Raw genomic sequence first — 288358 nt, 5'->3', positions numbered from 1 at the left:
TTTCAAACCAGTACGCCAGTTCCTGGACGGTCTCTGGTCGTGAAGCAGAATTATGTTTGAGATGTGTAATATGCAGTAACTGGAGTCATTCTAATGCAGTGATTGACACCCACCAAAGAATTGCAAATGTGGCATACGTTGTCAAAATGGTTCAAATGGCTCTGAGCACTACGGGACTCAACTGCTGAGGTCATTAGTCCCCTAGAACTTAGAACTAGTTAAACCTAACTAACCTAAGGACATCACAAACACCATGCCCGAGGCAGGATTCGAACCTGCGACCGTAGCGGTCTTGCGGTTCCAGACTGCAGCGCCTTTAACCGCACGGCCACTTCGGCCGGCTGACATACGTTGTCGTCAAAATTGAAAGTTTCTGTTTCCTTATTTCGAACAAGTTGTGGCTTTATATTTTTGAAAACACATTTTGTGTTTAAAAAGTACATCATCTAAAGTTATACGTGCACACGTAATAGTTTTACTAAATATGTTTATGTATGTATCATGATTTTCAGGGTTTTTACAAGGTATATGCATGATTTACGCGAGGATCTTTTATTTTGTGCACTAGCGTGCCATTGCCTTATAGGGCAGGTAACAGCACGTAGATCTCATAATTCTTAAATAATTTCCTTTGCACGGAAAATACCAGAAATTATGGTCGTCTACTAATGTAGGAGGGCTATTCGGAAAGTAAGGAATGATAGATCGCGAAATGGAAACCACAGTGAAAATCAAAACTGTTTTATTTGCAACAGTTAGCTACAACTGTAGCTACAACTTAGTCTGGCGACATACCATCTGACTTTCGGAAAAGTATCATCCACACAATTCGGAAGACGGCAAGAGCTGACAAGTGCGAGAATTATCGCACAATCAGCTTAACAGCTCATGCATCGAAGCTGCTTACAAGAATAATATACAGAAGAATGGAAAAGAAAATTGAGAATGCGCTAGGTGACGATCAGTTTGGCTTTAGGAAAAGTAAAGGGACGAGAGAGGCAATTCTGACGTTACGGTTAATAATGGAAGCAAGGCTAAAGAAAAATCAAGACACTTCCATAGGATTTGTCGACCTGGAAAAAGCGTTCGACAATATAAAATGGTGCAAGCTGTTCGAGATTCTGAAAAAAGTATGGGTAAGCTATAGGGAGAGACAGGTCATATACAATATTTACAACAACCAAGAGGGAATAATAAGAGTGGACGATCAAGAACGAAGTGCTCGTATTAAGAAGGGTGTAAGACAAGGCTGTAGCCTTTCGCCCCTACTCTTCAATCTGTACATCGAGGAAGCAATGATGGAAATAAAAGAAAGGTTCAGGAGTGGAATTAAAATACAAGCTGAAAGGATATCAATAATACGATTCGTTGATGACATTGCTATCCTGAGTGAAAGTGAAGAAGAATTAAATGATCTGCTGAACGGAATGAACAGTCTAATGAGTACACAGTATGGTTTGAGAGTAAATCGGAGAAAGACGAAGGTAATGAGAAGTAGTAGAAATGAGAACAGCTAGAAACTTAACATCAGTATTGATGGTCACGAAGACAATGAATTTAAAGAATTCTGCTACCTAGGCAGTAAAATAACCAATGACGGACGGAGCAAGGAGGACATCAAAAGCAGACTCGCTGTGGCAAAAAAGGCATTTCCGGCCAAGAGAAGTCTACTAATATCAAATACCGGCCTTAATTTGAGGAAGAAATTTCTGAGGATGTACGTCTGGAGTACAGCATTGTATGGTAGTGAAACATGGACTGTGGGAAAACCGGAACAGAAGAGAATCGAAGCATTTGAGATATGGTGCTATAGACGAATGTTGAAAATTAGGTGGACTGATAAGGTAAGGAATGAGGAGGTTCTATGCAGAATCGGAGAGGAAAGGAATATGTGGAAAACACTGATAATGAGAAGGGACAGGATGATAGGACATCTGCTAAGACATGAGGGAATGACTTCCACGGTACTAGAGGGAGCTGTAGAGGGCAAAAACTGTAGAGGAATACAGAGATTGGAATTTGTCAAGCAAATAATTGAGGACGTAGGTTGCAAGTGCTACTCTGAGATGAAGAGGTTAGCACAGGAAAGGAATTCGTGGCGGGCCGAATCAAACCAGTCAGTAGACTGATGACAAAAAAAAAAAAAAGCTACAACTTCCATCTCCTTATCTCCATAGTCGCCGATCCGACTTAGACGTTTGTCGTAGCGTTATACCAACTTTCCAACACCCTCGTTATAGAAGGCAGCCGCCAGTGATTTCCGCCAATTCTCTACGCTGGCCTACAGCTCGTTGTCTGTGCCAAAACGTTGTCTTCATAGCCAGCGGTTCATGTGAGCAGAGTTGAAACTCAGAGGGAGACAATTACGGGCTGTATTGTGGGTAATCAAACATTTAAAATTAAAAACGATGCAGGAGCATCTTCATTGCTCCTGCAGAATGCTGCTGAGAATTGTCTAGAAGAAAAAAAGCGCACGACAGTTATGTAATGTTGGCTGCATAGCTTCTGGCGAAATTTCTCACCACGCCCTCGTACTTGGCGGGAGACGCTATTGTTCTAGGTATCTTTATGTGCTCTTCGTGTGCTCAGAACTAAAAAGAACGAGGTAACGCGATCGATGGGCATACTAGAGACACTGCCCAGCTCATCCGTGCTAAACTTCATCGGATTTTCACTGTGGCTTCCATTTCGCGACTGATCGTTCCTTACTTTCCGAATAACCCTTGTACAACACAAGCTAGATACATTGCCCTAGTTGAGAAAGGGAAGTAAATCTATGTCATCCAATAACGTAACCAATATGAACACTTTCCCTTAGGCCGTGCAGCTTGCCCACCTTCTCTACATTCTCATAGGGAGTACAGTTTTTGACAATGACTAACGAATTTGGAAAAAATGGCGAAATTGAGGCCAGTCTATTGACGTACAGTCAAAGTGGATTTAGAAAACGTCCTTCTTGTGAAACACAACCAGCTGTTTACTCACACGAAGTGCTGAGTGCTATTAACAAGGGTTATCAAATTGATTTCGTATTTCTGACTTCTAGAAAGGTGTTCACGCTGTACCTCACAAGCGGCTTGTAATCAAACTGCGTGCTTGTTGAATATTGTCTCAGTTATGCAACTAGATTCCGGATTTCTTGTCAGACAGGTCGCAATTCGTAGCAATTGACGGAAAGTCATCGAGTAAAACAGAAGTGCTTTCTGGCGTTCCTCAAGTTAGTGTCATAGGCCCTTTACTGTTCCTTATCTATATAAACGATTTGGAACACAATATAAGCATCCGTCTTAGGTTGTTTTCAGATGACTCTGTCGTTTATTGACCGATAAAGTCATCGGAAGGTGAAAACAAATTGCAAAATGATTTAGCCAAGTCATCGTAAGGTCAAAACAAATTACAAAACGATTTAGCCAAGATATTTGCATGTTGCTAAAATTGACCATTGACCCTAAATTATGAAAAGTGTGAGGCCACCCACAAGAGTGTTAACAAGAATCATTTAAACTTTGGTTACAAGATAAATCAACCAAATCTAAAGCCTTAAATTCAATTAAGTAACTAAGAATTTCAACTACGAACAACTTCAGCTGGAAAGAACACACATAAAATGTTGCGCGGAATGCGAACGAAAGACTGCGATTTATTGGATGAAGATGCAAAAGATCTGCTAAAGAAACTACCTACACTACGCTTGCCCATCATCTTATGGAGTTCTCCTGCGCAGTGTGGGATCCGTACCAGATAGGGTTAACACAGTACATCGAGAAAGTTCAAAGAAGAGAAACACTTTTTACTACCGAGAAATAGGTGTGAGAGCGTCACGGACATGATATAGGATTAGGAGTGGACATCATTAAAATAAAAGCGTCTCTCGTTGCGGGTGGAATGTCTCACGAAATTTCAGTCACCAACTTTCTCCTCCAAATGCTAAAATATTTTGTTGACACCGACCAATATAGCGAAACGATCATCGTAGAAAAATAAGGAAAATCGTAGATAGCACGGAAAGATAAAGGTGTTCATTTTTTTTCTCCCGCTGTTCGAGAGAAGCATAATGCAGGATTAATGTGAACGTCGTTCGATGAATCCCTTTCAGGCACTTAAGTGTGATTTGCACAGTATGCATGTAGATGATGTAGATGTGGATGGTTCTGTCTTGCTTCTTCTATATTTCTGTAGTTTCGGTGTCATGAAATCGTTAACGCCGCAACAGGATTTGTATCCGCTTTACTGACATAGCGCCTCTAAATACGGGTCTACCAATACTGTCAGTAAAGGACAGTGATAACATAGCTTCACGCCTAGACTTACAGATATACATTAAAATACAAAGCACCGCAAGCGCTTCTATTTCACACAGATCCATTGGTCTGTAGTTGTTTTGCTGATGTTCTTCAATTTGGTTGCCGTACAATTCCAGTTTAACGTTTGCTTATTTCAGAATTAGTCCTAAGAGCTTGTCGTCAAACATCAAATACCTACTATTTTCTATCTTAGGATTCTTACCTGAGTTTTTAAGAGCCTTTGTTATACCCGGTATTCATCAGATTATGTTATCAAGAGATATTCTCCTAGATTTAGCTGGTTCATTTTATTTACAATAAAATCTATTTTTCCCTTTGTAAAGATAAGAAAATGAAGTGTCGTTATTTGCTTGGTTACCTGTGCGGGAAGAGTCAAGACCTGCAACAGAGTCTTATTCATGAGAGGAAGACCTGAAGGTTGCTTTTACAGGAGGTAATTAAGTATTACATTTGGAATCGTCAGGAAGCTAATTCCTTATACCCTTTTCCACTCTATCTACTTCCCCCTTCATCGTAGCAAATTTGCCTTCAAAATTTCGATCTTCCCCTTACAATACATCGGTTCGTTTTCGTAACGTAGATGTAACCTGCTCCGTTTTCCTCACTTTTATAGCAATATGCTAAAACTAGTAACTTAAAAGAATGCAATTAGCTACCACTAGCTCTACGCACCATAAATAAAAGTGTCACTAACAGACACGCAAAAAGACTTGCGTTACTGGAAGTAAGTGTTCTACAGACGTTGCGATGTTGGAGAAAACAATTGTTTCTTCATGTATGACCATTACCATCAGAAATGACTCGACCCCAAACCGTATGAAGCTACAGAGGCATTCCGCCAACAGCGCAAACAGTATTCTTAGTCTAACAAAATAAAAATGCATGTGTGGCCTGCAGGCTCATACTTCTTTTTAAGGGTTAGAAGCTTAAGCTGGAATGCACACTAAGAGACCACCATTTATAGTTTACGCCATTTTATATAGTGGTCGTTGTTGATAGACATGAAGTTGTGTTTTGTGGAGCATTTGTAAATGCTACACATTTAAGGTATTTACAACATCCTGAACCTATTTAGAATACACTGTAGTTCATCAGTTACAGATTTTATGGCAAGTGATGTTCTGTGTAATAGTAATTTTTGTGATTTCAGAAGATGACTGCAGCACATAAAAACTTAATGTCATAAAAACTTAATGCTATAATTTAAAAACTGAATAAGAAAATATATTAAGATTCTATTACAGGGGTGGCTAGAGACAGAAGTCTGGAACCTGGACGTAGGTACAACACTGTCCGTTACAAGAAAGGATTTCTTTGCATAGAGAGGATAAGAAATATAACAGAAATGTGCCTCGCAATCTATGATCTGGAAACGCCACTTGACTGGAAAACACAAGTTTCGAACTACTTAAAAATTTTGTAGTAATAAATTGAAAGGTACCTTATATTTCATTATGCAAGCTCTGCGACTGTCACACCATTTCCACTTCATGTCTATACTTAAAATTCAGTCAGTCATTTTGTTGTTGCTGTTGTTGTTGTTGTGGTCTTCAGTCCTGAGACTGGTTTGATGCAACTCTCCATGCTGTGCAAGCTTCTTCATCTCCCAGTACCTACCGCAACCTACATCCTTCTGAATCTGCTTAGTGTATTCAACTCTTGGTCTTCTTCTACGATTTTTACCCCCCAATACTAAATTGGTGATCCCTCGATGCCTCAGAACACGTCCTACAAACCGATCCCTTCTTCTAGTCAAGTTGTGCTACAAATTACACTTCTATTCAATACCTCCTCATTAGTTATGTGATCTACCCATCTAATCTTCAGCATTCTTCTGTAGCACCACATTTCGAAAGCTTCTATTCTCTTCTCGTCTTAACTATTTATCGTCCATGTTTCACTTCCATACATGGCTACACTCCATACAAATATTTTCAGAAACGACTTCCTGACACTTATATCAATACTCGACATTAACATATTTCTTTTATTCAGAAACGCTGTCCTTGCCATTGCCAATCTACATTTTATATCCTCTCTACTTCGACCATCATCAGTTATTTTGCTCCCCAAATAGCAAAACTCCTTTACTACTTTAAGTGTCTCATTTCCTAATCTAATTACCTCAGCATCACCTGACTTAATTCGACTACATTCCATTATCGTCGTTTTGCTTTTGTTGATGTTCATCTTATATCCTCCTTTCAAGACACTGTCCATTCCTTTCTACTGCTCTTCCAAGCCCTTTGCTTTCTCTGACAGAATTACAAATATCATCGGCGAACCTCAAAGTCTTTATTTCTTGTCCAAGGATTTTAACATCTACTCCGAATTTTACTTTTGTTTCCTTTACTGCTTGCTCCCTGTATTTTACCCCTGCCACCTTCAGAATTTGAGAGAGAGTATTCCAGTCAACATTGTCAAAAGCTTTCTCTAAGTCTACAAATCCTAGAAACGTAGGTTTGCCTTTCCTTCATCTATTTTCTAAAATAAGTCGTAGGGTCAGTATTGTAGTGTTCCAATATTTCTACTGAATCCAAACTGATCTTCCCCGAGGTCGGCTTCTTTCCCATTCGTCTGCAAGGAATTCGCGTTAGTATTTTGCAGCTGTGACTTATTAAACTGATAGTTCGGTAATTTTCACATCTGTCAACACCTGATTTCTTTGGGATTGGAATTATTATATTCTTCTTGAAGTCTGAGGATATTTAGCCTGTCTCATACATTTTGCTCACTAGATGGTAGAGTTTTGTCAGGACTGGCTCTCCCTAGGCTCTCAGTAATTCTAATGGAATCTTGTCTACTCCCGGGGCCTTGTTTCGACTCAGGTCTTTCAGTGCTCTGTCAGACTCTTTACGCAGTATCATACCTCCCATTTCATCTTCATCTACATCCTCTTCCATTTCCATAATATTGTTCTCAAGTACATCGCCCTTGTACAGACCCTCTATATACTCCTACCACCTTTCTGCTTTCCCTTCTTTGGTTAGAACTGGGTTTCCATACAAGTGGTTCTCTTTTCTCCAAAGGTCTCTTTAATTTTCCTGTAGGCAGTATCTATCTTACCCCTAATGACATTGCCTCTACATTCTTACATTTGTTCTCTAGCCGTCTCTGCTTAACCAATTTGCACTTCCTGTCGATCTCATTTTTGAGACATTTGTATTCCTTTTTGCGTGCTTCATTTACTGCATTTGTAACTCAGGCAAAATCTGTATCAGAAACATAAGGCCTAAATTATAACATCAAACAGTAGAGAGTTCTAGTGAGAGAGGAAATGTATTTCAATGTCGATGCTGGAATTTACTGTACTTGATCTTTCCTGTGTTGTGTTAAGTGTATATTTGCTAGGTACTGATTATTGTTGCTGCTTGTTGGTGTTTTATGCTATCAGAGAATTCTGCTATATGTATTAGTTCGTAATTGTGGTGTATATTTTTTCCATTTTTCAGTGTTTTATGTGTTCTGAGTATCTTACTCTAAAATCTGTAGCTGTCCTTGTCTATTTGACATTTATGCTGAATTACAATCACTGGGGGTTAAATGGCATATGTCTGTTATGGTGAATTTACTGGAAGCTGTGCAGTGTGTTTGCAATCTATCTTTTCAGTGTCACCACGAACCATCTCGGGCATGTATTAGAGCGTTTCTCTCTTACTCTCATAAAAAACTAAAATTTCTCTGTTTTTTCCAAGAACTGAGGAAAGAGTGTACAGTACCTACCACGTTTGGTATACTGACGGAAAAACATCGCAGCACCAAGAAGGTTTTGAGCGACGCTAAGGAAATTTGGTAGCCATGTTTCTACATCTGAAAGATGACGTCTATTCAGATTTCACACCGGTGCATATGAGTGGTGCTACTAGCGCCTCTATGAGGATGCGAGTCAGGTTTGCTTTAAATACACACTGGAAAGGTTGTGAGCGTCAGTTACCTTTGGCATTGTGCGTCGTCAGTTGATATCAGTCAAGAATGCCTTTAAGATGACAAAGACGCCATTATCAACGCCTCACTGAGTCTGAACGAGGTCGTGTAATTGGCCTACGAGAAGCTGGATGTTCCTTCTGCGATACTGCAGAAAGACTTTGCAGGAATGTAGCCACTGTACATCATTACTGGTAGCGGTAGTCACGAGAATGTACAGTAGCAAGAAGACGGGGCTGTTGACAGTCATTTGGTACTACCGAGATGGAAGACCACCATGTTCAGCGTATGGCTCCTGCGCATCGTAGTGCATCTGCTGGAGTAATCTGAGCAGCAATTGGCACAACGGTGACACAACGAACTCTCATAAATCGGTTGGATCAAAGACAGCTCCGAGCCAAACGCCCTGTAACAAGCATTCCACTGACCCAAAACCTCCGATATTGGCGATTCCTGTGGTGTCAAGCGAGAGTTGACATTATGCAGGTCTGTTGTGTTTTCTGATGAAAGTTGGTTCTCTCTCGGTGCCACTGGCGGCAGTGTGTTGGTTAGAAAGATGCTAGTTGAGGGCCTGTAGCATATCTGTCTCCATGCTAGACACATTGGACCTACAACTGTAGTTATAGTCTAGGGTTCAATTTCGTATGACAACAGGAGCACCCTGACAACAGGAGCACCCTGACTGCAAATATGTACGCTAGTCTGGAGATTCGACCTGTTGTGCTGCCAGTCACGAACAGCATTCCATGGGGTGTTTTCCAACAGGATAATGCTCGCCCACATATCGCTGTTGTAACCCAACTTGCTCTGCAGACAGTCGACATGTTGCCTTGGCCTGCCCGATTACCAGGTCTGTCTCCATTGGATGATAACTCTAGCGTTATCCACAGCCAGCATTAATCGTCCCTGTATGTAATGAAACAGACATGGAACTTCATCCCACAAGCTGACATCCGGCACTCGTACAACGCGATTCATGCACGTTTGCTTACCTGCATTCAACATTCTGGCAGTCAGACCTGTTATTAACATACCAGCATTTCACATCTGCAATGGCTTACCTCGCATCTTGCATTAACATGCGATCTTGCACTGTTAATGACTTACGTATGTTACCTAGACAAATGTATTCCCGAAATTTCATTAACCTTTATTAATTTTATTTTTGTTCTGCACCGGTTTATCTTCTAATTCCTTGATACAATAGATCCTAACCCCCGAGAGCCCTGTAACACGCGATGACTCATTGTGACCAAGTTGTCGGCCGATATTATCGTTCGATCTCCGGCGACGGCATCTGCCGACCTTTGTCGGCACCACTGTGACCACAGTGTAAGGTGTACCGAGCATTTCATTCAAAATTCAAAAGTCTCTAGAAGCAATAGTTGAGCTCGCATAGTTCTTACGGCGTAAGGAGTGCAGAAAAGTTGTTATCCCGGTAACTGGTTTTATGACTGGGGAGTCTGCAATGTGACCTGGATGTTGTCCCTGCCAGGTGGTGTCGCAGCTGAAGCTTGCGGCTGCAAAAGCCAGTTGGCACGGGTTAGTCAGGTTTCGGGCCGCCCGCCATGGCCGGAGGCCTGGGGCCGCTGGATGAGCTACGGCCCGTCAGGGCCTGGGAGCAGGGCCGCCAACTTCGCGGATCATTGGTCGCCAGCGGGCGATTAACGTGGCGTCGCGACCGCTGCTCCCGCCGCTACGTCTTGCCTGCGGTGTCTGCCACGGCGGCCGCACTGCGCACCAAACCCGCCTTGGACCATGGAGCCAGGCGTACCCGCGGCTGGTGACACGATTCTGGCAAAATGCTGCGCTTCAGTAAAAGAAATCGCACATAACACACTAGTGACCTAGTCTGTTGTCGTAATGTTAGGCATGAGAGCACAAATCGAATGAATACAGGGAGGCGCTGCGTGGATCGTAATAGATCAATAAATCTCATACGAGAATATAACAAAGTATTGGGGAATTTAATTGGAAATCTTGGAATAAAGACGAGATAGTTCCCGCGAAACAATGGTGGAAAAGTTAATTGAGTAACTTAACTGGAAATCTTGGAAAAAAGACGTGGTAGTTCTCGCGAAACACTCCTGGGTACATTGGGAGAATCTGTTATGGTAGAACCCAGGGACCATGTTGCTGCCGTCAAGATATATCTCACGAAGGGATCACGAGAACAAGGTAAGAGGGATTAGGGTGTCTGGCTTCTAGATAATCTTTTTCCCTTCGCTCAGTAAGTGAATGGAAGATTAAAGAAAATCAGTAATATTGGTATGTTGTAACTTTTGCCAAGCACTCTACAGATGTAGATGTAGAATACCTGAATCAATTGCAAAGTTTTCGTGATACGTTTAAACAGTCTCCATTGACGTTAATTGTTTCTTCTTATCTGCACATTACATTAGTAGAAAATTAGTTAAGAAATTAAGTGCCTGCGAATAAAATAAAGAGAGACTAAAGCGGCAGATATTGAGGATCAGTTTATAAATAAGTAAAGTAAATCAGAAGCATATCAGCAACCTCGGAAACAGAATCACACATGGCTGACCGAATGGAGTGGGTACAAGAGTAGCGCAGACAAAGTGTACATTTCTGTCTAAAATAAGTCTCCTTTGTATCAGGTGATGCTGAGGTTACGGCAAAAAAAAAGAATAAAAGTGAGATAGTGTTAATACTTTCATCCTTCTTTACCTCCTCTGCAATAACTGCAGATGACGTGTCACTGAGCACATTTGTACTGTGCATGCAGTACACGTGAGGTGCCTAGTTGTTTCCACTGCCCTGTGTAGAATACATAAGTTCTTGCACACTTTACTAACCTGCTATCTTCATGATGATGATGTCCCGAGCGCAGAAAACAGCACGCAGGTCGTGGATTCTTTTTCTTGGCCCTGAAATTAACTTTGCAAGGAACTGCTGCTACGAATAAACTATAACTCATTTTGGATGCCACTCACGTTTTATTGATATAGACACGAGAACCTATTCTTGATCACAACGTATTGAACATATCTTTGCACAGTCATTATATCTGGCTCAAATAACATGAAATACATCCTGCCACAGACAACATGTCTGTCTACTGGAACCGTCAGAACTGGAGAATAAAATTACATGAATCAAATACTACTGTTACAGATAACATGTCTGTACCTAGCGACGGTCGGAACTGTAGTAAATAAAATTGCATGAAACAAATACTGCTATAATAGAAAACATGTCTGTCTACTGGAACGGTCAGAACTGGAGAGCCGGACTGCCCGAGACACTTCACGCGCCAAGCCAGCAAGACGCGACCCGAACGCCACCGAAGCGCATCGGCAGTAATATCGTCAGTCTTTTGTTTTAGTAATACTTTGATTTTAATAATTTTGAAATGAGTGATTGATAGCTGGTTATTGAGAGATGTTTATTTAAAAAAATGAAGTAATTTGGACGACAGGTTAAATTAATAATAGCAAATATAGTTTAACGTTTTGGCGCCCTACCGCCGAACACAGCAGCCAATCACAGAGCAGCAGCATCATGCAGGCGGTCTTTCTCACGGGAATGGTACCGAATCTAACATCTGTCACCGGTACCTCATCCCACATTGCGTCATCTCTATGCTTCTTGCATCTCCACTGCACTGGGAATAGCTTCCTGGAGCCTAATATGATGGCTGAATAAGCCAGAAACATTACAAGGTCTTCAGTCCGAAGACTAGTTTGTTGCGGACCTTCACGCTACTCTATCCCGTATACGTCTCTTCATCTTCAAATAGCTACTACGACCTACATCCGTTGGTATCAGCTTGCCGTAATCGTCTCTTAATCTTTCTCGCAATTTTTATCTCCCTAGGCTTCCCTCAAATACTATAAAGGGAAACTAGATGAAAACCTTAACCCACCACAACATAGCATGGAATGGTTCAAATGGTTCAAGTAGCTCTGAGCACTATGGGACTTAACTGCTGAGGTCATCAGTCCCTTAGAACTTAGAACTACTTAAACCTAACTAACCTAAGGACAACACACACATCCATGCCCGAGGCAGGATTCGAACCTGCGACCGCAGCGGTTGCGCGGTTCCAGACTGCAAGGCCTAGAACCGCTCGGCCACCCCGGTCGGCTCCAAAAGTAGTCACCACAGGCGTTAAGATATTTATCCCACTGGGAGGTGCGACGACCAATTCCTGTTCGTAGAGCTTGGTTGGCCGCTGACGAATCCATAACCGCACCCACTCTTTCACTTCCTCATCCGACTAAAGCCGACGTCCATGTACGTCTTTCTTCAGGTCCCCAAAGTTGTGAAAATCACACGGTCGAAGATCCGCAATGTGCGTAGCCTTCGTGCGATTGGCAGTGTGAGGGGCTGGCGTTACCGTGTAGCAGGTTGATGCGGTATTTGCCACCGTCCGGTCAACCGCACTTTTCAAATACGCGTACCGCCAGTCACGCAGCCGCGTTTCCTACAACTTCCACCGCGACATGAGAACGCTGCCTCTTACGATTACGCCGTTGCCAATGAAACGCAAGAGTCCCCTCTCCGGAGCTACAGCGGCTGGTGTACTTAATTTCGAATATTCATGTTTTGACCACATTTTGTGTCTTTGCCAGTTGAATAACATTTACACACTTTCATAGTGGCCAGCGTTCGACATCTGAATAGACACTGCACTGAAGAGTGACATGCATATTCATAAATCTTTTGTTTCTGTATATGTCTCTACAGATCTACTGTTAGCAACTGATGTTGCAAATACAGCAACAAAACTATGTATTATTTTCACTATTTGATATTAGATGTAGAATAAATTAATATCTGAATTCTCTATTCAGGAACAATATCCTTTACTCGATCCTGTATCCACTACAAAACCGCAAATGGTGTCATAATTGATTCTATTCGACAGCAATCCTGGGGTTTTTACTTTACGAAGCGTCGCAGTTTGGGCAAACTGCCTTCACAGCTCTGCACTTCGACTGTGGTTCCACTCTCAAGTAACTCGACGAGCAGATGGCTCCCGCAATCGAAGAAGAAGGTCATCATGACATTACCGGAACTTGTGCCAGAGGTTTTGGATTTCTTTGCCCGAGGAGATGTAGGATAGGAGATGTGGAATGTTTCCACTGAAGGCCTTGCCGTTTGCCCTCGAGCTGTCGAAAATTGTCGGAGAGACTCATCATATTACACGATAACGCACGCCCCCACACTTCCAATCGGGTGGTTTGGCTGGAAGACACGTCCTTCTCCGTACTGCCCGTATCTTTCACTGTGTGATTTTCACATCTTTGGCGACCTGAAGGAAGATATACATGGACGTAGGTTTCAGTCGGACGAGGAAGTGCATCAATGGGTGCGGTTGTGGTTCCGTCAGCGGCCGACCGTGCTTTATGAAACAGGAACCAACTGTTTCGTTTCCGTGTGGGCAAAATGTCTTAAGCGTGTGGTGACAACTTTTGAATGGAACCATGCCGTGTTCCCGCTGTGACGTGTATTCGCTTTTCATTTGACTACCCTTCATAAATTGTTGATCTGTTGATGTCTCCGAATGTATCCTGTATTTTTTCTTAGTACCTTCACATTAGTTACGCTAACTCTCCGTCTAATCTTAAGCACTCTTCTCTAGCATCAAATCTAAAAAGGTTTTATTCTCCTCTTGTCTGAAGTCGTTATTTCCCATGACCCACTTCCATACAAAACTTCATTCCACGAAAATTCCTTCAGAAAAGAACTTCCAAACACTTAAATTTTTGTTCGATGTTAACAAATTTCTTTCCTGCAGAAACATCTTTGTTCCCATTGTTAGACTACATATTATCTCTTCTCTAATTTGACTATCATCAGTCATTACACTGCTCAAAAAGCAAAACACATCTACTACTTTTAGTGTGTCATTTCTCAGTCATATTCCCCACATCATTTCTTGATGTAATTCGACTGCATTACATTGCAATTACTTTTTGCTTTAACTTATCCCGGCGAACTGAATGTTCAAATAATTTACAGGTTTGCTGCAGGGTGACGTCGTCGACCACCGCCGATATTTCGGCCGGAGCACACCCTGCCATTCTCAAGGTACAACTGCAAGGAGGAAGCAATGTGCAAGGGAATTTGACACCTCGGTTCACAGAGGAGAAACAAGGAAGATACCACACACTGAACAAGTAACCGCAAAGTCAACACACAACCAAAGATAACCTACATCAGAAATATCGATAGTGACTATTAACCAACAGGTGAGGTAGCCCTAATTCTGTCCCTCTGTTTTTTGATGAGAGACAGAGCCGGTTCCAAGAAACATTTAGACTAAACCCACCATCTCTGTTTATAAGGTTGCTTGATAGTTTGACTTCAACAGCTTCCTTAATGACACTATCCCAATAGCTGGACGTGCAAGCCAAAATCTCCGTGTTGTTGTATTCCATAGGATGACCGGTGTCAAGGCAGTGTTCTGCAGTAGCGGATTTGCTAGGCTGTTGTAAGCGTGTGTGACGCTTATGTGGCGTACACCGGTCTTCCACAGTCCTGATTCTCTCACCAAGATATGACATGCCACAACTGCAAGGAATACGATAGACGCCAGTCTCAGGCAAACTAAGATCATCTTTTACGGACGCCAACAGTGCCTTAATCTTAGAAGGTAGTCGAAAAACACATTTCATATCATATTTCCGCAAAATACGGCCAATCGTGTTGGAAATGCTTCCTGCGTAAGGCAAAAAGACCGTAGACTTAAGGTGCCACTTCGTTGCTGTCGTCTCTCACCCGTTGCACAGAAGGCTGATAACGCAACGCACGTTTGATCTGCCTCTCACTATATCCATTCTGACGAAAGGTGACTTCGAGATGTGAGAGCTCAGCTGCCAAGCTTTCAGGGTCTGAGATAACGTGGGCCCTGTGAACCTAGGTGCGAAGTACTCATTCACGCTGAGCTCGATGGTGACTATCAGCTCGCAGATGCAAGTCAGTGTGAGTAGGCTTCCTATAAACAGAATGTCCCAATGTACCATCAGTCTTCCTTCAGACCAACACATCAAGGAAGAGAAGGCAGAAATTCTTTTCCAACTCCATAGTGAACTGAATATTCGAGTGGATTGAATTCAGGTGTTCCAAAAACCGTTTTAAATTCTCACTACCATGAAGCCAAACAACAAAAGAATCGTCTACATATCTGAAAAAAACGCAGGTTTCAAGGTCGCGGACTCCAATGCACGTTACTCAAAGTACTCCATAAACAAATTCAAATTGTCCACAATAGGTGAGAAATGGGAAGCCCGTTGTCATATATTGGCCAGATAGTCAGGACTGTGGAAGACCGGTGTACTGAACATAAGCGTGACACACGCTTACAACAGCCTAGCAAATCCGCTATTGCAGAACACTGCCTTGACACCGGTCATCCTATGGAATACAACAACACGGAGATTTTGGCTTGCACGTCCAGCTGTTGGGATAGTGTCATTAAGGAAGCTGTTGAAATCAAACTATCAAGCAACGCTATAAACAGAGATAGTGGACTTAGTCTAAATGCTTCTTGGCATCCGGCTCTGTCTCTCATCAAAAAACAAAGGGGCAGAATTAATAGTCACTATCAATATTTCTGATGTTGGTTACCTTTGGTTGTGTGTTGACTTTGCGGTTACTTGTTCCGTGTGTGGTAACTTCCTTGTTTCTCCTCTGTGAACCGAGGTATCAAATTCCCTTGCACATTGCTTCCTCCTTGCAGTTGTGCCTTGAGAATGGCAGGGTGTGCTTCGGCCGACATATTGGCGGTGGTGGAAGACGTCACCCAGCAGCAAACCCGTAAATTATTTGAACACTTTTTGCTTATTTTAGCGTCCATATAAGATCCTCCTATCAAGGCATTTTCCATTCCGTCCAGTTGCACTGCCAAGTCCTTTGCTGCCTCTGACAGAATTACAATGTCAGTGGAAACCTCAAAGCTTTGGGGACTTTAATTTCTCCATCAAACATTTCTTTAACTTATTTTATAGCATGTTTAATGTACAGATTGAATAACATCTGGGACAGGCTAAAATACTGCCGTACTTCCTTCTCAACAACAGCTTCCTTTTCAAAAAATGGTTCAAATGGCTCTGAGCACTATGGGACTCAACTGCTGAGGTCATTAGTCCCCTAGAACTTAGAACTAGTTAAACCTAACTAACCTAAGGACATCACAAACATCCATGCCCGAGGCAGGATTCGAACCTGCGACCGTAGCGGTCTTGCGGTTCCAGACTGCAGCGCCTTTAACCGCACGGCCACTTCGGCCGGCAGCTTCCTTTTCTTATGCTTCTTTGCGTACTACTGGTTTTTCGTCTGATCTCTTGATGTTCGTACGACAAAGAAAGACCTCAGTTTCAGGAAGAAATTTCTAAAAATGTACGTCTTTAAGCCCGAATTATATGGTAGCGAATTTTTTAATTCAAGAGAAAGAATTTCACAATTAATTGGGCAAGTCAGTAGAGCGTTGGTGCACCTCTGGCCCTTATGAAAACAATTATTCGGCTTGATATAGATTGATGGGGTAGTTTGATGTCCTCCTGGTGGATATCGTGCCAAATTCTGACCAAATGACGCGTTCGGAAATCAAAATCCGTAGACGGTTGGTGAGTCCTGCACAGTGCTCCAAACGTTCTTAATTGGGGAGAGATCTGGAGACTTTACTGGTCACGGCAGGATTTGGCAAGCACGAAAATAAGCAGTAGAAACTCTCACCGGGTGTGGGCGGGCATTATCTTGTTGAAATATAATGCCTGGTTCGTTTGCAGTGAAGGGCAACGAAACGGGGCCAAGAATAACATCGACGAACCACTGTGCTGTAGGGTGCCGCAGATGACAGCCAAAGGGGTGCTGCTGTGAAAAGAAATGTCACCGCAGACCATCACTTCAAATGCTTCAAATGGATCTGAGCACTATGGGACTTAACATCGGAGGTCATCAGTCCACTAGAACTTAGAACTACTTAAACCTGACTAACCTAAGGACATCACACACATCCATGCCCGAGGCAGGATTCGAACCTGCGACCGTCGCGGTCGTGCGGTTCCAGACTGTAGCGCCTGGACCATCACTCCCGGCTGTCGAGCCCCATGGTGGGAGACAGTCGGAGAGGTATCCCACCGCTGTCCGAGGCGTCTCCAGATACGTCTTCGGCATGTAATGTCATTGACTGGAGTTTAAAATGGTTCACATGGCTCTGAGGACTATGGGACTCAACATCTGAGGTCATCAGTCCCATAGAAATTAGAACTACTTAAACCTAACCAACCTAACGACATCACACAAATCTTTCCCCGAGGCAGGATTCGAACCTGCGACCGTAGCGGTCGCGCGGTTCCAGACTGAAGCGCCTAAAACCGCTCGGCTACAGCGGCTGGCTTCATTGACTTGAGTAGACTGGACTGCAGTCATGAGTCCTACTTCAAAATGACCCCAGTAACCAGCAAAGACGTGTCTGGCGCCTCACTGGACAGTGGACCGTCGGCCACAATGCGACGCTGTAACCACGAGTGGTGGTCGGAGATGCGATTTGTTTTCATAGTATGACACCTTTGGTTGCCATCCGCGACATGCTAAGAGCACAGCGGTACGTCGACGATATTCTATACCCCGTTTAGTTGCCCTTCATGGCAAGCCATCCTGCCCATACAATTCACCAAGATAATACCTACCCACGCACGGCCATGGTTTCTACTGTTTGTCGTCGTGCCAAAAAGATCGCCAGATCTTTCCACAATTGACAAGGTTTCGAGCCTTGTGGGCAGGGTCCAACAACTACTTCAGGATTTTGACATTCTAATGCGCCAATTGGGCAGAATTTGGCATGATATCCGCCAGAAGGACATCAAACAACTTCAATCGATGTCAATCCGAATAAATGTTTGCGGAAGGGCAGAGATGGACCAACGTTTTATTGACTTGCTCAGCTTGTGAAGCTGTTTCTCTTGAAAAATCGCTCAGTGCTGCTGGAATTTTAATCAGTTGTTTGTCTGTTCATGTACATCAAATCTACCGACTTCCGTCCTACACGGATAAATCAGTCGTTATGTGTCATTGTTTTGTGTGTGTGTGTGTGTGTGTGTGTGTGTGTGTGTGTGTGTGTGTGTGTGGTGTGCGAGAGAGAGTTATTAATCAAGGACTCTGGAATGTTTTACTATTGATGGATGTAGGAAACTAAACTGACTGAAAAAAATCAGGTTTTTCGTATGATCAGCAAGATAAGCAGCATGTACAAAACTCTGGATAAGGAGGAACAGTATGACAGTAAATGTGTTAAAACGACATCGTCTAACTTGCATCGTAGTAGAAAGAGTCGTGAAAAGGGTGGGGGATAGAGATTGGAATATTTGCTACAAATAATTTTGGACGTTCCCTGTATGTGCTGCTGTTAGACGAAGAACTGGACACACAGAGTAAGTCGCAGTGTGCAGCATCAAAACTGCCAGAGGACTAACGAAGAAAAAGACAAAATCCCGTTCATGTGAAATTATTGTGACCACCTCTTGATATATGGAATAGCTTATGTGCTCAACGATCAAGTGATGCATATGCTTTACAATATACTTTTAGAGCAAATCTTAAATTTTTGATTGTGAGAAATGTTTTATAACAGATGAGTACAATTATAGCCCATATGAAACTTCCTGGCAGGTTAAAACTTTGTGCCGTAGCAGACTCGAACTCGTTCACGAACGAACTTTTAATAATCTACGAATCTTCATATCAGCGCACACCCCACTGCAGAGCGAAAATTTCATTCTAGAATAAAGACCAGTATCTTGTATTCCATACTAGAAGTTCCAAGGGAGTGGTTACGGATAGAAATAACGACAAGCCCAAGGTAACAGAACCATCATAGGAGAAAGAATGTTTTGATGTAGTAACATCCCAAGCCAAACTAATTAGCAGCACGAGTTCCAGAACAAGAACTGGAAGTACATCGCCGAAGGATAGTCCAAGGGGAAACTAGTCCATATCAGTGGTACTATTGCAGGTCTAGAGAGAAGATACAGTGGACACTCACAATAAACGCAGCACTAGGTGTACACTCCAGAGTCGGCCCCTTCAAGTGCAGACCATATCGAGAGCTATGGTATGCTTGCGATGACGATAGCTTTCTCGATGTGCATATACACTGCCTGACAACAAAAAATGAAACACCCATAAGACACGGTCGGATCTCACTGTAACTTCCTACGCGTGCACACCGTCGCCAGATATGTAAATGATTAGAGCTCCAATTCTCTGTGACAAAGCCCAGCTGAGGGCATTTATATTATTCATGTTTAGTGTTGTTATCAGGCCGGGCAGGGTACATGAATAGTGTGGACAGCGTCAGATGCTGAGATCACTGTGAGGGCCTGGAGATGCAGTGTACACATGTGAGACAGCGTTATCAGCACCTGTGAGTTTGAAAGGTACCTCACTGTGGAAATCCATTTGACCACTTGGCCGAACCGTGCAATATGAAGATTTATAGGGCACTCAGATATGCCTGGCTTCCAACGTTGGTCTGCATGGGAACGTGTGTGCAGCCTTACTCATCGCTAGTTCCCGGTCGGCCACGTCTGACCACCACAGGGGAGGATCGCCATATTGTGCACCAGGCACATAGTGAACACTTAACAGTTTCGTCTGCCTCCCAAGAATAAGTGATGGACTTCCGCACAACTGACCGCAAACTAGCAACGGGAAACTACCGTCCCAGGTCTATGCTTCCGTTAAACCCACAACACAAACGGATGCGTTGTAAGTTTTGTTCTGTCCGAAAAACATGGACTACTAACGAAGGCGTTGTCTTCAGCGTGAATTACGGTTCTGCGCAATCCTGGATAACTATCCTCGGCGTATGTGGCGTCAACCTGGGAAGAAGTCCCATTCATCCTACGTTTTGCAGAGGCACAACGGCGTTACTCCTGGCGTCATAGGGTGGGTAGCCTCCACTTATGACTTCAGGTTGTAACCTCCCCCTCACTTATCGACCTTAATGACAGTGAAAAATTAAACCGTGAGCACCTAATGGAAATTTGGGAAAAGCAATCGTCACCGAAGTTAATTTGTCGGTAAAGAGGGAGGAAAGGGTTACATCTAAATGAAAGGAAAAATGCAAATGAAATTGGTGGAAATTAATTTTGAGAAAAGGGTAAAATTAATAAAGAAAGTAAATGTGCGGTCATTACGTTAACTATTAATTGGCGTTAATTAGATATTTGAGATTTGTGGAATATTATGGTCGCCAGTCCTATGGAAAACTACTATAATAACTGAAAATGTAAGGTTAATGCACATATAATTAGCACTAAAAGCGTGACAACTGAAGGTTGACACGTGTTGTGTGAAAACTGAATGTTTGTCACAAGTAATAAATTTCGCTACACTCTGACTTAATTTAGCAAAAGAATTAATAAAACCGGAAAATTGAAAGTTAATTTAGTGACTGAAATTAATAGTGAACTTTGTTTCTGAAGCACTACGAAATTCAATAAAATAAGGTTATTCTTGGGCTACCTGAACAATCATATGAAAAGCTACTTGAATATACACAATTTAGAAATAAGAGATTTAACTTTGAATTTGAATTAAATGATTCTGAACAACTGACAATAGTAAAATTTAGTACATACCAAGCTGAGCTGCAGTCACAGGTAAGCTAAAATATGGTAACAAAACTCGCACTCTTAATTTGTGCTTGTGTAATCTAAATATTGTAGCCAGCTATGAATACTTTAACTGACCTTTGAAATTAAAACAGTGAAATGGAATGATATTACTTTAATGCTGGCGTTTGAATTTCAACGACACTCGGGTTCATTCTGGAAAAGGAAGGGACCCTGCTTGGTAATGCAATTGGGACACTGAGCAACAAAGGTTTATGGTACGTTGCTGTAATTTTGTGAAGCAAATTGAACATTTTGAAAAGCTGCGGTCTGCCATACAGTTCTAAAACTTTACATGCTTCCAGTCTTCCTTGTTGGTTGATTGGAGGTTTGAAGTCGTTGGTCGAGGAGGTGGCGACAGTCGCTCATTGTCGCCCGTCACTGTTGCAGAAGCTGGATGTTGGCGCGCCTTCTTCTCGACACGGTCACCAGGCGAAACGGGCTCTTGATGTGCGCCAGCTAATGCTTCCCCGTCCGCGACACCGTATCACAAACTATCATAGCAAGTCGAGCGCAATTACATGCTGCCAAACCCCGAAAGCGCGGCAACTCGCAGGAGCGTCACACAACACACCTGCTCCACCGCCCTACTCCAGCCAGACTCCCTCTGCCCGCACTCCATGCGTCAGAGTTCACACTAACAAAGATCCTAAACACTTTGGTTCTCCACACGACCTATCGATGTAATTGTTCGATAGCATAGTTTTCCCTATGCCAGACCCAGCGTAACAATAAAAATAATATTTACAAAACAAACCAATTATACATCGACATAAATGCATATATATGGACCCAGGAGGATATGCATTTCCGGCGTTACAAGATCAGTGCTGATAGTGACTGCAGAAACTCTAACGCCACAAACGTACAGCATGGAAATCCTGCGTACGTATGTGTTACATATCATGCGCTAGAATTGTAGGGTCATTTATCCGCAAAACAATGCTTCTTCACACATGGCACCTAACTCTATGAACTTGATGACGTAGAAGTTCTCCTGTAGCCAGCAAGGTTCGGTAGAACATGTATGGGACAAACTCGTACACCAACTCCATTCCACTGCCATTATCCACGGTATCAATGGCCAGTGATAGCAGTTGTGGACCTGCTTGCCGAAGGATAAGATACGAGGGCTTTACGAGGCCCTTCCAAACGAATCAATGCATGCATTGAGAGCAGGAGGGGTGCAACGTCATACTGACAAGTGGGCTCATGTTTCTAAGTTGTTTGCAAATTTGACCTGACATTGTAATCACTGAAATAACAACACATACCCTCTAAAACCATGAAGTCTGATTTCGTTTCCTTATCTCCGTTCGGTGCTTCACGTTTTTTATCAGTAACGTAGTTCCGAGCCACCTGACGGAAATACAAACCGTTTCACTGTCCAATTTCTTTCAAAAAGCCTAGGAGAAGTTTTTGTTCTTAATAATAATTACTTTTAGTCATAATGTTAATGTAACTTCATAATGGTTGTGTATATTTAATAACATGAGATTCTGAGAACCCAGGAGGGTCTCTCTATTGCACATATCATCTTCTACGTCATTTGCTGTACACTAGAATATCTGACAGACAAAATTTTACCACTAGATACACAGGGTTGTATGAGAGAGTTCATACAGTTTTATTGTGAATATTTTTTCTGTATGGCCCCCATGTACTACTGGTGTTACAGAGTATTTAATATGAGGAATGCTACTGCTCTTACTGCAAAAATAAAAATGTTTTCCCTCTTACATAAATAAATGTGAAATAGAACTCTTTCCTGATGATGTGTATCATACTCAAATCCAGTAGAGGCACAACAATAAAAGGATCATGAAATAAAATATTCGGTAAATAGTCTACTGACTATGTCATCGTCAATAACAACAGAACAAAATAGGAAAGAATTACATAAAACTGAATATAAACATTTCCTGTTGTGCATATTGATCAGAATTTTAAAGTCACATGTTAGTTTGTTCAGCGATCATTGGTCTATGGGTAATGTCAGATTTTGGTGGTGAACGCGTCACAACGTTAGGGCAACTAGGGAAGTCTGACATGGGAATTTTTATGATAAGGTAAAAAATATTTATTGTAGAGATACACGTTGCATGGATAACTGTCGAACTGAACGTAGGCAACTATTTAACAAGCTATATATATGGACAACAGACACACTAAATTTGTAATAATTAGTCACAATCTGAAAATGATAGTAGTGGTCATACCACAAAATCTGAATTTTTTTTAAAAGAACGTTATCTTCATCTTAATTTTATTCATACACCGAGAGGAGCAGACTACGCACAATAAAAATATTTTGCTTCCCTCTTATCAGTCGGAAGTGCTGGTAGACAATGAGATCTTCGAGACAAAGTGACGTCACACATAGTCTAGAACTGCTTCTACTCTATAAAAATGATTCCGAATAAAATCCAACGTGCGGTTGGGTTACATTTATGAACCATTGTATAAGGTATTTATTCGATTTATAAAAAGTCTTTTATTGCTCAAGATCACAATTTAGTATTTTACTAGTTTGGGCTAAAATTACTAGCCTTCTTCAGAACACAGGCTAAAAAAATGTTTTATTTGTACAGTCACGAAATGGTAGGACACACTTTCATGAATTTGTGCAAGCTGCATAGCTCAATCGTATTATACAGCTACCATGTAGTGACATTTTTAATGAGGGACTGTATGATCCACGGAATGTGAAAACGACCAGTTATCGTGAGGAATTACCGCCTAAGCACACTCAGCAGCACACGTGAAGGAAGTCAGATGCTCTAAGTCATCAACAAAATTTGCGTATGTTATAGAGAATACGCGCAATGATTCCGATAATTGTGATGATCTTATTAGTTGTCAGATAACCCATTTATGTTCATGTGCACTAGTTGTTAAACAACACGATGTCATCTGCAAGACGAAGGTGGTTGGCGGGTGTTTCATTAAACCGTATACGTTTTAACCATTTTACGGAGCTGATGGTATAAGCTTTGGTTATGACTTGCGATGAGTTTTTTATGATACATCCAGCATGCGTTTTATTTTTGGTTAGCAATAGTTGTAATGAACATCTTGTATATTAAATGGGCATTAGTAAGTACAAACACGTTTATCTGAACTATTCCCCACGATATAATTTCCTAACATTCGCTGTAGCACTGAATTTTATAAGTTGTGTAAATAATCTTGCGGATAGACGGTAACTGCTGTAATTATCTACGCTAATGTAATACTATTCAGCCATTAGATGTACATTGGTATTATTATTACTAGTTTCCACGTAATTGATTCAGGGAGCCGAGAATGGGTGTTAGGAAGTCGTAATCAATTAAACGTAACTCTCCACTGTTCAATGTCTACTCCTTAATTAGAGGCTCCGAACTCCATCTTTCACAGTTAACGAAACACGATCTCGTATTGTTCGAAAATGCAGTCGTGCTGCAGGTTAACATCCAACGCATAGCGCTGCGTGGCGCACTCGTTCATCTGTTTCAATACAGTTTGTTTCTCACGCTTTTTCTCTGATATCATGCTCCAGTGCAAGTGCTCATGCGTACGATCTGGATAAGTACTGGGGTAAACGCTATTGTGTATCTGCTGCGGACAGAGAGTCCACGGACTCTGCAGCCCAGTTTGTTTAACATCAACAAAGTCCCACGAAAATGCCATTTCCCGGTGAGCATGAACTCTCCGTTTGCTGAATGTGAAAGCTAGTTCGAGCTAGGTGGTGCCATGCAACGGTTATCACAATGAACGCTGTCCGTATCCGCCGTACGTTTCTGGAAAATGCCCCGCGTAACTTTCACAAAAAATTCGGTCCAAGTCTGGGAGTTCGGCATCGATGGCCGTTCTTTTCGTTCCCGGAACTCTGTCGTTATGAAAGAAGTTAGACGGTCTGTTGGCGAGATGCAGTGTACTCGAATCGTCTCACTTCTTTGCATAACTCTCTAGGCCTGTTTCTCCCGACTTCCGGCCACTTGCAGAGTTCACGGAAGAAGGATTATACACAAAAGAAAGTGAAACTACCAATCGCAAACTCCAATATCTTGGATGGCTTGCTCTCGATTGTATGACTTGATACACGTAAACTTTGTAACAGGCTACGTCTCCTATCTACTATTTGCTCTGACTTAACGGATTTCATCGATACGTAATACAGATACTACGTAAAACTAATGTTACTCACAATTTAATCAATATTCACACTCGCGCATGATCGTTTCCGTGCCTTTGAGGGCAATGAGTAATATTCTTCTGAAAACAAATAAACGTCAGTTAACACAGTGAGTTATTCACAGCAAGATGTACCAATGCGCTTAAACACGCGTATACCTATTTTACTTCGATACTTTTGTCTTTGACGGTCAGTTTTAATTAAAACCAATAAAAGATATCTTTACAATTAAGGGGTATCTTTACAGTTAATCTGAATATGGGGGGTAAAGTGTGGCCTCAATACAACTGTCGCGCAAACGTGATGCAACTGGATGAAGCAAGAATTGGAATTTTAGCGGTGAGAGCGTAAACAAAAATTCTGGCAAAAGAACTTTTTATATGTGAAGATACCATCTTCGTATACAGGGCTATTACAAATGATTGAAGCGATTTCATAAATTCACTGTAGCTCCATTCATTGACATATGGTCACGGCACACTACAGATACGTAGAAAAACTCATAAAGTTTTGTTCGGCTGAAGCCGCACTTCGGGTTTCTGCCGCCAGAGCGCTCGAGAGCGCAGTGAGACAAAATGGCGACAGGAGCCGAGAAAGCGTATGTCGTGCTTGAAATGCACTCACATCAGTCAGTCATAACAGTGCAACGACACTTCAGGACGAAGTTCAACAAAGATCCACCAACTGCTAACTCCATTCGGCGATGGTATGCGCAATTTAAAGCTTCTGGATGCCTCTGTAAGGGGAAATCAACGGGTCGGCCTGCAGTGAGCGCCGAGTGTGGGAGGAACTTGATTATCGGCTTTATGTCTGCCGAATCACTAAAGGGGCACATATCGAACATTTGTGAATGCCTAAAAAATTTTTTGAGTTTCTGTATGTGTGTGCAAAGCATTGAGAAAATATCTCAAATAATAAAGTTATTGTAGAGGTGTGAAATCGCTTCAATCATTTGTAATAACCCTGTATATATATAGTTAAGGCTCACAGGCCATTTGACGTGCGGATGCACAAACAGTGCCAGAACTCTTACGGGAGTCGGCAGTAATGCCGCGAGTAATGATTATGATGAGCAGGGGCACTATGAATATAATGGGGGACAATAAGTTGCGAAAGTGGGCCTCACGAGTGGCGTGCCAAAGGTAAGTCCCTGCTGTAGCACTATCCTCCGTGGGTCAGATGGAGCTGTACAACTGGTGCTGCGGAGCGAGTTATCGACGGCACGGTAGCTCAGCGTGTTCGGCCAGAAGGCAGCGTGCTCTCTGTAATAAAAAAACTGAGTCAAGGAATCAACGATCAACTTGAACGGATGTCTTGTGCGAGTCCTGGTCGGGGCAAATATTTTCGACTGTCCCCGTTGACTTATATCAACGTCTGTATGCAGCTAAGGGTATTCATTTCATTGTAATTTCAAAAGAACTGTTATTAGTTCGGTAAATTTTATTGCACACAAGAACGTGTGTAGTGAGTAATATGGTGGTTGGTGATGCTTGCAATCTATTAAGTCGCAAATTAATTAACCCTCGAACCGTACTTCGGATTCTTCTACAAGGTCTATGATCTATCGAAGAGGAATGAACAGAGGATGGTTTAATCACGAACACTTACATTCACACGCACTTGAGAGACTAACAGGAAGGAAAAGAACTGAAAACCGTCACCACAGCACACGTGGGTAGCCACAGGGGCTGTTCCCTTGATTTCAACAAAAGCGGGGTAAATGAACAAAACTTCTATTTGAAGTGAATTGCTATAAAAAAATGTTCAAATGGCTCTGAGCACTATGGGACTTAACTTCTGAGGTCATCAGTTCCCTAGAACTTAGAACTACTTAAACGTAACTAACCTAAGGACATCAGACACATCCATGCCCGAGGCAGACTGAAGCGTCTAGAACCGCTCGGCCACTCCGAATTGCTATAAAAATTAAGCATAATTAAGAATCGTGATTAATTAAGATATTCTACAGCGGAACATCACTATGGCCTTGGCACCGTAAACTTTCTAATTAGATCACGACCACGTGGTCCTCACAAGCAAAAGTGTGCACAAAATTATCAAGTGAGACGAATTGCACAAAATTCAGTCATAAATTCACGGAAATCATACGCAATATATATGCTCTCGCGAAAGGGATACTAAACAAAATGAACTTAATCACAATAAACTCAACACGGTTCCACGTGTGTGATTAATAGTTCAACTGAAAAATGGCCTACACTGTCCCTGAAATTTAACGCATTCAACAATCGCAAATTAGCAAGTAAAATTTGTCACAAGCGATAATAAACTATGAACGATGAAAGGAATCATTTACTTTGACTAGCTTTAAAAAACTTTCATAGAGCACAACATTAACTTATCATCGAAAAGGCTCACTTACGGCCAGTAGGCCTCACCCGACTCGCGTCTCACAAAACTCTCCACGAGCATTCGCTCTCCAATCAAAACCGCTCTCCGTACCTACGGAAGCGACTAGAGGAACCCCTACTGCGGTGTGACCCTATAGAAAAGGTTCGTCCAAGGCAAACAGAAACCTCTCTGCTACCTAGTACGTGTTTCCTACAGTTGGCGGTTCTGACACACTGGCAGATTACTACACTCCCACGGATCTGTACACTGAAATCCTTGCACACTCTCATTCATACATTTAACTGATCGGACAGAAGAGGACAGAACAGATACATTGAAATATGAGGCTTCAATGTATCAAACATGAGTGTGGGGCTCCGACAAGTACCAATAACCTAATGAAATGTTAAAACGAAATATGGATAGTATACCGTGGACATCACAAACACACTCAGCTGCTCGGTCTTTTCCCTTTTCTTCTTTACATCCAGGGTAATAGAACATTTGCACCAGCAATCGAGGAGCCAAAGGCAAACAAATGAAGCTGTGTGGTATGGCAAAATCATGAAGAACTCAACAGGAATTCCGTCATAAAATTTTGTGAGAAATATGGTGAAGCTATTTTGCACAAAGCACACATGTATCAATGTAAGATGGAAGAATACACGCTGTACCCTTATACATTGCCATGCACCTATAAATGATGATAGCAGCAGAAATCTCCAGAAAGTAAATGAGTTTTCGGGTGTTTTAGAATCTGAAATCTTCATCATACCTAAAAACAACGTTAAAATACTTCTCGGTGACTTAAGTGCGCAAGTCGGGAAGGAAAAGTAGTTTAAGAACACTGTAGGTGAATATGCAGAACACTTAAGAACAAACAGAAATGTAAATACTGATCAACATGTGTAAAAATGTTCCTATTGAAATTCATGCTCACACATTTTCGCAGGCTAAAAAGAAAAGCCAAAATTTGAGTATCTCCAAATGCAAACCTAGGAGAATTTCAGCTGGATCACATGGGCATATCTAAAAGGAATATTTGGGAAATCACATATGTTAAAGTAATCAGAAACGGGGAACTTGATTCAGATCATTACCTCTCTGAAATTAAAATCGATTTCTCCCATCTAAAACAAAAAGTATGTAATCAGATACAACTCCACTACACCCAACATTACAATAGAGAACAGAAAAAAAATTAGAGAAGAAAATGAGACAAGAACACAAGGCGATTGACATGAACTAGAGGTACAAATTACTAAAGCAGTAGAGAAAACTTTAGGACTGGCCTAGAATAAAAAGAAGACATGGTGGAACGAAGAGTGAGAAGAAGCACTAAAGCAAAAAACCCAAAAATGGAGAAAATTGAGATGTTAAAAAAAAGAAAATCTTTTTGAAGAATTCAGACAATAAAGAAAAGCGACATCAAACATAATCCAAAAAATGAAGAATCTTGGAAAAACCTAATTTATGGAAGTACGAGAAAATGTTACCAAAACTAATACTAGACATTTTTTAACGAACTTTTAACATGTATATAAAGGGCATCAAGAACCAAGTACTTGTTTCAAATTTGAAAATGGTGAAACAGGATGAAATAACAAAGAAAATTGCGAAATACTATCAAAAAATTTTGATGGACTCTTAAACTGTACACTTCCAAAAGTAAAATTGGAATTTTCAGAAGTACTACAAACTTTAAGGAAGATTTTCTACCAACAGAGAAAGAAATTCATGAAGCCATCAAATTACTCAAAAACAACAAGACTCCATTACAGCACAATTATTGAAATAGTCTGAATCAAAGATTATGAATAGCCTACAACTGCTTTTTGAGGACTTTTGTAAAACTGAAAAATTTCCGAAGAGTGGAAAATAGCGTCAATCCATACGTTACATAAAAAGGGAGACAAACAAAATGCTGGCAATTACAGAGGAGTGTCAATTCTGCCAGTGACATACAAAGTATTATCAAAAATCCTTCTGCACAGATTTTAGACAACTGGGACACTATCAGAGAGGTTTTAGAAAGGGAAGTTCCTGTGTAGGAATGACTTTTAACTTAAAATGAATAATTCGCCACCCACAGAATTTAACCAGCAAACCTATGACAGTATCTTTTATTGATTTTAGAAAAGCATTTGATATGGTAGACAGAAGAAACAATAGATAAAATCATTGAAGAATTCGGAGTTAAAGTAAGACTAGCATACATAATTCATGAAACTCTAACAAATACCTTGTCTGAAGTTAAATATGTGGGAGAACTATCTCAGCCATTTTAAATGAAAACCGATGTTACACAATGGGATGGTTTATAGCCTTTACTGTTTAACTGCATTGTATAAAAGTTAGTAAGGACTTGGAATTTGGAGATAAGGAAGAGCAAAAACGAACCAGTATTCTAGGAAGGAAAACAATTAAGGTAAACTGCATGGACTTTGCAGACGATTTTACAATACTTTCGGAAAGTATGTCAGACACAGTTTTTTAAAATAGGTCTTATAGAATAAATAGAAACTAGAACTGTTCTAAAAATTTCGGTAAAAAACAAAATTCATGAAAAACTTAAGAAACGCGCCAAAATCCGTAGAAACTCAAATAGATAAAGTAAATTCAAATATCTTAGAGGAACTAAACAACAGAATGGACTAGAAAAGTTTGCAGTAGATGTAAGACTTAACAAAACTGAGAGACCATTTGGTTTGACACATAATATTTACAGCAAGATATGAATATCTGGAAAAATAAAACTGTACCAGAGAGGTGCGACTATAATGTTTGTATGAATGTGAATGGCTAATAATGAACTTTCAGTTAGACGAAATAGAGGTGCTTGAAAGACGGATAGTTAGAAAAACATTGGATGCAACAAAAAATACAGAGGTCTGGAAAATGAGAAACAATGAGGAGGTGTACAGAAATATGGAAAAATATCAGAAGCAATGGCTAAAAGAAGATTAATCTTTTTTGGACACTTCTACCGAATGAATGAGAACAGGCTCATGAAACAAATATTCTTTTATTTCTGGAACAAGAAACCGACAATAGCATGGATCACAGAAAGAAGGAAAGATCTACAGAGGAACAACATCAAAGAATCGGAAACAGAAGATAGAAATATTAAATTTAGAAGGCTTTCAATGCAAGAGGAACAAGAAATCGAGAACAACATGGACAGAAGAAAGGAAAAGGTAACATGGGGAGAGAATGAAGGAGCAATGAAAAAATAGGAAACAGCAAAAACAGAAGAAGTTGTTACATGGTTCTAGTTGGTCAGTAAGAAAACTAAGAAAGAAATGAAAAAGTGAAAAAACACTTTCCTTTTTAACAGAGAAACAAACATTTTAGTACTACTATAAAGTAATTTCACTAATAACTACAATAATAAATTATCTGACAACGCATCCTAATTCCAGCTTTATGTTCTATTCTTAATGCTTTAACGTATTATCGTTTGAGTTCTTGATCTGACGCCGATTCCATTTCTAAGAATTTTCTTGGAAGAGCCATTACTACGTCGATAGTTCACACAGGTTTACAGACTGGATGCCGCAAGCACTCGGGGACTTTCATTATTTCACCTCGCCGCTATGCTTCGATTATTGAAAAGATTTTTTGCTGCTGTTTCTTGGCAACGAACGAGCAATATTTAGTGAATGGGACGCGTGACGGAACGCAAACGGACGTTTCAAATTGAATGCTTCTGTCAGTCATTCCAGAAGCCATTTCCTGCCACCTGTTGCGGCAAATGTTCCCGTCGGTACGCAGAAGCGCTCTTAAATCTCTTAGTGCCTGTGACTGTCGAAACGTGTCATTGAAAGATTGCTACGGGGACTACACTAGCGCAGAATAAATTGACTCCGATAGTTATAACACGGTTAATATGCCGCACTTCTAGTGTTCTTTAGGTTTGTCAGATTTTGATGGGCAATGGGAGTTTATGTAATGCTGAGAATCCAATTGGACACAGATATGTCAATGAAACAGCTGGAACCAAGTTGTTCTTTTAACCTGAACATGGTTCGTCTAACAACACATATTATCAATTCTGACGAGTCGTGTAACTGTCTTACAAAACATTTCTAGAACTTAAGTTACTTTAACAATATCATATTGCAAACACACAAAGCTCAGACAACACTAACTCTGCTGCTATTCAATATGTCTGACTTGAAGGTCGGCAGCGTCTGTAGGTCTTACATAGCTTACGGTAATTTTTTCGTGTAGCACGAGTAAGAGAACCATTTTACTACTGCAACTTTGCGGCTGAACACAGAAGTGGCGTAAACAGGGCACTTTCGGTTGAAAAAGCATGGAATTTGTTGTGGAGCGTGTTGGAATATTCCTATTTAAGCCCTTAAAGTTTCTTGAAGGTCCAATAGATGGCGCCGCTATACGAAGTCTTCAAAACGGTGTTTGCAGTGGAGGTGTTTTCCCGAAAGAGAGCTGTCACTGAGTTTCTTTTGGCGAAAATCAGATTATCACAGGTTTTCTTACGCGCTTGTAGAATGTTTACGGAGACCTGGCAATGAACAAAAGCACGGTGAGTCGTTGGACTATGAGTCCGTCATAATCGCAACAACATCGCGCATACCTTTCCGATCTTCCGCGTGCTGGCCAGCCGCATTCAGCTATGAGTCCTGCAATTTTGAAACGTGCGGAAACTCTCATTGGACGTGATTGACGGATCACAATCAAACACATCGCTGTACAAGTGGACGTCTCTGTAGTGCTGACACATTCGTCCAGCCACCGGGTAATGTGTGTGCCCGCTGGATTCCTCACCGGCTGAAAGAAGACCATAAAGAACAACTAAGGACCATCTGTGCGAAGTTACTTGCCGGTTTAGAGGTTGATTGTGATAGTTTTTTGTTGGACATCGTCCCAGGCGATGAATGGGTTCATCACTTCTAACCGCAAACGAAACGGCAATCCATGGAGTGGCGCCACACTATTTCTCCTCTGAAGAAGTAGTTCAAAGCCACACTCTCAGCCAGTAGAATCATGGACGAGGGCCTCCTGGGGCACTCAAGTGGCTATTCTGTTTGATGTCCTCCATGATGGTGCAGCGATCCACTCCTAAAGCTATTTTACTAGCCTCAGGAAATTGATGAAACAACATCAGCATGTACGTCACCACAAAAATGTAAAGGACCTTGTCTTTCTCCGTGTATCGCAAGGTCTCTCAGACGTCTGCGACCCCGTGAAGAGCTCACAAAACTTCACTGTACTCTTCTACCTACAGCCTGGCTATCGCAGCTCCAACTTCCATTTGTTTGGCCGAATGAAGGATGCCCTCTGTGGGAAGCGGTACGAGGATGATGGGGAGTTTACTGATGCAGCAGGACGTAGGCTCCGACGTTGACCAACAGCGTCACGCATAGTAAGATGGCGAATGGTCGTCGCATTGAATGAAGATTATGTCGAAAAATAGGTTTCTCTAATCAAAAGAGTGGGGAATAATATGATGTATTCGAATCCTGAATACAACCAACCTGTTTTTAGAAGAGAATGAGTTGCGTTGCCTATGGAACGTCCCTCGTATGTAGATGTTCTGCCATTTACGTCAGATGGCGTAACTATAAATATTAGTCTGGACCTCATACTCTGGAGAGGCAGGTAACGGGATCCTAAGCGTAAGTTTGAAGACAATAATAATAAAAAATGGACGTTAACGATGGTACTGCAGCCATAGACATGAGTATTGGTACTGATCACATACGTATTAGAGCGTTTACGTACTCCAGAAACAGCAGCAGCGGTTGTACACTTTCAAAAAGACCCACAGTGCTGACACTGTGACCATGAATTGATAATTACCTCGAATTATCTTGAATTTGAGATGGCTGTAAAATATTTTACACATTCACAAGGGTGCAGAAAATTTTGTATGTGGTAAACCAAAACTCCGCAGACAAACTTTCAAGGATGGTAGTATGGACTAAAACAAGAAAAGGCTGTCTAAGAATGTCTAGTAAACAAGGCCTGTAAAATGCATTCCTCAAGACCTATGAGCATGCTCACATGTGTGTGGTGTGTGAAATATTATGGGACTTAACTGCTAAGGTCATCAGTCCCTAAGCTTACACACTACTTAACCTAAATTATCCTAAGGAAAAACACACACATCTATGCCCAAGGGAGGACTCGAACCTCCACCGGGACCAGCCGCACAGTCCATGACTGCAGCGCCATAGACCGCTCGGCTAATCCCGCGCGGAAGACCTATGAACACTGCTTCATCTTCGATACTGTGAAACACATTTATTCTACTGCATCCTCGGTGTTTCCCATGTTTTGGGAGGAGGTCATACGGACTACAAATGGTTCAAAGGGCTCTGAGCACTATGCGATTTAACTTCTGAGGTCATCAGTCGCCTACAACTTAGACTTACTTAAACCTAACTAACCTAAGGACATCACACACATCCCTGCCCGAGGCATGATTCGAACCTGAGACCGTAGCGGTCGCTCGGCTCCAGACTGTAGAGCGCCCAGAACCGCACGGCCACTCTGGCCGGCCCATACGGACTACAAAATGAAGAAACTGTCCAGTTAGTGTGGGCTTTGAAATGCATACCTTAAGAGCTGTGAGCACTTGTTCAGTAGAAGAGACGCATTTCACAATAGCGAAGGTGGTGAAGTGCACTTTAGAGCTAAGTTCACTGGATAATACTTTTTTGAAACTTCCTGGCAGATTAAAACTGTGTGCCCGACCGAGACTCGAACTCGGGACCTTTGCCTTTCGCGGGCAAGTGCTCTAACATCTGAGCTACCGAAGCACGACTCACGCCCGGTACTCACAGCTTTACTTCTGCCAGTACCTCGTCTCCTACCTTCGAAATTTTACAGAAGCTCTCCTGCGAAACTTGCAGAACTAGCACTCCTGAAAGAAAGGATATTGCGGAGACATGGCTTAGCCACAGCCTGGGGGATGTTTCCAGAATGAGATTTTCACTCTGCAGCGCACACTTCGCTGCAGAGTGAAAATCTCCTTCTGGAATTCTTTTTTTGTTTGTTGTACACTTTTTTTCTGAGCATCTGACTCATGACTCGTTTGATGCGGCCCGCCACGGATTCCTCTCCGGTGCCAAAATCTTCATCACGGAGTAGCACTTGGAATCTACGACCTCAATTATTTGATGCATATGGCTGCATTAACGACCTAGAAACCAAATAAAGTTGAGTCGGTTTTCGGTATATTCAGAGATTGTGAATATAATCTGTGTGGTGAAAGTGATAGTTTAGAGCCGGCCGCGGTGGTCTCGCGGTTCTAGGCGCGCAGTCCGGAACCGTGCGACTGCTACGGTCGCAGGTTCGAATCCTGCCTCGGGCATGGATGTGTGTGATGTCCTTAGTTAGGTTTAAGTAGTTCTAAGTTCTAGGGGACTGATGACCACAGCAGTTGAGTCCCATAGTGCTCAGAGCCATTTTTGATAGTTTAGATACTTTAGATCGTCACTCTTTAGTTGCTTGTATTTTACGCACATGCGCTTTTGGATAGGTAATTAACACGTGATAGACGATAATTAAATGGAATCGTCCTCCTGTGGCCCATAACGCCAGGCTGCGTATGATTTATACATCTAGTTTGAAACACGCAACTATGGCTCTCCGATATATTAAAAAAGACACTCACTTACGGAACATTAGCTTTCTCACTTCCAATAAAATTTAATGGATAGTCGCTGTTTCAGTACATTCAAAGGAGAGCTAGCAATTCGGTAGCAATATATCCTAACTTTATTGACACCAAGCCTTTACCTTAGTTACATGAAATGCCCCGATGTCCGCTCTCTTTTCACTTCAAAGCTGTGTGTCAGACCGTATCTCAAGTTCGGAAGCAAAAAACCTTGTAGATATGATTTTGAAACGGAGCCATTACTTCCCTCAACAACTTTAAAAAATAATTGCAATGTTTTCTAGGTATTGGTGCAACAGTATAGCCGCTAAATAGTACCAGAATCTCACAAATATCACCAAGTTCGGAAACCGCAGTCATATAAGTAAATTGCAATAAATGCAAAAGCAATGCCAAGTTCCAACAATCGCTACACAGTTTGCTAATCATGTATGCACGATTTTATAAATGTGTAAATGGGATCAATCACACGTTCCGCAATGAATGCCATTACTACTTCCGTTTAAAGCTTTTGACCCATACATCGTTTGGTTTAACGAATATTAAATCCCTTTACGGTACATTGGTTTCAACTATTATGTTTTTCTACGAAGCTAACTTATTTACATTTCAACCGTTAAGTATTAATACATAAATCCTGTTTTCCGTTTTGGCCACGTTAAATCCACTGTTGTCAAGAGATTATTGAGATTACGTCTGTATGGGGCACATCCTGGGAAAATTGAGTAAACATTACAGAATACAGGGTGTTTGTTTTAAATATATTGACAATGACTGACCGTATGAAAAAAAATGCTCAAGGTGAGAAGTTAATATTAGTAAGGGGGACATCTGTCTGTGCTACAAGTGGCCACCCCCAACTCGTCCCTCCTGCTTGGGTGGGGTCAACTTTATATATTCAAATTGGAAATCCTCATTTTTATTGCAATGTCGAACTCTACTTCAAAACATACGTACAGTTCATTCAAATCATTTTTTCCATTAGTGGAAGACGGCGCTGTAATCGATAAGTATCAAGTGTGTGTGCCTTTCCAGTGAGAAGTGACGCATTTGATACTCGTATGTTCCAATTACGATGTAAATGTAAATATTTGTGTTCCAACGGTTGATAATGATGTTCACACGTTTCTGAAGTGCTGCAAATGTGATTGTAAGATACATATCATATGGCTAGATTTTAACACTACTGGCAAATAAGCTACTTGAGGTGCAACGTGGTTATCTGTTATCGACGGGGTTGATTGTGATGAGTTCCGAAACCACAGCACTGCTAGATTCCGGTAGCCGCTCACGAACCTCGCGATCAGCGAGACTGATTTCTGTGTATTTCAATCAAACCGACGTAACTCTCGCTCTGACCGGCACGCAGCTGCCGGCGGAATACAAATCTCAAGTACTGTAATAATTTTAAAAGTCGAAGGGTGACAGTAACAGGGGCACTTGGCTATCCACCCCAGTGTTTAAAAGCGATGGTACTTACAGAAATCAAGCACCCCAATGGTGAGAGGGAGGGGAACTCACCGATATCAAGTACCCCTACAGGAACAGAAAACTATTAAATCCACGTCGTTGTTTCTGGATAACGCTAAGCGTAAGTTTTAGCTCTGACACTGAGACAGATAATCCATACAATCAAACATAAAACACTAAAGCAAATTTCAAACATAAATATCGACCATAAGAACACAAAGATTTACATTTACGTCGTAAATGAAGTGTATAACCAGATGTGTCGTTTCTTAACTGCGTGGTCCCGTCAACACCGACATTGGGCTGTTGATGACTGGGAACATATTGCCTGGTCGGACGGGTATCGTTTCAAATTGTATCGAGCTGATGGGCGTGTACGGGTGTGGAGACAACCTATGAACCATGGACCCTTCATGTTAGCAGGGTACAGTTCAAGCTGTTGGGGGCTCTGTAATGGTGTGCTGCATGTGCAGTTGGAGTGATATAGGACACCTCATACGTCTAGATACGACTCTGACATCTTATACCTACGTAAGCATCCTGTCTTATCACCTGCATCCACTCGTGTCCATTATGCATTCCGACGGACTTGGTCAATTCTAGCAGGACAATGCGACACACCACACGTCCAGAATTGCTACAGAGTGGCTCCAGGAACACTCTTCTGAATTTAAACACTTCCGCTGGCTACCAGATTCCCCAGAAATGAACGTTATTGAGCATATCTGGGATGCCTTGCAACGTGCTATTTAGAAGAGGTATCCCCCCCCCCCCCTCTCATACTCTTCCGGATTTATGGACAGCTCTGCAGGATTCATGGTGTCAGTACCCTCCAGCACTCATTCAGACAGGCAGGTGTACCAGTATCTTTGGCTCTTCAGTGAATTTCAATATTCACTGTTGTAAACGCACGTAAGCTGTTTATTTTTTATTTTTAGATGACCGTTTTCGATCTAAGATATGATCTTCCGATCTTACGTTTAATGATGAAGGATAACACATAATGCTTTAGCTACAATCGAAACTGACACTAAAATAAAATAATGTAGTAAAGAAGCGCAGCTGACATACCCTTGATAATACATAACATCTTTGACTAAAGGTGGAACGTATACTACGAGGGCTATTCCGAAAGTAAGGTCCGATAGGTCGCGAAATGGAAACCACGGTAAAAATCAAAAATGTTTTATTTGCAACAGTTAGATACACCTTGCAGCTACTTATCTCCATAGTCGCCGACCCGACTTAGACGTGTATCGTAGCGTTGTACCAACTTTCCCATACCCTCGCTATAGAAGGCAGCCGCCAGTGCTCTCCGCCAATTCTCTACGCTGGCCTACGGCTCGTTGTCTTGTGCCGAAATGTTGTCTTCATAACCAGCGGTTCATGTGACCTGAGCTGAAACTCAGAGGGAGACAATTACGGGCTGTATTGTGGGTAATCTCACATTTCCATTTGAAAACGATGCAGGAGCATCTTCATTGCCCCTGCAGAATGCGGCTGAGAATTGTCTTGAAGACGAAACAGCACGACAGTTACTGTATGTAATGTTAGCTGCATAGCTTCAGGGGAAATTTCTCACCAGGCCCCCGTACTTGGCGGCAGACACTATTTTCTAGACATCTTTACGCACTCACTGCGAGCTCAGAAATGAGAAGAGCGACGTGATGCTAACTGGGGTTATACTAGAGACACTACCCAACACATCTGTGTAAAGCTTTATCGGATTTTCATAGTCGTTTCCATTTCGTGACCGATCGGACCTTACTTTCGGAATAGCCCTCGTATCTCCTTGGTTACCAAACTGGCGTCCAGTCGGCCGTCTTTGCTACGCCTACGTTTAACAGAAGGCACTGCTGAGAGCAGCCCACGTTTAAATGGGCCCTGGCATTGGGTGGTAGCTGTTCTCTCTTTCGTCGCTTTTATTAACGTATTATCTTCTTTATAATATCAAAATCTTCTTCGTTGTTTTCTGAGGGACCAAACTCCTAATAATTTTACATGTAATACGGGTTCTTCGCACGATGTAGTCAAGTCTCGTGGCCATTGACTACCAACGACGTTACGTCAGAACAACGGGCGGGGCTTCGGCTATTGAACTACTGGCGGACGAGCCACGTGTAGTGTTCTTGATGCCTGCATAGATGGACCTACTCCACGCCAACGGTTCCTACGGTCATCAGTGGTGTATCAATTGCGCTTTTTTCCCACATTATTTCATCTGAGCGTCTGTTCCTATTATAACTGAAGCATTATATTTTATTCCTCTTCACAGAAAGTAAGATTTGAATATGATCTCTCACAAGGAAAAATCCCCGACGCACCCCATTAGATTTAGTGGTAAAGTTACCCAGTTGATAGCCCGTCAAAAACTGAAGATAGATGAACGACGAGAACAGGAAAAAGGCGTACTGAAGTGTGAAAAAGAAGCAAAATACAAAGTGAACGGTCCGCACTCAATATGTGCAACATCGATGGAATTGCAAGAACTATCGCGTGGTGGTTGTGTGGTCACGGTGTTAGACTACAATCTCTCAAATCTCTCTCGCACGCCTCTTTTCTCTTCTTTTCACAAAGTTATGAACTTTGTGTCCTGTTATTAATGTGTCTGTTTTCCTCCTCTGGTCTCGGCACTTGTTATACTATGCATTAGCTATAGAATGCGAGCAGTGTGGCAGAATATATTACCGTCGCAAGTAAATGTGACGAAATGTGATAGCAAGTGAGATACCGCATACATTTCTTACAGAAATGAAAACAACAAATAAAGAGGTGTGACCTACGTTATAACAAAGGAATACAAGAGTCAAATCTTCCAAAACGGAAGGCAAGAGTCATAACCGGTGATACTTGTGTAGAACAAATAGGAGGTACGTACATCTAGAGGTCCCTTCCTTACACCTCGCTGTTGCAGATGGACGTTACACCACCACACAGACACAAATCTGAATACAGCGAACAGACACGTAATGAACAGACGGACAGCTCATACCTTTGTGAAAAAATGGGGTATGAGAGGGATTTCAACACAGGTCTCCCCATTTGCATTCCGACACCGTTCCCACACGACCATCACGCCGGGACTACTTAAGTTCGCTTGATGTTACACATCTTGAGCTTAGAGAGTTCACTGTTCCTATTTGGCTTCCTTTCCCACAGTTCAGTACACCTTCTTCCTCTTTACGTGGCTGATCTGTTTTCATTTTTTGACGGGCCATCCATTGGACCTTTTTACCATTGAATCTAAGGTGGGTGGGATGGGAAGTTTGCCTTATAAGAAGATCGAAACCAAAAGTTTAACTAAACAGCTTAAATGGAAGCACGACTGCGTGTGTGTTGAAATAAGTTCCGATATTATAATGATCGCTGTTTTTCCCTGGAACAATCATCCAAAGAATCTCTTAAAAATTATACACCCAGTCTGTTCATAAGAAAGTCAAACGTATCACAGATGTTCCTACAGAGAGACAGGCTGCCTTTGTTTAAGAACAGTTCGTCATAATTTGTTTTTCCATTAGGAATTTCACTTTTGAGTATAAAAGCAATTTTGATAAGCAGCACTCATTGCTGAACAAGCAAAGCCTCCGAACGAAAAATTAGTTGGGGAAAATCAGAAGCGCAGGAGAGCTATGCCTTTGAGTAAAGCTGTGGAATGTACACAAAAAAAATAAAGGAAATGGACCTGACTGATTCTGTCTTAGACATGTCTTTGAAGAGTGACGACAAGCTGCACGGAACCAGTCGATCGCTTTGGAAAACCCACGCTAGAGCCTATTGTAGTGACTGATCCCGCACATGTAGGTGGAGGACATACATCGTGACTAAATTTTGATGAGGAAAGAGGAATTCATACAGCTGCAGATATTTCATGTGCAATTGTACAATTTTTACCTTGGCCATTTTGAAGCAACTAAAGCGGGAGAGTTATATATTGGATACATTGGCATCACTTACGAAACTGTCTTAGAACAGGTCATATTCCGAGATGTACTAGATTTTGTATTGAGATTGTAACTAATTTAGCGAGGGTGCGTTAATGGTGTACTATGCCCCGTACGTCTTTGTTCTCATGGCTGCAAGTAACTGTCAGAAAATCGACTGGAAATAGTTTCTCGCAATTTTAGGACCACGTCGCTTTTGAGCAGTTGTTTCAAAGCTCTCATATATAAGGTCGATGTTTTTAACGTGGATACACTAGGGTGATTACAATCATTTTGCAATAAATTCATCTATAACATCGACCTCACATGTAAGAGCTTTGCAACGACTACTAAAAAATAACGTGGTCCAAAAATTACGTAAAACTTTTTTCTACTTATTTTATTACAATTGTATGCAGCTATAGAAGCAAAGACTTAAAAGACATATTGTACCATTAACGTATTCTCTTTAAAGTAAGTTATAAATCTCCTAATATATCTTGGTATGTGACTTGTTCTTATGTTAAAATCGTAAGTGATACTAATGCGCCCAATGTATAATGTTTCCGTTTTAGATACTTGAAAATGTCCTAAGTCCGAAATTGTATAATCGTACATCACATAAAGATAATATCTGCTGAAAGCATCACAAAATCATTTTAAATATTCACTGAAGGTGTGGACCCCAGCTGCAGATATGTCAGTACCATTGAGAAACTGCTGGAAAAGAGGAGAAACTATGGCTGTAGAGTCTGTGGACAAGGAAAAAACTGTTTTAAAATTAATTAAGGGAGATCTATTTTATTAATCAGAATGATGATTTAGGGAAATAGCCAGTTTCCCACTTTGTTACTAGCGTGAGAAATATCAAACGAGGAATCTCGGTGTAACGATTCCGTTGATGCTCATGAAAAAAATAAGACAATGGTTGCCTTTTGTGTATCTCTTATTTTTGTATTACCGTCAGTATGCTAAGGATAGTTGTGAACAGTTCCCACCTATGTGTGGTTGTATTTATATTATTAAAAATATAATGTTCAAATAGTGCATTTAGACATATTTTTCATGCGATAAATATCCTACATTTATCCCCCACAAAACAATGCCGCTTATACATAGGTATCATTTTGTGTGTTGTCTATCTCAGTTTTATCACCTAACACTACATGTGTATTGTATTTTTGACGAGCCATATTACACTTAAGAATTTCAGTAGAAAAAATGATACAATGTTTTATTTTTTCTAGTATACATTTGTAGCCTTAAAGAATCACAGTGTCATTTTAAAGCATGTTATACTCTCTACCATACACAACTTCATCCTAATGGTTACTCCTTTTCTTTCAAAAATACACGAAGCCCACGCCTACGACAGTAGTACAAGTTTATATGCCAACTAGCTCTGCAGATGACGAAGAAATTGAAGAAATGTATGATGAGATAAAAGAAATTATTCAGACAGTGAAGGGTGACGAAAATTTAATAGTCATGGATGACTGGAATTCTGTATTAGGAAAAGGGAGAGAAGGAAACGTAGTAGGTGAATATGGATTGGGGCTAAGAAATGAAAGAGGAAGCCGCCTGGTAGAATTTTGCACAGAGCACAACTTAATCATTGCTAACACTTGGTTCAAGAATCATAAAAGAAGGTTGTATACATGGAAGAAGCCTGGAGATACTGACAGATTTCAGATAGATTATATAATGGTAAGACAGAGATTTAGGAACCAGGTTTTAAATTGTATGACATTTCCAGGGCAGATGTGGACTCTGACCGCAATCTATTGGTAGATTAAAACTGAAGAAACTGCAAAAAGGTGGGAATTTAAGGAGATGCGGCCTGGATAAACTGACTAAACCAGAGGTTGTACAGAGTTTCAGGGAGAGCGTAAGGGAACAAATGGCAGGAATGGGGGAAAGAAATACAGCAGAAGAAGAATGGGTAGCTTTGAGGGATGAAGTAGTGAAGGCAGCAGAGGATCAAGTAGGTAAAAAGACGAAGGCTAGTAGAAATCCTTGGGTAACAGAAGAAATATTGAATTTAATTGAAGAAAGGAGAAAATATAAAAATGCAGTAAATGAAGCCGGCAAAAAGGAATACAAACGTCTCAAAAATGAGATCGACAGGAAGTGCAAAATGACTAAGCAGGGATGGCTAGAGGATAAATGTAAGGATGTAGAGGCTTATCTCACAACGGGTAAGATAGATACTGCCTACAGGAAAATTAAAGAGACCTTTGGAGAAAAGAGAACCACTTGTATGAATATTAAGAACTCAGATGGAAACCCAGTTCTCAGCAAAGAAGGGAAAGCAGAAAGATGGAAGGAGTATATAGAGGGTCTATACAAGGGCGATGTACTTGAGGACAATATTATAGAAAAGGAAGAGAATGTAGATGAAGATGAAATGGGAGATACGATACTGCGTGAAGAGTTTGACAGAGCACTGAAAGACCTGAGCCGAAACAAGGCCCCGGGAGTAGACAACATTCCATTAGAACTACTGACGGCCTTGAGAGAGCCAGTCCTGACAAAACTCTACCATCTGGTGAGGAGGATGTAAGAGAGAGGCGAAGTACCCTCAGACTTCAAGAATAATATAATAATTACAATCCCAAAGAAGGTAGGTGTTGACAGATGTGAAAATTACCGAACTATCAGTTTAATAAGTCATGGCTGTAAAATACTAACACGAATTCTTTACAGACGAATGGAAAAGCTGGTAGAAGCCGACATTGGGGAAGATCAGTTTGGATTCCGTAGGAATACTGGAACACGTGAGGCAATACTGACCTTACGACTTATCTTAGAGGAAAGATTAAGGAAAGGCAAACCTACGTTTCTAGCATTTGTAGACTTAGAGAAAGCTTTTGACAATGTTGACTGGAATACTCTCTTTCAAATTGTAAAGGTGGCAGGGGTAAAATACAGGGAGCGGAAGGCTATTTACAATTTGTACTGAAACCAGATGGCAGTTATAAGAGTCGAGGGGCATGAAAGGCAAGCAGTGGTTGGGAAGGGAGTGAGACAGGGTTGTAGCCTCTCCCCGATGTTATTCAATCTGTATATTGAGCAAGCAGTGAAGGAAACAAAAGAAAAATTCGGAGTAGGTATTAAAATCCATGGAAAAGTAATAAAAACTTTGAGGTTCGCTGATGACATTGTAATTCTGTCAGAGACAGAAAAGGACTTGGAAGAGCAGTTGAATGGAATGGATAGTGTCTTGAAAGGAGGATATAAGATGAACATCAACAAAAGCAAAACGAGGATAATGGAATGTAGTCGAATTAAGTCGGGTGATGCTGAGGGAATGCGATTAGGAAATGAAACACTTAAAATAGTAAAGGAGTTTTGCTATTTGGGGAGCAAAATAACTGATGATGGTCGAAGTAGAGAGGATATAAAATGTAGACTGGCAATGGCAAGGAAAGCGTTTCTGAAGAAGAGAAATTTGTTAATATCGAGTATAGATTTAAGTGTCAGGAAGTCGTTTCTGGAAGTATTTGTATGGAGTGTAGCCAGGTATGGAAGTGAAGCATGGACGATAAATAGTTTAGATAAAAAGAGAATATATGCTTTCGAAATGTGGTGCTACAGAAGAATGCTGAAGATTAGATGGGTAGATCACATAACTAATGAGGAGGTGTTGAATAGGATTGGGGAGAAGAGAGACTTGTGGCACAACTTGACTAGAAGAAGGGATGGGTTGGTAGGACATGTTCTGAGGCATCAAGGGATCACCAATTTAGTATTGGAGGGCAGCGTGGAGGGTAAAAATCGAAGAGGGAGAACAAGAGATGAATACACCAATTAGATTCAGAAGGATGTAGGTAGCAGTAGGTACTGGGAGATGAAGAAGCTTGCACAGGATAGAGTAGCATGGTGAGCTGCATCTAACCAGTCTCAGGACTGAAGACCACAACAACAACATGAAATATTCATTCTCCTTACGTGCACAATTTTTTTCTTTCATAATACGAGTAAGTTATTCTACATCTGCGTAGCAAATCAATATACAAACTGGTGCTACTGTAGTACGTGTTGGCTTTGTAACTGTCTTGGCTACTGAAATCCGTTCAGTACGCTGTTCACAGTAGCTTAGCACGAGGATTGACCCCAAACCTGTGATTCTCGTATTCCTTGTTTTGACGTGTGGTAGTGGTTTCATTTTTCCTGCTCTTGATGAAAATACACTCCTGTCACACTTATTACTCTTCCTACTTTTGATTACAATGGTAATCATCACACTCGTAAAAGTGGAATCTTTCCTTATAATTATTTTTAAGATGTTTTTACAGGGATGTGTAAGTTCATCTAATTTTTGTAAGTTATTGCTAATGTTTTTCGCTGATATTTTATGCAGAAATACGATACCGGGTTTCCGATATGTATATTCTGGTATTTGTATATGACAAATTTTTTGTTACTGTGCGTGCTGACTGTATGGACTTTGTGAAATGGTTTTAATTAAGCGCTTTACATAATACTTGCTGTAGGCGCTGCTGATCCACGAAGCATATTTATATGTTGGTCTCACGTTATTACTAGCAAAATTTGCATGATTTGTTTTTGTACAGTAGTTATCTGTTTGTGTATGTTTACTGCGAATAACTTTTTACAGATACCTGTAAATGCTGATATGTTTTCACATCTGTGCACTGAAATCCACTCTACGGTGTGTGATGGAGGGTCTCTCAGGTAGAGTCGTCATACCTCTCACCCTCATCGTCCCCCTTATTTTCTCAAAATATTTTGACATGATCATTCCGTGAGATGTCTTTGAGGAAGTAATATTTTGCCGATCTCTTGTTGCAATGTATGCCTTTGAAAGTTTAATATTAACGATGTCCTTGGGGCAGAACGGCATTCTTGTAGCGTCTGCACTGAAATCTGTGTTATTCTCATGTGGCTACAAAAAGCGAACCCGCGATAAAATGTTCCACTAGATAACTCTCTGTCCTCTACCACTTCCGTTAATCGTACAAGACGAGGCTCACGGACTGATGAGCAATAGTTGAAAAGGAAGTTCTTTTCGTGGCAAATTTATTTAGTTTCTACCAATGAACTTCAGTCTCGCAATAACTAGTATTATGTGGTTTCTCCTCTTTAGACAGCCCCGGCGCAGAACCACAGATATTTTACTGTTTTCACTGTTCCTGGTGGTTGATTGCTCAATCGTGAAGTAGAGGAATGAAGGAGCTAACTCATCTATTTATGCATGTCCCTTTGCTCTAAAAATTGAGTTATTTCTACAGATGTTACGGTATTAGAAGACTGCTTCAGTGACGTTTTACTCTCACGTATGTTTTATTATATTTCAAATATTTTATATATTGTAAATTTAATTTCAGTATTTTTTTAGATCTGAAGGCAGATCGTTTCTCAGGCAGAAACTAACTTATATGACAAACTATGATAATTCTGACAAAAATAAGTTTAACAAATTTCATTATATACTCCTAGTTATAAGTAGTTACTTTTAAAATCGAGTTGTTGCCTACGATCTATAAGCTGTAGTGTTGCTAGATATTTTACTTTGAGAAATAAAAGAGAAAGTGAATAGCTTTGATGGACTCAATAAAGATGATAGATGGGACAGTGTACTGTACGGGGGAATACGAAGTTGAAAGTGTCAGATACTCCATTTGCTCATTAAATTCCAGCTGGGGTCGAACAGTAAACACCAGTAATTGACTCAGGAAAAACGTCATTAGTGGTAGCACCGATGGGGCAATGAAAATAACGGACTCATTATCGTGTGATTTTAATCGAGCTATTGACAAGTCCTTCACTCTAAATTAAGTTAGTTTATTTGCTCTGAACCGACGTTGGCGTGTTTTAGAACAGCATTCTAAGGTTTATATTAATGTAAACCACTGTAAAAGTGGACTGTCAGCTGACGGTTCAAATACAATTTAACGTCACTCGCCTCGATAGGCGAAAAGAGACATTGCACTATCATAATCACTGGAATTAGTGACAACCATCCATTATCTCGGCGTATCCATTCAAAGAGATGTAAATGTGTCAGACTTGCTGTCAGGAAGAAGACGTCACACTGACACAGAGGAAGTAGAATTAATCAAAAAGTAGGTCACTCTTCCGATTGTTCTTTATAGCCTCTCATTATTGTAAGACCATCATCAAGTAGCTCTAACGAAAGAAAGAACAAACATATGTTGCTCGGTATGTTACGTGCTTATTCACTCTACGTGAGTGGTTCACAGAAATTTTCTAACGTTTGTACTTGAAGATGCTGCACGTAGAACGCTGTAAAATATATCAAAGTTTGCTGTTTTGACTCTGAGACAATAGAGAGAAGTAAGTTTGCACTGTTGTAGAGTGTGTCCTTTAGTGCCTAGCGCATCAGTGTCGTAGAAGTAGACGCAAATCATTTAAAACAGGCTGATTCACTTCAACAAGCCTGAAGATACTATACTATCAGCGGTGTAGAATGATGAAAGTTAGTAACGTCCCATGTAACTAGATATTAGTCTGCATTAACTAACCAGCATCCGTTGCCTAGGCGTAAAACCTTGGCTGAGTGATTAGAACGTCCTCGGTCCTGGGTTGTAACTCCACGGCCGCTTCAATTTTGAATTAAAATCGTTAGCACTGGCGGCCGAAGACTTCCGGCGTAACGAGTCACACTCATTCTGGCAACGGTCTCTTGGAACAGGGCGGAGAAGCGGACAGATGTTCAGGACACTCTCTTGCCTTTGTGACGGGAAACTGCCCCTACTGACGGAAGAGTTAGCAATGATCTGTATCCCCGGAATGGGGATACAGAAGGTAACGGAAAACGCTGCATGAGAGACACATAATGTGTATCCACAGGGCATGAGGCCTTTAACTGAAAAAGTCTCCTTTGGCAGAAGACTAGTCCCCCAGTCGGATCTCCGGGAGAGACTCCCAAGGGGAAGTTGACGATCAGAAAAATATTGAATAACCAACGAAAGGATAACTTCCTACAGACGCGGCATGGAATGTCAGATGTTTCAACGTCGTAGGGAAGCTATAAAATCTGATAAGGAGAATGCTACGGCTCAATCTGGATATATCAGGGGACAGTGAAGTGAAATGGAAAGAAGGCAAGCATTTCTGGTTAGGTGAGTTGAGGGTAATATCAACAGCAGTAAAAAAAAATGGTATAACGGGAGCTGGTTCCGTTATGAGTATGAAAGTATAGCAAAATGTAAGTTATTCTGTTCAGTTCAGTGATAGGATTATTCTCATCAGATTCGACAGCAAACCATCGCCAAGAGCAGTAGTTCAGGAACACATGTAGAGGTCGCAAGTAGAAGGTGAAGAGACAGAAAAAGTGTATGATGATACTGAACGAGTGATTCAGTATGCAAAGGAAGATGAAAATCTAATAGTAATGCGGTTGTAGGCGAAGGAGTAGAAGAAAGGATTACGGGAGAATATGGACTTGTTACTAGGGTTGAGAGAGGAGAAAGACTAATTGAGTTCTATAAAAAATGTCAGCTAATAATAAAGATTTCTCTGTTCAGCAATAACAAGACGTGGAGGTGTACTTGGAAAAGGCCTGGAGGTACGGGAAGATTTGAGTTAGATTCGTCATGGTCAGGAAGCTATTCTGAAATGAGTTATTGGACTGGAAGGCTCATCCGGCAGCACATCTAGACTCAGACCATAATTCAATAATGATGAAGACTTTGTTGAAGTTCAAGAGACTAGTCAAGAAGAGTCAGTGTGCAAAGAAGTGGGATATGGAATTACTACAGGGTGGAAAGATACGCTTGAATTTCTCTGGGGAAATAGATACTGCTGTAAGAAATAGCTCAGTAGCCTATTAAGCTGAAGAAGAATGGGCGTCACAAAAGAGGGCAGTCACAGAACCTGAAAAGAAAAACATAGGTGCCAAGAACGTAACTGCGAAAAAACCTTGGGTAATGGAAGAAATACTTCAGTTTGTCGATGAACGAAGAAAGTACAAAAGTGTTCAGTGTAATTCGGAAATTCAGAAATACAAGTCACTTGGGAATGAAATAAATAAGAAGTGCAGGGATGCTAAGGAAATAGCTGAATGAAAAATGTGAAGAAATGGAATAAGAAACGATTGTTGAAAGGACTGTATCAGCATATAGAAAAGTCGAAACAACCTTCGGTGAAATTAAATGCGAGGATGTTAACACTAAGCGTGCAAAGGGCGTTCCACTGTTAATTGCAGAAGAGAGAAGGAGTAGGAAGAGAGAGTAAATTGGAACCCTCTGTGAGAGAAAGGCTTGTGTGATGACGTGTTGGAAGAAGAAGCAGAAGTTGATTGGGGATCCGGTATTAGAATCAGAATTTAAAAGAGCTTTGAAAGACTTAAAATCAAATAAGACAATAGGGATGCATAACTTTCCATAAGAATTCCTAAAGTCATTGGGAGATATGGCAACAAAACTACTGTCCACGTTAGTGTGTAATATGTGAAGTTTGGCGATATATCATCTGACTTTCGGAAAGAACGTCCTCCACACAATCCAGAAGGTGCAAGAGCCGACAAGTGAGAGAGTTATCACACAACCAGCTTAACGACTCATACATCCAAGGTGTTGACATGAGTAATATACAGAAGAATGGAAAAGATAATTTGCGATGTGTTAGGTGACGATCAGTTTGGCTTTAGGAAAGGTAAAGACACCAAAGAGGCAATTCTGGCGTTGCGGTTTATAGTGGAAGCATGATTAAAGAAAAATCAAGACAAGTTCATAGTATTTATTGGCCCTGTAAAACCGTTAGACAACGTAAAATGATATAAGATGTTAGACATTCTGAGAAAAACAGGGGTATACTATGCGGAAAGACGTATCATATGCAATATGTGCAAGAGCCATGGCAGAAGACCAAGAACAAAATGCTCGGATTAAAAAGGCGGTGTAAGACAAGAATGTAGCTTCTCATCCCTACTGTTCACTCTATACATCGGAGAAGCAATTAAAGGAAATGAAACAATGGTCCAGAGTAGAAATTAAAGTCAAGGTGAAAGGATATCAATTATAAGATTCACTGATTTTATTGCTATCCTCAGTGAATATTGATGATGAATGAAACGAACAGCCTAATGAGTACAAAATATGGACTGAGAGTGAATCGAAGAATGGTGGAAGTAATGAGAAGTAGCATAAATGAGAACAGCGAGAGAATTAACCTCAGGATTAGTCATGATGAAGTAGGTGAAGTTAAGGAATTTTGCTACCTAGGAGCAAAATATCAAATGACGGACGAATCAAGAAAGACAGCAGACCAGCATTGGCACAAAGGGCATTCCTGGCCAGCAGAAGCCTACTAGTGTCAAACATAAGCCTTAATTTGAGGAACAAATTTCTGAAAACGTACATTTTTAGTACAGGATTGTATGGTTGTAGAGCATGGACTACGGGAAAACCGGAAAACTAGACAATCGAAGCATTTGCGATGAGGTGCAACGGATTAAGGAGGTCCTCTGGAGAATCAGCGAGGAAAGGACTGTATGGAAGACCCTGACAAGAAGGAGGCTCAGGATAAGAGGACATCTGTTACGATAATAGGGAATAACTTCAATAGTACTAAAGGGAGCTGTAGACGACGAAAACTTTATAGGAAGACATAGATTGGAATAAATGCAGCAAATACTGGATTACGCACGTTTCTACTGCTAGTGCTAGTTTCGTACACCAGTTTCATTAACCCCTTTCTCTCGTATACATATACGAATTACAGCAGGACATCTTATCTCATGGAATTCCTTATCTACCTTCCATACCTGCAGGATTTTACTGAAGCAGACCTTCAGTCTGATAATGTATTCTGTTGACATGCACATGTCCCGAAAATTTTCATGTTTCACAAATTGTGATCAAAATATTCATGGCTGATTTTCTGAACGAGATTTTTCTTTAAATTTCGACAAAATATGTTTATTTTTTCACCCTCTGAGGCACAATAAGAGGTGCTGTTTCATAGTTGGCAAGTGATTTTTGTTTTTGAATAGCAGGCATCAAATATTCTTTCAGTATACTTGATCGCACATCTTCGTTCAATAAGTGTCACACATGTCGTCACGTCAGAGAAACTAAAGAATGGTTCCTATCAGGGTAGGCCTCAGACATTTGGCTGCAGTAAATTTCTATTTGGAGTACATTAATCCATCTTTGGGTTTATCGTTGTAATATCTCAAAATTTCTTGCCGATTGTTAAAGCTTATTGCAATACTCTGGGGTGCGTCCGGTTACTATTTTGTTACCAAAAATCTACAATGTTCGGTAAATAGCGTAAGCCAGTTAAAGCATAGGACAACTTAAATTTAGTTTCGAAATTCCCCTCTCAGGTCCAGCGCTATCTAGTACCACTCCGAAGCTCATTCAAAGTAAGAGAGCAATCTTTTTCGTGACTTTTGTTGTGCAACTAATGGTTCAATGTTTTAGTGGCGTGGAACTCAGTGTATAGTGACGGAAAAGTTGTTGTGTAAAGAATGATTCAATGTTTTAGTGGCGTGGCCACAACTAGAAGACTCATGACTCACAGGGAACAGGCAAGCCTCCAGATATCAGTCAGATCGACACCAGATGTTGACATAGATAGAGTATCAATCTGAACATCGACACACTTTGAGCTCCACGGTGTTGTCGAAGAGAACGTACGTGAATGGTAAGTAATAGGTACCGCATAAACTACGGAGCACAGGAAAAGTATAATTGTGGATGTTTGTCCTCTGGATCTCCCGTGGGGAAGTCGGTAGTGTGTTAATTCGTCGTACCAAGGGTCTTGGATTGGAGCCCTGATTATGCCAGTTATTGTGCTGTAATACGCGTGAAAATATTATATGGCACCATGTTTATAACACTTGAAAGGTCTGTTGGCAGTTTATAGATGTAAGGTAGTGCTATTATCTAGCAGTGAGTTATTATTTTTATTCTTGTTCTTACCATCTTATCTTGTTATCATTATTATTTATGCTAATACTTCTGCACGTGTGATGCAGCTGTTCCTTTGCTCTTCTCTTCCGATAATTTATATTTATTCTGTGAAACTACAAACGTCCGCTATAGGTTTGCTACTTTAACATAAACGAAGCGAAAGGAGACTGTCAACAGAACATTACTATAAACTACCAAAAGTTCTTTTACATGTCAGGAACATGTCCCATAAACATTTTCATACATACTTAAGTACAAAAAGTAGCATTACCAAGGTTGATTGGTACGACAAACTAATCATACACCGACTTCCCCGCGGGAGCTCTACACGACGGACGCTCAAGTTATGCTTTTCCTGTGCTCCTTACAGCATGTGTTATCTATTACCTACCATTTACACACTTTCTCCTGGACAACAGCACATAGCACAAATTATATCAGTGTTTAGGTTGATACGCTGTCTATATAAACTGATCAATCAGAACATTCTTACAACCCACTCACTGCCGATGTAAATCCGACCAGGCGATATCAGCACCACATGGAGAGCAATGACTGCTAGTCAGACACGTGCACAACGCGTGTAGTATTAGTGAGCGTGCTCTCCGTGCGTAGCACGGGAAAGTCCGAGATCCATCTGAGTTTGAGCGAAGGCACATTGTGACGCCCCAGCATGCCCGGCATGAGCATTTCGAAAACTGCACGACTTGTCGGGAGTTCGAGGAATGCTGTGGTGAGTGTCTTCAACATGTGGCGAAACCGAGGTGAAACCAGGTTCAGACGTCGTGCGGTTGGCAGGCCACACATCGTTAAAGATGTCGGACGTCGTAGTCTTGGCATACCGGTAAAACATTACAGGCGGGGAACTGTGGTGGAACTAACATCAGGCTTTACTGTTGCGCGGAGTACAACTGTGTCTGGACACAGTGCGCCGAACACTCCAACGATAGGCCCCCCACAGCCGATGACCCATGCATGTGCCAATGTTAACAACACAACATCTGCAACCAGGACTGTTGTGATGAACCCCAATACCTTCTTCATCAGGCCAATGAGGGGGCTCGAATCTGTCGTTTTCCAGGAGATCAGCTCCTTGTCATATGTACTATAGGACGGACACAAGCTGGTGCAGGCTCCATTATGCTCTGAGGACATCCATGGACAGGAACAAGGTGTACTTGCAAATGTGGTGCCAACTCCCTCCAGCGACCTAAGAAGGCCTCATTGGTTGCATACCACGACGCGTAACCGCTGTTATCCGTACCAAAGGTGGACGGCTATTAGATAGGTGGTCATAATGTACTGGTTGATCAGTGTACAACGTTCAGTACGATTATGACTGTCTGACATCTGTAGGTTTGAGTGTAAGTGATGTACGATATCGTTGCATTCTCTGTTTAGATAAATAGCAATCGGGATGTGTGTTCTTGTTTTCCAGACGTACCGAAGTTCGCGGAGCCCATCAGTAACGTCACAACGCCTGTCGGCAGAGAGGCCATTCTTGTCTGCGTGGTCGAGGACTTGTCTACCTACAAGGTCAGCAATATTTATCACTCTGTGACGTAATAAAATACCAGGACGTGTTAGCATGTATAATTACTGGGTAGATAATTGTCCTTATAGAACTTCTGGAAGAAATTTACGCTGATGGGATAAGACACCAAGTAGATGTCAATACTGGGGGTTCACTCACCAAAATCACTATCTTCTGAAACAATTATTTCATTCAGTTTGTCTATATCTGTTCACGCACTAGCATCTATCAGTAGAATGTAAGGCTACACACTTCACAAAACGAAAAATGGTGGTAGCCATCTACCGCACGTTAATTGGTCGTGTGAATACCTATTATCATATCTGGAACGTAAGCTCTGTTTCACTGCCTATGAATTTGAAAACTAAAGTTTGTCCACAAAATAGAGTAATTAGAAAAACAGTTACATTGTCCACAGTCTTTTATTATTGTGGCGTGTGGGAATAGTATCAAGTCACAGTAACGGGCGACTGGAAAAGTATAATCACATAATGCAGAAAAATCTATATTGCGAAAAACAGAAGAAAACAAAACATAAACTACCGAAAACTGAATCGGGTGGCTGGTTGTCAGCTTCAGTCTTCGAAAGTGTCTTATTGAGGTCGCAAAAAGGGAATGGTCGAATTCGGTTTATTGGGAGAATTACAGGAGAATGAAAATCACCTGTAAAGGAAATCGCTTGTAGAATAGAGGTGCGACCCAATCTTGATTATTTCCAGAGTGTTCGTAATTCCCACCAGATCGATTAATAGGAAACAATGATGCATTGTGGAAGTGTGCTGATAGATATGTTAACTGTAAGTTCGATCATCACATGTTACGGAGATACTTAGTGATCTCGATTGGGAACCCGTGGAGGGAATACAACATTGCTTTCGCGAAGCACTGTTGAGAAAATTTAGAGAAGAGGCATTTGCGGCTGACTGCAGAACGATTCTACTGTCGTAAATGTACAATCCGCGCAAGGACCATGAAGACAAGAGAAATTAGGGCTCGAATGGAGGCACATAGCCAGTCGTTTTTCTTCGCTCCATTTTCGAGTAGAAATGGAAGTGGAATGACTGACAGTGGTACAAAGTACCCTCTCTCATGCACCGGATGGTGGCTTGCAGGGTATATAGATGTAGGCGTAGATGTAGATGTTACGAAACTTTTTCTGGTCCTTAACGTACTGAATCCTTAGACCATAGAGGTAAAATATTTAACATCTCCAGCGTAGACCTATCAGCAGTCATATTATTTGAATATTTGAACTCCATTCATTAAGGGAATACGACGAAACTTAATATTTATATGTTAACATAAAGAGCGTCATCTCTCATGTGTCTTACAAGAAACAAGTGGTACTATGGATGAAGAAAGAGCTACAAAAACCCGAAAATGACCAATCCACTTTCTTGATCAGCATGTAGCGTAGGTAGAGTATGCAGATCTAGATGACACACGAATTTTAAGTTAAAAAAAATTAGCTGAAAGTACTTCACCATGATGGGGCATAGTAATATCGCTTCATTAGGAGAAAACGTTTAAAAACTAACAAAAATAAAAATTAAAATAACACTCTAAAAGAAAATTACAAATTACTTATTACGTAATAAGTAAGAAACTAATTGGAAGCGAGATCGTTACATGGTATACAAGAGAGCGATTTTATCATTATTTCGCTAATGTAAAATACGAGAAAGGATAACAAAATGTCGTATCTACTGTAATGCTTCTAAGCTCCACTGCAAAAGAGTGATTATCTGTTGTATTAAACTAAAAAGTTCCGAAGTAATATCAACGCACATGAAGCTGGAAAAAATAAAGGTAACTACTAGAGACGGATATGTTCCCTTGAGGCTTTTCAGTCTCTGTGCCATTATTCCGACAAGTACAGCAAAAACATGGGGGAATTCGTACTAATAATAAATACAATTTCTTAGAAGCATATCTATCCCTCGATGTAACGTTAGTTTTCCATCGACTCGTTGAAAAGCAAACACAGTTTAAAGCGTCTAACGTTTACCATTGTTATTACCGAAACGTTATAGAATATACTGGGACGAATAATTTAGTTGGTACATAAAAGCATTTCGAAACCACGGCAATAGTGATCGACGTTGACGGAAAATGAACAGATATAATAGCAGCAATATGAGTGTGAGGCGAGAAAAATACATACATTATTTAGTATTTATGCTGATGATGCTAGATGCACATACATTCTCCTTATTAATATAGGCCTTTAGTTTCTGAGCCACGTCAACAGACTGATAACCTCACCTCGATAGTTAAAATACGGTAGTACCTGAACTTACTATCAAATATAATGGTCTAAAACGAAGGATTTTCAGGCAAGCATAATATTTACTAATGCTGTTTTTAATAATAGAACATTAGAAAATTTTAATAACCTTCGTTGTGACTTGTGGCAGTAATGGCAGTCACTTGATACCAGTATCACAATTTCCCGGCAATGTGATCTCCGCCTGTGCTGCGCAACCATGTTGCTGTTACACGTTTTGTAATGCAATCAACCAGTCTGTCACAAGTGCGTCTTTTGGAATGCCTCAAAGAATTTTCTTCGTCCAGTTACCATCCAGTTCTTTGGCTGCATGACCCATCGACCGCCCTCCAAATCCATTTAATTTTTATTACAGACATAGTCAGCTAGTCAACTCCAGTTCCTGATTCACCTGTATGGTTCCCAGTCGGGGAAACAAGCGTCTTTCTGTTGCTCTACGTCTCTGTTTTGAGTCAGAACTAACAGTACACATTGGCTGTGAAATTTTCGTTTCAGACACATCGTAAGCTCTTATTTAGAATTGCAGTTCATATTCGCCGATGACATTGTAATTCTGTCAGAGACAGCAAAGGACTTGGAAGAGCAGTTGAATGGAATGGACAGTGTCTTGAAAGGAGGTTATAAGATGAACGTCAACAAAAGCAAAACGAGGATAATGGAATGTAGTCGAAATGAGTCGGGTGATGCTGAGGGAATTAGGTTAGGAAATGAGACACTTAAAGTAGTAAAGGAGTTTTGCTATTTGAGGAGCAAAGTAACTGATGATGGTCGAAGTAGAGAGGATATAAAATGTAGACTGGCAATGGCAAGGAAAGCGTTTCTGAAGAAGAGAAATTTGTTAATATCGAGTATAGATTTAAGTGTCAGGAAGTCATTTCTGAAAGTATTTGTATGGAGTGTAGCCATGTATGGAAGGGAAACATGGACGATAAATAGTTTGGACAAGAAGAGAATAGAAGCTTTCGAAATGTGGTGCTACAGAAGAATGCTGAAGATTAGATGGGTATATCACATAACTAATGAGGAAGCATTGAATGGCTTTGGGGAGAAGAGAAGTCTGTGGCACAACTTGACCAGAAGAAGGGATCGGTTGGTAGGACATGTTCTGAGCCATCAAGGGATCACCAGTTTAGTATTGGAGGGCAGCGTGGAGGGTAAAAATCGTAGAGGGACACCAAGAGATGAATACACTAAGCAGATTCAGAAGGATGTAGGTTTTAGTAGGTACTGGGAGATGAAGAAGCTTGCACGGGATAGAGTAGCATGGAGAGCTGCATCAAACCAGTCTCAGGACTGAAGACCACAACAACAACATTCAGTCATTAGTTTACTTATTTTTACCTTCCATCCGGCAGTATCTGTCATATACGACATAGAAAATAACGTGGACATGTTTAGTATGATAAACTGATCTATAAGCAGGCAAATGTACAGGAGCGTAAGAAATCTAACATGAAAAGAAAATTGAAAGTCCATTGCAACATGGTCTGTCACCTCACACTCTTATAATACAATGAATCGCGCGTTTTTAAAAAGCAACATGAGATTTTTTTTAGTATACAAAAATGAATGTCTTAGAAGCTACAAAAACAAACAAATGTATTCATACTCATAAATTAGGGAATTGGGAAATGAGTTAGAAGAAAACTTAAAATTATCTTAAGAAAAGAATATACAGTGAAGGCATTATTGTGATAGGTGGAACAGTTCTCTTATTTAATCTCTTTACAAATTCATTTCACAAGATTTGGTATCACACCATGCATATATTCATCAGTTCCATGCAACAGAACAGATAAACAATTCAAAAAATGTCCAAATGTGTGTGAAATCTTATGGGACTTAACTGCTAAAGTCATCAGTCCCTAAGCTTACACACTACTTAACCTAAATTATCCTAAGGACAAACACACACACACCCATGCCCGAGGGAGGACTCGAACCTCCGCCGGGACCAGCCGCACAGTCCATGACTGCAGCGCCTGAGACGCTCGGCTAATCCTGCGCGGCGTAACAATTCAAAACCTTACCTTTATACGTGAAAATGGAAATTCTACCCGGTTACATAAACATGAGAAACTTGGAAAGAAGAAAATAATCTGAAGTTGTGGAGGCAACAACCAGTACCACGGTCAATGAAAAGTTCGAAAACAAGTTGTTTTTACAGCATTTCTATAGTCAATATGAATAAAATATGGCAGGAACGTATTAAGATCATAATTCAAAACGTATGTATTTCGGTGCTGAGGGGAGCTGTGCACTGCCCGCAACGACTTTTCAAGCTGTTATGACTTAAAAGCAAGCATTGCAGCATACCTAAGACACAGCAGACATTGTGGTAGCTTTTTTAATGATTCTTGACGTCTGATACCTACGTATTTGTCAGCAAAGTATTTCTCGAGACTGTGAGAGACCAAACAAATTTTAAAGATGACTGTTATTGAACTGTTCGTAAATTATTTAAGCTAGTCAGCATTTCGACAGTTTTAATGAAAAGACGCTTACTATTTCCTGCTTCAGCTTCATTTTCCTTTCATCACTTTCACTATGTCTATAAACGAAACGGTAATCATTTCTACGTCTCTCCATCCCTTGTTTTTCTTTCTCCTCCAAATGGCTCTGAGCACTATGGGACTTAACATCTATGGTCATCAGTCCCCTAGAACTTAGAACTACTTAAACCTAACTAACCTAAGGACAACACACAACACCCAGCCATCACGAGGCAGAGAAAATCTCTGACCCCGCCGGGAATCGAACCCGGGAACCCGGGAGTGGGAAGCGAGAACGCTACCGCACGACCACGAGATGCGGGCTTCTCCTCCAATCCTTTGGATTTCATAGGTAGTAATGCTCAACTTGTCTGACTGTTATGCCTCAGCTATAATCGTTCTTTCATAATAAAGTTTGAAAATGCATAAAATGCTCACACTCCATCAAATTAAATCTTGTGGGAATCTTGTCCTCATATAACTACATATTTTAAAGAATTTTGTTTGTAATTCTTAGTACATAATTTATAATTTTCGTGTTTTTCAAATGAAATTCGCTGAATTTTTGTATTTGTCGCTACTATGAGGCAGGTATTATCGATGAATACATCTTTCACATTGTACCAAACACAGAAAATATGCACTTATCCAAGGGAACACGTGTACGCCTTTGATTCTAAAACACACCTGGCGCACTGAGAAAAAGCTAGAAGTCAATAAATTCCCGGACACAGGTAGATAAAAGAATTTATTAGAAAAGAATTACTTTTTTATGTGCATGTGTTCTAGTTTCTGTGTATTCAAGACGTTAAAAGCTTAATTGAAACACAGCAATGCTACAGTTAATTTATTTTGTAAAAGGACGAGAAGTTTCGAATATTGTCTGCCCTGGATTCGGCATGTTTGTGGGAAATCCAGTGCGCTGCAAACACATTGTTAACAGGTCAATGGATATCGAGCGCAAACTCGAACGTATCACCCGAGATATGAACGAAGCTTATCTCATCTGTCGGAACAATCAACTTAAATGTCGTATTTATGGTCCGAACAGAATCCCGGATTAGAGATGTCAATAATGTATTGAAAACCAAATAGCGAGTGGCGCCCGGCATTAACGAATGCGTAGCTCTCTTGTATAAACACCTGCACCAGCAAACATTGTAATTGCATTGTTGAAGATTTAATCTGGGGCCGGAAGGCACACGCGGGCTCACTGATATGGTTTCCGGGCTTAACGCGCAATTTGAATTACTCTCGTGCTGTTCCCGGTCTCTAAAGCAGTAATGTATTTACTGAGGGCTGCGCTGGGACTTCTTTGTTGGATCCACATGTGGATAATTTACGCTTATTTTTTATTTTTTTTATGAAGAGCGTGAATTTGTATTACCAGATATAAGAAACTCTAAAGATCACTCTGTTTAGTAGTTTGTTGTGGTATTTAATTGAGGTATTTCACGACCCTACTCGAGATAATAAACTTTCTTTTCGAACGATGTTCAACACGTTGTTGAGCAACAAAAAACATCGAGCTGCCGAAACACTTCCCTGAACAGGTGTCGACTTTAGACATCGCTGCCATCATCAGGTCCTAAAAAAACAGCGACACAGGATGCACGTATCCGAATATTGCCAGATGACGACTACGCGTCCTCTCTTACGATGGCTACAAAACCGAAATATGTTCAGATGAATTAAAGTATGACCAAGACTGCGAAACTTTTGGTGTGTTGAGATAATGATGGTCCCCGATCTTCTGCAACAGGCAAAGTGACCACGTCTCGTGACTGGTCCCTGAAACTCCCTAAATTCTCCATCATGTACATTTACGCCATCAAAAGCCTAAATTAAATGAAAAAAGTAGGTAATTTTAAATATTTCTGTGGCAAACAGTACAACACAGTCAAACGCACACATTTTAACGTAAGGAAATCACGACTGATAAGAAAGGCAAACAGTATAGATAACAGTTTATCTGATATTTTATTCCTCTTGTTATTATTATTATTATTATTATTATTATTAAGAAGAAAAAGGCAATCAAAATTATGTGAAAGTAGTATATACAACATGAACGCTTCGTAGCTATATTATCAAGCATATAATTTTTTCGGGCTTACCGCATTTCACTACATACTACAACAACTTGTCGTTCAGCAATGGTTATGTGGCTTCAATGATAGCAGGTTGACAGTATGTACGTATCCTTGGGTTCATTTAGAATTCAGCGTATTTTAATAAAACCACCCGGGGACATTATAGTTGTTTTTACTGCTATTGTAGTCTGCACTCAAATTCAACGTCATTAGTGTCATTGTATTACCAATAACAACAATTGAATCAATGAAATCACTTACATGAAAACAATGGATTTATTATAGAAAAGGTAGCTGCGAAAACATAAAAAGAAAAAATTCTCTAAAGTATTCAAGACACTTGTTCCAAATCTAATAGTTACGAAGAAAAACATTATGTATTGTAAAACTTTGCGTACATGTTTCCTTTTGCCGGTGCAGCTTGTTTTTTGTGTCGGTAATACCCTTATCTAGCGGTATATCTCTGAGCAATTCCATTGATGAGCTTTTATCAACACAGGAACGATATTCCGATTCAGTACCACAAACTGCTACAATATCGTCAAAAACAGTGCACAATGCAAGGATGTCAAGGGTTGAGGGCAGTGTCCTATACGAAGCTGAGGCAGAATCACATCGTATCATTTAACTCGTTTCGTACAGGTCCGCCGTGGAAGAGTGGTTGGTTTAACCCGAAGTACAGAGGGTTTATAAATGAATGGTGCGGTAATAAATCGATTTATTGTTTGATATGGGCAAACCATACGGCAGAATCATCGGCAACTGTCCAAGCTTTTGATGTATTAATCAAAATCCTCCAGTGTGTGCATCCCTGGCCACACAACACACATCTATACGGTAACCAAATTCTTCCCACAATCGGTGCAGCACGCCCTTCGCGATGGTCTGCAGTGGATGTTTTATCCGATCACACACTTCCTCAACGGACAGGGGAATTGTCGATATATAAACTCTGTCTTTCACAAACCACCACAGAAAGAAGTCGCTGGGTACAAAATCCGACGAAGGAGGTGGACACGGGATAAGGTTGTCTACAGCACGTCCAATCAGGAGTTGGCGAAGAAACAGATTAAGAAGCTCGCGCAAGTCCCTGCGAAAATTTATGGAGCACCGCCCATTAGCGAAATGTAATCATCATCACTGGTATTCAGCTGGGGCAGCAACCAGGTTTCCAACATGTCTCCAATGGAGTCACCCGCCACTGTTTGTTACCCGAATAAAACAGCCGTGCGCTTTCTAGCGCGACACCACACAGAAGACATTCACTTTTGGAGAGTCACGCTGATGCTCTATCTTTCTCGCTTCTCCTGATACGGACATTGTGTGAGTTCACCTTGCCACGAACATGCAAAGTGGCTTCATCGCAGAAGATCAGTCTTTCTAAAAAACCAGCGTCCTCGATGTTTTAATTGTACTTGTAGCTCTTCATAAAAGTCACACCCTTTCATTTTGTCTGCTAGTGTAAGGTCCTGCACTGATCTCACTACGTATGGTTTAAAACATAGCCGCCAATGCACACTAATCTTTGGCATGAACAATTCCCCGCTTGCTTTACTGAATTGCGAGGACTTCGATGAAGTGCCTCGCGCGGTCTTTTGACATCTGCATCAGACACACGAGGTCTATCAGGACTCTTCCCTTACAAAGGCATCCGGTTTCCGCGATCCGTCGATACCATCGACTCATGTTAGTGTTGTGTGATGGGACCTTTCTAAACCGTGTATGAAACGCACACTGCACAGTAACCACAGATCCGCGCACCTCAAAACGGAGCACACAGAAAGACTTTTCCTGTAGCGACGCCAACTTAGACGCCACGCCTGTGCAGTGAACATGAGAAGCGAATGGTGGATATGAAACTAAACTCCCCCCGAACAGGCCATGAAGGCCCAACGGTATCGACCGGAAGCCGTGTCGTCCTCAGACCACAGGCATCATCGGATGCGGATATGAAGGGTATGTGGTCAGCCCACCGCTCTCCCGGCCGTATGTCGATTTCAGAGACCGGAGCTGCTACTTCTCAATCAAGTAGCTCCTCAGTTTATCTCACAAGGCTGAAGGCACCCCGCATGTCAACAGCACTCGGAAGACCGGATGATCACCCATTCAAGTGCTAGCCCAACCCGACAGCGCTTAACTTCGGCGATCTGACGGGAACCGGTGTTAACACAGCAGCGAGTCCGTTGGCCGAATAGTGGATAGTACATAAAAAACTAGGATAGTACGTGCTGGTTCTGCTGTTAGATTCGCCCATATAACGCGATAAATCGATTTATTATTATTTTTAAAATCGCACCATTCATTTATAAACTCCCTGTATTTTCATACACTGTCAGAAATTCCATTCGCCATCTAACGGCTCCATATCTCATCAGTGAGATCACTCCCTCGTAAGGGATGCCATTTTGTTACTACAGTTATATCTGCTGCGCTGCGGCCTTGTTCCCTCTCATTCGAACTAGTGCCTGTACGCAGCATAATGAGACACAATTTCTCTGCTTTTGTGGAAAAATAATGATGTTCTGAATGTCCCGGAAAAGCTTCTCTCCTGAGTACATTTGCTGGACTGTATGAAGAGCGGTTCTTGCGTTGGAAGGAAAGAGGGAACATTAGAGTTTAACATCTCGTCCACTGCAAGCTCCTTGGAGACGCTCTAGTGGGGGACGGATGGAGTAGGAAATCGGAGGTGACCTTTCTAAGGAACCATCTCTTTATTTGTCTAATTACGGAAAATCTAAATTATAATGACAGGAAAGCGAAAATCTTTACACAACATCAACAGTCGCTTAGCGTTGACTACAGAAATGTGTGGCTTATGAAGATGTTTTGGAGGATTGACATGTCCGTAATGGATTTGTTACTGAGGTGACACCCAATGACAAGTCGTATTCTGCTTTTACGGCTTCTCTACTGACAAAACAAACTCTTTGTCTCCTTTTATAGTAGCGAGTCTGCCTCTCGTGACATCTAGTGGTCAGTTTCACATTAAGTAATGGTGACAGGGTACTTTTAATTAGACAGTGTACTGGCGAAGTGCTGGAATAAACAACTGCACTCACGAAAAATTTAAATGAGCTTTTAGAAAAAATCTCGTTGGGCAATTCTCACCTCCCAGCGTGCACTCTGGCGCATTTCAAACGAGCACTGTAACAAGGTACAGTCATACTCAAAAGTATCCGAACGACCTGATTCGCGTGCAACCGGCATAACGTGGCTGTCTAGCAGGTCCTCTAATCGCTCCTTGGTACAGTCGTTTGACTATTGAAAATGGTTCTAACAAGTCACCACTAGAAAAGACTGCTCTGTATCTCAGTAACTCATGATGTAAAGTAATACCACGATGCTACAAATATCAGGGTACACCTTATCACAGATAAGAATGTCCTTAAGGCTTGTAAGCTCACATTTATTACAATAAATTACATACCTGAAATGTTACCACTCTCATTATTACGTCAGATAGGAAATGAACCTAGGAAGTTCGTCGTATTCATGATTTCCTCTGCAAAGTAACATACCGTACATATTATTTAACACAAAATGAAATTAAAAATTTAAGTTATTCACGAGCTGCTAGTTGAGAATATGCATGAACTTCAAATGACATGACGAACCGTCTCGTTCTGCATATGGACTCAACCATAGGTCATTCAAACTAAGCCATGATTTCGTGACTGACGCAAACTAACAGTCACTCCTGATTAGCCATACAGAGAGTGATATACCTCGATTTTAGACAGTATCAGTTAGGAAATATCAACTTTAAATTACATAACGCAAACATTTTTAACGGACGCGAACTCCTCCCCAGCATCTCTTGTCCGTGTTAACGAACTACGATAGATGTTAAAGATTGCTTTTTCACATGTAACTTACTTGAAATGACGTGAAGTAAAGCTTTGTGTTGGACAGGGATTCGAACCCAGAACCTAATCGGATTGATATCGAAGCACAACCAACTGTGACACATCGGATTTTCTCGGCAGTAGCTAGATGTTTTAACTGAAATGACGAGACGAAACATTAATTTTGTCCTTCTGAGAACTCCAACCCGGCACCTATCGCTATATTCTAGAGAAAACGAACGTTAAATATGGGTTTGTTGCACCAGCAGTGACATTTGAGCATGTTTGAACTAGAAATAATGTGACGCAGAGTTCAGTGCTCACTGGGAATAGAGCCCCACACATATCGTTGTTGACCGGCCGCAGTGGACTTGCGGTTCTAGGCACTTCAGTCCGGAACCGCGTGACTGCTACGGTCACAGGTTCGAATACTGCCTTGGGCACGGATGTGTGTGATGTTCTTAGGTTAGTTAGGGTTAACTAGCAGTTGCGACTTGGAGACACCAGCTATGGTCACTTCCCAGCCCACTGTAGGATCACATCGGTTCGTCTTCCTGCTGGTACTGTAACTGAGATTTGGCAACAAGGCAACGTATGTTTGGCAACTCTGTGATCGACGAGTTACGTCCTTGTGTGCACGGAATTAAGCCTCAAAGTTCACTAGATTTTGCCTGTCATTTCCATTGAATAATCTCAGTTATTATCGCTTGAGGTGTAACAAAAGATTGTAAACTTACGGTTTTCAGCCCAGGAAAGTCGTTGCAGGTGGAAATCGCAACTAACCGCGTCCTTTAAATAGCGGTTCATGAGTTCTAGCCACTAGTGGCCTCGTAAGAGGAAGCTCACACACATACCTGTTCGCCAGCTCTGTGGTAACGTGCTGACCTACGAAAAAGCGTCTGTTATGGTTCGCAGTTCCAGTCAACGTTTTTACCCCTTCTGTGAAAAAGCTACAAGCAGTCAGATCAAACATCAATAAGGAAATGGCAAGAAAATACTTTCGGCTCATAGTCCAATGGTGAAAAACTTATAATGCTGCACTACAGGTAACACCTCTTTCCGCTGCTGACAAGCAAATTTTGGGTTTCTAGAAATACATAACTATATTTATGAAATGCCACATTTGCATACCCCTTGAGTATGACACAGCATACCAATTAAACACAGACCCAATCAAAATCTAAGTGATTAGTATTTTACTAATTCGTGTCGATAGAGGCATGCTTGTGTACAGATACTCAGTTTTATTAAAACAGACTTTCGTCGTAAGGTTATCGTGGGTAGTTTTATTTCATTTCTTGTAATACAGTGCACAGTTTTCCTAAGGTTTCGTTTAGTGTTGTTGAAACAATAGTAAACATGAGAGCGAAATTAATCATCAGCGATATATGCGAATTCTGTGATGTTATCTATAACAGTCTGACAATGCACATGCAGTTTATTGATTACATGCATGTAGAAAAAGCTGTCAAACAATGTTTGAAGAATAATAAAATGCCACTACCATACGACAGCTCATGTACAAAATACCTTTCTGACGTATTTGGGACGATGCGCTCTCCCCATACACAATACAAAAGCTTCGAGATGCATCTGCTGCATGGCTGTCTATTAAACCTTAAAAGAACAAAATGTCACAGAAGTTTGCTCTTTTCCCACATGCGAATATTTTGGGCTGAGAAGTGAAGGGTATTATGTTCAAAGTTCCATTAGATTGGTAACTTCTGCAGACAGCAGAATTGCGTTTTAAAAAATAACTTTAGTAGTAAATGTATTCGAACTCGCGACATCTTATCTATGGTGCACGAGTCTTACCATTACGCTACCAGCTGACACATAGCTACAACAGCTCCAGAGCTGAACAACTATTCCTCCAGAACTTCTGCATACCACAGTGCTGCAAGATAATGCAAATGGCCGGGTCTAGACTTCTGAGAGAAACAGTTACATCTTTTTTTTGCGCTGCATGACGTTTTTGACAAACAGATAGCGCAATAGAATAGTTCAAGTGTAAAGGAACACTTCCTATTTAAATTTCTGCACCCTACACTGATGGCAGTTCTGTGTAGGTGACAGTTACGTGATTTTATTTTGGTGATTACGAAATAGAGTCGAATGTATGCACTGGGTAGCCGAGGCAGCTGGTTCATGGTGATTCGGTCAACCAAGTAAATGAATTTACTGAACATGCTGCAATTTACTACAGGGAGCCTGTGTGTCAGAATTCTCATCCAGTGTGACGCAACGGCGTTACGATAGAAATGGAGTCACAAAAAAGTGGGTTTGGTGGTCTGTTGGACTGATGGTAGGTTCTTATACCTATTGTCATGGTTCGATTCCCACTTCTGTCAAAGATTTTAGATAGGAAGAGAAAGATTCCATTCTAATCTGACTACACCAAGTGAAGAAGATATAATGGCAGTGTGGTGTGAAATTCACGTTAAAGATGATAATCCTTCTCTGCCAAGTAGACGTTAGGTTGAACCACAATAAAGTCTGGAGTGGCGACATGTAGAAACTCTATCATCAGTTACCTTTCTTATACTAGTTATTTATTTCTAGTGACGAAACAAACGCTATGTAGGGTCACAGGACACTTATGCCATCTTTTATCTGAGCTTCTGGATGTTGATAAAATTGGTTCTGAACTGTGAATGCGACTCAGACCGCCCTTAACGCGGAATTTGGTCCCTTCGTGGCAACACAGCTCGGCTACAATTTGTTGTTTGTTCAAAACTGCAGATTCCTCAACATCTCCACATACACTCCTGGAAATTGAAATAAGAACACCGTGAATTCATTGTCCCAGGAAGGGGAAACTTTATTGACACATTCCTGGGGTCAGATACATCACATGATCACACTGACAGAACCACTGGCACATAGACACAGGCAACAGAGCATGCACAATGTCGGCACTAGTACAGTGTATATCCACCTTTCGCAGCAATGCAGGCTGCTATTCTCCCATGGAGACGATCGTAGAGATGCTGGATGTAGTCCTGTGGAACTGCTTGCCATGCCATTTCCACCTGGCGCCTCAGTTGGACCAGCGTTCGTGCTGGACGTGCAGACCGCGTGAGACGACGCTTCATCCAGTCCCAAACATGCTCAATGTGGGACAGATCCGGAGATCTTGCTGGCCAGGGTAGTTGACTTACACCTTCTAGAGCACGTTGGGTGGCACGGGATACATGCGGACGTGCATTGTCCTGTTGGAACAGCAAGTTCCCGTGCCGGTCTAGGAATGGTAGAACGATGGGTTCGATGACGGTTTGGATGTACCGTGCACTATTCAGTGTCCCCTCGACGATCACCAGTGATGTACGGCCAGTGTAGGAGATCGCTCCCCACACCATGATGCCGGGTGTTGGCCCTGTGTGCCTCGGTCGTATGCAGTCCTGATTGTGGCGCTCACCTGCACGGCGCCAAACACGCATACGACCATCATTGGCACCAAGGCAGAAGCGACTCTCATCGCTGAAGACGACACGTCTCCATTCGTCCCTCCATTCACGCCTGTCGCGACACCACTGGAGGCGGGCTGCACGATGTTGGGGCGTGAGCGGAAGACGGCCTAACGGTGTGCGGGACCGTAGCCCAGCTTCATGGAGACGGTTGCGAATGGTCCTCGCCGATACCCCAGGAGCAACAGTGTCCCTAATTTGCTGGGAAGTGGCGGTGCGGTCCCCTACGGCACTGCGTAGGATCCTACGGTCTTGGCGTGCATCCGTGCGTCGCTGCGGTCCGGTCCCAGGTCGACGGGCACGTGCACCTTCCGCCGACCACTGGCGACAACATCGATGTACTGTGGAGACCTCACGCCCCACGTGTTGAGCAATTCGGCGGTACGTCCACCCGGCCTCCCGCATGCCCACTATACGCCCTCGCTCAAAGTCCGTCAACTGCACATACGGTTCACGTCCACGCTGTCGCGGCATGCTACCAGTGTTAAAGACTGCGATGGAGCTCCGTATGCCACGGCAAACTGGCTGACACTGACGGCGGCGGTGCACAAATGCTGCGCAGCTAGCGCCATTCGACGGCCAACACCGCGGTTCCTGGTGTGTCCGCTGTGCCGTGCGTGTGATCATTGCTTGTACAGCCCTCTCGCAGTGTCCGGAGCAAGTATGGTGGGTCTGACACACCGGTGTCAATGTGTTCTTTTTTCCATTTCCAGGAGTGTATTACGTGTGAATGGGTTCGAATCCTGGACCGACACTGAGTATTTCATTATGTATTATCAAGCTCTATCATGAGAACACCTATCTGCTGGTGGATAATAATTTTGATTTTCAATGTCTTTTCATTCGTTGTCAACACTAACGATATCTGACGTTTTTGACTCCCAGTGGGACACAGAACTATTTGCGAGATCACTGTAAGTTCAAGATGTTATTCCGAGCTGCTGGTGGAGAAAAATTCGGTAGCTGACGTCACTTTGTGTATAGCCAAGAACGTTATGGTTCAAATGTTTCAAATAGCTCTGAGCACTATGGGAGTCAACACCTGAGGTCATCAGTCCCCTAGCTCTTAGAACTACTTAACCCTAACTAACCTAAGAACATCACACACATCCATGCCCAAGGCAGTATTCGAACCTGTGACCGTAGCAGTCACGCGGTTCCGGACTGAAGTGCCTAGAACCGCAAGTCCACTGCGGCCGGTCAACAACGATATGTGTGGGGCTCTATTCCCAGTGAGCACTGAACTCTTCGTCATATTATTTCTAGTTCAAACATGCTCAAATGTCGCTGCTGGTGCAACAAACCCATATTTAACGTTCGTTTTCTCTAGAATATAGCGATAGGTGCCGGGTTGGAGTTCTCAGAAGGACAAAATTAATGTTTCGTCTCGTCATTTCAGTTAAAACATCTAGCTACTGCCGAGAAAATCCGATGTGTCACAGTTGGTTGTGCTTCGATATCAATCCGATTACGTTCTGGGTTCGAATCCCTGTCCAACACAAAGCTTTACTTCACGTCATTTCAAGTAAGTTACATGTGAAAAAGCAATCTTTAACATCTATCGTAGTTCGTTAACACGGACAAGAGATGCTGGGGAGGAGATCGCGTCCGTCAAAAATGTTTGCGTTATGTAATTTAAAGTTGATATTTCTAACTGATACTGTCTAAAATCGAGGTATATCACTCTCTGTAGGCCTAATCAGGAGTGACTGTTAGTTTGCGTCAGTCACGAAATCTTGTCTTAGTTTGCATGACCTATGTTTGAATCCATATGCAGAACGAGACGGTTCGTCATGTCGTTTGAAGTTCATACATATTCTCAACTAGCAGCAACTTAAATTTTTACTGTCATTTTGTGTTAAATAATATGTACGGTATGTTACTTTGCAGAGGAAATCATGAATACGGCGAACTTCCTAGGTGCATTCCCTATTTGATGTAATAATGAGAGTGGTAACATTTCAGGTATGTAATTTATTGTAATAAATGTGAGCTTACAAGCCTTAAGGACATTCTTATCTGTGATAACGTGTTCCCTGATATTTGCAGTATCGTGTTATTACTTTACATCATGAGTTATTGCAAGACAGAGCAGTGTTTTCTAGTGGTGACATGTTGTAACTATTTTCAATAGTCAAACGACTGTACCAAGGAGCGATTAGAGGACCTGCTAGACAGCCGCGTTATGCCGGTTGCATGCGAATCAGGCGAAATGCAATTCAGGTCGTTCGGATACTTTTGAGCATGACTGTACAACAGATGGCTCGAAGCGTAGTCAATAAATTGGCTCCCCCTTTGGTTTCCCAGGCGATATTCTAGATGTCTGATCTGAGGCACTTGCTATGGACAGAAATGCTACCCATCTGCTCCATTAGAGGTACGTTCAGAATGGTGCAATGGTTAACGCGCTGGACTCCCTTTAGAGTTGTGTTATCAGTAGGGATCCTGTAACGGCAGAATGTTTCAAAGTCAGGAGAGCTCAGTGACTTACAATGTAGGCTACTCATTGGATCTCACCTGAGTAACAGATCCATCAGGGAGATTTCATCCTCTCTAAAGCTGCTGTTGGTGATGTAAATGCGAAAGAACAACCACAGCCAAACCTAACTAACAGCGGACAGACCTCATGTACTGTCAGACCAGTACAGAGAGTTTCGGTGTTGCAGTGCCTGTATTATTTTGATTACGATGCAAAGTTCTTTTAGACACACATTCATGTCCAAAGGAACAGGCACTGCGGCGACTACAGCTGTTATGAAATACATTAAATGGATTCGCAATTGCGGATAATGACAACCATCAGCCCTAGGACGGAATGATGACAATGAAAATTATTGCCGGACCGGGACTCGAACTCTGATTTCCAGCTTATCGCGAGCGGTCGCTTTACCATCAGGCTATCCGTGCACGACTCACGGCCACACCCAAACTTCCATATGTCGTCAACCATGCGTCTACGGCCTGGACTCGTACATGTATTATGCATATTCCTGGGAAGGTGAGACGTTGTACTTGAAAGTCACTTGCCCAGTATCGGCAGAGAAATACGATGTTGCATTGCCTGCGGTATTCTGATTACGATGCAAAGTTGCTTTGGACAGGCCTACGGGAGTTTGGGTATGGCCGTGAGTTGTGCACGGATAGCCAAATGGTAAGGCGACCGCGCGCGATAAGCGGGAAATCAGAGTTCGAGTCCCGGTCGGCCCGAATTTTCATTGATTGCCATTCCGTTCTACAGCTGATAGTTGTCATTATTCGCAGTTGCGAATACATTTAATGTATTACAGAGGGAGATTGTACAAAATCGCATGAAATCGTGCGAAGGAATCACTCGTTTGTTCCAACGTGATACCAGCAGTCCAATTAGCACAATGAACGACGGATTTAAAAGGAATTCGGTACAATGATCGAGCAGTTTCTTATAAGCCATATGTTTCTGTAGTTAGCGCTAATCGACGTTTGAAGTGGGGTAAACACGGAGTCACTGGAGGGTGGATGACCGGAAACGAGAGATCTGAAGTGACAAACCACACTGTAACCTGTGGCAGTCCGACAGAGGTGGCTACGTTTGGTGAACTCCCGGAGAACCTTACCTGGTTCAAATGGTTCAAATGTCTTTGAGCACTATGGGACTTAGCTTCTGCGATAATCAGTCCCCTAGAACTTAGAACTACTTAAACCTAACTAACCTAAGGACATCAGACACATCCATGCCCGAGGCAGGATTCGAACCTGTGACCGTAACGGTCGCGCGGTTCCAGACGGTAGCGCCTAGAACCGCTCGGCCACCACGGCCGTCATCATACCTGGTTCCATGTGTTGCACCAACAGTGCAGTGCGGTGAAGGTTGTCTTACGGGACAGTTTTGTTTCTCATGGTTACGATGTGATCACCTTATTACGGTTTTAAAATGAATGATTCCTTCTCTGATTTCACCGAATACGCTCAAGGGTCAGGATCAAAGGGATCTTTGTGCTGTTTTATTTTGAGTAAGTCTGACTCAATTAATTTAGAAGTTGATGACTAATTAATTCAATTAATATTAAAATTAACGGTGGGAAAGTTATCTCGCTGAGCAACATTTCATCAAATTAAAAATAAAGATTCTCATGTTAACACGTAAAATAAAATATTTAAAAAAATAAAATAGAGATGGTTTTGAAGAATACAGATTGAAAAGTTGGTTGAACTGCTTGAAATAAAATTAGAATCGCAATTAAAAATTCATTGAATATTTGTTTTCTGCATAAGTTACACAAACAATATCAACCGAACATCAAAATAATGGAGTTTCGTGGGCACTGTACAATATAGTACGCATTTCGTAAATCGCATTTCAACACGTGGGAAAGATTTACGATAAGTAAAAGGAGGGATTCGTCGAAGCCCACGCACAAGGCCGTTCTTACCAACAGTCCACATAGAAACTAGAATCCGTAAGGATGATTCCGTACATCAAACTTCTACGCATTTGAGCAGAGAGCATTTAACTTTACCGGTCTACTCCCTGGTCAGTAACTTATATAGAAATTTCTCATTTCGGAAGTACGAAAAATACGGAAACGCTTAGAATGAAAGCAATTTGGTAAACGATATTACATTTAGGTTGAACAACGAACTTGAACAAATGATTGTGCTTGGTAGAGAGCTCACCACGTGTTGAGAACACGAGTGGTCTAACTTAGATAATAAACACAACGTGAAAGAAAGAACTCGATAAAGATATTCGTATTAAATAAAATTACACCCACTCGGACAATTAGTAAAACGTTTTACCAAGAGAAGATGAAATAGTAGAACTGATGGTTTAGTACACCACATGAGAAGCACGTGGTTGCTATCACGACGTCACACGCTACCAGGAATATAAAATTCGCGAAATAAAATTAAGTCGAAGAACAGAAAGGGATATTCCTGCGCAAGCATACTGAAAACACATTTTCATATAAGCAGAACTGACATATAGTTTGGTAACAACGCTCTCTCATCGCCAAGTTGCGGAAGGACAAAGAATCGAGATAAGAAACCACTGACTAACTGAAATAAATACGCTTTCCTTAGGTCGACAAATACTATGAACGTTTGTTTATTTTTCTTTAGTCTTGCCTCCATTACCGACCGTAATGTCAGCACTGCCTCTCTAGTGCCTTTACAAGCCAAACTGACCGTCATCTAACACATCCTCAATTGTCTTTCCCCTTCTTCTGCATCTTGTTCTTGTCAGCAACTTTGATGCTTGAGCTGTCAAACTAATCATGCGGTAATTCTCACAATTGCCAGCTCTTACAGTCTTAGGAAATTATGGATGATATTTTCTTCGAAAATCAGATGCTATAAAACCAGACTCATATATTCTACACACCAACGTGAATGGCCGTCTTGATTTCACTCCCTCCCCTTCCCTCCCCCCTATGATTTTAGAAAATCTGATGGAATTTTATTGATTCCTCTCGCCTTGTCCGATCTTAAGTCTTCCATAGATCTTTTAAATTCTGTTTCTAATGTTGGATCATCTATCTCTTCTAAATCAACTCCTGTTTCTCATTCTATCACATTAGGCAAATGTTCTCCGTCATAGAGGCCTTCAATGTACTCTTTCCACCCATCCGCTCTTTCCTCTCTCTCCTCTGTATTTTACAGTGGAATACCTGTTGCACTCTTATTGTTACCACCCTTGTTTTTAATTTCACCGACGTTTGTTTTGACTATTCTGCATCTGAGTCAGTCGTTCTGAGAATCATTTCTTTTTTTTATTTCTTCACATTCTTTGTAGCCATTTCGCCTTAGCTTCCGTGCATTTCTTATTTATTTCATTCCACAGTGACTTGTTAATTCTGAATTCCTGAATTTCGCTGAATATTTTTGTACTTCCTTCTTTCATTGATCAGCTGGAGTATTCCTTCTGTACCCATTGTCTTTTCGCCGTTACCTTCTTTGTACCCTCATTTTTGTTTCTAGCTTCTGTGACTGCCGTTTCTAGAGATGTCCACTCCTTTTCAACCGTACTGCCTATTGAGCTATTCCTTACTGCTGTATCTAAAGCCGTAGAGAACTTCAAGCACATCTCGTCGTTGCTTAACACTTGCTATCCCACTTCTTTGCGTATTGATTCTTCCTGAGTAATCTCTTGAATTTCAGTGTACTCTTCATCATTACCACATTGTGATCTAGCGGTGAGTCTCTATGTGCTCCTGGGTATGCCTTACAGTCTATACTATCTAATTTTGGAATCTGTGTCTGAGCATGATATAATCCAACCGAAATCTTCCCGTACCTCCTGGCCTTTTACATGTATGCCTCCTCCTATTGTGATTCCTGAAAGAAGATTATAGTATATCAATTTGCAGTTGAAGGATGGAAGGAATATTAGGGGTTACGGTCTAGTTAACATCGAGGTCATTAGGCTCTATGCACAAGCTCGGAATTGTTTTTGGGGCTTGGAAGATCAATACTGTAACTATATTCGTTAAAAATGTACGTTCTAAGTAAGATTTCGTAAATGTGAAAATCTACAGTACTGTTATGCAATTCTACGGCGATGTTTTCGCTCTGTCTTCAAAAGTTAATACAGTATTCCACAGCAAATATTCAACTGTTTAACTGTGCAGTAAATTTCTGCTGCTGTAAAATCGATGGATAGTTTAAAAGTTGTATACTTGCAACGAAGACCTTTAGCTTTCGTAGCCATTGATGCTAGTGAACGAGCTATCCGCCTACTACCAATGACGCGCTTCATGATAATAATATCAGCACGCTTCTGTTAGTATGCTTCTGACAATCATATCGGTAGTTAAGTTTTGAAAGTGACAGAGTGGTACTGGCAGTAAAGCAGAGGGGGGAGGTACGTCGGTCGTACCCAGATACCTCACATACAAACAAAGGTCGGCGATCTGGGCCAAATATAACGCTGTGCTAGTATTACACGGGCCAGTCAGAGTAATGTGACTACCTTCTGCGTTCGACATCAACGTGTAGTAACCTCTCGCCGACGGCTAGTGGCAGTAAGGGATGGTATATGAAGCGTGTCACGGGGCCGCGGGAAACAGTGGAGTCTCTGTCTTAATTCAGAAACGGAATGATTTATCCGACGTCCAAAAGGGCATTATCATTGTCTTCCGGACCAAAGAAGGAAGCATTTCCAAAATGACTAAGTCTGTAAACTGATTGCGAGCTGCTGCGGTTAAATTTCACCGTGCATATCAAAATGGCGCTATTCAAAACAAGTGGCGAGGCGACTGTGGTAAATCATGGATCATAGATGACAGGGATGAACGAAGGCTACGGAGATGTGTATTGGCGAATATGATGATGATGATGATGATGATGATGATGATGTTTGGTTTGTGGGGCTCTCAACTGCGCGGTTATCAGCGCTAGTACAAATTTCCAACCTTTTCTCAGTCCAATATCGCCCCTTTCATGAATGATGATGAAATGATGAGGACAACACAAACACCCAGTCATCTCGAGGCAGGTGATATTCCCTGACCCCGCCGAGAATCGAACCCAGGACGCCGTGCTCGGTATAGGCAAATAGACGTGCAGCTGTTGAGCAAGTCGGCGCCCAGATGAACCAAGGGGCGAACAACAGTGTATCCTGAACGACCGTACAGCGGGTGTTGCTGCATATGATCCTCCGCAGATGGTGCCTCGTTCATGCACCCATGTTCACTGCCGCTCATCGGCGACAAAGGCTGGAATTTGCGCGCTAATACCGCAGTTCGACGTCCACTGAGTGGCGACAAATGACAGTTGGCATTTCTAGATGAATCACGTTTTATGCCCCATCGGAGAAATGGCCGTTGATGTGTACGCTGTCAAAGGCCTGGAAGGAAACACCTGTAATCAGGAGGGAGCGTTATGGTCTGGCAATGTTTCGTGGCAGTCCTTGGATGACCCTGTCATTCTGGAAGGCGCAGTGGATTGGGATTGGCACAAGTATGTATCTGTCCTTGGGGAACATGTCCAACTCTAAGCGCAGTTTATTTTTTCTTGGCACAATGGCATGTAGTAGCAGGAACATGCAATGCGTCACACGGCTCGCAGTGTACGTTCGTGGTTCGAAGAGCATCGGGATGAGTTTACCGTACTCCCCTGCCCATCAAACGCCATGGATTTAAACTCAGTCGAGAATCTGTGGGACTATCTCGACACGGAGTTCGCGCCATTGATCCTCAAGCGACAGACTTAGCGTATCTCCTCCCGGTCCGGCAACCAGTTTAAATCTCTCTGGAAATATCCATCCTCTACACCTTACCTTATTGACTCACTGCAATTTACTGACAGCTATCTCTACCATTCTACGTCCCTCCTCACAGCATTTCATATCCTCATCATAAACATCTAACACAGAAAACACGACTAACATTTACAAAGAGCCTTGAAAGTGTTTATCGCGTGCTGCCATTAAACAGGAAATTGGGAGCTGTAATGTGTTCTTCAATCGACTGTACAGACCTCGCATAGCGCACGTCCAGAAATGTGTCCATTTCAAAATTCCCAACAAAAACACAGGGCGATTTCGTCACACAAAATCATACGGCACTCCAGAAAACCAGTAAAAGTCAAAACGAGGCCCCGGTAAGAAAACAACGAAACCTGTAAAAATATCCGAAACCGGCCATGTTTAAAATGGCTATAAGCACTAGGGGACTTGACATCTGAGGTCATCAGTCCCCTAGACATGCAACTACTTAAACGTGACTAACCTAAATACATCACACACATCCGGGCCCGAGGCAGGATTCGAACCTGCGACCGAAGCAGCAGCGCGGGAAACCGGCCATGGTTGATCCAAACCTTGTTAATACAGTCTTGTGCCTGGTTGCTGTTTCAGTTATAAATCTTACAGTACAACAGCCACGATTTTCAAAATGTCGATTTCCGACAAAACAGAGGTCAGTAAAGAGAAATGGAAAGATAACTAGAAGGCAATGTTACAGGAGAAGATGGGCTTGGTAGTAGGAACGAGAGAGAAGAAAGACTAATTGAGTTTTTCCATAAATATCGCTTAATAATAGGGAATAATCTGTTCAAAAAACGCAAAAGGAGGAGGTGTACTTGGAAAAGGCCCAGAGATGCGGGAAGATTCCACTTGGTTTATATCATGGTCAGACTTAGATTAAAAGATCAGATACTGTATTATAAGGACAGATGTAGATTCATATAAGAATTTAGTAATGATGAAGAGTAACCGAAATTTAAAAGAATCGTGCAGAATAATCAGTGTGGGAAGAAGTGGGGTACCAAAATACTAAGGAATGGTAGGATACGTTTGAAGTTCGCTAAAGATGTGTATACTGCGATAAGGAATCCGACAGTATTCTTCAGCTTGGAAGGAGTGGACATTTCTAAGTAGAGTGCTCATAAGTGTCGTAAAAACAATCACGGATACTGGGAAGGAAACTGCGAAGAATCCTTTGGTAATATATGAAATACCTCATTATTCAGGGAAAGACAGGAATACAACAATAATAATCTCTTTGAAATTTAGTAAACAGGAATTACATGGAGGCCACGGATAAACTGCTGCAGGAAAAATTTCAAGAAATAGGAAAAAATGATCATCGGGAGTAATAACTCAGCAAGGAGAAAAGTCAAAATTACCCAAGATGAAGTTAAAATAAAGTGTGGCAACATTAAATCAATCGGAATTCCACAGTAAAAAAAAGAGGAGATAACGGGTGGATGGGTAGAGCACAGTGGAGGAATGCAGGAGGAGGATTTGTGTGATGTTGTGATGAAAGAAGTTGGGGTCGATATGGGAGAGGTAAGGGATCCAGTATTAGAGTGAGATATTAAAAGAGCTTTGGATGACTCGAGATTAAATAAAGCAGAAGAAATAGATAACAATACATCGCAATTTCTAAAAATAGCAACCAAACAGCTATTCAAGTTGGTGGGTCACTGGGTATGAGATGGCGACGTATCATCAGACATTCGGAAAAGCGTTATCCATTCATTTCTGAAAATAGCAAGAGGAGATAAGTGCGAAAACTATCACACAGTCAGCTGAACAGCTCATGCGTTGATGTTAGTTGTCAGAACAGTATACATAGGAGTGGAACAGGAAATTGAGCAACTAGACGATTGTTTTCGCAGTCCTGTTGTTTCGCTTGATAATGGAAGCAAGGCAGAAGAAAAATCAAGTGTTTGTCGACTTGTAAAAGCATTCGACGTTGAAAGTGGGACATAATACAAAATCGTGCGAAAAATAAGTGTAAGTTACAGTTAAAGACGAGTAATATCAATATGTACAAGCTCCAACAGGTAACAATGTGACTGTGAGACCGTGCACGAAGTGTTCAGATTGAAAATGGGGTATGAGCAACTAGACGATTGTTTTCACAGTCCTGGTGATTCGCTTGATAATGGAAGCAAGGCAGAAGAAAAATCAAGAGTTTGTCGACTTGGAAAAGCATTCGACGATGAAAGTGGGACATAATACAAAATCGTGAAAAAAATAAGTGTAAGTTACAGTTAAAGACGAGTAATATCAATATGTACAAGCTCCAACAAGTAACAATGTGACTGGAAGACCGTGCACGAAGTGTTCAGATTGAACAATGGATAAGACGAGTTGTTGTTGTTGTGGTCTTCAGTCCTGAGACTGGTTTGATGCAGCTCTCCATGCTACACTATCCTGTGCAAGCTTCTTCATCTCCCAGTACCTACTGCAGCCTACATCCTTCTGAATCTGCTTAGTGTATTCATCTCTTGGTCTCCCTCTTCGATTTTTACCCTCCAAGCTGCCCTCCAATACTAAATTGGTGATCCCTTGATGCCTCAGAACATGTCCTACCAACCGATCCCTTCTTCTAGTCAAGTTGCGGCACAAACTTGTCTTCTCCTCAATCCTATTCAATACCTCCCATTAGTTATATGATCTACCCATCTAATCTTCAGCATTCTTCTGTAGCACCACATTTCGAAAGCATCTATTCTCTTCTTGTCCAAACTATTTATCGTCCATGTTTCACTTCCGTACATGGATACACACCATACAAATACTTTCAGAAACGACTTCCTGATACTTAAATCTATACTTGATGTTAACAAATTTCTCTTCTTTACAAACGCTTTCCTTGCCATTGCCAGTCTACATTTTATATCCTCTCTACTTCGACCATCATCAGTTATTTTGCTCCCCAAATAGCAAAACTCCTTTACTACTTTAAGTGTCGCATTTCCTAATCTAATTCCCTCAGCATCACCCGACTTAATTCGACTACTTTCCATTATCCTCGTTTTGCTTTTGTTGATGTTCATCTTATATCCTCCTTTCAAGACACTGTCCATTCCGTTCAACTCCTCTTGTAAGTCCTTTGCTGTCTCTGACAGAATTACAATATCATCGGCGAACCTCAAAGTTTTTATTTCTTCTCCATGGATTTTAATACCTACCCCGAATTTTTCTTTTGGTTCTTTTACTGCTTGCTCAATATACAGATTGAACAACATCGGGTATAGGCTACAACCCTGTCTCACTCCCTTCCAAACCACTGCTTCCCTTTCATGTCCCTCGACTCTTATAACTGCCATCTGGTTTCTGTACAAATTGTAAATAGCCTTTCGCTCCCACTACTTTACAGCTGCCACCTTAAGAATTTGAAAGAGAGTATTCCAGTCAGCATTGTCAAAAGCTTTCTCCAAGTCTACAAATGCTAGAAACGTAGGTTTGCCTTTTCGTAATCTAGCTTCTAAAATAAGTCGTAGTGTCAGTATTGCCTCACGTGTTCCCATATTTTTACGGAATCCAAACTGATCTTCCCCGAGGTCGGATTCTACCAGATTTTCCATTCGTCTGTAAAGAATTTGTGTTAGCATGTTGCAGCCGTGACTTATTAAACTGATAGTTCGGTAATTTTCACATCTGTCAACGCCTGCTTTCTTTGGAATTGGAATTATTATATTCTTCTTGAAGTCTGAGGGTATTTCGCCTGTCTCATAAATTTTGCTCACCAGATGGTAGAGTTTTGTCAGGACTGGCTCTCCTAAGGCTGTCAGTAGTTCTAATGGAATGTTGTCTACTCCCGGGGCTATGTTTCGACTTAGGACTTTCAGTGCTCTGTCAAACTCCTCACGCAGTATGATATCTCCCATTTAATCTTCATCTACATCCTCTTCCATTTCCATAATATTAAGTACATCGCCCTTGTATAGACCCTCTATATACTCCTTCCACCTTTCTGCTTTCCCTTCATTGCCTAGAACTGGGTTTCCATCTGAGCTCTAGAAATTCATACAAGTGGTTCTCCTTTCTCCAAAGATCTCTTTAATTTTCCTGTAGGTAGTATCTATCTTACCCGTTGTGAGATAAGCCTCTACATCGTTACATTTGTCCTCTAGCCTTGAATGTTTAGCCATTTTGCACTTCCTGTCTATCTCAGTTTTGAGACGTTTGTATTCGTTTTTGCCTGCTTCATTTACTGCATTTTCATATTTTCTCCTTTCGTCAATTAAATTCAATATTTCTTCGGTCACCCAAGGATTTCTACTAGCCTTCGTCTTTTTACCTAGTTGATCCTCTGCTGCCTTCACTACTACCTCCGTCGAAGCTACCCATTCTTCTTTTACTGTATTTCTTTCCCCCATTCTTGTCAATAGTTCCCTTATGCTCTCCCTGAAACTCTGTACAACCTCTGGTTCTTTCAGTTTATACAGGTCCCATCTCCTTAAATTCCCACCTTTTTGCAGTTTCTTCAGTTTTAATCTGCAGTTCATAACCAATAGATTGTGGTCAGAGTCCACATCTGCCCCTGGAAATGTCTTACAATTTAAACTTGGTTCCTAAATCTCTGTCTTACCATTATATAATCAATCTGAAACCTTTTAGTATCTCCAGGGTTCTTCCATGTATACAACCACCTTTCATGATTCTTGAACCAAGTGTTAGCTATGATTAAGTTGTGCTGTGTGCAAAATTCTATCAGGCGGCTTCCTCTTTCATTTATTAGCTCCAATCCATATTTACCTACTACGTTTCCGTCTCTTCCTTTTCCTACTGTCGAATGACTATTAAATTTTCGTCTCCCTTCACTATCTGAATAATTTATTTTATGTCATCATACATTTCCTCAATTTCTTCATCTGCAGAGCTAGTAGGCATATAGTCTTGTACTACTGTCGTAGGCGTGGGCTTCGTGTCTATCTTGGCCACAACAATGCGTTCACTGTGCTGTTTGTAGTAGCTTACCCGCGTTCCTATTGCTTTATCCATTATTAAACCTACTCCTGTATTTGATTTTGTATTTATAGCCCTGTATTCACTTGACCAAAAGTCTTGTTCCTCCTGCCACCGAACTTCACTAATTCCCACTATATCCAACTTTAACCTATCCATTTCCCTTTTTAAATTTTCTAACCTACCTGCCCGATTAAGGTATCTGACATTCCACGCTCCGATCCGTAGAACGCCAGTTTTCTTTCTCCTGATAACGACATCGAGTAGTCCCCGCCCGGAGATCCGAATGGGGGACTTTTACCTCCGGAATATTTTACCCAAAAGGACGCCATCATCATTTATCCATACAGTAAAGCTGCATGCCCTCGGAAAAAAATTACGGCCTTGCTTTCAGCCGTTCGCAGTACCAGCACAGCAATGCCGTTTTGGTTAGTGTTACAAGGCCAGATCAGTCAATCATCCAGACTGTTGCCCCTGCAACTACTGAAAAGGCTGCTGCTCCTCTTCAGGAACCATACGTTTGTCTGGCCTCTCAGCAGATACCCCTCCGTTGTGGTTGCACCTACCTTACGGCTATCTGTGTCGCTGAGGCACGCAAGCCTACCCACCAACGGCAAGGTCAATGGTTCATGGGGGGGTATGCAGTCTTATTCATCCTCTGTTTCATCTATACATCGAAGGAGCAATGACGGAAATAAAAGGAAGGGATTAAATTGATGTTGAGAGGATACCAGTGATAAGATTTGCTGATGACTTCTCGATCGTCATTGAAGGTGAAGAAGAATTACAAGATCTGTTAAATGAAATGAACTGTCTAATGCGGGGGCGGCGAAGATTTCGGCTCGCCGGCCATGCTCGGGCACGATCTCAAAGCCCACAGCCTCGCCCCATATACTGGAGTGCCAAAGAAACTAATATAGGCATGCATATTGAAATACAAAGATAAGTAAACAGGCAGCATACGGCGCTGCTGTCGGCAACGACTATATACGGCAACAAGGATCTGGCGCAGTGTAAGATCGGTTATTGCTGCTACATTTACAGGTTATCAGGATTTAAGTGAGATTAAACGTGGTGTTACAGTTGGAGCACGAGCGATGGGATACAGAATCTCTGACGTAGCGATGAAATGGGGATTTTTCCGTACGACTGGTTCACGAGTATACCGTGAATATCAAGACTCAGGTAAAACGTCAAATCTCCAACATCACTGCGGCTGGGAAAAGATCCTACAAGAAAGGGAATATTACAACTGCTGCAGATTTCAATGCTTGGTTATCAGCATTCAACGAAACATCATCGATGTGGGCTTTCGGAGCCGAAGGCCGACCCGTGTATCCTTGATGACAGCACGACTCAAAGCTTGACGCCTCGCCTAGGTCCGTCAAGACCGACATTGGACTGTTGATGACTGGAAAAATGTTGCCTGCATAGACAAGTCTCGTTTCAAATTGTATCGTGCGGATGGACGTTTACGTCTATGGAGACAACATCATGACTCTATGGATCTTGCATGTCAGCAAGGGAATGTTCAAGCTGGTGGAAGCTTTGTAATGCTGTGGGGCGTGCGCTGTTGGAGTGTTATGGGGACCCTGATACGTCTTGATACGACTCTGGCAGGTGACATGTACGTAAGTATCCTGTCTGATCAACTGCATCCATTCATATCCATTGTGCATTCCAACGGACTCGGGCAATTCCAGCAGAAGAATGAGACACTACACACGTCCAGAATTTCTATAGAGAGGCTCCAGGAATATGCTTTTGTTTGAAACATTTTCGCTGGCTAATAAACTTACAGACATTAACATTACTGAGCATATGAGGGTGCTTTGCAATATGCTGTTCGGAAGAGATCTCATCTCCCTCGTACCCTTAAGGATTTATGGCAGCCCTTCAGGATTATTGGTTTCAGTTCCCTCCAGCACAACTTAGACATTAGTCGAGTCCATGCCACGTCGTGTTGCGACAATTCTGCGTGCTCGTGGGGGCGTACGTTATACTAGGCACTTGTACTTGTTCCTTTGGCTCTTCAGTGTATTTCCCCAACCGCCATACCACGCTATGTGTGGGCGAGGAGGGGGACGCGAGAGAAACTGCCAATGCGGCACATTTACATGGCAGCAGAGTCGTACTTCACACTACTTTGTTTTATGTAAAAAAAAAAGTGTGTGAATTCCTAAGGGACCAAACTGCTGAGGTCATCGGTCCTTAGACTAACACACTACTTGAACTAACTTATGCTAAGAACAACACACAAACCCATGCCCGAGGGAGGACTCTAACCGCCGGCGGGACAAGCCGCACAATTCATGACATGGCACCTCAAACCACGCGGCCAGTATTGTGCGTAACACTTAACAACACAGGTCACAAAGAAAACGAATTTCCAATATTTTTCAATAATTTCTGCCGCGTTGAAATCATAATACAATTGTATCTGTTACAAACTGTCGACAGACGGACAGACGCAGACAATTTCACAGAGTTTCGCACTCAAATTGCCAAGTAAGCTTGATTTATTTAGTTTCATAACTGGAAAAAAAGTCTTTGACACAAATCTGTCAATCGAAAATTGTAGCACCTCTGCAACCTCATTACGATGATTTGGAAACTCTACACGAGAAAAGCAATGTAGACGTCCTGGACAGTTTTGACGCTTTTGATTTGTCATTAAAACTGGAATTACCTTTCAGGTCAATCAACAAGATCTGCATACGCACATGGGTGCTTTCAACTCGAACGGCAACCACTGGAAACAGCTCAGATATACGACTGACAGTGTCCTCAAAATCTTTATAAAACTTGCTTGTTAATTCTTTCAAGGACGCAATGAATCTTCAACCTTAGCCTTTTCTTTAAAGCAAGTGAAGTTAGGTAACTGGACTGTCTTTGTGAGAATGCGTTCTTTACACGGCGTTATTTTTTAAATGCGCCCGCATCGAATGAGAAGCAGATCAACTCGCAGTGTCTTACTGTGGGCAGCGTGCATTCAAGTCTACTTAAAATGCGAAGTCTGCGTTTCAGTCTCGATGTTCTAATTTTCGTTCCTGCACACCTTTTTCCTTCATAAATTTGACAATAGCTAATTTTAAATCGAAAAAACGTTCCAGGCATGCCCCTTGACGTAACCAACGTACTTTGTAGTATTATATGAAGTCTGCACACTCTTAGTTCAGCTCCAATGAAAATTAATTGAACTCACATTGGGATGATGCATGCGACTTCAGTTTTACTGTTCGCATCATCAATTTCTTCACGTCTTCCAGGCCTGCAAATGTAGCACAAGAATGAATTCCGTCTGTCGATCGTTGTCATTTTTTACTCTTTCATTGTCAACTAAATCTTTGATGCATCGTTTTGTAATGGCGTTTCATACCAAATTTGCAGTAGCTGTCGCTTATGCGACTTGAGAATTATTACCCTTCTCTTTTGTCATTCCCTTTCATTTTAAGGATTGTGACAGTAGAACGACAGACTGCCTCATTTAAGGAATTTTGCTACCTTGGAAGCAAATAACCCATCATACACGAAGCAAGAAAGACTAAAAAAGCAGACTAGCGATGGTAGAAAGAGCGTATCTGGCCAAAAGAAGTCTTCTAGTATCAAACATAGGCCTTACTTCGAGGAAGAAATGTCTGAGAATGTCCGTTTGGAGCACACGATTGTATGCTAGTGAAACGTGACCAGTGGGGAAACCGGAACAGAAGAGATGTGGTGCTACAGACGAATGTTGAAAATTAGATGGACTGTTAAGATAAGAATCAGAGGTTCTCCGCAGAATCGGTGAGGTAAGCTAAATATGGAAAACACTGACAAGAAGAAGGGGCACCGTGGTAGGAAATCTGCTACACCATGAGCGAATAACTTCCATTTTACTAGAAAGAGCTGCAGAGGGGAAAAACTGCAGCGTAAGACAGAGATAGTAATGCATCTAACAAATAATTGAGGACGTAGATTGCAATTGCTACTCTGGGATGAAAATCCTGGCACAGGAGAAATATTCCTGTCGGTCCTCATCAAACAAGTCAGAAGACTTGTTGACTCAAAATGGGGCTCATGTCTTGGGGACGCTAGATGACTTTTTGTCTGATTCGTCGGCACCAGGACGACGACATTTCATCTAACCAACAGGACCTAAAAACTAGGTGTGTTGCATCTGCATACTACGTACTGATAAAGTGACTTTCAACAAGGAAACATTGAGAATGAGTGTTTCTAAGCGGAGAATGATATTTTAAATGCGAATCAGGTCCAAGATGCTACTCCAGGCGGGTGTAAAATGAATGTCGGCAACGGAGAATAGTAGACGCTGAAATGAAGATTTGGCCCTGTCTGACTACCCCCTGAAGCAGATCTTAGGATCTCTTAATTCTATAAATTACAAGGTAAATATAAATGAATGACGAAGGCAACTAATCCTCCTAAATGATAAACGTTGTTCCTGCTTGTATATTTATTGTAGATTAAAAAAAACTTTATATCGTAGAGTTTACATTTCCTAAGTAAAATTACTAATCAATTGCCCAACTCTGCCCCTTATTATGACTGCGCCGTCTAATATCAATAACGCGAAATGACTGGCCTCATTTACATGCCAAACACTAAAAGACACTACTTTGAAAGATGATCTACGGTGGTGTGGAACCGCAGTGGAAATAAACACTGTTATCTTTTATAGCCCTAATAAGCCGAAGGAATTTGCGATATCACCGTATGTACTGTGTCTGGTGCGTCGAAGTACTCGTCTGGTGGAAGACCTCAAGCCACAAATAACTCTGTCAAACACTAAGACGGCAGAAGGCGATTCTCTGTCTAATATACTCTAATACTGTATACTCCTCTCTGTGTTCTACAGACGAGAAACGCGGGCTCCCAGCCACAAGGACGGAGTTCAGATACGTAAGTATAGGCAGAGGAAGTGCTCTCAATTAATGAACGCTGCGTACTCAACGACGACTTCCAACCCGGAAGTGAAGTCCAGAATCGTATAGGATCGCACCAGTACAGTTCGTAACTGTTCTAACTATAAACTCCACTGAGAGCAAAGACAGCAAGTCCGTCTGTACGTACAACACGGGCGCTCACAACGGAAGACCTCGTCTCTCCACCGCTGGCTGGCCAGCTAGGCTCAGCTCCCCAACATCGTAATTCCGAAAACGAATCACATTCCCGAAACCACGGAATATTCTTCCTCTCTACAGATTCTTCCGAACGCCCACCAACCATATTTTAGTTTTTTGTCGTACCGCGTGGAAAGTTTGCGAGGAAAAACCTATACTCGTACAATGGTAAGCTTCTGAGTAAAAATCCTTGGAAATAACCCAGCCTGCATGATTTCCGAAGTTCCGCTTCTTCGTTCCTCTGACCTGCGTCCTAGATTTGCAAAGTTTGGAAGTATTATCTGGTTATTCTTACGGCTACAATAGCGGCCATCCGTCACCCTATTGTGCTCTAGAGCACAGGTGCGACGACGTCCGTCTAGCTACATCCTGTGTTTAAGCAGGACCAACACCTGTGCGGTTCTACCACCCAGAGCTTGAGTTCTGGCTGCCGTTTCTTTTCTGCTGTCGTTCCAACCTCTAATAGTATAATAATAAAGTCACTCCATCACATTTCATGCAATAAGGGTTAACAGTTGTTTACAAGTCGTACGTGACACTGTCAGTCCTCCTTTATATATTCATATATACGATGTACAACCTGTCACATGATATCTAATTGTGTTTGTAGATCACGGCAAAGTATGTTGATGAGTTCTTGTAAGGTGCGAAATTATAGCCGCCTTACACAGGAGCTCCGTCTACCGCCTTTTCATGTAGAGTAGATGACTGGATTATAGGCAACACACATTGCATAAGCACACCGCAGTGTGTCTGCTCCATGATGCCTCTCAGGTACATAATCAATAACAACAGTCGTCGGTATATGTGAGGAAACATTTAGTCACTAACAAAAGTTGTTCCTCATTAAATTATCTGTCAGTCCCAGACGTTCGACGCAAAGTCTTTGATACATATTGTGAATTCAGCTTGCCCTTTTTTTCATCTACAGCCTGCATACTACGAATAAAGAAAAGAAATGGTTGAAATTGCTCTGAGCACTGTGGGACTTAACATCTGAGGTCATCAGTCCCCTAGAACTTAGAACTACTTAAACCTAACCAACCTAAGGACGTCACACACATCCATGCCCGAGGCAGTATTCGAAACTGCGACCGTAGCGGTCGCTCGGTTCCAGACTGAAGCGCCTAGAACCGCTCGGCCACTGCGGCAGGCTACAGGTAGGAACCATATTTCTAGAATTCAGGAAACTGTTTCAAACGGCACCCTACTGTAGACTTTTAGCAAAGGTACGAGCATACGGTATACGTTCCCATACATGTAAGTGGCTCGAAGGCATCCACTACGTCGCCCCCGACTGCAAGTGTTCATGGGCAAGAAGGGGTATCGTTACGAGAGCCCCGGGGAAGTGTGACAGGAACGCTCTTATTTTTTACGGCCGTAAATAATCTGATGGACAGGGTGAACAACAGTCTGTGGCTGTTTGCTGATGACGCCGTGGTGTACTGGAAGGTGTCGTTTTTGAGTTGCTGCAGGAGGATACAAGACGACTTCAAATAACTTCTAGTTGGATTATGAATGCTTGCTGTAAATGTAGAGAAATGTAAGTGAATGTAGCAGGAAAAACTAAACTCCTGGAAATGGAAAAAAGAACATATTGACACCGGTGTGTCAGACCCACCATACTTGCTCCGGACACTGCGCGAGGGCTGTACAAGCAATGATCACACGCACGGCACAGCGGACACACCAGGAACCGCGGTGTTGACCGTCGAATGGCGCTAGCTGCGCAGCATTTGTGCACCGCCGCCGTCAGTGTCAGCCAGTTTGCCGTGGCATACGGAGCTCCATCGCAGTCTTTAACACTGGTAGCATGCCGCGACAGCGTGGACGTGAACCGTATGTGCAGTTGACGGACTTTGAGCGAGGGCGTATAGTGGGCATGCGGGAGGCCGGGTGGACGTACCGCCGAATTGCTCAACACGTGGGGCGTGAGGTCTCCACAGTACATCGATGTTGTCGCCAGTGGTCGGCGGAAGGTGCACGTGCCCGTCGACCTGGGACCGGACCGCAGCGACGCACGGATGCACGCCAAGACCGTAGGATCCTACGCAGTGCCGTAGGGGACCGCACCGCCACTTCCCAGCAAATTAGGGACACTGTTGCTCCTGGGGTATCGGCGAGGACCATTCGCAACCGTCTCCATGAAGCTGGGCTACGGTCCCGCACACCGTTAGGCCGTCTTCCGCTCACGCCCCAACATCGTGCAGCCCGCCTCCAGTGGTGTCGCGACAGGCGTGAATGGAGGGACGAATGGAGACGTGTCGTCTTCAGCGATGAGAGTCGCTTCTGCCTTGGTGCCAATGATGGTCGTATGCGTGTTTGGCACCGTGCAGGTGAGCGCCACAATCAGGACTGCATACGACCGAGGCACACAGGGCCAACACCCGGCATCATGGTGTGGGGAGCGATCTCCTACACTGGCCGTACACCACTGGTGATCGTCGAGGGGACACTGAATAGTGCACGGTACATCCAAACCGTCATCGAACCCATCGTTCTACCATTCCTAGACCGGCAAGGGAACTTGCTGTTCCAACAGAGCAACGCACGTCCGCATGTATCCCGTGCCACCCAACGTGCTCTAGAAGGTGTAAGTCAACTACCCTGGCCAGCACGATCTCCGGATCTGTCCCCCATTGAGCATGTTTGGGACTGGATGAAGCGTCGCCTCACGCGGTCTGCACGTCCAGCACGAACGCTGGTCCAACTGAGGCGCCAGGTGGAAATGGCATGGCAAGCCGTTCCACAGGACTACATCCAGCATCTCTACGATCGTCTCCATGGGAGAATAGCAGCCTGCATTGCTGCGAAAGGTGGGTATACACTGTACTAGTGCCGACATTGTGCATGCTCTGTTGCCTGTGTCTATGTGCCTGTGGTTCTGTCAGTGTGATCATGTGATGTATCTGACCCCAGGAATGTGTCAATAAAGTTTCCCCTTCCTGGGACAATGAATTCACGGTGTTCTTATTTCAATTTCCAGGAGTGTATATTCGAATACAGTGTTGGTAGCGTGCTGGTTGACACAATTACGTCGATTATATAGGCACAACATTGCAAAGCAATATGAATGGAAAGTAGCATGTAAAGACAGTCGCAGGAAAGGCGAATGGTCGACTTTGTAGAGAGAATTTTAATTAACTGTGATTAACCTTTAAAGAAGACCACGTGCTTAACATTCTTGAGTACTGATCAGCTGTTTAGGATCACCACCAGATCGGATTAAGGGGAGACACTGAAGTAGTTCGGAGGCGTACTGCCAGATTTGTTGCCATTACGTTCGATCAACAAACGAGTATTAAGGAGATGCTTTGTGAACTCAAATGAGAATCCCTGGAAGTAAGATGACGTTCTTTTCTCTAAAGACTACTGAGGAAAACTACACTATTTTCAACGTGTGTGTGTTGAGGTTTACTATGCAATGACCTTTAGAAATGTCTGTAGGGCACTGTATGGCACACCGAAAACAAATAGCGTTGCATGCATAGCCAACGACAATAACAATAAAGCCATTTTCTGTGCTGTAATCACAGGAATTGTGCGAGTAGAGACAGCGTGATATGATGATTTGAGTCGGTCCTGGAGTTGTACTTGGATAGCCGAGGTGGTCAAAGCGATAACACAAGTGGAGCAAGAAATCCAGATTCCAGTTCCGGTCCGGCGTAAACTTTTAATAAATTGTGCAGCTGCAGTCTAATCCCATTCGAAATTCCGAATACATTTCTTCCACTATTGAGAAAATCCAGAAAATCGGCATTTGAAGTTGATTGCAGAACGATTCCACTGACACCAACGTACATTTCGTGTTTGGAACGCGAGGGTAAGGCAAGAGAAATTAGGTCGCGTACGGATGCATAAAGGCAGTTTTTTTCCTGTCTTTATTTGCGAGTGGGTCAGGAAATGAAATGACTAGTAATAGTACAAGGGACCCTACTCAACGCACCATACGATGGCTTGAGAAGTTCTACGTCTCCTTGTCTGCGGGAGTTTCCTATACGATGCGGCGTCTCTCGCATTCAAGTTTCCATCTCTTTCTGTCGTGCCAGTCCTCCTCTTGCGAAGCTCTGTCCTGCCCCACTCCATCGTACAAATGTAGCCGGGGTCCTCCTTTTTTTCTGTGTCTTGGTTTCCAGTGCCATGTTTTCGAAGGCCATCTTTCCTCTGCCATTTTTATAAGATGACCATACCATGTTAGCAGTTTATTTTCAATTGTATCTACAATATCCTTTGCAACTCCCATCTGTTCTCGTACCATTTCATATCTTATTTTGTCTCTTCTGGTTACTTCACAACTTCGCCTCCAAAACTGCATTTTTGTAGCAGTTAACTTCTGTTCATTGACCCTGGAGATTTCCCACAGTACAGCACCATACAGGCAAATGCCCTCAGCTGTACTTTCGTATATCCTCCTTTTCAATTTTTTTGACGTAGTTTTATTCCAAATAATGGACTGTCACTGCTTACTTGCCACTTTCCCTTTTTTTATTCTTTATGCCCTCGTTGCTTCTATTTGTATTCGAAATGATTGTCAGTAAATATTTATATGACCGACTACACTTTACTATAGACACGACGTCCATAACAAGATCCCTTTCTACACCTTCGGAAACCAAGTGTTCATTTTTTGAAAAGTTTCTTTTCACTCCCCTATGCTCATATTATTTCTTAAGCTTTCTTAACATGTAAGAAATATCATCTTTTTCCTCGGCGAAGATTTCCTAATCGTTGCTGAAATTTGGGGAGAACAGGATGTCATTACGTACCCAATTTCCCATGTTTTGGCACTTCCTTTTAAAATTTTTCAGTGTTTTTAAGATGTCCTGATCGTTGGTGAAATTTAGGGAGAACAGGATGTCATCACCTACCTCAATTCCCATGTTTTGGCACATCCTTTTCCAATTTTTCAGTGTTTCACTGAAAAATATTTTAAAGGGAGTAGGCGCTAAGCAACATCCATGTCTCAGTTCGATGGCCGCTGTGGTCGAGCGGTTCTAGGCGCTACAGTCCAGAGCCGCACTGCTGCCACGGTCGCAGGTTCGAATCCTGCCTCGGGCATGAATGTGTGTGATGTCCTTAGGTTAGTTGGGTTTAAGTAGTTCTAAGTCTAGCTGACCGATAACCTCAGATCCTAAGTCCCATAGTGCTTAGAGCCATTTGAACCCTTTGTCTCAGTCCTTTGTTAACCTGTAATAGCCACTTCCAACTTTAACACGACAGATATCGTCTGAATACAGCTTTCTAACGGCTTGTACATAACATGTGAATGTTTTGGTTGTCCACTATCTCCCACAGTCTAGAAAGTGGTACACTGTCATAAGCCTTCTGCAAGTCTATGAAAGCTGTGTGTGTCTCGAAGATTTGTGCCATTCTCTTGTCAGTCACCTGTCTAACGCTGCAGATGTTACCGATACAAGACCTTTCTGCCGAAAAGCCACTCTGTTCTTCTACTTCCTCAATTCCTCTCTCAATTCCAGTTTTAAGGATCTAACCATATAGTCCCTATATAGAACTTAAATGTGATGCTTCGATAATTTGCGCAGTCGTTCTTGCTTCCCTGTTTATATGTGATTGTGATGAACCTTTCTTAAACTCTTCAGTGATTTACCCTGCACTAGAACACAGAATGAAGTTGTATCTAGTTGTAGATATAGCCTTATGAACCCTGTATCCTTCCAATCTGCCCGCAAGTGAGCAACGTTGTGCTTTTCAATGAATAAAAACAACAACATTACAAGAGTGCTCTGATGAAAAAAAGGGAACTCTGTACTTCATCGTAGTTTCCTCTTTGTTCTCAAAAGAACGGTTTCTGCGTGAGTGAGACAGCCCCCCTGAATGATGATGATTTCCACTCGCTGGCAGGTGGCGTGGCTGCGCGTGGACACGCAGACGATCCTGACGATCGCGGCGCACGTGATCACCAAGAACCACCGCATCGGCGTGACGCACAGCGACCGCCGCACCTGGTTCCTGCACATCCGCGACGTGCGAGAGTCCGACCGCGGCTGGTACATGTGCCAGATTAACACCGACCCCATGAAGAGCCAGCTCGGCTACCTCGAAATAGTCGGTAAGTACCGTCCTCGAAGTACAGTGCTCAGGCTCCGTGGTAAAACGTAGTCATTGCGCTTTATTTACACGTAACCAATCGCTCTGTCGTGCCCAGTAGTAGATCAGTTTGTTTAATTGTTGAGATACAAGTCTTGGGCTACTGAGTGCTTATTAAATTGCAAGATTGCCATATATGTCCGTGCAGGGAGCAAGTAAACGCAGTGACTCCACTTCAGAGAACCTTCTAGTGCCTTGTGCCCGCTGGATAGATCGTTCAAGACTACACAGCAAGTGTAATAAGTCGAGACTCATTTTTGGACATAGCTTTATAAAGCAATAAAGCTTTTTAAACAGTTAATATCCCTCTAGTTACAACACTGCCTGATTCCTGGCACTATTGTCGCATTTCATGAAGTAGTATGGTTCCATTCTGCAAGGCGAAGTTGTCAAAAGCGCCTTCAACTCAGTTCACATCTTTCTCACATGAATGGGACAAATTAGTGATGAACGTAACAACTAGCCATTTAAGAGAAAATAACGAATATTTTTTTAACGAGTAATTTCTTGTTCATCTTCTGTATGGTGTAAAAATTGTCAGTTGACCCTAATAACGAAAAAGGTGTTCCACATCAGTGCTAAAAGGAATCCGTTAAACATCGATTATACGATAAATCCGTCAAATCTAAAGGCCGTAATTCAATGAAATACCTAGGAATAATAATTATGAACAACTGAAATAGCAAGGAACACATAGAAAATATTGTGGGGAATGCCAACCAAAGACTGCGTCTTATTGGCAGGACACTCACAAAATGTAACAGATCTACTAAAGAGGGTGCCTGGACTACGTTAGTCCGTCCTCTTTTTAGAATACTGCTGCGCGGTGTGGGATCCTTACCAGATAGGACTGACGGAGTACATCGGGAAAGTTCAAAGAAGGGCAGCACGTTTTGTATTATCACGAAACAGGGGAGCGAGTGTTACTGAAATTATACAGGACTTGGGGTGGACATCATTGAAACAAACTCGTTTATCAAAGCAACAGAATTTTCTAATGAAATTTCAATCACCGACTTTCTCCTCCGAATGCGAAAATATTTTTCTGTCGCCGACTTACGTAGGGAGAAACGATCATCATAATAAAATAAATGAAATTAGAGTTCCCACGGAAAGATATAGATGTTCGTTTTTTCCACGTGCTGTACGAGATTCGAATAATAGAGAATTATTGTGAAGGTGGTTCTATGAACATTCTGCCAGGCCCTTAAATGTGATTTGCAGAGTATCCATATAGATGTAGATCGTAATAGCGTTTCATTTCGAGATATTACCTGTTCCTATTTACTGACTGCTGAAAATACTGTCTAAAATATTCTGTATTTCCTTACAGTCGCCGTTCGATGATAGTTTCCTGTAGCGTCCTGTATTCTCGGGGGTTGTTATTACTGTTTCTGCCCCATTCTAGTGTATTGTTTATTTCTCTAGAGAACATCAGCGTCTCTCTTACACTTCATCCGATACATCTCCACCTTCAAATGAAAGCCATGCAGTGTAACAGATTGTGTTCTTCCAGCTAATAAGGTGTTCGTATTATATCTTCATTATCACTCGACTATATGGTACTTTGTCGAACATCTTTCGGAGGCCGTCGGCTGTTTAAGGAACTATCCTAGATTTCACTTAAAAGTTTTGAAGGATTGGAATGTCGCTACAACGTTATGCCTTTAGAACAAGAACCTTCCTCGATGTCGACGTTACCACGAAACTTGTGTGAGCAAATTTAAGTTATAATATTTAACAGTTTCATGGTTTGGAAAGCATTCAAATTAATAGTAATATCTGTAAACAACGACATTTTTGAGAGGTATGGAATGTGCATGACCCGAATTGTAAAATGTTTTAATGAAGGCATTTTACAATAAATTTTGTCTTATCTTCTGATTTTTTAGTAAGTCTTGAAGTACGTTAAGTACAGAAATCAATAACTTTAAATGAGTAATATTATGGCAATCAGGTCTTACTTAATTCATAACTGACAAGTTTCAAAGGATAATTAACTATCTGTATGCCCTTTTACTGACAAATTCACTGATTTTCCCTAAGGAAGAGCAGCGAGTTATAATATCAATTATGACCCGCACTTTCTGTGTGAGGGCCCACTGTAAATACGGGCCTCGCAACGAACTTGTGAATTCAGACTAGTTACTTGCCCGACATAAATCGCGAACGCTCGGCTACGTCTGGGGCCAGACGGGAAATCAGTATGTCAATGAAAAGATGCCCAATAGAGTTGATAATTTCGTCAGATGTTATCGAGAGCATGAGTCTATTTAAACATGCAGCTACAAAGAACTATTTGTGTCAAACAGAAACTCACTCCCTGCTGGAGACGTTCGCTGCAGGTCGTCCCAAGACCTATAGTTGTCATGTGCTGTGAGGTGCGCTATAGGGCCCATATACCTAGTTGACTTCTTTCTGTACAAAATGACATTATTTGTGCCTCCATCAGTGTTCAAAAATTGAACCAGAAACAGTTAAGCACGTGGTCAACAGGTTTTGGCTCACCATTGCATATAATTATCTATGGACTGGAAAGTACCAGACGAAATAGTGTGAAACAATGGCGTTGAAATTAAGTGACTGTGGGTCGTGAGGCTAAAGGCTCTCTACACAGAAGAATTTTTTTCAGTTTTAGAGAAATAATCTGAGGTAGGCCAAGAAGAAGAATGGGTACTGACGTTTTTGCTTTGGGGAAAATGGAAGCCATGCTGAGAAAAGGCTATACTTGATAGCATGGTGAAGTGTGTTGCATAGTAAAAGTAGAATAGTAGAAACGATTCCACGCCCATTACTATATTAGCTCTGAATAATTGCTCGTATTTATAATTTTGTTTCCTTTATTTCAGATTACGATCACAAAATTGTCGTCAGACTTTTGATTTAGATCCATAGAAACCATCTTTGGATATGTTAAAACAGTTTCTAAAATAATACTTATTCATCATCATCATCATCATCATCATCACCATCATCATTTATTGCGTTAACGGGCCTTTGATGCCTACAGCAGAAGAACAATAGGAAACAAAACATTACAAACACAAAAACTCCAATAAAAGGAATGTCTGTGAATCACAAAATAATAAATGTTCAATACTGTGTGAATTCTTATGGGACTTAACTGCTAAGGTCATCAGTCCCTAAGCTTACCCACTACTTAACCTAAATTATCCTACGGACGAACACACATACCCATGACCGAGGGAGGCCTCGAACCTCCTCTGGAACTAGCCGCACAGTTCATGACTGCATCGCCTGAGATCGCTCGGCTAATCCCGCGCGGACAATCACAAGAGAGGAGGTATTTGCTGCAGATGGCACTCCATTTTTTCGGCCGCCAGCATTGATGTAATTCTTTCGTCACTAAACTTTTACTGGTTAATGTTGAGCCCAGGTATTTGAACTCTTCAGCTCTTTCGAAGTTATGCCCATCTACAACAATGGAGGGAGGGACAGCTCGACGACGTGATACTCCAAGATATTTACTTTTGTCCTCGTTCACCTAAAGCCCAGTTTCCTTTGCATTTTGGAGGAATCTGGAAGGATCAGCACACGTTTACTGTAGAGTGTCGCCAAGGAACACAACACCACCAGCAAATGACAGAATTTTGTCTGCTCCTACCATTTCTCTGGTCCGGCAAGTGTAAGGCTTTTTTTCCAAGTTAAATAAGATTGGCGACAGTGGATCTCCTTGTCTCAATCCATTTTGGACAGTGAATGGTGGTGATGGTTGCCACACCGTACTTCAGAATTTGACTGGGAGTCGCAAGCTGCAATTAGACGAATGTATTTCGATGGGATGCCAAGTTCCTCTAACGTTTACCATAATGTGGCGCGGTCGACGCTGTCATAAGCTTGCCGAAATCGATGAAGATGAGGTGTACTTCCCGACTGAACTCATAGAAGTTTCCTGTCATTTGCCTCAAAGTAAATATGTGGTCAACGGTGGACCGCGCGGGACGAGCTCACATTGATATGTGGCGACAATTCCTTCAGCCAGTGGTTTCATTCGGATTAGCAGCAGAGTTGTAAACGATTTTGTATCCAGTTTCAAGAAGTGAAGTTCCTCGGTAGTTATTACGTTAGTGTATTATATTAGTTATTACATTAGTGTATATTTAAACAAATCTATAGAAGGCCACTATGGACCGAAATCGATAGTGTAACAGTATTCCTGATCTTAGACTGAAATTGAAGAAACAGATGCTATTCTTCCAGGATCACTGTTTTTGTTCGTGACTATTTCGTAGTTCGCAGAGCTCGATTTTTTTACAAGATCTGCTGTAGCTGCTATGCAGTGACTAAGAAGATATATACCACGTCATAGATTAAAATAAGCCAACAAAAACAAATACTCTTATAACTGGAATCCACAGGTTCTGTTAACTGGATAGCGGTGTTATAACGTCTTGATTGGATATACTGATTGTACTTACGTTTTAAGTGTTACGAAACCGCCACTCTTTGATGTCTACTTTTTACTAAAAATATTAGTATACTGAAATATTATGACAGGTGTTTTTGCTTTGCTAATATTCAAGGAGTCGCACGCTGATTATCGAGTCCATAAATATATCATGATAATGTTAATTTTTTAGCTCAGTCGTAAATAGGACTGGAAGAGAACGAAGTCTGTCTGTACCATTTACTTAAATCTGCTTAAAAGAACCAACACTCATCTAAAAGTATGAATTCGAGATATACAGAGTGATTCTTATTAACGATTAGAAATCCCCGAAGTGACGTAGATAACGCTGTGACAAGAAATTTAATATACATTTGACTGGAAATTTTGGAAAATATCCCAAAAGTGGAAGACAAACGCTGAAAATGGGACGTAACCAGATTTTATCAAGCAAAAGCTGTTCTTATTTTCAATTTCTTTTCTTTGGCACCTTCTCTCTTTGCTTACAGGTATTATAAATTAAGTAGGTCATGTTAACCGAATGTTCCGTCGGTTCTTGCTGGAACAACATTATGATAAATAAAAAGCGATAGTTTGCTTTCGTTCTACTGTATTACTTTTATTGCATTAACCGGTTTGCAGCTGGAAGACCATCTTCAGACATTTACTGATTATTGTCACCAAAAAAGGTACAGTATTTTAAAACGAGGCTAGAAAGAATTTACATATCTAGATTGAATCAGAACCGTACAGGAAATAAAATCTTTGACAATGTGGTGGTTATGCAAAGTAAAAAGTAAAAAGCTGAGCAGGAAATACAGATAAAAAGAGTAAACAGGAAAAACGTTTAACACAAAACTGGAACAACAAGCGTATGTAATTGTGCATATTACTGAACAAAACCAATAAAATAAGATAAATTCTTGACAAGACTACTACAGGAGCTATAATACCAATTAAACGCAATCCAACTGAAAGGAAGAATTATATGAGTAACTACAGAGAATATAAGGTTCAAATGGTTGTAATGGCTCTAAGCACTAGAGCTACTTAAACGTAACTAACCTAAGGACATCACACACATCCCTGCCCGAGACAGGATTCGAACCTGCGATCGTAGCAGCAGCGCGGTTCCGAACTGAAGCGCCTAGAACCGCTCGGCCACAGCGGCCGGCAGAGAATATAAGGAACTTAAGCAATATCTATAAGATTATCAGAAATGAATAAATGCAGAGCACTGGAGGGTTGTGAGGGAACACAGAGTAAATGACATCTTCGAGAGTGTGGCTTGGAAAGTAAAAAGTTGAACATAATACAAGTATAAAACGAGCAAACAGGAAAAACATTTAAATTATACTCAAAACTGTGCCTGTGTAACGGTTTGCATTAAAAGAACGAACCAAGTTAAACAAAAACGGTACTTGATGAGACGACTTCAAGGGGTATTAAACGTGGAATGTAATACAAGTACCAGTTAACAGAAAGACTTAGCAATTGTAACTACAGTCGATATGTATTACATAGACAATTTCAGAAAAATAAAAAAAATGAAAACTCAATGAATACAAGAAAATGGGGGAAAACGTAAGAACAATCAGTATGGGAAGCAATTAAAAACAGAAAGTATTCTGTGAGGTTTAAGAGAGGTAAGTATTAAGCTGTGTTTGGTCATTTAAGGTTACATCTGAACTGTGAGCCAGATGTTTGTTAATTTCCAAGGCTTCCAGCAAGTAGGTCACTTACTAGTAACGACGCAATTCGGAAACCTAAACTCATTTACTTGTGATGCAGTGCATTAGTTCTTCTGTTGTATTGTACTTCCCCGTAAATCAGGGGAGACTGCGAGACCTCAATGAAACACATATTTGCCTAACTTAATGGAAAAAAATACTGTATGCCTGATTCAAGACAGGACCCCTGAGCCTCACGAACTGAAGTCGCGCTCTGACGGACAGAGCCACACCGACGTGTTATTACTTGAGTTGTGATGATCAAGTGCGATAGATCAACAGGCTCATCCGCTGCACGTGCGGCGAAGTACTTCATCTGGTGACGTCACATGTTCAGCTTTTGCCGTCTGCTTTTGGATATTTCCCGAGATTGCGGTCTCATGTGTCTTCTATCAAATTACTTGTCTCATCGTAATCTACCTTTTTTAGGGGTTCTGAAACGTTAATAATAATCACCCTGTATATCAGTCATTTTTGACTGATTTTACATGTTAGTTGCTTCTCATCCTTGTCTCCATTCACACAGTAGCTCTATCTGTCTCAAACCAAAGTTTCTCTGAAATTTCCCTAGCCGGCCGCTGTGGCCGAGCGGTTCTAAGCACTTGAGACCGGAACCGCGCTGCTGCTACGGTCGCAGGTTCGAATCCTGCCTCGGGCATGGATGTGTGTGATGTCCTTAGGTTAGTTGGATTTAAATAGTTCTAAGTCTAGGGGACTAATGACCTCAGATGTTAAGTCCCATAGTGCTTAGAACCAATTATCACAATTATTATAAATTTCCTGAGGCTTTCCTGAATTACGCTTCCCTCTCCTATTTTCAACCGCATCACTGCGAGTGTTATGGGTCACTTTAACTCTTCTTACTGCAACCAACAACAATATGGGTTAAATGTCATCAGGGATAATCAGTCACCCCAGGAAGTCCTACAACTGTGGATTCGAAACTAATACAGTTTCTTTTCGATTTTTTTTACATACTCCCTCTTCACCGCCGTACACCAACAATGTTGGTGCTGGGGGGGCAGTTTTCACATATGTGGCACGTCTCGTTGAAATTGCTCCAGACGTTCCATGATTAGCCATACTTGTTAGCAAATTCCCTTCGAGAACTCCACTCGTATGGATACTATGGGTTTTGTAATGTTTAACGAATTTCATGTTGAGCAGTATGATACCTGCTGAAGCGAGAGGTTCTTTCCATTCCGTTGTTGACAAAGTTGTCCTTATCAGAGCTACTGGGCTGGGATGCCCTTGATTTGCCGTATTAAGATGAATTTTACCAAAGTTCATAACTACGTTTAGATTTTGCACAGGTGTGCTTGGCTGTATATCTGAAGCTAACCGTTCAGCCAATCGTCTAGGTAAGCCTCGTCGTCCATTCGCAGACATAGCACAATTGCTCCATTGGGTACCATCGCCTGGTGCGGGCGTGCCCCTCTTTGAAGTTAGCAACCGCAATTCTATCTGTCTGAATATAGCGGCGGGGAAGTGACCACTTTTGTTGAAATGAGGGCCACCGTATTACAGCGCGAGAACTCAGCTGCCACTGTTCGTTATATTTTTCTTACAAGCACTGCGGGATTTTGTGTATGACTCTTGCAGTGATAGCATCAGTATTACGCCGGGCGATGAGTAGCCATCTATCTCTGAACGTCGATTTGGAAAGAAAAAGACGAGAAGAGAAATAAGAAAATAGCCTGTCGTTTAACGGTGGGTTTAAGTATCGAAATAATCCGTGGACGCTATGCGTGGGAGCTATAACGATAGATTCAAAATGATCACTTCACCGTAAGCTTCAAAACTAAATTCATTTTTATTTGTTTCTGTTCCATATCCTTCGACTATTACCTGCAGTACAGGATTGGACTCTGGCCAGACTTACGAAATACCAACCGCAGTTTTTCCATCGATAGTTCGGGTTGTGTGGATCCAGTTACAGAAAATTTTTGAATACATTATGGGAGACAACAGTGATCAATGTGTTACAAATATTTACTATCAAAAACAGTCTTGATCACAATTAATTTTTTACGGTGACCGGTTTCGACCACTACTGTGGTCATCTTCAGACCAGTGAGTAAGAACCTCCTTCTGTTGGAGAATCACTACTGTGATTCTCCAGCAGAAGGACGTTCTTACTCTAGAAATTCTTCTAATCCATATGTGGCATACAGCAAACCAGTGCTTAACGGTATTGGTTAAAACAGTCTTGGTTGCAATTTTAGTTTTTTATTTTTCAATGACGCGTTTCGCTTTACTTAGGCATCTTCAGGTTATCTACATAGAAAACAAAAAACAAATACATCTATTTAAGAATCGCGATCGCGTTGTGCAGACTTGGACAACCTATAGGCATGTATAAATGGCTCTGAGCACTATGGGACTTAACTTCTAAGGTCATCAGTCCCCTAGAACTTAGAACTACTTAAACCTAACTAACCTAAGGACTTCACACACATCCATGCCCGAGGCAGGATTCGAACCTGCGACCGTAGCGGTCGCGCGGTTCCAGACTGTAGCTCCTAGAACCGCTTGGCCACTCCGGCCGGCTATAAGCATGTATAAACAGATCAACTAATGAAAGAGCAAATACCTTAATTTGGTATTAGAAGAATTCTTTAGTCAGTGTAGCCAAAGGGCATCGTCAAATATATCAGGGCAACATCGCCTTCGTTAAACTCAGTAAAAACTAGAAATATAAAATAGTAAAATCATTACCATTTCTAGATGGACGCGAGAGGCACCAAGATCAGCATGACGCGTTCCTGTTCACAGGAGCGAGTAGGAGAGTAAGATGGGGGCTCAGGTAGTAAGCATAATGCATCACAACGTCGTGTGCTAGTACTGAAGCCTAATACAGAATCACCTCTGGCGCTGCGACGCAGCACTGATAAGAGTGAGAAATCGTAAACTCTATATACATAGCCACAAAAACTTCATAAATGTAATGCACGTAAAACATCGATATGATGGAATTACTAGGGGCAACAACTGTGCAATAACTTATGCTAACATTTTGACGAAGTAAAATATAAATGAAGGCGGTAAATTTAGTGGGTATGTATATCCAGTTTACGACTTCTCATTCTTATCACTGCTGCGTCGCAGCGGCACCAATTGAGGTGATTCGGCATTAGGCTTCAGTACTAGCACACGACGCTGTCGTGCATTATGCTTAGTACCTGAGCCCCCATCTTACTCTCTTACTCGCTCCTGTGAACGGGAAGGCGTTATGCCGATCTTGGTGCCTCTCGCGTCCATCTAGAAAAGGTAATGATTTTACTATTTTATATATCTAGTTTTTACTGAGTTTAACGAATGCGATGTTGGCCTGATATACTCGACGATGCCCTTTGGCTACACTGACTAAAGGATTCTTCTAAGAAATACCAAATTATGGTATTTTACTCTTTCAATAGTTGTTCTGTTTGTACATGCTTATAGGTTGTCCAAGTCTGCTCAACGCGATCGCGATTCTTAAATAGATGTATTTGTTCTTCGTTTTATATGTAGATAATCTGAAGATGCCTAAGCAAGGCGAAACGCGTCATTGGAAAATAAAAAAAATTAAATTGAGACCAAGACTGTTTTAACCAATACTGTTAAGCACTGGTTTGCTGTATGCCACATATCGATTAGAAGAATTTCTAGAGTAAGAACGTCCTTCTGCTGGAGAATCTCCAGCAGAAGGAGGTTCTTACTCACTGGTCTGAAGATGACCACAGTAGTGGCCGAAACCGGTCACCGTAATAAATTAATTGTGATCAAGACATCTACATCTACATCTACATCCATACTCCGCAAGCCACCTGACGGTGTGTGGCGGAGGGTACCTTGAGTACCGCTTTCGGTTCTCCCTTCTATTCCAGTCTCGTATTGTTCGTGGAAAGAAGGATTGTCGGTATGCCTCTGTGTGGGCTCTAATCTCTCTGATTGTATCCTCATGGTCTCTTCGCGAGATATACTTACGAGGGAGCAATGTACTGCTTGACTCCTCGGTGAAGGTATATTCTCGAAACTTCAACAAAAGCCCGTACCGAGCTACTGAGCGTCTCTCCTGCAGAGTCTTCCACTGGAGTTTATCTATGATCTCCGTAACGCTTTCGCAATTACTAAATGATCCTGTAACGAAAAGCGCTGCTCTCCGTTGGATCTTCTCTATCTCTTCTATCAACCATATCTGGTACGGATCCCACACTGCTGAGCAGTATTCAAGCAGTGGGCGAACAAGCGTACTGTAACCTACTTCCTTTGTTTTCGGATTGCATTTCCTTAGGGTTCTTCCGATGAATCTCAGTCTGGCATCTGCTTTCCCGACCATCAACTTTATATGATCATTCCATTTTAAATCACTCCTAATGCGTACTCCCAGATAATTTATGGAATTAACTGCTTCCAGTTGCTGACCTGCTATATTGTAGCAAAATGATAAGGGATCTATCTTTCTATGTATTCGCAGCACATTACACTTGTCTACATTGAGATTCAATTGCCATTCCCTGCACCATGCGTCAATTCGCTGCAAATCCTCCTGCATTTCAGTACAATTTTCCATTGTTACAACCTCTCGATATACCACAGCATCATCCGCAAAAAGCCTCAGTGAACTACCGATGTCATCCACAAGGTCATTTATGTATATTGTGAACAGCAATGGTCCTACGACACTCCCCTGCGGCACACCTGAAATCACTCTTACTTCGGAAGACTTCTCTCCATTGAGAATGACATGCTGCGTCCTGTTATCTAGGAACTCTTCAATCCAATTACACAAATGGTCTGATAGTCCGTATGCTCTTTTTTGTTCATTTAACGACTGTGGGAAACTGTATCGAACGCCTTGCGTAAGTCAAGAAACACGGCATCTACCTCGGAACCCGTGTCTATAGCCCTCTGAGTCTCGTGGACGAATAGCGCGAGCTGGGTTTCACACGATCGTCTTTGTGGAAACCAATGCTGATTCCCACAGAGTAGATTTCTAGTCTCCAGAAAAGTCATTATACTCGAACATAACACGTGTTCCAAAATTCTATAACTGTTAGACGTTAGAGATATAGGTCTATAGTTCTGCACATCTTTTCGACGTCCCTTCTTGAAAACGGGGATGACCTGTGCCCTTTTCCAATCCCTTGGGACGCTACGCTCTTCTAGAGAGCTACGGTACACCACTGCAAGAAGGGGGGCAAGTTCCTTCGCGTACTGTGTGTAAAATCGAACTTTACTTTCGAATTCGTTGAACGCCTCTCGCATAGCTCTCCTCACATTACATTTCTCTTCGTGTAATTTTTGTTTGTCTGCAAGGCTTTGGCTATGTTTATGGTTGCTGTGAAGTTCCCTTTGCTTCCGCAGCAGTTTTCTAACTCGGTTGTTGTACCACGGTGGCTCTTTTCCATCTCTTACGATCTTGCTTGGCACATACTCATCTAACGCATATTGTACGATGGTTTTGAACTTTGTCCACTGATCCTCAACACTATCTATACTTGAGACATAACTTTTGTGTTGAGCCGTCAGGTACTCTGTAAACTGCTTTTTGTCATTTTTGCTAAACAGAAAAATCTTCCTACCTTTCTTAATATCTCTATTTACGGCTGAAATCATCGATGCAGTAACCGCTTAATGATCGCTGATTCCCTGTTCTGCGTTAACTGTTCCAAATAGTTCGGGTCTGTTTGTCACCAGGAGGTCTAATATGTTATCGCCACGAGTCGGTTCTCTGTTTAACTGCTCAAGGTAGTTTTCAGATAAAGCACTTAATAAAATTTCACTGGATTCTTTGTCCCTGCCACCCGTTCTGAACGTTTGAGTCTCCCAGTCTATATCCGGCAAATTAAAATCTCGACCCAGAACTATAACATGGTGGGGAAATCTACTCGAAATATTTTCCAAATTATCCTTCAGGTGCTCAGGCACAACAGCTGCTGAGCCAGGGGGCCTATAGAGACATCCAAATACCACGTCTGAGCCTGCTTTAACCGTGACCTTCACCCAAATTATTTCACATTTCGGATCTCAGTCAATTTCCTTCGATACTATTGCACTTCTTATCGCTATAAACACGCCTCCCCCTTCACTGTCCAGCCTGTCTCTGCGGTATACATTCCAATCTGAGTTTAGAATTTCATTACTGTTTACATCTGGTTTCAGTCAACTTTCTTTCCCTATGTGGACATTGTGACCGTTTATTAATGAGAGCTAAAAAACCCACATGTGCACTCCACACGTACTCCGCTACCCTTATAGCCGCTTCCTGCGTGCAGTGCACGCCTGAACTATTCAGGGGGACCCTACATTTCTCCACCCGATAGCGGAGGTCGAGAAATTTGCACCCCAGATCTCCGCAGAATCGCCTGAGCCTCTGGTTTAAGCCTTCCACTCGGCTCCAAACCACAGGACCGCGATCGGTTCTGGGAACGATACTACACATAATTAGCTCACATTCCACACCGCGAGCGAGGCTTTCCTCCTTCACCAACTCCGCCAACCGCCTGTATGAACTGAGGATGACCTCTGAACCCAGACGGCAGGAGTCATTGGTGCCGACATGAGCAACAATGTGCAGTCGGGTGCACCCAGTGCTCTCTATCGCCGCCGGCAGGGCCTCCTCCACATCTCGGATGAGACCCCCCGGCAAGCAGACAGAGTGAACACTGGCCTTCTTCCCCGACCTTTCCGCTATTTCCCTAAGGGGCTCCATCACCCGCCTAACGTTGGAGCTCCCAACCACTAATAAACCCCTCCTCCCGTGTGTCTGCTCGGACCTTGCTGAAGGAGCGGCCACATGTCCACTCACAGGCAGAGCGGGCGATGCCATACGGCCAGCCTCCGCATTGACCCTCCGCCTCGAGCGCCGTGAACGCCGCTGAACCCGCCACTCCCCTTGAGGAGAGGGTGGACCAACCGCGCCCGGTACCCGCGAAGATGTCTCGACAGCAGGGACAGTGGGTGAAGCATGTAACACCTGGGGTGTACCATGCGACGATCCAGACTCCCCACTGCCGCTAAACTCCGAGGCAGCAGCCTGAAGATGGCTGACCGCGGCCATCAACACGTTCAGCTGTTCGCGAACAGTGACCATCTCCTCCTGCGTCCGTACACAACAGTCACACATCCTATCCATCCTAAGAAATCAATTTACTGTAGAGAGTTAATCAGCTTTTAACTAGACTGCTAATTCACTAAAGGCAGCTGATAGTTAACTAAACTGTGGTTTATTTCTTTTTAATTTATTTATTGTTCCGTTGGACCAAATTAAGGAGAAGTCTCTATGGTCATGGGACGAGTCAATACATGAAATTATAACACGATATTGGAAACAGATAAAATGAAATATAAAAAAAACATATTCAGGTGACAAGTCGTAAATTTAAATAAAGAAAATCAACAATGTAACACTGAAATTTGCTTAATTTTTTAGCTCTTCCAGGAGCTCCTCGACAGAATAGAAGGAGTGAGCCATGAGGAAACTCTTCAGTTTATACTTAAAAGAGGTTGGGCTACTGCAACGATTTTTGAGTTCTTGTGGTAGCTTATTGAAAATGGATGCAGCAGAATACTGCAGACCTTTCTGCACAAGAGTCAAGGAAGTGCATTCCACATGCAGATTGGATTTCTGCCTAGTATTAACTGAGTGAAAGCTGCTAACTCTTGGGAATAGGCTAATATTGCTAACAACAAACGACATTAAAGAAAATATATACCCTGAGAGCAATGTCAGAATTCCCAGACTATTGAATTGGGTTCGACAAGAGGTTCTTGAACTTACACCACTTATAGCTCGAACAGCCCGTTTTTGGGCCAAAAATACCCTTTTTGAATCAGAAGAACTACCCCAAAAAATAATACCGTATGACATAAGCGTATGAAAATATGCGAAGTAGACTACTTTTCGTGTTGAAGTGTCACTTATTTCAGATACTGTTCTAATGGCAAATAAAGCAGCATTTAGTTTCTGAACAAGATCCTGAACATGGGCTTTCCACAACAGCTTACTATCTATCCGAACGCCTAGGAACTTGAACTGTTCCGTATCGCTTATAATATGACCATTCTGTCTGATCAAAATATCGGTTCTTGTTGAATTGTGAGTTAGAAACTGTAAAAACTGAGTCTTACTGTGATTTAGCATCAAATTATTTTCCACAAGCCACGAACTAATTTCATGAACTACGTTATTTGATACTGTTTCAATATTACACACAAGATCCTTCACTATCAAACTGGTGTCATCAGCAAACAGACATATTTTTGAATCACCTGTAATACTAGAAGGCATATCATTTATATAAATAAGAAACAGCAGTGGCCCCAGCACCGACCCTTGGGGAACGCCCCACTTAACAGTGCCCCATTGGGACTGAACATCACTACCACTCTCAATTGCCTTCTGCTTTCTGTTCTTAAAGTAAGAGGCGAACCAATTGTAAGCTACTCCCCTTACTCCATAATGGTCCAACTTCTGCAGTAATATTTTGTGGTCAACACAGTCAAAAGCCTTCGTTAAATCAAAGAAAAACACCTAGCGTTCGCAACCTTTTATTTAATCCGTCCAAACCCTCACAGAGAAAAGAGAATATAGCATTTTCAATTGTTAAACCATGTCTAAAACCAAACTGAACATTTGACAGCAAATTATGTGAATTTAAATGCTCCAGTAACCTTGTATATACAACCTTTCGATAACTTTAGCAAACACCGATGGCATAGAAAGAGGCCTATAATTGTCAACATTATCCCTGTCTCCTTTTTTATAAAGTGGCTTCACTACCGAGTACTTTAATCGGTCAGGAAACCGACCACTCCTAAAGGAAAAGTTATAGATATGGCTAAGTACTGGGCTAACATACATAGAACAATACTTCAGTATTCTGCTAGATACCCCGCCATATCCATGAGAGTTCTTGGTCTTTAGTGGTTTAATTATTAACTCAATCTCCCTCTTGTCAGTATCATGGAGGAGCATTTCAGGTAACAGTCTCGGAACACATTTTTGTAAGAGCGCTTTATAATTCCCTGTTGGGACTAGGTTTCTATTTAGTTCACCTGCTATATTCAGAAAGTGATTATTAAATACTGTACATATATGCGACTTATCAGTAACACGAACATTCCCACTACGCACTGATTCTATATCCTCGACCTGTCTCTGCAGATCAGCCACTTCCTTTACGACTGACCATATGGTTTTAATTTTATCCTGAGACTTAGCTATTCTATCTGCATACCACATACTTTTTGCCTTCCTAATAACATTTTTAAGCACACTACAATACTGTTTGTAATGGGCTGCTGCATTTAGATTTTGACTGTTTCTAACGTTTTGATATAATTGCCACTTTGTTCTACAAGATTTTCTTATCCCTCTTGTCAGCCACCCAGGCTGCCTGTTTGTGCCAGTATCCTGTTTTGAACGTTCTAACGGAAAGCAACTTTCAAAGAGCACGAGAAAAGTCTTGAGAAAAGCATTATTATTATCGTCTACTGTATCAGCGCTATATACATCTTGCCACTCTTGTTCCTTGATAAGGTTTACAAAGGTCTCTACAGCAACTGGATCAGCTTTCCTAAACAGCTGATGACTATATTTAACACGTGTTGCAGCACAAAAATCTTTTAGAGTTAAAACTTGTGCATCATGATCTGTAAGGCCATTCACCTTTTTGTTAACAGAATGCCCTTCGAGTAATTAGGAATGAACAAAAATGTTGTCTATGGTTGTTCTACTGTTCCCTTGCACTCTCGTTGGTAAGAATACGGTTTGCATAAGATTATATGAATTAAAGAGGTCTACCAGTATCTTCTTCCTTGCACAATCACTTATACAATTAATATTGAAGTCACCACATATAAATAACTTTTTGTATTTCCTATAAATTGAACCAAGAACCTCCTCTAGCTGTAGCAAAAATATGAAATCGGAGTCTGGGGATCTATAAATAACAACAGTTAGAATTTTAGCTCCGTTAAATTTAACCACACCTGCACAACATTCAAACACCTTTCCAGTGCAGTACTTTGAAGCATCAATTGACTCAAATGGGATGCCGTTTTTCACATACATGGTTACTCCCCCACACTGCAAAGAGCTCCTCGAAAAGCTGCCAGCCAACCTGTATCCTGGTAAAGGAAGCCTCTGAATTATCGCCTTATTTAAGAAGTGTTCAGATACACCAATAATTTCAGTGTCAACATCTATAAGCAGTTCACTAACTTTATCTCTAATATCTTGTATATTTTGATGAAATATACTAATTCCCTCAATACTCAGATACCTAAGCTTTGTCAAAAGTGGTTCCTTTGTTAGAGAGACTTCCCTTACGCAGGAATACCTATCAGCTGACTTCAATCTAAAAACGGTGCAGCTCTAACACCCACTACTGCAGGAATTTTCCCATGAGTGATCCCACCAACCCCACATATGCTGTCACCTATAAGCTTTGCCATCCTCCCCTTCCCATACCTGTTGAGGTGCAGGCCATGTATAGTGAAACCCGTCCTGCTGATAGACTCCACCGACACCACTGAAATGTGACCCATGCTTTCTGTCATCAGCGCACCCCCAAGTCTCATGTTATTTCGCCTGACGGCTGTATTAAGATAAGGCCGATCGTGACGCTGAAAGAGTTCCACGAAATGCACATTCGTGTTGCCAGTCTGAGTGGCTATCTTTTCCAGGTCACCATCTGTCATACTCCCCATCCCTATCAATACTATTACCAGCCCCACCCACAATCACTACCTGATCCTCTTTAGTAAAGTCCCTACATAACCCCCCTATGTTAACAGTCACCTGAGCCAATCCTGCATTAGGCTTGACAATGCTGGTGACCTGGTACTCACTCCCCAGTACTTCCTGCAACTACTGGCCTACACCTCTGCCATGAGAACTACCTAACAGCAGAACCTTCTTCTTCCTCTTCGACTTTGCAACTGTTCTAGCCACCGTAACTACAGAGGTCTGCTGCATACTTCCTACATCTACAGCTACTAGAGATTCCTCTGCACTAGATTCTGACGGTTGGTCATATCTATTGTAAACACCAATAGTAAAACTATCTGAAAATCTTCTTCTCCTAGCAGATCTCTTGCCAACAGCCAGCTCCCATTCCCCAACCCCCTTCTCCCTCCTCATCCTATCTAGCTCCTCCTGTGCGTCTTTCAACTGCACCTGAAGGGCACAGATCTTACGCTCCTGCTCCTCTATCAAGTTACTCTTGCTACATAACCTGCAGTTCCAGGAGAGGATCTCACCTGAATGCCCACTGGCTTCCCCACTGCATTCCCCCGAGTGAAAATACTTCGAACAAGTCTCACACCGCAATCCACTACTCACGAACCTACGGCACTCATGGTAAAATTTTACTTTTTCGAAGTTCCGCTACTACAATAAGAAGATGTTAAAAACTACTAGACACTTCTTGTAGAAAACAATGAAAATAACACTACCTGTCTCTGGACTGTATTCAAAACAAACACTAGCACTACTGGCACTGTGGCTGACTAAAGGGACTCTCTCTGACTGTATTCAAAACAAACATGAAATCTGTGGAACACTATTACTAGCACTCGACAATTAAAGCCTCCTAAAACACAAGGAAGAAGAAGTGAAAATTGAGAAAAATACAGTTAATACTTAAAATTAACGTAGCTCGCTGCACAGCAGACGTGACACAGACGGCAATTACGACGACACTGTCTTTGATAGTAAATATCTTAGATGTTTACAGAGGTCGATTCCTGTGTTCTGTGTAACAGAGAGAGGAGCCCTCATCCGTTGTGTCAGATATTATTGATTTATAACGAAGCGATACATCACCAGTTATGTTCACGAACAATTTCTATCGTATTCGAACACGACAGAGACGTAGTTACCCTTTGCTGACACGAATTTGAAATCTTATCTCCTGCTTTTATATAAACGAGATAATTAGAAATTACTGTTGTTGCAACAACGGTGAAAGACGCAGCTTTGTATTTGGAAGAAAGTCCGCATCTTTATTTAGAAAGAGAACGGCAAAGATATTCAATGAGGGGCATACTGTCTTCGCTTCTGTCGCTGCTATGACAGAAACGTGAATTTTTACGGACGATTGACACGAATATTGGCAAAGCCATAAATCCGTTCCTCTAATACCCGTTCTCAGTAATTGACAGGTCTATAAAAGCAATTATCGTGTTTAATTGACAGTTTTAATCCCACAGAGCGGCGTCGCGTTTTTTGTCCCGCGTGTGCTTCAGCCAGTTCTGCTGCTGTCAGAATCCATTACCTGCGGTCGGCTCGCCGGCTCTGTCGACCATTTGTGGCGTGCTGTTTGTTTTTTCGCTGTTTATTCTCCGAGCATTTCTTTACAATTTCGTTAAAAGCCACTCATCAATTTCTCCTCTCCGGGCGTCTCTTTTCGCCGCAAAGAATCAGCGTGTAGTCCTTGATACCACCACTACGCTCGGTAATCGTGTTCGAGGCGGTCACTATTCCATGATAGAAAGAGTATGTGTTACAATTTTAATATTCCATAACAATGGAGAGTTTAATGGGGGTGATACACAAATCATCTCTATCTAGTAGAAATTCATAGTGTTTTTTTTTCTTTAAACCAATAGTTTTGACGGATTCCATGCCTCTTTTTTTGCTGTGAATTTTCACTTCATTTTCCATATGATTGCACAATTTAGCTGTAGGACATTTTCGTAAAGCTGCGTTTGTTTCCTGGCTGTTCCCTCTTTAAAAATCTGCGAAGGAGAATTTTACTTTGTACCAGCACCTTCCACTGAAATCTGTTCATGCAGACAGCTGTTCACCCATAGACTATATCTTGGGTGAAATTGTGTGCTTTAGTATTACAATTACGTCAGTTTAACCTCGTGACGCGCTTTCGTACCACTCCACTGGTATCAGCAGTAGCCAGCCGTGGTGGCCAAGCGGTTAAAGGCGCTACAGTCTGGAACCGCGCGGCCGCTACGGTCGCAGGTTCGAATCCTGCCTCGGGCATGGATGTGTGTGATGTCCTTAGGTTAGTTAGGTTTAAGTAGTTCTAAGTTCTAGGGGACTGATGACCTTAGACGTTAAGTCCCATAGTGCTCAGAGCCATTTTTTTTATCAGCAGTAACGTGTCAATAACTCGTTTGACATCTGCACTCACAAGTAAAAGGCTAAATATGTGGTTGATACTGGAGACTGGAGAATACCGACATCTCAAGAGATTTTTTGTTTAGGAAACTTTTAGTTCCTTGGAAAAAGTCATGGGACACTATGTAACTCAGAGAAGTTAGACGCTTAGTTCTAACCCAAAAACCGGAAAATGTTGAACGCTTTATGAGCTATAGGAACAATTTCTCAAATATGCAGTCTGTCTGTACCGCCCAGAGTACCTGGGTAATGCCGAAACCCTTATGAAGTAATAAGAACAGTATGAAATAAACAAGACGGTGAGCTATGTCCGCATAGCCCCGCAACTTACAGATAGACAAATTCCTGTTCTAAGAAAGTAAAACATCTTATTACCTTACCATGTATGAAAGTAAGTTGTAAAGTTACTGTCCATGTCACGGCGACAGATGTACATCGCTTCACTCTCCTGTCCGTCAATATTTTTTCAAGTTAATGGTTATGTTGCTTTCGGACTATCCAACTCAGCTATTGGAGCTTTACGTATAAATCAAACTTAGCTACGAAAATATCTTGACCATGTGATTACGAACTCGCGTTTCTTGTACGTTGCAGATATTGATCTTATTTAATTCACGAATGAAGAATATCAATTTGAAACAACGATAGTTCAAGACAAATTGCTTTAAATGTTTATTTGACACTACAATAGTGAAGACATAGTCACAGTACATACAATTTTTCTTTAAGAAAGGGGGGTTACATTACCAGTTTCAACGAACTACGTCATTTTAAAATGTAAAGCTTCAGTTTTACAGTATTTAATGGGAATTGTGACCATACATCTGACAACAATTACGGAAAATAATGAGACCAGCAACAGAGGCACAACTAAGTCACTACAAGTTATGTCAATGCTTGCCCAACCGTTCATTCCATATCCTAATGTAGAATAGACAAAAAACTACACCAGGGTAAAAATTGCCAAAGATTTTTGCAATGTGTCCTGCTTTGACACAATGATCATATGGCTGATATAAATTCACAAGTCGCAGGTGTATCACGCATGGCATGCTTCCATAGGAATGCAGCACATAATTTAACATGTTCCGAAAAAAGAGTCTCAAAACACGCTGTACTCTGGTGTAGGCCTCAATTTTCACATGCACACATAATCAATCCTGACAATTAAAAGTTATGCGATGTTGTGTGTGTCCATGCACTTCCAAATAGAAGAATGGAAATGTACTGATAATGTCTTCAACCGCATTGCATATTAGTAATAGTCATGTATATTTCAGCTGAAGGTGGTTGGAAATTCATTTCTGTTGGTGTCCATTTTATCTTAAGTAATGTGCTTTCGCACAATCGGTTAAATTCACAGTAATGTTCAGCAAGACCAGATTTTTCAGTAGAAAATCACTTTTGTGCCCTTTTACGTACACTCGTTTGAATACTTCGGTTTCTTTGCCGAAATTTTCTTCGGGAAAAGAATGAAATGTAATTTTTCAATTGGGAACACCTGTTCGGCGCCGAGGGTTGAGAACGGTGGCGTCAAAGCTTTTCTGCATAATTTTGTATCATATCATAATTAATTATGCAGCACAATACTCACGAGCGTAAAATGGAGATACTGACTGCATTTACGCAACGCATAGTGTGATAGGCAAGACAGTTCAAGACGGAGCCCGTCTCCAAATTTTTGTGACTGGAGCGTAAAATTATGAGATCGGTTTTTCATTAAAAGACTCTAAAAAAGCAACACATCTTGCGATACGAAAAAACAGTGGTTCAAAATTTTGTCGTCACACATGATTGCAGGGTGTAAGTTGACGAAGTACAGTATACTGCACACTGTGAAATAAATACGGCTGTGCCGTACAGTCGAACCATGAGGGAAAGTCCTCATTTCGTGTTACAACTTTTTCTCTTATCTTTGCGTCGTTCTACGCGGGGTTGGTATGGTTACTATTAGATTTGGCAAAGTTAAGTAATTCAGGAGGCAGTTCAGTTGAAGATGAATCGACATCTCTTCTAAAAAGGGCAATCACGGAAGTTGGAAAGAAAAATGTGAGTGTAATGACAGTACCTTCAAAGAAATCGTGGGTAACAGAAGAAATACCACAGCTGATAGACGAGAGTAGGAAGTTCAAAAATGTTCAGGGAAATTCAGGACTACAGAAATATAAGACATTTTGAATTTACGTAAATAGGAAATTCACGGAAGTCAAGACGATATCGCTGCAAGAAAAATGTGAAAGAAGGACCCAGTCAGCATAACACAACGTTCAGTAAAATTCAAAAACAAGGGCGGTAACATAAAGAGCGCAATGGGAACTCCATCGCTAAATGCAGAGGAGACAACGGATAGGAGAAAAGAGTCCAATGCAGATCTCTATCAGGGGCAGGACTTGTTTGATGAAGTGAGAGAGGAAACAGGTGTCGACAGGGAAGAAGTAGGAAATCCATTATTAGCGTTAGAATTTAAAAGAGCTTTGAACGACTTAAGAGCCCACTTAGCAAGAGCCGACAAGTGCGAGAATGATCACACAATCAACTGCATCGAACTTACTGACATGTATAGTATACAGGAGAATGAAAAAGGAGGTTAAAGGTCTGTTAGATGACACGCAGTCTGGCTTTAGGATAGGTAAAGGAGCCGGAGACGTAATCTGACGTTGGTGCCGGTAGTGGAAGCAACATCATCATCATCATCATCATCATAAAATTCCTCCATGATCCCCTATTCAGTTCTAACATTGGTGCCTCTTCTGACGTTAAACCTATTACTTCAAAATCATTCTTAACCGAATCCAGGTACCTTCGCCTTGGTCTGCCCCGACTCCTCCTACCGTCTACTGTTGAACCCATGAGTCTCTTGGGTAACCTTGCTTCTCCCATGCGTGTAACATGAACCCACCATTTAAGACTGTTCGCCCTGACTGCTACATCTATAGAGTTCATTCCCAGTTTTTCTTTGATTTCCTCATTGTGGACACCCTCCTGCCATTGTTCCCATCTACTAGTACCTGCAATCATCCTAGCTACTTTCATATCCGTAACCTCAACCTTGTTGATAAGGTAACCTGAATCCACCCAGCTTTCGCTCCCATACAACAAAGTTGGTCGAAAGATTGAACGAACGGTGCACAGATAACTTAGTCTTGGTACTGACTTCCTTCTTGCAGAAGAGAGTAGATCGTAGCTGAGCGCTCACTGCATTAACTTTGCTACACCTCGCTTTCAGTTCTTTCACTATGTTGCCATCCTGTGAGAATATGCATCCTAAGCACTTGAAACCGTCCACCTGTTCTAACTTTGTTCCTCCTATTTGGCACTCAATCCGCTTATATTTCTTTCCCACTGACATTACTTTCGTTTTGGAGATGCTAATCTTCATACCATAGTCCTTACATTTCTCATCTAGCTCTGAAATATTACTTTGCAAACTTTCAATCGAATCTGCCATCACAACTAAGTCATCCGCATATGCAAGACTGCTTATTTTGTGTTCACATATCTTAATCTCACCCAGCCAGTCTATTGTTTTCAACATATGATCCATAAATAATATGAACAACAGTGGAGACAGGTTGCAGCCTTGTCTTACCCCTGAAACTACTCTGAACCATGAACCCAATTTACCGTCAACTCTAGCTGCTGCCTGACTATCCATGTAAAGACCTTTAATTGCTTGCAAAAGTTTGCCTCCAATTCCATAATCTCGTAGAACAGACAATAACTTCCTCCTAGGAACCCGGTCATATGCCTTTTCTAGATCTATAAAGCATAGATACAATTCGCTGTTGCACTCATAACACTTCTCCATTATTGGCCGTAAGCTAAAGATCTGGTCCTAACAACCTCTAAGAGGCCTAAACTCACACTGATTTTCATCCAATTGGTCCTCAACTAATACTCGCACTTTCCTTTCAACAATAACTGAGAAGATTTTACCCACAACGCTGATTAAAGAGTTACCTCTGTAGTTGTTACAGTCTTTTCTGTTTCCATGTTTAAAGATTGGTGTGATTACTGCTTTTGTCCAGTCTGATGGAACCTGTCCCGACTCCCAGGCAAGATTGAAGAAAAATCTAGATAATGTCACTGGATTTTTAGATATACAAAAAGCGTTCGACTACGCGGAATCGTGCCAGGCATCAAAATTCTGAGAAAAACATGAGTAAGCTACCAGAAAAGACGGATGGTATGCCATGTGTCAAAGTGCCAAGAGGCAAAAATAGTACTCGAAGACAAAAAATGATTTTAGACAGAGATGCAGTCTTTCACCTCTACTGTTCAATCTATACGTCGAAGAAGCAATGACGAAAACAAAATGGGTTCAAGAGTGGGATTAAAATTCAGGGTGAAAGAATTTCAATGAAAACATTCGATAATGACATAGAAATGTCAGTGGAAGTGAAGTAGAATTACAGGATGTGTTGAATAGTATGAACAATCTAATGCGGAAAAAATGAAATGCTGGTGTGGCACTGATGGCCGAGAGGCCCCCATCCGGGGAAGTTCGGCCACCGAGTTGCAAGTCTTATTTCAGACGACGCTACAATGGGCAACTTGCGTGTCGGTGATGATGAAATGATAATGAGCACAACACCACAACAACCAGTCTGCGTGAGGAGAAAGTCTCCAACCCAGACGGGAATCGAACCGGGGCCCGTTGCAAGTTAGGCAAACACGTTACCACTGAGCTAAGCAGGAGGACAACAATTAATCAGAACAGAATACGAAGTGAGAATAATTCGAAGAAACCCGAAAGTAATGAAATGAAGTAGAAATGACAACAACGAGACAATTAACAACAGAATTGGGGGATTAGACTAAGTTAATGAATTCTGGTACTTAAGTAGCAAAATAACCTATGATGGACGGAGCAAGAGGGCCATAAAAAGCAAACTAGCACTAGCAGAAAGGGTGTTCCAGTTAGCATAAAAAATGGTTCAAAGAGCTATGAGCACTATGGGACTTAACTTCTGAGTTCATCAGTCCCCTAGAACTTAGAACTGCTTAAACCCAGCTAACCTAAGGACATCACACACATCCATGCCCGAGGCAGGATTCGAACCTGCGACCGTAGCGGTCGCGCGGTTCCACACTGTAGCGCCCAGAACCGCTCGGCCACCTCGGCCGTCCTAACATCAAACACAGACCTTAATTTGAAGAATAATTTTCTTAGAATGTGTGTTTGGAGAACATCATTGTATGATGGTGAAACATGAAGTATGGGAAAACCGGAACAGAAGAGAATCCATACATCAAAGAAGCAATGAGGGGGAAAACAAAAGAAAGGTCAAGAGATTCTGGTCATATGTAAAGTACACCAGCGGTGAGACGCAGCCAGTACCTTCACTGTGTGATAACAACAGTTATGTCACAGACGATGGTGCCACTAAAGCCGAGTTACTAAACGCGGTTTTCCAAAACTCGTTTAGCAAAGAGGACAAGTAAATATTCCAGAAATCGAATTTAGAACAACATGAATAACTTAGAAGCAGATATCCTTGATGTAGTGAAGCAGCTTAAATCAATAAGGCAAGGCTTCCAGTCCACACTGCATACCTCTCAGTTTCCTTTGAGAGTCTTTCTTCTTTCTTTCTTTTCCTTGTGCCCACGGTTTCGTTCAAATGGTTCAAATGGTTCTGAGCACTATGGGGCTTAACATCTGTGGTCATAAGTCCCCTAGAACTTAGAACTAGTTAAACCTAACTAACCTAAGGAAATCACACACGTCCATGCCCGAGGCAGGATTCGAACCTGCGACCGTAGCAGTCCCGCGGTTCCGGACTGAGAGCCTAGCCCACGGTTTCTCAGGGTCGGCATGGTTAGAATCGGATGTGGCAAGGTAAATTTTAAGTGGTGGCCACATGCCCTTCCTGCCGCCACCCCGTACCCCCCGGGATGGAAATAGTGTACCGCAGCTCTCTGGGTCTAGTGTAATCCATGGAAGAGTGCGAGCGTGTTCAGATGTGTGCGAGTCGTGTAACTGAGGTATAACATGGGGACCAACCTGGTATTCATCTAGTGCAGGGGCGGGCAGGAATTCTGCACGTGTGCGGTGCACATGCACGTGTGCTGTTAACAGGTGTTCTGCGTGCACACAGGGGAAGCTGGCAACCCGCTTCTCTCCCCTCCCCACCATACCGTCTATCCGCTTCTTCCTCTGTAATGCGTTTTGTTTCCTGGCATGCTTTATTAAATGAAGGAATAAGGTTAGTAGGAGTGCTTGAAAGTAATCATGGTTTGAAATAGTACCTATTACCTACGATACGTTTTATTTAATTATCACAGGTGGAGTTTACAATACGTTTAATGCCAGGAACAACATTTCTACATACAGACAAACGCAAACAGTTACGCAAATTTTCATTACTGATGCTTGCTCTTAACCGAGACTTATTAATTTTCATAACAGAAAAAAATCTCTCACAAACGTATGTCGAGCCAAACATTGACATTATCTTCGCGGCTTCACGATGGAGACGAGGAAACTTGCTGTGGAAAGTCGTGATAAAAATCTATCACACGTTTTGCCAAAAGGAACCTGTCTCTCGGACGAGAATTACGCTGTAGATCTATTAATTCCATTTGCAAACTGAGATGAATATCATCTACAGAAACAGCAGATTGTCTCGAGAACTATTCAAAACCTTGGGATAAGTAAGATATATCCCCAAATCGCTTGAGAAATTCCTCTTTTATTGCACTAAGAACGGCAACATACTGAAATTTATTATAATGGCGTTCAATATTAAACTTCCGCTGGCCAGCTAGAATACTGTCACATATTATACATTTCCAATTTTCACGTTTTTGCACAGAGAAAAAATGATTCTCCCATTCCTTTTTAAAAGATAGCAAATCTCCAATTCTCCGTTTCCTTGATTCACTCTGCATTTTCCGGTTATTGAAATTCACTACGTAGTGGTCGCTTCGCTTCAACGTCCGCAGCTTAGCCTGGAACTACACTGCTGCAACCTGCCGGCTGTCGCCACTGCTCCGTTCGACGATTGCACGCGAGCAACACACGTGCAGCGCTGTGTGCTCATGAGCCGCGTGCAACGTTTGCCCACCCCTGATCTAGTGAGATATAGAAAACCGCATGAAAACCACATCCAGGCTGGCCGGCACACCGACCTACATCGGTAATCCGCTGGGCGGATTCGATCTGGCGCCGCGCCTACCCGATTCCAGGAAGCAGTGCATTAGCGCTCTCAGCTAACCTAGCGGGTAGGTTCCTTTCAGAGTATGCTGATACAATAGCTCCATATCTAACAATGACACACAACTGCTCGCTCATTGAAAGATCTGTACGTAAAAACTGAAAAGCTGCACAACTCACACCAATACCTAAGAAAGGAAACGGGAGTAATCCGCGGAATTGCAGACACATCACCAATATCGATTTGCAGTAGGGTTTTGGAACATATTCAGTATTCGAAGACAATGAATTACTAATATTTCGGAGAAAACGATTTATTGACTAATAGTCAGCACGGATTCAGGAAAAATACGACTAAATGTTCTCACGAATTAATGAGTGCTATGATAGGGGCTATCAAATTGATTCCGTAGTTTTAGTTTTCCAGAAGGTTTTCAACACCTTTCTTCACAAGCGTCTTATAATCAAATTGCCCTCCTATGGACACCGTCGCATTTGTGCGACTCGATTCGTGAGTTCCTAAAACAGATAGATCACAGTTCGTAGTAACTGACGAAAAGTCATCGAGTAAAACAAAATTAATATCTGGCGTTCCCCAAGGAATTGTTATAGGCCCTCTGCTGTTCCTGATCTACATAAACGCACAGGAGACAATCTGAGCAGCCCTTTTAGTTTTTTTGCAGATGATACTGTCATTTACCGTCTTGTAGTCCATAACCAACTGCAAAATGATTTAGACGAGATATCTGCATGTTGCAAAAAGTTGCAGTTGACTCTAAATAATGAAAAGTGTGAAATTATACACACGAGTACTAAAAAAACTCCGTTAAATTACGGTTGCATGACAAATCACGCCAATCCAAAGGCTGTAAATTCAACTAAATACTTAGATATTACAATTACGAATAACTTGGAATGATCACATAGATAATGTTGTGGGTAAGGCAAACCAAAGACTGTGATTCAGTGGTAGAACACTTAGAAAATGGAATAGATCGACGAAAGAGACTGCGCACACGACGCTTGTCCACCCTTTCTGGAGTACTGCAGTGTGGTGTGGGATCCGCATCAGGTGGGACTGACGGAGGACACCGAAAAAGTTCAAAGAAGAGCAGCTCGTTTTGTATTATTTTGAAATAAGAGAGAGAGAGTGCAACGGGCGTGACACGTGAATTAGGATGGCAGTCATTAAATCAAAGGTGGTTTCCATTGCGGCAGAATCTTCTCGTGAAATTTCAATCACCAAATTTTCCTCCGAATGCGAAAATATTGTGCTGGTGCCACCTACATAGCGAGAAACGATCATCATCATAAAATAAGTGAAATCATAGCTCGCCCATTAAGACATAAATGCTCTTTTTTCTTGCATTCGTTTCGAGAGTGGGACCGTAGAGAAATAACTTGAAGGTGGTTCGATGAATCCTCTGCCACTCACTTAATTGTAAACTGCAGAGTAGTCATGTAGATGTAGATGTAGATCTAGATACAGTGACACGGAAGAATACTGAAAATTAGGTGGACTGATAGGGTAAAAAATGAGGAAGTCTTCTGCAGAATAGCCTACGTAAGGAATATACAGAAAACAATGAAAAGAAGAAAGGAGAGGATGATACTACATTTGTTAAGACATCAAGGAATAACCTGAATGACTTCCATAGTACTAGAGTCAGCCGTAGAGGGTGACGATCACAGCCGAAGAGAGAAACTGCAATATATCCAGCAAATAATTGACTACGTGGATTCGAATTGCTACACTGAGATTTTTCGCGCAGGAGAGGAATTCATGGTGAACTGCATGAAACCAAATAGATGACTAAAAAAACTAAGGGTGGCCGAATGCACTAACTGTCACCCCCACCTCATTGAACCCCATGTGCATTCCAAACTGTCTGCATGTTGTGTTAATGTGAAAGTGTGCAAACGTTTTCCAGATGTTTGCGAATCGTGTAACTGAGGCGGGACTTAGGTGCCAACATGGTATACACCTAGTGCGATGTGGGAAAACGCCTAAAAACGATATCCACCCTGGCTGGCACATGAGCCCCAATCGTTAATTCACCGGGCGCCTTGGACCCTAATGCACCGGGTGTCTTCCATCCGAGGTTGGTGCACCAGTCCGAATTCCTCAAATAGCGTGCTAACAAGCGTGGCTATCAAGTCGGGTGGCGTCACACCGAATATTTCGTAGTATTCCTGAGATAATAGCAAAGTAGTGTACTACCCAGTAATGCTGGTGTCGGTGGAACCGGTTCACATTTCCATTCCATCGGTTTGGGTATGCTTCTTCCAGATGGCGCCACACATATTTACCCAAATGAACTGGATTTCCATCGTTCCGTAGTTGCATTATCCGACAAGCCCTTACTGCCATCTTGTGCCACCATATGCACTGAGTTGGAAGAATGAAACTGCAAGAAATGTAGGGCTATATATCTGACCTTCTGATATAGAATTTATGTTTTATGTTTCAGTATCGTGGAATTTCTGGAGACTGAAAATTCCTCTTTAGGATGAACATGCGTTCCGAAAACAGCGATCGTTCGTAAAACCCAGGAAGCAAAATTTCTCGGCGCACTGTTTCAAGCTATGTTGTTTAAGATCCGGAAAACGTTGAATATAGCTCTGCACGGATGCCTAATACACAAAATACTAACGTATGGAATATCATACCAACTGCGTGACTGGATTGAAGAGATTCTTGCATACACAACACAGCATACCATACCTACCGGAGAGATATCTTCTGACGTAATAGTAACTTCTTGATAACCTGAAGGGAGTGTTACGGAATAATTACTTCATACGAGGGTTGGAACTTAAATAGTGGCAACTATTTATTCACAACCGATACAAAAGATTTTGCGGCTGTTACTGTCCTTCAAAGTAGTCACCAGCGTTATGCAGAAGCCGGCCGCGGTGGTCTCGCGGTTCTAGGCGCGCAGTCCGGAACCGTGCGACTGCTACGGTCGCAGGTTCGAATCCTGCCTCGGGCGTGGATGTTTGTGATGTCCTTAGGTTAGTTAGGTTTAAGTAGTTCTAAGTTCTAGGGGACTAATGACCACAGCAGTTGAGTCCCATAGTGCTCAGAGCCATTTGAACCATTTTTTTTGAAGACGTAGTATACCGTTAGCAGAGCCTGTTCTGTTGATGGTGCGAATGGAGCGTGTTATTACCCTTATTGTGAGTTTCACTCTGCAAATAGAGCACCCTGAGATTTCATCGCCTTGAGATGGAACTGTTGTTGATGTTGGTGGCTGAATGTCTATGATCTGTTAACGTGTTGACAGAACTGAGATAAGTATCTCAAGATGCTCTCGATAGAAGATTAAAACTAAAGGGCCCTTCAATATGTAGTGCAACACTTTTTTCCCGAAAGCAGGTTTGTTTCTTCCGGTTTCCAATACAAGATATTATTCCTCACTCTTTCGGCTAAAAAAATCCTTTTTCGACATAATCTTCCTTGAATACGACGACCTTGCGCCACCTTTATGCGTTGCCCCGTATGCCCGTGTAGTACCAATGTACTGCTCGACACCGTTTAAGGCGCTGCAGTTATGGACTGTGCGGCTGATCCCGGCGGAGGTTCGAGTCCTTCCTCGGGCATGGGTGTGTGTGTTTGTCTGTAGGATAATGTAGGTTAAGTAGTGAATAAGCTTAGGGGCTGATGACATTAGCAGTTAAGTCCCATAAGATTTCACACCCATTTGAACATTTTGAACATACTGCTCGACGTGGGAGCCAACGTCTTGCTGCGTCAGCAACCTCCCTCGTAACGTGCAAGTATTTTCGCACAGACGAACCTTGGTTGCTCGTTGCTCTTTATGGTCTTCTTGTGCGCTGAAATTGCTTTAAAAAAAACTTACTGTAACAGGGCTGAAGCCCTTATCACGAGAGAGGTGAAATTATTAATCGGCTGAAGGCCACACCAACAATAATTACAAAATTACAAATAGCCTTAAAACAAACATCACAATCTAAGGAATCAGGACAAGCGGTTCTCAGCAAATGTTCCAAGGGTCGACCTGGGATGGTAACCCAAACATAAGGTAAGGTGAGAGAGGCAGCCAAGAGTTGTACCCACGTAACAGGATGACAACACAAACTAGAGGCGGCTTAAGCTCCGACCATTCCGCCGAATGTACGATCACCGGTACAACGATGGAATATTTTTAGGCAAGGGAGAAGAGACAGACAGCACTGCATCTTCAGAAAACACCCAAGGCTGAAGGAAACACTATAAGGAAGGTAGACCTCCCCAAAAAAATATGAACAGTACAATACAAGAGGTTGTCGAATTACATAACGTGTCCGACAGTATCAACACGACGAGGAAAGGTACACTGCCAGAAAGTACGCTAACCTCCAGGGCAGATAACTGGAGCGTTGGCGGCCACGAGGCAAAAAATACCGCTGGTTGCACTTCACTAATAAGAATAATACTAAATTCAATGATGAATAACAAATAGAGAAATACGGCTGCTATATTTCACCGCCTCGAAACACTTCATTCGTTGCCGCCAGGCCCAGTGGCGCTGGGAGCAACAACCCACCGACCAAAGGCGAGATCTCAGAATAGTAGAGGTTGCATTAGCAGTTAACTCTTCAACTCAACTTAAACGTCCAGGGTTCGGTGAGCAACGAAATCGTCGCTCTCGCAGCTACCCCACCTCGATCCGGAAGTGGCAGCACGTCGCCAGAGGCCCAGGCTTGCCAGCGCGCTGCACGGATCTGCTCACTGCTGTGCCCATAAACCGACCTGATGCCCGTTCACAACCTCCTCACCAAATCCAGTACGCAGACAGCATTAAAATAACAGCTCATGCAAAACCACAAGATACACACGGATCCGGTAAAACAATTCCACCAACAACTCAAAATACTAAAACCAGTCACTGTGAACCAATACTGATGAATTACAAGTCAGCACAAACACAGAGAAACCAGAAGCGGTCGGAAGACCAAATGCACGTCGTCCGCTGCGACTACCGACCGAACGACCAACCAACAATCGTCCCCACTCAAGTCAAGCACGGGAAAGATCACACTATAAATCGTCGACTGACAACTTATTGCCATGAGGCCACTTCGACGGGCGGACACACACACACAGGTGAAAGATGTGCCACTCGAATATCACGGTCCATTCAACTAAAACTCGCTGAATCCGGTCCTTGACGTGGTCGTGCACTCTCGCGACCACATTCTTCCATCGGACAGTGCATGTGTGTCACCAGCGGTCAGGCGAGTACTGGCTTTTCGGCCCTCATTGCCGCTCCGTCCCAACTCCACTCGTTCGACACACGACGACCCAGCAATACTCGAGGCAGCTCCTAACATGGTACCACAGTACGCGCAATCGATAAGTGCTGCTGCTGTCACTCACGGACAGTCAAGGCGAGCAAACTTTGTGGCGCCAGTGAACACACTAAGTAATTGAGACGCCACTATAGCTATTACAAGATGCCAAGCTATGAACGGCATCAACGTGAGCCGCACACGACTCACTTCTACACTACTGGCCATTAAAATTGCTACACCACGAAGATGACGTGCTACAGACGTGAAATTTAACCGACAGGATGAAAATGCTGTGATATGCAAATGATTAGCTTTTCAGAGCATTCACACAAGAGTGGCGCCGGTGGCGACACCTACAACGTGCTGACATGAGGAAAGTTTCCAACCGATTTTTCATACACAAACCGCAGTTGACCGGCGTTTCCAGGTGTAACGTTGTTGTGATGCCTCGTGTAAGGAGAAGAAATGCGTACCATCATGATTACGACTTTGATAAAGGTCGGGTTGTAACCTATCGTGATTGCGGTTTAATGTATCGCGACATTGCTGCTCGCATTGGTCGAGATCCAATAACTGTTAGCAGAATATGGAATCGGTGGGTTCAGGAGGGTAAAACGGAACGCCGTTCTGGATCCCCACGGCTCGTATCACTAGCAGTCGAGATGACAGGCATATTATCCGCATGGCTGTTACGGCTCGTGCACCGACGTCACGATCCCCGAGTCAACAGATGGGGACGTTTGCAAGACAACAACCATCAGCACGAACAGTTCGACGACGTTTGCGGCAGCATGGACTATCAGCTCGGAGACCATGGCTGCAGTTAGCTTTGACGCCGCATCACAGACAGGAGCGCCTGCGATGGTGTACTCAACGACGAACCTGGGTGCACGAATGGCAAAACCTCATTTTTTCGGATGAATCCAGGTTCTGTTTGGCGCATCATGATGGTCGCATCCGTGGTTGGCGACATCGCGGTGAACGAACATTGGAAGCGTGTATTCGACATTGCCATACTGGCGTATCGCCAGTCGTGATGGTATGGGGTGCCATTGGTTACACGTCTCGGTCACCTCTTGTTCGCATTGACGGCACTTTGAACAGTGGACGTTTCATTTCAAATGTGTTACGGCCGGTGGCTCTACCCTTTATTCGACCTCTGCGAAACCCTACATTTCAGCAGTATAATGCACGACCGCTTGTTGCAGGTCCTGTACGGGCCTTTCTGGATACAGAAAATCTTCGACTGCTGCCCTGGCCAGCACATTCTCCAGATCTCTCACCAATTGAAAACGTCTGGTCAATGGTGTTCGAGCAACTGGCTCGTCACAAGACGCCAGTCACTACTCTTGATGAACTGTGGTACTGTGTTGAAGCTGCATGGGCAGCTGTACCTGTACACGCCGTCAAAACTCTGTTTGACTCAATGCCTAGGCGTGTCAAGGCCGTTATTACGGCCAGAGGTGGTTGTTCTGGGTACTGGTTTCTGAGAATCCATGAACCCAAATTTCGTGAAAATGTAATCACATGTCAGTTCTAGTATAATATATTTGTCCAATGAATACCCGTTTATCATCTGCATTTCATCTTGGTGTAGCAATCTTAATGGCCAGTAGTGTATTAAGCGCCGAGGAACACAGCGGACACCCACCTTTGAGTAGCCAATCTGTTGGACGAATGTGTCAGTACTACCAACAGAGACCTCCAGTTGTGCAGGGAGGTGTTTGGTTGTGCTTCGTCAATGATTTTGAATGAGACAGTCCGCACGTTCCAACGACTCAACGTGCTTTTGTTCACTGCCAGGTCTGTGTAGACATTCTCCAAGCGCCTACGAATATCTGCGATGCTCTAGTTTTCCACTAAAAAAACTCAATCGCAGCTCTCTGCTTGGAACCTGTTGCAGACGCTATTTTGAAGGCTACTTATAGTGACGCCATCCACCGGACTTGCATGAAGCTGTAGGGGCTGAAGCAGGTGTATTCCACCATGTTCCACAACAAATTCCGCATTTTTTCAATCGAAATTAGCCGAGAACAAAATGTGTTGCATTATTTGTTGAATGGCCCTCGTAGTAATAAAGTGTATAATACGTGACTTGTGGCTATTTGCCTCTGTATTAATTCCTAAGTGTCGCTTAGTCTCCTACATACGAAACGTTTATTGGATTACAGCATACTTTAATAACATTTTTGCAGCTTATGCAAATTACTCGTTTATTATTTTCACTTGAAAATTCCGCTCTTAATCACACTTCTTATCATTAATGAATCTAATTATCATAAATAACCGCTAGGTCACATATCAGTATATGACTAAATGTTAGTCAACCACCAGGAGAGATTGTGTTAATATCGACTAACACCGTCTCTAGACCTGAAAAATCCCTCAGTTCGACGAGGAAGGTAGTCCAGAATATTCTTCAGTTGTACTGTATTCAACTGAAGCAAAGCATTGATGAATAGAGTCCCAAGAGCTATCACATTGTGGAGATGTTGGTTCCTACGGCTCACTCTTGTCCCAAATAGTCCCAGCAATATTCCGTGGGACTGAAATGGGGGAATATGGTGGGGATGGTCTACACCTTCCATACATTGTGTTAAATGCATAATTGGGCTGTCGATGCGGCCGACGCCTTGCAACATTTGAAGCTGTGTGGAGCTTTAAGTGGCGCTGTGAGAAATGGCGTTTTGAAACCTGCCAAATGCAGTTACCTTCACAATATTTCCTCGGCAACTGCTTGCGATGGACCGACATTCAGTGACAGCAGCAGTTACTGTCGGGTTTGAAACGTACTGTCATAAACATTGCGTGACACGCCTCTCCGGTTACTGAATGTTAACGAGTACGTCCAGTAGCAAGTAACTTCTGCAAGCATTTATTGATGTGTTTACACTGGAGCAAAAAGTTGCGCATGTTTACTTTTGCAAGTCACCTCCACTATTTAATTTCAGTAACATACTCCAAATACTTGCAGAAATGTTTCCATTTGTTGCGTCGTGCGACCGACAAGTGGAAGATTACTGTGTCGTGGTTAAAAACAGAGAAGCCGTCATTGTTGTTGCGTTATTATTATTGAAGGAAAATCGTTATGAAACCCAAAATTAACAAAAAATGTTTAGATCATGAAACAGATACAATGGCGTACATAAGTTATTAAGAAGCACTATCGCCGGCCGTAGTGGCCGAGTGGTTCTAGGCGCTTCAGTCCGGAACTGCACGACTGCTACGGTCGCAGGTTCGAATCCTGCTTCGGGAATGGATGTGTGTGATGTCCTTAGGTTAGTTAGGTTTAAGTGGTTCTAAGTCTATGGGACTGATGACCTCAGATGTTAAGTCCCATAGTGCTCAGAGCCAATTGAACCATTTTGAACACTGGCGTGACTTACATCTGGGGTGGAGCGTCACATGACCTTACATCGCAGTAAAGAGGTCAAAATGATGTTTTACGGGAGGTAGGGGGACTTGTCATTTGACTGGTGAGCGTATCTTACAGAACTTGGCATAAATATTCACTATATAAATTAGGTTGAAACTTTCCTTCTCTTTCTCGGTTGTCTTCTGGCTACTTCTGCAACGGTGGGCGAAGACTCTCTTGCGACCACGGCAAGAATCCACTCTCTGTTGAGCCGTCCACTCACAGGGCATGAGAACGCAAGTGAACGAGTATCTGTAAATCCAGGTTCCAGTATACTGTAGAGCGTGAAATAAAGATTTCTGCCTCTTGGAGAGTAACGTGGACAGTGAGATGCGGCATCGTTTCACGTCAGAAGCAGAACACTGGAGCCATCATATTATATAACCATCATACATCGTGTTCGATGCGTTTTCTTTCTCATAGAATACGTGGTAGTAATACAAGCTGTTTCAAAGCATCAGAAAATTGCCTATCTTCCGGAAACGCGTAGTTTTAGCTACGATTTTCTTATATTTAATAAAATGGTTCAAATGGCTCTAAGTACTATGGGACTGAACATCTGAGGTCATCAGTCCCCTAGACTTTGAACTACTTAAACCTGACTAACCTAAGGACGTCATACACATCCATGCCAGAGGCAGGATTCGAACCTTCTACCGTAGCAGCAGCGCGGTTCCAGACTGAAGTCCCCAGAACTGCTCGGCCACAGCGGCCGGCTTTAATAAAATTGCAGGGAACTACGTAACTTGTAGGTAACGGTTCCCTGCAGTTAATGTTTTTAGTGCTACGTGATACGAAAGTACACCTTCTCAATGTTACGACACAGTGATGATCTATAAAAAGCGCATCTTCTTGTTACAGTTTGCATATTACACATCAAATAATGACGTATGTATATATTGCCTCATATATGTCCCTGGGTTTATGGACTGGCCTAAGTTTGTATCTTGAAATTAAGTATCTGTTTCAGTGATGGTGAGCAACTTCAAAAAAATCTCTTCCGTTGTAATGAAATTACAAGATGAATCTCGACCTTATGTGATGAAGTAAGTCATTGCGGAGGGTTAGTAGTCAATGCAACACCGAAAATATAATTATTATGCATGCGCAAATTGGCTTTATACCCTTTACATTAACTACGTTCAGTTTAAAACCGAAAATGGGATAAAATGCAACTGAGTTATCAAATGATCCCTACTACTACGTATCTGAGATCGTTGTTCGGCATTTTGTTGTGTTCTTCTACCAGAAATTCTCTGTTCAAGGCATAGACGAGATCAGAATCTTCTTTGGGACTTCCTCCGCCCTCCTTCTACAATCGTTAACACAGTTGACGCAGCTACTTCCCTCGCGTCCGTTTTCGTAAATAAACTATGTCTCTGAGAGCAAATATAAAGCCGACATCGGCCGCTGGAGAGCGCTGAAAGCGTGAATCACGTTAGAGAGCCTGTTTAGGGAGAGAGTGGCCAACCGGACGATACGGCGGCCATTTTTCTGCCAAACTGCGGGCGGGACTTTTGAATGGCCACTAGTGGAGAAGTGGAGAACACACTCACCGAATCAAAAGCACAAGACAATATGGCGAAATCATTCGTTAAATGCCTTTCTTTGCAGCTATAATATGCTCATAGTAGCCTACTACGTACATCACAGGAAAATTTGATACAGTGGCTGTAAAAATTATTCATTACTTGCATTTATCTCCTTTAAAGTTCGTTTACTAGACATATTGCAATGAAAGTAACGTAAATAAAAAAAATATAGTGTATAGCATTTGTTTTGTATCGGAAGTGCATAACGCTGCAGATTTAACGTACATGTATTACGTCAGTTGAATGAAAGTCGTAAGCAGTTGTTTACTTGTGACATGTAAAAAATGTGAGACGTATTAGTACTTCTTGTCACGTCTTCAAACTTTTTGCATACTGAATACCTCTCGTAGATATATGTGTAACAATAATTTTCACACAGCCAATTTACAAATCTATTTTCAAATTTAACTATGTATATTGCAAGTTTTTTTATATGTAGTAAAAAGGAAAAATGACTTACTTCGCATAGATAAGAGTTCTTGGTTGGTTTCCACAAGGCTCCTGCTTGATTTATGTCAGCCCTCTTGACTGCGACTGCCCACTGCTTTCGTGTTTCTTCATTGCGTGGAAAAGCTAACATGCGAAATCCACCTTCATCTCCATTGGAACAACCAAATGCAGCACAACCTGGCATCGTTTACGAACGTCTGCAGAACGAATTACAGATGTCAAAAACAATACTGTACGCTTACTAACGTGTTTACTTCAAACATGTAGGCCTACCGACTTCATCACAAAACGCTTCATTATTTCAACTCGTATTTAAGATCGCAAACGCTAATTACGTACTAAAAATGATATACAACTAAATCTAACATGCATGCACAACGCATAACAAGTCTCTCAATAATTCAAATACCTTTTATTCGTTTCCAAAAGTCCTCTGAAATTCAATTCAACTCAAAATCACGGCGAACATAGGAAGCGCGAGAGACGTTTGGCAGAAAAATGGCGCCAAAGCTAATCAACCAATCACGGGCAATTTCACCTATGGCCACTCTCTTTGTATTCAGGCTCTCTAGAATCATGTTAGATGGCTCGTCCTGTGTGCCGACGGCTCTGTATGTCGTGAGGCCAGATGTCCCGTCACGTCCACGTCAACGGCTTTAATGCCGAGCGGCAAGCAGACAAATCACGCGACGTATTGCTCGACAGAGTTGCTCGGAAACTTTCGATGGCGTACCTAGATTACATTTCTGCGCTGTTACAGATACACAGTGAGCCAAAATAAGGGGCGCTAGCCTTAGGTTGACCACAGAGTAAACGGTAAATTTCTGATTACTTCAATACCTCTAACCAACGCCCTGTAGCGATCCAACTGCTTTCAAAATACGGTCAGATGTAACCACTGGACTGAAATAAACAACTCACTAACAATTCTTACACCACCTACTACAAACTGCCAGGTGCTCACATGGATAATCTCCATATAACAAAACAGAAACACCCCCCAGAGTCAATAAAGGAAAAAGAATCACAAAAACAAAACACTCAGATTTTACCGGAAACAAATGGAATTTAGCAGACTGCATTCCTTATTGCACTTAAGAGCCAGAGGGACGGACGGGTATAGGCTTGCGTATTCAAATACAGCGATTTGCAAACGGACAATATACGTCCCTGCGGTCGGCAACGCCTATAAAAGCTAACAAGCATCAGGCCAATTGTTAGACGGATTACTGCTGTTCCAATATCAGGTTACAAATATTTAAATGAGTTTCAACGTGGTTTTGTAGTTGCCGCACGAGCGATGGGACACAGCATCAAATGGTTCAAATAGCTCTAAGCACTATGGGACATAACATCTGAGGTCATCAGTCCCATAGACTTAGAACTACTTAAACCTAACCAACCTAAGGACATCACACACATCCACGCCCGAGGCAGAATTCGAACCTGCGACCGTAGCAGCAGCGCGGTTCCGGACTGAAGCGCCTAGAACCGCTCGACCACACCGGCCGGCGACACAGCATCGCCGAGGCAGTGATGAAGTGGGGATTTTCCCTTACGACAATTTAACGAGTGAACCGTAAATATCAGGAATTCGATAAACCATCAAATCTCCGACATCGGCACCGCCGGAAAAACATCCTGCAAGAATGGGACCAACGACGACTGAAGAGAATCGTGCGACGTGACAGAAGTGCTACCCTTTTGAAAATTGTGCCGATATCGATGCTGGGCCAGCGTTCGAACCATTCAACGAAACAACATCGATGTGGGCTTTCGGAGCCGAAGGCCCGTTCGTGTACCCTTGATGACTGCACGACACAAGTCGTCATGCCTCGCCTAGAAAATTGGAAATTCTTGGTAAGGTCTTATCTTATGGGACCTAACTGCTGATGTCATCGGTCAAGCCTACACACAACTTAATCTAACTTAAACTAACTTACGCTATGGACAACACACACACCCATGCCCGAGGGAGGACAGGAACTTCCGACGTGGGCAGCCGCACGGGCCGTGACAAGGCGCCCGAGACATCGCGGCTACCCCACGTGGCTCCTCGCCTGGGATCATCTACACTCACGTTGGACTGTTGATCACTAGAAACATGTTGTCTGGTCGGACGAGTCACGTTTCAAATTGTATCGAGCGGATAGACGTGTACGGGTATGGAGACAACCTAATGAACCCATGGACCCTGCATGTCAGCAGGGGACAGTTCAAGCTGTTGGAGGCTCTGTAATGGGTATGGAGCTTGTGCAGTTGGATTGATATAGGACCCCTGATACGTCTAGATACGACTCTGGCAGGTTTACACATAATTAAGCATCCTTTCTGATAATCTGCATCCATTCATGTCCGTTGTCCATTCCGAATAACTTGGGAAATTTCAGCAGCACAATGCGGGATACCAAGCGTCCAGGCCGGCCGAAGTGGCCGTGCGGTTAAAGGCGCTGCAGTCTGGAACCGCGAGACCGCTACGGTCGCAGGTTCGAATCCTGCCTCGGGCATGGATGTTTGTGATGTCCTTAGGTTAGTTAGGTTTAACTAGTTCTAAGTTCTAGGGGACTAATGACCTCAGCAGTTGAGTCCCATAGTGCTCAGAGCCATTTGAACCATTTTGAACCAAGCGTCCAGAATTACTACAGAGCGGCTCCAGGAACACTCTTCTCAGTTTAAACACTTCTGCTGGCCACTAAATTCCACAGACATGAACATTATGGACCATATCTTCCAAAGTGCTATTCAGAAGAGATCTCCACTCCCTCGTACTCTTACGGATGTATGCACAGCCCTGAAGGATTCATGTTGTCAGTTCCCTCCAGAACTACTCCAACGCTAGTCGAGTCCATAATACGGCGTGCTGCGCCGCTTCTACGTGCTCACTGGGGCCCTACACGATATTAGGCAGGTTTACCATTTTTTCTATCTCTTCAGTGTATAAACAGGAATGAACACAACAAGCAGTCGCGTATCACGTGTATTTTTTTTGCATCTTGAGCTGGATTTCTGCTACAGTACAACCATCATCGGTGCGTTTAGTAGTGACTTTAGACCCAGAAAGTAGGAATACACATGATAAAATGGTCATAAAGTGCCCATAACCCAACTCATACCTCTTTGTGAGTGTGAACTGAGATATGGACAGTTTATGGACGTTTTAGCAACATATGTATGTATATGTTTTCTTTGTTTGCATAATCTACTACTGAACGCGTTAATGGTGGTGATACGTAGCTGAAGTCTAGGTAGATTTGCAATAAAATACGGACTGATACTTATCTGTTTGCTGTGTTAATTCCTGACTACAAAAGGAATCTACGTGCTTCTATCAAGTATCGCTGGTCCGTTTACTTCAGTGAAAAACTTACGCCTAGCTAGCTCCTAGCTGCACGGTCTGACGTATTGGTTTTCCCTCCCAAGCGCTTGTCCGATCAATCCAGGGGCAACATACAACTAGAAATTTCAAATCGAAATCCACGCCTGCGCACAGGAACGCACTTTCGACACCTCTAAACTTCCCGTACTGCAAGAATTATTTAGGTTGGTGAGGACAGTTCTCTTCCTACGTCGGAAATACACTACAAAATCACCACCTCCACCACAAGTTTTACAGACTTAAATGGTTCAAAAGTCTCTGAGCACTATGGGACTTAACATCTTAGGTCATCAGTCCCCTAGAACTTAGAACTACTTAAACCTAAGTAACCTAAGGGAATCACACATGTCCATGCCCGAGGCAGGATTCGAACCTGCGACCGTAGCTGTCGCGCGGTTCGAGACTGCAGCGCCTAGAACTGCTCTGCCACACCGGCCGGCTGTTACAGACTTCTGCATCCCATGAGCGATGTTATGCGCTCCCGAAACGCTACAAGAAGTTATTTAACTTTTAGCTATTCCATCCAGTAAGAATCAGGAGGAGAATGTAGCCGCTTTCAGTGGCTATTTTCTGCTCCCTCTGATAGAGCTTTCAGCAAGATGGTGTTTCCGGTCAGGGATGGCACAACTGCTACAAATTTCTGCTGTGGGCGTCGCAAAATCCCATAAGTCATCCGTACAGCTTCCAGTCACGGCTCATTTAGGAGTGTTATGATGGCAGTCATCTAACCGTCACGTTCTCCAAATGTTCCCGGATAACTACCAGTTATTAAAGTCATAGTGCCTATAGCTTAATTTATATGAGGAGTCGGAATGTAAATTACACAAGGCCATTAATTATCACGTAGATCCGAAGTCCAAACAACAGAGCTAAATGACAAATTTTTTACCCAGTAAAACCTAAGAGACTTAAATGGTCACTCAGACGGAAAATCACTTGATGACGATGAGAGCGTGATGGTCGATCGATGGCTTCCTGAAAGACCATAGCTTGGCTGCTTGCAGAACACGGAGGTAACCAGCTAAAGTGTTCTTGTAATCAGTGCTGCTACGTAGCTAGCAGTTGTGCTATATTCTATTTTCTCCGTTGATTTTTTTAAAAGTTATTGCACCATACCAGTCCTGAAGCGAGCTGAGGCCATCGCAGGGTGAGACAGTACTCTCCTATGTTGCCTATGTTTGTGATATACAGGGGGTGTAATGGGTGTAAGTGCAGATATTTTTCTATGGAGTACCTTAATATGCACACAAATCAGAGTGTGGATTGTTTTTTTCTTTGCATCCAACAGTCCTGCCACAAACACATCACAAACTTCACGACCTGATGTTTTCTGGGTATTTTTAATTGCACCTTTACGCCTGTCAGTATAGATTAACCGTTTTGTGTCCAAGATCTACGCTGCAACACCTGACCTGCTGCCCAAGGGAAAATAAGCATTAATGGCCTGCTTGTACCATACATATGCAGAGGTACTACACAACCTAAAAGTACACAGCTTCTAACAGCTATAATTGTTAGTCTGTAAATGATGTAAATACTGATGTAATATTGTTCAGTACACAGTCTTCAACCACCAACAGAAGCACCTGCCACACGTTTCTCTTGACAGGACGTCCACAACTGTTTTCATCATCAAGGTAAAAATCTTCTATAGTAGTAGCAATTATTTATTTCTAAAAAGGAAAGCACAACATGTTTTCCGGCTGTATGTCCCATCTTCAGGTTCACATTGAAATGTGAGTCCACAACCTGTCATGAATCCTTTGTGGACTCACAATTCAATATGCATCTGAGAATGTGACATGCATTCTGAAATCGGGTTGTCCTTCTCCTTTTGGTAATAAATAATTTTTACAACTGTAACGTATTTTAGCATTGATGAGAAATATCTGCACTTATACGCCATTACACCTTGAATACCTAGAACTTGGTAGAACTTCCTTGGAGCTTGTCGATATCATTCTTTCAGTCACTTTTGTCAGCCAGCAGGTACGTAACTGCTGGCTTGGAACTGTGCCACCTACTAAATAGTGGCTGTGCTGAAGTTACATGCGCCCTCTCTTTTCGGCATAATGAGAAGTGTGGCGACTTCGGCGCCGCCTGAGACATCGGCACCGCGAGTGTTTTCCGTAAGCAAATTTATAACATCCGATTTTGGTGTTGATGTCTGCCGAGTAGGGAACCAGGCGACCTCATCTGTTTTACTAGAGCCCATGCGGTCCAGCATACAGCTAGGAGATTAACGGAAAGATCGGTGCAACACCTATAGGTTGGAGAACTCAATCTTTGCCCAGGTACTGGCTCTCGATACCTCAATAGCCCCGGGAAGAGTACAAGGGCGTATCCGAGAATGTTTCATTTTTCGAAATTTGTGATAAGGTCTTATGGGACCAAACTGCTGAGGTCATCGGTTCTTAAGGTTACATACTCTTTATCTAACTTAAGCTAACGACAACACACACACACACCCATGCTCGAGGAAGGACTTGAACCTCCGACGGGGGGAGCCGCTCGAACCGTGACAATACGCTCCAGACCGCGCGGCTATACAGCGCGCCGAGAAATATTTTACAAGCTTCAAGCAAATTTTTTCTTTTTGCTCTTCTGACTGGTTTGATGCGACCCGCAACGAATTCCTCTCTTCATCTCGGAGTAGCACTTGCAACCTAGGTCCTCAATTAATTGCTGAAAGTATTCCAATCTCTGTCATGGTTCAAATGGCTCTGAGCACTATGGGACTTAACTGCTGAGGTCCCCTAGAACTTAGAACTACTTAAACCTAACCAACCTAAGTACGTCACACACATCCATGCCCGAGGCAGGATTCGAACCTGCAACCGTAGAAAAAAATGGCTCTGAGCACTATGGGACTTAACAGCTATGGTCATCAGTCCCCTAGAACTTAGAACTACTTAAACCTAACTAACCTAAGGACATCACACAACACCCAGCCATCACGAGGCAGAGAAAATCCCTGACCCCGCCGGGAATCGAACCCGGGAACCCGGGCGTGGGAAGCGAGAACGCTACCGCACGACCACGAGATGCGGGCTTGCAACCGTAGAGATCGCGCGCTTCCAGACTGTACAATCTCTGTCTTCTTCTACAGTATTTGCCCTCTACAGCTCCCTCTACTACCATAGAAGTCATTCCCTCAAGTGTTAACATGTTCTATCATCCTGCCCCTCCTCCTTGTCAGTGTTTTCCAGATATTCTTTTCCTCTCCGATTCTGCGCAGAACCTCCTCACTCCTTATGTTATCAGTATACCTAATTTTCAACATTCGCCTGTAGCACAATATCTCAAATGCTTTGATTCTCTTCTGTTTTCCCACAGACCATGTTCACTACCATAAAATGCTGTTTTCCAAACGTACGTTCTCAGAAACTTCATGCTCAAGTTAAGGCGCATGTTTGATAGTAATAGATTTCTCTTTCCAGGAATGACATTCTTTCCAGCGGTAGTATGCTTTTGTTTCCCTCATTCCTCCGTCCATGATTGGTTATTTTTCTGCCTAGATTAACTTCATCTACTTCGTGAGCACCAATCGTGATGATAAATTTCAAAATGGTTCAAATGGCTCTGAGCACTATGGGACTTAACATGTGAGGTCATCAGTCCCTTCGACTTAGAACTACTTAAACCTAACTAACCTAAGGACATCACACACATCCATGCCCGAGGCAGGATTCGAACCTGCGACCGTAGCAGCAGCGCGGTTCCGGACTGAAGCGACTAGAATCGCGTGGCCACAACGGCCGGCGATGATAAGTTTCTAGCTGTTATCATTTAGTTCTCCTTACTTTCGTCTTTCTTCGATTCGCTTTCAATTCGTATTCTATACTCATCAGACTCATCACTCCCTTCAAAAGATGATGTAATTCTTCTTCACTTTCAGCTAGGATAGAAATGCCATCAGCGAGTCTTCTCATTGATATCCTTTCACCTTGAATTTTAATTCCACTCATGAGCCTTTATTTTATTTCCATCATTGCTTCTTCACTGTAGAGATTGAACAGCAGGAGCGAAATACTACATACCTGTCTGACACCTTTTCTAATCCGAACACATCGTTCTCGGTCGTCCACTCTTATTACTCCGATTTGGCTCGTGAACATATTGTATAATACCCGTTTCTTCCTATAGTGTATCCGTATTTTTCTAATAATTTCGAAGATCCTGCACCATTTGACATTGTCTACCGCATTTTACAGGTCGACAAATTCTATAAATGTGTCTTCATTTTTGTTGTGTTCATAGTCCCTCGTAGTCAGCGCGTACACAACTTTCCCACTAGAGCGCGGAGACGGACCAAATTCTGCTTCCGCCGATCCGTGTAATAATATGTAACGCAGCCAATGAGATTGCTCCTAACGTAGAACCTTTTCTCCTCGCGAATCACACTCGCACGGTGATACATGAACGCACGAGGTATTATAACGACTGTACAGACCTCCGATTTGTCAGTCTGCATTAGTCTGTACCATTCTGCATTTGTCTGCAACAGTCTGTACGAGTTCTACATTTGTCTGTACCAGTCTATAGTCAAGTTTCAGTCTGCGCCCAATAAGATTACCATATTCCTGTACATAGCCATGAAGATAAATGTATAGACACTTTTGTCAAGTATCAGAGATATATGTGAGAATAAGATTAACATACCAATACCAAAGGAACTTCAGATTGTCAATTGTAAATAGCATCCAGAACCAAGTTAAGTAATTTTTATGCTTGTTATTATTTTAATAAATGTTCGTGAAAATTAATCAAGTTCTGTTTAAAGTTGGTCACCGTCAATGTGCTACTCTAACTGTGCAAGGGGCATTTCTATCGTCTGACCTAATGGCAGAAGATAAACACGCCACGATAAGACCACGAGACATATTGCTGACACTCGCCTACTTCGTTAGAGCGTGTGATGTAACAAAATAAAAGTGATATTGTTATTCAATGGAAAAGTTGGAATTTGAGATTTCGCTTACTGTTTTATCAATCACAATTGGCGTAAGAATCATGGATTGACTATTGTCATAAAATATTGCATTATGAAATGTGAATAGTCTTTAAGTGCAGTTTCGCGTGGCTTGAAGCAGTCACAGTTAGCTTGGTATTGATTAAGAAGTTGCATTATCGCCTATGTAATTACTTCATGATCGTAGGTACAATCATACCCGGTTGTGAAGTTATTGTTAAGAGAAAACAATTTCCTGAGGGTTCAAAATGGTTCAAATGGCTCTGAGCACTATGGGACTCAACTGCTGTAGTCATCAGTCCCCTAGAACTTAGAACTACTTAAACCTAACTAACCTAAGGACATCACACACATCCATGCCCGAGGCAGGATTCGAACCTGCGACCGTAGCAGTCCCACGGTTCCTGACTGCGCGCCTAGAACCGCGAGACCACCGCGGCCGGCTAATTTCCTGAGGGACCAGAAAGTTCTTAAGGGCGCAAAAACAACTGTAACATCACACAAAAGGGAAATTCAATGTAAAAGCTGATGCAAGAAGACAATAAAACAGTTTCCTTCTTGTCAATATAACATGCACATTGGACTTCTGATCTTGGTGTCTGTAATCTTAGCAAAATGCATAATTAAAATGAAAATAATACTGAGGATATGATAGGAATTAGCACTGCTAAATTATCCAATATTTCCAGATCAAATATTTATTATAAGTAAAACATATATCGCACCTTAATCTTAGTACTACAATGACGGTAGATTTTTATGTCCATTTCATGTCCATTGAGCGCTCTTTTATATATATAGCCATTGTCCTCTTGAGTCGCTCGTGCGTCGTCACGATAAGTTATAACAGTTCTTCTTTCCACACTTCAATCAGACGGAACACGTTTTTATTTATTTAGTAAAAAATTATATCAGACCGCCACAAATCTGCGTCCGTCTTACTTAAGAAAAACAGTACAAGTCTTTAGTGCTCAAGGCTTCATTTGTTATCCAGCGAACAAAATAATGAAGGATCGCATATCTATCCGTATTTTTCTGTTTATATTGCCGCCCAAAGACGACGAATTACATTATTTAGAAAATTCCACCGTCGCTATGCGACGCCTTATTATACAGTAAACATTCTTTATAAACAAGTATTTGCCTTCTGGCTGAAAGTGTTAACTATTTTCTGTTTTAATGAAGCCAAAAATAGCGAATGTCACAAGCGACAAGTCAAATAATCTGATGGTGTGTGTACTGAAGGTCTTACAGTAAGCACACTACAGTTTTTCTTTAGGGTTGCTTCCACTATCAACCGCAACGTCAGAATTGCCTCTCCAGTGCTTTTACCTTTCCTAAAGTCAAAGTGATCGCCATCTAACACATGCTCAGTTTACAGCGTTACAGTGGCATTATTATAGGTAGTGTCCGGTTGTTGCAGTGCCGCCAGACATCCTGGACCAGCCGACGAGCACGGACCTGGTGGTGCGCGAGGGCGACAACGTGACGCTGCGCTGCGCCGCCACCGGCTCGCCGCAGCCCACCATCACGTGGCGGCGCGAGGGCGGCGAGCCCATCCCCGCGCCCGACGGCGGACAAGGTAGCCAGCCAGCCGGCAGCCGCTAATTGTCCGTCTGAGGCGCCGCCGCTCGGCCGTGAACGCGCATGCGCCGCCCGCGCCTCACGGCGAGTGCGTCCTTTAGTGATTATCCCTGCCGGCGCCACTCGGCTGCGGCGCCGCGTTAATGAGGTGTTCGCAACGAAATGGGCAGCGTCGGCAAGCTGCCTCTCAAATGGGAACGCGCCACCGTCTGTGTAGGCGGCGTGATGCCCTCCTGCGCTGTTCTGCGGAGACGTGTTCTCCTCTGCATACGCGGGTGCAGTGTCACACCATTCGCGACAAATAGGAGCAGCAGCGCAGTTAACAAGGCGACTCCGCCGGCACTGTGGCTTAGTACACCCATGTGCAGAAAATAGCGGAACACCTTGGACGACTAGAGATAGGACGTTCATGTTCAGAGGACATGTACATTGTTGTTGTTGTGGTCTTCAGTCCTGAGACTGGTTTGATGCAGCTCTTCATGCTACTCTATCCTGTGCAAGCTTCTGCATCTCTCAGTACCTACTGCAACCTACATCCTTCTGAATATGCTTAGTGTATTCATCTCTTGGTCTCCCTCTACGATTTTTACCCTCCACGCTGCCCTCCAATACTAAATTGGTGATCCCTCGATGTCTCAGAACATGTCCTATCAACCGATTCCTACTTCTAGTCAAGTTGTGCCACAAGCTCCTCTTCTCCCCAATTCTATTCAATACCTCCTCATTAGTTATGTGATCTACCCATCTAATCTTCAGCATTCTTCTGTAGCACCACATTTCGAAAGCTTCTATTCTCTTCTTGTCCAAACTATTTATCTTCCATGTTTCACTTCCATACATGGCTACACTCCATACAAATACTTTCAGAAACGACTTCCTGACACTTAAATCGATACTCGATGTTAACAAATTTCTCTTCTTCAGAAACGCTTTCCTTCCCATTGTCAGTCTACATTTTATATCCTCTCTGCTTCGACCATCATTAGTTATTTTGCTACCCAAATAGCAAAACTCCTTTACTGCTTTAAGTGTCTCATTTCCTAATCTAATTCCGTCAGTATCACCCGACATAATTCGACTACATTCCATTATCCTCGTTTTGCTTTTGTTGATGTTCATCTTATATCCTCCTTTCAAGACACTGTCCATTCCGTTCAACTGCTCTTCCAAGTCCTTTACTGTCTCTGACAGAATTACAATGTCATCGGCGAACCTCAAAGTTTTTACTTCTTCTTCATGAATTTTAATAACTACTCCGAATTTTTCTTTTGTTTCCTTTACTGCTTGCTCAGTATACAGATTGAATAACATCTGGGATAGGCTACAACCCTGTCTCACTCCCTTCTCAACCACTGCTTCCCTTTCATACCACTCGACTCTTATAACTGCCACCTGCTTTCTGTAAAAATTGTAAGTAGCTTTTCGCTCCCTGTATTTTACCCCTGCCACCTTCAGAATTTGAAAGAGAGTATTCCAATCAACATTGTCAAAAGGTTGCTCTAAGTATACAAATGCTAGGAACGTAGGTTTGCCTTTCCTTAATCTTTCTTCTAAGATAAGTCGTACATTAGCTCCGCAGAAATGATTATCATTTGAACCAAGTCGGCCCGTGGGCAACAACACCTTCCTGTATAATGTGCATGCGGCTCTCGTTGTCGCTATAAACCGTAGATAATGGGCCAGTGTGACTTGAGCAGAACTTGCAGGATGTCTCGCAGACTTATGAGCGAATCATGCCGTCAAATCAGTGAGTTTGAAATAGGGCGCATTACCGGCATGAGAGAATGCGATGCATACATCTGGGAAATTGCTGCTCTGGTGGGATTTCGGCAGTGCAACGGGTGTGTGCGGAATGGTTCACGGAAGGCCGTAGAACATGACGAGATGCCCTCCCGCCGGAGATTCTAGTCCTCCCTCGGGCATGAGTATGTTTGTTGTTCTTACAAGGGAACCTCCCCATCGTACCCCCCTCAGATTTAGTTATACGAGGGCTATCTACATAGTAGATATCGTTTAGGAATTAAAAATAAATAAAGTATTGGAAATTTTTTTAATTATATACAGATGAAAGCCACACTTAAATACTACTTTTCTACACAGTTTCCATTTAAATTAAGGCACTTATCGTAGCGATGGACGAGCTTCGAAATTCCTTAGCCATCAATCACGTGGTTACCTCTTCTTTTGGGACAGAAAAAGTGTGATTTTTGTGGATTTCCTGGAAAGAGGCACTACAATAAACTCTGAAAGGTATTGCCAAACTCTGCACAACCTCAGAAGAGCAATACAAAACAAGCGCAGGGGAAAGTTGGGCTCAAAGATCTTGCTGATTCACAACAACGCCCGGGCCCACACGGCAAATGCCACTCGTGAAGTTTAAGAGATAGAGAATGGCATTAAACGCGATGAGCTGTACGTCAAAACCATTGACAAGTAGGAGAGATGGGATTATTGAACAAGATGGTCTATATTACGTGCCATTAGAGGGATCTGTAGAAGGCAGTAACTGTAGGGTGAGACGGAGACTGTAATATATCCTACAAATAACTGAGAAGGTTTGGTGCTAGTGGTATTCTGAGATGAAGTGTTTGGCAGTATTATATTCTTCTCTGAAGAAATTTTCGGCCGTGGATTAAATATTTCAGGTATAATTTATTATAGAACGTTTTGGCGCTATCTTAGCCAACTAATGACTTCTCGAACGACTTGAATCTTTTAAGTGGGAGTTGTTTCCTCATCCGCCGTACAGTCCCGACCTGGCACCGAGCGACTTCCACTTATTCCCAGCAATGAAGAAGTGGTTGCCTATGCAGCGTTTTGATGACGACGCACAGCTTCAAGAAGAGGTAACCACGTGGTTGAAGGCGTAGGCGGCCTAATTTTACGACTAACGAATTTCCAAGCTCGTCCATCGCTACGATAAGTGCCTTAATTTAAATGGCAACTATGTATAAAAGTAGTATTTAAGTGTGGCTTTCATCTGCATATAATAAAAAAAAATTCCAATACATTATTTATTTTTAATTCCAAAACGTAATGAACTTTGTGGATAGCCCTCGTAAGTTGGCACAGTGGGTAGGCCTTGAAAAACTGAACACAGATCAATGGAGAAAACAGGAAGAAGTTGTGTGGAACTCTGAGAAAAATAAGCAAAATATACAAACTGAGTAGTCCATGCGCAAGTCATGCAACATCAAGGATAGTGTGAGCGTGGTCCCGTGGTTAGTGTGAGCAGCTGCGGAAGGACAGGTCATTGATTGAAGTTTTCCCTCGAGTGAGAAGTTTAATTTTTTATTTTCAGACAATTTGAAAACGTTAAAAACATATGTTTTGACAGAGCACAAGGAAAACTGTGCGACTGTGAAACTGTTGCATTCATTTGTTGCAGTTCATGTGCCAAACTCTAATGTTTTCATCACTTTTTTGGGAGTGATTATCCCATCCACAAGAAAACCTAAATCGGGCAAGGTAGAAGAATCTTTTTACCTATTCGCCAAGTGTACAAGTTAGGTGGGTCGACAACATATTCCTGTCATGTAACGCACATGCCGTCACCAGTGTCGTATAGAATATGTCAGACGTGTTTTTCTGTGGAGGAATCGGTTGACCTATGACCTTACGATGAAATGTTTTCGGTTCCCATTGGAGAGGCACGTCCTTTCGTCTACTAATCGCGCGGTTTTGCAGTGGGGTGGCAAAACACAGACACTAAACTTATTACAGTGAACAGAGACGTCAATGAAGGAACGGACAGATCATAACTTTGCAAAAAGAAATAGAGTAAATTTTTCACTCGAGGGAAGATTCGAACCAACAACCTCTCGCTTAGCAGTTCCTCACGCCAACCACGGGACCACGGCGCTCCTCAGCTCACACTATCCTTGATGTTGCATATCTTGCACATGGACTACTCAGTTTGTATATTTTGCTTATTTTTTTCATAGTTCCACGCAACTTCTTCCTGTTATCTCGATTGATCTGTGTTCAGTTTTTCAAGGGCTATCTACTGTGCCAAATTATAACTAAATCTGTGGGGGGTGCGATGGGGAGGTTCCCTTGTTAGCATAAGTTACTTTAAGATTTGTGTAAGACTAGGGACCGATGACCTCAGCAGTTTGGTCCCTTACAAATTCACACACATTTGAACGACGTGATGGGTCTGGTAACACCACCTAGACCACCCTCGAGGAGCCTCTTACCTGGTCCGAATGACATTGTGGGACAGATCTGCGTCCTTCCCGGCTCTGGCGCGACAGTAATAATAATGTCGTGTGACGAGGGCCTCCCGTCGGGTAGACCGTTCGCATGGCGCAAGTCTTTCGATTTGACGCCGCTTCGGTGACTTGCGCGTCGATGGGGATGAATGATGATGATTAGGACAACACAACAGCCAGTCCCTGAGCGGAGAAAATCTCCGACCTAGCCGGGAATCGGACCCGGGCCCTTGGGATTGACAGTCTGTCGCGCTGACCAGTCAGCTACCGGGGGCGGATTGCGGAACAGTAAAACAGTGTAACACTTCGTGCGCTATCAGAGGTGACAGACCGTCGCCGTTTACTACGGCATGGAAAACGTGCGAGTCGTTCATTTCTCCGCTTACCTTTCACGAATGTACAAAAACGTGCTAGACGGCAGTGGTGTACAGAACGACATCAGTGGTGACAGTAATGGCATCAGACAGTGTTTTCGGACGAATCTAGGTTCCGTTTCTTTGAAAATGAAGGATGCATTTTCTTTCGCCGCAGACGGGGGGTGCGGCATCACAGTGATTGGATTTGCACAAGACATACAACGCCAACTCAAGGCCTTATAGTGTGAGTGCCATTGCGTACAATTACAAATCACAGTACATGAAAGACATCCTGCGACCTGTAGTCATACCTTTTGTATCCCGCCTGGTTAGGCGGTGCCTGGATCTGCTCCTGCGAATTCCTTCTGCAATATAGACCGAGAGTGAAGGAAGGGATTAGGAGCAGGAGAGGTACTGCATGTGACTTTAACTCTTATAATAGAGTCAAAAACACAAGTAAATATCAAATGCATACATAACTTTGGCTAGGATGAGCACGTAGGTGTAGCCGTAGTCCATGTCTAATCCTGTGAAGTTACGATGACTTTTTTGTATAACCTCAAAACTAACAAATACTCGTTTCTGTCCAAACTTTAACTGAACGTAACTGATACCAATCCTCAATAGCAAGCTAGCCCACTCGGTAGTAGAAGCGATATTTCCAGGCCGTCTGCTCTTGATGAAATGGGGCGAAATCAAGACGGCACTCCCTGAGCTCCGCAGCGTCGGCCACAGGGCGCTGTGATCGGCGTAGTTAGTCTTCTCTCGTAGAGCGTACACCTGCGTTGTGGCATCGTAACTATCGACGCCACAATATCCTTTCTGCACAACACCCCAGTCGCCATTTTTCAGCTAGACAATGCACGACCAAATGGTGCTTCACGAAAACGTGCCTTCTTGGTGTCACAGGATGTCACAACGTTTTGACCTGACCCGCCAGATCACTATTTGTCGCCAACCGAAAATGAGTGGGATGTGGTGAAACGACGGGTGCAGCGCTGTTACTCAGTGGGAACCACCGCAAATGAACTTTGAACCTGGTGAATGCAGCATGGTTAGCTATAGCACAGAACGCCATTCCCGTCTTCTACGCGTCGATGCCATCATGCATCAGTGCCCACGGTGGATCTTCTGATTACTACGCAACTGGATACATGCTGAACCGAGGTTGAAATGGTAATCATTTGTGCATAACACACTAATGTACATATCCTGTGAATATGAATGTCCTATTTATAGTCGTTTCTTCTGAACATGAGTGTATATACCATATTTTATACAAGTGTGACGATGCTAAGCTGATTTTTTATTTATCTTTCTATGTGTCCGTTCTATTTGGACTTGTTTTTAAAAGAGACCTGAAGACGATCTTTGCTGACCGAAACCTTTAGTATGAGGATCTAAATATTTGTGATCAGAGACGGGAATAGAGAAATGTATTCTACAATTTGTGTATCTATTCGTGAACATGCCGTAGCTTGTGAAATATTTTGTCCTCGTCTTTTTTCAAAAATGGTTCAAATGGCTCTGAGCACTATGGGACTCAACTGCTGTGGTCATAAGTCCCCTAGAACTGAGAACTACTTAAACCTAACTAACCTAAGGACAGCACACAACACCCAGCCATCACGAGGCAGAGAAAATCCCTGACCCCGGGAATCGAACCCGGGAACCCGGGCGTGGGAAGCGAGAACGCTACCGCACGACCACGAGATGCGGGCGTCTTTTTTTATATTTCTCCCCACTATGTTTCATATAATGATGGTTTCTATTGCCGGCTGACGGCATCAAAAGAAGCGCTCGCAGAGTTTTTCGCATGGAGACAGTACACCTTTTTTTATTTTCTGAAAGTGCTGTAGCGCAGCTTTTAACTGACACGTATGGATGTCGCAAGAACGGCTATTCGGGAAAAATTTAAAGAATTCAGAAACAAGAAATTACCTCCTAAGCTATCTAAGTTTCTATTTCGATGTTGTTTCGATCATTACTACTAAAGTTGGTTCGGTGTAGCTCTTCATTCTTAACGACAGTATCTTCTTCACCTCAACATCTTTCATCAACTATTTGCGTAGTAAACTTACCTTCACCTGCAGTTTCCAAGAAATATTCCATGTGTTCGATGTACTTGTTCTTCAAGGCTTTTGCAGTTCTTATTCGGTCAAACAATCTTGACATTATTCCCACGTGCTAAAGCCATCTCAAGCACAACTGCCTCCTGTACTAGTGAATCTCAAAGTCTACAAATTGTTTGATTTACATACCTCCCATTTTCATTATTTCATATTCATACAGAGCTTGAAACATTGCTTTTGTCACTCTTTTTGTGTTTTCAGGGTCTATATTAACTGGAAGCACCTATTACTTTTTAAAGAAAGCTCTTTTGACACGTCTAGTACTTGTTACTTTGTGTTTGTCGCATATTTGTTCTTCACCGACTTGTATGCATCTTATATTTGTCAGCTAGCATTCGATTCATTCAATTTTCAATCCCCTTCAATTTTTGACCACATTCGGGTACCATTGGCGTGCCATCAGCTGATATTTTTTTCCCGTGGAACATAGCATTTATTTCAAGATAGTATTCAATTAAAGTACCCAAGTCGTTCGAGCAGTCATTAGTTGGCTAAGATAGCGCCAAAACGTTCTATAATAAATTATACCTGAAATATTTAATCCTCGGCCGAAAATTTCTTCAGAGAAGATTATAATACTGCCAAACACTTCATCTCAGAGTACCACTAGCACCATACCTTCCCAGTTATTTTTAGGATAAATTACAGTCTCCGTCTCACCCTACAGTTACTGCCTTCTACAGTTCCCTCTAATGGCACGTAATATAGACCCTCTTGTTCAATAATCCCATCTCTCCTACTTGTCAATGGTTTTGACGTACAGCTCATCGCGTTTAATGCCATTCTCTATCTCTTAAACTTCTGCTTGTCACTTCAGCACGTATACATGAATTATTGTTGCTAGCGTTTATTTGCTATTTATTCTACATAAAAACCTTATAACTGAATTGAGTAATTCACTCTCCACCCAATCTTGATGTTCACATGAAATTCCACTCCCGTTGTACTATTTTCTTCTGTTGCTGATATTATCCTAAACTTCTTTGACCAGACATCCCTACCTTCTTTTCATTTCATTTCACTTTACTGACCACCACTACTCTTAGACCAACCCTGGCATTTCCCTTTCTTAGATTTTCTAGCTCCTCTACCATTTTCGATGTTCTGACACTCCACACTCTGACACGTAGAATTTTATCCAATCGTGTTTTTTTTTTTTTCGTCTTTCACCAAGGAGAGACCATTATGACCCCTTTTTTAGTTACAGGCCACTTCTGTTGTGTTTACACTATACGTATCTTCAATCGAGTGGAGTCCATTGTCTTCTGCTTTCTCCTGCTATTGATAATTTCTGACTGTTTCGCTTTTTAGGTGCAGTTTCCGCACTCAAAAGGCACGAGGCTATCGTAAACCTCTATCCTCCCTCCGTCCGCTCTGACAAATAGGTTGGCAGAACGCTGGTGATACCTTACACAGGAGGTCTTCTGCCCCCATTACCGATAATTTGTATTCAAAATTCTAGTAGTGGACGTGGAAAAGAGGACCGTCTTTTAACAGAACCTGTCGTTGATCTCTAGATGAACAGAGAGTCGCACATGATTGGAAGGAAGAAGCAAATGATGGAAGATATATTGGTCACATTCTGGAGACAGAATCATTTCTAGGGAACAACGGGGGTCAAGTGAAACTGAACTTGTCCTGCTCTATGAACGCAGTCGTAATGTCTGTGGAAAGATACTGCAATCCTCGTATGTCGTTAGCTGATTATTTGCGTCTGTAGACGAATTAATATAAACGAATACTGGGTTCGGCGGTAGTGATCTCCTTCCGAATTTACTCTGTAACCAAGCTGACAAGATCTAAATATGTCTGGTCACGTAAGAAACCAGTAATCACTCGGAACTGTGACTAAAATTATAATCTATTACTTCCTCAGTTTTTAATGAAATCAAGCAACATGTGGGTAGAGAAAGCAAGGTTGATGTTCCCTGATTTCTAGGAGACCTATGCTACAGTTCTGAGCTGTCACTTGGTAAACTATGAGATATCAGAACAAATATGTGATAGGATTGACGATTTGCACACAAAAATCTTCTAGAATGTCGTTTGTAATGACGAAACACCTTCGGAAGCGAAATTAATATCTGATCTACCCCAAGGAAGTTTCTAATACTGTTAAAATGTGTGTGAAATGTTATGGGACTTAACTGCTAAGGTCATCAGTCCCTAAGCTTACACACTACGTAACCTAAATTACCCTAAGGACAAACACACACACCCATGCCCGAGGGAGGACTCGAACCTCGAACCTCCGCCGGGACCAGCCGCACAGTCCATGACTGCAGTGCCTTAGACCTAATAACGTTACCGTTCATTATATGTCGATAACACCTGGAAGATAACGCTGCTTAAAGTTGAGCACAGATGATGCTCTTGTGCATAAGAAAGTCGCCTTGAGTGAAATGAATGGACAAAGACATTTCTTGTAATGACTGACAGGCAAATCACAAAATAAATGTGTTGTAACATTTGTAAATAAATTATCTTATCGTCAGTATCCGGATATTCTATGTAATGCGGAACTGACAAATAGATAACACAGGAGACAGAACACCTAGTACAACATACTGTCCCAGCAGTAGAGGAGGAATAACAGCACCGTGTCCCGTCTGGAATGCTCAGTGACTTCGAACGTGGACTGCTCATTGGCTGTCACTTGAGTAGCCCATCAGGAACATTGCAGTCCTTCTGTTCGACTGCTGATGAAGTGTCAGTGAAGTTCAAACACAAAGGAACGGTAGCTACTGAACCACGATCAGACATACCTCATTTACTGTGTTGGGGTTTCGTAGCCTGCCGGACGGAGTTGCGGCTGGTGTGCCAGATTAGTTAATTAAATAGGTCTGACATCTAAGAATAGCCAGACTCCTAAAGGATAAGTAGCAAAGTAAGTAATATTTAAAGATGGTATAGGCATGCGTATTCAAATGCAGAGATATGTAAACAGGCAGAATACGACGCTGCGGTCGCAGCACCTGTATGACAACAAGTGTCTGGCGCAGTTGTTACATCGGTTCCTGCTGCTACAATGGCAGTTTATCATGATGTGAGTTTGAACGTTCTATTATAGTTGGCGCGCCAGGGATGGGACATGGCATCTCCGAGTTGCGGATTTTCCCGTACGACCATTTCATGATTGTACAATCAATATCAGGAATCCAGTAAAACATCAGATCTCCGACATCACTGCGGAAAAAGATCCTGCAAGAACGGGACTAACGATGACCGAAGAGAATCGCTCAACGTGACAGAAGTGCAACCCTTGCGCAAATTGCTGCAGATTTCAACTTTGGGCTGTCAACAAGTGTCAGTGTGCTAACCGTTCAACGGAACATCGTCGATATGGGTCTTCGGTGCCCACTCGTGTACCCTTGATGATTGCACGCCTCGCCTGTGCCCGTCGACACCAACATTGGACTGTTGATGACTGGAAACATGTTGCCTGGTCAGACGAGTCTAGTTTCAAATTGCATCGAGCAGATGTTCGTGTACAGGTATCTCCATACCTCATGAACCATGGGCCCTGAAAGACAGCAGGGGACTTTTTAAGCTGGTGGAGGCTCTGTAATGGTGTGGGGCGTGTGCAGTTGGAGTGATATGGGACCTCTTATACTTCTGGATACGACTCTGATAAGTGACACGTATGTTAGCATACTATCTGATCACCTGCATACATTCATGTCCATTGTGCATTCCCACCGACTTGAACAATTGCAGCAGGACAATGCGACACCCCCACAGACCAGAATTGCTACAGAGTGGCTCCAGGAGCACTCTTCTGAGTTTAAACACTTCCGCTAACCACCAAACTCCCCAGACATGAACATTATTGAGCTGGCCACCAAACTCCCCAGACATGAATATTATTGAGCATATCTGGGATGACTTACAACGTACTGTGCTCCACTCCCTCGTACTTTTTCAGTTTTATGGACAGCTCTGCAGGATTCATCGTGTCAGTTCCCTCCAGCACTACTTCAGGCTTTAGTCGAAGTCATGCCATGTTGTGTTCTCGCACTTCTGCATGCTCGCGATGTTAGGCAGGAGTACCAATTTCTTTGGCTCTTCAGTGTATATACAGCTGATAGGACAGCCATGTTCAAAGCTGTAATATAACCATGTGCGTACCATGCTCCCCACCGGAGGGAAAAGGACTGACCTAGAAAAGAGATGAAATCATCTAATTTTGACGATTGATAGAGATTTCTATGGACCTAGGAATATATCTGGGCCAACCAGCTGCGCCCCATCCACCCCCCTCTCCCTCCATCCCCTCCATCTCAACTTCTCGTACACTGCGAGAATCGACGAGGAGTAAATACAGTTGTTATGTGCAGCTCGTTCGTCAGTTCCCGGTCACCTTACAAGGAAACCCACTCCTTACAGGGATAGTACACTGGACTCGCGTAAGGGTGGACGACGGTTCAAACGCGCGTCCGGACATCCTGATGTAGGTTTCCGGTGATTTCCTTACATGGTTCCGTTGGAAGGACACGGCCGACATCCTTCCCTAAACCGACGGAACCGATGAACTCGCTGTTTGGTTCCTTCCCCAAATCACCCAACCAACCAACCCAGGTATTGGTGAGTAGTATTGTGAAGACCTAAGTAATATGGGTGAGTTAAGGATAAGTAAAATAGAACTGTTTAAAGAACGATAGAAATACATCGGTCATTTGCAATAACACTGGTTTTTTATTATTCGTACTTATCCAGATATCAGCTATAAAGAGCCACTTTCAGTGCTAAAATACAAGGAAATTACAGAATCAAAATTTCTTAATCCATTTATCCATCTCAGAAAATTCTTCACATCGACTCCGGTTTGTGTTTTACAATTCCTTTACAGGTTCTTTCGAATCTGTATACTTAATTCTATATAAGATGTTCTGAATCTCAACAGCAATGAGAAATTCTCCCGGTTTTTTGTTTTGCAATGATTTCAGCGTTGCCACGCCGGATTAGCCGAGCGTTCTAAGGCGCTGTAGTCATGGACTGTGCGGCTAATCCCGGCGGGGGTTCGAGTCCTTCCTCGGGCATGGGTGTGTGTGTTTGTCCTTAGGATGATTTAGGTTAAGTAGTGAGTAAGCTTAGGGACTGATGACCTTAGTAGTTAAGTCCCATAAGATTTCACACACACACGATTTCAGCGTTTGAATAAATGTTGTCATCTCCATTTCACTGCTGTCCATTTTGATAGATTTAGGACCTCCAGCAGTTCCTTCTACTGCCTCCTCTATTTAGAACTGGAGACATTCTCTCTAGTTACGCCGGCCAGTGTGGCCGAGCGGTTCTAGGCGCTTCAGTCTGGAACCGCGCGATCGCTACGGTCGCAGGTTCGAATCCTGCCTCCGGCATGGATGTGTGTGACGTCCTTAGGTTACTTAGGTTTAAGTAGTTCTAAGCTCTAGGGACTGATGACCTTAGTAGTTAAGTCCCATAAGATTTCACACACAAACGATTTCAGCGTTTGAATAAATGTTGTAATCTCCATTTCACTGCTGTCCAGCTTTGAGGTTCGCCGATGACATTATAATTCTGTCAGATACAGAAAAGGACTTGGAAGAGCAGTTGAACGGAATGGACAGTGTCTTGAAAGGAGGATATAAGATGAACATCAACAAAAGCAAAGCGAGTGTAATGGAATGTAGTCGAATTAAGTCGGGTGATGCTGAGGGAATTAGATTAGGAAATGAGACACTTAAAGTAGTAAAGGAGTTTTGCTATTTGGGGAGCAAAATAACTGATGATGGTCAAAGTAGAGAGAATATAAAATGTAGACTGGCAATGGCAAGGAAAGCGTTTCTGAAGAAGAGAAATTTGTTAACGTCGAGTATCTATTTAAGTGTCAGGAAGTCGTCTCTGAAAGTATTTGTATGGAGTGTAGCCATGTATGGAAGTGAAACATGGACGAGAAATAGTTTGAACAAGAAGAGAATAGAAGCTTTCGAAATGTGGTGCTACAGAAGAATGCTGAAGATAAGGTGGGTAGATCACATAACTAATGAGGAGGTATTGAATAGGATTGGGGAGAAGAGAAGTTTGTGGCACAACTTGACTAGAAGAAGGGATCGGTTGGTAGGACATGTCCTGAGGCATCAAGGGATCACAAATTTAGCATTGGAGGGCAGCGTGGAGGGTAAAAATCGTAGAGGGAGACCAAGAGATGAATATACTAAGCAGATTCAGAAGGATGTAGGTTGTAGTAGGTACTGGGAGATGAAGGACCTTGCACAGGATAGATTAGCATGGAGAGCTGCATCAAACCAGTCTCAGGACTGAAGACCACAACAACAACAAGCTCTAGGGGACTGATGACCTCAGATGTTAAGTCCCATAGTGCTCAGAGCCATTTGAACCATTTTCTCTAGTTACGGAACTCCTTCTTCTCACAAAAGAAAACTTTGTTATGCATTCACTTTGTTCTACGACTCATTTTGACAGCTTTGTTTCAGTGGCCGTATCTTCCGGAGATTTGTGGTATTGGTATGGATACCGTCCAGTGGCCCAACAATGCCACTTGCAGTTTGTTGTTTGTTGTTGTGAACAATTTGGGTCATACAAATTGCTCGAGAGTCCTCACACAAGTAGCGCCTCGCCTCCCCGGGTACGTCTGATACTTTCCTATCAGAGGTGCAGAATATCTTACGTTTTTCCATGAGGTCTGTATCATCTCCGTTATTCACGCTATCAATCCAAATCCACGCTCCCTGAGAAACACAACGTACCACCGTCGCGTCACATGGTGGTCGATGAAGCATAACCACAGGTTACTGTTGCAGAGGACTGGCTGAGCTCACCATTCGCCAGCTCAGGAGTCCTGGGTTCGCCAGACCATACCAACAAAATTTTAGATTTTATGTGGCAGAATCCGAGAGGCATGTGTGGCTTATCAGATGCGAGTGAGGCAGAGGGTGGTGCCGCCGTTTTCTGTGTAGCTGACGTCAGACATATTGTATAAAGTCAGACAATTCGTATCGTCTGCGGGGGACTTGCTTAGCTTTTGCAAAGAGTTGGAGGTTGTCGTTTCGTGGAGCGACAGTGCAAATTTTCATCTACATTTACATGATAACTCTGCATTTCTCTCTTTAATATTTGGTAGAAGAACCACTTTCAGAGTATTTGTCGACTGTTCCACTGTGGAATACCACGTCGAAAAACAGAGCACTTAAATCTTTACATGCGCTCTCTGATTTATCTTAGTGTATTATGATGGCAAGTACTGCTGCACGTGGGAGTCAGTAAAATGTTTTTACATTCCGGGAAGAAAGTTGGTGACCTAAATTTTGTGAAAATATCTCGGGGCCACAAAAAAGCCTTTATTTTAATCTTGCTGACCAAAATCCCTATCATGTACGTGACAGCCTCTCCGCTATTTCGTAGTAGTACAATGCATGTTGCACTTTTCCGATATCCTCCATCAGTACTATCTGATAGGTTTCCCATATAGAAACGCAATACTCCAGAAGAGGATGGACAAGTCTATTTAGCAGATTTTCTGCCGTACTTGAGTGTTCTCCTAATAAAACGTAGTCTTTAGTTTGCTTCATCTTCTATGTGATGATTTTAAGTTTAGTTGCTCGTAACTGCAATACCTAGATGTCTAGATGAATCGATAATTTTTAAAACGGTATTATTTGTCGATAACAGAACTTTAACGGTGTTTTTTTTCTTTTTTAGTGTATATGGGTAGGATGTTACATTATTTATTGTTTATGATCAATTGCCACCTTCTCCAAATAATTTTGCAATGCGTTTTGAACTTCTGACGAATTTACTAGACGGTAAACGACAGAATCATCTGCAAACAATCTAAGAAGGCTGCTGATATTGTGTGCTAAATCTTTTATATAGATTAAGGACGTAATACGGACTTGTGGCAATTCCTTGAGGAATCCAAATTTCACTTCGGTTTCAGTGTATGACTACCGGAAGTAACTAGGAACCGTGAATATTCTGACAGGAAATCAGGAAACCAGTCGTACAACTAAGAGGATACTCCGTTTCGGCAGTTACACACATTATCGCAATGGAAAAGTAGCAACGATTACGTTTATACAGTACTGTCGACATAAGGGAGATATGCGTATAATGAGAGCACCTGATGTAGGAGTTTGCATTTGATGAGATTTAGTTTTCTAATGATGCAAATCTTTTACAGCAGGGGCAAGCATCGTAAAATATGATGGTATGAAATAGTTAGGTAATAATTAGCATTTTTACTGAGACAGCAACTAACAGTAGTATATTTGATTGTTCAGCCGAATTTGATAATTCGACAAAACTTTGGAACTAACCAGTTACATCTAGGGTCGAACTTTAAATCAGTTGGTCCACCAAATTTATCTCTGTACTAATGGACTAATGTGAGGGACGCGTACGATTGAGACTTCTCAAACAAGTGCGTTTGGCTTCGAGCTGTTACGCGTATAGAGCAATGTTTCGAAGACAGTTTTCAAATTAATGAAATTTATTTGAAATCCCTTTCATTTTCAGAATTGTCAACGATTTAATAAGGTATATATTTTGGGATATTATAACCATGTTTGTTTTTTTACTAGGCACATGGGACACTGTTGAATGTGAGTCTCTGTACCACCTAGTCCAACTCTGATAAACTCTATAGCCGTTTATGGAGAGGAATCATAGGTGGCACTAGAGATGTTAAATAATTGCTTTGAAATATAATTGCTTTCGAATGAGTTGCACATTGTCTGTGTAATGATCCTACGTCCTGAAGTCATAGCTGAAGCGACATTTGAATATGTTAACTGAAATTCACCACTATTTTTTGTTTGTTTTTGTTTGTCCATCCTTTCAGCAGGACGTCTCTGAGACGACGGCCGTTCACTATCGTGTCAGTTGACAGTTGATGGTTGGAGTTCTGACACATTATCTGCGAATCCAGTAATGCTAGCAACTGATGGGTTATGCATGGGGATCTTATCAACCTGTACCGCATCAAAACAGCCTGAAGATGACGCAATGAAGCGTCGAAACTGGTAGCGACAAAATTAAATAAAATCATAAGGAAGGCTGTAGGTGATTTATTTTTTGTCACTATTTTTTGTAGTGGCCAAGTAATAAATTTCTCCTAGTTTCTCTGAAGACTGCAAATTACAGACAAGCTAAACACTAGAAAACGGCGTAGGATGGTAGCCGCATTAAACTGAATGGAACATACTAAAAAACGTAAGTAAAGAAGGCACACGTTTCCCACACTGCTAAATATAGGGATTGTTTGGATCAACATTTTATTTGTGGACTGCTTGCATATTGATGAATGATTCTCTCCCATATTCTCAGCTTAGTCACTCAGAATCGCTGCTTTCATACAACTGTGTAGAGACCAATCAATTGTTGTCTATTTGTATAGTGCCCGTGAGCTTTTTAACGTGAACAAAATGGAACGGTTGCTATCGTGGCAGATGCATTGTTCAAGACCGAGGAGGAAGCGAGTGTTTGTCAATAGAAGAAGCGTGAATGAGATACAGCCACTGTTCATTTATTGTCACGTGAAGAATGCACACCAGTGAGTTCCTCAAAAAATTGGGGGCTATTCAACTGAACAATGTGCTACTCCGGCTCACGTCGTTATTGTGCATCCGGGCGCGTTTAATCAAAATCCGTTATTCAACGTTATTTAACGGGACACACGATATCCTCTCTTTATTATGTTGACAGATACTTTTTAGCGAGCCGCTTGCTGGTAGAGAATTGCATCGCAAAATCATGTTCTCCAGATAGAAAACGAGCTCATTTTACTGCACCATAAGGGAGCATTTAAATTAATGAGTTCAGTAACACCGAACATAGGTAACCGCAGAACCAAAACACTTTCTATCTTCGGTATTAGTATGTATACTGTAAAAATGGACCTGAAAATACCTACAAATGATGAAAAAAATATTTATTTCTCGGATAGGGTACACTATAATATAATGTGATTAATTCACCACTACACATATACGAACATGTATGTACAGCTAAACTTTGCTTCTTATTCTATAACTGGAAATCACGTTTACATATCCCTCACCATAGTGGCACCTTTCTCTCATGAATGAACTTTTTTTTTTTTTTTAAGTTTCGATTGATTTGAAGCTGCTCACATTTTCTTATCTGGTGTTTCTTGTGTTGATATTTTCATCTATGCATAATTCCTCCCGTCAGCATTCTCTCCAATCTGCTTAGCAAATTCCAGCTTTAGTTTGTCTCTAAAATATTCCCCTCTATTGTTCATTCCGTCTCAAAGTTCAGTATCACTGAATGTATTAGCAGATGTCCTGCTATCCTGTCCCTTCTTTTGGTAGTGGTCTTTTGCTCACCTACACTTTATATCACCTCTTCAATCTACACTTTCTCCGTCCACTTCTTCTTCGATAGAACCGGAATTCGAATAATTCCCAGATTTCTCTCCGTGTTGTTGGTGGTCCACGTTTCCCTTCAAGATAATGCTGTGCTCCAGATGAATGAAGTACTCAGATTAAAAAGCTATAAGTTCGCCCGTACTGTTCAATCTATACATCAAAGAAGCGATGGTGGAAATAAAAGAAAGATTCACGAGTGTGATTAAAATTCAGAGTAAATGGATATCAGTGATAGGATTCGCTGATGACATTGCAATGCTCAGTGAAAGTGCAGATGAATTACAGAAAGTGTTGAATAAAATGAAGATCCTGATGACTACAGAACATGGATAGAGAGAAAGATTAAAGTAATGAGAAGTGCTAGAAATGAGAATACCGAGAAATTTAAAATCGGAACTGGTGATAACGCAGTAACAGAATTATTTGACTCTGCTTCCTAGACATCAACCCCTGACGCACGGAACAAGGAGGATATAAAAATCGGTCTATCCTAAACAATAAAAGCATTTCTGGCCAAGAGAAGTCTGATTAAATCAAACATAAGTCTTATTTCGTGGGAGAAATTTATGAGAATGTACATCTGAAACACAGCATTGTATGCTAGTGGGACGTGGACTGTGAAAAAACACCGAATAGAAGAGAATCGATGCATTTGATACGTGGCACTGCAGACGAATGTTGAAAATTAGTTTGAATGATAAGGTTTGAATTGGTGAGATTCTCCACAGTATCGTCGAAGAAAGAAATATACGGAAAACAATTACAAGAAGAAGGGAGAGGCAGATAAGACATCTGTTAAGACTTTAGACAATCACTTCCATGATACTAGAGGGAGCTACAAGGGCAAAGACTGTCGAAAAAGACACATATTGGAATATATCCAATGAGGACGTAGGTTGCAAATGTTACTCTGAGAAGAAAACGTTGGCTCAGAAGAGGAATTCATGGTAGGCCAGCCGTATCATTCGAAAAGACTGATGACTCAAAAAGAAAATATGAACACTTATAGAACTTTTTCCTCAGTTTCATATCAGTAAACCGCACACTCTCGATTGACGAATCGAAAGCCCGTGCATAAAACAGTTCCAGGCATCTGACTGTTTTGTAAATGAGCCAATGTGTTAACCATGTAAGCAAGGAAATATTTAGAAAAAGTTCGATGTTTAAAGTTTGTTGGAAGTCGCCAAATGTATTCATATAATCTGAAGAATTAAGCTACCTCAAGAAATACAAAGAGTTTCTAATACAGTACTTGTGTTGCTGTATTAGTTCATTAACAGATCGTTATATCTCTTAATAAGCAGATTATACGATATTTAAAATTTTTAAATTCGGTCAGTAAAAGTACGAAACTCTGAAAATGAAATTTTTCGCTGAACTTCGAAGTTGTTAGATAAGGAACCTGTAACTGTCACTGTGCGCCACGAACCGAGTTAGCCGTTTAGTAACATTGATCCGCTACCAGTTGAGTTCTTTTGTTGAAGAAGGTTTCCTTCGCCTGTGTCAACCTTTTTCGACATCTTCGTTCTTTACGTAATCTTGCATCCTAGGAGAATTATTTCACTTCGTTCATGCCTCTGTTGTTCCAGGTTTTCTACATCTACATCTGCATCCATAGTCCACAAGCCACCTGGCGGTGTGTGGCGGAGGGTACCCTGAGTACCTCTATCGGTTCTCCCTTCTATTCCAGTCTCGTGTTGTTCGTGGAAAGAAAGATTGTCGATATATCTCTGTGTGGGCTCTAATCTCTCTGATTTTATCCTCATGGTCTCTTCGCGAGATATACGTAGGAGGGAGCAGCATTTTCTCGAAACTTCAACAAAGCCCGTACCGAACTACTGAGCGTCTCTATTGCAGAGACTTCTACTGGCGTTTATCTATGATCTCCGTAACGCTTTCGCGATTACTAAACGGCCCTGTAACGAAGCGCTCTGATCTCCTTTGGATCTTTTCTATCTCTTCTATGAACCCTATCTGGTACGGATCCCACACCGGTGAGCAGTATTCAAGCAGTGGGCCAACAAGTGTATTGTAAACTACTTCCTTTGTTTTCGGCTGCATTTCCTTAGGATTCTTCCAATGAATCTGTCTGGCATCTGCTTTAATGACGATTAATTTTATATGGGCATTCCATTTTAAATCATTATTAATGCCTACTCTCAGATAATTTTTGGAATTAACGGCTTCCAGTTGCTGACCTACTATATTGTAGCTAAATGATGAAGGGTCTTTCTTTATATGTATTCGCAGTACATTACACTTGTCTACATTGAGATTCAATTGCCATTCCCTGTACCATGCGTCAATTCGTTGCAGATCCTCCGGCATTTCAGTACAATTTTCCATAGTTACAGCCTCTCGATATACTACAGCATCATCTGCAAAAAGCCTCAGTGAACTTCCGATGCTATCCGCAAGGACATTTATATATACTGTGAATAGCAACGGTCCTATGACATTTTCCTGCGGCACACCTGAAATCACTCATACTTCCGAAGACTTCTCTCCATTGAGAATGACATGCTGCGTTCTGTTATCCCGGAACTCTTCAATCCAATCACACAATTGATCTGATAGTCCGTATGCTCTTACTTTGTTCATTTAACGACTGTGGGGAACTGTATCAAACGCCTTGCGGAAGTCAAGAAACACGGCATCTACCTGGGAACCCATGTCTATGACCCTCCGTGTCTCTTGGACGAATAGCGTGAGCTGGGTTTCACACGATCGTCTTTCTCGAAACACATGCTGATTCCTACAGAGTGGATTTCTAGTCTCCACAAAAGTCATTATACTCGAACATAATACGTGTTCCAAAATTCGACAACTGATCGACGTTAGAGATATAGGTCTATAGTTCTGCACATCTGTTCGACTTTCCTTTTGAAAACGAGGATGACCTGTGACCTTTTCCAATCTTTTGGAACGCTACGCTCTTTTAGAGAAGAAGGGGGGCATGATCCTTCGCGTACTCTGCGTAAAATCGAATTGGTATACCATCAGGTCCAGCGGCATTTCCTCTTTTGAGAGATTTTAATTGATTTTCTATCCCTCTGTCATCTATTTCGATATCTACCATTTTGTCATCCGTGTGAGAATCTAGAGAAGGAACTACAGTGCAGTCTTCCTCTGTGAAAAAGTTTTGGAAAAAGACATTTAGTATTTCGGCCTTTAGTCTGTCATCCTCTGTTTCAGTACCATTTTAGTCACAGAGTGTCTGGACATTTTGTTTGATCACCTACCCCTTTGACATAAGACCAGAATTTGTTAGCATTTTCTGCCAAGCCAGTACATAGAACTTTACTATCGAATTCGTTGAACGCCTCTCGCATAGCTCTCCTCACACTAAATTTCGCTTCGTGTAATTTTCGTTTGTCTGCAAGGCTTTGGCTATGGTTATGTTTGCTGTGAAGTTCCCTATGCTTCCCTAGCAGTTTTCTAACTCGGTTGTTGTACCACGGTGGCTCTTTCCCATCTCTTACGATCTTGCTTGGCACATACTCATCTAATGCATATTGTACGATGGTTTTGAACTTTGTCCACTGATCCTCAACACTATCTGTACTTGAGATAAAACTTTTGTGTTGAGTCGTCAAGTACTCTGAAACCTGATGTTTGTCACGTTTGCTAAACGGAAAAATCTTCCTAACTTTTTCAATATTTCTATTTACAGGTGAAATCACCGATGCTATAACCGCTTTATGATCGATGATTCCCTGTTCTGCGTTAACTGTTTCAAAGAGTTCGTGTCTGTTTGTCACCAGAAGATCTAATATGTTATCGCTACGAGTCGGTTCTCTGTTTAGCTTTAAAAAAAATGTCACTGGATTGTTTGTCCCTGCTACCCGTTATAAACTATTGAGTCTTCCAGTCCATAAAAGGTAAATTAAAATCTCGACCGAAAACTATAACATGGTTGGCAAATCTACTCCAAATATTTTCCAAATTTTCCTTGAGGTGTTCTGCCACAACAGCTGCTGAGCCAGGAGGCCTATAGAGACCTCTAATTACCACGTTTGAGCCTGCTTTAACCGTGACCTTCACCCAAATTATTTCATATTTCGGATCTCCGTCAATTTCCTTCGATACTATTGCACTTTTTATCGCTATAAACACGCCTCCCCCTTCACTGTCCAGCCTGTCTCTGCGGTATACATTCCAATCTGAGTTTAGAATTTCATTACTGTTTACATCTGGTTTCTGCCAACTTTCCGTCCCTTGTACTATGTGGGCATTGTGACTGTTTATTAATGAGAGCAGTTTTGGGACCTTTCTATAGACTCTCCTGCAGTTTACTATTACCATATTAATATTGTCAGTCCCTGTTGCGTTTTGCCTGCTGCTACCTTGTCGCGTCTCAGGAGGCGTCTTATCGGGTCTAGGGAGGGAATTCTCTAAGTAAGTGGTTATTCTGTTTCCCATTGTGCTTTATCACATTCGCCGGCCGGTGTGGCCTAGTGGTTCTGGGTGCTACACTCTGGAACTGCGCGACCGCTATGGTCGCAGGTTCGAATCCTGTCTCGGGCATGGATGTGTGTGATGTCCTTAGGTTAGTTAGGTTTAAATAGTTCTAAGTTCTAGGGGACTGATGACCTCAGATGATGAGTCCCATAGTGCTCAGAGCCATTTGAACCATTTATCACATTCATCTTTGCTGTGTTTATTCTTAAGCCATTACTCTTCTAAGTAACCTGTCCATTGCTTACAACAGACCTTCTGTGTCTCGTTTACATACAGCCGGAATAAACTCTCAGGGAAGCAAAGCATTAGAATATGCTACCTCTGACCTGTTATCGCTATCTTATTGTCCAGGCGGACGCTGTGTTTAGTGGTCCTACGCTCTCATGCATTTGTTTGACGTGGGTGTGATCCCCAATGACTGAGTGACCAACAGTCACACGTTTATGTTCCCTGAAGACGAAGTTTTACGCTTCGAACCTGGTTGTTCAATAAATTAAGAAAATTACAGCCAACTGAAGAGGATTTTTTATGTATAATTGTATTCCTCACTTGCGGATGTTCACTTGATCAGTTATTTAAGGCTGCAGATGGTTACACTGTGAACGAAACTGTTTACTATTGAAAACAAATATTTTACTGCAGTCAAGACGATTTTTTATCGATATTAAACGTTTTTTTTACTTTTAATATGTTCATCTTATAACCTCTTTTCAAGACACCATCCTTTCCGTTCAACTGCCCTGCCTAGACCTAAGCCATCTTTGAGAGAATAACATCGCAAAATCTCAAAGCTTTTATGTCTTTTCCCTGAACTTTAATTCCGTTTCCTAATTTCTCATTGCTGAAGGAAGGATATAGCTTGTAAAACTGTTTAACAGTCGCCACATGTTTACTTGAAATGTTTATTGGAGTTGCGTCAGTTGATACGAAGATTGTACAGTATTTCATCATCTTTAAGTGCGAACAATGCCCGAGAAATTTTCAAGCAGTTAGTACATCGGAAAAACTTCAAACAGCACAACCTCATAGATGTCGATGAGAATGAAATCGCTTACGGTACTACAGTTGTGGAAATAATTATAAAGGACTGGATTTCACGACAGTAGTAGTACAATGTCTAAAGCAAACGTATATCAAATTTATACTGAAATTAGTAGACCATAAGACATAAAGAATCATGGCGTTATATAGTTTCTTTCATAACATGAGTAACAAAATAAGATGTTCGCATTTCCTGGATGGAAATTCGTATAAAGGCACTTACTGCCCTGTTGTGTTACTGCATTGTCAGTACTTTGTCTAAACACCGTTCTACCTAATTATCTCAAAAATTACCTTCAGCATTAATTTTCTTAGGATTTGTAATTCTTGCAGTGAAATTGTCACCGCTCTTCTGTTATCGCTCTTTTCAGCTCAGATATGGGCTCAAATTGCCTTCCATTTTGATAAACACGCCTTTGATGTAGGTCCTCAAAGCTTCAAGTCAGGGCTGCGTGCAGGTCAGGCACGAAATCGATATCTTTATTTTAGAACCACCTTTTGGTTGCAGCAGAAGCATGCACAGATGCATTATCTTGTTGAAACATTCCAGTGAGCTGTGTCTCCAGTATCTCAGTGTACATGTTACAGTTCGTTCTGTGTTCGACCAAACACTATGCAATTTACCTTTAGCCCAGAAGGCTGCATGAATCAAAACACTTCCAGCACCAAAATTTCTGTTCATTCTTACCTGCTGCCCTTTTCTCAGATCATCCCAGTAGTAGTGAAATCCATCCAGCCCATCCAAATTAAACTTTTTCTAATGTCTGACGATCACTTTATCTAATTCTTAAGTCCATGACATACATTTCTCAGCAAAGTCCAATATGGCCTCTTTATGTCTGGATGTAAGAGCAGGTTTCTACAGTCGTTTCTTGAATACTATATGATTCTCATGTGACAAATTTTGTCGTACATGTCTGTCAATTATTTGCAGACGCAAATCAGCAACAAGAAGAGGAGAATAACGGTTTCAGGCCCTCGTGTTGCCCAGAGGTAGCCGCTACAATGTCACGAATAACTTTGTACTTTGCCTGTATTTTTCGTTCAGTTCATACCGGTACACTCAGTCTAACAAAATTATCAATCACCGTACTTGAACGGTTCAGCTTCTTGGCGGTTAGAAGATTAAGGTGTCCTCGTTCGATTAGAGAGCGCCCGTTCGCATCGATTTTTGTTTTTTCATCATGCGATAACTGTTCTCCGTGTCGTATTGTCAGAATCGTGGTTTATGTACACAAAATTCTTTTTAGTAATGTGTGTTTCCTACCTACAGTAAAGACACGTACACACACACTGACAGCGCACAGAGCCGACTGCCTTTATACCGAGTTCCATTCTCTACCACCGTAATCGTTGATATTTTGAGATACAGTGTACTACTGAAATCAAATGCGATACAATTTGGCTACAGCTGTCGATATACTGGATTCATACTGACGCGTAAACACAGTGTACAAATACAGAGGGGTCTAAAAAATGTATCCACTTTTTAAAAGTCCATAACTGGCAAGCTAATTGACGGAGTTGTCTCATCTTTGGTAGTGTAATAGTTTGTAGTTCCGGCAATCGGCACACAAACGTTGTATTGCGTTGTTTTGTTTTGTCAGATGACAGTCGCCAGATAGTCAGTGTTTAGTTCTTAGTTGCACCTTACTCGAGTACACATGGCTGGCGCAAGGCTTACATTCGATGAAAGGTAGTCAGTTTTGAAGTGGTATTTTAAGTACGAAAACATTAATGAGGTTCAACGGCAATGGCGAAATGAGTATCAAAGAGAGCCACCGACACGTTTAACGATTCGTCGCATTCGAGACAAATTTGAAGCCGAAGGCTGCGTTAAAGATGTACACAAACAATTATCTGAACGACCTGTAACAGTAACAAGTCCAGCTAACTCCCGTCGTGTCTTACAACAATTCACTCGCTTACCATAGAAGTCTGTGAGACAGTGTGCCCGTGAAACTGGAGTGAGTCGCCCAAGTGTTCGGTGAATTTTGAAGACAGCAAAGTGGAAGTGCTACATCCCACGATTGCTACACGGAATGAACGAGGACGACCCAGATCGTAGAATGGAGTACTGCGAGTGGTTTACTAACATGGTGCGCAACGATGAAGAGTCTGCAGAGATGATTTATGGTCTGATGAGGCATAGTTCAAACTCAATGGTACAATAAATTGACACAACTGCATCTGCGCCGAAAATCCGAACGTCCATGTAGACATAGCCGTGAATTTGCCAGGAATAAATGTGTGGTGTGGGTTGTCTTACCATTGGGCCATTCTTCTTTGACGGCACAGTTACCGGTGAGGTGTACCTTCAGAAGCTTCAGACATCCATTTTACCTGCCATCCGAGACTTGTATGGAGACTGAAGAGTTTACCTTCAACAAAATGGTGCCCCAGCCCACTGCCAAAATCGTGTTAGGGCGTATCTCGACGAAAATCTACCAGAAGATGGATAGGCAGTAGAGGTGCTGTGGAGTAACCACCACGTTCCCAAGACCAAACTCCTCTGGACTTTTTCCTGTGGGGAACACTAAAGGACGTCGTTTATCGACAAAAGCCACGCACATTGGATGAACTTCGAGAATCCATCGTACATTCATGTGCAAATATCCAACTGAACACGTTGCAGTCACTAGTTCGTGCTGCAGTTCGGTGGCATCGTTTGTGTGTGGGTGTTAATGGTGACCATTTATAACATCTACAGTGATATCTTTAAGTTGGACTTTAAGCTACACGTTTACCAAAAATGAGACAACTCCGCCAATTATCTTCACTTAAAACTTCCGGGCTGACTGGCTGTGGTCGAAGTATAAAACTCTCCCCTGACTTTTCGTCTCCGACTGCGGGAGACATCCTCGGAAGTACAGCGGCGAAGTTTATTTTCTAGGCTTATTATGTATTTGCAGACTGGCATGCGATGGCGACGTTGACGATAGACACGTCGACGAGGCATAGTGTTTCAATGCTGTTGCAGATGTAGCTCACAGCGGAATGATTCCGCTGGTCTGCGTTGACCGCTTCTATACTGAGCGCATGACCTTGATTACATAAGACGAGGCATATTGCTTCAATGCTGTTGCAGATGTAGCTCACAGCAGAATGACTCCGACCGAGATGTTATCGCTTACAAGACCTGGCACTGTGGAATAGATGCTAAGACCCAATCTACACCTAGTTATGTATATAATAATATGCCTTTTACATTGTATACCAGTTCCTGTCGTGAAGTTAGTAATGATGAGAAAATACATATATGGATGAAAGGACTTGGTGTACTTGCTGAGAATGTAACTGTAACTGGTGATGTAACCCTGTACTATAATTATTAATAAAGTCTGATCAGTAGCGTCAGTCACCAATCGCTAGACGTACATGTGGTGAACGGGGGCTCAAGGATGCAACAGTTTAAAAAAAAAAATCCGCTGAGCGCCTGCGAGGCTGCATGATGCAACCCGCTTTGGCCGGCTAGCACGCGGGTACGCGTGCTGCTAAAGCAGGGCTTAACAACTGGCCAGTTTTGAGTGCGAGTACTCGCTTCTGCTCAGGCACGTGCTCGCGAGCAGGTGCAAGGTCACGGAGTAGGGCGGGAGGGGAGGGAGGGGAAATGCGCGCGCACGTTTGAATGTGATCTCGGGTTCTTAGCAGATTTAACTAGCCATCTGAATGCTTTGAACATTTTACTACAAGGTAAAGATCTGCTAATTACTCATTTTATAGATCGAATACGATCTTTTAAAATGAAATTGACACTTTGGGTGAGTCAGCTGGAAACAGGAAACCTAGCTCATTTTCCTAAATTGTCATCCATGCAAGATGTTCACAAAGACTGTGAACGTTATTCACATAGTTTAGTTGATCAGCGCTTTCAAGATCTGACAGCACTAGACAGTGATTTTGGTCTGTTCTCTCCATATTCAGCGAATATTTAAGAGATTCGTCCTGAGCTGCAGCAAGAAATTATTGACCTGCAGTGTGACAGAGAATACAGAGACAAATTTCAGAACAAGAAAAACATTTTGGAATTCTACAGACACTTCCCTCAGGATAGATTTCCTCGTTTGCACAAACTGGCGGCTACAATAATATCAATGTTTGGTTCCACGTATGTTTGTGAACAACTGTTCTCTGCAATGAAATGCAACAAGACGCGCCTGAGAAACGCATTGTCTGATCGAAATTTAAACTGCACGCTGCGCCTAAAATGCACAAGAACAATTGCTCCGAACATAGACGCAATTGTAAAGGGCAAAAAGTACAAGATAACCGAGAATCCCACACTTGAGTGACACCTTTTATTGTGTAACAGTTCACAAATTAATGCGAATGTAGAGGCATACACTAAGCTAATAAAATTATGTGGCACATGTACACTCTCCTTTATTTGTTTCATTTGTCGCAGTAATAATTCGTGTGTGATATCCCTGCAGGTGGCCGCGGATTTACATTGACGGGCGGCAGCTGTTGTATGCCCCACGTGACTCTCCCCACTCTCCGCTCTGGTCCGGTAGTGGGGGTAGAGTGCTCGCGCTGCTCCGTGCTCGCGCCTTGCTGCTCACAGCTTGCTCCGCGAGCACGTATGTTGTGAAGTCCTGTGCTAAGGAAACTACAGCATGCGTACGGCATAGCACTCCCGCGCCGGCCTCCGAGGATGTCTCCCGCAGTCGGACACGAAACGTCAGGGGAGAGTATTATACTTCGACCACGGCCTATCAGGCCGGAAGTTTCAAGTGAAGACAATACCGGCCGTGAAACCTTCCATTGTATGAAGTTCGTCAATTAGTTTGCAAGTTATGGACTTTTAAACAGTGGATACATTTTTTTTTTTTTGGACCTTTCTGTATTTCAACCGACAGTATTAATTTTCCCACAAATACCCATGGCTTTATACTCATTCCCACAACTGTACCAGAGTGTAGCAATAGTGTTTCAGCGTGGAGTTGACAGAGCTGCTGGTCCAGGGGCTCGGAGCCGCGTCTGTGGTCCGAGGCAGTCAGCGCTGTACGCTCTACTGCGGCCGCAGCGGCGCATGTGGTCTGACGGCCGGCCTGTCTTTGTGCCGCAGTGCAGAGCGTGGAAGGCGCCGTGTTCCGCATCGCGCGCGTCTCGCGGCTGCACATGTGCCCCTACCTGTGCATCGCGTCCAACGGCGTGCCGCCCAGCGTCAGCAAGCGCATCTCGCTCGTCGTCCACTGTGAGTACCGCCGCGCCGCCCCCCGCCACCCCCCGCCCTTACGCCCCGCTGGGCAGCGCGCGCTCACCCCACGCCGCCTGTGTTGCAGTCCCGCCCGTCGTGCGGCCCAAAAGCCAGCTGGTGGGCGCCTACGACGGCCGGCACGTCACCATCGAGTGCAGCTCCGAGGCCTACCCCAAGTCCATCAACTACTGGACCCGGGACCAGGGTGAGATACTCGCCCACGGTGAGTGCACTTTTTTTGAGCTTAAGCATCCGTAGTCAGTGCTTATTTCAACGAACACATGTTACGTAGACCAAAATTCGACGTTTCGATCCACTGCTGCGACCTCCTCAGGGAGCCTAAAACTGCTGATCTTCTCTACCTAGGGTGCCCATTTATTTTGATGACCCCAAAAAACTTACTGTCCAGAAAAAACAAATAATAAAGAAAAAAACGATAAAAGCTACAAAATTTTGTTCAGCTACCAGGAGTACTTTAACCAGCATGATTATCTTCCTTCGTTTATTACGGAAATTCTTGGGAACAAATTGGCATATGCCCAGGTGTTTACACAGACCGTCCCAGTTTCGTTAGGGCTGTGGCTATGAAAAATAAAGGAATATGTTGATAAAATAGCTGTATTTATTCAAAATAGTCCTTCCCTGAGTCAAAACACAGCTGAAATAGTTATCAAAGTGTTTTGAAACAGTCACTGTAGTCCTTTCTTGGAGTTGCAAGTAGTCATGCAGTACCATTTCCTTGGATGTCTTCTATCTGAGGAGAAACCAAAATTCAGTTATGCCCAAATCAGGCGAATACGGTGGGTGATCCAGAATTGTGATCCATTTGATAGCCGAAAACTCGTGCACAATCGTCGCTTCCTGGGCCGGATTGTCGTCGTGAGGGCGCAACCAGGAACCTTCCTTTTTGTATACTGGTCGAATTCGAACAATTCTAGCCCATAAACTCTGGAGGATTCAAAGAAACTTGGCTTGCCTTACTGTCCCACTGCGATTTTCCGACTAGTGTCAGATACGCATCTGTCACTTTCGCGGCCAAGTTGCCTGCTGTACCAATTCTAGCCATTTGACTTTCTACCAGGCCTGCTGATAAAAATCCATATATCGGTATTTATTACAAAAAATTTCAATATACACTGAATCGAAAAAGAAAGTGGTATAGGCATGCGTATTCAAATACAGAGGTATGTAAATAAGAAGAATACGGCACTGCGGTCGGCAACGCCTATATAAGACAAGTGTCTGTCGCAGCGTTTAGATCGGTTACTGCTGCTGCAGTAGGAGGTTATAAAGATATAAGAGAGATGGAACGCAGTGTTACAGTCGGCGCACGAGCGATGTGACTCAGCATCTACGAGGTAGCGATGACGTGGGATCTTCCCGTACGACAATCGCACGAGTGTACCGTTAATAGCAGGAACTGAATACCAGGAATCCGGTAAAACATAAAATCTCCGACATCGGTGATGGAAAATGATCCTACAAGAACGGGACTGAATCGTTCAGCGCGAAAGAAGTGCAACCCTTCCGCAAATTGGTGCAGATTTCAGTGCCATCAACAAGTGTCAGCGTGCGAACCATTCAATGAAACATCATCGAGCCGCAGGTCCATTCGTGTGACTCTAAGACACAAAGGCTTACTCCTGGCCTGAGCCCCTTAACACCGACATTGTGTTTTGATGACTGGAAAGATGTTGCCTGGTCGGACGAGTCTCTTTTCAAATTGTATCGAGCGGATGAACATGTACAGGTATGGAGACAACCACACAAACCCATGGACCCTGCATGTCAGCAGGGGACTGTTCAAGCTGGTAGAGACGCTATAATGGTATGGGGCGTGTGCTGTTGGAGAGATATGGGACCCCTAATACCTCTATGTGTGACTCCGACAGGTGACACGCAAGAAAGCATCCTGTCTGATCAAGTGCATCGTTTCATGTCCATTGTGCATTCCGACATACTTGGGCTATTCCAGCAAGGCAATGCGAAACTCCACACGTCCACACGTCCAGAATGGCTACAGAGTCGCTCGCGGAACACGGTTCTGAGTTTAAACACTTCCACCTCCCCAGACATGAACATTACTAGCTTACCTGGGATGTCTTGCAACGTTCTATTCGGAAGAGACCTCTACCCCCTCGTACTCTTACGGATTTACGGAACAGCCTTGCAGGATTCATGGTGCAGTTCCGTCCAGCACTACTTTAGACATTAGCCGAGTCGTGTTGCGGCACTTCTGCGTGCTCGCGGGGCCCTACAGGATGTTACGCACGTGCACCCGTTTCTTTGGCTCTTCAGCGTATAATCCCCTATGCTTTCACTTGATGCGGTACGAATGACTTGCAATCACGCTGTTCTTATTTATCATATGTTTTTGATAATAGCATGCAATAAACGACTGTAATAGTTTCGATAATTCATTTTGTAGCGAAATGGCTACACAACAGTGGAACGAGACAGATATCCTATATCTACTGGAAATACCTTTTGCACATTTTTATTCAGATGCTTCCGAGTATCTTTGTGCTGCAGAAGCACCCGTGGTCTAGGGGCAGCGTCCTTGATTACTAATCAAAACAACCTCGGTTCCGGGTCCTAAACCCACCACCACATAAATTTGGATTAATAATCTGCATTGGCGGCCTACGACTTCCGCCATAATAAGTTACCCTCATTCTGCCAACGGCCTTATCACAGAGGGCGGAGGTGCGGATAGAGATTCAGGGCTCTGTCTTGTCCTTGGGATACGAAACTGCTCCTAAAGGCAGAAGAATCAGCAGTGATCAATGGGATGAGGATGTAGTAGGCAATGGAGACCACTGCGGTAAAGACACATGACGTGTGTCAACAGGACACGTGTTCTGTAATTGCAAAAGAGTCATGATGATCTCTCCGTTGGCAAAATATTTCGGAATGGTCCCCCATTTGGACATCCGGGAGGGGACTGCCAAAGGGGAGGTGACTTTAGAGAAAGATCGAATAACCACCGAAGTGGTAATGTTCTACGAGTTGGGGCGTGAAATGTGAGAAGCTTCAACGTGGTAGGGAAGCTAGAAAACCTGAAAAGGGAAATGCAAAGGCTTAATTTAGATATAGTAGGGGTTATTGAAGTAAAATGGAAAGAAGACAAGAATTTCTGGTCAGATGAGTATAGGGTAATATCAACAGCAGCAGAAGATGGTGTAACGGGAGTAGGATTCGTTAAGAATAGGAAGGTAGTGCAGAGGGTGTGTTACTGTGAACAGTCAGTGACCGGGTTGTTCTAATCAGAATCGACAGCAGACCAACACCGACAACGATAGATCAGGTATACATGCCGACGTCGCAAGCTGAAGATGAACAGATAGAGAAAGTGTATGAGAATATTGAAAGGGTAATGCAGTATGTAAAGGGGGACAAAAATCTAATAGTCATGGGCGACTGGAATGCAGTTGTAGGGGAAGGAGTAGAAGAAAATGTTACAGCTGAATACGGGCTTGGGCAATGAATGAGAGAGGAGAAAGACCAGTTGAATTATGTAATAAATTTCAGCTAGTAATAGCGAATAACCAGTTTAAGAATCACAAGAGTAGGAAGTATACTTGGAATAGGCCGAGTGATACGGTAAGATTTCAGTTAGATTACATCATGGTCGAACAGAGTTTCCGGTAATCAGATACTGGATTGTAAGGCGTACCCAGGAGTAGATACAGACTCAGATCACAACGTAGTAGTGATGAAGAGTAAGCTGGAGATAAGGGAATTAGTCAGGACGTATCAATACGCAAAGACGTGGGATACATAAGTACTAAGGAACGGCCAGATACGGTAAGTTCTCTAAGGCTATAGACATGGCAATGAGGAATAGCTCTGTAGGCAGTACAACTGAAGAGGAGTAGACATATCTGAAAAGGGCAATCACAGAAGTTTAGAAGGAAAACATAGGTACGAAGAAGGTACCTGCGAAGAAACGATGAGTAACAGAAGAAATACTTCAGTTGATCGATGAAAGAAGGAAGCACAAAATGTTCAAGGAATTACATACATAAATAGAGGTCGCTGAGGTATGAAATAATTTGTGAATTTGTCTCATGTAAAAGGAGACACAAAACGATTTAGGAGAGAGGGAGAGAGAGACAGAGAATTATCGCACCATCAGCTTAACAGTTCATGCATCCAAGTTGATGACAAGAATAATAGAAGAGTGGAAGAAAAAATTGAAGATGTGTTGATGACGGTCAGTTGCTTTACGAAAGGCAATAATGACGTTGCAGTTGATAATGAAAGCAAGACTGAAGAGAAATCAAGACACGTTCATAGGATATGTGGTCTTGGAAAAAGCGTTCGGAAATGTAAAATGTTGCAAGATGTAAGAAATTCTGAGAAAAATAAGGGTAAGCTATAGGGAGAGACTGGTAATATATGTACAAGAGCCAAGAGGGAATAATTAGAATGGACGACCAAGAACGAAGTGCTGGAATTAAAAAGGGTGTAAGACCGTGATTTAGCCTTTCGTCCCCACTGTTCAGTCTGTACATCGAAAGAGCAGTGATGGAAATCGAAGAAATGTTCAGGAGTGGAATTAAAATTCATGTAGAAAGGACATCAACTACACTCCTGGAAATTGAAATAAGAACACCGTGAATTCATTGTCCCAGGAAGGGGAAACTTTATTGACACATTCCTGGGGTCAGATACATCACATGATCACACTGACAGAACCACAGGCACATAGACACAGGCAACAGAGCATGCACAATGTCGGCACTAGTACAGTGTATATCCACCTTTCGCAGCAATGCAGGCTGCTATTCTCCCATGGAGACGATCGTAGAGATGCTGGATGTAGTCCTGTGGAACGGCTTGCCATGACATTTCCACCTGGCGCCTCAGTTGGACCAGCGTTCGTGTTGGACGTGCAGACCACGTGAGACGACGCTTCATCCAGTCCCAAACATGCTCAATGGGGGACAGATCCGGAGATCTTGCTGGCCAGGGTAGTTGACTTACACCTTCTAGAGCACGTTGGGTGGCACGGGATACATGCGGACGTGCATTGTCCTGTTGGAACAGCAAGTTCCCTTGCCGGTCTAGGAATGGTAGAACGATGGGTTCGATGACGGTTTGGATGTACCGTGCACTATTCAGTGTCCCCTCGATGATCACCAGTGATGTACGGCCAGTGTAGGAGATCGCTCCCCACACCATGATGCCGGGTGTTGGCCCTGTGTGCCTCGGTCGTATGCAGTCCTGATTGTGGCGCTCACCTGCACGGCGCCAAACACACATACGACCATCATTGGCACCAAGGCAGAAGCGACTCTCATAGCTGAAGACGACACGTCTCCATTCGTCCCTCCATTCACGCCTGTCGCGACACCACTGGAGGCGGGCTGCACGATGTTGGGGCGTGAGCGGAAGATGGCCTAACGGTGTGCGGGACCGTAGCCCAGCTTCATGGAGACGGTTGCGAATGGTCCTCGCCGATACCCCAGGAGCAACAGTGTCCCTAATTTGCTGGGAAATGGCGGTGCGGTCCCCTACGGCACTGCGTAGGATCCTACGGTCTTGGCGTGCATCCGTGCGTCGCTGCGGTCCGGTCCCAGGTCGACGGGCACGTGCACCTTCCGCCGACCACTGGCGACAACATCGATGTACCGTGGAGACCTCACGCCCCACGTGTTGAGCAATTCGGCGGTACGTCCACCCGGCCTCCCGCGTGCCCACTATACGCCCTCGCTCAAAGTCCGTCAACTGCACATACGGTTCACGTCCACGCTGTCGCGGCATGCTACCAGTGTTAAAGACTGCGATGGAGCTCCGTATGCCACGGCAAACTGGCTGACACTGACGGCGGCGGTGCACAAATGCTGCGCAGCTAGCGCCATTCGACGGCCAACACCGCGGTTCCTGGTGTGTCCGCTTGTGCCGTGCGTGTGATCATTGCTTGTACAGCCCTCTCGCAGTGTCCGGAGCAAGTATGGTGGGTCTGACACACCGGTGTCAATGTGTTCTTTTTTCCATTTCCAGGAGTGTATACGATTTGCTAATGGCATTGGTATCGTGAGTTAAAGTGAAGAAGAATGCGTGATCTGTTGAATGGATGGACTGTCTAATGAGTACAGAATACGGACTGAGAGTAAATCGAGAAAAGTGGAAAGTAATGAGGAGCAGCAGAAACGAGAACAGCGAAAAGCTTAACATCAGAATTGATAGTAATGAAGTAGCTGAAGTTAAGGATATTGTACAACTTAGGCAGCAAAATATCCAATGACGCACAGAGCAAAGAGGACATCAAAAGCAGATTTGCTCTGGCAAATAGGGTGTTCCGGGCCATAAGAAACCTACTAGTATCAGACACAGGCCTTGATTTGAGAAAATAATTTCTAAGAATGTACGTCTAGAGTACAGCATTGTATGTTAGTGAGACATGGACCGTGGGGAAACCGGGAAGGAAGAGAATCGAAGGATTTGAGATGTGGTGCTGCAGACGAATGTTTAAGATCAGGTAGACTGATAATTTGAAAGGAAACAAATGAGTGGAAAACACTGAGAAGGAGAACGGACAGGATGGTGTGACGTCTGTTAAGACATCAGTGGAATAACTTCCATGGTATTAGAGGGAGGTGCAGGTGGGAAAAACTGTAGAGGAAGGCAGAGATTGGGATACGTCCAGCAAATAATTGAGGACGTAGGTTTCAAGTGCCGTTCTTAGATGGAAAGGTTGCCAGAGAAGAGAATTTCGTGAGGGCGGGCTGCGTCAATCCAATCAGAAGACTGATGACAATAAAAAAAATAGTTTAACACAGAAATTCAGCTCCTATGACATTACTCGCAATGAAGATTTTGCAGTTGCTACGGAGCCGGCAGATTCATCGAGCAGGTCTGGTACACACTGAATGTATGTCTGACGGCAAGCAGCGTCATAGGAACAAGAGCGTTTCAAAAAGAAGTAGGATAAGCGAAGCTACTCTGTATGTTCACTCAGCTTTATGGATCGAATGTTCAAATAAATTTATTATAAATACATCTCCTTTCATGTTTTTAGTACAAAGTCGATATATTTTCATCAGAGCACTATTTGTTCATAGGAATTCATGAATCTAGAAACTTTGGCCTACAACATAACCGCATATGCTTAATATATTTCGTTAACTTAATTCTGTTACATTTGCGTCCAGGAAAAAGAATTCATAAGAGTTCAGGTTTTATTTGTTGGTGCCGATAGAAACTTTGGTGTCATTCGCCTTTTTTATGTGTTTTATGACCTGAAGGCACATCATCTGATAAGTGGTCCAAAAATGTTTACTATCTCAAAGTGTGTTTGTTTTTCTTTGTGTTTCCGTAGGGTAAGAATAGTATATGTTCTATACTTAGTTTTTGTGGTTCTTCGTGTGATTCCTTTAGTGCTGCAATTCTAAACACTGATTTCACTCCTTTTTCAATTAACACTCATCGGTTCTCGTATGTTCCACACTCAAAACAGAATTTAGGAAAACCTTTGTCACTCTCCTCATCGAAAGATGTTTACTTGGGCAGCGGTGCTTGTTTCACGTAGTGTAGCACTAACTGCCTCTCGGTGTTGCGAGTGCATGTGGTGAGGAACAGATGTAAACGTACTTGATTTGGCGTGAAGGTGGAGGGTTGTTTTGTGTGCTTTGTGTGTGTGTGTGTGTGTGTGTGTGTGTGTGTGTGTGTGAGAGAGAGAGAGAGAGAGAGAGAGAGAGAAAGAAAGAGAGGACGGCACAGGAGAGTTGAAAGCAAGAAGAAGGCGACAGAGTAAGCGGGACGGGAAAATTGTTGGGAGGAGGCAATGACATGATGATGATGATGTTTGGTTTACGGGACGCCAACCTCACTTGTTATTCGAATTTGACAATATACGTAGTAGTGGGTGACCGTACGCCCTTCCTAGTAATAAATCAGTACTTAAGTATACAGCTCTATAACCGGGAGTATATTTACAATGTTCAGCCGATATTTTTGTAGGCCGGTACTTCGGTACTTCTCCGCCGTTATAATGATATATAGTTCTGTCGATACATTGAGGCCCGATAACGATATATTTCTCAATTATCGATATGTCAGATACACGATATTTGTAAAAAATATCAACAGTCATACTTTCCCGTGCTACAGAATTTGTGTACTTCAAATGTCTACGTTTACTGCTGTCATGTCCAAGTGTGAGAATGTTTCTAAAATGTTTGCGTAACGTGTATCTGAGGTATGTACCTGTGCGATATTCGCGTAGATGAACGCGAGAAACCGCCTCAAATCCAAATCCACATTGGTTGCCACACCGGCTCCCGTCTGTAAGCCACCACGACTCCCTTCAAAACTTGGGCAAAATAGGAAAAATAGATGCGCGTTCCGACTTCAGTCCCGCGAAATCTTATGGAGATTGCAGTGATACGCACTTGTCCAATGCTGCGATGTCATTCCTGTCTCAAAACGATATGATGCATGCCGTGACAGTCGACTGTAAACAGTGAATCGGCGAACGACAAATTTTTCAGCGATTCTGCCCAGATTTCAGGATAAACTACGATGTGCAGCACCCCAGAAGGTACGTTTATGACATTTTTAACCGGTGTAACAACGTCTATCGACTTCAAGGTAAACGACTTCAGATTATCCGAAAGAGTTGGCTACAAAGTTTTCTCCGCGTGACTCCAATTTTGTAAATGGCTCTGCTAGTACCTTAATAGTATAGTTAACGAGTTCAAACGTATTTGCGTGCACATGTATGCACGTTTTTAGTGGACGGTCATTTTTCTACTGTGCGGCAGTGCCACACGGTAAAAATGTGTCCCTCTTTATTCCAGTTATAAGTTACTATCTACCCATGAAAGCCATAAGGGTTTTCTGTAGAATTCTTGGGGTGCTATCCGGAATCGTGATTACAAGTTTTTCGCTAATTGGTGAATAACTTTTTGTAAGATTAAAATTTCCCCGAGTAATAATCTTTTTTTTCGCGAAATGCTCTGCGAATATTGAAATTTTGCTAAGAGAACTCGAGAACTACAACATATCTGTCAAGTACTCTGAAAAAATATGTATATCTCCAAGGTCTGGTGTCAAATTCCCCTGACTCACAATATCCTGCAATAATTCCCGATGCCGATTGGTCGTCTGACTGAAGATGTACAGGAATCTCGGATTAATGATACCCGGCGTTACAGATCAGAATTTACACGCAAATATTCCCTTGGACAAAACGATGCATGTCGTATTCCATCTTTTTCTGGCGTCTTCGGATCCTTTCATCTCGAGAGTCCAGAAACTGACAACTGAAAAAGTTAAACACATTTAGCTGAGGTAAAAGATGTGCTTTTCGAACCGTGTCCCAGTGGAAAATCAAAGGGTGCGCCTCCTGAAAGCGATAAAGACACAAGCGACGACTGTGACCGTGATTTCGATGAAAAAACGTTTCAGCGCTGCAAATTCGACCTCTAATTCGCCGTTAGCAGCTTCACAATACACTCGAAGTTTTACTCGAATGCGATAAGTTTTTAATTTTCTGATCCACAGAATTAGATCTACCCTTTTAATTTTGTAGTTCTGACATCATATTACTTATCATCTATTCAAAGAATCGAAAAAGAACACAGTTCTGTAGGATTTTATATCGATTATTCTATTATGTCCAGGTTTCGAGCGAGTGAACCGAGCGATCGCAGGGAGGTTCGATTAGGGGACAGTGTGTCTCCCTGTGTCCCTGAGGCGGGCGCTTTAACGTGTTCGGTTATTTGAGTGGGATGCTCTTGCGTCTAGGTTACTACTGCAGAAATGAAGACCAAAACTTGTAGTACCAAGCATCCAACTCCATACATTAACTTTCAGTTCTCCCTGATTTTCCACGTGAATAAGCTATTATGGTTTCTCGACAGTCCAGTAATGCTTGTTGTTTGTATTTACCTGTTCTTCCTTTGAGAAAGAACATTCATTGGCAAAAATAACGTCCAAGATGGGGTTTTCATTGGTGAGAATTTCCATGGAATTCTTGGAAGTGTACATGAAGCAGATGTAACTGTCGACTTGTTAGAATGCGATGTATATTGGTTTTAAGAATGCCAATATCCGGTTGTCGTGCACTCACTTGCGGATTCATTGCAACCGAAGCGAGAATATTAACTTCCGCGGCTTGTATGAGCTCTTCAACGACTGCGTAACGTTGGGTTGAGATATACTGCTTTCTGAAGCGACGAAAGACGAGAAAACATCCATCTGGAAGGTACCCGCCAGGACATAGGTCTTTGTAGAGTTCCACTACCTGATTACCATTACGCCTACAGTCATCCACAATAAAAGAAAAGTAGTGTTGATTCAGTTTTTGACCAAGGAATGACTTTACTAAACGCATCATATCGTTTAAAAGTACCAGTCTACTGTACTACATGTATCTGTACTGCAAATAAGAAAACATTATTGAAATTATTGGTCTACTAACTTACATCTGCCATTGATAAGTACCATTTCTTCCTTTTCTTGTTGGTGTACACTGTACTCACGCAGACCTTCTGCAAAAGATAATTGACTGAATAAACGGTGTGCATTTTCCTTGCGCACTAAACCGTCCTGTCACGTTAATGTGATCAGCCGTCAGAAGCCTGAATAATCAACTTCTGCAGCGCGGAGCACTGCAGGACGTGCGGGGAGGGAGTCAGTCAGGTTCTGGAAGGTACCGGCAGGGATAAGCCATGCCAATTCCATGGCCAGCATTGATAGGTTTCACGGATGAGAGTGGCGCGAACTGTCAGAGCGAGATGTCCTACAGCTTCTCGATAGCGTTAAAATCTCGGCAGTCTGGAGGCCAGGGGATTATAGTAAACTCATAGAGGCCCTTTTTAAACCATGCACATATACTGTGAGATGCGTGACGCTTTGAATTGTCCTGCTGGTAGATGCCACAGTGCCGAGGAAAAAGCAATGGCATGTAGGGGAGAACATGGTCCCCAAGCACAGATGCATACTTTTGCTGGTCCACCGTGGCTTCCAGAATGACGAGATCACCCAGGGAATGCCATGAAACATTCCGCAGACCATAACGATCCTTCTGACGATTGTTGTAGGGTACTTACTTTCATACGTTACACGACGATGAAGCATAACACATGATTCATCTGGAACGGTCTCTCGTCGCCGCTCCCTGGACCCTAGTTGCAGTACTGAACTGCAAATTCCAGCCTTCGTCACTGATGAACAGCACTCAGCGTGCGTGGTGCCTGAATCAGGCACCAGCTGCGGAGGCCCATATGTACCAACGATCGCCGAACGGTCGTTGAGGGGACGCTGTTGTTAGCTTCTTGGTTTATCTTGGTGGTAGTTTGCTCAACAATTGCACGCCTATTCGCCTGTGTGCATTTCCACAGATGTTATGGACCCCTGCGCTTCTAAGGCCGGTATTACATTATCAGATTTCTTTGTCCAATATCTTTGTCAAAGAAATTTGATGGTGTAATAGGGAACTTTGTCAAATGTCGTCAAATATTTGATCAAATCTAGGGCCTCGCTGTAGATTTGATCAAAGATGTCGCTTGTCTTCTGTTCACTGCAATGTGACATGTTACCACGTGGAGCGCTAGCATGGCTGCAGCGTTCTGTCATCTGTAGTGTTTTCATAAACATTGCTGGTAAATACAATTGGTGTGTACCGACAACTATAAAGTTAATAGAGATGTATGAAGCTTATGAGGCGCTTTACAACGTGAGGCACCCAAATACAAATATAGATTAAAAAGATTTGAGACCTGACCTGACCTAACCTAACCTAACCTTCCTCTCTCTTGTAGCAAGGAATCTGAGTGTTACAGTGAGCTTGTCTTCTGCAGGTATAGCAGTTCTTGAGTGAGTATTGTGCATTGTGATAGGATACACTTCACTGAGCACATACAGAAATGTACGCTCATCCATTCTTAAGTAACTGATGTACGACTTGACGTCCTCCACTATAAGCTCACGTAACAAGTTTTGTTGAATGCTTTTATCGTGTCGTTTTAAAACCCACTGCTTCACCCAGGTAAGTTTCCTTTTTTTCCCCACTTCTCTTCCGCATGTGGACACACTGCAATTGTGGTACATGCAACTACTGCGGTTAATAACAAGTTGCTATTGCCAGCCATCTTGAGCTTTGACGAAATATATGATGTCAGTGTAATACCCCTTTTTAGCACCACTTCAAAGATTTTTGTCAAATATATTTCACGAATATTTGATCACATCTTTGATCAAATCTTTGACAAAGAAATTTGATAGTGTAATACCGGCCTAAGCCCCGTGGTGCAGCACAGATGCCTTGGCGTTGGCTTTGGCTAGCGTCGTTTTGTCATACGCGGTATGCTTTAAGGACGGCAGCACAAAAACAGTTTATACGAGGGCAGTTCAATAAGTAATGCAACACATTTTTTTTCTCGGCCAATTTTGGTTGAAAAAACCGGAAATTTCTTGTGGAATATTTTCAAACATTCCCGCTTCGTCCCGTATAGTTTCATTGACTTCCGACAGGTAGCAGCGCTGTACGGAGCTGTTAAAATGGCGTCTGTAACGGATGTGCGTTGCAAACAACGGGCAGTGATCGAGTTTCTTTTGGCGGAAAACCAGGGCATCTCAGATATTCATAGGCGCTTGCAGAATGTCTACGATGATCTGGCAGTGGACAAAAGCACGGTGAGTCGTTGGGCAAAGCGTGTGTCATCATCGCCGCAAGGTCAAGCAAGACTGTCTGATCTCCCGCGTGCGGGCCGGCCGTGCACAGCTGTGACTCCTGCAATGGCGGAGCGTGCGAACACACTCGTTCGAGACGATCGACGGATCACCATCAAACAACTCAGTGCTCAACTTGACATCTCTGTTGGTAGTGCTGTCACAATTGTTCACCAGTTGGTATATTCGAAGGTTTGTTCCCGCTGGATTCCTCGTTGTCTAACCGAACACCATAAAGAGCAAAGGAGAACCATCTGTGCGGAATTGCTTGCTCGTCATGTGGCTGAGGGTGACAATTTCTTGTCAAAGATTGTTACAGGCGATGAAACATGGGTTCATCACTTCGAACCTGAAACAAAACGGCAATCAATGGAGTGGCGCCACACCCACTCCCCTACCAAGAAAAAGTTTAAAGCCATACCCTCAGCCGTTAAAGTCATGGTTACAGTCTTCTGGGACGCTGAAGGGGTTATTCTGTTCGATGTCCTTCCCCATGGTCAAACGATCAACTCTGAAGTGTATTGTGCTACTCTTCAGAAATTGAAGAAACGACTTCAGCGTGTTCGTAGGCACAAAAATCAGAACGAACTTCTCCTTCTTCATGACAACGCAAGACCTCACACAAGTCTTCGCACCCGAGAGGAGCTCACAAAACTTCAGTGGACTGTTCTTCCTCATGCACCCTACAGCCCCGATCTCGCACCGTCGGATTTCCATATGTTTGGCCCAATGAAGGACGCAATCCGTGGGACGCACTACGCGGATGATGAAGAAGTTATTGATGCAGTACGACGTTGGCTCCGACATTGACCAGTGAAATGGTACCGTGCAGGCATACAGGCCCTCATTTCAAGGTGGCGTAAGGCCGTAGCATTGAATGCAGATTACGTTGAAAAATAGTGTTGTGTAGCTAAAAGATTGGGGAATAACCTGGTGTATTTCAATGCTGAATAAAACAACCCCTGTTTCAGAAAAAAAAATGTGTTGCATTACTTATTGAACTGCCCTCGTAAGTTTAGCCATTTCGGAAATGCTTCTATCCTGGTCGCGAAAGTCAGTGATCGTATATTCTGGATCCGATGAATCAATCCGTTTCCGCACTACGACAACAACTGCACTGTTGTCCACACCCCACCCCCTCTACGGATTTATTTACCTTCCACCGCTAGAACTGCACTGCCACCTGCTGTCTGCTCAGAAATGGCTCTACGCACTATTAGACATAACATCTCAGCTCATCAGTCCCCTAGACTTAGGACTACTTAAACCTAACTAACCTAAGGACATCACACACATCCATGCCCGAGGCAGGATTCGAACCTGCGACCGTAGCAGCAGCGCGGTTCCGGACTGAAGCGCCTAGAACCACTCTTCCCCAGCGGCCGGCAGCTGTCTGTGGTGAGTGGTTACTGCACATTGACGTCGGAGATAGGCGGTGGTCACATTAACTGGACCGCGGATTTATTTTCTGTGAACTCCAGCAAGTGTACGCGCTATATTATTTCGGGTACCTGCACTGAGTGCTACTAGAGCAAAGTGGGACTCAGTTATATGTTGTGCTCTTAATTACGTCGTGTTTACGTGAATGTTACATTGTGACACTTACTTAGACATGTTTTGAGAAGAGGAAAATGTAGGGCGCTATTTAAAAAAGACGTACTATATTTACGCCTTCGTAACCAACAAAGACACAAGGAAAGCAGTCGTGCCGGTTAATATCCCCATGGTAGCTGAATAACACTTTCTCGGTACATAATTTATTTTGCTTCTGGACAAAAGTTATTTGAAGCGGACAAGATACATGGATCATCCTGTATACAGTGGCTATTATAATTTGGTAGAAATCCCACCGTATACAAGACACCATTTGTTTGATTACATTCAGGTTTAGTGTTAAGTGGCGTTATAATGAATCACTAAAACTTCTATACAGTCGACGTTTCGACCTCCTTGGAGAGGTCCTCTCTATGGCGATTAAACTGCAAGTGCCTAACACCTAAAAGGATTTTATGTGAAGTACACCGACTGTGGAAGTTTAAGAACTTGGGTAGCGCGCCGTTTGATTTTACAAGCTGCATAGGTTATTTACCGTCTTTTGCAACTGCAATGAAAGTTTTGTTAAGAATAAACCAGGTTTCGTTTTATTCTGAAGCATCTTCAGTGGTAAGGTTTTTCTGCTGTTAACTTCATTCTCCCTGTTCTTCCACGTGTATGTCTTCGATTTTAGAACGCAGCACATTCGCTCCACTAAATACAATCACATTTCTGGGTTGTGACGAACATTTAGGCCGGCCAGAGTTCTAGGCGCTACAGTCTGGAACCGTGCGACCGCTACGGTCGCAGGTTCGAATCCTGCCTTGGGCATGGATGTGTGTGATGTCCTTAGGTTAGTTAGGTTTCAGTAGTTCTAAGTTCTAGGGGACTGATGACCTCAGAAGTTAAGCCCCATAGTACTCAGAGCCATTTGAACCATTTTATAACATTTACTTTATGCTAGTAATTTTATATCTACTGCCAAAATAAATGACAGACTCATGTACGTCGCGATAATAAGCAACACTGACGTAAGATTGAACGGAAAATGCCGAAACTTATTTGGGAAAAACAAAAATAAACTGTATGCCAGTTTTGCTTACGGAATAGCTCTTCAGTGTTTCTTAGATGGCACGATGAAGTAAAAAGTACTGCAATACCGAAAAAATGATATCAAGCACAGCAACAAGTAGTCTGCTCTAACAAAAGTAACACACGACCTGAAGCTTGCCATGGAAAGGCGAGAGGCAACTTTTATGTGCTTCCTAGACTTTAACATAGCATTTGACGCTGCCGACTTCGATGTTTTACTTGTCAAACAAAAAATCCTAAACTTCTCTCCAAGTGTGGTGTAATGGTTCCAGTCGTAAATGACGCTACGGCAACAATGTGTCATCTCCGACAGCACAAAGTCGTGGTGGAGACGGGCATTATATCGCGTCCCCCAGGGTCGGGTAATAGGTCCACTAAACATTTCATTTTATAGTATTGGCGCGTTATCGGTTCTGCCTTACCGCAAATACACCATCTACAAGCTGATTACCTCAAGTGATATTTAATGTGCGTGCCAACTCAATAAATTTGAATAGAGTTATTGGAAATTTCAGTACTGAATTGCACACACTATAGGGTTAAAACACCAAGACATCCTAAACTCAAGTGGTCTTAATTCGACAGTCGATGCTGATTAGCCCGAAATATAAGGAAACCCTGGAATTTCATTCTAGTGGGACACAAATCAATATCTCTTCCTCAACACAGAGTCTACATACATACGTATTCAGCGTTCATAGTCCCTGCAAATCATGTACTGCTTTCTCATATTGCCTCCATTCCTTTCTGTTTTGAGCTCTGTTTCGACAGTCATCCCATAGGGCACCTGGTATTTTCCGCTCAAGTCCTTTCTTCTAACGTTTTTCTTCTGGCACGTGGGCTTTATAGCCTGCCCACTGGGTTCTTTTACTTTGGAGACTCTTTAATATTGTTGGTTGTTGCATCTAGAGATAGATCTCCTCATTCCTCCTCCTTCTCCATCCTCTTTTATCTAATGTCGGCCCCCCGTATCTTCCTCATTACTCTTCTTTCACATATCAATAATTTATCCATCTCTTGTTTAGTTATGTTCCACGTTTCTAAACCGTACATGAATGCTGGCATGTCACTGTTTTATATATTCTCATCTGAGTAGTCGTTGACTTTGTGTTTTGAGCTGAGGAATTCATGCATTTCATTCGCGTTTCTACTCTTTCATTGATGTCCATTTCTATGCAGTTGTTGCAGGTCAACCAAAATACCAAGTATCTGAAATAGTGAACTCCCTTGAACCTCATACAATCCCTTGTTGCTCTCGTCTTCTTCCTAGCTCCACGAACGTCGATTAGTCTGGGACTAATAACAGATGAAACGTTAAACTGGGCTGAGCATACAGCTGCAATATACGTACATATTTACATATGTACTCCGCAGGCCTCATTGCTGTTTATGGCTGAGGGTGCGTTGTGTACAACTGCCAGTTCTCATTTTCGTGTTCCAGTGGTGAATGATTTGTAGAGTGAACAATTGCTATTAAGCCTCTTTGTGGACTCGACTCTCCCTTAGTTCGAGTCCACGGTCTTTTCGTGAGATATACGTAGGAGGAAGCAATATATCGGTTGACTCTTGTAGCGACGTACTCTCTCGGAACTTGCACAGTAAACCACACCACCACAGTAAACCACACTTCCACAGGAGTCGGCTGAAAATTCCTGTGACGCTTTCGCGCTTTCTACGTGAATCCGCAACGAAATTCTTCTTTAGTTCTTCTCTATTTCGATTATCAATCATATCTGGTACCGATCACAGACTGACAATCAGTATTCAACTGTGGGTCGAACGAATGTTTTATGAGCATCCTCCTTTGTTGACGGACTACATTTCCTGAGGATTCTCCCAATGCATTTCAGTCTGGCATGTGCCTTACCTGTGATTAATTTTATATTGTCGTTCAAAATGGTTCAAATGGCTCTGAGCACTATGGGACAACTTCTGAGATTATCAGTCCCCTAGAACTTAGAACTACTTAAACCTAACTAACCTAAGGACATCACGCACTCTCATGCCTGAGGCAGGATTCGAACCTGCGATCGTAGCGGTCGCGCGGTTCCAGACTGTAGCGCCTAGAACCGCTCGGCCACCTCGGCCGGCTATCGTTGTTCCACCTCATATCGCTCCGTATTTATGCTCTTCAATATTTTACTGATATGTCTACTTTCACTGATTCTTTTGCAATCGTGTAGTCATACGATAATGGCAATTTCTGCCTATGTTTTTGCGATACTTTCCCATTTACTTACGTTACCACTCCCCACACCAAACCTCGTTCTTCTGCAAGTCTTCCTACATTTTGTTACCATTTTGTAGCGTTGCGACTTCTCTATAGACAGCAGCTTCAACTCTCTCGGAATTTGCACAGTAAAACACACCACCATGCAAGATGCTTATCTTTTTGCGAAAACCCTCAAGGAGCTTCCGACGTTAGCAATTAGGACTTTACACATATTGTATAAAGCACTGGTCCTGTAACACTCTCTTGTGGCATACTCGAAGTTAGTTTTACGTGTCAACACTTCTCTCCAATGAAAATGCCATGTCCTGTTCGCTAGAAACTCTTCACTAGATTCACGCAGTTGGACTGATGTTACGTGGGCTCGAATTTCGTTCACTACACATCAGCGAGGAACTGTTTCTACATGGACACCTCTATCTACTGCTTCCTCAGTCTCGTGGACGAACAGAGCGGGATGAGTTTCGCACGGTCGTTGTTTCCGGAACCCTCTTACAGTGGAGATTTTCGTCTCCATAAATGTCATAATATGCAAGCGTAAAACATGTTCCAAAATTCTACGACGGGCCGAATCAGACAACTAGGACTGTAGTAATGTGAGTCTGTTCGACAACCCGTCTTGAGCGGTATTTTTTTCCAATAATTGGGAAAAGCCTCGCTTCTCAAGAGACCTACAGTTCACTGCTGCTAGAATACGGGCAAATTCTTTCGCATAATCTTCTAGAATCCCATTTGTACACCCCTCCCCCCCCTCTCGGTCATGTGGTATTTACTTGTTCAGGGATCTCAGTTGATTTCCTGTCCCTTGGTCACTTATTTCGGTATGTGTTATTTTGTCCTTTGTGTAACGATTTAAAGAAGGGACTACAGTGCGATCTTTCTCTGCGAAACAGTTTTGTAAAAGAACGTTAACTATTTCATTTTCTATATCAACCTCCGTTTCAGGCTGTTATGGTATCAGGGCGTATGGCAGATGACTCTTATCCATTTAAATGATCTGATATAAAACAAAAATGTCTTAGGATTTTCTGTCAAGAAGGTATCGACATCTCTTCATGTGCTACAAAAAATATAAAACACTCTTAAATTTTGGCCCACCTATAAGGTCTCTGTCTGGAAAGCTTATGGTGCTTGGAAACGGTGAGAAATGCTTGCATTCGATATATCTCTTATGGTCGACTTTTGTATCATATTTGACTATTTTATGCACAGAATTCCTAGCTACGTACAGAAAAGCAAGTTTTTCCAAAAACTGTGCCTTCTCTACCGGTTTTCAACGTATACTGTCCCACGTATCTTTCTTCGACCGTAACGAATTTGTCTGAATAAAAGAGCAGCGCCAATCTTTACCATAACATCACCATCTTTTCTCGTCTACTCCATTCTCTTGAAGTACTTTCCAATAGCACGAACCCAATGCCGGATTGACCTTGCTCATTATTTCAGAGAACTGAAAAACTTCTCTGACCACCAAAGACAATGAATGACGAACAGGTGTTGGACAGAAACATGGAAAGGCTGCGAGAAATTCATGCTTGAAAGTAAATGCAGATTCTATCTAAGCATGCAGTTTTGCGCTGTTGTATTTGACCACGAACGATCTCAATACGTTCAATGTGTCAGTAGTGGTCAAAACATCGTTCTTTGTAGTTGTGATTGCATTCGAATATGGACAAATTCTTGGTGCTTGTATGGAGGGTGCTTGCCAAACCTAGGTAGCCGAATTGTCTGTTGTTTCAAGAGGTACCGTAACGAAGATTAATATCACATACAGGGAAAGCGGAGAAACGCCATCCACTACTTGAAAGCGCGGACGAAGGTTTCTTCTGTTGAGTGAACGTGAGGGACGGTCATTAAAGAGGATAGTGAAGAAAAGTAAGTGAGCGACAGCTGCAAAAGCCACTGCAGAGCTGAATGTCACACAAGCGAACACTGTCGACACCAAAACAATACGAGGGGAGTTCCAGAAGCAAGGACCTTCAGGGCAAGCTGGAATTCCAAACTCACTGTTTAGCGTAGAAAATGCCCCTAACAGGGGAACATGGAGCCGTAGCCCCGAAACCTGTCCTATGGGGCGATGGAAGTCAGTCGAGGATTCGTATGATACACGTAAGCGCCCCCAGGGGCTCAGCATTCATTTGCTGTGTACGGGCTTGGCGACCCCGGGGTTCCTGAGCTGGGGACTGGTAAGCGCCGCCAGTCCCCTGTCACCGTAACCTCTGAGCATACTTCAGCGACCACCGTGCGGCGCGGCGGTGGAACGTTGTGTGTCTCAGGGAATGGGGATCTTGGCTTGACCGCCCGGATCGCGAGGATGGAATAAACCTCTATAAAAAAAACCTCAACCTCAAGGTGTGCTGCGCGCCGATGATATGCATGGCTGTTGAGGTGGAACAGTCGATAGCGGGCAACCTCTGGGGAACCTGCCGCACCTCAGTTGTATAAGGCTTACCTAGGCACGCGGGGCTCTGTCTAGGTGGACTTGTAGTTCCCTAGCTGCTCGTGGGACCGCGATGGATCCTTCGAAATCTTCTTTTCTTCCTCCCAGCGGAAAGGGTGGGCCGCTGGAAGGTTCTAACACCCAGTCTCTTAAGAGGGCCCGTGCAGTCAGTCCCCCTGACTCCGCCGCTTCTTTACAAAGTCCAGTCTTAGGTAACAGAATGCATTCTTGTGATCCGAATGTGTTTCTCATTGTGAAACGGAAGGAGGGTAGTTTCGAGAAGGTTTCGCCCTTCTATATACAAAAGGGATTGGAGGGAATCTGTGGCTCCTTAAAATCGGTGAAGCGCTTACGTAATGGGACCTTGCTAGTGGAAACTTCCACTTCCCAGCAAGCGACTAAACTTCAGTCTGCTAAATGCCTTGGAGAGTATGCCATAGACACTGAACTGCACAGCACCTTGAACTACAGCAAAGGTGTTGTGACGTGCCGGGATCTAGTTGACATTCCCAAGGAAGAACTGCAACGTGAGTGGGCTCCGGCAGGTATCGTTGATGTTCAACATATCATGAGGAGGGTTGATGGCAATCTTGTCAAATCCGACTCCTTTATTCTAACCTTCAGTAGCACGAAACTTCCTGAACATGTGAAAGCTGGCTTTCTTCGCCTTAGTGTGAGGCCTTATTTCCCGACCCCAATGCGCTGTTTCAAATGCCAGCGTTTTGGGCATACCACCTTAGGATGCAAAGGCGAAGCGACTTGTGACAACTGTGGTAAAGCTGCTCATGACGGAGTTGGTTGCTCCTCTCCAGCCAAATGTATCAATTGCTCTGGGAACCACCCTGTTTGGAGTAGGGACTGCCGAATATTTTTAGAGGAACGCAAAGTCCAGGAAATAAAAACAACTAAGCGTATCCCCTATGGTGAGGCCAAGAAGATCTTTAAGTCGATGCAACCTCCCACATTTGCTACATCTTTTGCCTCCCTGGTTCAGAAGCCTACTCCAACAGTCGATGCCTCCACGCAGACAGTGGTGGTGAGTGTTGGCACTAATACATGCAGCTGTCAGTGCACTTGCAACGCAGCCAGTGTTTCAGAGCCAGTAGCCCCTATTCGAATGGCAGACAAAGGTACAGTGGCGAACTTGGGCCAGCCCCTGACGCCTCCAACAGCTGAGGATGTTCCGAAGCCCAGTACAGCCATTCCCCCTCCCACATCAGCTCCCCCAAAGCCCACCAAACCGCAGAAAGCTCCCATACAGCAGCAACAGCGGGTCAAATCCCGTAGTAAACCGTCTGACCATGCAGATGTGGTTTTCCCAGAGTTGATGGAATCCGATGTATGTGTGGGGAAATCATCTCGCCCCACGCCTGCCCCTCCACCTGCTGCAGTCTCCCCGCCCCGTCGGAGAGACAGGATGAAGGTGCTACCCCCATCATAGATGGCTCCCATACTTCAGTGGAATTTGCAAGGGTTCAGGACGCATGTGGAGGAACTTCGTCTACTATCGCAGGGTAGACCACTGTGTCTCTGTCTGCAGGAGACGTATTTCCATCCATCATACTCCCCTGAGATACGAGGCTATACACTCCACAAAAAGGACGACCTGCGTGGAGAGAGAGCTAGAGGAGGCGTCGGTATTTTCGTCAGGACGGACTACCACTCCTCGCCTCTCTCACTTACGACGAATTTACAGGCCGTCGCTGTGTCCGTGCACGTGCGTCATCCATTGACTGTCTGTTCACTTTACTTGCCCCCACATGATGCTCTTGATGACGCGGCCCTCACCGACCTTCTTACACAGCTGCCCCAGCCATTCATTATTTGTGGTGATTTTAATGCCCACAATGTGCTTTGGGGCTCTGCAATTACCTGCCCCAGGGGTAGAGCGATTGAGAGGCTTCTCCTGTCCTCCTGTGCCTACTTGCTCAATGGAGGACAGAGTACTCATTTCTGCACGGCGACCGGGTCGTTCTCTGCCATTGATCTCTCGCTTTGCTCTCCAGCTCTTGCCGCCAGTGCTCACTGGGAAGTGGTTGCTGACTTGCACGGGAGTGATCATTTCCCAATCTGGATTCACCTGCCAGATGGCGTGGGGCCCGAAATGAGACCACCACGATGGGTGCTCAGTGGAGCTGACTGGACACTTTATAGCCAGTTGGCCCAATTCGAACACTGTGCGAATGTTGAGGTGTGGGTGGATCATATTACCAAAACGGTCCACCACGCCGCTGCAGCATCCATTCCACAGTCCACAGGCCACCGGAAAAGGCCACCTGTGCCTTGGTGGAGTGACGAATGCCGCTCTGCAATCAGGACCAGGCGTGCGGCTCTGCGTCGGTTCAAGTGTCGGCCGACTGCTGAGAATCTTGCAGCCTTTCGGGTGGCGAGGGCAAGATGTCGCCGCATTATTCGTGAGAGCAAGAAGAGGTCGTGGCAAAAGTTCCTGAACACCATTAATCGTTCCACCAAAAGTTCCATTGTGTGGGAGACCATCAGGAGAATTTATGGCAGAGGAGGGAGGTGCCCCATAGCTGCTGTAATGAATAACGGCACTCTCCACACAGATCCGCGAGACATTGCCCAGACTATGGCAGCATATTTTGCGACAGTTACTGCCACAACCAGTCAGGATCCAGGTTTCCAGCGCCATAGAGCGGTTGCTGAGAGGTGGTCTGAACTTCCAGTCCACCTCTCATGAAGTTTACAACTGCCCTTTTTCTATGTGGGAGCTGGATTCTGCATTGTCTGGAGCTCGTGACACATCCCCTGGTCACGACAGGATCCATTACAGTATGCTATGGCACCTCACAGTGCGCAACAGAGAACTCCTCCTCGCACTTTTTAATGACATTTGGGCGTCGGGTCACTTTCCTGACGCGTGGCGTGAGGCAGTTTTAATCCCTTTTTTAAAACCTGGGAAAGACCGCACGAGCCCAAGTAGCTACCGTAGTATTGCCCTCACTAGTTGCATAGGGAAGATCTTGGAGTGGATGGTCAACCGCCGCCTTGTCTGGATGTTAGAATCCCGGCAACTCCTTAGTCGCTTTCAATGTGGGTTCAGGAGGTTTCGTTCCACCTTCGATAACCTTGCCCTCCTGGAGGCGGCTATACAACAAGCTTTCCTACGCCGTCATCACCTTATAGGTGTATTTTTCGACATCGAGAAGGCCTACGATACCACTTGTCTCATCCTGGAGCAGCTTCACGAATGGGGTTTTCGTGGTTGCCTTCCTCTTTTTATTCAGTCTTTCCTCTCGCCACGATATTTTAGATACCGAATTGGTGACGTCCTGTCTGATCGCTTTGAGCAGGAGAATGGTGTCCCTCAGGGTAGCGTTTTAAGTGTGACTCTCTTTGCCATCGCTATTAATAGCATTACGTCCATAGTGAAAAGTCCTGTCCAGTGTTCTTTGTTTGTGGATGATTTCTCTTTGTTCTGCTCTTCTTCAAGCCTTGCAACGACAACTCGTCATTGCAACTTACGATTAGGCGTTTGGATGACTGGGCGCTGAAGAGTGGATTTAAGTTTTCCACTGAGAAGTCTGTATGTGTTCTTTTTAACCGTTCTCGTTCGATTTTCACCTTTCCTGAGTTGCGCTTGAGGGACACTATTCTGTCTTTTAAAGACACGGTGAGATTTCTGGGGCTCATTTTTGACTCGAGCCTCACGTGGTTACCTCATCTTAAAGACCTGAAACGGCGGTCGCTTCAGGCTTTAAGTATTTTAAAATGTCTTAGCCACAGTACATGGGGAGCTGACAGGACTTGTCTGCTCCAGTTTTACAGGGCGTTTGTGCGATCTCGGCTCGATTATGGGTGCACGGTGTATGGGTCCGCGAGGCCTTCTTACTTAAAGATTTTGGACGTTGTGCACCATGAAGGGCTTCGGTTGGCCACTGGGGCATTCCGAACTAGCCCCATACCAAGCCTCTGTGCAGAGGCTGGTGAACCGCCACTTCATATGCGGCGACGGCTACTTACGGTCCGCCAGGCGTATAAAACTTTGTCCACACCATACACCCCTGCATACCATACCGTTGCTCAGCCTCCTCTGGCACGGTTATTTCATAACCGGAAACGTGCGACGCAGCCCTATGGGATTCGCGCACAGGATTGCCTCGCTGCAATGTCTATGGCTGGTCTTCGTGTTTTACGTCGCGGTTGGAGCAGATCTCCACCTTGGCTCCTCCGGAGACCCAAACTTATTTTAGATTTGACTCGTTTTAAGAAGGATGGCACGCCAGATTTTACATTCCAGTCACTGTTTTTTAACATTTTAGATGTGCATCACGGTTTCACTGTCGTTTACACTGATGGCTCCAAACAGGAGAATTTCCTTGGCTGTTCTGTGGTGTTCCCTGATAATGTTACCCGGATTCGCCTCCCTGCTGAATATACCGTTTTCGCAGCGGAGCTCCACGCGATCCTGAAGGCACTGGAGCAGATGAATCGTGTTCGGGGCGATCGATTTCTTCTCTGCTCCGATTCTCTTAGTGCCTTACAATCACTGCAGAACCTATACCCGACTGAGCAGATGGTCCAGCTGATACATGGCCAACTGTACTTGCTCCAACAGCGGGGTAAAGAGGTATCCTTCTGCTGGGTGCCTGGTCATGTCGGCATATGGGGCAATGAACAGGCCGATCGGGCTGCCAAGGAGGCCTGCAGAGAGCAGGATGTGGTTCAGTGTCCTATCCCCTTGCAGTCAGTCATCGCTGCACTCCACAGGAAGTGCATGGAGTTGTGGGAGGACGAATGGCTGGCGGTGACGGCCAGTAAACTGCGGTCGGTAAAGTCAACCACTCGGCCGTGGCGTTCCTCCTTCCGGTTGCTCAGGCGGGAAGAGGTGGCCCTCACACGTCTTCGGATCGGGCACTGTCCTCTGACGCATAGCTATTTATTACGGCGGGAGGATCCTCCGTTTTGTGATGCCTGTGGTGTGCACATCTCTGTCCGGCACATTTTAACAGAATGCATTTTATACCGTGATGCAAGGGCAGAAGCACAAGTTGATGGGGATCTGCCGTGTGTTTTAGCAAACGATGAGACGTGTGTGTCTAGGGTTTTTAAGTTTTGTGATGTGTCTGGACTCTGGCCTAAACTTTTAGGCTGGAGGTTTTAGTGTATTGCAGAGTGGCTGACTCCTCCCTTTTTTTCCTTGCGGTCAGCCAGCCACTTCCATCTGCTACATTGTTTTAGCTCCCTCTCTCATTTTCTTCCTGTGTTGTCCATGTTTTACTGCTGACGCCCTGCTTCATCCCACGCTTCGGTGTGGGTGAGCACATATTTTCCAATGATTGTTCCCCGTGTTTTATGTTCCGTTTTATGTAAATGTTCTGAGCTTTTTTTTTCTTGACACCCGTCTCACTAGGATACTGAACGGGCGCTGAAGACCTTGCTGTCGTGCGCCCACAAAACCCCTCTACTACAACTACACACGTAAGCCTGCGTGGACGACAGTCTCTGCGCCCACATTGCCGTCCGAGTAACGGAAACGATATCCTAATATTGTAATGCTCGAGGAAAAGCTTTCTCCGTTATAACTGAACCACACGTGACCATAATCCTCTCAAAGCATCAAATTAATTTACTTACCTTCTCTGCAACTGATTTTATATGCTCTTTCTACATCACATTTACTCCCTAATATTTAGTTCATGTGACTAAGCTCAGTGACACATCATCAAACCCGTGTGCAAAAACGACAACAGCAGTTTCTAAAGATTTTAGGACACCCCAATGTACGTTCGTATTTTGAGCAAAGGAGTTAATGCGGAGAAAACTGTATCGATGTGGATATCGATTGTTCAGCCCCCGGTGTGTTTACTTTTAATTTTATGCAGTGGAGTATCCACGTCAACTTTATTTTCAAGCTTCCATTTCTTTAATGCCTTTAGCAAGTTAAAATAAAATCAGAAGCTTCGTAAAATGTTCAGTTTTGTCAACTAAAGCGCCCGTCGAAACGGTACTACTTCTGACTGTGGATAATTGGTGGTGAGAAGTGAGATACACACTTCAACATTCCGATAAATTTATGTGCATTTTACCCTCCCCCTTAACATTATTCAGAATTAATTTCTCTTTAGTTCGTGCTAAAATGAGTTCGACTACTACTTACTGCGTATGTCGGAGGAAAAATAATTTTTTGAACACCTACAATTGCAATAAAACAATGTGAATTAGTTGTTAAAGCGTTTTATTAATATGAGAAAACTTTCATAAGACGGAAGCATTATCTCCCAGGCAGAAACAACAATTTTACATATTTCTTTAGGCCAAGCACTGTGAAGATGACATAACATATCGATATAATCGATTTCGGCCGAATTGGGTAACCGTTAGAACTAAAATATGCAGAGTGGAGTAGCTGCCGACGCTATCTGCTGATATCTACTCTTCTACGATGCACACATCCAGAGCAGTTTCTAGTAATTTACATTCTTGCAAGCGGATTCCTTTCATCTAATTTATTAAAGTACGGAAATGCCAAGAAGATTTTGAGGTGCTTCAAAACACTACGGTGACGTAATGGCACGAAACAGTCTTAACTGAACTGAGACAAATTGAAAACACCCGACGTACATAATAGGCTACAGAGAAACTGCTTTTCCATGCCTAGATCAGTCTATACCCACAGACGTCTTGCGTATATTGGATTTGTTTGTATGCTACGTGTGCTTAAAACACAGGATTGCGATGGTTGAAATCAGCACGGCACAGCTATTCCTTTAGACTGGCATTTGTGCTTCGCTACAGGCAATGTCATTCCCATTCTACAACCAAGTGCAGGGGAGAACTACAGACTTGCCCATCCTGGAAAACTCCCACCATCATTTTGGTTAGACACATCTCACCAGACTGTTTCATCTGCTTAGAGGGTTTGCTCTGCATGTTTTGACTGCCTGCCAGATGCATTCACGTCGAACGAGAACACCAAATGAACTAGCGAATATACACTCCTGGAAATGGAAAAAAGAACACAATGACACCGGTGTGTCAGACCCACCATACTTGCTCCGGACACTGCGAGAGGGCTGTACAAGCAATGATCACACGCACGGCACAGCGGACACACCAGGAACCGCGGTGTTGGCCGTCGAATGGCGCTAGCTGCGCAGCATTTGTGCACCGCCGCCGTCAGTGTCAGCCAGTTTGCCGTGGCATACGGAGCTCCATCGCAGTCTTTAACACTGGTAGCATGCCGCGACAGCGTGGACGTGAACCGTATGTGCAGTTGATGGACTTTGAGCGAGGGCGTATAGTGGGCATGCGGGAGGCCGGGTGGACGTACCGCCGAATTGCTCAACACGTGGGGCGTGAGGTCTCCACAGTACATCGATGTTGTCGCCAGTGGTCGGCGGAAGGTGCACGTGCCCGTCGACCTGGGACCGGACCGCAGCGACGCACGGATGCACGCCAAGACCGTAGGATCCTACGCAGTGCCGTAGGGGACCGCACCGCCACTTCCCAGCAAATTAGGGACACTGTTGCTCCTGGGGTATCGGCGAGGACCATTCGCAACCGTCTCCATGAAGCTGGGCTACGGTCCCGCACACCGTTAGGCCGTCTTCCGCTCACGCCCCAACATCGTGCAGCCCGCCTCCAGTGGTGTCGCGACAGGCGTGAATGGAGGGACGAATGGAGACGTGTCGTCTTCAGCGATGAGAGTCGCTTCTGCCTTGGTGCCAATGATGGTCGTATGCGTGCTTGGCGCCGTGCAGGTGAGCGCCACTATCAGGACTGCATACGACCGAGGCACACAGGGCCAACACCCGGCATCATGGTGTGGGGAGCGATCTCCTACACTGGCCGTACACCACTGGTGATCGTCGAGGGGACACTGAATAGTGCACGGTACATCCAAACCGTCATCGAACCCATCGTTCTACCATTCCTAGACCGGCAAGGGAACTTGCTGTTCCAACAGGACAATGCACGTCCGCATGTATCCCGTGCCACCCAACGTGCTCTAGAAGGTGTAAGTCAACTACCCTGGCCAGCAAGATCTCCGGATCTGTCCCCCATTGAGCATGTTTGGGACTGGATGAAGCGTCGTCTCACGCGGTCTGCACGTCCAGCACGAACGCTGGTCCAACTGAGGCGCCAGGTGGAAATGGCATGGCAAACCGTTCCACAGGACTACATCCAGCATCTCTACGATCGTCTCCATGGGAGAATAGCCGCCTGCATTGCTGCGAAAGGTGGATATACACTGTACTAGTGCCGACATTGTGCATGCTCTGTTGCCTGTGTCTATGTGCCTGTGGTTCTGTCAGTGTGATCATGTGATGTATCTGACCCCAGGAATGTGTCAATAAAGTTTCCCCTTCCTGTGACAATGAATTCACGGTGTTCTTATTTCAATTTCCAGGAGTGTATTATCTGTGTACCATGAGCAGATCCAGGAATAACGCAATAATTTCCTGTCATGGAACGAATCGCATTTTAGCTTGTAGGGCATTTCTCACTGTTTCTAGACGCAGTTTATCCTCGTGTTTCACGAAAATTTTCACCCGGTCAGTCCTTTGGCGTTGGGGATTAAAACGCATGACAGGCAACTCAGATCCATACGAAGCTCGGAAAAGGCACGCATACCACTGTACAATACCATCGCTACAGACTGCAGTTGTCGCAGCACCGAGAATTACTTACAGCAACGTATTTGCTACTTAAGGCAATACGTTCCTACAAGAGGACACTGGCGCCGTCACGTAAGACAGTCTGCATTGTAACGCATCCTAGGGGCACCCTAGATGAAGAGACAGTGTGAAATACCCTGCCAAACCCCTGTTCGTCAATCATTGTCTTTGGAGGGCAGAGAAGATTTCCAGTTCTCTGAAATAGTGATGGACGTCAATTCGGCATTTGGTTCGTGCTATTGAAAAGGACTTCAAGAGAATGGAGTACAAGACAAAGATTGTGCTCGTATGGGAAAGAGCGGCCCTGCTGTGTTATTCTGACAAATTCGTTAACGTCGAAGAAAGCTATGTGGGACAGTATACGTTGAAAACCGGCATAGAAGGCAGAGTGTTTGCAAAAACAGTTCGCTTTTCAGCACTTAGCTAGGAATTCTGTGCATAACACAGTCAAATATGATACAAAAGTCGACCATCAGAGATACATCGAATGCAAGCATTTCTCGCCGTTTCCAAACAGAGAACTTCTAGAATGGCCAAAAGGTTAGAGCGTTTTATAATTTTTCTAGCAAATGAAGAGATGTCGATGCCTCCTTGATAGAAAATCCTAAGACATTTTTATATCAGATTAGTTAAACGGATCAGAGTCATCTGCCACACACCCTGTGACCATGACAGCATGAAACGGAGGTTGATAGAGAAAAGAGTGAAATAGTTAACGTCCTTTTACAAAACTGTTTCGCAGAGAAAGGTGCCAGTGTAGTCCCTTTTTAAATCGTTAGACAAACGACAAAATAACACTGACCGAAATAAGTGACGAAGGGATAGAAAATCAACTGAGATCTCTCAACAAGACCACATTCCCTCAGAATTACCTTTACAGAGTCTTTGGGAGAGCCAGCCATTACAAAACCGTTACTCTTTGAATGGAAGTTGTATCCGACAGCCGAAATACCCTCAGACCTCAAGAAGAATTATAGAAAAAGCAATCGTACTTTACACCTTTGGTGTACCATAATAACATTTATTTAACATAATTAACTGGTTTCGACAACGTTAAACTTTCAAATCTTTACGCGTATCCTCGTAATTTTGTACAGTCGGTCTGTGTGGTTGTATAGATGGTACGTCTATCACATAAATACAAGGTGATCCAAAAAGAGAGAGCAGATTTCAGTTTATTACAGAAAAACTACAAAAGACAGAAACACATTGCCCGTCTCACTGGATAGAGGAAGGCTAAAAGTTCTATGTTCGCACAGACACTACACCATACACTCAAAATGAGCACCATGCGCTGCTCGAGAAACGTCGAGACTATGCCATTTCACCGCCCACAAGAATCAACAGGTCCTTCCTTACTGAATCGACAGCTTCAGGAACTCGGTTTCTCAGCTGCTGAAGAGTAGCTGTCAGAGAAGGGACAAAAACTGCCTCTTACGCACCACTACAGAAAAAAATAGCAAGGTGTGAGGTCTGGTGACATGAAAGGCTTGCCCACCTCTTCAAATCCAAGGTTATGGGATGTTGAAGATAACGCCACACCTCAAGGTGAAAAAGAGACGGGGTCCCGTCACGTGTGAAAGTGAAATCAAGGAATCCTTGTGAAGTTGAGGAAACAATCAATTTTGGTGCATGTCCAAGTATGACATTCCTATAAAAAAGTTTACTCCGCGAGAAACGAAGATCCATAAACTCTGTGATCAGGAAAGGCGCAAAACTCAGTTTCGGTGAGTCTCTTTCAAGTTCGTAGGCGACCCCAGGATTTTGTTACCCTCAAATTCTTACATTACCTTGATTTACTATACACGACAGATGAAACGTCGATTCGTCCGAAAAGATGAGTCGTTCGAAAAAGTGATGGGATGACGATGTGCGCGTGTACACATGGTGACACTCTCGCGTGCGCGAGGTACAAATAATCAATGCATTGCCAGAGCTCTCATTTGTACTCAGGTGATAAAGGCGGTTTTCGAAGTGCTTACTGTTGCACGACGGGAATTAAGACTTTGAATGCGGAATGATAGTTGGTGCCAGACGCATGGGACAGTCCATTTCGTATATCGTTAGGTAATTCAATATTCCGAGATTCAAAGTGTCAAGAGTGTGCCGAGAATACTGCATGCAGGCATTAAGCCTCACCACGGTCAACGCAGTGGCCGCCGGCCTTCATTTGACATAGAGCAGTGGCGTTTACGTAGAGTTGTCAGTGCCACGAACAAGCAACATTACTTGAAATAACTGCAGAAATCAATGTAAACGTACGACGAAGGTGTCCGTCAGGACAGTGCGGCGAAATTTGGAGTTGATGGGCCATTTCAGCAGGAGACCGACGCGAGTGCCTTTGCTGACAGCAAGACATCGTTGCAGCGTCCCTCCAGGGCTCGTGACCGTTTCGATTTGACCCTAGAGTACTGGAAAGTCGTGGCCTGGTCAGGCGAGTCGCGTTTTTTTCAGCTGGTATGCGCAGATGATACGGTTCGAGTGTGGCGCACACCCGACAAAGCCATGGGCCCAAGTTGTCAGCAAGGGATTGTGCAAGCTGGCGGTGGCTCCATGATAGTATGAGCTTTGTTTACGTGGAATGGGCTGGGTCCTCTGGTCCAACTGAACCGATCTATGAATGTCAGTGACAATGGACCATATCACTGGACAATTTGTTTGAAGAACACGGGCCACTCTTTCGCAATTATGGACAGCTATAGATGCGTGACAGAAATAAGTACACCATCGGAACGGCGCTAAAAAGCACACCTTATCTACTATGTTACATTAGTTTCTAGGATTATTCTATCGCCCGTAAATCAAGTTTTAGTTTTTGCAAAATTTCGCCACTTAGCGCAAATTTGTTTGTTTACATCTGTCCTGCAAACCTTTAACATAGAACTGCATATAGCACCGTTTTTAGACGTAATATGTAGCGATCTACACATTGCGCTGTTCAGAATTTCATATCTATAACAATTAATTAATTATGGGCGATAAATATTAATAATAATTTGCAAAAAATGAAAACTGTTGCAAGTGTATAGTATAACTTAACTAGTTTAAAATAGGTGTGATGCCACCCAAAATATTATATAGTGCTGTTCTTTACGTCATGAATTTTCTATTGAATTTTATTAACAATTTTCCCTCAAACTTTGTTTATTGCACTTTACGGGCTTAATTATTTATGAATCTTAACATATGACCACGGTACTCGATTCGCCATGACGAAACGTTTTTAATGAGTGGTCGCTCATCCCTGTAAGTTGTTATTTACTATTTTTATTAAACTTTCAGTATTCGTAATATTAACCGATTTTGAGGTTACTATAACTTTTGCGACTCGTGACTTGAAATAAAGATCGATCTTTCAGAAGGTGCGTATTGCTGACCACAATCCACTGCCGCATCGCTCTTCACCGTAAGATACATAGTTTTCGCGTAATGCGCGGAAAATCAAACAATGCCCCACGCTACTGGCCACGTGGCCGCCCAGGGGCGGAGACATCCCACCGACCGTTGCGAATCTCGCACGGGCGCGCCACGCGCTTCTGCGAATCGCGCACCATGCCACGCACTCGCTCTCCGCAAAGCAGTCCTTGCATACTAGACCTATTCGTCTAGTACTGGGGGTTTGTACCGTCACAACCGTGGAGCCTGCCGCGAGCATGTGCTTCCGTGATCACTTATCTGACCGCAAGTTGATTCGTTAGCATCCTGTTTCGCTGTCACTGTTTAACGATGCTTCCTGTGTTTGAGAAATTTGGAGATTTCTAAATAATGTATCGAAACCTGCGGTACTGAATGACATGCAGAATTCAAGCTGTATCAAAACGGCCACTTCAAGCCGGTCCATGGCATATTAAATCAGACTACTGAGGGAAATTCCGGGACAGGTCTAGCCCGGTAGCTGTCAAATGTCAACTACTTCACACAGACCTACAGTGCAAAGTCTTAGCACTAGAATCGAAAAGAGGTCTCAGTTTTCACTTCACCTATTTCGTCGCAGTGCTAATAATGTAGGCGGTCTGGTGAAAAGAGTTGTGACTTTTGCTGAGAGCGCGTCCGCCCGCGCACAGACGGGCTTCCGCTCTCCCACCCACTTCATGAAAAAGGAAGCGGCCGCGGCTGTAGCCCGTCAGCCGAGCGCCGCTCTGATGACGGCGCCGCCCCTGGCCGGGATGGCCGGCGTGCACTTTGCATGAGGCGCCGCCCCGCCGCCCCGCCGCCCTGCCGCCCCGCCGCCCACGCGAGGGCCGCGTTTTTCTACAATGAGCGCCGGCCGCGGCTACCTGCATTTTTAACGCCGGGCAGCGCGGCGCGGCGCGGACCAGCCGGTCAGTGACTGCAGGCGGCCGCAGGGCCGCAAATCCCCCGCTCGGCACAGCTCGGCGCGTTGCGTCACGGGACGCCCCGTGTCGTCCTCACTCCGCTCGCAGCTAATGAGGCTCGCTCGCTTTGTCCGTCCCCGCCGCGTCACCAGCCATCCGGAAGAATTTGCCCGACGCGGATGAAGTCGCACCCGTGTCGCCCCGACAGGGACGAATTGCGTCAGCGCAGAAAGGGATCTGTCAGTGAGACGCCCGTGCGTTATGCTGACGCGTCCACAAAGCTCTGATCCGCTGCTGATATCAATAAGCGAATTTAAAGTAAAAAACAGTAAAGAACATGTAATGTATAAGTGAATTCTACACTAAATGCAGGGTGTGTCAAAAAAATCATCCGATTTGGCACGCCTATATTTCTGAAACTAAAAGACATATACAATGATTTTTGGTTTTTGATGAACGGGAAACTCCAAAAGGTTTTTTTCGTAGCTTCAATATGTCCCCCTTGAGATGCACGGCATATTTCAATGCGATTTTTAAATTGTCCCCACACTGCAGCGAGCATGTCTTGAGTTACAGCTTCCACAGCTGCTGTTATGCGAGGTCTCAATACGTTCATTGTTATTGGTAACGGAAGCACATAAACAGATCCTTTTTTTAAACCTGCACAAGAAATAATCGCATACAGTCAGGTCCGGTGACCTTTGGGCCAGTAAGCTAAGGATGAATCATTTAGTCCAGTGCGATCGATCCATCGTTCAGAATTATTTGATTTAAAAATTCCCGCGCTTCCAAATGCCAGTGTAGCAGCTCCCCATCATGTTGGTCAATGAAGTCGCTGGTGTTAGGCGGAACTATGGGCCTCATGGAAAAAGGATGACCCAGCTTAGTCACGCAGATTGAGTCTTAGTCTGATCAGGAGGTGTGGCCATTAACTGCACGCGTTGATCATGTAGTCTGGCGTGAGGATCAGTGAACTATACTTGACTGGATGTATCTGGAACATCTTAGGTGAATAGAAAGTTAGTAGACTAGAATACAATTAAATACTTAGCTTTAATTCAGCATCATCGGTGAACGTCGATCTTGAGTTTGTACAATAATATTTACGAGTGTAGTCGTAGACTGAACTGCGAATACTTCTATACAATTTTGATTGCTTCACACATATAGATCAATTGTCAATGCAAAGTGTTTGTGGAGCCTGGCTAGGTCATAACTACTGACTTAGCTGAAGGCTATGCTAACTAGCGTCTCTGCAAATTATATCTCAGAAGCTATAATAAGTGAACCATACCTATTAAAGTCGGCTGTAGAATTGGCCAGTGCGCTAGCTTGTCTCGTAAGACCAGCCGAGTGGCGGCGCTCGGTGATCTGCTACCGTCGGCAGTGGCGACTCGCGGGTCCGATGTGAACTGACGGACCGCGGCCGATTTGAAGCCTACAACCTAGCAAGTGTGGTGCCTTGCGGTGACACCACAGTTCGAATCAATCTCCAACTGTGGGGAAAGAAAGTTCTCAAGCTTATCGAGATGTGTGCATCCTGTAACAGGGTCTCGGCAAAGAAAAATTGACTAGACACTTTTTCCCATGGCACTGCACAAAAAAACATTAAATTTCGGAGAGTCCCTCTCATACCGTACAACTTCAGAGGTTGTTCCATACCCCATATCCCACATTATGACCGTTCACCTTCACATTTAGATGGAATGTTGCCTCGTCACTAATTACAAAGCGTGGAAGAAAACTGTCATCCACCATCTTTCCAAGAGCATAATTACGGAACTCTATACGTTGTTGTTTGCCACCTTCACGGAGAGCTTGCAGTAGCTGAATTTTGTATGGTTTCATGTGTAATCGTCGACGCAACACACGCCAGACGGACATCGTGGGCATCCTCAGCTGTCGAGCTGCACGGCGAACGGCGGATTCCTTGTCAAACTACGGCGGATGCGTTCGACTTCTGTGGCAGGCACTCGGTGACGACCTGGCGATTTGCCTTTACACAAACACCTAGTTTCTCGGATTTGCTCATGCCACCGTCTAATGCTCTGTGCTGTAGAAGGATCCACACCTTACTTAGTACCAAAGTCACGCTGAACAGCTGTTACTGACCTGCAATGCGCAAAACGCAGAACTCAACTGCTTTCTGTTGTCCCGACGCCGTTTTTACTAGAACTGTAGTGGGCAGCAGTATGCGCTTACTACAGTGCTAGTAAAAATGGTAGCGGGACAACAGAAAGCTTTTTGTGTTCTACGTTTTACGCACTGCGGATCAGTAACAACCGTCCAGAGTGCCTTTCGTGGTAGGCAAGGTGTGGATCCTCCTGCAGCACAAAGCATTACACGATGGCATGAGCAAATCCGAGAAACACTGCTGCTACCTAGCGGGAACCATGTAAATCTCAGAGAGTTTGCTCTTTCCAACATACCTCAACTAACACTAATGATTTCTTGAAATCAGATGATGCTTTTTGATACACCCTTTATTTTAACATTAAATAGGAAAAACTTCCTCTCCTACTCCTTCCGAACAGGCCATGAAGGCCCAACGGTACCGACTGGCGGCCGTGTCATCCTCAGCCCACAGGAGTCACTGGATGCGGATATGGAGGAGCATGTGGTCAGCACACCGCTCTCCCGGCCGTATGTCAGTTTCCGAGGCCGGAGCCGCTACTTCTCAATCAAGTAGCTCCTCAGTTTGCCTCACAAGGGCTGAGTGCACCCCGCTTGCCAACAGCGCTAGGCAGACCGGATGGTCACCCATCCAAGTGTCGGCCCAGCGCGACAGCGCTTATCATCGGTGATCTGACAGGAACCGGTGTTACCACTGTGGCAAGGCCGTTGGCAAAAACTTCCTAATGTCCTGCAAATTAAACTGGTGGAAATAAAATCCCAACAATAAGGAGTTGTCCGAGACAAACGAAAGTTGGTGGGCATTTCGCTACATCTGAAAGAATACGACCATTTGAATTGCGCTCCGATCGCAGAAGAGTAGCGCTGGTAGCGCTACTATGACAATAAAAATCAGGTTTGCTTTAAACGCACTCTGTAACAGTCGTGAGAGCGTTAGTTATCTTGGACTTAATGAGCTGATGTTACTCAAGAATCTCTTTAAGACGACGAAATCACCATTATCAACAGCTCGGTTTGAACTAGGTCTTGTAATGAGGCTACAAGAAGCTGGTTGTTTCTTCTGCGATATTGCCGAAAGACTTGACACGAATATAGCCCCGTACATGATTGCTGGCAGCGGCGATCAGGAGAACAAAGTTTCCGGATGGTCACGAGGCATTTCCGAAAGGGAGGACCGTCGTGTTCGGCGTCTGCAGCAACAGCTCCAGCAGCGGTTGGCACCACAGCCACACAGCGAACCGTTACAAATCTGTTACTTCAGGAAACTCATGAGTTCCAGTACAGCACTCGTGCCTGCCGCATCGCGGTCACGAAGTGGGGCCTAGGCAGTTCCAGATAAGTTTTTCAGTCTGAAGACAATTTATGGATTTGTACTTTTAGCTTGACGATGTCCACCATGGAGAAACGGTAGTTACTGTTATTCTGAAGAAGGCTGGGTTATCCCGACTGAAACCTAGGTAAATTCCAGGTAAACGGTGAAACTGAGGCCGTAGATTATTAAGCATTAAAATTAAAATTTATACAGTGGCTGGCAGGGCCGCGAAATGTTGAAGATATTTAAATACTTAATGCTGTTCGTGAATGACGGAATAACGCTGGAGTTGTCGTCCGAAGATGTTCCATATGCGCTCGACAGGAGACAGAACTGGTGATCGAGCAGGCCAAGGCAATATACCGACACTCTATGAGAGCAAATCGGGTCATAACAGCGGTATGTGAGCGAACATTATCCTGTTGGAAAACACCCCCTGGAAAACTGTTCATGCATAGCAGCAAAGCAGGTCGAATCAGCAGATTGACGTACAAATTTGGTGCCAGGGTGCGTGACATAACCACGAGAGCCCTCCCGCTGTCATACGAAATCGCACCCTAGACCGTAAAGCCAGGTGTAGGTCCTGAGTGTCTAGCACGTAGTCAGGTTAGTTGCAGACCCCCAACCGTCCTTCTGACCGACATACGACAGTCACTGGCAGCGAGGCAGCACCAGCTTTTATCGGGAAACACAACAGACTTCCACCCTACCGTCCTATGAGCTCTGGCTTGACCATCACTGATGTCTGAAGTGGCGGTGGTTCGCGGTCTCTCGAATGCACGCTCCAGGGCGTCTAGCTCTGAGCTGTCCTTGAATTAACCGATTTGTAACAGTTCGGAGTGTCACTGTGATGCCGCCTGCTGCTCAGATTTCTACTGCAGATGCAGCACGATGCACCAGAGTGCCACGCGGAACGTGATGGTCGTCCTTATTGGTAGAACCATTTCGCCGTCCGGAGCCCCATCTTCTTGCGATCGTACAGTCTCGTGACTACCGCAGCCAGCAGTCACGTACAGTGTCAACCTTCCTGCCAAGTCTTTCTGCAACATCGCAGAAGGAACATGCAATTTCTCGTAGCCTCATTACACGACCTAGTTCAAACACAGAGAGGGGTTGAAGCGTCTTCATAAAGGCTTTCTGGAGTAATATCAGCTCACGACGTCCAATTTGAAAAGAAATTAACGCTCACGACCTTTACTTAGTATATTTAAAGCAAACCTGATTTGTAACCCCATAATGGTACTACCAGGGCAACTCTTTTGAAATTGTCGCCAGATCTGAATAGACATCATCCTTCAGATGTAGAAACACTACTACCAACTTTCGCTTATGTTGCACAGTTCTTTCTTGATGCTGGGATATTTTTTTTCCGTCTGTGTAGGTTGACATAAAGTATGTAATAAATTTATTAAATTTCTCCATGTGTTATTCAACTGTTTAATTTTTGTTTGCTTGTATATTATTGTACAATTTAGTCCTGAGACCGCTTACATGAACCATGTTTACTTTCCAGAAACATTGTGAAATCTTCAATGCGTTGTTTATAGTTACAGTTCAAGTTAAATACTGTGACTGGACAGAATACAGATTTCGTTATATACAGTAAATTGGCTAATGTATTTGCTGCCCGTGTCGCGATGAAAATTCTGTGTTGACAGATATAGCTAATAAATAAGGAATCTTGTGTCACTGCTGGCCAAATCTATTCTTATTCCACTTTCAAATGCAGCAACGGAAGACGTCTGCCGCGACCCTCACACGAGATATACACTGAAGAGTCAAAGAAACTGATACACCTGCCTAATATCGTGTAGGGCACCCGCGAACACGCAGAAGTGCCGCACCACGACGTGGCATGCACTCGACTAGTGTCTGAGGTAGTGCTGGAGGGTACTGACACCATGAATCCTGCAGAGCTATCCTTAAATCCGTAAGAGTATGAGGGCGTGGAGACCTCTTCTGAACACGTTGCAAGACATCCCTGATATGCTCAATAATGTTCGTGTCTGGGGAGGTTGGCGGCCAGCGGAAGTGTTTAAATTCAGAAAAATGTTCTTGGAGCCACTCTCTAGCGGTTCTGGACGTGTGGGGTGTCGCATTGTCCTGATGGAATTGCCCAAGTCCGTCGGAATGCACAGTGGACTTGAATGGACGCACGTAATCGGACAGGATGCTTAAGTACCTGTCACCTCTCAGAATCGTATCTAGACGTATCAGTGGTCCCGTATCACCCCAACTGTATACGCCCCACACCATTACAGAACGTCTACCAGCTTGAACAGTCCCCTGCTGACGAGCAGGGTCCATGGATTCACGACGTTGTCTCCGTACCCGAACACGCCCATCCGCTCGATACAATTTGAAACAAGACTCGTCCGACCAGGCAACATGTTTCCAGTGATCAACAGTCCAATGTCGGTGTTCACGGGTCCAGGCAAGGTGTAAAGCGTTGTACCGTGCAGTCATCAAGTGTACAGGAGTGGGCCTTCGGCTCCGAAAGCCCATATCGATGATGTTTCGTTGAATGCTTCGCACGCTGACACTTTTTGACGACCCAGCATTGAAACCTGCAGCAATTTGCGGAAGAGTTGCACTTCTGTCACACAGAAAGAAGCCGGCCGCGGTGGACGAGCGGTTCTAGGCGCATCAGTCCGGAACCGCGCGACTGCTACGGTAGAAGGTTCGAATCCTGCCTGGGGCATGGATGTGTGTGATGTCTTTAGGTTAGTTAGGTTTAAGTAGTTCTATGTCTAGGGGACTGATGACCTCAGACGTTAAGTCCCATAGTGCTCAGAGCCATTTTGAACACCGAAAGATTCTCTTCAGTCGTCGTTGGTCCGGTTCTTGCAGGATCTTTTTCCGCCCGCAGCGATGTCGGAGATTTGATGTTTTACCGGATTCGTGATATTCTTGGTAATCCCGTGAAATGGTCGTACGGGAAAATCCACACTTCGTCACTACCTCGGAGATGCTGTGTCATGCGCCGACTATAACACCATGTTCAAACTCACTTAAATATTGATAACCTGCCATTGTAGCGGCAGTAACCGACCTAACAACTGCGAAAGACATTGTCGTCTTATATAGGTGTTGCCGCCCCAAGCGCCGTATTCTGCCTGTTTATATATCTATGTATTTGGATAGGCATGCTAATACCAGTTTCTTTGGCGCTTCACTGTATACTGATGGCAGAGAGATTGTTCGCAGTTTGTCGCAAATGACGTTTCTCTATATTTTATCATCAGTGTTTCGGCAAATAAACGTATGCTTCGCTTCAGGGTTCCCATGTGACTCTACGGAGCATTTTCGTAGTACTCTTACATCGATCGAACCTGCCGGTAACAAATATAGCCACGTTTCTCAGGTTCTTCGATATCTTCCTTTAATCCAACCTAGTGTGGATCCCAAGCATTCGAGCAGTGAGAGCAGTACTCAAAAATGGATCGCACTATAGTTCTGTATTCGGTCTTCTTCACAGATGAACTACACGTAACTAGAATTCTGCGAATAAACCGATGTGGACCATTTGTCTTGGCTACAACCGATCTTATGTGTTTATTGCTTCTCATGTTACTTCGCTAGGTTACGTCTGTATACTTAATAGAAATGATTCTGTAAAGCAATGCAGTATTAATACGGTCATCTAACATTTCAAGATTAATTTTTCGACTCATCTGATTTTACTATGATAACCGTTGGCCAAAACGCGTTACGAAATTAATAAAATATCAGGGGTCAAGGCAAATGTAAAATTCAATTAGTTAAGTCTATTCATCGCCGTTGCATCTCTTGCTTCCATGCAATATAGTTGGGTCATTGTAATATGAAATAACTGTAATGTGAAATAATTGTCCGTAGTTAAATATCTGGATTTGAAAGAAGATTACCTGTCACTACTCAAATACCGTTAATGACAATTTTTGACAGATTTTCCGCAGTGAATCACAGTCATGGGGATCACAGTCATGTAGAACTTTCTGAGAGAAATTTGCGCCGTTTGACTGTCAGTTACTATCATTTCTTTCATATAATCATGATTTCAGCTTTATAGCCACTGTTAAGTGCAACGTGAAATGTGACAAAATGTCTGACATGGTTGAATGACATGTCATTGTTGAAGTAACATATCTGGCCTGATGTTGGACATTTTCTAACATATCAACTTGAGCCTGACAATGATTATGAAGCAGACCTCACGACTGTTTGAAATAAATGAAAGAATGAGGAATAATTTACAGCTAAATGTGAGTAATTTATTTAAAAAATGATGTAACCTACTTTATAATAACAATCACAGTTGGTAAGCCTTTCCTCCATAAAAAAACCAGTACTCATTCGTATGTGAAGATGGTATCTATTCTTTCGGACATCTCCGAAACACCAGATACCATTTTCATATAGATGAGGCTTACTGGCCAAAGATTTTCTTCAGTGCGGATGCACTCACATTGCTCGAACTCTTACGGGAATCGGTAGATTGACTGCCGCGAGTAATGAGTATAGTGGGCAGGGGCACTACAACTGTAGTGTGTGCACAGTAAGCTGGAAATGTGGGTCTCACGGAGAGCGTGCCAGAGACAAGTCCCCACAGTCGCACTATCCTCTGCGTACTCGATGACTCAGACAGATAGAGCGTCTGTCATGTGAGCAGGAGTTCCCGGGTTCGAGTCCCAATCGGGGCACACATTTTCAACTGTCCCCGTTGATATTTATCAACGTCTGTCAGCATCTAAAGGTCTGGATTTCATTGTACACATTTCATTCAATACACACGGCGTGAACTTCGTCCATGTCGTTTCTTTTTCGGCCATCGGTGAGCGGCCCTGTTTGTCAGTATTAAGAGTTGCCTACACATATATTGAAGTATCTCGCGGGATTTTGAACAATGCTTGCTGTACATTTGCCGTGACGCATGGTCGTTATTATTCCGGGCTTCGAACTCTCAAAAGTTGCAGTCGTGTGTATCAGTCAACGATTGTGAGATAAACAATGACACGAATTACGAATATGATCAAATACTTCTACTCTGGTGACATTGAAAATCAGGAAACATTGCCAACCATTGTCTCGTAGTAAAATCTTATTGTAAAATGTCAACACCTTAGTGATGTCGCACTGGAAAACACTGAAGTTGCTCCAGATCGGTATACAGCTCCTTCCGCCGTTCTCGAACAGTATTTTACTTAAATTAGGTACCGAGCAATACCATGTTTCCACCGGACTAGTAAATTCTTCTTATTGTTATCATGCAGTACGGAAGTGGATGGGTCACAAGGTACGTACAAAAACACTCAAATTTGAAAATTTATGGTACGTTAAAACTGTGTTCTGGGACTCAAACTAGTTTCAAGGAGAGTTCTCCCAGGTGCGTGCTCAATATATGTCGCAAAGATTTAATCGCCCACTTGTTACCATTTCCAGTTCTAAATTTTCTCTCGAATACTTGCATATTAGTCGGATCACCGAAGTTCAGTGCTGTCGGTATTGCCTAGCAGTTGGATGGGTGATCAGCACTTGTGAGGCCAATCCAGTGACACCCGCCCGCTGAGGTTCAGACGATGGTCAGTCGGTGTCGCTCGGTCTTCTGAGACCATAGGGCAAGCTTATAGCAAAACGCTAAAAACCAAATTACATTTTAAGAAAAGCAACTTTGCACTGGATTTATCCTGCACAGATGGTAACCTATGATCTATAGAACGGTTTCAAATTATAAGAAGTAGTGGCTGAAAAGCATTCCGTTAACTGTAACGGAACAAAACATCACAAAATGTGCCCACGAAGAAGGAAGCTAACGGTCACGACAAAGCAACACTTGCAGTTTCAAGCAAATGAGTCTTACATCTGTGACGAAAGATGGTTTTCTCGAGAGAATAAAGGTTGATTCCTTTAACAACAGCTTTAGGTTACAGAGGTAACTATGGAACCTAAACATGTAGGACTTCTCATAATGAGAGCAGTCACTACAAACAGCGGAAAGAGTGCTTTGTGGGGCTATATTTTTTTAAAATTATAAAGGTATAGTACACCTCAAGAGAGAGCTCAATGATTAAAAAGTAAAATATCCAATATGAAAAGCGATGGAACTCACGAATAAGTAAGGTGTTAAACGTTTAATCAAGGCTACGCTGTTACTATGATCACATCTCAGGAAAAGTGAAAATCATAATGGCGTCCTAAATACGCATTATTGTCAAATTCTTCATTTTTCCTGTAAATTAAGTATTTGTCAGCATTAAACAAAAAGCAGTTTTTGTGTCCTACTTTCTCCTACAAGCTCCGTGAAACCTGTTGAATTCATACTGAGTTCTTTCCTGTTTCTCATTTCACTTTTCCATTCATAATGGATGACGAATGAAAAACGGTCACCTAACCAGCACTACGTAGCCGTTTTATGGCTTTGCTGTACATAAATAAGCCGACGAAGCGGGACACGAATGAAACACCGCTGAAGACCAATTTTCAGAGAAGCATCTCCCGAATTCAGTTGTCAGTTGGTTAGCATCGCTTCCTGTAAAACTGGAAGCCCAAAGTTCGGTTCCGGATCCACAGTGTATAGGACCAGATCCACTAAGCCTTCTTAGGCAGATGGCGAAATGAACAATGGGAATGACTTCTTTGTATCGCGGAAAAAAGCCACCTTGACTTGAAACCGCACGACTTCTTCATTAAAAAGAATCAGAGGGCTAAATCTTTGTTCCTAATTTCTTCCAAAATTAGCAAAATTTTCCATTAATGGAACCGAACTGAATACGTACCTATAAGGGGAGTCAAATGACAACCGAACACGTACCATAACACATAGTCTACGCTACAGGTGGTCCTGCTGCCACTACGTTTCGTTACTGTCGCCACTGTGGTAAGGGAAGGACATAGTTCCACATCACACACGCACCGCTTGTTGAGTTATGACCTTGGTTGTTGGCGGACTGACCTAGTGTGGTCGTCCAGCTGTCAAAGCATCGTACAGCTAGCGCCTACGATCAGACTACCCTTCAGTAAGCTCTTTAGCGGGCGTTACTTCCAGTCCTCATCCGCCCGCTACCTGGACGGCCGTGATCACATGGAAACAAGGTCCTCGGCCGTGGAATCACAATCGGACGAAGGCTAAGATACAACGATTTTGCTGGGAAGCACTGAAAGATATCCCGTACAGCCCGGATCTGTAACCGTGTGATTTTCGCATCTTTGTTGACCTGTTGAAAGACACGCGTTTTCGTCTTTTTCAGTAGGACGAGAAAGCGCAAGAATGGGTGCGGTTGTGGATCCGTCAGCGGCCGACCGCGTTCTACGAAACAGGAATTGATCGTTTTGTCTCCCAGTGAGATAAATGCCTCTGGTGACTGCTTTCGAATGGAGCCATGAAAATTGAGACAATTTCATGGTCCCTTCGTTAATGGTGTTCGGTTTTTATTTGGCTGCCCCTCACGCTTGCCTAATGACGAGTCCTTACGTAAGTTACACATGTTAGTGATATTTCGTTCTACCATACAGCAAATATCATTTATCCTTATATTCGCTCGCTGTTAGACACATGATTAGCGCCCAAACGGGTGGAAAACATTCTCAGTACTTTTATATTTCAGCCAGATTAACATAATTCCTGTCACTGACACGTACCAATATTGTATTCGCTGTGGCGTAAAGTGCTCTGTAATCAGCAAAGCTTCAGTATCTCATTAGCATATATGCTTCTCAATAATATAATAAACACTCGTGGACTTCAAAAACTACACATGTCATCCCATGCCAAGATCTTTGCGCTATAAGTGTGGTGCATTGTTAAAAGAGAACTCATGTTCCGTCCGGATATCCTGCAGACACTGTTATACTAAGGTAGGGGTAACAGGTGGATCACAGTGTTCGAGTGAAATGACGTGGCAACTGGAAACGTACTCCAAAGTTGAAATACACGAGACGGTACGTGTCTTGTTGGCAAAACGGCTAAATTTCACACCGATTAGCCACGAGGTTCTGGCCGTATATGGACCAAAAGCAATGCCGCGTACAGTCGTAGCGAAATGGTGAGACAATTTGACTAAACCCGCACAGACGTGCCTGATGCGCTTCGCGATGAAAGACCACCGACAATAACATAGACGAAAGAACGCGCAGAAGAGCATTTTGTCGGTGTGGGGAGGGGGAGAGGAGGGGGGAATAAAGTTTTCAACGACGGGGACGTTTACACAACGTTTCTTTGACGATTGCATGACCGAGGAGCGGATTTCTATCGTCGAGGAATGGAATGACTATAAGAAGAATACGAGCGTTGTTTACAGATACTTGGTGACTATGTTTAAAATAGTATCACGCATTTGTGTTACTTTGAAATTTACAGGGTGTCCCAAAAAGAATGACCCGATTTTAAATAGAATTATTTATTAGGAATGAGGTGTTTAACACCAACAAATTGCATACTAAAGTACTCAGAAAAGACAGATGTTTATAAAAATCCATCATAAATGTTTAATATGTCCTCCATTGGCTGCACGGACAACATCCAGCCGATAGCCGAATTCATCCCAAACTTAGCGTAAGGTGTCTTCTGTCACTGAAGCTACAGCAGCTGTTATTCTGGTTTTTAATTCATCAATGTCACGAGGTAAGGGAGGAACGTTTAGCATGAAATAAAATATGAAACGCCCGCTGAACTGCGATCACCGATTGAGTACGACTAAATTCAATTACACAACACGCCTTCTGTTGCGCCGAGGCCATACTGCGAGAGACTGGCAACATGCTTCAGGTGAGCACTCGTACCATGTAGTGGTTTTTTTCTGAAACTCTAGACCATGCCGATTACATCTAGCTCTGTTTCAGTTACCTAGTGACATTTGTCTCAATATTATAAGTTAAAATCGGGTCATTCTTGTTGGGACACCCTGTACTACATGCTTCACTAAAAGATTCTAGGACTGATATAAAAATTGTAACTTGTTTTTTGAAGTTCCTTTGTACTTCGTGAACGATTCAAATCCCACTTTCTTATCTACGAGTTGCATCCAATAAGTAGTTTTGCTACTTTATATAAACATTTCGCACCGTTTATCTCGTTGAAATAATTTTATTGACGTTCTACAATGTTATGTCGATATGTTTTTCCGAGCATTTTTGGTAACGGGACAAGAGATTTTTCAAACCAGCGTTGCACCAAGTCGCGTCCTGTGCTCGCGAGTCCTTTGCTCGTAACTGGATCACTACTGTTGATATGAATACTTCATCGGTGTTGAATTGCTTACCTCGAAGATGTCTTTTGAGGCGGGGGAACATGTGAAAATCATTTACGGCAAGATGCGGTGAATGTGAAGGATGCGGTAACACTTCCTAGTTGAATGTTCCGAGCCGAGTTCGAACCATGTGAATACTCATACAACCTTCCTCATAGACAGAGTTTAACTCCCGATGGATATCGTTAGCAGATAGTTGTTTTGATGCAAAAAAAAAAAAAAAAAAAAAAAAAAAAAAAAAAAAAAAAAGGGAGAGCGACAGAGCGCAGCTCACAATCGGACACACTTTGTAGTGGTAACTTCATGCTAACTGGCAGCGTAATGGAGAGATACTGCGGTATGCGTCATAATCCAGTGTGAGCGTTGTCAGTACATACCAGTCTAAAATAAAATGTGTTACGGTGTAAGTAGGCTGTTTATGTTTTCTTATTGGCAACGTTACGTAGCGCTCTGTATGAAAATCACTGGCTGTGCTGTGTGCAGTCTGTGCCTAGTTTGCATTGTTGTCTGCCATTGTAGTGTTGGGCAGCGGCATCTGGATGTGAACAGCGCGTAGCGTTGCGCAGTTGGAGGTGAGCCGCCAGCAGTGGTGGATGTGGGGAGAGAGATGGCGGAGTTTGGAAATTTGTAAGACTGGATGTCTTACAAATATGTTATGTATATTATGATTTTTCAACACTATTAAGGTAAATAAATTGTTTGTTCTCTACTAAAATCTTTCATTTCCTAACTATGCCTATCAGTAGTTAGTGCCTTCCGTAGTTTGAATCTTTTATTTATCTGGCAGTAGTGGCGCTCGCTGTTTTGCAGTAGTTCGAGTAACGAAGATTTTTGGTGAGGTAAGTGATTTGTGAAAGGTATAGGTTAATGTTAGTCAGGGCCATTCTTTTGTAGGGATTTTTGAAAGTCAGATTGCGTTGCGCTAAAAATATTGTGTGTCACTTTAAGCACAATCTTGTATAATTTTTCTAAGGGGACGTTTCAACGGATACATTTCATTTTGCAGAGAAACATCTTTATTCTACGACCCTCGTAATCCTCAATGCCTCCTTCATTAAAGTGAATCCCAGCTCTTCAATAAGTAATTGCTTGTAGACTGTTTTTATTCGTAAGGTTAGACATCATAGGGAGCTGAGGCACTAAATCAGCCGAAGCAACAAATAGGTAATTGAAAGTTGTACACACTAAAGTTCGTAGTTTAGCAAATTTTCGTAAGAAAGGTTGTTGATATTTTAGCACGTCAGGAATTTACACACGGAAATAATAAGGCAAACGTAATATCTGGGTAAACTGCAAATGCAGTCAGCAATACAACTAGTAGTAAGTATTTGCAAGATAACGTGCAGTTAGTCTACACAGAAGCCCATTAAAAATATAATAAAAAATAAAGAAATGATTAGAACATTCGTTTAACCTTATATTAACTATTAAATTGCTTACCATTAATAGAGTGAATGTTATGGACAAAGGCAGTTAACATGGTACAATTTGTTGACTAAGAAAATACTTGTACATAAAGAGCAGTGAAGTGAGTGAAAGTTGGATATGGTTCCAGGGAACAAGTACGAGCCATCGATAGTGGAGACTTCGTATAAGGTGCATATGAAGCTCACTATCCGTTCGGTGGGCCCAGCCGACTACGGGCAGTACGTATGCGTCTCCAAGAACTCGCTGGGTGACACCGAGGGAGTCATCAGAGTGTACGGTAAGTTTCAAGTTCAAGGCGTGATATTATACACTCCTGGAAATGGAAAAAAGAACACATTGACACCGGTGTGTCAGACCCACCATACTTGCTCCGGACACTGCGAGAGGGCTGTACAAGCAATGATCACACGCACGGCACAGCGGACACACCAGGAACCGCGGTGTTGGCCGTCGAATGGCGCTAGCTGCGCAGCATTTGTGCACCGCCGCCGTCAGTGTCAGCCAGTTTGCCGTGGCATACGGAGCTCCATCGCAGTCTTTAACACTGGTAGCATGCCGCGACAGCGTGGACGTGAACCGTATGTGCAGTTGACGGACTTTGAGCGAGGGCGTATAGTGGGCATGCGGGAGGCCGGGTGGACGTACCGCCGAATTGCTCAACACGTGGGGCGTGAGGTCTCCACAGTACATCGATGCTGTCGCCAGTGGTCGGCGGAAGGTGCACGTGCCCGTCGACCCGGGACCGGACCGCAGCGACGCACGGATGCACGCCAAGACCGTAGGATGCTACGCAGTGCCGTAGTGGACCGCACCGCCACTTCCCAGCAAATTAGGGACACTGTTGCTCCTGGGGTATCGGCGAGTCTCCATGAAGCTGGGCTACGGTCCCGCACACCGTTAGGCCGTCTTCCGCTCACGCCCCAACATCGTGCAGCCCGCCTCCAGTGGTGCCGCGACAGGCGTGAATGGAGGGACGAATGGAGACGTGTCGTCTTCAGCGATGAGAGTCGCTTCTGCCTTGGGGCCAATGATGGTCGTATGCGTGTTTGGCGCCGTGCAGGTGAGCGCCACAATCAGGACTGCATACGACCGAGGCACACAGGGCCAACACCCGGCATCATGGTGTGGGGAGCGATCTCCTACACTTGCCGCACACCACTGGTGATCGTCGAGGGGACACTGAATAGTGCACGGTACATCCAAACCGTCATCGAACCCATCGTTCTACCATTCCTAGACCGGCAAGGGAACTTGCTGTTCCAACAGGACAATGCACGTCCGCATGTATCCCGTGCCACCCAACGTGCCCTAGAAGGTGTAAGTCAACTACCCTGGCCAGCAAGATCTCCGGATCTGTCCCCCATTGAGCATGTTTGGGACTGGATGAAGCGTCGTCTCTCGCGGTCTGCACGTCCAGCACGAACGCTGGTCCAACTGAGGTGCCAGGTGGAAATGGCATGGCAAGCCGTTCCACAGGACTACATCCAGCATCTCTACGATCGTCTCCATGGGAGAATAGCAGCCTGCATTGCTGCGAAAGGTGGATATACACTGTACTAGTGCCGACATTGTGCATGCTCTGTTGCCTGTGTCTATGTGCCTGTGGTTCTGTCAGTGTGATCATGTGATGTATCTGACCCCAGGAATGTGTCAATAAAGTTTCCCCTTCCTAGGACAATGAATTCACGGTGTTCTTATTTCAATTTCCAGGAGTGTACCTTGTACGAGTACAGACACACTAGTAACAATGTAGCAATTCTATTTTTCACTATAAGGTTTCGAATGAAGTGGTAAGTCAAGCTGGAACATCTCCCTGTTCAATTAGCGTGCACAAGTCTCATGATACAATATTTTAGCCAACTTTTTCTGCATGTGATTCACTTCTCAACAGGGCAGGCCTCAGCTAACTGATCATAAGCTCACCAGGCAAAAAATTAGCCACCCCTAGAAGAATCATTGTAAACATCATTTAAAACCGTGTAATTCCGTGCCTTGACTTAATAACCACCTGGACTCGGTTAGGATGCCTGTTCACAACGCTGTGGAAGTTTGTCGGGTCCAGGTTAACGTACTAGCTGATGTTTTCATGACATAATTCCACCAAATTGCAGGATGCTGATGTCACATATTCTTCCAACCCTACGAACTTTGCTGTCGTCGTCTTTATGTGCCTGTGTGAGCAATAGCCTCTTGCTAGGTGATCGGCTCTAAATGTCCATTGCAAGCAGTTCCCATTCCAGTGATCTCTCGATAACAGGTTGGGATTGATATTTATTCACCGCTTGCATCAATCCCTGTGAGGTTTGGTAGTGATTTTGATTCACCAGCCCCGAAACGCGCTTCTGGTCACTCTCAGTCAGGATAGTTTTCCGCCCGCAATTCTGACGTGTTTCGTGGCCACGTGTCTTACGCCACTGTTTTTGACCACATTGAGCAGTCCACCGCGAAATTCCAACAAATCCAGAAACTTCAGACGGTGTATGACCATGGGCACGGTCAAACGCGGTTGCCCCTTTATGACGTTCTGCCACCCCCTTACATTTACCCACGTTTACGTAAAATGTCTCATTGATCGGTACTGCCTTATGCACGCATAGAAGCAGTGCATGCTCGGCTGAGCACGTGACTCGCTTACTGTGCCATCTGTAAATATTTAACGTATCATTTGTGCCTGCACACTGGGGTGACTAATGTTTTGCTTATGGAGCTCACGTTGATTTGGATCAACTAGCTTTGGACTAAAAAATACAAATTCTGGCAAAATCTGAGTGACTCGGCAATTTTGTGCAAGCAGAAATCACTTCTTACATAAGTACAAATCGATCGTGGTTTTTTTCCTTTTTCATTTTTTTTTTTTTTTTTTTTTTTTTTTTGCCAACATCGACACTTGAGCTAAATACCAACGTTGAACTTAAGAATCTGTTCGTGCATATTTGTGTCACAACATGCATACCACGTGGGTTTTTCGGTACAGTTACAGGAGTTGTATAACAGGCCACAGTTACGAGCATCCAATTCTATTTCAGACAGACACTGAGGAAGAAACGTTTTTTTGGTACAACAGTTTTATTCTCTCTCAGAATTACCGTATTCCAGTTGGATAATAGTTGCATATGTTCGAACAAATTCTCAGATTATTATTACCATTTTTCCATTTCCAAAATGTGGTTTGGAAGAATTCAACAGCTTCTCCATGTGACGTAAACTGGTCCACTCGTTCTTTGTTCCACATAATGGAAGAAAATAAAGTCGTTTGAAGACAAGTAATATGACTTTTTCTTTCTTTTTTAGGTTCGCCACGAACACCTCGCCTGTTCGAACATCTTTATCTCAGAGTAACATTTACAGCAAACATCCTCAGCTATTTTTTGCATATATTCCAATCTCTGTCTTTCCCTACAGTTTTTACCGTCAGTAGCTCCCTTTAGTACCATGGAGGTTATTGCTCGTTCTCTTAACAAATGTCCTATCATCCTGTCCGTTCTTTAGCCGGCCGGAGTGGCACAGCGGTTCTAGGCGCTACAGTCTGGAACCGCGCGACCGCTACGGTCGCAGGTTCGAATCCTACCTCGGGCATGGATGTGTGTGATGTCCTTAGGTTAGTTAGGTTTAAGTAGTTCTAAGTTCTAGGGGACTGATGACCTCAGAAGTTAAGTCCCATAGTGCTCAGAGCCATTTTTTTTTTTGTCCGTTCTTCCTGAATACGATTTGCCTATGTTCTTTTATTACCCGATTTCATGAAGAACCTCTTCATTCTTTGTCTTATCAAGCAACCTAATTTTAAACATTATTCTGTAGCACCACTTCGATTTTTGTCTCTATCAAAAAATGAAATAGGTGACATGCTGTTTCATGAAGAATGTTTCCTAGTTTCCTGCATTTTTAACTAAAGGTATTCCCTGTAAACAGCTTAGAAACTTGTTCTGAAGCTTACATGATTTAAAGCGACAACAATTGGAGATGACCAATTGAGAATATCCAGATTACTACCGTATATGTCCGTATCCATATTCATAATGCTGGACTACAAAGGGCAGCTAAAGCAAGTAGGATATATCTATAAGTCTAGTAAATTACATAAAGACGTGGTCGTGTCATATGACAAAGAGAAAATAAAAAAAATGTACTTCTTGGTGAGATGTTTTAGGAGAACTGTTTAAGAGAATAGTTGACCATGCATTTGGTGTATCTAAGTAGTATAGCAGTAGAATTGCTATAAAACAGTATACTTGGTATAAAAGAAATCAAAGGGCTATACATAGAGAGAGACACTGAATGAAACGCGTTTCATTGCCGAGAGAGTAATTTGCAAAGCCTTCAGTGATTATGTAGTAGAATATTGACTATAAAAGTGGGGGTTGAAAATCAAACGCTGTAATGCTGAAATCCTTTTCCAAATTTTTATTTACTGAGGAAGACAGAGAGATACTGGTACAGTTTACTTGTCTAACCACTGCAACGATGAATGATACAGGCATTATTAGTGCTAGTGGCATTTAGAAACAGCTAAAAACTGCGCAGAACCGGAGAGGAAAGTAATATGTGGAAGACACTGACAATGAGAAGGGACAGGATGATAGGACGTTAAGACACGAGGGAATGGCTTCCCTAGTAGTAGAGGGAGCTGTAGAGGGCACAAACTATAGAGGAAGACATATATTCGATTACATCCCACAAATAAAAATGGCTATGAGCACTATGGGACTTAACTTCTAAGGCCATCAGTCCCCTAGAAAGAACTACTTAAACCTAACTAACCTAAGGACATCACACACATCCATGCCCATGGCAGGATTCGAACCTGCGACCGTAGCGGTCGCGCGGTTCCAAACTGTAGCGTCTAGAACCGCTCGGCCACACCGGCCGCCATCCCACAAATAATTGACGACATAGGTTGCGAGTGCTACTCCGACATGAAGATGCTGGCACAGGAGAGGAATTCGTGGCGGATCGCATTAAACCAGTCAGAAGATTGATGACTCCCCTCCCAAAAAAATAAATAAATAAATAAATAAAATAAAATAAAAATTAATGCTCCAAGGATCGATGGAATCCCTCTCCGTTTCCATAAAGAGTTTGGAGCTGAATTAACTCTCATGTTAACAACAATACATCGCAGATCCTTTGAAGAAATACTGCACCCATTGAGCGGAAGAAAGTACAGGCATCAAGTATCTACAAGAGAGGTAACAAAATGATCCAAAAATATACCGTCATATCTCAGTTACATTCACTAGATACAGAATCCTACATATTCTGTTTACTGTGATGCAACTCAAATAAATTACCTTCTCCATGCCAACGATTCTGCACTCCAAAACGATACAAAATGTTGAAACCTGTGGATCAGCTGCAGTCATGTGGATGCAATATTGATTGAAATCCAAAATGCATTTGATTCGGTACCACGCAAAGTAATATTAACAAAAAATTTATGATCGGATTGAGGATTTGTTGATAGTCATCGACAGAAGCAGAAACAGATTCAGGCGTGCCGGTTGAAGTGCGTTGGTACGCTTGCTGTTCATATGATGTAGTAATGACCTGGCAGGCAATATTGACAGAAGCGGAAGGCTTATTGAAAAATACGCAGTTATCTATAGTGAAGTACAACATGAAAAAAAAAATCATCATTTTCAGTCAGATCCTGATAACATATCAGAGTGATGCAAAGACTAGTAACTTATTTCAGAAATATAAAAAACTCTGGAGGACGTTGTTGCCAGGAGAAAGAAAACTGGAGTTCTACGGATCGGAGCGTGGAATGTCAGATCCCTTAAACGGGAAGGTAGGTTAGAAAATTTAAAAACGGATATGGATAGGTGAAAGGTAGATATAGTGGGAATTAGTGAAGTTCGGTGGCAGGAGGAACAAGACATCTGGTCAGGTGAATACAGGGTTACAAATACACAATCAAATAGGGGTAATGCAGGAGTAGGTTTAGTAATGAATAAAAAAATAGGAATGCGGGTAAGCTACTACAAACAGCATAGTGAACGCATTATTGTGGCCAAGACAGATAGGAAGCCCACGCCTACCACAGTAGTACAAGTTTATATGCCAACTAGCTCCGCAAATCACTAACAGATTGATGAAATGTTTGATGAGATAAAAGAAATTGTTCGGAAAGTGAATGGGTAAGAAAATTTAATAGTCATGGGAGACTGGAACTCGATACTAGGAAAAGGAAGACAAGGAAAGGTAGTAGGTGAATATGGAATGAAGGTAAGGAATGAAAGCGGAAGCCGCCTGGTAGAATTTTGCACAGAGCGTAACTTAATGATAGTTAACTTTTGGTTCAAGAATCATAAAAGGAGGTTGTATACATGTAAGAAGCCTGGAGATACGGGAAGGTCTCAGATAGGTTATATAATGGTAAGACAGAAATTCAGGAACCAGGATTTAAATAGTAAGACATTTCCAGGAGCAGATGTGGACTCTGAACACAATCTACTGGTTATGAACTTTAGATTAAAACTAAAGAAAAAGCAAAAAGTTGGGAATTTTAGGAGATGTGACCTGGATAAACTGAAAGAACCAGAGGTTGTAGAGAGCTTCAGGGAGAGCACTAGGGAACGATTGACAAGAGCGGGGGAAAGAAATACAGAAGAAGAAGAATGGGTAGCTTTGAGAGATGAAATGGTGAAGGTAGCAGAGGATCAAGTAGGTAAAAAGACGAGAGATAATAGAAATCCTTGGGTAACAGAAGAGATATTGAATTTAACTTATGAAAGGAGAAAATATAAAGATGCAGTAAATGAAGCAGGCAAAAAGGAATAAAAGGTCTCAAAAATGAGGTCGACAGGAAGTGCAAAAGCAGGGATGGCCAGAGGACAAATGTAAGGATGTAGAAGCGCATATCACTAGGGGTAAGATAGATACTGACTACAGAAAAATTAAAGAGACCTTTGGAGAAAAGAGAAGCACTTGCATGAATATCAAGAGCTCAGATGGAAACCCAATTCCAAGCAAAGAAGGGAAAGCAGAAAAAAAAGTATATAGAGGGTCTATACACGGGCGATGTACTTGAGGACAATATTATGGAAATGGAGGAGAATGTAGATGACGATGAAGTAGGAGATATGGTACTGTGTGGAGAGTTTGACAGAGCACTTAAAGACCAATCTCGAAACAACGCCCGGGGAGATGACAACATTCCATTACAATTACTGACAACCATGGGAGAGCCAGGCCTAACAAAACTCTACCATCTAATGAGCAAGATGTATGAGACAGGCGAAATACCCTCAGACTTCAAGAAGAATATAATAATTCCAATCCCAAAGAAAGTTGGTGTTGACAGACGTGAAAACTACCGATCTATCAGTTTAATGAGCAATTCTTTACAGACGAATGGAAAAACTGGTGGAAGCCGACCTCAGGGAAGATCAGTTTGGATTCTGTAGAAATGATGGAACACGTGAGGCAATACTGACCTTACGACTTATCTTAGAAAATTGATTAAGGAAAGATAAGCGACGTTTCTAGCGTTTGTAGACTTAGAAAAAGCTTTTGACAACGTTGTATGGAATACTTTCTTTCAAATTCTGAAGGTGGCAGGGGTAAAATACAGGGAGCGAAAGGCTATTTACAATTTCTACAGAAACCAGATGGCAGTTATAAGAGCCGATTGGCATGAAAGGAAAGCGTTGTTTGGGAAGGGTGTGAGACAGGGTTGTAGCCTGTCCCCGATGTTATTCAACCTGTATATTGAGCAAGCAGTAAAGGAAACCAAAGATAAATTCGGAGTAGGACTTGAAATCCATGGAGAAGAAATAAAAATTTTGAGATTCGACGATGACATTGTAATTCTGTGAGAGACAGCAAATTACCTGGAAGAGCAGTTGAACGGAATGGATAGTGTCTTGAAAGGAGGATATAAGATGAACATCAACAAAAGCAAAACGAGGATAATGGAATGTAGTCGAATTAAGTCGGGTGATGCTGAGGGTATGAGATTAGGAAATGAAACACTTAAAGTAGTAAATGGGTTTTGCTATTTGGGGAGCAAAATAACTGATGGTGGTTGAAGTAGAGAGGATATAAAAAGTAGACTGGCAATGGCAAAGAAAGCGTTTCTGAAGAATTTTGTTAACATCGAGTATAGATTTAAGTGTCAGGAAGTCGTTTCTGAAAGTATTTGTATAGGGTGTAGCCATGTATGGAAGTGAAACGTGGAAGATAAATAGTTTAGACAAGAAGAGAATAGAAGCTTTGGAAAAGTGGTGCTACAGAAGAATGCTGAACATTAGATGACATAACTAATGAGGAGGTATTGAACAGAATTGGAGAAAAGAGAAATTTGTGGCACAACTTGACTAGAAGAAGCAATCGGTTGGTAGGGCATATTATGTGGCATCAGGGGATCACTAATTTAGTATTGGAGGGCAGCTTGGAGGGTAAAAATCGTAGAGGAAGACAAAGAGATGAATACACTAAACAGATCCAGAAGGATGTAGGTTGCAGTAGGTACTGGGAGATGAAGAAGCTTGCACAGGATACAGTGGCATGGAGAGCTGCATCAAACCAGTCTCTGGACTGAAGACCATGTTGTTGTTGCCCTCTGGAAAAATTACGGCTGTAGTTTCCCCTTGCTTTCAGTCGTTCGCAGTACCAGCACAGCAAGGCCGTTTTGGTTAGTGTTACAAGGTCAGATCAATCAATAAACCAGACTGTTGCCCCTGCAACTACTGAAAAGACTGCTACCCCTCCTCAGGAACCACACGTTTGTCTGGCCTCTCGTCAGATACCTCTCCGTTGTGGTTGCACCTACGGTACGGCTATCTGTATCGTTGAGGCACGCAAGCCTCCCCACCAACGGCAAGGTCCATGGTTCATGGGGGGACTGAAGTGAACAATTTTGTTGTTGCTGAAGACCACAACAACAACAAAACTGTTCACTTCAAAAAACGAAGTAGCATCCTTAATCACTATTGTAATTAATCGACTCCCTAAAAGTACCTGGCTGTAATAATTTTTAGGTATATGAAACGGAATCTTCACGTTGCGGGTAAGGCAGATGGAAGGCATCGCTCTATTGGCAGGATACTGGGAATGCATGCAAGTGACAAAAGCAGACTGCTCTGAAATCACTTTTGAGCCCCTTCTTAGAATGCTTCTCAAGTATGTGGGACATTTACCAAATAGGATTTACAGGGGTTATTGAAATATTAAAAGACGAGCGGTCATGGAAGATTGCAGGTTATCTAGTTTATCAGGAGGAGGACACATTACATTCATGTCTTGGCCTTCACACTGTCTAATCTGAATCAGAAGGAACGCATATACACTCCTGGAAATTGAAATAAGAACACCGTGAATTCATTGTCCCAGGAAGGGGAAACTTTATTGACACATTCCTGAGGTCAGATACATCACATGATCACACTGACAGAACCACAGGCACATAGACACAGGCAACAGAGCATGCACAATGTCGGCACTAGTACAGTGTATATCCACCTTTCGCAGCAATGCAGGCTACTATTCTACCATGGAGACGATCGTAGAGATGCTGGATGTAGTCCTGTGGAACGGCTTGCCATGCCATTTCCACCTGGCGCCTCAGTTGGACCAGCGTTCGTGCTGGACGTGCAGACCGCGTGAGACGACGCTTCATCCAGTCCCAAACATGCTCAATGGGGGACAAATCCGGAGATCTTGCTGGCCAGGGTAGTTGACTTACACCTTCTAGAGCGCATTGGGTGGCACGGGATACATGCGGACGTGCATTGTCCTGTTGGAACAGCAAGTTCCCTTGCCGGTCTAGGAATGGTAGAACGATGGGTTCGATGACGGTTTGGATGTACCGTGCACTATTCAGTGTCCCCTCGACGATCACCAGTGGTGTACGGCCAGTGTAGGAGATCGCTCCCCCCACCATGATGCCGGGTGTTGGCCCTGTGTGCCTCGGTCGTATGCAGTCCTGATTGTGGCGCTCACCTGCACGGCGCCAAACACGCATACGACCATCATTGGCACCAAGGCAGAAGCGTCTCTCATCGCTGAAGACGACACGTCTCCATTCGTCCCTCCATTCACGCCTGTCGCGACACCACTGGAGGCGGGCTGCACGATGTTGGGGCGTGAGCGGAAGACGGCCTAACGGTGTGCGGGACCGTAGCCCAGCTTCATGGAGACGGTTGCGAATGGTCCTCGCCGATACCCCAGGAGCAACAGTGTCCCTAATTTGCTGGGAAGTGGCGGTGCGGTCCCCTACGGCACTGCGTAGAATCCTACGGTCTTGGCGTGCATCCGTGCGTCGCTGCGGTCCGGTCCCAGGTCGACGGGCACGTGCACCTTCCGCCGACCACTGGCGACAACATCGATGTACTGTGGAGACCTCACGCCCCACGTGTTGAGCAATTCGGCGGTACGTCCACCCGGCCTCCCGCATGCCCACTATACGCCCTCGCTCAAAGTTCGTCAACTGCACATACGGTTCACGTCCACGCTGTCGCGGCATGCAACCAGTGTTAAAGACTGCGATGGAGCTCCGTATGCCACGGCAAACTGGCTGACACTGACGGCGGCGGTGCACAAATGCTGCGCAGCTAGCGCCATTCGACGGCCAACACCGCGGTTCCTGGTGTGTCCGCTGTGCCGTGCGTGTGATCATTGCTTATACAGCCCTCTCGCAGTGTCCGGAGCAAGTATGGTGGGTCTGACACACCGGTGTCAATGTGTTCTTTTTTCCATTTCCAGGAGTGTAGAACGATACATGGTTTCACTCATCTCTCACGAACCAGCACCCCGTAATTTACACGAATTATGTCACCTGTGCATAGACATCCGGTGTCACGTAGCTCCGGAAACCTAGCAAGGATTTAGTGAATACATGCCACACAGAGTCAATGCGTTCCAAAGGTGAGATAACACGGTATTAAGAAGGCGTTCATAATATTTCTTTAAGTTGTAGCTTCCGATTAAAGTTAATCTGAGAATATCGATGCTCTTGGTATTAGACTTTAGCTTTAGAGGCACAAACATAAATAAATGTATTGTATATTTCATAGACGAAGGATGGTAAAGTAATATCACTATTACGGTGTGTGCGACGTTAAGAGAGACTAGTATCGCTAAAGCACACAGACGGTAACAGCAGTGAGTGTCTGAATGTTTGTTTTACATTGCGACAGTAAAATATTCCTTCAGCGGATACCAAGACCTGATACCTTATAGACGTTTGCTGAAGTTGAGAATGGTAGTGGAAGGAACAACGATGAAACATCTGACTTCCGTTTGTCGACACTGTGAAAGGCTTACACAAGTAAATCAAAATAACTACCAAAAGTTGGATACTAAGTGGAGAGACAGACGTATAATCCATTACAAAAACAATGTGTAAGTCTGAAAGTGTGAGACAGAGATGGCCCTGATGCCATGAAACGCTTTGCGTTAGAGCTTATTGGGTCTTACGTTCTCGTTGCAATAATCTGAGGCAAACATCAATTTAGGTCTATTTCCCTGGAACAGGACTGAAACCATAGGAAACAATAACTGTTTTAATATGAGCAGAAAACGCAACTAAGAACATAACAATTTCGAAATAATGCTTAACAAGAAATAAAACTATTAAAGTTTTTATTATATTGTTTTTCACGCCTCCTCACCGGCCATTTGACCATCTTCTTCCGTGCGGATGCACAAACAGTACCCGAACTCTTACGGGAATCGGCAAAAAGCCGAGAGAAATGAGTATAATGAGCAGGACACTACGAATATAGTGCGGGGCAGTAAGTTGGGAATGTGGGTCTCACCGGAGGCGTGCCAGAGATAAGACCCTGCAGTCGCACCATCCTCGGGTGTCCTCGGTGGCTCGGATGGATAGAGCGTTTGCCATGTAAGCAGGAGGTCCCGGGTTCGAGTCCCGGTCAGAGCACACTTTTTCAACTGTCCCCGTTGACTTATATCAACGCCTGTATGCAGCTATGAGTATTCATTTCTTTGTAACTCCTTAGAATAGCCCCCAGAGAAGACATAAAACAATTCCAATAAATTTAATGAAGTTTTGATCTCATTAGCAGGTTCTCATTATCTTCATGGTGAATGTATATCACCTAAGTGCATTTTTCCAAACCTCATACACTGAAACAGAGAAACTAAAATTAAAAATATAAATCGTAAGTACTATATACGCTCTAAGACAAAAGAAAACGACGCACCATCAAGGAAATATCTGAATGGAACGAAGGCGGTAGATATGATGTACATTTACAGACATACAAATGATTACAATTTCACAAGAATTGGGGGATTTATTAAAGAGAAAGTGCTTCACAAATTGTGCAAATCAATTACGCGTTAGCCCTACCCACAGTGCTCCAAACGTTCTCAATTGGGGAGAGATGCGATGACCTTGCTGGCGGAGGTAGGATTTGGCAAGCACGGAGACAAACAGCAGAAACTTCGCCGTGTGCGGGCGGGCTTTATGTTACTGTGTAAGCCCAAGATGGCTTGCCACGAAGGGGTATAAATTATCGTCGACGTACCGCTGTAATGTAAGGGCGCCGCGGATGACAACTAAAGAGCTCCTGTTATTAAGCGAGCGTCACTCCTAGTTGTCGGGCAGTATGGTGGAGGACAGTCAGGTTGATTCTCAGCCGTTGTCCAGGGCGTCTCCAGACACATCTTGTCTGGTCATCGGAGCTGATTGGAAGCGGAACTCATCACTGAAGACAATTCTGTTCCACTCAATGATATACCAGGTCGGACACATAGCAGGACGCATTTGGTTGTCACCCGCGGCACCCTTATGCCACAGAGGTACGTCGACGATATTCTGCCCCTCGTTTTGTTGCCTTTCGCACTCGGCGAAAATTCATACTGCTTGTCTTCCCGCTTGAAAAATCTTGGCCAGCTAGCTTGCTAGAGCTCTCCCCAAGTGAGAACGTTTGGGGCATGATGGGTGGAGCCCTCCAACCATTTTGGGATTATGACGATCAATCGCGCCAGTTGGTTAGTATTTGGCACGATGGTTCAAATTGCTCTGAGCACTATGGGACTTAACATCAGAGGTCATCAGGCCCCTAGAACTTAGAACTACTTAAACCTAACAGGCAGGATTCGAACCTGCGACCTTAGCGGTCGCACGGCCCCAGACTCAAGCGCCTATAACCGCTCGGCCACAACGGCCGACATTTGGCATGATATCCCTCAGTAGGACATCCAACAATTTTGTCAGTCAATGGCAAAGCGAATAACTACGTGCGTAAATGCCAGAGCTGACTCAGTACGTTACTGATTCGTCAAACTTGTGAATCTCTTTCTCTTGAATTAACGATCCAGTTTTCTGAAATTTTGACCATTTGTTTGTACATGTGTACCAAATATACTGACTTCCGTCCAAATCGGATAACTGCTTCGTGGTGCGTCGTAATTTTTTGTTTCTTTTAGGGGTTTAACGTCCCGTCAGCATAGTAGTTATTAGAGATTTTTTTCTTTTTTTGTTTTAGTGCATACCTGAAGAGGAGTTAATATACAGGGTGTAAATTTTAATCTGTCAAAACCAGAATAACGCGAAAAACAAGCTTCACACGAAAAAATGTGTACAATCCAAAGTTGATTAATTTCGAGGGGGACATATGCTGGTGCTAATATTTGCCAACCACCCCTGCCCCATGGGGGTGGGGCGGGAGGCAACTTTACAATTTCAAATGGGAACCCCCATTTTTTATTGATTCTAAATAAAAAAAATTACGAACATTTTGTCTTAAACATTTGTTTTCATTCTTGGTAGTTGGCGCTGTAATTGAATAAAACCCATGTTGTCATTTTTGCGTGGAAATGGTTACGGATAAATAAAATAAATAATTGTATTAAAATTAAATTAAATTAAAATAATTAAATTAAAATAAATTATTAAAAGTTGTGTGGCCTCATGGGCACGACAAAAAAAACTTATCCGAATGTTGTTGTTGTTGTGGTCTTCAGTCCTGAGACTGGTTTGATGCAGCTCTCCATGCTACTCTATCCTGTGCAAGCTTCTTCATCTCCCAGTACCTACTGCAACCTACATCCTTCTGAATCAGCTTAGTGTATTGATCTCTTGGTCTCCCTCTACGATTTTTACCCTCCACGCTGCCCTCCAATGCTAAATTTGTGATCCCTTGAGGCCTCAAAACATGTCCTACCAACCGATCCCTTCTTCTAGTCAAGTTGTGCCACAAACTTCTATTCTCCCCAATCCTATTCAATACCTCCTCATTAGTTACGTGATCTACCCACCTTATCTTCAGCATTCTTCTGTAGCACCACATTTCGAAAGCTTCTATTCTCTTCTTGTCCAAACTGGTTATCGTCCATGTTTCACTTCCATACATGGCTACACTCCATGCAAATACTTTCAGAAACGACTTCCTGACACTTAAATCGATACTCGATGTTAACAAATTTCTCTTCTTCAGAAACGATTTCCTTGCCATTGCCAGTCTACATTTTATATCCTCTCTACTTCGACCATCATCAGTTATTTTGCTCCCTAAGTAGCAAAACTCCTTTACTACTTTAAGTGTCTCATTTCCTAATCTAATCCCCTCAGCATCACCCGATTTAATTTGACTACATTCCATTAATATTTGGGTCAACGTTTGTAAAACTCCAATTCGTCTCTCTCAAATCCCACCCAATGGGAAGAGAGGGAGAGTTTTAGTTTTAGCGAATCAAAATTTACGAAGTATTTCTTATTTATCCGTAATCATTTTCCACGCAAAAATACGTTGATTTTCTTGAATTACAGCGCCAACTTCCAAGAATCAAAACAAATGTTTAATACAAAATGTGCGTAGTTTTTTATGTGGAATCTGATTCTACATTAAAAAATGGGGGTTCCCATTTGAAATAGTAAAGTTGCCTCTCCAACCCAACCCCCATGAGCCGGTGGCTGGCAAATGTTAGCACCAGCATATGTCCCCCTCGAAATTAATCAACTTTGGATTGTACACATTTTTTCGTGTGAAGTTTATTTTTCGAGCTATTTTGGTTTGAGAACTTAAAATTTTCACCCTGCATACTGCCAGACAGAATGTGAAGCATCCAGAAGGGGAAGGGAAACAAGGTGAAACGTCGCAGGCTGAGAGCGTATGTGACGTTATTTCAGTGATTTAAAAGTCATGTCAAATTTACCATCCTGGCGGTATGAAACCACATGAGAGTCAGTATGTCTTTGCATCCCCTCAGGCCTGCTGGATGCTTGCACTGGTTCAATTGGGGACAATGTCATAACGTCGTTGTACCCTCTCCCAGGCCAGCAGGCCCGCCGACCGGTGTGGCCGAGCGGTTCTAGGCGCTTCAGTCTGGAACCGCGCGACCGCTACGGTTGCATGTTGGAATCCTGCCTCGGGCATGGATGTGTGTGATGTCATTAGGTTGGTTAGGTTCAAGTAGTTCTAAGTTCTAGGGGACTGATGACCTCAGATGCTAATTCCCATAGTGCTCAGAGCCATTTGAACCAATTTTGAACCAAGCTGGCCCACAACTATTGTAACTGGCCTTTGACACGCTGGATACTGTCACTGAGACGGAGTTGACATTGGAGCTGGTCCCACACATATTCTACCAGGGACATAATTATGGTCATGAGAGTACGCCAGCATCACGCAGACGTTTCAAAGAACACGTACCATGTGTGCTGAAAAATCACACCACGATACTGTCGAATCAGAGATGAGACATGGGGACAAAGGATGTCTTTGACGTATCGTTCTGCGGTCATAGTTTTCTCAATCACAATCATTCCTGATCTGAAGACGTACCCGATGACTCCCGACACTCAGACGCCACAAATAAGACCATTGTGCCTCTCCAAAACATTGGAATAGAGGGACCTGATCCCAGGTCGCCGCCGATGGTCACTCGAAGTAGCGCAGAATCGCAATTCATGGTTGAAAACAGTGTGACACGATTCGTCATCAGTCTTTTTTTCTCAGTCATAGCACCTCCAAACGGAGCCGTATGTGTTGTGGTTTTAACGTCAGCTTAAGTATGGTAAGGTAATCCCTAGCGCGGCTGCTACTAGGCTCAGACAAATGGTGCGGGATGACTCAGAATATTGCAGGGAATCCAGTACTTATTCTCGGATAGCACGTGCGAATATGAAGGCTGTACGATGTGCATGGTGCACAGTACGGCGATCCTCCCTTATGGTGATGAGATGTGTTGTACCGAAACTTTGAGAACGAGTATCGTTGCCTCCACGTTTCCATCCGGTCCAACATAGGGAACTGTTACATCCCAATGCCATACAAATCTGGATACACCACGATTCGCCCAGAAAGCCATATGAAGAGTCACAATGACTCTATCATTCTAGCAGGTGTTGATGAGAATGCCTCTTACAAGTTCGTGGGATCTCAGCACCTGACACTGTTTACGCCCTGATACACCTTAACAGGCCAGGTAGTGGCCATTCTGGTACTATGGTATTAATATTGGCCTATCAAAGGCTATCTCTGCACTCATTATAGTCACAGATCGTATGAAATTCGCACTATTTGGAACATTATTTAGGCGTCTGACATCACAATCAGAATGCTGTTTTTCGTTTTGAGTCGTTAAAACGTTTTTGCTCTTCCTGATTCACTATCAGTTTATGCGGTAATGGTATTTACACGGAAGGGTAATTAAGAAAACTGTATTTCTGCTGTGACTGAGCCATGCATGGCTCATGTTCCAGCCATCATTAATATCGGGTGTTTCCACATTTAACCTTCATGACGGATTTATGACGGCTTGACCCTGACTCTTTGAGTGAAGTACCTGAATGCCTGTCGAGGAATGGCAGCCCATTATTCTTCAAATACCGAAACCAGAGAAGATACTGATGGTGGACGTTGCGGTCTGGAGTGAGTCGACTTTTGGCTCATTCAGGTTTGTGGGCAGGACAATCCAGGGAAGAACGGTAAACGCATCCTGCTGCTCTTCGAACCACGCACGTGCACTGCGAGCTCTGTGACAAGCTGCATTGTCCTCTTGATAGATACCTTCGTTCCGAGGAGAAACAAACTGCATATAAGATGGCCATGGACCTCAACGATAGATGCATACTTTTGTTGACCCATTGTGCCTTCAAGAACGACGAGATCACCCAGGGAATGTCACCGAAACATTCTCCAGACCATAATGGTCCCTGCTCCGTCTTAGATCATTTGCTTTTAGGTGTTCCACGTCCTACACACCAACGACCCTCGGCCTCATGGAACATAAAACTTGATTCATATGAGAAGACCATCTGCCGCCACTCAGTGGACGTACATTTGCGGTATCAGCTTGAAAATTCCAGTCTTCGTCGACAATGAACAGCAGTCAGCATGAGTGCGAGAACGAGGCACAGGCTGCTGGGGCCATACACAGCACCGCTCGCTGAACTGTTGTTGAAGAGACACCGCTGGTAGCCCCTCGGGGTAATCTGGGAGATCAGTTGCTCAACAGTTGCACGTCTAATCGTCCGTACACATCTCCGCAGCCGTCGTTCACCCCCGTTATTTGTGGCCAGTGGTGCACTACAGTTGCCCCGGCGCCGATTTTGGATAGCGCCATTTTACCAAGAACGGTACAATTTAACCGCCCTAGCACGCGAAATGTTTGCAGACTTAGCCGTTTCGGAAATTCTTTCACCCTTGGCCCTTCTAGACGTCACATAAATCACTCAGCATCTTTTATGTACCGTCCACTGCTTGTGCTGTTACCTACGCTTTGTGATTGGTTCTTGAGCGTTGATGTCGAACATAGGCGATGACCACATTAGTACGAATGGACCGTATGATTATCACCTCGAAAAAACAAAGTTAGTAATTAGCCTTTTTCCTGTTTGCAGGCACATGTCCTAGTGCACATAGTCGATTCTTGCTGTTTTGAATCTGGATAAATGTAAGGTCCGGTCTACCCATCGGAAAGCCCTCGCTACACGACTTATCATTTGATAGCTTGATAAATCGAAATAATCGTTAAGACCTTTGTAAGAAACCGCGTTAAATATAAGAAATCTTCTGTGTTTTGGTACACTCGGTATATGGAACTGATAGTCAGGACGGACTGATGAAGATTCCTCAACACATATTGCACAGAGGGAGGGACTGAACTAATCGAGGTGAGATCCCGCGTCTTGATGGTTGTTCATTGAATCGGAGTACTCGATGTAGAGGAGATTATATGCCTAAAGAAAAGGCTGAGTCATTCACTCTTAGTATGGACACTAAACGTTAGGTGTTAGTGAAGGGTCGCTCCCAAATTCCAAAAGAAAATGAGAATGCTGATCACACTGCTTATGCAGTTTGAAAACATGAATGAAACTGAAGATTTGCTTACGTATTCTTGGCAATCTTTGTGTGCCTTTCGTTTGCAATATTAAAGTAAATTAAAAAAAAATAACATTGTGTAAAACCTACTTTCTTTTGACCTGTAGTTGTTGCCTTCTGCTTCCTTTTTTTTTAAATAAAATAGTTATATGTGTCACTGAAACTACAAGCTTTTCACTTTTACTTCGATTTTTTCCCGTTACATCTCGACCAACCATACTTTCATTAAATACAATGGCCGTTCAGTAAGTCATGCAACATATTTTCCTGAAAGCAGGTTGGCGTTATTGAGGATACCAATACAACATACTTTTCCCCCACTCTTTTGGGTAAAAACCCTTTTTCTTCAACATAATTTCCGTACAGTGCGACAGCCTTACGCCACCTTATTGGGAAGGCTTGTATGTCCGCCAGATTCCACTCCACTGGTCGTCTTCGGAGCCAGTGTCTTGCTGCATCAACAACTTCCCCATCGTCCACGGACTTCTTCCTGCGGAGTGCATCCTTCACTGGGCCAAACAGATGGAAGGTGCGAGGTCTAGGCTGTAGGGTAGATGAAGAAGAACACACTCTTGGGTGCAAAGACTTGTTTGAGGCCTTCCGTTGTCATGGAGAAGGAGAAGTTCGTCGGCATTTTTGTGGCGACGATCACGGTGAAGACGTTTGTTCAGTTTACTGAGGGTAGCACTATACACTTCAGAGTAAATCATTGCATGATGAGGGAGGATATTAAACAGAATAACGCCTTCAGAGTCCCAGAAGACGGTCGCCATAACTTTACTAGATGAGTGTGCGGCTTTGAACTTTTTCATCGAAGGAGAGGTGGCATGGCCGTTTTGTTTCCCGTCCTAAATGATGAGCCCACGTGCCATAGCCTGTGACGAGGTTTGACAAAATATTATCACATTATCCGTCGATCACCTCGATTGGGAGTGTCCACACTTTCCAACACTGCAGGAGGCACAGCTGTTTGCGGTCAATCTGCACAAACGAGATCTGACAGGTTTGCGCGACTTCGTTGCAATGATGACAGACACCTCGTCCAATGTCTCACTGTGCTGTTGTTCACTGCCAGGTCTCCGCAGACATTCTGCAAGCGGCTATGAATATCTGCGATGCTCTGGTTTACCCCCATAAGCAACTCAGTGACAGTTCTGTGATTGGAACGTCGGTTACAGACGCCATTTTGAAGGCTACGTATAGCACTGCCATCGATTGTAGCTTCATGAAACTATAGGCGCTAAAGCTGGAGTATTCCAGGACGTCCCATGACAAATTCTGCATTTTAAACTGAAACGGGCCGAAGAAAAGGAAGTCGTGCATTAACTATTGAACGCCCCTCGTAGAACTATCAGTTATTCGCATTTTTTTCCGCTCAGGACGCTTAAACTTCGAATTCTGGGTAAATTCTACCACCACATTACCGTTGCACACCCACAGAGAAGCTAAAATTCAATTGGCCAGCTTCCTAACAAGGTAATTCGTTTTCTGGATTTGGAGGAGAACAACGCTACAACAAACCATAATGAGTTCGTGGAAGTGTACGACAACAATTTTTCATCGGATAGTGAACCATATATCAAGATTTACTTTTTATATATAATCACGTACCATTTGTTGTTTCCCTTGAGAAATCAGAATAAACAAATAGTCTTATTTATTCCTCTGATATGTATATGGGTTGACGCAGCGAAAACAGGCCATTCAAAATATTAAATATAATGAACCATTGATCTTGCCGTTGGTAGGGAGGCTTGCATGCCTCAGTGACACAGATAGCCGTACCGTAGGTGCAACCACAACGGAAGGGTATCTGTTGAGAGGCCTGAAAAACGTGTGGTTCCTGAAGAGGGGCAGCAGCCTTTTCAGTAGTTGCAGGGGCTATGGATGATTGACTGACGTGGCCTTGCAACATAACCAAAACGGCCTTGCTGTGCTGGTATTGCGAACGGCTGAAAGCAAGGGCATGCAGTTCTACTGTATGGTTAAATCATCATGGCATCCTCTTGGGTAAAATATTCCGGTGGTAAAATTGTCCCCCATTCGGATCTCCGGACGGGGACTAGCCAGCAGGGCAGGACGTTGTTACCAGGAGAAAGAAAACTGGCGTACTACGGGTCGGAGCGTGGAACGTCCGATCCCTTAATCGGGCAGATAGGTTAAAATATTTAAAAAGGGAAATGGATAGGTTAAAGTTAGATATGGTGGGAATTAGTGAAGTTCGCTGGCAGGTGGAACAAGACTTCTGGTGAGGTGAATACAGGGTTATAGATATAAATTCAATAGGGGTAATGCAGGAGTAGGTCTAGTAATGAATAAAAAAATAGGAGCGCGGGTAAGCTACTACGAAAAGGATAGTGGACGCATTATTGTAGCCAAGATAGACACAAAGCCCACACCTACCACAGTAGTACAAGTGTATATGGCAACTAGCTCTTAAGATGTTGAAGAGATGGAAGAAATGTACTATGAGATAAAAGATATTATTCAGATAGTGACGGGAGACGGAAATTTAATAGTCATGGGGGACTTGAATTCGATAGTAGGAAAAGGAAAAGAAGAACAGTAGTAGGTGAACATGGAATGGTGTAAGGAATGGAAGAGGAAACCGCCTGGTAGAATTTTGCACAGAGCATAACTTAATTATAGCTAACACTTGATCTAACAATCATGGAAGAACATTGTATACGAGGAAGAGGCCTGGAGACACTGGAAGGTTTCAGGTGGATTATATAATGGTAAGAAAAATATTTAGGAACCAGATATAAAATTTTAAGAAATTTCCAGGGCAGATATGGACTCTGACCACAATTTATTGTTCATGAACTGTAGATAAAAACTAAACAAACTTCGAAAAGGTGGGAATATAAGGAGATGGGATCTGGATAAACTGAAAGAACCAGAGATTGTAGAGAGTTTGAGAGGGAACATTGGGGAACGACTGACAAGAAAAGGGGAAAAAACTAAAATAGAGGAAGATTGGGTACCTTTCAGAGATGAAATAGTGAAGGCAGCAGGGAATAAAGTAGGTAAAAAGACGAGGGCTAGTAGAAATCCTTGGGTAACTGAAGAGATATTGAATTTAATTGATGAAAGGAGAAAATATAAAAACGCGGTTAATTGAAGCAGGCGAAAAGGAATACAAACGTCTGAGAAATGAGAACGACACGAAGTGCAAAATGGCTAAGGAGAGATGGTTAGAGGACAAATGTATGGATGTAGAGGCATATGTCACTAGGGGTAACATAGATCTACATGAAAATTAAAGAGACCTTTGGAGGAAAGAGCACCGCTTGTATGAATATCAAGAGCTCAGATGGAAAACCAATTCTAATCAAAGAAGGGAAAGCAGAAAGGCGGAAGGAGTATGTAGAGGGTCTGTACAAGGACAATGTACTTGAGGGCAAAATTATGGAAATGGAACAGGACCCACATGAAGATGAATTGGGAGATATGATACTGCGTGAACAATTTGACGGAGCACTGAAAAGACCCACTTAGAAACAAGGCCCCGGGAGGAGACAACATTCCATTAGGACTGCTGATAGCCTTGGAAGAGCCAGCCCTGACAAAACTGTACTATCTGGTGAGCAATATGTATGAGACAGGCGTGATACCCTCAGACTTCAAGAAGAATATAATAATTCCAATCCAAAAGCAAGCAGTTGTTGACAGGTATTAAAATTACCGGACTGTCAGTTTAATAAGTCAAGGCTGCAAAATACTAAAGCGAATACTTTACACACGAAGGGAAAAAAGGGTAGAAGCCGACCTCGGAGAAGATCAGTTTGGATTCCGTAGAAATGTTGGAACACGTGAGGCAATACTGACCCTACGACATTACGAAAAGGCAAACCTACGTTTCTAGCATTTGTAGACTTACAGAAATCTTCTGACAATGTTGACTGGAATTCTCTCTTTCAAATTCTGAAGCTGGTAGAGGTCAAATACAGTGAGTGAAAGGTTATTTACAATTTGTACAGAACCAGATGGCAGTTAGAGTCGAGGGGCACGAAAGGGAAACAGTGGTTGGGAAGGGAGTGACACAGGGTTGTAGCATATCTTTCATGTTATTCACATTACATTTTGAGCAAGCAGCAAAGGAAACAAATGAAAAATTTGGAGTAGGAATTAAAATTCATGGTGAAGAAATAATAACTTTCAGGTTTGCCGATGACATTGCTATTCTGTCAGAGACAGCACAGGACCCAGAAGAGCAGTTGAATGGAATGGACAGCATCTTGAAAGGAGGATATAAGATGAGAAAGGAGGATATTAGATGAACATCAATGGAATGTGGTCGGAATAATTAAGGTTATGCTGGGGAATTAGATTAGGAAATGAATCACTTAACGTAGTAGATGAGCTTTACTATTTGGGTGGCAAAATAGCTGATGGTTGAAAATGATTCAAATGGCTCTGAGCACTATGGAACTCATGTGAGGTCAACAGTCCCCTAGAACGTAGAACTACTTAAACCTAACCAATCTATGGACGGCACACACATCCATGCCTGAGGCAGGTTTCGAACCTGCGGCCGTAGCAGTCGTGCGGTTTCGGACGGAAGCGCCTAGAATCGCTCTGCCACAGCGGCCTGCAAAATAACAGATGATGTCCGAAGTAGAGACGATATAAGCTGTAGACTCGCAATGGTGAGGATATCGTTTCTGAAGAAGAGAAATCTGTTGACATCGAATATACTGTAGATTTAGGTGTCAGGAAGTCTTTTCTCAAAGTATTTCTGTGGAGTGCATCCATGTATGCATGTGAAACGTGGACGATAAATACTTAAGATAAGAAGAGAATAGAAACTTTCGAAATGTGGTGCTACAGAAGAATGCCTTAGATTGGATGGGTAGATCACGTAACTAATGAGGAGGTACTGAATAGAATAGGGGAGAAGAGGAATTTGTGGCGCAACTAGACTAGAAGAAGGGATCGGTTGGTAGGACAGGTTCTGAGGCACCAAGGGACATCAATGGAATTGCTAATTTAGTATTGGAGGGAAGCGTGGAGTGCAAAAATCGTAGAGGGTCACCTAGAGAGGAGTACACTAAGCAGACTCAGAAGAATGTAGGTTGCAGTAGTCACTCGGAGATGAAGAGGCTTGTGCAGGATAGAGTAGTGTGGAGAGCTGCGTCAAACCAGTCTCTGGATACAAGACCACAACTACAACAACATGAAATCTATTGAGGTTTGGTTTTTAAAAGATTTTAGCGAATAAGTGCTGAATTTTCTGAGTTTCGCAAGTAAATTCTAACATTTATAGCTACCAAATTATCAGGTTGTGTTTTCACTTATTGGAACTATGTGCTGTTTCCCGTGGCACTGTACAGAAACTTCGTAAAGGTCATCGACGTAGAGTGTGGAACGAGATAAAATAGTAAGAAGACAACAGCTCGACAGACCGCTGTCCCGCCATCAGCAGAAAACGTCCTACAAACGTCAGCCTTAACGTAGACATGTAAACCAGATATTATTCGCTGTCGGCTTCAAGGCCCCTCAGTCAGCGCTCCTGTAGTGATCCAAACGTTTGAATAATGATTAAGCCTGACTAAGAAACACGGAACTTGAGGTAATACTTCTTCTGGACCTGGCTTCTTCCATCCACTAATGCCGGCGTCGGACTAAATGGCTCTGGAAGTGCAGAGGAATTCTAGTATCTGTCAATCCTTTAGGCTTCCTAGGCAATAAGTGCTGTGGCTACAGAAAGCTTTCCTTGTTCCTTTCCCATGGCTTTTGGTGAATAGCAACTGGGTACTTGGTGCTATCGCATAGCACAACAACATTAGTAACAAAATTTGAGTAACCATCAACCAGACAAAGTCCTGTAACGTACTGAATCAATTCTGCCAGTACAGCTGTACTACTTTAAAAGCTCCGAAGGTGTCCGTTGTTCCTTCAGTTAGATTTAACATTACGCGTTGATGCTATCGATCGTCTGATCCTGTTTGGTTCTGAACTTAAGCGCTATTGAAGATACCGAATACAACTTTCGCTCTATCTAATGGACTTTGTGCAGCTATTGTGCTTCTTATCAATATTAGGCAACTACTACTGAGTCCAATGTCGTCTGAAGTCGTTAAGAGAATATAATGAGATTTACACCAATGATTTATCTACAACACGCAATGGAATCTGACTAAACGACTTTCATCCCGAATGAATAATTTCATTAACATTTTAAAAAGACATTTTTCAAGCATCGCAGCTATTCTCACTAATTACAGAACATCGAATGCACGTAAACGAAGACTTGCAGACTATACTTGATGACCAAAAAAAAAAAAAAAAAAAAACACGAAGTGTTTTCCAATCGAACTTTAGAACTCATTATCAAAGCAGAAATCATCTTATCATTACAGTGAGGCGACAAAAGTCAACGGGAAAACCGTGGTCTGGTGAGATGAGTCCTGATTTCAGTGGTTAAGAGCTGATGGCGGGATTCGTCTGTGACGCTGATCCCACGAAGATTTAGACCCGAGTTGTGAACAAGGCATTCTCTAAGATGGCGGTGGTCCCATACTGGTGTGGGCCGTGTTTACATGGAATGCACTGTGTCCTCTGGTCCAACTGATTCGATCATCGAGTAAGAAAGGTTTTTTTCAGATTAATTTATGGAACATAACAGCAATTGAGAGGTCAGTTCGTGCACAAAATCCTGCACCGGCAACACTTTCGCAATTATGTACGGCTATTGAGGCAGCATGGCTCAGTATTTCTGCAGCGAACTTCAACACTTGTTGAGTCCATACCACGTCGGAATGCTGCACTATTCTGGACAAAAGGAAGTCCGACACGATATTAGGAGCTATTACATGATTTTCGTCACCTCACTGTATGGTTCCTTATAGGAGTTGGCTTCTTAACAAATTCTGTCGACGTTATTCTGTCAGAAAGGTAGGATATCATTGAAAGTATGGGACACAGTAGCTCTTGTGAAGGCATTAAAATTCAAACACTCGCTACAGCACAGGGAGAAAATCCTAATAATTCCCAAGCGATTGCTATCAAACCCGGCATCTACTCAGGAAAATATGTAGAGCACAATAGTAAGATCCTAACATTTATGAATAATGAAATCATGTTTCTTTTCCAAACGATGAACTGAAAATTGATAAAATTACACACAAAATTTAGATACATAATTCCCTTGCTAACTGAATTTAATTACGGCACGGATAAGATACATTGTGAATGACATAATGAACTGAATTCCCAACCAAAATATTTTGTCCTAAGTGCGCGCTGAAGCAGCACATGTTTCTCAGCAAACGATCAGACCACGACAAAGAGATGCCACGAAACCCGACGCCGCGACCTCAAACGCTTTCCAGAATCAAGTGAATGCTAAAAATGCCAACTCCCGTTACTCCAACCTCCCACTAGTTTACTGTACAAAACTTGAACATGAGTTCGGTGGAAAGTCCACAATTCCCACACAGGTCTGAATGACCAATCGCAAGATGAACGTTTTAAAAGTGCGGGGCAAACTGTTGTTTTCGTTGGTCATGCCAATCATCTACACTCATGCTCATAAATTAAAGATAATTGCAGAATGTGGTGCCACACAACGTGGCACTACACAAAACTGGGGATAATAGCATAGGCACATAGGAAACACACACGACACTGATCTGTAAGCCCACGATATTGGTGATAAGCTGACAAAACCGTCCCAAAACACATCGGCTACAAAACGCCACTGTTTCCTGAGCATACCCCCTGACATCAATATGGGATATGATAACCATGCACACGTACACAGGCCGCATAACGGGTTGGCATACTCTGGATCAGGTGGTCGAGCAGCTGCTGGGTTATAGCCTCCCATTCTTGCACGAGTGCCTGTCGGATCTCCGGAAGTGTCCTAGGGGTTTGAAGACGTACAGCGATACGTCGACCGAGAGCATCCCAGACCTTCTCGATGGGGTTTAGGTCTGGAGAACAGGCAGGTCACCCCATTCGCCTGATATCTTCTGTTTCAGGGTAGTCCTTCACGATGGCAGCTCGGAGGGGCCGTGCGTTATCATCCATCAGGAGGAAGGTGGTACCCACTGCACCCCTGTAAAGACGGACATACTGGTGGAAAATGACATCCCGATACACCTGACCTGTTGCAGTTACTCCGTCAAAGACATGCAGGGGTGTACGTGCACCAATCATAATCCCACCCCACACCATCAAACCACGACCTCCGTACAGGTCCCTTTCAAGGACATTAAGGGGTTTGTATCTGGTTCCTGGTTCACGCCAGATGAAAACCCGGCGAGAATCACTGTTCAGACTATACCTGGACTCGTTCGTGAACATAATCGGGACCACTGTTCCAATGACTATGCACTATGTTCTTGACACCAGGCTTTATGGGCTGTCCTGTAACAAGGGGTCAGTGGATTGCACCTTGCAGGTCTCTGGCAGAATGAACCATGTCTGTTCAGTCGTCTGTAGACTGCGGTAAAGTCCTGAGCAAGGCTACCTGCAGTATTCCATGGCCGTCTGCGGGCACTGATGGTTAGATATCGGTCTTCTTGTGGTGCTGTACACTGTGGACGTCCCGTACTGTAGCGTCTGGACATGTTTCCTGTCTGCTGGAATCGTTGCCGTAATCTTGAGATCACACTTTGTGGCACACGGATGGCCCATGGTACGACCTGCTGTGTTTGACCAGCCTCCAGTCGCCCTAAGATTCTACCCCTCATAACGTCATCAACATGTGTTCTTTGAGCCATTTTCAACACACAGTCATCATTAGCACTTCTGAAAACGTCTGCACACTGCACTTGCTGCACTGTACTCTGACATACACCAACACAACTCTGCTTATGTGGACTGCTGCCAGCGCCACCGTTCGACGACTGCTGGTCAAATGCACCGCATTGTCATACCCCGAGGTGATTTAAACCCGCAAACCACCCACCAGAGCGTTACTTCACCATGTATCAGCATTATCCTTAATTTATGAGCGTGAGTGTAGAACGAGAATTCTACGATCGCATACACTGAGGTAACTAAAGTCACGGGACGCACATATACATACGGCGTTAGTATCGCGTATACAAAGGTATAAAAGAATAGTGCATTGGGTGAGCTGCTGTATTCAGGTCATTCATGTGAAAAGGTTTACGACGTGATTATAGCCGCATGACGGGAATTAACCGATTCTGGACGCGGAATGATAGTTGGAGCTAAATGCGTGGGACACTACATTTCGGAAATCGATAGGGAGTTCAATATTCTGAGATCCACAGTATCACGAGTGTGCTGAGAATACAACATTTTAGGTATTGCCTTTCACCACAGACAATGCTATGGCCGACGGCCTTCGCTTAACGATCGAGAGGAGCAGCGTTTACTTCGATATGACAGTGCTAACAGACGAGCAACAAATCGTTAAATGACCGTAAAAGTCAACGTGGGGCGCATGACGAACGTTTCCGTTTGGACAAGGCGTCGGAATTTGGCGTCAACGAGCAATAGCAGCAGACAACCAAAGCGAGTGCCTTCCTAACAGCACGACATCGCGTGCAGCGCCTCTCCTGGGCTCGTGACCATATCGGTTGGACCCTAGGCGAGTGGAAAACCGTGGCCTGGTCAGTTGAGCAACGGTTTCAGTTGACAAGAGCTGATGGTAGTGTTAGACTGTGACGTACACCTCACGAAGCCATGGACAAGTTGTGATCAAGATACCGTGCAAGTTGGCGGTGGCTCGGTGTGGCCTGTGTTTACATGGAATGGAGTATGTTCTGGTTGTGTTCGGTTACTTGATTTGCAGTCTTCCATGACTTCACGTTCCCAAACAACAATAAATTTTCATGGATGACAATGTACCATGCCACCGCGTCACAGTTGCTCGCGACTGATTGGAATTCTACACAATTCGAGCAAATGGTTTTTGCCATCCAGATCGGCTGGCATGAATCGAAAATTTACGAATAATCGAGAGATTGTTCGTGTACAAGATTCTGCACCGCATCACCTTCGCAGCTGTGGACGGCTATAGAGGCAGCATGGACCAATATTTCTGCAGGGGACTTCCAGCAGCTTGTTGAGTCCATGCCACGTCCAGTTGCTGCACTACGCTGGGCGCAACGATATTTGAAGGTATCCCATTACTCTTGGCACCTCGGTGTATACACCATAAGTGTGACATAACGCCATATTAGTCAGCCTTTATACTTTCAATCAGTCACACCTTCATACACGACATAGGTAACATTTATTAGAGTATGGCTAAAGGTTAACAAAGGATTGTGATATGAGATGGCTCTGAGCACTATAGGACTTAACACCTGAGGTCATCAGGCCCCTAGAACGTAGAACTACTTAAACCTAACTAACCTAAGGACGTCACCCACCTCCATGCCCGAGGCGGGTATCGAACCTGCGACCGTAGCTGTCGCACGGTTCCAGACTGAAGCGCCTAGAACCCATCGGCCACACCGGCCGGCTATGGTATGAGATAAAAGGAAATAAACTTCTTTAGAGCAAGTGATTAAAATAAACTAATGGAGGATCTTCTGAGTGAAACCATTCATAAGAAACTTAATGGGGATCGGACGGCCGGCATAACCAAACCGATGCAAGCATTATTAAAGCAAACTATAATGAACTTCGACGCGGTCAGGAGACTTGTCACAAAGTTCCACCGGTAACAAGGATATATGCTATAACGAAGGACCACAAAGAGTCTTTTTTCTACAGCCGATTATGAATAGCACTAATTCACCGACATACCGTCTAGCAAAAGAACTAGCTCCGAAGCTTCCACATTTTGTGACCTACACAGATTCTTATGTTAAGCACTCCATCCACTTTGCTGCGATTTTACAAGAAAAATGAACCTCGGCTACGGACCTAATAGTGAGCTTCGCCGCGCGGCGTAGCCATGCGGTCTAGGGCGCCTTGTCACGGTCCGTGCGGCTCCCCCCGTCGGAAGTTCTAATCCACCCTCGGGCATGTGTGTGTCTGTTGTCCATAACGTAAGTTAATTTAAGTTACATTAATTAGTGTGTAGGCTTAGGGACCGATGGGCTCAGCAGTTTGGTCCTATAAGACGTTACCACAAATATCCAAGTCATCTTCTACGTCATGTCTTTAATCACGACCGTACCAGTGTCAGGAACGTGAACATCTTAAAGGAATGCGTGGCACACTATGTCTGCGAGATAGCGAGCCACTGTTTGACGACTACCTATTTCAGATGGAAATGTGAACTCTGTAAACAGACAGACGGTGACCTATGGATTCCCCTCTCTCGCCTATTGCAACAGATACCTTCGTGGAAGCATTTGAAGAAACAGAACTCCAGTCCGCACCTTCACGCCAAGAATGCTGGCGCCGATATGTTGATTGCACCTGCGTAACCTGGCTACATGGAGAAAAAGAGCTAAAGAACTTCCACCAGCACCTCACACAGCAGCGCAGCAAAATCAAGTTCACTATGGAGGTAAAAAAGAATGATGTTCTGCCTTGCCGCGACGTGAAAGTTTACCGAAAATCTGGTGGTAAACTTGGCCACAGGACATACAGAAAGCCCACTGGCACCGGCAGGTACCTACATGCCTGCTCCCATCAGCACTCTACGCAGAAGAAATCCACCTCGTGCACTTTAACCAAGAGGTCCCACGGGATTAGCGGTGAAGAACATCTCAAGGCTGAACTGCAAAACCTCAAGTCCATTTTCGGAACCAATGGTTATGGTTTGAAGTTGATACATAAAAATATGGTGACAAACGATGATGGCCGAAGGGTAGTGCAGAAGAAAGCGCAAAACATTGCCCTACTCTGATATCGCACCACAGCAAGAACAGTGACACAACTCAGAAATCCAGTACTTGGGAAAAATGGGCTTTAAAGAATTCTGTACAGCTAATACTGAATGTGTATGCACTTCTTTTAAATTTCAGATATTTTTGGCAGCAAATTTCATTATATTTTATACAACTATGATATGGACATGTAGTTCTCTTCTCGTCGAATGTGAGGCGGTATAAGGCAATTATTAATTACTATTTGAGTTGTGTCACTTTTCTTGATTCTCTAAAAACTTTTTTTGTTTTTGCTATGACCCCTCACATAATACACTCCTGGAAACGGAAAAAAGAACACATTGACACCGGTGTGTCAGACCCACCATACTTGTTCCGGACACTGCGAGAGGGCTGTACAAGCAATGATCACACGCACGGCACAGCGGACACACCAGGAACCGCGGTGTTGGCCGTCGAATGGCGCTAGCTGCGCAGCATTTGTGCACCGCCGCCGTCAGTGTCAGCCAGTTTGCCGTGGCATACGGAGCTCCATCGCAGTCTTTAACACTGGTAGCATGCCGCGACAGCGTGGACGTGAACCGTATGTGCAGTTGACGGACTTCGAGCGAGGGCGTATAGTGGGCATGCGGGAGGCCGGGTGGACGTACCGCCGAATTGCTCAACACGTGGGGCGTGAGGTCTCCACAGTACATCGATGTTGTCTCCAGTGGTCGGCGGAAGGTGCACGTGCCCGTCGACCTGGGACCGGACCGCAGCGACGCACGGATGCACGCCAAGACCGTAGGATCCTACGCAGTGCCGTAGGGGACCGCACCGCCACTTCCCAGCAAATTAGGGACACTGTTGCTCCTTGGGTATCGGCGAGGACCATTCGCAACCGTCTCCATGAAGCTGGGCTACGGTCCCGCACACCGTTAGGCCGTCTTCCGCTCACGCCCGAGCATCGTGCAGCCCGCCTCCAGTGGTGTCGCGACAGGCGTGAATGGAGGGACGTGTCGTCTTCAGCGATGAGAGTCGCTTCTGCCTTGGTGCCAATGATGGTCGTATGCGTGTTTGGCGCCGTGCAGGTGAGCGCCACAATCAGGACTGCATACGACCGAGGCACACAGGGCCAACACCCGGCATCATGGTGTGGGGAGCGATCTCCTACACTGGCCGTACACCACTGGTGATCGTCGAGGGGACACTGAATAGTGCACGGTACATCCAAACCGTCATCGAACCCATCGTTCTACCATTCCTAGACCGGCAAGGGAACTTGCTGTTCCAACAGGACAATGCACGTCCGCATGTATCCCGTGCCACCCAACGTGCTCTAGAAGGTGTAAGTCAACTACCCTGGCCAGCAAGATCTCCGGATCTGTCCCCCATTGAGCATGTTTGGGACTGGATGAAGCGTCGTCTCACGCGGTCTGCACGTCCAGCACGAACGCTGGTCCAACTGAGGCGCCAGGTGGAAATGGCATGGCAAGCCGTTCCACAGGACTACATCCAGCATCTCTACGATCGTCTCCATGGGAGAATAGCAGCCTGCATTGCTGCGAAAGGTGGATATACACTGTACTAATGCCGACATTGTGCATGCTCTGTTGCCTGTGTCTATGTGCCTGTGGTTCTGTCAGTGTGATCATGTGATGTATCTGACCCCAGGAATGTGTCAATAAAGTTTCCCCTTCCTGGGACAATGAATTCACGGTGTTCTTATTTCAATTTCCGGGAGTGTACTTTTGACACTTTCTCACACCAAATAATACATATTTTTCTTACTGTAGTGTAATATGGCATTAGCACTTCCTTCGGGCAAAATTAGTACTTAAGCTAGAATAGAAATTGGAAACAAGTTGAAATTGTTTTATTAGCAAATTAAAAAAACCAAAATTATAATTTGTGAAAATAAGCTAAAATTTAAGGGACATAATCTCCGAATACATAGCATCATAAACGGATTTGTATAATGTAGGAATACTTTCCACATTGACAAGAGTGATTCAATATGAACTTCCTTTATAACAGAAATTTCCCTTTTGTTGCTTGTATACTGCAACGCGCAAAACATCGTAATATTTAAAACAGCTGTAATCGTCAAAACAGTGTCTGTTGCTTTATGTACGTTTCCATGTCTGATGCAAATTGTTGTGTAAGATAGAGACTCGTTACAACCATAGACATTGAAATAATGTTGGTATGTTGCTATGAGACCAAACTGCTGAAGTCATCGGTCCCTAGACTTACACACTACTTAATCTAACTTAAACTAACTTACGATAAGGACAAGACTTACACCCATGCCTGAGGGAGGACTCGACCATCCAACGAGGGAAGCCGCGCAACCGTGGCAACCCCGCGGCTTGTAATAACGAACGATATTAAAAATTACATTCAGCTTACTTTATACGTGAAAAGCGTAGCTGTTGAATGCCCCAGGTACACCCGCCAGTAGCTAATCTAAGGGACAATTTTCTTGCCTCGGCGAATCATAAAGTAGACTACAGCACAACTGCCACAGACAAATTGCGAGATAGAGATGTGACGTTTTTCGTACACGTTGGGGCACTTCAGACATAAACTAAAAACAGCATTTTTGTGACTTCTGTCACTTTTGTTGCCGCGGTGCGATATGTTCCTGGGGGGGACACTGCACTTCTGAATGGAATTCCCCGCCGAGCAGGTATCAAACCGATTTCTTGAAGCATTAAGAGAATAAAAGGTGTTCTTGACTCGCCGAAAGATGTCGTTGACAAGCTATATCGAGTATATAAAATCGGGTGCGAGACGGGACGCCACACGAATATCTGTCCGCAGCTCGTGGTCGTGCGGTAGCGTTCTCGCTTCCCGCGCCCGGGTTCCCAGGTTCGATTCCGGGCGGGGTCAGGGATTTTCTCTGCCTCGTGATGACTGGGTGTTGTGTGCTGTCCTTAGGTTAGTTAGGTTTAAGTAGTTCTAAGTTCTAGGGGACTGATGACCATAGATGTTAAGTCCCATAGTGCTCAGAGCCATTTGAACCATTTAACATGGATATCTGAACATGGAGCATACAGGGTGATTATAATTAAAGTTAAACTTTCAAACCGCCGTAGAAATAACACCACTGATCAGAATGGCGCAAATTGCAACGGAATATTATCGGAGAATGGGGAAAACGTATGGCAGAAGAAAAATAAATAGTTTCAAAATGTAGCAACAGATACAGCAGTGTGTTTTTTCTGTTTTTTGTTTTTTCGTTGCGTTTGGTCTGGGCGGACGTGAAAGACATCCGTTCGAGTTGATCGTTGATTGCTTTACTCATTTTTTTTATTACAGAGGGCGAGCAGCCCTCTGACCGAACACTCTGAGCTACCGTGCCGGCACCATCTGAGCTACCAAACCACGACTCACCCCCCATCCTCACAACTGCACTTCCGCCAGTACCTCGTCTCCTAACTTCCAAACTTCACAGAAGCTCTCCTGCGAAACCTGCAGAACTAGCACTTCTGTAAGAAAGGATATTGCGGAGACATGGCTTTGTCACAGCCAGTGAGTCTCGGTCAGGCTGTAAGGAAATGGAAGCTAATATTGCTAGCATTTCTGAAATGGGGCTTCAGCAGCTGCTTGACGGGATTTGCAATGTACGGAGGTGCGCCATCTTGCATAAAAATGATCTCATCCACACATCCAAGCTGTTGGAGAGCTGGAATGACGTGGTCGCACGAAGGACATTCACAGCGTTCACCAGTGAAGGTACAGGTAACAGGACCGGAAGCACCAGTCTCTTCGAAAAAATAAGGCCCTATGATAAATGATGCCGTAAATCCACACCACACAGTGACCTTTTCTAGATGAAGCGGTACTGGTTGATTTGCGTGTGGATTTTCTCAGACGCGAAAGAAGGAAAAGCCGTGTACCCGGCGTGTTTATACCGACTTCAATGGGTCCTGCGTATGACAGTTGTTTCCATTTACGTATTCTGACACATACAGCGCCATCTATTGATCAATTTTCGCACTATTTTTTTTCTTCTGCCAAACTTTTTCCCCCTTCTCCGATAATATTCCGTTGTAATTTGACGTCATTCTGACAAGTTGTGTTATTTCTAGAGCGTTTAGAAAGTTCAGCTGTAATTATAATCACCCCGTACATCCGACTAACAAAACACAAGTCATCGGTGGCAGAACATCAGGATAAGCGCGGAAAACTGATAGGAAGTCGAGAAGCCCGCGTACTAGCGAAACAGCCGCTTATCTTTAGGCAGAGGATTGGAGAAGCGATAGAAGAACACAGGTACAGACTTCCAGCGTCCTGGTTGCCAGTAATAACAGCGGTACAGCACGGTAGTTCGACGAAGCAACACACACACAAAGGCGCACCGGAAACCACAGCGGCCGCAAGTACACAGACTACTGGCACATCTCAGCCGGCACTAGGCAGCAAGTAAACAACGCTACATCACGCCTACCGCCCGTGCCTCATTTACAATAGCAAGCAGCCGATCAAACACCAGTCAAGAACGCCTATTTATACCAATGATAATAAAAAATGGCTGTGAGCACTATGGGACTTAACATCTGAGGTCATCAGTCCCCGAGAAGGTAGAACTAATTAAACCTAACTAACCTAAGGACATCACACCCATCAATGCCCGAGGCAGGATTTGAACCTGCGACCGTAGCAGTCGAGCGGTTGCGGACTGAAGCGCCTAGAACCGCTCAGCCACAGAGGCCGGCATTGAAAACAAGTAATGCAAACACCAATAAAGTACTTTCAACATCCCTTCCCATCATCCTTAAAACCCAATAAGGTAACACTAACACATATTCTTCGCACACTTTGACAATGCGGTCACATACAAGAATTTTATTGACCAAAATCACCAAAGTTCTTTCCCTACACAATTCCTCCCCCAGGCATGGATATAGCACAAAAACAATCTGCTGAACTAGGTGAAGCCAAGCTAATCATTAGAAATAATACTTTTATTTGAAAGGTGGTTGAGACAGATACCTTTCAAGCTCCTCAGAAGCTCTCCTGCTCGCATTGCTGCGCTACCACTCCTCGAAGGTAGGAGTGGCAGTCACACAAGCTTTCCTGTAATGTCATGGAGAAAATCTGGCAGATCTGAAGCGCTGAGAAAGCGTCGCTATTCGTGCTTGGATTGCTAGGTCTGTAGTAAAATTTCCGGCGAAGAGCAGAGTTTCAGACTTGATTCCTGGTCTAGTGCACAATTTTAAGCTACCTCTAAGTTTCAACACAACACCCATCGTGCTGCATAGTGACACGTTTATGGCGGACTCAATTCGTTTTTATCAATTACATGACAACATTCTGTCTACATCACTAGATAGCAATAAAGCCTCCAATTGTTAAAGATTTAGTTACCAGGTAACTGTGACACAATTTTCCTGCACCATGTTAACCGGATTACACAAGAATGTCTATAAACAATTTATCTTCCTAAGTAGAAGTTTAATAAGCAATATTCATATATCAAAATTGTAGAAGGTAGTAGTGTGATTCTGTTACAGGTCGGAGCTAGATTATCCGACTTCTGGCTCATTATTACTGATACGGATTAAGTGTGTCGGAGATACCCGGACAATGACAGCAGATTTAACGATCTAAGAAAAGATTATTTACATTAAAAACGTTTCTATACTTAGCATGGTATCCCTTCGATATATAGTGTGGCTTCAGAAATATTTTCAGCCATGATCATGATCAGAGATTTTCGGCCTTCCATTCGTCTAAATGCGTAATTTTAGTAAATTCCTAAAAATATTTCATTTTGTTTTCAGGAAGGAAGGGTGATTTCGAAACCAGAAGCAACGAAGTTCTGGAGCTTTCGAATTCGCAGCACATTTCCAAAAGGAAAGGTACGTAATGAATGGCCTCTAAATACATTTCTATTTGCAATAAAGAAGCAAAAGGTGAGCACTTCGAGGCTTTCAGTTTTGCTAAGTTCCAAATTACTTGAGCTTATTGATACCCACCACACGTTTTAAATTATTTCTTAATATTGATATTGTTAAACTTACGATGTGAAGAAAAAGATACCGTGTAAGATTCCTGCCGAAGCATGTTAATCCTTCTGAACTGAATTTCTGTAAACACAAATTTAGAGAAGGAAAAAAAACTGATGTCGAGTGGTGCGTTTTTCTACAGGAAAGGAACATTTTTTCACGCAATTGCTTGAAGAAATACCACATAGTGAACACACTGACTGACGTGCCGCTCACACCGACATGGGGAAAACAGAGATCAAAGTTTACAAAACTTCATTTATCAAGGAAAGAAACATCTGCTTCGACGATAATTACAAAATCACAAATACAGTGTCTCACAGGTATGAAGACAGTATGATTCCAGAGTGTGAAAAAGTAACACAATCAGGATTTTCATAGAAAAATACACTTCTATGGAACATACTCTAAAACGGATGAAGTTGTCCTGAATAACATCAGAATAGGAAGAGAAAAGGCTATCCTGGATGCAGTCGAATTGCACCAAGGGAAACAACTGCGAATGTTGAAAACAGCGGCGTCGATCCATATGATGGACTGCAAGAGCGTTCTAAGACGATCGGGTGGATAGCCTACACGAGGGCTACGAAACGCTCTCGAAGCCGGAAGAACTGACCTATACAGCTCTGACGCCGACCTTTATAGCGGTCGGCGGCAGAAGACTTGCGGCACTATTTTTTGGTCACGTGTGTCGCCACACGAATAGGTCCCTTGGGAACGGCGACCTCTAGTAGCGCTGGGAGCATCGTCTGGTATCCGTCCGTTACTGCGACAGTGCGGGTTCGTGACGGTGGGGTGTGCGGAGGCCATATAGGCTGCACGCGTGCCCGAGTTGCCCGAAAGGCTGCCAATCGCTTTTGCGAAGATCTCCGGTATAGTACGGACAACTAAAAATAAAGTTCTGTAATATCCATTGAAGATCCTAACGAAACCAATTCACGGGAAACATTATTAACAATTCTCTCTGACTTTTTCCACATTAAGGTAGTAGACTATTGTGTACCTACGTTATATCCTTTTCTAAGAAGAAATTTTTAAGTTGATTTGTAGATTTGGCTCTATAGTCAAGGTAAACTTATTGAAAGAGAACAAGCTTCTTCTAAAGACTTGGTTCTTTTTTTTAATTACACCCCTTAATTAAATAAGTTAGTCTTGATCATGAAGGTAGGTTGGAAAATGGGTTACGAACAGTTGAGTGAGTGAATAGTTGAAAAGTCACTAGAGTTGGAGGTGTACTTGAAAAAGTCCCAAAGCCAACTGAAAATTGAAGCTGAACTACATCATGGGCAGGCAGAGATTCTGAAATCTGAATTGCATTCTAAGGCATATACAGGAGCAGATATAGATTCGTATCAAAATTTAACAATGATGAAGAGGAGGCTGATGTTCAACAGAGTCGTCCAGAAAAATCAATGCAGAGAAAAGTGGGATACCGAAGTACTGAGAAATACTGAGATGTGGTTGAAATTCCCTGGGGCTGTAGATACTGCTATAATGAGTGCCGCAGTAGGTGGCTTGGTTGAAGTGGAATGGACATCTATAAAAGGGTACTCACAGAATCTGGAAAGACAAACATAAGTAAAAGGAAGGTAAGTATGAAATAAGCTTGAGCGACAAAAGAAATACTTCAGTTGGTCGCCGAAAGAAGAGAGTACAAAAATGTTTAGAGAAATTTAGAGATACGGAAAAACGAGCCACTTAGGAATCCTGACAAAAACAGGGAATTGTGAAATGGCTGCAGGAAGAATGTGAAGAAAGCGATAAGGAAATAGTTGTCGGAAGGACTGATGCAGCATATAGGAAAATGAAAATAACCTTTCATGAAATTAACTGCAAGGGTGTCAAAATTAAGGGTGCACTGATAATTCCACTGTCAATCGCAGATGAGAGAGTGGGGAAGGGGGAAGAATACACTGAGGGACTGTATAAGAGGAAGGACGTGTATGATTACGTGAGTGGTGAAAACATGGGAGTCGATACAGAAGACATAAGCGACTTAGTATTAGAGTTCAATAAATCCTTAAATAAGACTGAAGAGGTAGTTAACATTCCTTCATAGTTTCTGAAACCACTGGAGGAAAGAGACAACCAGATAAATGTTCCTTTTGGTGTGTAGATTCTAATGAGTATGGTGATGAATCATCAGAGTTTTGGTAAAATACCATCGATACAACCCCGAAAATATCAATGGCAGGTAAGTGCAACAGCTATTGAACAAAAAGCTTTAACGCTCATGCATCCAAGATGCTGACATTAAAAGTGTATAGAAGAACGGAAAAGAAATTTAAGGATTTGTCAGATTGTCGATCAGTTTGGCTTTCGGAAAGGTACTGGCGTCTTAAAGACAGTAAAACCATTGCAGTAGATAATGGAAGCAAGACGTAAGAGAAATCAGATTATGTTATTAGATTTTATTGACTTAAAAAAGCATTCGACAACGTGAAATGTTGCAAGATGTTCGGCATTCTGGCCAAAACAAGAAGAAGCTTTAAGAAAAAATGGATACATACAAGAACCATGAGAGAACAGTATGAATGGAAGACCAGTGTTACGAGACAGCTTTTCCAGAAATAGTCTCACAACGTATGTAGAGCAGTAAAATGAACTGCCATTTGATCAGAACATTTAACTTACATCAATAACAATGATACCCTACAGTACTAGTCATTAACGGTACGAAACTAATGCAGCCTTGCTATTCTCTTACTCTTAATTCATATTTGCAGGCAGTGTAGTTGCGGGAAAGTGTTGGAAGCACACTGGATGATGAGAAGGGACACGGACGTTCTAGAAGCCATAAGGGGGAGCCACCCTCTGAGACAGATCCTTGGAAGGCCGCAGGAGGAGTGCTGAGGGTCAATAGCCACCGGCCTGCGGCCAACAGGCCTTTGTATAGACTCATAGATAATATCTCCCAAAAAGAAAACGCCTGCGAAAACTTTTTATGACCATGACGTGGACACGGAGACTCGTCATTTTTAGCTGGCAGGTATTTTTGTACTTGAGATGCCGAAATTTGACTGTTTCTCCAGAAAATCACAGTAAAACACCTAGCTGAAGCATAGCGGACACTCCGGTCATAGACGTTTAAAATGTCAGAGACAGCCAAATGCTTCGACTTACCGAAAAAACAATATTTATTCAATGAAAAACCTGCCAGTATTGAATAACATAAATAAATTCTAAGTTAAAAAGAAACACATTATGGTTATAATGAGCCAGAGCATCTTATTTGCCAGAGAAAGAGAGATACAAAAGGCGAGGGCGAGAGAGAGAGACAGAGAGAGAGTTATGCCACATTTTTTGGCTGAGGACCGTAGGATACAAGTCATTGATTAATCAGTCAAAGAAAGAAGACACGTGTTTTGTAAAGAGCAGTTTGATTAGTCTGCGCTTGAAACGCCAAGATCTGAGCTAATTAAAATTGAGTAGAAAACGTAAATCGCGGCAAATTCACATTCGATTGAAAGTCAGACCAAGAACGAAGTGGTCTGATTAAAAAGGTCGTGAGACAAGGATGTAACCCTTCGCCTGTCCTGCGTCTGCACATCGAAGGAGCAATAACGGAAATAAAAGAAAGATTCAAAAGCGGGACTGAAATTCAGGGTGAAAAGATATCAATAATCAGATTCGCTGACAGCTCAGAGAATGTGAGTATGATTGGAAGGGCCCGCTGAAAGGAATGAGAAGTCTAATGAGGGCAGAATATGGATTGAGAGTAAACCGAACAAAAATAAAATTACTAAGAAGTAGCGGAAATGAGTACAGCAATAAACTTAACATTAAAATTGGGTACCACTAAGTAGATGAAGGCTAAGGAAGACTGCTACCTTGGAAGCAAAATAATACCTCAAAGACAAAGCAAGGAGAACATAAAAAGCAGATTAGCACACGCCAAGAAAGGCATTCCTAGCGAAGACTGCTAGTATTAAAAAATGCCCTTAATCTGAGCTTTAAAATTCCGTGATTGTACGTTTGGACCACAGTGTTCAGTGGTAGGGTATCATAGTCTACGGGGAAATCCGAAAAGAAGAAAGTCGAAGTGCTTGAGGTGTATTGAAAATGAATGATTTTGAAAATTAGGCGGACTTATATGGAATGTGAGGTTCTCCTTAGTGTCGGTGAGAGTAGAGTAGATAACTTTGACAAGAAGAAGGGACAGGATAATAGGAGACGTAAGGACGACACGGAATAAGATCAATAGTGCTATAGGGAACTCTGTAGACTAAGACTGTAGGGGAAATGAAAGATTGGAAAACATCAAACAGATAATTGAGAACGTAGCGTGCAGGGGCAGTTCTGAGATGAAGAAGTTTGCAAAGAATAGGAATTCGTGGCGAGCTACATCAAACCACTCGGAAGACTGATGACTCAGAAAGGGTTGTTATCCTGGATAATAGGCAATGTTAAAACAAAGCTTGAGCCGACAGAGTTGCACACGAGTATTATAATCAATTTTTGTTCCAATTGGTTTTTAGACAGTGAGTGGGTGCCGAATGACTAATGAGGTGGCATCTCTTATGTGATGTACATTTGAAATCGGCCCGGCATCTACATGCAACGATAACCGTTCCTGGTGCTCGGGCTTACGTGGCTTCCAACCAAATGTAATTCCCCACACTGGTATTGTGGCAAAGAGTCCTCTTTCGCCTCTGGCACTCCGTAAAACTCGCCTTGGTTGGTTCTTTTAATTTTACTGACCAAATAGAATTATTTGTCAACAACTTTCATAGCTGCTGCTTTCCACACGTTATAAAGTAATCACTTGTCAAGAATGTTCCTTCGTAAAATAATTCTCTTCTTGATCTTTGTGTCCTGATGAACTGTTAACTTCCAGGGCAGAATGTTATACCTAGAGAATAATGTACCTGGGAAGACATCATGTTTTCTGATCAGTACTTCAGTCTAGTGACTAATTTTATAGTCACTGGAAGCAATGCGCACTGAAGACCACCATAAGCAGTTTCACCATCCCCTGCAGTTATTTCTATTGTTGCTGTATATGAGGTTGTTACTTGTGCAGCATCTGTAAATATTTCGCGTTCTACATATTGTAGTGCTGTACAATATATTAAAGCGATATGGAGTACGTTGTTAATTCCTCAAATACACAATTTTATGACGAGTAAAATGCTATGTATTTTAGAATTAGTTTCGTGACGTGTGGACACTTAGCCATCCTTTGTCGGTCGTGCATCAACTTGTACCTTGAAACAGAAGGTGTTTAAGTATGGAACATGCGATACTTGGAAATGAACTGAGTTTCTTTAATGTGTTAACAATTTTACCTGTCCTGAAAATGGAAAAATGGAAGTTTGTGTAACTTTCCAACAGCTTCTATTTGAAAGATGTATTCAATTTGTAACCACTTTTTGACATTAAGTCTGGTTAATTTAATTTCAAGTACTGGTTAGTGCTGTCTGGTAGAGTAATAATGTAACACACAGGCTGTTAAATAAAGTTTTGAGAAGACTTTCTCGACTGCAACGCTTTTAAATTTCAATAGAATATTTGTCCTTACGTACATGAACATTTTGTACCGTAGAATACACGTGTGTCTTCACATTTGGAGAAAAAGTTAATTATCCGGAATAATTTTTGTAACTTCAGATAAAGACTGCACTTAAAAAGTGAAATCCATCAGACCAATAACTGAAATACCATTATGGACATACAATGGCACTCGAGATGGGGAAGAATGCTATTTGTCTGAATCAATTTTATGTGTCTAACAGAACCTGCCCGGATTCAAGCGCACTTTTCACAAGGAGAGTCGTAACGCCCTATTAATTGATATACCTTTTTTTTTGTCGGGAACTGTTATACCCAGAACTTTGAAATTTTGATAGCTGTTTTCAACATGTGTTGCTAGCTGACTGAACTAGAACCAATTTTTATCTCTTGTTGGTATAATATTTATGAATTTTTTCTCCTTAAATCTTTTTAATTGCGAAAAATTTCAGATAAATCAACCCGATTCAGAAAATAGCTAGTTCCTGTCGCTATTAGAGTTCATTGGCATCTTTTAACGGAAAATCTGAATGTCATTGGTTTAATTTGTGAAATAAATGTAACACTGAAAATGCCAGATGCTAGAAAATGCGATTTTAGCAATTTAGTAATTTTAGTAATTTAAGTAATTGCGAAAATTGACAAGTACGACTTATTTTGTCATCAAAAGTGTCCAGCAGGATAATCACTGTCATTTTCTCGCTTTTCTTCTTCATCTAAAACTTTCTCCTTCTTGCTGCTCTTGCTTTCTTTGTATTATATTCAGCTAAATACTGAACTTCTCTTTCTTGCACTTTATCCAGAAGTTGAAGACCTTCGATGATGTTAACACCACAAACAATACCAAATCTTTCCATGAACTTTAATCTATCCAGATGATGAACAGTGAATGAAATAACAGGACCACTGACTCCCAATAGATCAGGATGCCCGAAGACTATATATTGGCTTGACTGTTTCCATAACAGCCACTGGGACATACTTTTAATGGTGACAAGGAACTCCAGTAACTTCAAGTTTCCTGTATTTACACCATGGCTCACGATGTTAGAACTTACGCTGCAAGGACAGGTGACGAAGGAGAATCACTTACCAAAAGATGTTTGTAAGTCGATTGATTCAATATTAGTGCTTTTGAAATAATGATGCTGCCCTAAGCATCCTGGAAACAGTGTGATTTAGCACTGAAAGTAACACCAAGACAGATAACAGTCCCACAACGACGTGCAAGAGAAACTCAAGGCTCAAAACACTAATTCACAGATCAAAACCTGAACTGTAAACACAGTTGTTTGCTATGAGAGTGGTACTAACTGAAAGAACAAAGTCTCTACCACAAAAGTGTGAAAGCCACAGCCTTCTATATGTGATGTTTTTGGAAATTCGAAAGTTTGAACAAGAACACATAGTAAGCTGGGTAACTTTCTTGATCAGACATACATTTTTGAAAAATCGGTAATTTCCAAGAATGACTGCCTGTCGAACGCAGGGGCCACCAATGATATATATCGAACGTGCGGCTCTATGTCAACACGAGTCTGGTTGCGCGAGCTATGCTTTCTGTATACAGTGTTCACTAGCGCAACGACGGAAGATGAACGTTTACCAAATTAAAATTAATTACAGATGAAACCAGTTACTCGTCAGCAATGTCTTCTTCAAATCCTATTTATCGTATTGTACAAACCGACGGCAGCAACCCGGTTTTTCCCACAACCCGGGTAAACTCTTGGTATGTCAACCAGAAACATCAGGAGAGTATCAGTAGGGTCGGTTTTCCCAAGTAGCGTTAACTTTTCGAAATACGGATATTCGAAGGGATAGAATTCGTCTCTATCCCCTGGACGCCTCTCTCTTTCTATGGACAATTTGACAGATGTTTTCCCCCCTTGATTAAATTCGAAACATAAATGACCTGTGGAACACTCAGTGCCGAGGAATACCCAAATATGTTCAACTTTATTTTTCAACGATCGGCCTATATTCGATTCATCTATTTCGACAATCTTGTTTTGTCCACAGACTGGAACACTGTCTTTCGTAACACTCTCTGACGTAACAGACATCTCGGCAGAAGCCGTAGTAGTCACACACGGTGTTCAAAGACGATCGAGTTTAGAAGTTATAGCTTGGAGCGTATGTCTCCTGGCAAACAAGAAACTACAATTATGCTCTTATCGATGGATAAGTTGGAAACGTCAAAACATATGTTATTTGTTATAGATGTTCTCTTGAGACAGTGGGCGCTGTACAACTGCAAATGAAAATTGGATCACGACCTTTCTTGTGAAATTTCGCGGAGTTGAATCCCCGACATTCTACACAATTCCTGTTCTCCAAATTTGGAATCAATGCCAACAAAATTTCAAACAACTTTCCACATTACGTAAATGAGGAATTACATTTCGCCACGTGAGACTATCGGCACACTAAACTGCAACGTTTCCATTCATTTCCATTAACAACTGAGAACGATAAAATATGTTCCCTTGGCAACCCACTAAATATTTACCATAATTCGCGCCACTAAAGTCGTGTCTTCGACGCTGAATTGCACTTTAGATACACTGATCAGCCAGAACATTATGACCATTTACCTAATAGCCGGTATGTCCAACTTTCCCACAGATAACAGTGACATGGAAGCAATGAGGCCTCGCTTGATCCTGGTGGGAGTTGGTACCACATCTGCCCACACAAGTCACCAAATTCCCCTGAATTACTGGTGGGGGGAGGGGGGGGGGAGAGGCCGTGAGCTCTAATGCCACATTAAATCACACCCCAGATGTGTTATATCGGGTTCAGATCTGGTGAGCGCTGGAGGAGGGGGGGGGGGGGCACTATATCAACTGGAACTCGCCACTGTTATTCTCGAACCACTCCATCATGCTCCTGGCCTGACCTTGAAAACAAACTGGAAACATGATCTTCATGAAGAGGTGCATGTGGTTTGCAGCCGATGCACGATACTCCTTGACGGTCATGGTGCCTTGCACGAGCTACACTCGAACCATGGATGCCCACGTCAATTCCAAAGAGCGTAATCGAGCCGCCACCAGCTTCTCTCTGTCCTACAGTATAGGTGTCAATGAGCTGTTCGTCTGGAAAACGACTGTTCGCTCCCTTCTATCGGCAAGATGAAAAAGGTATCGGGCTTCGTCAGACCATGCAACGCTCTGCCACTGCACCAATGTCCACTGCCGGTGGTCTCGTATTCATTTCAGTCGCAGTTGCCGAAGGCGTGGTGTTCACATTGGGCCATGCGTGGTTCGTTAGCTTCTGAGACCCATCGTTAGGAATGTTCGGTGCAGTGCGTGTTCAGACACATTTGTACTCCGCCACAGTTCGCCATCGCCTGTCATGTTTTGGCACTCTGCCCAGCCTACGATGTCACTTCTGTAATGAGGTGTAGCCGCCCAACCCCACAACGTCTGGACGTGGTTTCACATTGGTTTCTCCACATGTTGAAGACCCTCGCCACCCGACAAGTGGAGCAGTTTCCGAAATGCTCGTGTCGAGCCTCCGGGCCATTACAATCTGCCCTCGGTCAAACTCACAAAGGGAGGCCAAGACATTGGGATCGCGGATTTATTTCAAACTTTGTTCATCTTTAACAGGCCATTAAAAGAACAAAATGTGCAAATAGTGAGGTGCAGTACTCTGGCAATTCCGAGAAAATCGCAAGAGAAGTTTTACGCGTCTATTACGTAATCTGTGTGTAGGTAGCGGACTCTAGAGTCACGAAATTAGGATTCGAGTATGTAAGACGAACGTGTATGAGGTGCATGAGGTGACGGCTTGACTCCCGCTCAAGTCCTCATTTTTTAAGTACAACAGTAAGTTCTGTGACATTCAAAAAATTTGCATCTACGCTATTCTTCCTCGCTGCATTGGCAACGTCTCATCGCTATGCAAGTTAACTGCCAAATCGGACCTGCCTCTGTGGCTGCAGCTCGAAGCGTCGAGATGCAAAGCAGTTCCGGGTACCTTACCAAATTGAATGTATAAGGGATTTCGCAAATTACGACAGGCATATATTTTGTCGATCGTTACAAAATAAGTTTGTTCTGATAAAATTTAACTAAAATAGTAAGTAGACAAATAACATGAAATTCGCTAAAACTTCACGCAAATACACCTGTTTTTAAAAAAAATTATATTACCTCTCAAATGTCATATAAGTTAAATGACATGACCAGTGATGAAAAAAATAGATTAAAATTAAATTTGATCGCCAGTCGAACCGTCGTTTTATAAACGTTCGTGTCACGTTACTAGAAAGCTAACCACTTCTCCACCATGAATATCGTTGGGGAGCAACGCACAGATACACCAGTTACGTTATAGACACGTAAAACTTCACTTGCTATTTTCTCGGAATTGCCTAAGTAGTACACCTTACTATTTGCACATTATGTTGTTTTAATTGCCTACTAAAGGTGTATAGAGTCTGAAGTAAATGTGTGATCTCAACGTCGTGGCCCCTCTTGTCAGATAGATCGCGCGCCTTCCAATTCCGCACACGGATAGCGCTCTCACTGATATTACAGCCACCGTGCATGTGTCTGACTAGCAGTCATTCCTCTCCAGGTCACACCGCTATCACACGGATTGGTTTACATCGGTAGTAGTTCGGTCGTAATAATATTCTGGTTAATCTGTGTTTATGTTTAGGGACCCACGTGTTCGATAGGCATTCAGTCTTGGAAATTACCGAAAAATGAAATGAAAATTTTCCTATCTGGAATTTGACGACATAATTTCCATCATTTCAAGCAGAAAGTTCCAAACTATACCAGAGGCTTAAAAATGGAAAATGTGATTTTTTAAATATTTTGTGACAGACCAACTCCACTTAAATGCGTAATTACAAGTGGCATTAATCCTGTTGCAACGCCAGCATGAGTGTTCCACAGCATTCGTCGAACGTCCCATCAAATACCGGGTGATCAAAAAGTCAGTATAAATTTGAAAACTGAATAAATCACGAAATAATGTAGATAGAGAGGTACAAATTGACACACATGCTTGGACTGACATGGGATTTTATCAGAACAAAAAAAAAAAAAAAAAAAAAAAAAATACAAAAGTTCAAAAAATGTCCGGCAGATGGCGCTTCATCTGATCAGAATAGCAATAATTAGCATAACAAAGTAAGACAAAGCATAGGTGATGTTCTTTACAGGAAATGCTCAACATGTCCACCATCATTCCTAAACAATAGCTGTAGTCGAGGAATAATGTTTTGAACAGCATTGTAAAGCATGTCTACATCTACATCTACATCTATACTCCGCGAGCCACCTTACGGTGTGTGGCGGAGGGTACTTATTGTACCACTATCTGATCCCCCCTTCCCTGTTCCATTCACGAATTGTGCGTGGGAAGAACGACTGCTTGTAAGTCTCCGTATTTGCTCTAATTTCTCGGATCTTTTCGTTGTGATCATTACGCGAGATATATGTGGGCGGTAGTAATATGTTGCCCATCTCTTCCCGGAATGTGCTCTCTCGTAATTTCGATAATAAACCTCTCCGTATTGCGTAACGCCTTTCTTGAAGTGTCCGCCACTGGAGCTTGTTCAGCATCTCCGTAACGCTCTCGCGCTGACTAAATGTCCCCATGACGAATCGCGCTGCTTTTCGCTGGATCATGTCTATCTCTTCTATTAATCCAACCTGGTAAGGGTCCCATACTGATGAGCAATACTCAAGAATCGGACGAACAAGCGTTTTGTAAGCTACTTCTTTCGTCGATGAGTCACATTTTCTTAGAATTCTTCCTATGAATCTCAACCTGGCGCCTGCTTTTCCCACTATTTGTTTTATGTGATCATTCCACTTCAGATCGCTCCGGATAGTAACTCCTAAGTATTTTACGGTCGTTACCGCTTCCAATGATTTACCACCTATGGCATAATCGTACTGGAATGGATTTCTGCCCCTATGTATGCGCATTATATTACATTTATCTACGTTTAGGGAAAGCTGCCAGCTGTCGCACCATTCATTAATCCTCTGCAGGTCTTCCTGGAGTACGTACGAGTCTTCTGATGTTGCTACTTTCTTGTAGACAACCGTGTCATCTGCAAATAGCCTCACGGAGCTACCGATGTTGTCAACTAAGTCATTTATGTATATTGTAAACAATAAAGGTCCTATCACGCTTCCTTGCGGTACTCCCGAAATTACCTCCACATCTGCAGATTTTGAACCGTTAAGAATGACATGTTGTGTTCTTTCTTCTAGGAAATCCTGAATCCAATCACAAACCTGGTCCGATATTCCGTAAGCTCGTATTTTTTTCACTAAACGTAAGTGCGGAACTGTATCAAATGCCTTCCTGAAGTCCAGGAATACGGAGTTATGGCGAGGCATTGGCGTCGGATGTTGTCTTTCAGCATACCAAGACATGTCGGTCGATCACGATACACTTGCGACTTCAGGTAACCCCAAAGCCAATAATCGCACGGACTGAGGTCTGGGGACCTGGGAGGCCAAACATGACGAAAGTGACGGCTGAGCACACGATCATCACCAAACGATGCGCGCAAGTGATCTGTCGGACATTTTTTGAACTTTTGTATTTTTTTTGGTACTAATAAAACCACATGTCATTCCAAGCATGTGTGACAATTTTTACCTCTCTATCTACTTTATTCCTTGGTTTATTAAGTTTTAAAATTTATACTGACTTTTTGATCACCCGGCATGTCCAGCCAGCCGTTTTCTCGGTCCTGACCGTTTCACTGTGTGCATGCGGTGTACTTGGCGGCACTGGTGAGGTCACTGTGCCACTTGTGTTTCAGACGGCGCCAGCGGCAGTCTGCAGGGGGTGCGGGGAGGGGCAGGCGTCGCGACGCCGCTGCGGTGGCCCTGGGCCGACGCCGACGCCGCCGCCCTGGCCGGCCCTGCCACTCTGCTGCTGGCAGCCGTCGTGTCGGCTATCGCCTGATTCGCAAGGCGGCCGCGAGGGGCTCCTCAGTCGCTGTCGCTGCTGCTGGCTGAGTGCAACTGGCTACTCTTTAGCGCCCCGCCTCACGACCGCTTACACGGACCTCACGTTCCGACTGAGGGCACCTATGTGGACTATTTCATTCTGACACGGGTACGAAGTGCACCTCAAAAAAGGGCGTCCAGCCTCCTAAACGTCGTCTGAGAAGCCAACCATTTCCTTCTTTTTTCCGGTATGGACTACTGTCTCCAGAATCCTCAAAATGACAGCAGGCTAAAATGACTTTCCGGAAAGATACCTAATGAAATCTGTATCTGCAGCGTTGACTGCTGGAACAGTAGTTTGGTGTACGTAATGCTTATTCATTATATGTTGAAAACTTGTTTTCTTTTCCTCCGCATTTATCAAAATGTTCGTGTACTTTTTTTCTCATCGCAGACAGGTTACATCGCCGGAACCGCCCCGTAGTAGCAATATGCACGTTCCCCAGATGCAATTAAGAGATATGATACATGCATGGCTGACACTAAGTGGAATCAGATTCGTATCAAATGACTACATATCTGTTCAGAGTTGATCTATATTAATACCTAACAAGGTCTCATACGTTTTGTTAGAGGGGCAGTTCGGGTACCACCACCATTGCCACGGTCTCTTCTTTCACTCGCGTGTGATCAGCAGAAATAACCACTGTCGATAAGACACTGTGTGAGCTCGAATTTCTCTCTAACGACACTTTCTTCGTACTGTCACGGGTTATACACAGGAGGAAGTCAATGTTTAGAACAATTCTCATTTGTTCTTTAATCTCGGTTGCACTCTTTAAAATCCATGACATGTTTCGATCTACATCTACAAGTCTGTTAAGTGCGTGGCATATGGATCATCTGACCATCTTCAAGCTAGTTCTCCATCGTTCCACTCTCGAATAGCACACGGGAAAAGCGAACACTTACATCTCTCCGTGCAAGCTCTGAATTCACTCTTTTTATGACAATGATCATTTCTCCCTGTGTATGCGAGCGCATTGGGAGGAGAAGGTTGGCAACTGAAGATTCATGGGGAGATTCTGCCGCAACGAAAAACGCCTTTGTTTCAATTATTGCCGCCAGAATTAGTGTATCACATCCTTGGCATTCTCTCCCTTGTTCCATAGTAATACAAAACGAGGTGCACTTCTTTCAACGGTTTCGAAGTCCCTCGTCAATCTTATATGATGCGCACCCCACACCACGCAGCAGTACTCCAAATGAGGACGGACAAGTGCAGTGTTGGCAGTCTCCTCAGTAGACCTGTTGCATCTTACAAGTGTTCTGACAACAGAACGCAACCTTTGGTTTATCTTCCGCGAAAGGTTATCTACGTGATCGTTCCAATTCAAGTTATTCGTAATTCTAATCCCTAAGTATTTAGTTGAATTCATATCCTTTAGATTTGTGTGATCCATCATGTAACCGAAATTCAGAGGACTTCTTTGAGCGCTCATGTGAAGAACGACACACTTTGCCTAACCTATAGTCGATTGCGACTTTTCACACCATACGGATATTTTGCTAAATCATTTTGCAATTCATTTTGATCACGTGATGACTTTACAAGACGGTTAATGACATAATCATCTGCAAACAGTCTAAGAAGGCTGCCCAGATTGTCTCCTAGACCGTTTATACAGATCGAGAACAGCAGCTCTATTTTAAGACTCTCGTGGTTTACTCGACGACTTTCCGTCAGTTACTGAGAACTGTAACCTATCTGACAGGAACTCACGAATCCAGTCGCACAAGTGAGATGAAACACTGTAAGCAGGTAATATGATTATAAGTCGCTTGTGAGGAACGGTGTAAGAAACCTTCTGGAAATTTGAAGCTACGGAATCAATCTGAGATCGCCTGTCGATAGCGCTCATTACTTCATGTGATTAAAGATCTAGTTGTGTTTGACAAGAACAGTGTTTCCTGAATAATGTTTGAATGTGTTCCAAACTCCTACTGAAAATCGGCTTTAGTGATATGGGTTTGTAATTCAGCGGATTACTCCTATTTCCTATTTTCAGTATTGGTGTGACCTCTACAACATTCCAGTCCTTAGGTGTGATAGCTAAATTTGAAGCTATTGTCAGCATACTCTGAAAAGAACCTTATATGCTATCTGGATCATCATCAGATCCAAGTACTTGCGTGAGTAAACCGTTTTGTCTGTGTCAGAACCTCATAGAGACATGTCATGTTGCTAAAAATGTGCAACTGGGACCGAAAAGCAAGTGAGAATTATTTTAAATATGAATACAGTTGATGATTCTTTGGGGACGAGTGTGTCGACTATAGAGGAAAAGAAGTAATACTTGCTTTTAACTTCTTGAATGTGCGAGTGGTTCTATGACACTCACGCGCTTGCTAATGAAAGCAGTTTTAAAATATGTTACTCCTCTGTTTCTTTTGTTAATGCTTCCTGGTAAGGATCCCAGCAAGACGAGTGAAAGAGTCGGTAGAAGCAGGTTTCTGTAACGTACTTACATTAAGGCAGAAATACCTTCAAAATCTTCGAATGAATGTCTAGTTTTTGCCTATAACTACATTAATGAGATTATTACATTTAACTTTTGATGCCTTCTGGAAGACATTTAACGATTGTGACTATTTACAGTGATTAATCATGAGTCGTCAAATCGACAGAAATGGGTAAGCATGAAAAAACCGTTATTTATTCTGCAACGATACCCAGTAATTAAATATATGGATGGTGGAGATTTTTTACAATATCTTTTTGTCAGACGCTATTCCACAGGAATGAAACGTGGAGACGATGCATATGACATATGATGCTTATAGTTAATTGTTTCCGTTTGGGAGGAAATATAGACTGGAATAGGGTCACTCAAGCTCGTTCGTCCAACTTAGAGAGTAGTAAAAAATGGGAATACTGTCTCTGACACGTAGAGTTCTAATGTGTCACTGAGCGGCAAAACAATTGTAAAGTATCCCTTTATGTACGAACGACAGCAATTTAAATGCCGATATTAACCTTCATTGCTTATCCTAATAATTTCCTCTGCTGAAAATAAAACTTTTTTTCTATGATGTTGCCTCGCTCTTCGTACGTCGGTTTTACTGTATTTTAGACCGGCGCGGAAGCAAGAAAAGAGAGAGAAAATCCAGGGATAAATCACAGGGAATAATCGTTATCGTTAGAGGTTAACAACGATAACAGAAAGTGCGCGAAACATCTCTTCAGCTTATATTACGATAGGAAATTTAGGTAACAGCCTATGTAGGGCACTATATAGAAATGAGTAATCTTTTTTAAGAGGAAACTTGGTTTGATAATCATATATGTGCTATCTTGTAATTTTTAAACAAATTAATTATAATTTTATACCTGAACCATTCGTATAACTTGTAATAATGCGTGTGTAGAGACTACCATCGTCTAACATTACCCCGAATTATATTTTTACCGTTTTGGGATACTTTCGTCAGAAACGTGATATGTCCTCCTTTTGATGCTGACTTACAAATTAAGCGCTATGGACACTGTTTTTTTTCTGAAAGAAGTCCATCCTGTTACTCTATTGATCGAGATAAGTTATTTCACACTCAAATCCACATGCGCTGTGGTATATTTCCCTACAGATAACATATGTATTTCTGTTCTGAAGAAGAATGTTGTACGTTGGTGCAAAATAATCGCTGTTTGATTATAATAAGTGTCCCTGCGAAATGACTTATGTAGATGTACCATTATAAATGATGTCACGGGGAACAAGACTGCTACATGCCTTGAACCAAAATTGTGGATTAGGTGAAAGGCATCGAGCTCGATTAAATTTTCGAATCAAATTACTTTATAATTAATTTTATAATTAATTTAATCACAGCCACATAAAGTCATGAATAACTATTTTCTAGTCATTTTCTAAGTTAGGGTATGAAGCTGTGGTTCAGCTGTGCACAATCAAATACGATTTGTTAACTTGTAACACACGAATTTGTAACGACCGCCATAGTTTGTTAATACCTCAATGTATTGGACTGTGTGCCTGAGCGTGCTTGTGTGTGCGTGTGTGTGTGTGTGTGTGTGTGTGTGTGTGTGTGTGTGTGTGTGTTTGTGTGTGAAGAGTAGAGCAGCTACGTTAGTATTAAGGTATCATCGTAAATATTTTCAACAGTTCGTGTACGAACCATCGATTATATAAGGTGTACGGAATATGTAGAAGCAGCGGCGAAGCATGGAAATAACGAATTTCGTTCTTAACATTTCTAATTGCCTGGACGTAAAACAGACGCTAGAAATTTCATTGGCTGTATATTAAGACGGGATGAATTCTTGTTTCTCTTTTCTCCAGGCGAACACGTCAAATAACGTTCCGATGGCAAAATCTAGTGAATTGGCAGATACATGAATCTACTGGTCGACGTTTGAGGCCTTCATAAACTAAATTTTATGCACAGCAGCTTTCGGACTGTAATCGATCGAAGTGCTGTTTGAAACTTTTGCAGTCATTTCACATTTCGGAAATACGCCAGTAAATTAAAAAAGTTGTTCTGGCCCGCTAAAAGGTTTCCCTAATACGAATGAAAGTTAATCTGTCGACGAAATAATTTTGCTTCTGCTTTATTTGTTTTTCGGGACCGAGAAGTTGTGCTCCGAAACAAATGAGTGTATACGATATCACGAAAACACAGTACAGCGAATCACATATGAGCAAGTCATTCATTAGCACCCTTTCCTCTGGCTGCCTTTTATTACAATTGAGAATTTCGTAAATTGTGGAATTTGTCAGTCTTGGTGTTTCCTGGTGAAGTTGCTGTCTACTGATCAGTATGCTTCGGCTCAAATTTGTTAACTGAAGCGCCAACTCCAGAAATAACGGCTCTATTAAAAAGTCCAGTGATACTTCTTGAAATGAAACTACAAGCTGCTCTGCTTATTTTACAGTATACTTAAGAAACATTTTGAGATATCCTACACACAGGAAGAGACTGATATGGACGAGAAATAATTCAAATGACTTAAATGTAGTGTGTAACAGTGATTTGGAATGTGGAGAGTGTCTTAGGTTTGTGAATGTGTACTTGCTTAACTTGTAGTCTTAGCTGGTATATGTTCTGTCGGTAGTGTGATGTGGATTGTATGCAATGTCGTAAATTGCGTATGAATAAAAACATTTTTTATCAAGAGATTCTGCATTACTAATTTAATATTACCCACAGTTCCCCATTACTACAATAATAGTTATGTCAGAACTTGTCTAATACGAAGTACATATAACTCTGTGAATTATTTTAAGAGCTTTATGATGTATACAGTCCTGGTGTCATTAAAAGGAAGCATATACTACGTAGGTTCGTATGTGAAGACGTCTTCAAATCACTTCGTAGAGCCAAGCATGAATAATGTAAGTTTGCCAGCGTTTCTACTAACAATTCACCTAAAAGTTGTTCTGCATATGCATTTGAGGATGAGTAATTATTTATCGTCTGCAGTAGCTTACACGCTCTACGTGTATTCTGCCTACATTATCGCAATAGGTACCATGAAATAACTTTAAGAAAAAGAGTGGCAACAAGCCACGGTGGAAGTGCATTGACGGAGGGGGGGGGGGGGGGGGGGTAAGTTGGTGGAGTGTAAGGGCGGGGAGGTAAGTTCGGCGGGGGGGAATAAATAGGTCACAAAAATGATTCGGAAGTAAGTTCTCTCCCAGTATATGTACATCGTTCTGTAACTGATACGTGGAAGGTTGAATTGCTATCCAAAGACACTTACATTAGAAGCTTTCAAGTCAGAGGTAACTAGCTCAGATGCTGATGTTGTAAGTCTGTTTCCGTCATGCTTCTCACGTCCAAATACTAGCGATTAGTGCTTAGTTCGACCGTATGCCTCACAACAGTATGTTGCTATTGATAGGTCTGGTTGGGGACAAAAAACTCGGCGCTCACCTAGGGTTCAAGAGCACCAGACCATGTGTCGATATCAGGTTGTTTCTTTCCATTTCATTAATTTCCATAACTGTCCACAAGCGCTTATCCACTGCATCGACGTTGGTGGCGGCACCTTAAAGACTAGTACAGTATTCTTTCTTTTCACGATTGATTGACAGAGATGGAGCGTTATTCGTTCTACTGAATTACAGATATGTTTTTAGTGATTGGTGAAGTAGATGCAGTGTTTTGAAAATCGAACCAATCAACAGTGCACACAATAGGCGTCGTTATAAGAGTCTGAAACCTGTCGACAGGGACTGAATTATACTAGAAACTGTGGCCGCAGAGACCTGGTCACAGACCATGGTTTTTGACGAAGAACTGCATCCATTGTTGGATTCGGTAACATATTGTTGGATAGTGTGGAAGGGGATTCAGTATTAAGCACCTGTCAACTTGTCCTTGAGTTTGAGTTCCACTTTTCGAAAAAATGTAATGTGGTGAGCACCGACGTCGCAGCAGTTACATCCCTATCGGGAGCAGCGAGTTCAAGTAATTAAGCCAAATGATTTACAATCTTATCCTGAATTCTTCAGTGCAGTATTGAAAGGTGGAACTACTCACTGACTGCATTGTTCACTAATGAATTCCCTTTCAACGATTATGATAGTTTCAACTTGTGCTACAGTACTGTTTGGGGTGATCAAAATTCGCAGAAACTGTACAAGATCAATTAAATGTACTTTATTCGGTGCCCATCCGAGATAGTATGAAATGTGTGTGCAATCTTATGGGGCTTAACTGCTAAGGTCATCAGTCCCTAAGCTTACACACTACTTAACCTAAATTATCCTAAGGGCAAACACACACACCCATGCCAAAGGCAGCACTCGAACCTCCACCGGGACCACCTGCACAGTCCATGACTGCAGCGCCTTACACCGCTCGGCTAATCCCGCGCGGCGAGATAGTAGTTGCGGACTGTACTGTCGTGTATTAGATGAACTTGCTTCATGACGATGAAAGCATCGTACTTTGACGGTGGCTTTGGTGAAGGCTTAAACAACATACAGCGTGTTGACTGGTGGGCAAGGTCCTGTCCTACGGCAATCGCGATCGCCCGATTTTTTCGTGTAGAGTTACCTATAACACCACAGCGGAAAGTAAAGAGTAGTTCGCAGGGCCGTAGCTGCCTGTCCCAAAGTACGAAAAACAACAGGGATGTTCCAGAGAGTGTGCTTAAGCTTTAGAAACGGATGTAATGCAGTATTATACTGACAGTTGCCTTCATCACATCTAAGCCAGTACGAGACGCTAAAATTTGTGGGAGTCAGACAGTCATTTAGAAACATTTAAGTGGCCAAATCAGTTTGGTTTGCACCTATCGTGAATTGAGCGTCACATCTTGTCGCAGGCTCCAAGCAATGGCATCTACATATGGAGCGCCTCAGAGGACCAGAAAATTTGAAATAATTAGAACAAATCGAATTTTACAAAACTTAACGGTCAAAATGTATTGTAAATGATTGAAACTTGCATTACACATCAGCTTTTTTTTTCTTTTTTTAAATAACATCCGTCAAACCGTGTGAATTTTCCCCCACGCTTCCTATAACGTCAGCTGGGTGATTTATTGAGATAAGTTATGGTTTTTGGAGTCTATTTTGGCACATGATCCCATGAATAAAAGTTATAGTGGTCTGGAAACGGGAGGGCGGCGGGGGGCGTTCCCATTCCTTGATATTTGGCGATCACCAAACAAACGTTTTACGTGCCATACCGTCAGAAAATAAAAAAAATAAAAAAAACTGTCTCCTCTCGACAGAGGACTTCACACCATACAGTACATTTTATACTATGAATAGACGCTGGTGAAGCTAAGCCGGATTTCCTTATGTCCAGTACCGGAGGGTCTCCCTATTCACGCAACCACGTAAAGTAAATGACATCCATGAGATAGTGGAATATTTTGAATAAAGTTTTAATCCTCAGTGATTGTCACCAAAGGTGATCACAGGCGCAGGACCCAGTAATTAGAAATCAATTATTGGGCAGTATGCGGTTAGTACAGAGTACAATTCAAGCTGATGGAGTGTTATTTGAAAGCTTCCAATTCCAAATTTCACTGACGAGGCAATTTTTCGCACCAATCTATGAGGAATTCTTTTGACGGCAGCTCTCACGGCCACAAATTTTTCATGGGTAAGTACAGACTGTACAACTCGACAAGGCTTTTAGTTCAAAACTGAACTAGTCTGCACGAATTTCAGCAGCCACGTTACGATTGCGTGTAACGAGTGAACCTGACCGCGGGTCGGGATATGATGGCAGCGCCGGAACTCCCGTCGTTATGCTGACAAACTGCCACCTTGTCGGTTAAAACGGAGGTACAATGACTACAGTCTCTGTGCCGCTTCAGTCCTGCATGTCAGATAAATGTCCATATGTGTTAGACACTTTCACGGCTCTCTCCCAAATCTACCGCTGCATGGCTGACAACATCAAACTTGTCTCGTCTCTCTGCACCATCTTGACTTTTGAGGTAGCCTTAGGTCGACAGTTACTGCTGGGCAACGCAAATCATATGAAATAATGAAAGATTTAAACAAAAGAGACGGGACAATCTGCAGATAAACACAATATCTGAGTCTGATTGGTTACAATACTACAAAACACTCTGGATGTATGAGCAAGGTACACAGGTGATTCTGTCTAAATCAGATAGGAATATAGACTTAATAGCATTGGAGAAACAGCAGGATGCTATAACGTCTAGCAAGAACAGGAAGACTCCAGGGTGTGACAAAACCAAAGCGGAAGTGATAAAATATGCACCAAGTATCGCAAAAATAAGATTACTCAATTTTATGAATATGTGCTGGTGAAGTGGTTATATACCTGAGGATAGCAATGTAGCCCATATTGTCCACTTTATAGTAAAGGAAACACATGAATGTCAGAGCTACTGAGGTACTAACCTTCTGAAGTCATGTTATAAATTGTACGCTAGAATTTTAATAAAAATGGTATCACCAATCGCTGAAACTGCATTATCTTATGCCGGACGTGATTTTCAGAAAGGAAGATCATGCTCGGACTGTATCATCGTCATGACATAGCTGACAGAAAAACACATTGAATTCAACTTACCAACTTTTCTTGCCTTCGCTGAGTACGAAAAGACGTTCGATGATGAAAATTGAAACACACTGCGGAAAGTTTTAAGAAATAGAGCGATTTCATTTCATTTTGTAAGAGCTGTAAAGATTTATATGTGAATAACAAAATCCAAATAAAAATAGCAGGTATCACACGATATAGCTGAAATAAACCAAGGCGTTAGACAAGAGAGTCCCCTCCCCCACTCCTTTTTAATATGTATATCGACAATGTAACCAAAACTTGGGTATCTGATGAGATGGTAATTGTTACTCAGAATGAAAATGACTTACAAGAAGCTGTCATTAGTTTAAGCAATATAGCCAGAAAATAAAATCTGAACGTCTCCATCTCTAAATGGAGTTTTTAGGACACCGGCCCATGCGAAATTAGAAAGGAATTGGCAAGCAGATAGCAGAGCAAATTAATATATTTAAATATTTAGGGTGCTGTATTATATACAGGCAAACAATGAAATACAAAATAAAATTAGACCTACTTAACTACTTCCATGAAACATTATGCAGAACATTGGGAAAGAAAGTACACAGAGCTACTCTCCTAAAGTTATGTAAGGTTATGGACGTGAAAACTGGACTCTTAAGAAGATAGATGGAAAGAGAATAGAAGCACGTGAAATTAATTTCATTAGATACGTGACTGGATGTACCTTTTTGGATAGAAGGAGAAATGATGACATCTGAGCTGAAGTGAATATGCAGAACGTAACTGACATAAAAAACAATATCAGGTAAGAAGGAAAGAACATACAAATCGTATGCCAGATGCAAGAATTACTAAGTCCATAAAACATCAGAAAAGAGGCAAAAGATGTTTAGAAAGACCAATGAAGAGGCGGCTTGACCTATTTAGAAGGAGACGGAACGGGAAAAAGGTGCAGTCCTTGGTGCAGATGATGATGCTTCTGAAGTTAACTGATAAGTGAGTGATTAATCTGTGGTAATATCTATAGCGAATGTTGAATGGAATAAACTTTCCTTTTAAAAGAAACATGTCGGTTGTTACTCTCCGCCAGCGACACGGTGAACATGAACAACTTGCTTCGAGGTTACGTCTATAAAACGCTGCATTAGGACTTTCCAAGTATCTCTAAGTATACTGATGATCGTTTATGAATGCAGTAATTTTGGGCCGACAGGTCTAGGATTCCATGTATAGGATCCATAAATGAAATGAAATTTAAACCAGTTCTTTTTTTCCTTCTGTGGTATTAACGTCAATTTTATTTTAATCATTCTTTAATTTAATTGTTATTTTTAATCCCCCCTCCCTCCACGCACCAGCGGGGAAGGTGTTCAGACAGCAGCCATACTGTTGTTCTTTAACCGTTGATTAATACCCTTGCATAAAAACACACTGAAATGAGTAAAATCGATTATGTTAATTTGATGAGATGGTGATACACTTGGTGTAAAACAGGGAAGTTCGTGGTGCTCAAATGGCTCTGAGCACTATGGGACTCAACTGCTGAGGTTATTAGTCCCCTAGAACTTAGAACTAGTTAAACCTAACTAACCTAAGGACATCACAAACATCCATGCCCGTGGCAGGATTCGAACCTGCGACCGTAGCGGTCTTGCGGTTCCAGACTGCAGCGCCTTTAACCGCACGGCCACTTCGGCCGGCGTGGTGCTGTGAGTTCATGGCAACATTTTTCTGTGTGAGGGAGTTGCATATAGAAGGGACTGAAATGCAGCTGGCATGACGAAGGAGTTGAGATGTGTTTAGGGAGGGTCAACAGACGTGGTGCAGACCAATAGGATTGCAGTAAGAGATATAGAACTGTTTGGTTAGGTTGGGTAGAACCAGAAATAAAGGAAGAGATGACGGGTGAAATTACTCGGGAGGATTAAAGAAAGATCTGAAGACGTAACGAATGTGGGACGCGATGATGTGCCGTAGCAGACCACGGAGACATAACGCTTGCAATGAAATTGCAGCTGTTTGAAATGTGCGACCTTTATAATTTGGCACGGGATAAAGGAATATGCAAAGTAAACGAGGGTACATGGTGCTCAAAGATGTGGAGGGACTGATGGAACTTCGTAGGGGAGGTAGGTCCATGACATATTTCCAAATCTGAGGATGTGACACTTGGTCTTATGGTTGTGTACTATAGTCTACTGTGTAATAGAAGGACATTGAAAATTCTGTTTACTGATAAAATAAGAAACGAGCAGACTAGAAGAGATAGCGGAAGGTAAACATATCTTCAGAAACCTCACATTTTTATTAGTTTCTGAATAACTAAAACTACTGTATTGGAAAATCACCGTAAACTCAAACTTATTTTAATGTAGAAGTTTGATATGCGAAAGCACCTGTAATGAAACGAATTGTTTTTAGAAGGCTGTTCTGCTCTGCATATTATAACGCCAGGTTGGTCGTAAGGGAGGTGACACCGCATCAACTTCGGTAACGTGACGTCAGAACAGAGAGCGGCCTCCGACGTCGAGAAGGTTTGACGTGAGGCTGACGATGGCGAATGATACAAGAGTGCTGTACAAATACTGAGATACTTAACAGTTTTAAACAGAATACTGATAGCATAATATAGGAGTGACTATTGAATAAAAAAGTTGGCGAACAAGCTTTATATTTTACAAGATGCTCAACGACTGAACCATTGTGGTTCAATCGATGGCAGTGGTGTTTGGTAACTGTTGGTGGCAAAAGCAAAAAACTGGAAATAATAGGTTATAGCTTAAAAGAAGGATCTGTCGGTGTATAATTTCGTTTAGTTACTTACACACGAAATAACTTGAAGAAAATATAGACGCACTTAAGCTTATCTCAGCATTATCTTATAGATAACACAGAGCAGATTATATGCATGTGTGGCAGACTAATTCTACCAAGATAAAATGCAGAGAATTTCCTTGATTGTGATTAAAAGTTCCAGTGTAGCAGATTATTTTAAAAAACACTTCATAAAAGTCAAATGACATTAAAGGAACAAAAGGTATAAAATTCATTGCGGAAAAAACAAAATAACCATTCAAAAATTAACATTTAAAAGTAACAGTTTAATAAAATAGCATCAAGCTATATCAGGCTTCATATATCGGGATTTTAAGCGACACAAACTGTAACGAAAGGGCACCAAACAACAGGACATGTGCTGGGTCCTCAGGTGCTGAGTGAACTGCATAGGGGTGCCGGCTCCAATTATAGCACCAGTTCGACGAGACTCTTCAACAGCGGCTTCGTACCTGTTGATAACGCCAAGGAGGGTTTTCGCAGTATAGTGTAAACCTGAGTCGAAGATACAGGTGCTAACCCAAGAAGAGTATCGTAAGTACTAATTTTTTCATAATGCGGGGCCACAGTCATAATGTATTTCTTTAAAGTCATTACCGCCATTAGACTGTTGTTTATTTACAGTGCTACATTTTTACTTACACAATAATGATTTCGGCTTCATTCCCATTTTCAAATATTTTCTGAAAGCAGGTAACAAAATAACAGTGAAATACCTAACAAGTGATATAACCATATAACAATCAATATTTGTAATGCTTACTTACAAGTGTTATAAACTGTCTAAGTTGGCTGGATATGTTGTTAACATGCCCATCATCCCCATCAGGGATTATTGCTAACCACTGATTCTCTAACCCCTTCCTCAATCTGAGACATACTACTTTTAGGAGGAATCAATATCCCTCTTCAAACCTCATCCCGAACTTTTATCACTCACCAAAGGACAAACCGAGTAAGTCTCAATAAAACCTTTTATTTTATTAAATTTATGGAATAAATTTTAGTATCACAACTACTTAATACATAAAACTCTAGGATATATGAATCCAAACAGAGAATATACTGATACACACTTAAGCCATACCTTCACTTTGGACACATCATTCACACACAATGCCCTAACATTGCTGTATTTGGCCCTAGCTTTAACATTTAAAAGTGCCCATTTACCTTAGGTGTATCTAAATTTTAAAAAAGTCTTTCACTTCACATTTTTATTATTATTCCTTTACCGAGCGAGGTGGCGCAGTGGTTAGACACTGGACTCGCATTCGGGAGGACGACGGTTCAATCCCGCGTTCGGCCATCCTGATTTAGGTTTTCCGTGATTTCCCTAAATCACTCCAGGCAAATGCCGGGATGGTTCCTCTGAAAGGGCACGGCCGACTTCCTTCCCCATCCTTCCCTAATCCGATGAGACCGATGACCACGCTGTCTGGTCTCCTTCCCCAAAACCAACCAACCAACCTATTATTCCTTTGATAATTACCCTTTTATCCCCCACCATGCCCACACCCCACTATAATAGCTTCATTTCATTAGTCATTTTGTAACCTCCCTCCGTACACTTGCACTCCACATGCCTACAGTCTTCAATGAATGGTTTATAGTATTCTAGACCTTGTGTTTCTTCACAATTATTTATTACCTCTCTAAGAGGTAACTACGATCAATAATGTTACATTTATCTTTGTTGTTAAGAAATAGGAATTAACCCACTTGGCGCTTTCGTGTGTGGTAGCAGATTAAGTTGTTAACATTACTATGTCATCTTTACATCATATAAATAAGATGTCACTACTACAACATGTTAATAAAGTTTATAGTACCAAGATTACAGCCGTACGTTTCAATACCACGGTGCGCTCACGTTTGTAATTATATCTCATCAACCATTAACAAATACTAGGATATCCCTACTCTTTTTATTATGTTAAATTTAAATTCTCTGTTTAGCATGAAATCTTTTGATTCTTTTATTTGCTTTTATGTACATGACATGTTTCACATACCTGTGGTACTTGCACTTATTCCTAAGTAATGTTCCAACACATATAATAGGATTTAGAGGCCTGATGATACGTACATCATAAATATCGCTTCAAACCTCACTGGTTAATTAACGAGCGAGTAGAATAAGTAATTGCACTGTATTGTAATAATTCTGAGTTGAGGCAAAATTACACAACTTTGAGATGGCCATGTGTTAATTGCACGTACAAGGCTGTATATTTACCTACTAAAATGTACTTTAAACTACGTCAATGACGAGCTCGACTTTTATATTTATTTATGAAGCTAATATTATCGAGAAGTTTGTTACTGTTTATGTTTATGAGCAGGCAACTTCATTGTATACTAAGATAAACAGGTACTGCAAAGATGTAACAACTACCAAAAAAAAAAAAAATTGCTCCTAACCTTTCCTATCCTACTGGACACTGAGCCCAAAGACTAAAAAAAAGGTCACCTGCTTATAACAGCTATTAGTTTGAGCAAGACAATTTGGCACTTAGAAAACTGTCATTCAGTCCAGATGGTGTACTCAGTAACTAAACAAAGCAGTAGGCTCTCCAAGAAATATCGACTCTTAGAAAATGTGTCTAATAGTGTATTTTAATACTACAGTATGCCATCTTATGCAATTTATAACGCTTGTAAGTAAGCATTACAAATATGGACTGTTATTCGGTTATATCACTTGTTATGTGTTTCACCGTTATTATCTAACCTACTTTCAGAAAACACTTGAAAATGACACTTTGAAGCCGAAATCATGATTGGTAAATGTAACACTGTAAATAAACAACAGTCTAATGGCTTTTTCCACTGGAAAACTGGCCGTAGGAAAAAACCAGAATGGAGCTCCAGGGAGCTGTAGGAGGTACAATTGCAGGAGAAGGAAGCGTTTGGAATGTATCCAACAATTAGTGGAGGCTGCATGGAAGTGTGTGCTACTCCGAGATGAACAGAGTACCACTTACCTCCACACTGTCTCCACTAACTATTGGATGTCTTCCAGATTCCCCCACATATTTGGAAACAATAAGATTTTTACGGCTATGGGAAAGAAATACATTATAACATTGCATTCCATTCTTTTCCAAATGTTTATTAAGCTCAAATAATACATAGGTAAATGCATCTATTAAATTTTTGATTCGTCAAAATGGTCACCTCTTGTATTAATCTCTGCAGTGGATACTGTAGACATGTGAGGATAAATGTTATCAAGGCTCGGGTGGAATTTGTCTCCATCCTTCCTGCTGGACCTCCCACAAGTATGTCCCACTCATGGGTCCACGTTTTCGGATCCTCCTACCCAACTCATCCGACAGTAGCTCGATTGGATTACTGTCAGGGGACTGAGGATGCCATTACACGTGTTTCAAACTTTTCCGAACCTCTAGAGGCTTCACATAGTTTTGACATAAGCTGGATGTATGTTTCGGGTCGTTGTCTTGCTCCGAGACGAAACGTTTCCCAATCAGACGAAACCAAATGTCTTAGCATATCGCTGGAGGATAGTGTGATAATCATTTTGGGTAATTTTTCCATCAATATCCGACTTTATTCCGTCCAAAAGATACCCGTACCATCACAGAACCCACTCCATACATCACAGTTGGAATTACGCACTGTGGATTCAAGCTTTAATGGGGTAAACGGCGTAGTAATTGATGGCGTTTACTTCCAAATACTTCGAACATCGATTTATCAATGAATAAGACTCTTTCCAAATCACCTACTGTCCAAAGTTGGTGTGTCATAGTCTAGAGCAGCCTTTTCTTCTTGTAAACGTGGTTTAACAATGGTTTCCTCGCTGCAACGTATTCCCGGCCGGTGTTTCCTGCCAAGCGCCGTCTCACTCATGAAGTACTCATTGGTGTGTTACGTTCAATTCAGCAGACAATGCAAGGGCAGTTTTGAATTTCTTACGTATACTGGTCACTACCAAATACTGTTCCTGGAGTCCGGAGATGTTGCTGGGTGCCCCTGAGCGAGGACTATCATCACAGGAGCGTGTATCTCGATGGCCGTGTATGGTCTTGACAACTCCGCTGACGAAAATCTTCAATGTATTTGATATTTGTAGGAGACTGTTGTCTTCTTGGTGCAAATTGATTATATTCACCCCCGTGAATCATAAGGAATCTGGCACTTGGTGACCCTTTTCAGTTATTTTCGCTGCGTGTACTAGGTTCTTCGCCGGCCGCGGTGGTATCGCGGGTCTAGGCGCGCAGTCAGGAACCGTGCGACTGCTACGGTCGCAGGTTCGAATCCTGCCTCGGGCATTGATGTGTGTGATGTCCTTAGGTTAGTTAGGTTTAAGTAGTTCTAAGTTCTAGGGGACTGATGACCACAGCAGTGAGTCCCATAGTGCTCAGAGCCATTTGAACCATTTTACTAGGTTCTTCCGCTGAGTGTCCTATCTTCATAAAAGCGGAACTGCAATTGATGGGAACTGTAAACAACGTACCTCCACACAGTCGAGCCCTCTACTGATACCATCTGGCATCTTTAGTAGAACTGTTCGTGTAGGTAAAGTCAGTTTATATAAAACTGAGCAATAGCAATGTGTGAAAATACAATCTTCTCGGTTTTCAAACCCCGTCAGTTATTCGAACTGAGACTGTTTGAAAACCGGGAGCCGGCTGGTGTGGCCGAGCGGTTCTAGGCGCTTCAGTCTGGAACTGTGCGACCGCTACGGTCGCAGGTTCAAATCCTGCCTTGGGCATGCATATGTTTGATGTCCTTAGGTTAGTTAGGTTTAAGTAGTTTTAAGTTCTAGGGGACTGATGACCTTAGATGTTAAGTCCCATAGTGCTCAGAGTCATTTGAAAACCGAGAAGATTTTATTCAAATATGCCGCCGCTAAACACTCCGTGTTATTATCAATCGCTATTTGACGATACTACTTTGTATTCTAAGCCAATCACTCCCGTTTGGTCTGTTGTAAAACGGAAACATGTTGTTTCCAAAATTATGGAGGGTTGTCTCCATTTCAGTATTTGTACTAGATGTAACCACATAATTTATGCTTCACTAAATGATATTTGTAGCTGTACTTTGATGCTAGATTAACAAAATAGAGTCCAGAGGAGAACTACAGGAAGCATTGGTACATTAATATGAAATGTGGCATATAATTCTTAATTTTTCAGCTTTCATCTGCAGCGAGTGAGCGCACGGAAACAAACCAAAGCGCGGCACCAGCTTGGTTCGCTATCGCCAGCACGACACGGTGGCCAGATGTGGAACCACCACCACACGCCTTTGAGCCGCAGCAGCGACGCAGCGTCCCTCCGGCCCCCAAGACATTCAGCGCACACCCCGAAGCGCAGGAGCTCATTAATTTCGTGATGCAAAGCGAAATAATCTGCAGTTTTGTGGCCGCATCTCAGCGGGAGGCGGGGGCGGAGGAAGGCAAACAGTACAGCCGGGGGCGGCTGCGCCTCGCCGCTAAATATTCGGGAGGCGGCAGGCAGCAGGCGGGAGGCGGTCCGCGGTCCGCGTGATTACGGCGCTATTTACTTGGGCCGGGCGGCTGGCGCCGATACGCCGTGATCAAAGCCTCCGGCAAATGGGCAGCGGAGGCGGAGGAGGCGTCGCTGCCGGCAAGTAGCACAAAGAGCCGCCGCCGACGCCGCCTCCGGCACATTAAAAGCGCCGGCCGCCGTATGTGCAAACAGGTGGTCCTAATGCGGCCTTTCACTGCCACGCACTACGCGTGCCGTCCGAAAAGAGCGGCGGCCGCCGAATCCGGAGTTCCGGGACTATTTAATCATTTGGCGTGGCACTGAAAGCGGAAGCGATATTGATGTCCATGTTTAGGGCACCGGAGTTGGCCCAGGATGTGGGCTTTACAATGTGTAGTATATTAAAGAACAGTGGCCGCTGGATGCTACGACCCGTAATATGTGCTTCAGTGTAACGTTATTGCTAACGCAGTCGTAGTGTATCCTAAAAGGTGAATTATTTCTTAACGGATATTCCGCTATACAGCGTAGTGCTTGCACTTTTGAAACATCCCGACAGGTTACAACTGTGTGCCGGACTGGAACGTTTTTCTGCATCCTCGTGAATCGCTCGCTGACCTCACAGGTGCTCTCAGTAAATGGTAAAGAGGACGAGACGGGACCTCGCTGAGTGACACAGTCATCCCACGTCCGCCAAATAAAATCGTTTGTATGAGGATCCTTATCAACAGAACGCAATATTATACTCCGAATTCTGGTTTTGTAATTGCCTTATTAATACCAAGGGCGTTCAGTAAGTAATGCAACACTTTTTTTTTCTCGTCCAACATCAGGTGAACAAATGCGGAACTTGGTGCGGGAAATCATGCAATATTCCTACTTCAGCCCCTATAGTTCCACGAAGTTCCGAAGGGTGGCGGAACTATGGGTAGCCTTCAAAATACAGTCTGTAACAAGGTGCGCTCTAAGCACAGAACCATCACAGAGTTTCTATTAGCAAAAGTCCAGAATATCGCAGCAACTGCAGAATGTGTGCGGAGATCTGTTAGTGAACAAAGCACGCAAGCGGGGCTTCTGTCGTAGCCGTATCAAGGTCGTACAGACCTGTCCGATCTCCCATATACCGCCGATCGCACACAGCTGTGACTACTGCAGTATTGGAATATGCTGACACTCTGATTCGAGGTGATCGACGGATCACAAACAAACACCTCGTTGTACAACTGGACGTCTTGGACGTCTCAGTTGGTAGCGTTGACACACTCGTCCACCAGTTGCGTTACTCAAAGGTGTGTGCCTGCAGGGTTCTTCGCCCTCTAATAGATGAATAGAAAGACCAGCCAAGGACTGTCTATCTGGAATTGCATGCGCATTCCGAGGAGAGCAGTATATGGACGATGAGATGGTTATTGGTGCAGTAAGACGTTGGCTCCGACATCGATCAGTGGAGTGGTACCATCTGGGCATGCAGGCCCTCTAAGTAAGGTGGCGGGAGGCCGTCGCATTAGATGGATATCATGTTAAAAATAGTTTTGTAGCCAGAAGAGTGACGAATATCAAGATATACTGGAATCCTAAAGAATACCAACCCTCTCTCAGAAAAAAAGTGCTTGCGCTAATTACTGAATAGCCTTCGTAGGAGCGAGTCAGATAATTCGGCTCCTGCTGGTGATGCTTTTTCGCCGTCAGATTTCTCACTGGTTTGATGCAGCCCGCCGCGTATTCTTCTCTTATACCAACCTCTCCACGTCAAAGGAGCACTTGCAACCAACGCCATTAATTATTTTCTGAATATATTCCAATCTCTGTCTTCCTCTAAAGATTTATCGCTTCATGAAAGTTATCAATTGATAACATATCTCCTATCTCTATGCACCTTTTTATTGTCAATGTTTTCCATAACTTCCTCACTTCTTACTTAATCAGACTACCTAATTTTCAATATCCTTCTGTAGCACCACGCCTCTAACATTTCGGATCCTGTTTTGTCCGGTTTTCACACAACCCATGATTCATATCCGTTCCTAAAGGGTTATCGTATTGTTAAAGGTATCCATTGATAACTTAACGTATGTCCTATCTCTTTGCACCTTTTTATTGTCAATGTTTTTTCACAACTTCCTCACTTCTTACCTAATCAGAGTACCTAATTTTCAACATCCTTCTGTAGCACCACGCCTCTAACATTTCGGATCCACTGTTTCATTTTCCTCAATTATGATGTTAAATTTACTGCTTACTTTACTGCTTCTACTTTTCATTGCTCCTTCCTTTCTTACTTATGCCATATACGCTGTATATGCTCATTAGACTGTTAATTCCGTTCAACAGGTCATGCAATTCTTAACTTTAACTGAGAACAGCTGAGTCATTGGAGAAACTTGCCATTGATATCCTTTCATCCAGAGTTTCAATCTGAACCATGTCTCAGATATGTTGCTGTTGTTGCAGAGGATGTCTTGCGGAACATATTGAGGATAGGAACCAATGTATGGAATGACCATACAGTTCGTCGAATTTATAGGCGCTGGCGCCTGCCACTAGGACCCCTTGGACAGCAGACGTGACTTTGTGCACTGTCGGATCGTAGGCGGAACGTCTCCAATTGTTGTTTGATATTCAGTGATTGCTACTGGTTGCCAAGATCGCCGGAGGAGAACACGGAGCTGGCTGGTACGTACATTTGCCTTGTCTCCCATGAATACGATGCTCTTTTGTCTTAGTGGATCTTGATTTCGGACGCGTTTCCATCTGCAGTTTATTTGTGTCCTGTATACCGAAAAACAATGATGATGTTTGAGGGTTCCAGGAGAAAAATAAACTGCGGGTGGAAACACGTGTCTGAAACCGTCATCCACTGAGGCAACATATTGCACGAGTAGAAGGCAAGGACTTTCTACGCAGCAGCTTGGGCCATCTTCTGCACTGGCGATCGCGGTACTCAGTCGCGATCACTGAAGAACAAGAAACATTGTGAGACGTTCAGCCGTCGTCCTACCAGTGTAAAAAGTCACGTTTGCTACTAAAGAGGGTGACCTAGCGGCTCGCGCCGGCGCCTGTAACTTCGAATCTTTCTAGTGTCCTCGTATGATGTTTCCGGACACTGGTTCCTAACCTCGACTTGTTCCTCAACACACTCTCTGCATCTTCTCGAAGTTTGTCGCACCGTTTATGCAGGTCTCCGTGTCCGCCCATTGCATAATTACGGCAATCTGCAACCAGCGACCGCCCACACAGTCTCTCTCTCTCTCTCACGCACGCACACACACACACACACACACACACACACACACACACACACTCGTCCTATTACCATGAACATAATCAAAAATGTAATGTGATCTGTTTTACGTTATGAAATAAATTTCTTCATCAGTATATACACAAGACAGTATAAACTGAATGAGATTACATTACTTCAAAACGGCTGGCCTAGGATGGAGGATTTAATACTCTGACGGCTACTCTGATTTATGTTTTAATAATGTAATGCCCCACATCTCGTACCATTTTGGAGAACGTCAACTTGAACCACCAAGAGCTGCTTTTAAAAAATTTTATCGATTAACCTCTTTCTGTCCGCGGATCATCATCACGTCCATAACACATTTTCACAATAGTACTAGGTGATACGAACTCTCATTCAATAACAGAATCCTTAATAACGTCACTTTTCTCGATTTTGCAGTGACAAATTCATAGATTTCATTATCTGACGCCATTTCATATCGCTTAGTATGATAATGAAAATTTTCATGAAACTGATGATGGTCAGTGGACTAAAACTCGTTGTTCATAAGAGAAATTTTAACAGCAACTCTTGGCGGTAAATGACGACTTTCTTCAAATCCTGATTTAGGTTTCCCATTGTTTCCCCAAATTGCTTCACGCAGATGCCGAGACTGTTCCCGCTGAAGCAGACTACTAGTCTCATATGCGCCAAACTAGTCCCTTGTCAAACTAATCCTGAAAGTATGCAAATTCTCACATACAGGGTGATTCTGAAAACGTTTAAGATACCTTAAATCTGTTTACACCCTGATGACATGTACCAGAGTTGTCATTGAACGATGTATACTCACGTTTCACTTCTGCAGTAGTAAGAGAGATATTGGTCTAAACATCGCTTTTTCGAGTGGGACTATAGTAATTCTCTAACGCTAATACCGTCGTTCTAAACGAAAAGAATTTCATTTACAATCTCATTAGTATTTTCGGAATAACTATAAATTAGAAATCAGGGTTTATTTATTTTCAACACAGAACTAATTGTGTCTCATGTGGAGGCTGGAGATTCCAATCTCAAGTGAGGAATGGCGTCGCGTCAGGTAGGGATTAATCAGAGTATTGGATCAGTCGACACCAGCATAAAAGGGAGAGAGAGGAAATGTAGCTATCAGCCCCGCTGTCGAGTACACTGGGATAGCATGGGGCAACGCTGCCAGGAAGTATTCCAAGAGGCTCTAAACTCCTTAAAACCCATCGCAAAGTATAGGCTCTCCCGTCAGAGATAGTACAGCAAACTACTCGCGTGGGATCTTTGAGGAGACTGCAAGATTTCTCTACGGAAAAACGCAGGCCATGCAAACCCGAGGACAACAGGCGCTTGGATGAAAAATACATTTCTGAGCGCCAACGACATGATGTGACGGCTGCTTGGGAACGCAAATTAGCACCTGGGGAGAGAAAAAAAAATTATTCTGCAAGAAGACGAATCAAAAGTGAAGAACTACTAGGAAAAAGGCAACAAGAATTAGCAGCAGTTTGGAAAAGAAACCTCAGTTAAGGTGCGATGTCGCTGTCATTCGTCAGCGTCGTCTCGTCGTTGTGGCTATCATTGATTTGCCGGTGTCGTTAATCAATGTTAATTTCAAAAAATAAATGTCTTTCACAAAATAAGAGGAAGAGAACAGATGAGCTGTACGCACAGAGGTATCATTGTAGTCAGAGTCCATCACTAATGGTGGTGGTAAGTTCCTATGGGACCAACCTGCAGAGGTCATCAGCTCCTAGGCTTGCACACTACTTAACCCAGATTAAACTAACTTACGCTACGGACGACACACCCATGCCCGAGGGAGGACTCGAACCTCCGACGGGGGCAGCGGCGCGAACCATGGCAAGCCGCCCTCATACCGCGTAGCTACCCCTCGCGGCCATCAAGAATGGCATTTACCTATCAGCTATTTTCTTTGAATGTAAAAGAACAGGCCGAATGTTGCACACGAATCGGCATGAATATAGCATATAATATTTTAAAGTAATTTCAAACGTGAAAGAAATAACTAAGCATTTTACTGTTTAAAAAACTAAACTAAGCTCCGTCCGAAAAAGCCATGAAAGCCCAACGGTACTGATCGGCCGCCATGTCATCTTCAGTCCTCAGACGTCGCTGGATGCCTACACGGAGGGACATGTGGGAAGCACACCGCTCTCCCGACCGTATGTGAGTTTACGAGATCCGAGCCGCTACTTCTCAATAAAGTACCTCCTCAGTTTGCCTCACAAGGGCTGAGGGCACCCCGCTTGCCAAAAGCGCTCGGCAGACTGGATGGTCACCCAAGTTCTAACCCAGCCCGATGGCGCTTAACTTCGGTGATCTGACGGGAACAGTGATACCATTGTGGCAATGTTGTAGACATTTTACTGTTTAAGAGGATAAGATCTGCAAAGAAAGCTACAAAAAAGAAATATAATAATAATAACTCAAAAAGGTATGCATACTACCATTTCACCATCTGGTACGCAGATATCTGCTTATCTGGAATCGGAAGGCACACGCTACTGGTCTGTTACACTTTGCAGCAATGGCATATCACAAAATTTTGTAATTTACAATACTGAACTGCACTACAATGGAACACTACACAGCACTACACTACGCTACTGTACTTGGTACCAGAACCAAGCTGAACATTTGATTTATCTGGATGGTCAGCCCCAGCTTCTGAGGTGCAACTCCGCGCTGTTAGAAGTGTCATTTCACGGATTGCGCGGCCGCTCTTGCCCGAGGTACGAGTCCTCCTTCGGGCATGGTTGTGTGTGGTGTTCTTAGCAGAAGTTGCTTTAAGAAGTGTGTAAGTCTAGGGACCGATGACCGAGGCAGTTTGATCCTTTAGAAATTCACACAAATTTGAACGTTTTTTGAGGTGCAACTATCCACAGGGGCTGCGCTACTGTCACACCTAAGGAGACTAGAAGATGACGGTCAGGGTGTCAGGAATTTCTTCGTGGTATTTCCCGAGGCTCGTCTCCTCACTGCTTCCAGAAGGTTTTTGTAGACGGATGTTGTGTCGTGGCGCGTCTCGTTGTCTTCATGTATGGTCTTGGTTGCGTCCCAGCCATGTAGGTGTGCAGTTCATAAGCTAATATTTTGTAACATTAGCGCCGGCCGATGTGGCCGTGCGGTTCTAAGCGCTTCAGTTTGGAACCGCGTGGCCGCTACGGTCGCAGGTTCGAATCCTGCCTCAGGCATGGATGTGTGTGATGTCCTTAGGTTAGTTATGTTTAAGTAGTTCTAAGTTGTAGGGGACTGATGACCTCAGAAGTTAAGTCCCATAGTGCTCAGAGCCATTTTGTAACATTAGCTTATGCAACAGTTCCTCATTTCTTATTATATTACAGACTGCTGCATTACCAAATGCATCCTTGTCCTGGTTTGTAACATCTTGTGTAATGGCACGTTCCCAGACGATTTGATCAGGGGTGCCGACTGCTCCATATTCATAAGTATCTGTGGTGCGTTATCTCTATCCAGAATGTAATTTAAATCCCTCTTGGTCGAAGGAAGTACGTCATCCTTGTTCTTTCTTTTATATTAGGAAGGACCTGAGACGTTCTCTTCCCTGTTTACGGCTCGTTCCAGATTTCTTCCCATTCTCTATCAAAGACTGCCTATAATTCTTTATACCATACTGCTTCTGTGCAAAGTACATCTTTTCCTTGTCATATTCTCACTTTTTAAGGCAATATTGTACACCTCTCTCTTACGACTAGGTCTAGAAAGCCTAATACCACCTGCGGCGCCTCAGTTTGGTTTCCAGTCATACCAGGTGTAGCAGTACGAAACTGGAATTTGATTGGAATAATTACACGTCCGTAGTTTGAAACTGATAAACAATATTTTATTCAAAATAATTTCCATTGCTATTTATACGTTTCTCCCATCTCTACCGCAGGCCGTGAATGCCACGCAAAAAAAAAAAAAAGAGTTCTTCTTTTGAAGCGAACGAATCAGCGAGCTATTTTCAGACGAATTGAAGCATTTTTCAGCGAGAGCGTGTCCCAGTGATGCAAACAGATGATAATCGGACGGAGCCAAGTCTGGAGAATAACCTGCATGTCCTAATATTTACCAACGCCTCGATCGTTTCCCTGACCCGTTTTGCTGTGTGTGATGGGGCGTTATCATGGAGCAATATCACTTTGTGTTGCCTTTTCCCATATTCTGGTCGTTTTGCACCTATTGATCGATTTAAATCGATCATTTTCTGTTGGTAGCGATCAGTGTTAATGGTTTCACCAGGTTGCAGCAGCTCATAATATATGACACCCTTCAGATCCCATCAAACACAGAGCATTGTCTTCTTTCCAAAGCGGTTTTGTCTCGCAGTAAATGTCGATGGTTTGCCTGGTCTCACCCATGATCTACGAATCTTAGTATCCACTTTTCATTGCCTGTCACTATTCGCTGGAGAAACGACTTTCTTTTGTATCTGGCGAGTAGCATTGCACAAGTTGTCTTATGAGATGCTTGCTGTCTGTCATTCAGTTCATGCGGAACCCATTTTCCCACTTTCGGCATCTTTCCCATAGCTTTCAACGGTGGAGAAACGGTCCTCTGCGTCAAATTCAGTCGTTCCGGACGTTCCTGTTGAGTTTGAGTACCATCTTCATCCAATACGGCCTGCAATTCATTGGCTTCGAACATTTTAGGTGGTTTCCCACGCTCGTCGTTTCTCACGTCCAAATCACCACTTTCGAAATTTTTGAACCACTCGAAACACTGTGTTTTCCCAAGAGCATGTTTGCCGAAAGCCTATACAAGCATTTGATGCAATGCTGCAGCTGATTTCATAAAATGATAACAGAAAACCAATGCCGTCCGCAAATCGTAGCTCGTAGGAACAAAACTGGACATGTTTACGGGTTTGAAACAGATAGGGTAGGGAACTTGGGCTACTGTGTGTTTACATTCGTCGTCAGCTGTTAAAGCAAGCAAATGGCGCTGGAGACACGGTTTCACGGGCCGTACACTTAAGGCTAGCACCATCAATAGGGAAATTCTGGTTTCGTACTTCTACACTTGACAATAGCTCCTACCTGTCAGTGATTATCTGCTATGGAGACACCTGGAACTATCCACCTGTTTCAGTACGAGGTGCATTCAAGTTCTAAGGCCTCCGATTTTTTTTCTAATTAACTACTCGCCCTGCAGACGTACACATTTTTCACAATGCTGACGCCGTGATTCCATGGCAGTGGCGAAGGCTTCTTTAGGAGTCTGTTTTGACCACTGGAAAATCGCTGAGGCAATAGCAGCACGGCTGGTGAATGTGCGGCTACGGAGAGTGTCTTTCATTGTTGTAAAAAGCCAAAAGTCACTAGGAGCCAGGTGAGGTGAGTTGGGAGCACGAGGAATCACTTCAAAGTTGTTATCACGAAGAAACTGTTGTGTAACGTTAGCTCGATGTGCGGGTGCGTTGTCTTGGTGAAACAGCACACGCGCAGCCCTTCCCGGACGTTTTTGTTGCAGTGCAGGAAGGAATTTGTTCTTCAAAACATTTTCGTAGGATGCACCTGTTACCGTAGTGCCCTTTGGAACGCAATGGGTAAGGATTACGCCCTCGCTGTCCCAGAACATGGACACCATCATTTTTTCAGCACTGGCGGTTACCCGAAATTTTTTTGGTGGCGGTGAATCTGTGTGCTTCCATTGAGCTGACTGGCGCTTTGTTTCTGGATTGAAAAATGGCATCCACGTCTCATCCATTGTCGCAACCGACGAAAAGAAAGTCCCATTCGTGCTGTCGTTGTGCGTCAACATTGCTTGGCAACATGCCACACGGGCAGCCATGTGGTCGTCCGTCAGCATTC

General features: G+C 43.0%; 1 protein-coding gene across 1 annotated transcript; it reads left to right on the top strand.

Moving 5' to 3' along the window:
• Positions 1-52786: 52786 nt before the first annotated feature.
• LOC126260487 (opioid-binding protein/cell adhesion molecule homolog) lies at positions 52787-279301 on the top strand (the record flags this gene model as incomplete). Its single annotated transcript, XM_049957814.1, has 9 exons — positions 52787-52882; positions 91233-91440; positions 138425-138583; positions 166228-166356; positions 166445-166582; positions 213521-213670; positions 249229-249306; positions 261773-261912; positions 278948-279301. Coding segments are annotated over 9 exons (1452 nt in total), but the record flags the coding sequence as incomplete, so codon positions are not given.
• Between the last annotated feature and the right edge of the window lie 9057 nt (positions 279302-288358).

The sequence above is a fragment of the Schistocerca nitens genome, chromosome 5, assembly GCF_023898315.1.
Source record: "Schistocerca nitens isolate TAMUIC-IGC-003100 chromosome 5, iqSchNite1.1, whole genome shotgun sequence".
NCBI classification, from domain to species: Eukaryota; Metazoa; Arthropoda; class Insecta; order Orthoptera; family Acrididae; genus Schistocerca; species Schistocerca nitens.
The sequence above is the reverse complement of the archived record's forward strand: the minus strand, read 5'-3'. Positions and strand labels throughout refer to the sequence as shown.